Below are 249,100 nucleotides of genomic sequence, written 5' to 3' on the forward strand. Positions count from 1 at the left end.
AATGGTACCATGCTGAAATTCCCCGTGATTTGTTGAAAAACAAGGATAACGTAAAGTACATTTGAAGTAAAATGAAATTTGTCTTTGGCACCCTTCTTAGTGATTCTGTATCTTGTTCAGATGGCTGTTACCTCATCCTTGATGCTAGGGAAAGCTTTGACTTGTGACTGGCATCACAGTTTTCATTTTTTAGAGTGTTCTTAAAAATGCCCCTCTTAAGCTTACCAGCTCCATCTCCCTGCTCAGTCAAGTATGGTATGTGGAACTGAGCCCTCTCTAGCACTTTATTGGATACATATGTCAGAGTATTCTCAGGATATGTTTGCTTCCACCTGTTCCAGCTGAAGTTTAAACCCTGCTGTAGACATTACTGATTTTTAGACTCCTGGAACTCAGAAGAGTACTAACACATAGTATGTGAATAAGAAAGACTTGATGAACAGGAAACGAAAATCCTAGAAGATGCAAAATTATACATGCTCCCTTAGGAAGAAGAAAATTAAGCAGAAATAGGACTTCTCCTGTTGCTTCTGTTACAAATAGCTTAGAAACTTTTGAGAAATGAGCAGTTCATTTTAATCTATATCATAGGCTATCTTGTTGGACCATTAGTACTGAGCAAAATCTACAGTGATGTTCTACTATTGCATCCACCATCACATTACTTCCAAAGGTACAGTTTACATAGTAGGTTGATAACTTAGTTATTCCCGTCAAGATCTTTCATTCTTCCGTGGTGTGTTCATTAGAATATTCAGTACCTCCAAATAAAATAATATTTTCATTCTTGATCAAGCTGAAGAGAGTAACAGACCCTGAACCCGTTCCAGACTTCATTTCTCTTAACAGCCTTCGCCAAAAAAAGGAGTCTGTTGGAAATATCAAGTAAATGATACGATCCTTTGGTAGTTCCCAACCTTTTTAGTATCTTCAACACTCAGCCCACCTCCACCTATCAATCTCCACATCCATTCATGTGACTAAAATACTTTCACTCCAGTAAATAGAACAAGGGCATTAATATTGCTGATAACATAGTCTTTAGTATAGGTCTGATTTTTTTTTTTCTTAAGCCAGATAAAGAAGGACTAAACCCGTTTAAGTGGGACAAGCTGAACCTGGAGTCAACATACATGTGTACAGTCTTGGTTCTGTCACTTTGTAGCTACGTGATTTTGGCCTTCTCACATAAAACTCATCTATAAAACAAGGGTATAAGACTGATTTTCCTGAAGTGCCTTTCCACTTTAAAATAGTTTGCTTAAAATACCAAACTTCAGTATCAATATTACTCTATTAGGAAATCAAATTTTAATTAAAATCACCTATTAATAAAACAAGGCTAGAAGAAAAATAACGTCAAAATAAGATTTCTAAAACCAAAAACGATGTTTTCCTGATGGTATTTTGACAAGCTATTTTCAACTATCCAGCTCGTTTTATACATGCATATATATTTATAGTAACCTCAAAATATCCTTGTTTCATTGTTGCTCTTCTTTAAACTTTTAAATTACCTGGATCTAGTAGTTTTACAAGTTCCTTGTACAAGTTGTTTCATGAATGGTCTTTTAAGAAGCCTTTTAACAAAATCAGGTTTTCTGGAGGAATAGAATCAGATAAATAGGGAGGAGTATGTATATTCTCTTAAAAATGCTTCTTAATGTCTAAGGGAATTATGAAGACTTACATTTTTCTGTCTTAATGCATATGACTAGTTACAAAGCTGATGGCTACTTCACTTTCCTTGTTGTGTCTCCCTGCTTGGGTATAGTCCGTGACTCAAAAGAGTCAAGGATGGACAGCAGAAATTCAGTAATAGTAACTACTACTGATAGGTTGAGCATAAGTCTTCTTGTTTTCAGGGTAGTGAGGAGGAAAGAGAAAACGTGTAAAAAGTCTATTCACTGGCTTGGGAACTGTGCAGGCATTTTCATATCCTGTTCCTTAGTCTGGAAATGTGTGTATTTCTCCATGGGACATAGTGTGTGTTTCCAAGTATTAAAAAAAGACTTTGAAAAGAACCACCATTCCCTTCCTTATCTGAAATCTAGAGTCTGATTAAGTATCATTGCTAACTTTCACAGTGAAGGATTTGGTTTCAAGTAATAATGAAGGTAAATGGGTGACCAGACGGAATTAGCAGGAAGAGGGGAATGACGACAGTGATGTAAATACAAGCTGACCCCTCTGTTTGTTTATAATCAGGGTTATTAAGAGAGGTCACAGTCATCTGTGGATGAAGTCCATAAGAGTTGAGACTTAAAAAAATGCAACGTGAGCCACATAAGTAATTCTGAGTTTTCTCTAGCCAAACTTGAACAAGAAAAAAAAAGTTAAATATTTAAACTCAGTAGCTCCAAAATACTATTTCAGCATGTAATCTGGAATATCAAGGATTACTGTGATACTTTACCTTCTGGTTTTCATGTTAAATCTTTGATATCCAAAAGTGTTTTACCCTTTCATTACCTCTCCATGCACACTAGCCACATTGTAAGTGATGAGTTGTCACACGTGGCTAGTGGCTAGAATACTGAACAGTACAGGTTTGAACAACGCCTATGGAGATGGGGGCTAAGTCCCAATAGCTGGTTTATTTACAATCTCATACGCAGTGAAGAATTTGAAGTGAGATAAAAGGAACTAGTCGCTGTTGCTCTCAGGTATGATCTAGGTGCAAGACTTTGCAGCTTAGTTCTTTGCAGATACTGGATACTTGGTATCCACTGTGCATAAATTGTAGCACTGTGTTGCCAGAAGCCACTAAAGACTGTAGTACAACTTCTTTTACTGATGAGCAGATCCAGAGCTTGAATCCTTAGGATTGAGTTGATTTTTCCTGTTTTCCCTCTGTTAACCATCTGTGAACATTCATTCTTGAAAATGTGTGATAAGCTTTTCAAGATTCCTGTTCTAATCATTAACATATATAATTTGAGGAAGTCCTCTGGCATACAGAGAAGTCATTTCTTCAAACTGTTAATTCAGAAGTGGCTAAGAATAGAAGATTGTACAAAACAAGAAAGTTGTGGCTTGTTGTCTAATCTTTTAACATATGCAAAGAAATTAAAAATGCTCACCTTCCTTTCTCTTGTCACATACTTTTTTAAAAAACTTTAAGGATTGAATAATTAAAAGTATTTTTTTTTTAACTAACTGGGTCAAGTGGAAACTTTGTAATTAAAGCCAATTAAGGTGAAGCTGCCTGTTAATACATAGGAAGTTTTTTTGTTTTTATTAAGGCCAGTTAATGGGATAAACTGCTTTAAGGGAGTACTTTGAGAAAAAAGAAGGTTCTATTTTAAATTTATATATTATACCTATGTAACTGTTTAATAAAAACTAAAATCAGACAAAATTTAACAAAACTAAACAATAAATTGCCTTATTGCTTCCATAGTCAAGTCTCGAGTTATCTCTTGATATTAACTTAAATTTTCCAGATTTTGGGGCGCCTGGGTGGCTCAGTGGGTTAAGCCACTGCCTTCGGCTCAGGTCATGATCTCAGGGTCCTGGGATCAGAGCCCTGCATCGGGCTCTCTTTTCAGCAGGGAGCCTGCTTCCTCCTCTCTCTCTGCCTGCCTCTCTGCCTTCTTGTCATCTCTCTGTCAAATAAATAAATAAAATCTTTAATAAATAAATAAATATTTTAGAAAAATAAATAAATTTTCCAGATTTTTATTTCAAATGTTCTCACTATATAAGTGTGTGTGGATTTGTATGTGTACATAAATATTTGTGTACATGCATCACTGTAGGCTTTTCAAACAACTTAGTTTCTAAATTTCAGTTTAAAATGTTTCCCTGCCTCCTATAGTTGAGACATAAAACAAACTTTTTATGCTGTCATTTACGTTGCTTGGTACCATTATTTTACCAAGACCGACTTTAGTTGATTCTGTTTCTGAAATGTATTCCCTTTTTACTTTTTCTTTCCCAGAGTCCAGATCTTATGGACAGATACCAGAACTGTCTTAAGTCTATGAAACACACAATCTTTCACTCCCCATATACTGTCAGTCCTGCAATCTGCTACTAAAATTACCTTTCTAAAGAATTCTTGCCACAGTACCATTCACAGAATTCCTCAGTAGACCTCCCCCCAACTTATAGACTACAGATACAGTTCCAAATGATACAAAACCTGGTCTCAAACTACTGCCTGTCCTGGCCTTATTACCCTTTACCTTTGCTTTAATCACATGATGCTGCTGACTTTGTGTGCATGCTCTAAGCTTTCTGGGTCCTTGCTGCTGTTGATGTTACCTTGTCTTGAGTTAAACTTTGCCCTTTGACCAGCAATCATTTAAATCCTATCCATTCTTTAGACTAAGGTCAAATTTTAAAAGTCCACATCTTCCATATGTCCTTTTTAGACTCCTAACTAGAAGGACTCTGGTAACACCTTGTGCCTTACAAACTGTACTAAACTGTTGGCTTTGTTGCATTATAGCTGACGGTTGTCTGGGCTATCTACTTTGATTAGTCTGTGTGCCCCTTGAGGAATGACTATGCCCTTGTTAGTTCTCATAGAACCTACAATGGTACAGTCACAAGATGTGTATAGTGCTGCATCTAGCCCACGAGTTTAAACCCTGGCTCTAGAATCTACGTGATTGACTTTGGGCTCATTATTTTTCTATAAAACCTAGTTTCCATCATCTGTAAGGGGACAGTACTGATAGTACTTGTTCAGGTGCTCCTTAAGGGGATTAAGATCATTGATGCAACTTTCTCAGCAGTAGCAAGTGCTTAATAAATACTAGCTATTTTATCCAGTAAGTGTTTACTTAATATCTCCATCTGAATGAAGTACCTGCATTTTGGCTATTTGGGGCTTCTGTAATAAAATGGGTGTGCGCTTGACTAGATAAATGGGTTTACCAGAAGGATTTCCTCGAAGAACACTGCCCTTGAGATCTGCTCTTGGAGCCCTGGGGCTGAGAGTTTATCGTGGGGTTGGGGGGGGGGGCGCTTCTAGTTAAAATCGGTTTGTATTCAGCCAAGAAAAGTTCAGAACTACAGACGGGTCTTGTCAAGAAATGAGCTAGAGAACTTTAAAGGAGCCTGGGCACAAAGAACAGAAGGGTGCCAGAAATGTGGGACTTGCTTAGGGAAAGAAGTTTATTTCCACCCACAAGAACTTTGCGGAGAACTTTGTAAGAACTTTGAATATGTTGCAGACTAAAGGAAGTCAAACAATGAAGAAAAATCACAGAGAATACAAATGTGATCATAGTTGAAGGAACAGGGGTTGGCCAGCCAGGCGTCAGTGAGGGTTTGACCACTCAGTGGAAGAAAGGAGTTAGTCGAAGCAAATGGGAGATATAAGTGGGTAAGTTTCATTCAATAAATATTTGTCAGTCTCTACTTTGTGTCAGGCCCTGAAGCAATGGATTGAGATCAGGAAAATAGAAGAAAATTGCCTACAATGATGCCCAGAGTTTGGACTTTGATGACTTCAGATACTGCTGCTTTGCTTAACTGAGATCTTAGAGGAGATGTAGGTTTGGGGAAAGTGAACTTCTTTGGGGGTGTGTTGTCTTTGAGGTACTTTTGGACATCCAACATGAAAATACGAAAGCAAGTCAGAACTAGATATTGTATCATTATAGAAATGCAAACATGCTCTCCCTTCAAACCATGACTGTTCATGAAAGCATCAGAGAACAAACAGATTAGTTTGTGAAGGACAAGTCCCGGGTAAAACTAATCTCTCAGGTGAAAATGAAGTTAAGAAGTCTGGTAGATGGAAAGAGTCTCAGTAAGAAGTAAAGATATTTCTGAACGAAAAGGAAGGGAAGGTTGCATGTATTTGGAAATAAAGACTGAAAGCTCTTTTCTTGGGGAAGTAGGAAATTAAGCCCTCGGGGTGTTATCAACAGGAAAGTCAAAGATTGCTGGTCAAGGAAATGGTACGTGTTTGGAAAACAAATGTGATGAGTAAGGGGTAATGACTCAAAGTTGGAGATCATGAATTTACAGGGAAGCCAACCAAAGAAAGTATCCATTTTTTCAGCCATGAGGCCTCACACAGATGATTGGATTCATTCAGAACTAGGGATTGTTGACAGGTAAGAGAAAGTTAAGGGGAAGGGGATTTCAAAAATCAGTTTAAAGGACTAGTGAGACAGGAACAAATTGGGAGATACAGTTGAGATGATAATGGTAAAAGGAGAAAGTCAAAGAAGGAAGCCTAAGTTACAAAATGATATTAACTATTAGTAATATTGGCATTAAAGATTTTATTTCTTTATTTGACAGAGATCACAGGCAGAGAAGCAGGCAAAGAGAGAGGGGGAAGCAGGCTCCCCACTGAGCAGAGAGCCCAACACTGGGCTTGATCCCAGGACCCTGAGATGACCTGAGCCAAAGGCAGAGGCTTAACCCACTGAGCCACCCAGGGACCACCTCTGCTGTTTATTTCTAAGTAAATTGCATGTTCTATTTTTTGAGGTGTCAATTTTAGACATCATCTACTCTTTTTTGTGGCAAATGGACATCTTGGCCATCCTCAACCTTTTGTGCACCCCCCCCCCAAGTGTAATTAGGTTAACAATTCCCAGTTAAAACAGTATTTAATACTTGGAATATTGTGCCTATACAAATATTGTTTGTCTACAGAAAGTTGTAGTATATTTAATGATTTTTTTTCTTTTTTTTTTTTTAAGTTTTTTGGGGATTTGCTTTGTGGTTTTTTGGTTTGATTTAAATTCAAGTTAGTTAAAATATAGTATGTTATTAATTTCGGGGTAGAATTCAGTGATTCATCAGTTGCATGTAACAGTCAGTGCTCATTACGTCATGTGCCCTCCTGAATGCCTATTCCCCAGTTATCCCCATCCCCAGCCCACCTCCCTAAACTTTATTTTTCAGAACAATATTAGATTTATGGAACCTTGTGAAAGTAGTATATATAGAGTTCCCCTCTCCATCTCCTTCACTCATTATTAACATCTTCCATTAATATATACATCGGTTAGAATTAATGTAGTAATTATGCTGTTGTTAAATAGAGTGCATTATCTATTCACATTTCTTAGCTTTTGCCTTAATGTCCTTTTTCTGTTCCAAGATGCAGTCCAGGATGCCACATTACATTTAGTCTTCTTGTCTCCTGCTCTTCTTGGTTGTGACAGCTTCTCAGACTTCCCTTGCTTTCAGTGACTTCCTACTTTTTTCCCGAGGTAAAACATGCCTTGATTTTTTCATTTGGTTGGTGCGTTTCTTAAGATGTATTGCTAATCTTCATCCACTCTTCGTTCGTCTTCCCACGAGACCACTCACATCCAGGTTATCTAGCCTGATTGTTTCCCGTAAGCAAAGTCTCCTGGGACCTTCTGTTTTCCCTGGACCTGTTACATAATTGGATGTCCCTTGCTTTTGATTTTGGAAGTACCTTTAGCTTTCTCCTGGGGTTTATTTCCTACATCCTGGGTCTTGTGCCTTCCTCTTTCTTCACTTATGCTCCTCTGTTGGTGTAGTATATTTTGCAGTACTTTTGTAGGTTGAAAAGAAGATCTGTTAGAAAACATTGTGAAGACAGCTTTCAAAATGTCTGTTGCTGGAAAGAGGTTGCTCTAGTCTGGACCTTTTCATACCTGGCCCACAGTGGTAATTCTGAGGATTCCCTTTGCTTCTCCCTAGGTTTTACCTCCTCCTGTTCTACATAGCCCATGCCTTCCTCTTTCTTGGTTCAGCCCTCGTTTTGGTGGATATACAGAGTATCCTGGAAATGGATACATAGAAGCCATACTTCGAGACTTTATTTTACCTTAGTTTTTCAATGACAATTTAACTGAGTATATGTTGAAAATCATTTCCTCTAAAATTTCAAAGACGTGGCCTCATGCCTCATTGTCTTCTAGCTTCCAGTGTTGCCGCTGAGAATTCCAAAGCCATTCTGTTTTCTGATCTTTTGTGTGTAGGCTGTTTCCCACCCCCACACTGCCCACCCCTCTGGAATCTGTAGGATCTTTTATCGCCAGTGTTCTGAAATCTTACAGAGATTTGCTGTTGTGTATGTCTGTTTTCATCCAGTGTGGGTGCTTTCAATCTGGAAACATGACATTCAGTTCTGGAAATTTGCTTGAGCTGTTTTGCTCATGATGTCTTCCCTTCTGTATTCGTCTTCTCCTTCTGGAAGACCCATCGTGGATATTGGATGTCCTGGACTAGGGCCATTGTTTTTCTTATATTCTGTCCCTGTCATTTGTTCCTACTCTCTGATTGTACTTTTTAAATTTCTGACCATTTCTATTTTTAAGTCCTCTATCGCTCTGAGAATATTAGTGACAGTTTGCTTTTAAAATTATTTTCTTACTTTTCTGTGTTTCTGTTTCCTCAAAATTATTTTCCTATTTTGGTCTCTCTTCCATGTTAGATGGTTTCCTCAGACATCTGTTGATTTTTTGGATATCTCTTCCTGTTTAGCAATGGGAATTGAAAGCTAATTAGATGGTCTGAGCATAGTCATGGGACCTGTGAAATTTGAGAGTCACTGAAGAGTGGTATCGTTGGGCTCTTTGTAGGGAACTTCAAATGTGGGTGTCTCCAGGTTTTTCTTCTTGGGCTGCTCAGATTGCCCAGAGAATACCTTTCCTGTGTCCTGCCTGGAAGGTAAAGGTACACAGCTGCAAGCCTCTGTACGCGTTCAGCACTCATCATTCCATATGTGTATCATCATCAAAGCCCAGACCCCAGCTGTTTTGGGGTAAAAGTTTTCATGCCCTCAGCCAGGCTATCAACTTTCAGTGCAAAGACTCTCTTTTACCCTCTTTTGTGGACATACTCTCCAGAACAGCGTGGAGCTGGGGAGGGGCCTAAGGCATCTTTTGATTCTCAGCTTTCCCTCCATCTCAGCTTTCCCTCCATCTTCCTTATTTTAGCCAGCTACCTCCCATTCTAGAGGTACCCGCTCTTCCCTATTCCTTCTTACTGGGCCTTTTGACTTGTGCTGTGTCAATGAGGTTGGTTTTCAGCTTCCTCATTTAAATTTGGCTTTTTCTTGTTTGCTAAAACAGTTACTTCTCATCCATCTGCTTTCTAGCTTACAAAAATCTTGTTGCTGTTCCCTCTCTTCCTGTTTTCCCTATTTTTATGGGTTTAAAAAAAAAAAGGAAAAGGAAAAGTTCCTTGTCTTATATTGAGGCTGGAGGAAGAAGTGAAATTAGTCATGGATATTCAGTTTGCTATCCTAACTCAGAAATCTCTACATGGGTTTTTTTTTTTTTTTTTTTTTTTAAAGATTTATTTATTTGACAGAGAGAGATCACAAGTAGACATAGAGGCAGCCAGAGAGAGAGAGAGAGGGAAGCAGGCTCCCCGCTGAGCAGAGAGCCCGATGCGGGACTCGATCCCAGGACCCTGAGATCATGACCTGAGCCGAAGGCAGCGGCTTAATCCACTGAGCCACCCAGGCGCCCTCTACATGGGGTTTTTTAACAGCAACATTATATTCATAGTATAGATACACTAACATTTTTAAATCCATAACATGATAGAATTTGTTTCCAAATTTTTGCCATCACATTCTTGTACATACCTTTCCTAACCTGCACATAAAGAACTACTTTTAGAAGTGAAATTTCTTTTTTATTTCTTTTCTTTTTTTCTTTATTTTGTGTTGTTGTTATCATCATCATCAACGACATCATCGTCGTCGTCATGTTAAATGCTAAAATAATGCAGGGCACCTTGTGGCTCAGTCAGTTAAGTGTCTGACTTGGTTTCAGCTTAGGTCCTGATCTCCAGGTTGTGAGATGGAGCCCCAGGGAGCCCCAGCAGGGAGTCCAAGATGCTTCCTTTTCCCTCTCAGTTGGCCCCTCTCTTGGCTCATGTGCACTCTCTCTCTCTGTCTCTAAATATAAACAAATAAAATCTTTAAATAAATACTTAAATAATACCTTGTCTTATTTTTTAATTCTTTTTTAAGTTTTTACTTAAATTCTAGTTTGTTAACACAGAAGTGAGATTTCTAGACTGACTGTGTCCCTTTGGAACTGTAATAGCTACTGTCAGCTTGTCGTTGTTCCGAGATGGTCCCAATGTACGGACTTACCAATAGTACTTACTTCCCCACATCTAATAGTACTTACTTCCCCACATCCTTTCCGATACTGGAATAACCTTTGAAATTTTGCCAATCTATAAGTTGCAAAGTGATACCTCATGATTCAATCTGCATTGCCTTGATTACCACTGGATTTGAGCATCTCTGGTGGCTAGCCTCCGGGATGGCTCCATTTAATTTCCTGCCTCCTGAGACTTAAGCCACTGTATAGTCTCTTCCCTCATGGAATGAAGCCAACCTGGGTAACCAGTAGCATGTTACAAAAACGATGGAGTATGACTTCTGAGGGTAAGCAATAGAAAGTCATGGTGGTCTCTCCCTTGAGCTCGTGCAGATTTCTTGCCTTTGGGGGAAGCCAGCCTCCCTGTCTTCAGGACATTTAGAGAGACTGATGGAGAAGTCCAAGTTGCCAGGGATAGAGGTCTCCCACCAACGACCAACAGTAACTTGCCAGGCATGTGAGTGAACCAACTTGTGGCCTAGTAAGTAGAGTCTGAAAATGACTGAGTCTTGGTGGACATTTTGACAATGGCCTAAGCTGCTCCCAGATTCCTGACCCACAGAAACTGTGGGAGAGAATAAGTATGTATTGCTTTAAGAAGCTAAATTTGGGGCTAATTTGTTATGTGTTCATAGATAATTCATGCAGACTTTTGGGTTGATTAGCATTCTTCTGGGAAATACCTGTTCAAACTGTGTCCATTTCTTATTCTTCCCTTAAGAAAATATGTATTCTTTCATATAAAATACACATTAATCCTTTGTTATACATGTTGAAATATTTTTCTCTTTTATTAAATGTTTTTTAAACTTAGCAGTCTTTGGTTTACACTGCAGTTGACCTTTGAACAACGTGTGTTTGAACTATGCGGGTCCACTACCGTGTGGGTTTTTTTTTTACAGTACTGTATGTATATTTTCTTTTATGATTGTAACAATATTTTCTCTTCTGGAACTTACTTTATTGTAGGAATAGAGTACATAATACATCTAACATAGAAAGTACGTGTTAATTGAAGGTTTGTGTTTTGGGTAATGCTTCTGGTCAGTTGTAACCTATTAATAGTAAAGTTTTGGGGGAATCAAAAGTTATACATGGATTTTCAACTGCAAGGGGGAAGGGGCCAGTGCCTGGACCCCACTTTTATTCAAGTGTCAAGTGTAATTTTAAATCCTTATATAGTCTAAAAGATCTTTCCATTAATGCCTTTGACATTTTGTATATTGCAATTAGAAGACGTTGTCCATATTAAGGTTTTATAGCTTTAGTTTTTCATAGAGATTTTTTACTATATATGGAATTCATTTTTAAAACCTATTTTATTTTTCTTTCAAATGGATAGCCAGTTATCCATAAACTATATATTATACCTTTTATTTAAACACCACTTATTTTTAACATATAATAAAATTTTATAATTTAAACATTTATGAAAACTACATAAACACCATATATTGAATCCTTTTTTTTTTTTTTTTACCCCCATGAGTTTGAAATAACACAGTTGTTCCATACTATGTTGCCATATAGTCAGGGTTATGCTTCTGCATTAGTTGGTTCCCTTGATCATTTGTCTCATTCTGTTCCAGGATCACACTGATTTCATTACAGACTGTCCCTGACTTACAGTGGTTTAACTCGAGATTTTGGGACCTTACAGTGCTGCAAAAGCGGTTTCCACTGTGTAGAAACTATTCTTTAAGTTTTGAATTTGCCTCTTCTTTCCAGTGACGTGACATCCAGTAGCCTGGGTGACGCTGGGCAGCTGCAGGCAGTACAATATTCAATAAATTACATGAGATACTCAACAGTTGTTTTGTTTTTTGTTTTTTGTTTTTTAAAGATTTTATTTATTTATCAGAGAGAGAGGGGGAGAGAGCGAGCACAGGCAGACAGAATGGCAGGCAGAGGCAGAGGGAGAAGCAGGCTCCCCGCTGAGCAAGGAGCCCGATGTGGGACTCGATCCCAGGACGCTGGGATCATGACCTGAGCCTAAGGCAGCTGCTTAACCAACTGAGCCACCCAGGTGTCCCTCAACAGTTGTTTTGTAAAATGGGCTTTGTGTTTGATGATTTTGCTCTAATAGAGACCAACAGAAGCATGGAGACAACTGAGCATGTCTGAGGTTGGCTAAGCTAAGCCACGATGTTCAGTAGGTTAGGCTTATGAAGTCCATTTTTTAAAAAATATTTTTTATGTATTTATTTGACAGAGAGCGAGATCACAAGTAGGTAGAGAGGCAGGCAGAGAGAGAGGGGGAAGCAGGCTCTCTGCCAAGCAGAAAGCCTGATGTGGGGCTCGATCCCAGGACCCTGGGATCATGACCTGAGCTGAAGGCAGAGGCTTTAACCCACTGAGCCACCCAGACACCCCTATTAAGTCCACTTTTTTACTTCATGTTATTTTCAACTTACAGTGGGTTTATTGGGACAAAACCCCATCATAAGCCAAGGAAGATCTGTATTATGGCTTTATATATTTTGATGTCGTATAAATTAACTTATCCCCTCATTCATTTTTCTTCTTGTTCAAACTTGCCCTGACTATTCATTCTTCAAATGAATTTTAGAATGTACTTGTCATTTTTCTTAACCTGTTGGGGTTGTAATTGTATTCTCTTAATAAATCATGTTGGTGAAAACCCCTACCTTTAAAATATTGATTTTTGAGGTACCTGGGTGGCTCAGTGGGTTAAGCCTCTGCCTACGGCTCAGGTCATGATCCCAGGTTCCTGGGATCGAGCCCCACATTGGGCTCTCTGCTCGGCAGGGAGTCTGCTTCCTCCTCTCTCTCTGCCTGCCTCGCTGCCTACTTGTGATCTCTCTCTCTCTCTCTGTCAAATAAATAAATAAAATCTTTAAAAAAATATATTGATTCTTCCTATCCAGGAATGTGATATAGCTATTTTCAGATCTTCTTTTATGTCCCTTAATGAAGATTTTTAGGTTTCTTCAGAAGGTCTTGAATGTTTGTCATAAAGTTTATCCTTAGACATTATGAGGCTTAAATGTTAAATTGTTCGGTTTTTCATGTTATTTTTTAACTGATAAATGTTGGTGTGTAAGAAGTCTGTTTTATAGGAAATCTATTGAGTAGTATACATTGATTTAGTATATGGCACCTTACAAAACTTTTATTAATTCTAATCATTTTTTAGTTGTCTCAGTTCTGTGTAGATCACTTCATCTACAAACAGCTTTAGTATTCTGTCTTCCTACCCAGTATCTGTACCTCTTAGGTCTTTTGCTTGTCCTATTTCACAGGTGAGGGCCTCCAGCAAAATGTGAAAGAATAGTTGTGGTAAATAGTTGGGTGGCTCAGTTGGCTAAGCATCAGACTTGGTTTTGGCTCAGGTCATGATCTCAGGGTGGTGAGATGGAGCCCCATGTTGGGCTCAGTGCAGAGTCTGCTTGAGATTCTGTCCCTCTCCTTCTTCCCCTACCCCTTGCTCATGCTCAGTCTCTCTCTAGGAAATAAATAAAATATTTTTTTAAATAGTTGTAATAAAATTATCGGCACTGTTAATAATGTTTCCTCAGAGGAAGCTGAGTAGGATATTTGCTTTGGGATTATGGTAGCTAAACTTTATTAACTTAAAAATGTTTCTTGCTACTTCTCGCCTGCTAAGGATTGCTAGGAAGAGGCAGACTGATGTACTAATGGTTTTTTAGGATTCACTGAGATATTCATTTATTTTTCTAATAGGGCAATGTTGAGAAGTACATGATCAGATCTCCTAATGTTTAGCCATCTTTATGTTCCTGGGATAAATTTATTTGGTCATGATGTATTAGTCGTACAATCGAATGTTGAATATGTAATATACATTCCTGACAGATTTTGCTCTGAACTTCTAATATAGGGACACCTGGGTGGCTTAGTCATAAAGCATGCAACTTTTGATCTCGGGGTTGAAAAGCAATATAAGTTGATATTTAGAGCAATTTATCATTAAATTTGTTGAAATACATTTGTACCCAATATTAGGTAAATGTGGCATTTTTAGTATAAGGATTTTATACCCAGATTCTAGCAGAATTTTATTATTTTGCTGATGTAAATTTTTTGCTTCTATTAGCAGATACTAACTGTTCAGTGTCTTACATAGGTATTCATCATGTATTTTTGTTAAGGTTCTGAGAAGAAATCTAGCTAGCTTGTCTCAGAGGGTAGATTCAGTCTAAAAGTTGTATAGGCACAACACAATAATACATTTGCCCCGGTCTCTGTAGCACTATTCTTTTCTCCCCTTCTTAGGGGTCCTCACAGAACTTGGATAGAAATTTAGCTCTTCTAACTATTAGGTAGTAATTTCATAGTATTTATTTCCTCTGAGCCTCAATTATGCCTCTGTAATCATTGAAATAATAACAGTCCCACTTATGGCTGAGAGCTTACATAGATTTTCAGCAAGGCGAAAGTAAAGTACACACTGCTATTAGTAGAATACAACAAATATTGTTACTAATACTCACATTAATGCATTTAATTATATATTATGTGATAATAGATAATTTTGTAATAAGGTAATTAATATTAGTAGGATCCAAAGATTAGTAGAATGCAACAAATAGGCTTCACTCGGACCATCTGTCAGATCTTCATAGATCCACACATTTCTGCCTTTTAAGTTCAAATAAGTGAGCCATGCCAGACAAAAAGGTATATGCCAAGCTATCAGCAGGCTTTGGGGAAAGGAAGATATAGAAAGCATTTTAAAAGCTCAGTCAGGGGGCAGCTGGGAGGCTCAGTCAGTGAAGCACCTGCCTTCAGCTCAGGTCATGATCCCAGGGTCCTGGGATGGAGCCCAATATCGGCTCCCTGCTCAGAGGCGAGTCGGCTTCTCCCTTTCTCCTGCTCCTGCTCTCTCTCTCTCTCTCTCTCCATCACGCTAATAAATAAAATCTTTAAAAAAAATTAAAAATAAAAGCTAATCAGCAATCACTAGCGAAAGGACTTTATGATTACATAGTCCTGTGTTACATTACCCACTGAGACTTTTTTTAAAAGACTTTATTTTTAATCTCTGCACACAACATGGGGCTCCGAGAATCCCAAGGTCAAGCCATACTCTCCACCGACAGCCAGCCAGGCACACCTAACCACTGAGACTTCTAACAAGTTGTTTCAACCAATCTGGAAATTGTTTTTGGTCTTCTGCCATCAGCAGCCATTACTATTTTATTTCATTTACTTTTTAAACTTTAAGACTCACTATTTTTTAATTTTAATTTTAAAAATTTATTTCTTTCTTTATTTTTTAAAGTAATCTCTGCTCCCAGTGTGAGTTGTGCCCTCTTCTGACCGAGGATTCTTATTCTAACAATAAAATACAGGAGCACTCCTCCTTAGTCCTTTCCAGTCCTACTGCAGGTAACACTTCTTCGTGGGGTTATTAGAAAGCTTAGTACTGAAACATGCTTGTAACAGTATCTGCTACAGTAACTGCTGCATTCTACTGTTTTTGTAAAGATGGAATATTCTAATGTTCCTATAAAGCTTTCAAGAAAAATGTGTAGGCAACAGGCCAAGCAGTGGATTAAAAAAAAAAAAAAAAGTTTTTTTTTTTTTTTTTAAGCTACACACCGAGCAGTAGAAACGAGGAAGAGAGGGTCTGGTCACAGAGCACAGCTCTCTGCTGAAGCAAGGAGTTCTGAGTGGCAAATCCTGGAGTTGCAAGTGTGTGGGCAAGGAGGATGGGTCTTCAGACGAGGCTAAGGTAAGAAGACTCTGCGGATCCCCATCAGGCAAGTTCTTAAAGCAAAGGACGGGATTCGTCCTCTTCTCCAGGACTTAGGGACTCAGCGTCAGCTTTAGAGTTGACCAAGTTGCAATGTCCCCTGGCTCAAGAGCAAGCTGAGTTAGAAACAGTTGTACGCCTGCAGCCCTAAAGATCACTGGCCCACAAGTCACCTCCAAGTTTCTGTTCTGCTCCAAGCTCCGACCTAAGGAAGAAACTCAAGAGTTTCCAAAGGTAACTTGATCAAGTTTCCTGAATTGAGACACTTCATCTTTTAGGTTAACTTTCAGGTTATTTGGTCCTGGCCTGACATTTGAAAGAAAAAGAAAATAGGTCTTAAAAATGAATTCCACAGATAGTAAAAAAATCTCTGGGAAAAACTAAAGCTATAAAACCTGAATGTGGACAAAGTCTTCTCATTACAGTATACAGTTAACAGTTAAAACACGCAGCTGCTCAGAGGCAGCATTTTTAAAAAACTGGAGCCAGAAGCCAGAGAGTGCGTCTCCGGGACCCGCTGACGTTCGGGTTCTGTATTACAAACACCATTCCCAGCTCCGTCGGCCAACTGAGAACGAGACGCCGACCTTGGACTCAAAGGCAAATAGAAAAAAGTCTTGGTACAAGTTGGAGGGTTCACTGCTGTTAATGCTAGTCCAGAGTTAAAAGACGAAAATCCTAATCTCGGGAAGAGAAGGCGCTCCATGCTTTTCAGCTCCCCGCCGTCCTGCACAGCGCTCAGGGTAGCGTCTGGCGAAATGCAAACGCAGCGCCCGCCGGCGCCCGAAGGCCACGGAGCGCCCGGGTGCGGCCGGGCCCCCGGCGACTGGCGCGGAGGCGCGCACACCCCTTTTCTGCAGACTCACAGGTTTTCAGGCCCCGCCTCCTCCGGGCCCAGCTCCGCTCCGCCACCCTGTGGGCCCCGACCCAGGGGTCCCCAGCCCCGCGCCCTCCGCCGTCGCGCCCCCGGCACCCGCCCCGAGCCCCCACGGAGAGCGGCGCGCGGCGGGGGCGGCGGCGGCGCCTCCGGTCCGCGCGGCGCAGCGTCTGGGTCCCGGGGGCGCAGGGCAGGGAGGCGGGGCGCTCGGCCGGGGGCGGAGCTGCGGCCGCGAGCCCGCCCCCCGCTCGCCCTCCGCCGGCCGGCTGGAGCGGCCATGGAGGTCTACATCCCGTCCTTTCGCTACGAGGAGAGCGACCTGGAGCGGGGATACACGGTAGGCGCGAGCCGCGGCCGGACAGGGCCCCCGAGGCGGGACCGCGGCTGCTGAGCGCGGAGGTGTCCCCGGCCGCCGCCGGCCCTGCGCGGGGTGTCCCCTGGCTGCCCTCCCTTCCGCGGGGCCTGAGGCTGGGCTGCGCCCCGGCGCGGTTGTCAGGGAGACGCCCCCACCCCCCATCTGCCCCTCGCCCGAGCTCGGCGGCCGCGGGCGCCCGGGGCTCCTCGGGTTCGCTCCCTTCCCCCTCCCGGCCCCGCTCCCGGCCTCGGGGCAGCAGCGGCGGGACTCAAGCCCCGGCTCGCGACGCTCGCCGTTCTCCCCGCCGCCCGCCCTCTGCAGCCCGGGGTGGGCTGCGTCCGCGTCTGGCCCAGCTGCCCCCGCTGCCCAGGCAGGAGTGGCCGCGCCGCGCATAGATGTTGGCTTCCAAGTTCTGTGGGATTCATTCAGATGGAAAACATGCTAATCCAAAAAAAAAAAAAAAAAAAAATCATCATTTGCAGCCCTTTATTAGCCAGAGTGAACACATGCGTTGCTTTGAGATGGCTTCCAAAGTTTTTTTTTTGTTGTTGTTGTTGTTGTTTTTTTTCCTAGTTCTGGTGGGCCATGAAAGGACATAATCAGCTGCTTATTGCGCACCTGTTCCATACCTAAGCGGGATCCCTGAGAACTGAGAAACAGGGCCCCTGATCTCCAGAGTGGAAGAGAGGGTCGGGATGGTGAAGACCAGGGCCTGGGACCTTTGCACGAGTTAGCAAGTAAACTGTAGGTGGTTGGTTTCCCAGTGAACTTAAGACACCTTCATCTAGACGGTTATTGCCAGAGGGAGAAGTGCCTCACCTGGGCGCGACCTTGGAAGAATCTGTTTCCAGTTGTTAAAGACCAGGTAGGAGGAGAAGATTGCAGAGGGCAGTCTGAAAGGACTGATGGAATGTTCATTTCGAACTCACTCACTTGCTAAACAGCAGTTCTATTAATTTGGCAGAGTATTTTAACCTTTCTTTTCCCTAACTATTCGTGGGTTTTGGTGACAGCCTCTTTGGAACCTTCCGTGTTTTTATAGGGAGAATTAAATCTCCCTCTAAAGGGAGTTTTTAGAATTAGGAGTGGTGATTGAAAAAAAAAAAAAATCCAGGGAGTATGTGGATTTTTAGGATTAAGTAGACCTCTGGGTTCAAGTGTTCAAGTGTCCTAAGAGAAGTACTGAATGCCTTCCTTTGGGTTGGAGACCGGGGCGGTGGGGGGGCGGGCAGCTGAGCTCTGTTTGGCCATTATTTATATAAGCTTTATATAAATATCTCTTCCCGATGAATTAATAGTTGGTTAAACATTCTGCATCTTCCTTAAAAAGGGGGGGAATTTAACTTAAATTTGAACCTATGCGAGGCCTTTTCCTTAAAACCTTGAAACCTTGCTTGTCTTTCATTAATCCAGGTGTGTCAGCCCCACCCCTCCCCTCCGCCTTCAGCATCAGCAGCCTAGAAGGCCTGCTGTCTTTGGGGCATTATTTAGGATCTGAAGATTACAGCCTGCTTGTTTAGTCTTTTGATGTGTTTAGATGAAGGTGGTCTCAGTAGTCCAAACTAAAAGTTACTTATCTCCGCAAATAAGGACTTTGAAGTAGATGGGAATTAAGGCTTTTTGGCCATTACTGGTTATTCTTTTCTTACAGGATCTGTGTTTTCCCACACTGTTTTCCAGTATCTTTTGATTACTCGTATTACGACCAGGCGTGTGCCGGCTTGTGACTTAAATTGATTTGGAAGGAGCCCTTTTCTTGGCAACCGTGGTAGTCTGGAGATTGCTTATATGATGAAAGTTTGTGTGCTTTGTAAAAGCTTACTTTTTTAAAAAAAATCCTAACTCATTTAGATTGATAACCATATTGTTGAGATACCTCTGCAAGTGATTTTTTTCCCTATGTGTGTCAATGAAACAGCTGTTGGATACCTTGTTCCCTTTGAGCAGCTGTTTTATCATTGCACAGCATAAGACTATACTTTTGGGGATCATTTTCCGTCAGGGATCATTACTATAGTTTGTTATAATTGCACAGCAGTTTTTATTCATTTAGTAAATATTAACTGAGTTAATATTTACTATATTTACTATTATTTATTATTTATTATTTACTATTTATTATACAGACACCTGCTTGGTGTCTGTATTCTAGGTCCTAGGAATTTAGCGGTGAATAACATTTCATCTTTTTAAAAAACCCTTAGAATTTACAAATATAATCTCAGTTTTCTGAACAAGAAACTGGTGAAATAATGTATACTTCAGAGTAAAAAGCATCTTTTTTCTAAGGCGATTATGTGTATTTAAGAATATGTAAGGAGTATTGCATTAGAGCAAATTCAGTGATTGGAGGCTTATAGTAAAGAAGTGTGGTTCTTCCTTGCTTCTAGTCCCATGCCCTCAAAACATAAAACATGGGGTTGCATTCTTAGAGACTTTATGCCATGAAAACATATGGGTTTCTTTCTTAGAATAAATTGTAAGATTTGACTATAACTGTCATCCTGCAACATGAATATCTTTCTGTACCGATATGGATAGGTCTGTCTCCTAGCTACTAGCAAGGGGATCTTCCTCATAAGGAACATGCCATCATTTGTTTACCCAGATCTCTTGTTGTTGGCCACTAACACTTGCTTCTAATTTTTAGCAACTGTGTCAGAGATGTTGAAATGAGACATCCCTATACATGGCTTTTTTTTTTTTTTTTTTTTTTTTTATGGCTACGGCTAGGATTTTTGTAGAGCCTTAACTAGAGTTGGTACTTCTGGACCTTTTAAAGTTTTCATGGGTAATGCTCAGTTGTTACTCAAGAAGTTTATACAAAGTTATGCCCAATGTACAAGGTAATTTACCTTTAAAGAGTGAATTTTTGCCTTTTGAACCCTTAAACATTGACTGTGGGCTTGTGGGATGTCAGGTGTGGAATTGAAAGGTAAAGGGATGTTGCTCCTGTCCTTAGAATTCTCAGCCAGCAGGGGCAAGGTAGGGACGTGCTAGGGTGCCCTGGTGTTATCTGGCAATCTTGAGGAGGAAGAGGGCTCTTCTGCACTGCCTTGAGGTCATGTGTGGTGTGGGTTGGGGGTTGCTTAGGAATGCTGACTTTTGAAATCTGGCTAGGTTTTTGCTGGCACTGTGAATTCTAGAAGGAGGAAGTGTAACACAAAATCTCATCTCAGGGGAAAGGCATTTTAAACTCCCAGATTCATCAGAACTAAAAAAGAAAAAGAAAGAAAGGTGAGGGGGGAACCCTTCTAAATCATCTTAATTTATAAAGAATCAGGAAAGGATCTGCTACCCAAATTCACATGAACTCAGATGTACTTTGTGGGAAGGTTATTCTCTACCTGCCCTCTGTCCCCATAGCTTGGATGTTTACTGTCTGTTTCCCAGCTAGGCTCTAAACTCCTTGAGACTAGCGCAGTGCCAGTTTCTACTGCTGTATTCCAGCGCCAGGGTCTATCCCACAGTAAGAATTCAGCACTTGTGTGATGAATAAAAAATGAATGCATGAGTCTTCTAATAGGAGAAGGAAACCCAAAGAGCGGTGATTATGAAGCATGAGCAGCTCGGTGGGTAGAAAGGGGTCAGGGTGCAGACTGGAGTTTCCAGTAGCAGAAAGGATTGTGCAGGCTGACAGAGGAAGGTGGAGAGAGATCCACTCTCCAGCCTGAAGAGCTGGAAAGGAGTATGTGTGGACTTCAGCCGCAGACACTGGGTTTGAGGAAGAAAGTAACATGATGAGCTTTGCATTTAGAAAGATGACCCTGGAGTTTTAATCATTTAAGGGATGGTAGCAGAAGGAGAGAGAAGGTGTGAGGCGGAACTAAGGCAACTGTGAAAGGAAGATGACAAGAATCTCCAGGATCTGGTGACCAGACGTGAGGCAAGAATGTGACTCCCCTGGGTGCGAGTGCCGTTGGCCTACTCAGAGCTGAAGCAAGGGGGAGATTTCATGTGGGGACCTGTTGTGTTTTTCGTGATTGGTGAGGCTGTTTGATTTTGAAGCTCAGGATAGAGGTCTGGGCTAGGAATATGGCTCTAGAGGGTCATTCAGCACAAAGGATGAGAAAAGCGTAGCAGTTAATGCTATTCCCAGGAGGAGAATGTAGAATGAAGAAAGATGATGGACTTAAGGTAAAATTCCACAATTTGCCTGAGGAAAGAATTCTCAGCACTGTGTGCTGAGGTCGAGGAGAGAAGGACAATGGATGAAGGACGGGCAGGGGTGAAAAGTGGGGAGACAGAATGGGAATGGTAGATGCTCTACAGGAAGGAAAGGGCTGGATGTTGCTGAGTGGTCTTGTAAGGTGACGATGGAGAACAGTCCGTTGGATGTGAGAGTAAGCGGGTCTGGGGTGTGAATATAGGCTAGTATTTTCAATTTTCAGATACGTTTTTGGGAAATAACACAAATAGAATTACTCCCTAGGTTGCAACAGAAAAGTTTGAATGTATTAGATTTCACTATTTTATAGCTGTAAAAATCAAGGCATTGGATTAGATGGTGTTTCAAGTTCGTTTTAACTGTCTGTGACTCTGTTATGGTTATACAAATATATATTTTTTTATATTCCGGTCTCTTTGATTTACTTGATGTATCATGCTTTTCACTGTGTAGGGCAGCTTCATATTTACATGATCATAATGCTGAGACATATGCAGGGATCATTGCTTTAATATTTTATGGATTAAAATTCAAAAATAGGACAATACAAGGAACCATTTACCAATTCCTTATCTTCAGTCTTTTAAATTATTACTTCATTTATCACCCCTTATTCTTCCACTTTTTAGGACTATTTTGGGGCACCTGGGTGGCTCAATGGGTAAAAGCCTCTGCCTTCAGCTCAGACCATGATCCCAGAGTCCTGGGATCAAGCCCCACAGTGTCCTGCTCTCTGCTCAGTGGGGAGCCTGCTTCCCTTCCTCTCTCTGCCCGCTTCTCTGCCTACTTGTGATCTCTGTCTGTCAAATAAATAAATAAAATCGTTAGAAAAAAAAATTCTGGAATATTTTGAAACAAACCCAGGACATAATTTCACTGTAGCTTTCACTTTGAATACCTGACAGGTACAGACTTTTAAAAAATAAATAACCAAAATGTCAGTCTTGTCACAAAATTAGCCATGCCTTCAGACCATCCCAAGTCTCACTTGTTTTTGTTGTTCTTAGCGTGACCACAATGTCGACATTTCCTTGGAATTAACATTGATCTGCAGGAGGTATTTTTAGTGCCATCTTGTATTTGTGAGAATGAGAGGTTGAGTAAGGGCACTTCTCTACCCATGAGGAGCCCTCCTCTTTGCTTTCATCCTCAGAGTGCTCCCATCTGGAGCAAGTTGCAGAGAAAAAATTTGTGTATGTGTGTGCTACAGCTAGCAGAGGAAGAGAGGGCATTTCTTCAGAGTACTGGCCCTGTTTTTCCCCAGAAGCTCTGAACAAATCCATGCCCTTTCATATCTTGTTGTCCCCAATGGGTTTTTCAACCAATCCTGTTGCCAGGGGAATTCTCTGTCCTGATTGGCTGAGGCTGGGCCGTCTGAACCAATCACCGTGGCAAGGACACATTAATTAGATGGAGTTAAAATAATGGGCCTTTCTGGAGCCGGGAGTGAGGTCAGCCTCTTCCTGCCACCTAACCCTGCAGGCACGACAGTGAGACCACAATGTCCGCCACGATGTCTTCAAGTCATCCATTATAAGCATCTATGATGAAGGAGGCCTTTGTGTGACAAGGACATAGCTGCCCCAGGGCTTACTCACAGTAAACTGACAGCATAAGCAAACATTAAATGTGTGTCGCATAATGAAATCAAGCACGTGTAGGGTATGTTCCTTACCCTTAAGGACAGGAAATACAAGTGTGGAAATATATATATTTTTAAATTTTGATTTATTTATTTGAGAAAGAGACAGAGAGCATGAGAGGGGAGGTCAGAGGGAGAAGCAGACTCCCCATGGAACTGGGAGCCTGATGTGGGACTCCATCCTAGGACTCTGGGATCATGACCTGAGTTGAAGGCAGTCGCTTAACCAGCTGAGCTACCCAGGAGCCCCACAAGTGTGGAAATATTCTTAAAATCCTTCTTAATTCATTTATTTAAGAGAGAGGGAATTCATTTATTTAAGGGAGAGGGGATGAGAAAATACATGCGTGGGGGCTGTGGCCCCCTGCAAGTAGGGGGAGGGACAGAGGGAGAGAATCTCAAGCAGACTCCCCACTGAGCTCAGACCCCCCACCAGAGGCTCCCTCTCAGGCCTCATGAGATTAGGACCTGAGCCAAAACCAAGAGTCCCAGGCTTAGCCCACCCAGCCACCCAGGCTTAGCCCACCCAGCCACCCAGGCTCCTTCACTTAAGAATCAAAATAGGTACCAGGGAATTGAATTTTGCAAGTTCCTTGCTTAGAAATTTAGAGACAGAAGTAAGTTTGTTTTCACTGAGCAAGAAATACATTGTAATCTTTTTTTTAGTAGTTTGCACTTTGAAATTTATGTTTTTTAAAATAAACTTTTAATGTAATTTTAGATTTGCAGAAAATTTACAAATTTACAAAGTTAGTAACTGAGAATTCCTATATAGCCCCCAGCCAGTTTCCCTTGTTGTTTTAACATCATATATTACCATGGTAATGTCAAAACAAGGAAACTAGCATTGGTGCATTACGGTTGACTAAGCTCCAGACTTTATTTGGATTCCACTAATGTCCAATCCAGGATATTGTGTTGCATTTAGTTTTGTCTGTCCTGATGTGAAACTAAGTTAATAGTCCAAATCACAGCACAGTGTCTCAAAAATGAGGCAGGAATGGCATTAGAAATAAAGCCATACAGATCAAATCAGAATTTGTCTATTTTAGATACTTTATGTGTAGCTTTTGCCATTTGACAAAAGCCCCTTAGACTGTTATACCCATTTATGACAGAGGCTGGCATAGTCTAAGGGCAGAAGCTCAGGCTATAGATTAATGCTGTCTGCATTCAAATTTTGCCTCCAACATTTAGCTTGAAGTCTGACTTTGGACAAGCCACTCAATCTCCTATGGTTTTTTTTTTCCCCTCTCAACTGTGAAAAAGGAGAATACTAGTACCTACCTTGTAGAGTGGCTGGGCCATTAAATGACATAATTCTTGCAAAGTGCTAGGAAAGAGGTTTGTGATTTTTTTTTTAAGATTTTATTTATTTATTTGACAGAGACACAGCAAGAGAGGGGAAACATGCTGGGGGGAGTGGGAGAGGGAGAAGCAGGCTTCCTGCTGAGCAGGGAGCCCAGTGCGGGGTTCTCTCCCAGGACCCTGAGATCATGACCTGAGCTGAAGGCAGACACTTAACCACTGAGCCACCCAGGTGCCCGGTGATTTATTCTTATTATTTTGAATAAGGACTGCCTTCAAGTTCTTTTTTTTTAAAGATTATTTATTTATTTGACCGACAGATCACAAGTAGACAGAGAGACAGAGAGAGAGAGAGGGAGGAGGAAGCAGGCTGCCCACTGAGCAGAGAGCCTAATGTGGGGCTTGATCCCAGGACCCTGAGATCATGACCTGAGCCCGAAGACAGAGGCTTTAACCTACTGAGCCACCCAGGTGCCCCCTTTTTTAAGCTTTTTAAGTCAGTAGTGTAAACGAAAGTCCAGGAGAAATATTCATGCTGTATAAAATAAATTCTTTGCAAATACTTTGAAGTATTTCAGAAGTAATTCACATGGAATCAACTGGTACTCTTATAACAACTTTCAGTTCAGGTTTAGTTTTGTAGCGTTATTTACTACTTGCGTGTGTTTCTTTTTCCTTCAGGATGCTGAAGGCTGCTATATTTACGTAAGTGAGTGGTATATATTACAGAGAGCACCAAGACACCTGCTTCTCACCTCCTGCCATCTCTTCCATCCCCCAGCATTCCTCCAAAACACAGGGACCATCAGGCTCATACCTTGAATTCTTAAGATGGCTTTCCAGGTGTACGTTCAGATTTTTAAAAATAATTTTTGAATAGATTTTATTTATTTGAGAGAGAGATCATGAGTGGGATGGAGGGGCAGAGGGAGAGGGATAAGCAGACTCCCCACCAAGCCAGGAGCCCAACATGGGGCTCTATCCCAGGACCCTGAGATCATGACCCAAGCTGAACGCAGAGGCTTCACCGACTTAGTCACCCAGGTGCCCCCACATACTCAGATTTTTAATGGAGTTTTCTGTTATTTTGCTTCATATGTGTCTTTTCTGTTTCAATTTTCTGTTTTCTTGCTCTCCTTCCCTTTTGAAAGTATGTGTTTTGTTATGAAAAATGTCAACATATGGAGAAGTGGAGAGACTGACCCCTTTACTCAGCTTTTAAAATGATGAGCTCTTGGGGCCCCTGGGTGGCTCAGTCATTTGAGTATCCGACTCCTGATTTTGGCTCAGGTCACAGGTCCCAATGGAGACCGACTGAACCACCCAGGCATCCCTCCCTATGTCATTTTTAATACTTTTTTCAGTTCCTTATCTTGTATAAAGGTAGAGATTTGATCATTTTCAGGTTTGATTTGCGGTGCCAGCGATCATTGAACAACACTGCCTAGATTTTTTTCATTCCTTAGTGGTTGCTAAGTATTGATAGTTTAATTTTGTCATTCTTTCTTCATTTATTGGCTTGGATACATGTATACAAAGCAACTTGGCCTCATAAATTAGTTACTGTGAGGTTTTTAATAGGAAAAGCAGGAAAAGGGCCTGATTCTTTCTTTGGTTATTTACTTTTCAAAACAATGAGTTGGCTGTCTCCAAAGATAAAGATTATCACAGAGGCTCTTTTAAAAAAATCAGTATTGGGGTGCATGGGTGGCTCAGTGGGTTAAGCTTCTGCCTTTGGCTCAGGTCATGGTCTCAGGGTCCTGGGATCGAGTGCCGTATCGGCTCTTTGCTCAGTGGGGAGTCTGCTTCCCTTCTGTCTCTGCCTGCTTGTGATCTCTCTCTCTCTGTCGAATAAATAAATTAAAATCTTTTTAAAAAATCAGTATTGTTAGGGATCTGTGGCTATTAGCATATTTGATGTAGTTGGGTCCCTTGCATTTATTATTCTTGGATACTTTCTGTTCTTCTTTGGCCATTTTTGTATTTGGCGTTTTCAAGTTGGGTGCTGTGTCCTTGACATAGCCTTAGTGGTCTTTGGTAACTCCTTGCTTCCTGGCATCACAAGATACGTCTTTTACCTTTCCCACCCCAGATCTGGAATTGGGTTTTTCTCTAAAGATCCCTGGTTGCTTTTAGTGGGAAATGAGAGAGACTATGATCTACAGACAAGGTACTTGTGAAGGTTTTGAGATCTTTTCCGTTCTCACCGTGGAGGAATGTTTCTCTTCAGACCAAATACACGGTTATGTTGAGGACAGCAGGAATTTTTGTCTTGTCTTTTATCTTCAGCTCTGTCTTTCTCCTGCCTTGAAAATCTCAAGACTTTAGATGCTGAGATTGGTGGAATATCGTATGGTTAGCGGTTTACTTATCTCCCATCATACCTATCAGTGTGTTTCCATTATAACCAGTACTACCATCAACACCACGATTACTGAATATAGATTAAACATTTTTTTAAGAAGTTCTTTTGTTCTTTGATCCATCCCTCTAGAAGTGGCCAGTCAAATGACTTTCAAAATCACTTGGTTTGGTTCTTCCCTGCTTATAACTCCAAAGAGCTACCCAGGGTCATTTTCTTTTGTGTACTTAGGGATTTTTCTAGAAGTTGATTTTGTTTTATATTGTGTAAAGTATATACTGCGTTAAGTTTATTTGCTGAAATCTAGCTGCTTTTTATATTCCCTTCATTCTGTTTTCTTCCCTTGATGACCATTAAAAAAAAAAGTTGTGGGGGTGCCTGGGTGGCTCAGTGGTTTAAGCCTCTGCCTTCAGCTCAGGTCATGATCCCAGGGTTCTGGGATTGAGCCCCACATCGGGCTCTCTGACCCTCGGAGAGCCTGCTTCCTCCTCCCTCTCTCTGCCTGCTTCTCTGCCTACTTGTGATCTCTGTCTGTCAAATAAATATATAAAATCTTAAAAAGAAAAAAAAAGTTGTGGTTTATCTTTCCATTAAAAAAATAGAAACACGGTGCACCTACCTGTTCAGTCAGAGGAGCGTGCAATCTTGATCTTGGGGTTGTGAGTTTGAACCCCTCCCCATGTTGCGTGTAGAGTTTATTTAAATGAAAACTTAAAACAAAAAGAAACAAATACGGTACATTTGTGCCCTTGGATTAAACAGTAGTCTAAAATTAAACAGTAGTATATGAAAACATTTTCTTCCACCTGTATTGTGGGTTTTTTTGTTTGTTTGTTTTTTTCAGATTATTTTTACTTTAGAGTACATACTGTTGTTCACTCCCAGGGGCATATAACAAGATGCAGACTCCTTTCCTATAGCTTAATTCTTTTGCATTGTTGTCTGCAGTCACTAGCCTTGTGTGTCTGGTTCTTGCATTTTTGTCAGGGTATCTTTAGAATAGATTCTTAGCCGTGGCTTACTGGATCAAAAGGTACATGCATACATACTTCATTTTGCCAGATATTGTCAGATCCCTTCCTTTGGGATTGTGCTACTTTGTATTCCCATAGCAGTTTGTGAGAGTGTGTATTTCCTCACAAGCTTGCCAACTGAGCGTGTTGTCAGGCCTTTCGGTTTGTGCCGATCTGATGAGGGGAGCAGTGGTGTCTCCTTGTAGATCCATTATAATTTGCTAGCTCAGTTCTGAGGACTAGCTTCCACATTTTTGAAACATGCTAGTGTCCCTTGTAGTTGTGTTGCATTGCTTTGCTTTTTTCTTTTCTTCTCTTCCCTCCTTCTCCTCCTCCTTTTTTTTTTTTTTGGAAGTAGGTAGTGGGTAGGTGAGTATTTGAAATACACGAGTATCCTCTTGTTGATTTTTCTTAAAAAGGCAAATGACGGAGAGGAGGAGTCAAGAGGGCGGAGGAGCAGGAGGCTGAGAGGACATCAGGGAGCAGGAGATCAGCTAGATAGTTATCAAACCATTCCGAGCACCTACAGATCCAACAGGAGATCGAAGAGAAGAAGAGCAGCGGTTCTAGAAACAGAAAATCGATCACTTTCTGAAAGGAAACAACTGAACCAGAGAATAGTCTTGGGGACCTTGGACACACGAAGTGCCATTCATGGAACAACATCACTTCCTGATCTTTAAGAGTCTTAAAGTATTTTGTAAATTTTGAAACTTCCTATTTTTTTTTTCTGCTGACTGAATATCCCCACTGTGCACACCCTGCTCAGGTGACCAAGTGCACCAGGGTGATAGAATGACCTTTCCCTGACCTGAGTTCCCCTTCCTGTCATGCCCTATGAACTAGTAACATTCAAACACACCATTGAAATCTCCTCTTGACTTTCTCTTGTACTCCACCTTGCCCTCCAATAAAGGCACGTTGTTTGTGGGGGCAAAAAAAAAAAAAGGCAAATGACATCGGTTTTCACCTTACAAATCTTACTTGAAGGAAGAACCAATATGTGAGTGGAGTCCTACCCGCCACCTTTCCTAAATTCTTTGAATTTAGATGAATTTAGGAGTTTAGAAATTGTTTTAGAAACTATTAGCTTCTCTCCTTCATCCTCACCCTTCTCTCCACCTTGCTGGTGGATATTCCTCTTACGGTCAAGATTACCTAAGGCAGGTAAAGCAAGCGTTCATTCGTGTGATTAAGTCTTATGGGCTTATGGGCTTACCTATCCCATAGGATAGGACCAATACAGTCACTGTATTGGTATTGTGGGCTTCAGGCTGGCTCACAAGGAAGCTTGCTCTGGAAGGATGAATGAAAGTTAGCCAGTTTATGAGAGGGAAGAATATTTCATTGATAGCCTACAACTTCAATACTATGATATAAACATTAACAGTGCTTAAATTCTATGATATAAAGGCATTACCTCTTATGTTACATGATAAGGTGATAAGAGAAGAAAGAAAAAGATATGTATATGTATATATATATATATATGTGCCTGGGTGGCTCAGTGGGTTAAGCCTCTGCCTTTGGCTTGGGTCATGGTCTCGGGGTCCTGGGATAGAGCCCCGCATCAGGCTCTCTGCTCAGCGGGGAGCCTGCTTCTCCCCTCTCTCTCTGCTTGCCTCTCTGCCTGCTTGTGATCTCTCTCTGTGTCAAATAAATAAATAAAATCTTTTTAAAAAACCATGAATATGTTAATAGAGATGCACATAAACATACTAGAGACAAAGTAAGGGAATACTTGGCACAATTACAGTCCTCACTCCTGTAACTCGTCACATGGTCAAGGCTGGTATTTATAACTTCCTTCTTTTACTACTTACTTGTATTCCCTTTGCCTTCAGCAAGTACTTCCCTGGTTGTGGATCTTTGCCATGTAGGGTGACTCGAGCCATTAGAATCTTTGAATTGGGTTGTGGGAGCTTTTTGTTGACTTTAATCACAGGGCATCTTACACTAAGAGACACCGTCAGGGCTCTTCTGTGGTGTAGACAATCTTCCTTGCCCCCTCTGTGCTTTCGCAGTCCACTTTACCCTTGCTAGGCAGGATCCATCACACCAGCCAGCACACTCATTCTCTTTCTAGCTGTGTGGATTCAGAGACACAAGTCGCTGAAAGTGGCCAGTTGACAGTCTTGACTTTGAGTTCACTGAAATTCCTGCTGTGTCTCCTGTGGAAGTGTTCATCCTTTTGGAACTAAGACCTCTAGACCAACAGAGCATCAAGTCACAGAGACTGGAAGCAAAAAATTGGGCTGGTGGGCCACTAGGGGTAACAGTGAATGATGTCACTCCCATTTCCACCCCTTGATTATTTGGCCTATGAAGTCTGGGTATGGGGACACAGCATCATGTTGCCCTCCAGAGGGTCATGTACCTGAGTCTACAGAAGGCCGTTCCACTGTTCTGTCAATCTAGGTGCTGGAGGATGGTGGGGAGCTTGGTGAGACCAGTGAATCCATTTTTGTGGATCCACCGCATCATTTCATTTACCGTGAAGTGAGACGCTTGATCAGAATCAGTGCTGTGTGGAATACCGTGGCAGTGGGAAGGCATTCCGTAAGTCAATGAATGGTAGTTGTAGGGGTGTAGCATGCAGGGAAAGCAAATTCTAGTAAGAACAAAACACTGTCCCTTCCACAACGGAAGTGGTCCAGTGTAATCCACCTGCTCCCAGGGAGCTGGCTAATCACTTCACAGAATGGTGCCATATTGGGGGTTCGGAATTGGTCTCTGCTGTTGGCCGACTGGGCCAACAATCAATGTTGGTCAGAGCCAGATGGGCCTCAGTAAGTGGAAATCTGTGTTGCTGGACACTGGCATTACCTACATCCCTCTCACTGTGGTCACTTTGTGAGCCTGCTGGGCGATGACAGGAGTGGCTGGGGAATGAGGCTGAGCAGGTCATCCTATCCTCTTGATTATAAAATCACCCTTAGCTGCAGTCACTCTTTGATGAGCATTCACATGAGACACAAATAGCTTCACTTTCTTCTCTTTCTCCTTCTCCTCCTCCTTGTGCCTATTCAGAGAGGTCTACTTACGTACCTCATCTTCACCTTTCCACAGAGCCAATTTTCCAACCATGTTCTTTTCCATTTCCCCAACCATCCACCCAAACCATGGACCATAGCTGGTGCCTTGGTATCTAATCTCACATCTGGCCACTTCTCCTTTTAAGCAAAGTGAACAAGGTGAATTGCTTGAAATCTGATCCCAGAGAAGATTTCTGTTGACTGCTGTCTTTCACAGCTGTCCCAGAGAGAGAATAGCATGGTACAGGTGCACCCTCACAGGTGGTGTTTGCTTATGTTGCAGACTCATCTGCAAACCAGGTCCAAGTCTTCCCTTCCTCTGTCAGCTAATTCTAGGGAATGCCTCATGAGGCCACAGGTGCAGGCTGGAGAGAGTAAGTAGTATAGCAGGAGTGGGGACCATGAGCATTTGGGCCACTTCTTTTTTTTTTAGAATGTAACTTTTTTTAAAATTTAAATTCTGTTTTTGCGTATAACACCCAGTGCTCATCACATCACATGCCCTCCTTGATTGGGCCACTTCTTCATGCAACTTACTTGTGCCTTCAGGGCTTGCTTGGGCCCAATCACATGTATGCCAATTCCATTTGGTAACCAAGTGTTGCTGTCCCCAGCTGTGTAGTTTGGTGGGTCAGATAACACCTAGTTCATGATGTGCAGCTCAGGTCACCTGATAACTTGATAGTCTCTGGTCAAATGTCCAGCCCTGCTAAGGTGCAGTAGCAAGCCAAGAACTCTTTCTCGAAAGGAAAGTAGCTATCCACGGAGGATGGTGGGGCTTTGCTCTGAGGTCCTAAGGACCTGCCCTGCCCTTCACCCGTGGAGGCCTGCCAAAGTTTCAGACAACATAGCTATGTATTTCTGTCACTTCATGCATTATTGGATCTGGTGGATCATAGCCCAAGTGGCAAGGCAGCTTGGACCTGTTGCAGAGCCTTCTCTTGATCTGGACCCCACTCAAAAGTCATAGCTTTTTAGGTCCTTTGGTAAAAGGGTGGGAATAACCTACCTGGACCGTTTGCCTCCAGAATCAAGAGAACCACCACATTATGGAGGGCAAACTGCTTTGCTCCGTCAATAGGTTTAAATATTAATCTCACCCAAAACCACTTCACAGAAACACCCAGAACATTTGACCAAATATCTGGCCATCCCACTGTAAAATTCACCAACATATTTCCTTCTAAAATCGCAATCCACACTTCATTCGCCAATCAACCTTGTGGTATTTTTCTCCCTTTTGTTTTAGTTCAGATGTAGATAACATGAGAAAATATGTTTTTCTATTTTAGTATCCACTGTTTATTGTAAACGAGGTTTAGTCCTCCTTGCAGTTGGAAGTGTTTGGTTTGTTTTTTTCCTTCAGATGCATGCCCACCCATGGAAAGTTTGCATCTCCGTTTTGCAAACGTGATCAAAGTGCAGGGAATAAAAGTTTACAGAAAAGGTCTGTTTTCCTTGTTTATTATTAGTGGACAATTAGATCTCGTTGTCAGTAATAATTGATGGCTGCAGCTTCCAAATTATTGAGCCTGTGCTAATAAATGCAACAGTTGTTCATAATTTGGTGGTAAATGACCTTTAAATGTAGATGTTTACGGAGGCAGTCCTTGGGGAACAATTTAACTTCCAAATGACACCCATGAGTCCTTGTTATCATTTAAATATGCTTCCTTTTGTCAATAACAGAATAACAAATACTGGTTAGATTTCTAATGTTGATTCAGATACCAGGGAACCTGCTGAATAAATTAGTGTACATTTGATTCATATTGACCAAAATTTTTTACATTGCTGTGTTACAGGTCAAGGTGACATGCATTTAAATGCATTGTAGCGCAGAGGTCATGCTTGACTGACAAGAATGCTTACACGGTTTTTAATTAACTTTTAAATATTATCCTAAAATTCCTTCTCAAATACCAACTAAATGATTAGGAACAGGACTGAAATTAACTTAGTAGAGAGAAACCTTATTTTGAAAGTCAATAATCTTGATCTTTCCCATAAAAATTATTGGAGTAAATCATTGCTACATTTTTATCTTACAATTTGTGAGGAAATCAGATCTGCTTTTTCCGTGGTAGACTCTGAATTCATTATCTGTGGGTTTTCCATGGTTAATTTAGCAGAAATAACCCGAGATAGTACTGAAACAAATTTGTGAAATACTCAGCAGTCTTACCTAGTGCAGGAAGTACTTTATCAAAGGAATGCATTTTCTTAGTGCTATGAACTTTTTCACTGATATTATTGTTATGTATGTGGAAGGAGGATGCTTTGCAGGGCGAAGGTGTGAATTAATTTTGTCAGCCACTCATTAGTAGTCCAAAGTAGTATATGTTTTAGGGAAGCTTTAATCAACACCTCATTTGCCCTTTAAGAGAATATCTTCACAATCAATGTTGCTTCTTTTGCACATAAATATTATTGGCTAAAAAGCATTTTGCTATCAGTGTAAAATTTATTTCATGTGTGACCCATGCAGGGAGGTTTACCTAGTTAAAAAGTTTTGAACCAAAATGCACAAAGGTTTTTGTTCTTTTTTTTTCTTTCTTCTTCTTTTTTTTTAATCATGAAGAGCTTTGTAGTTAATCAAAAAGTGTATTTTGGGAATTTAAGATAACCTTCTGAGCTTTTTTTCTGGGGGAGCTGCGTGTGATCAAAAGGCAGCACAGAGCTCCTCTCCTTTAAAACTTTGCATCCATCTGAACTTTTTCATGTAAAAAGAGCTCCCCTCCATGGGCTTCTGGGTGGCTCAGTGGGTTAAAGCCTCTGCCTTCAGGTCGGGTCATGATTTCAGGGTTCTGCGATTGAGCCCACATCAGGCTCTCTGCTCCGCAGAAGGCTTGCTTCCCCTTCTGTCTCTCTGCCTGCCTCTCTGCCTACTTGTGACTTTTCTGTCAAGTAAATAGATAAAATCTTTAAAAAAAAAAAGAAAAGAAAGAAAGAAAAAGAAAAGAAAGAAAGAGAGAGAGAGCTCCCCTCCAAAGCCAGAAAGGACATCATCTCAGCCTGCCTGCAGCTAATGGTATCCGTCCAGCCACAATGTGGTTCCTTAGCCTGGAGCTTTGTCCCTCAGTTTCTTGTACCCAGAACAGCATTAATCCCAGCTTGTCCAGAACAGCAAAAACCGTAACAGTGTGGAAAATAATAATAAGAGAGACCAAGAAGTGGACATTGGAAAATTGAAAGTGGCGAGAGAATGACAAATGTTGCTTGTGCACAGGGCATGAATCATTTATTCAGAAGTAGGAATGCTTCTGAATGACAGAGGGAGAGTCCTGTAGCATTCCTCTTAAGTGGGCATGCACTGGGAGCGCCTGGGAGGCTCAGTGGGTTAAAGCCTCTGCCTTCAGCTTGGATCATGATCCCAGGGTCCTGGGATCGAGCCCCACATCAGACTCTCTGCTCAGCAGGGAGCCTGCTTCCCCTTCTCTCTCTACCTGCCTCTCTGCCTACTTGAGATAGCTCTCTCTCTCTCTGTCAAATAAATAAATAAATAAAATCTTAAAAAAAAAAAAGGTGGGCATGCACTGAAGAAGCGATTGGCGAACGGAAAGGCTTCTGGGTGTCAGCTTGATGCTGAGAGAGGAGGCATGGCATTGGAGAAAACTGGCTATCAACGTGATGATGCCATTTGTAGATGGTGCACCTGGTGGACAGGATATTGGAACTCCATCCAGAGGAGGGTGGCTTCTGATGCAAATACCCAGCTGCCAAGGCTCTGGTGCCCGGCCTATGCTGCGTGCTAGGGATCGTCACAAAGTGCCAGTGTCTGGGTCCCACCCTTGGGGAGTCTGATGGTTCTGGCTTATGCATTGAGCTTGAGAACTTTCAAAAGGTTCCTGGATGAGTCTAATGAGTAGCAGCAATAGAGCCCTGCCATGAAAATGTCCCCAAGATGGTTGTTCAGCTCTTTAAGGCAGCTTACTTGCCCCAGTACATCTTAATTGGATAAGTCATTGCTTCTTGGGAGTGATTAAATATACAAATTTTCAGGCTCTCTGCCCAAAGATTCTCATGTCACTGGGGCTTATGCTCTGGGATGGTTTGAAAGTTCTCATGTTGATTTTACTTTGTAGCCCAGCCTGCAAATTATAGAGTAGGTGACTTACCCTCTTTTGAAAAAGGCACCGAACAGAGTGCACAGTTAGCATGAAGGAGAATGTCAGTGTTGTTTTAAAGCTTTAAAGGACTAGTTCACATTCTCATTCAGCGGAAGAGCATTGAGGACCTAGGACCTGAACCATGAACCACTCTTGAGTCTTTGAAGTCATAAACCAAATGAACTGAGGCTTTTCTTCCTGCCCCCCAATGCCCCCCAAAGATTTCTTTTTTTAAAGCCATCTCTACACCTAATGTGGGGCTCAAACCCCGAGATTAGAGTCACATCCTCTACCAACTGAGCTAGCCTCGTGTCTAACTTTCCTGACCTCCACGAGTTTGAGCAACTTCTAAAGAGGGTCATTACTAAGCTTTGGAGCCAGACAGACCTGGTTCCACATTCTGGGTTTGTTACTCACTAGTGAGGGCATTTGTGCAAGTCATAAACCTCCCCCAGTCTCATTTCCCTAAAATGCTTACTTCATTTTTCTCTCAAGCCTCCCCTGTTCCAGGCACATGGTAGGAAGTCACCACATGTCCAGCTCTCGTGATTGCTAGTACTTGTAATTAAGTTTTTGCCAGTACAGACTAATACATCATGATGTATTTTACTTTCCTTTCATCTAATAGGAGAATTTTCCTTTCTCACTTTTGAATAAACTGCACATTGAACGCTTTAAATGCATTCTTTTTAAAAGAGTAATATCAGCAGATCCTTGCAATGCTTTCACATTAGGGGGTGACATCTGAAGTGTCTCGGTCACCTTGTCTAGAAGAACACAGGAAGGACGTTGATTATGTGATGAAATGACCAATTGTGGAAAACTGCTGTTTCTCCATCACAGAACCCCTAGGTGACATTCCAACCACTCTGCTTTGCTTTAAATGCTTAACAGTGTTCTCAGGTAAAACTTTGAAGTGGTTTTCTACATTCTTGAAATATAAAGTCTTCCCTTAGAAGAGGCCAGACAATCAAATTTCTGTTTGTAAGTGTTTGAGTATATCATGTCAGCTTGGTAATGGAAGTGAGGTCAGCCCCTACCCAGACCCATTCTTGGTGCTTTGCTCTGAGCAGGAAGTAGAACTTTTTCTTTTAGGATTTTACTTATTCATGAGAAAGAGAGAGAGAGCACACAGGGGAGGGGCAGAGAGAGAGAGGGAGAAGCAGACCTCCCACCAAGCAGGGAGCCCCTTGAGGGACTTGGTCTTAGGTCCCTGGGATCATGACCTGAGCCAAAGGCGGAAGCTTAGCTGACTGAGCCACCCAGGTGCCCCAGCAAATAGAACTTTCATCTTATCACTCATCTGAGTTTAGCTTGAGGCAGATTCAGGTAAGGCCAGCTTTAACCTGGAGTTTTGTTTTTGAAGTTGTGTTTTGTAGTCAGGATTTGCTTCTTGGGTGAGCTCTGGGTCTAGGAAAGTTCTGTGGTGCCCACTCTCTGTGGCCCAGAGGATTCTGAAATGTGCAGCAGGGCAGGTTAGCAGTCTCTTTAATGGGAAGTTGAGTTCTAGTCAATGTGACCTGCCGGGAGTACATTTGAGCACTGGGTACCATGTGTGGTCTGAAGAGGAAACTGTCTAGGAGAGCCAGGCAGAAAGGCCAAGCAGGAGCTGTTAAGAGGTGGCGGTGGAGTTAGAATGGCCCAAATTAGCAAGACAGGAAACAACATGTGTTGGAGGGGATGTGGAGAAAGGGGAACCCTCTTCCACTGTCGGTGGGAATGCAAGTTGGTGCAGCCACTTTGGAGAACAGCGTGGAGATTCCTCAAGACATTAAAAATAGAGCTTCCCTATGACCCTGCAATTGCACTCCTGGGTATTTACCCCAAAGATACAGATGTAATGAAAAGAAGGGCCATTTGTACCACAATGTTTATAGCAGCAATGGCCATGGTCACCAAACTGTGGAAAGAACCAAGATGCCCTTCAGTGGACGAATGGATAAGGAAGATGTGGTCCATATACACTATGGAGTATTATGCCTCCATCAGAAAGGATGAATACCCAATTTTTGTAGCAACATGGACGGGACTGGAAGAGATTATGCTGAATGAAATAAGTCAAACAGAGAGAGTCAATTATCATATGGTTTCACTTATTTGTGGAGCATAACAAATATCATGGAGGACAAGGGGTGTTAGAGAGGAGAAGGGGGTTGGGGGAAATTGGAAGGGGAAGTGAACCATGAGAGACTATGGACTCTGAAAAACAATCTGAGGGGTTTGAATTGACAGATGGGTGGGAGGTTGGGGTACCAGGTGGTAGGTATTAGAGAGGGCCAAGATTGCATGGAGCACTGGGTGTGGTACAAAAACAATGAATACTGTTATGCTGAAAATTAAAAAAAAAAAAAAAAAAGAGGTGGCAGTCGGTGAGGGCTGGGGAGAGGCAGTGATGTGGTGTGGGACACAATTTTATCAGTCCTAGTATTTACTTACATTCATTTATTCAGCCCGTGGCTCTTGAAGACCTGTAGTCCCCCAAGCTCCGTGCTGGGCCCTAGGGATGCCATCATCTCCCTCCTTTTCTCTCTGAGACCCTCAGGACATTCTGAAACTCTTTCCCAAAGGGATTCTTCCCATGTCTGAAAACAGGATATGCTAGAGCCGGGGTAAATGAGTCCTGTATTGCTCCATGAGGAGCTGAATGTGTGAATACAGTTCTATTAACATGCTTAAATTGGAGCACATGGTCAGCCTTCACTTCCTTGTCTTCAGAGTGGGCTAACAGTACTCCCTAACCCCGTGGTCATTGCCGAGTGCCTGCAGGGTCATAGCCAAGGTGACGTGAAGCAGCACGTGTGAGATGCCCGGCAAGGGGTCCGCCTCCGACGACAGGTAGCTTTTTTCCCTGCAGGCCAGGCACTAACGCACAGTCTGGAAACCTGTGTGAAAGACTGGAGGGCGTCTGGGAGAGGGGTCTCTGGACAGCTGTGTGGCACTGGGAGAGCAGGGCTGGAGCAGGAAGTAGGAGAGCTTGTTCAGCCTCAGTGGGCTTTGCTGCATTTGCTGCTGAAGCGTTCGGCCTCGGTGCCAGCTCTGGCGAACCAGGCGGGAGCTGAGGTTGCTCTTGGGGAAGCTGTTCTCTGGGAAGGGAAGTAGCATTGTGGTTGAAAAATGCACCTGGGAGCTGATCACCCCTGACCCCTCCCTAACCCTGTGTTTAATGTCACCATTGCTCAAATGCTGAACCTCGACTCCTTAAATAATACCTGCTTCGTAACCAATAGGGGATGTTAAAGCAAATGAAATAATAGATGTAAAGCCCTTAACACGTAGGATTAGTGCTGTAGTACTTCTTGTTGGCATTTATTTCTGAAAACTGAAATCCTTACATTGGTTTCTTTCTTTTTTTTTTTTAAGATTTTATTTATTTATTTGACAGAGAGAGATCACAAGTAGATGGAGAGGCAGGCAGAGAGAGAGAGAGGGAAGCAGGCTCCCTGCTGAGCAGAGAGCCCGATGCGGGACTCGATCCCAGGACCCTGAGATCCTGACCTGAGCCAAAGGCAGCGGCTTAACCCACTGAGCCACCCAGGCGCCCCTTACATTGTTTTTTATAGAGAGTTGCCCCAGTGAGGGTTGTGTGGGATTTCTGACTGGAGTACCGTTGAAACTGTAAATTCAACTCCTGCTCCTTTGCTTTTCCACTAAAGTGAAACAGAATCACCAAAAGAAATCTGATAGAAGTTTCAGTATGACAAAGAGATTTGGGATTCATGAAGTTGAGTAGAGTTTGGCCTATGTTGATTTTTTTTTTTAAGATTTTATTTATTTATTTGCCAGAGAGAGACAGAGCAAGTGGGGGAGAAGCGTGCTTGCCACTGAGCAAGGACTCTGACTCGGGGCTCGAACCCAGGACCCTGGGATCGTTGACCTGAGCTGAAGGCAGATGCTGAACCAACTGAGCCACCCAGGTGTGCCATGGCCCATGTTGATTTTATCCATAAACTGTGTAGAACTGTTCCTTGTGTCCAGTAGACACACCTGATCAAAACCAATTAATGATAAGAGTTGTAACAGATGAAATATACAGTACATAGAAAGAGATTACAGAGGACATCAGGGAACTCACATATTAAGCTTTCATTTTTATTGGGGGAAAAAGGCACAAGAAGTCTTCTCTTTGAATTTTTGCTATCCGTTGCTTGAGGCTTATGCCGTCTACTGGGAGAACCTCGGAGCAGAAAGTGCCTGGGCTTGACCTGACTTCTCACCTTGGCTCCCCTTCTCAGGCTTCATTCTCCTTATCCGTGAGATGGGGGGTGGGGCATTGCTAGCATGGAGAGCCTCGGGGATAAAAGAGGAATGCAGATAACAAATGACTAGCTCCTGTACAGGGTGAGGCGCGGTCAGAAAGGTAATTGCTGTTCCTGTCCCAGACCTGCAACAGGTAGGAGAGTGGTGGTTTCTCCTGACTGCAAGCAGGCCATGAAACCGGTCATTTCACTTTCTTGGTGGCAGCTCTGTCTCCAACCTGGACATCCCTGCTCTGCTCCCAGCCACTTGCTCTGGGGCTCGCAAGTCTCATGGGTTTATGCTGCGTGGCAGTGGGGGGAGTGGGGGAGCTGTTGAGCCTGCTAGACCGATTGCACGTGGTGGACTGTGTGCTCTGGAGATTGCTGTGATTCTGGGGGCTGTGCAGGGTTTCTCTGGACAGAAGAGCCAGCAGCCCCAGAGACCAGGATCCCACTGGACCTGTCTGGGTCTGGAGGGCTCTGGTGTTGCTGGTGCCTGAGTGGCTCTGAGGGGAAGGTTGTGCCAGTGCCTGATGGAGGGTGTCCCTAGGTAGCCCAGAAATCGATTCGGGGGTCAGATTTGAAACATCCAGCCGGTTCATTCAGAGTTAACTTCAGCGATCAAAGAGAATTTTCCAGTCTTGTCATTAAGCTCTAAAGAGGACCTTAACCCAGAAACTCAGTCCGAAGGCTGACCCATGGTACAGTGGTTTTGAAAAATTTGACAAAGTGTTCTGCGACCTGAAATGTCCAATGATGTATAGAGTTAAAATATAGGAAACATTTTTATATAAAAAATGGATATAGAACCAAATGCCAAGAACTGGCTCATTAAATAATAATGGCCCAAAAGGATTTTATATTGATATGGACTTTAGCACTTCTCTTGTTTGATTTGCCCCGTTTTTGCTTCCTTCGGTTGCCCTGGGTCTGTTCGAGAGCAGCTCCGTGTAGGACGGAGCCCTGTGGGACTACAAACTTGCCTCTGAACTTCCCGTGTACTGTTTTGTGTCGAAGCCTTCATACACAGTTCCGCTGGTTTTCTTCAAGTGATGTACAGACTGTTATTAAATGAGTGTGGGTGGACACTGGGTTCTTAAGTTGACTATAGTGCTGTCGGCATCATTGCCTTCTTCTTCCTCTGCCTCTTCCTCCTCCTCTTCCTTTTCCTCTTCATTTTTTAAGTGAGTCTCCATGCACAATGTGGAGCCCAATGCGGGGCTTGAACTCATGACCCTGAGATCAATACCTGAACAGAGATCAGGAGAGTCTGAACCACCCAGGCGTCCCTGAAAGTGTATATTTTATTTTACATGTGTTTTTTTCTTTTGTTTTGTTTTTAGGTTTGGAGGGTTTTTTTTTTTCTTTTTTTGAAGCAACATTTGCTTTATGTTATAGGTGCATTCATTTTTGTAGGCCACTGATAACAGCATCAGGTTATAAAAATGAAGAAATACTCGTCTTTGAAGGCACCATAATGTATTTCGAACTGATCATTTCCTTAATTAATATATTTGTCATGTTGTATGATAGTAAATTTTAAGGAAGAGTTCCCTAAGAGATGGATGGGGAATTAGAGATGATCAGTGCCTCTTAAATTCTATGCTGTTAGTGTCAACATACAGTGGAAGCAAAGCCTTTCTCTGTTACAAAGAAGGATAATTAACAATATAACTTACTAGATCAAGTATCTGAATGCCTGCTTGGGGCCGAACACCTGTATGCGGACAACGTTCGGGCCTGATTCTAGCCCATCAAAGCCTTTGCAGTTAGACACTCGCGCCCCCAGACACAGTGTTTATGAGGCAGGAATGAATGCTCTTTGGTAACAAATACCAAATAGTAAACTGCTGTTGAATGGAGATTTTGAGAATGAGACCAGAGGAGTAAATACCTTCAAGAAATCATGCTTAAGCTGCATGAGTAGGACTTAGATAAGCAGCTGGAAAGGATAAGGCTTGCTCCAAGCACCACCCCCCTCCACCTGCCCAGTGGGAGAATATAAATGAACATTATATGATGGGAGTTGGGAAGGAAGCCATGTCCTGTGTGCAGGGGTCGGTGGTGGGAAGAGAATGAACGTCTTTTGGACACATGGGACAGAGCCACACGGAGAAGTCCCCGAGGGTGATTATTTTTGTTCTCTGTGTTCCTGGAGGCTAAGCATTGACCAGGATGGAAGGTGTCCGGATCCCTTCCACTTATGATCAGGAGTGGGGAGAGTGGGCGCATTCTAGTCGGAGAAGTGTCTGTGTTGTTCTGAAGGGAGAGGTGCAGAGGAGAGAATGTCCTTCCCTGGCATCAGACGAGGGTGGGGTCAGAAACTCTGAAATCTGTGCACTCTGTGCAGAAATAAGCAGGGCTGCATGGTGCGTTTCTGAAGAGCCAAGCCAGACGGAAGTGAGGCCATCAGGCTGATCACACTTAGCTTGGTGTACAGACTGTTTCCAAAGGGGGTTGTTGATGTCCCCTGGGGGACTGTTGCTGTGGCCTAGGCTAGGCTTGGGGATTGGAAGGAGGGTGAGTGCAGATGACCAGGATGGAGGGCTGGCCTGGGCCAGTGGCACGGGGTGGACCTGAAGGATTCTGAAGAGCATGCCAGTGGGCTTGGGAAACTGTCTGGAATTGGCAGCTAAAAAAAAATTTTCATTTGTTTTATGAAAAATAAAATGTAGTGGCCTCTGTCTCACCTCTTCACTCCCCACCCACGCACACAGCTGAACTGCTCCTCCTCCCCTCAGTTCCTGGAGGTCCAGGCCATTCCTGTCCCCCTGAGGGCCAGAAGCCTCTCCCACTGGCCCCGTCCTGCCCTTGATTAGCTGTGTTTTCCCTTCCAGAACCAGTTCTGGTTTCTCTTACTTCCTCCAGGCAGTGCTGCAATTTTCACTTTTGCCCAGAACCTTTCTTCTTACTTCCTTGTCTTCAAGCCTATAAACCAATGAGCCATACATAATTCTCCGAGAGAGCCCCCTGGCTGTGCTTGAGCGTCTTCCTAAGTCCATCTTTTCCTAGTGGGGAAGGGCAGCGGGGAGGGAGAGCACGCTGCAGAAGCAGGGCTGAGCAGGGACGGTCTGTGACCAGCACAGCTGCAGTGAGCTACATCTGCCTGGAGCAGGAATTCCCAGATAATGAGAGAACATCCTGCTCTGGACCAGGGATGGGAGAATGGGGTGGGGAAATGGGTGTCCCTTCCGGATGCCTGGGTAATAGTGCAGGGAGGCACAGGGTAGCTGAGACCCCTGTGTACTCAGGGGGTTCCTGAGAGGACAGAGCGTTGGAACCAGATGAAAAAGGAACCTGTGTAGGAGATGGGGGGCCTTGGAGGAGCAGCAGGAAGGGAATCAATCCATCAGGTAAAGGCTTTTTCTCAGAAGAGCGCAGTCAGTGTTTTAAGGTCATGAAGAGGCAGGGGTATGAGAAAGGAGAAAGGAGAGGGAAGGAGTGGGAACGCGGCTGAGCAGGACAGGGCCAGTGGCAGCTTGTGGAGTTGCTTTTCCTGTCCGGGTACAGATTTCGTGTTGAGGATTCTGCCCATGTCAAGTTGTGTTTCAGGGATGAGTTTCAAACAGCATTGTCCAGAAATACAATGCGAGCCACACAAGAATTTTATATTTTCCTGTAGACATGTTTTGCCTTATTGTGTTTTTTTTTTTTCTTTTGAAGATTTTACTTGAGAGAGAGAGTGAGCAGGAACAGGGGGAGGGGCAGAGGGAGCGGGAGAAGCAGACTCCTTACTGAGCAAGGAGCCCTACCTGACATGGGGGGCCTGATCCCAGGAACCTGAGATCACAACCTGAGCCAAAGACCTTCGCAGCCTCCCAGGCGCCCTCTGGTAGACGTTATTTTAAAAAGTAAAAAGAAACAGGTGAAATGAACTGTAGTGATGCATTTCATTTAGCGCAACAAATCCAAAGTATTATTTCTACATGTCAGCAGTATAAAAATTACTGATGAGATCTTTTACATTTTTTTTTTTTGTAGTAATTCCTTAAATGTGACATGTCTTTTACACCTCTCTTGGGACCAGGCATCCCAGGTTAGAAAAACGTTTTCATTAAGAATATCTGATGGGGGGACGCCTGGGTGGCTCAGTTGGTTAAGCAGCTGCCTTCGGCTCAGGTCATGATCCCAGCGTCCTGGGATGGAGTCCCATATCAGGCTCCTTGCTCTGCAGGGAGCCTGCTTCTCCGTCTGACTCTGCCTTCCACTCTGTCTGCCTGTGCTCGCTCTCCCTCACTCTCTCTGACAAATAAATAAAATCTTTAAAAAAAAAAAAAAAGAATATCTGATGGGGGCACCTGGGTGGCTCAGTAGGTTAAAGCCTCTGCCTTTGGCTCAGGTCATGGTCCCAGGGTCCTGGGATTGAGTCCCGCATCGGGCTCTCTGCTCAGCAGGGAGCCGGCTTTCCCCTCTCTCTCTGCCTGCCTCTCTGCCTACTTGTGATCTCTGTCAAATTAAAAAAAAAAAAAATCTGATGGAAAAGGCTGATAGAATGGAGTTGGGGATAAGGGGGAGGGAACAGAGGAGTTACTGCAAAAACCTACAGGGCCACAGCCCATGTGCCCTTTATCTGTCAGTCAATGTCCCATTTCTCAGATGAGCTTTTCCAGTAACTGCAGGGCTGGACCACATCCCTACGCGAGGAGGCAGGAGCCTGCCTTCCTGCCTGCTTATGTCCAGCTCGAGACTTCCACCTGAGCCCACAGCTGACTTTTTGCCTCTAAAAAAGTGGAAAATGGGCCTGACAAAAAATGTTGAGTCTGCAGAGCCTCGTTTTATTTATCATATCAGGAAAGAACAATGTTTTGTTGTGTCGTGGTCAACATGGAAGCCGACCTTGCTTGTTCACACAAGCTCCACTCCTGGAGATAAGGGGGGCAAAATAATAGAGTACAACAGAAAGAGTGGAGTGCAATTATTTGTAGCTTGTCAAGTGAAGCCCTTTCAAGCCCCGAGTGATTCAGATCTGGGAACTCTGCGCGATTCTGCAAGCGAAGCGCAGCCGGCATCAGAGAGATCTCCCCCGGCCCACAGACAGCCCTGAAATTGCTTCAGTTTGTCAGCCTCACACAATATCATTTGGTTGCAAATGGGCCTGCCCCCAAAGCCCCGGAACGCATTCTCTGGTATCTGACTCTTGGCCTGTGATTCGTCATGTCCCGGCTGCTATCAGTGTCCCGTAATTTTAATAGATTCTGATGGTTTCCTTGTCGAAGCACAGGGTGCGTCTGGTTTGGGCCTCGGAGGGTGGGAGAGAATCCCGCTGAAGACGACAGGGGCGTGTGCAGAACCGGAGATGCATTTTCTTTCGTTAAGAACTGGTTTTAGGGTGGTGTGATTGAAATTAAAAAAAAAAAAAAAGAAAGTAAGAAAGAAAGAAAGAAAAAAGTGATTTCCCTGCCCAGTTGAATAGCTGTAAGACCATACTGCATTTTTTTTTATTTTATTTATTTGACAGACAGAGATCACAAGCAGGCAGAGAGGCAGGCTGAGAGGGGTGGGGAGAAGCAAGCTCCCCGCTGAGCAGAGAGCCTGTTGCGGGGCTGGATACCAGGACCCTGAGATCATGACCCGAGCCAAAGGCAGAGGCTTTAACCCACTGAGCCACCCAGGCACTCCCATACTGCATGTTTTTATCCATAAAGCAGTTCCCTCCTTAGGAATGGGCAGCTGGCATCCGTCTCGGTGTTCAGAAGTCACAGTGCACATGTGGAAGCCGTTGCATGTCATGGTTGCCAGAGCCCCTTGCTCCTCAGGGCGAGGTCCAAGGATGAGGAGGCAGTGTTGGGAGCCTGTTGGAATGCAGGCTTGCAGGCCCCAGGCCAGACCTACCCGAACCTGGGAATCTGCGTTGTCATGAGATCCCCGGGGCATACGCATTAAAGTGTGAGAGGATGAGAAATTCAGGCACAGAGCACAGGCTTTGGATTCTGAGAGATCTGTGGTTAAAGCCTGTCTTTCTGACTTCGTTATGTTTGTTTGACTTTCTGTCCATTGTTGGTTCTCATCTAAGTGGGGATTGCATGACCACATCCTACAGTTCCTTTGGTGATTAAACTACAGATAGATGGAGATAGAAAGATCTCTTCCTATACCTCTCCAATTTTTTGTAAGATTTTATTTATTTATTTGAGAGAGAGAGAGAGAGAGCATGAGAGAGCACAAGCAGAGGGAGGGAAGAAGGAGAAGCAGGCTTCCTGCCGACCAAGGAGCTGGATGCTGGGCTCGATCCCAGGGCCCTGGGATCATGACCTGAGCTGAAGGCAGACGCTTAACCCACTGAGCCACCCAGGTGTCCACGTCTACCTATTTGTATATACACAGAGGTTGACATGGGAAAAGTATTCAATAAAGGGAAAGAGGTATGATGCTACCTCCCAGAACTTTACCTTAAGTACATGAAACGTCCACTTGTGAAATAATTCACCTGCAGATAATTTCCACAGTCCAGGGATGGTGAATTTTACAGACGAACTGTAGCTGAGTATTGATACATTTGGTGACCCTCCACACATTACCACGTATCTCGTTAACCTTTGTCCCACAGCCTCATCCCATCACGATCAGAGTATGTAATAGAGCCGTGGACAGTGCCTGCTGCCTGGAGAGGGGTAACATGCACCTGCCAGCTCTTGGAGGCTGGGCTCAGTACCATCACAGCTTCCATGGGTTCTGGTTTTAGAGCCCTCCCCTGGCCATGGAAGAAACTCCTGCCCTTGTCCCCGTGTGCAGTGTTGTGGTCCCACACTGGGTGCTCAGGGTTCTCTCTGTTCCTGAAACCCCCTGATTGCCACAGACACTTTTTCCTAGTTTTGACCTCAGGGGAGAAATACAGAGACAAAATTAACAGATTTAACGGGACTTTTTTTTTTTTTCTTAAAAAGCACACTTTTCCCCTTCTTTCCTCTCTGTTTTTTTTTCTCATCATAAATCTCTCTCTTTTTTAAGATTTTATTTATTTATGTAAGAGAGTGGATGAAAGGGAGGAAAGGAAGAAGCAGGCTCTCCGCTGAGCAGGGAGCCTGATGCGAGGCCTATCCCAGGACTCCAGATCATGACCTGAGCCTAAGGCAGACGCTTAACCCATTGAGACCCTCAGGCACCCCTTCATGATAAATCTCTTAATATCTGTCAGTAGATGTAAAATTTTCAGCTTACCGACGTATAAAATTAGGAATAACAACATGAAAATTCAGTTTGTTGAGCCACTCAAAAATAGGATTTATTTCCATATCTGGAACAGTTAAGGAATTGGAAGTGGGAGAATATCTACAGAGAACTGGGGGTAGGCCAGGAACTGGGAAAAGCAGGGCTGAGCAACAGAGGGATGGGAAGTAGGAATAGAGGTTGCAGATCAAGGTCAAGGGGAACAGGAGAAGGTGAAATGGAGTCCAGAGCCTGGGATTGTACGGGCTGAGAAGAGGAATCAACTCAGCTACTAAGGTTTGTTTGTAAGAATCAACTAGCTCATCAGTGTTTCAAAGATAGGAGTTAACTTCTTCAACACAGGTTCCTCATCTCGTGATTGCATGGGAAATTTTTTTTTAATTTTTAATTTTTTAAAATATTTTATTTATTTATTCATAAGAGACACAGAGAGAGGCAGAGGTAGAAGAAGAAGCAGGCTCCCCGTGGAGCAGAGAGCCCAATACGGTGCTCGATCCCAGGACCCTGGGATCATGACCTGAGCCAAAGGCAGATGCTTAACAGACTGAGCCACCCAGGCACCCTGCATGGGAAATCTTGCGTGAATGTATGTTTCCACGGAGATCCCAGATTCTCAGATCTGTAATGCCAAGAAGGTTTGAAAGTCCAAATCACAGGTGCGAATGACCTTCCTGTGAAAGATGAAACTGTTCTCTGAGTTGTATTTCTGTGTATTTAAGGATTTCCTTATTTGATAAGCACTGTTACTAATGTAGTAACACCTTTCTGTATTTGCTCATTGGTTAATATCTGGCAAAATCTCCTGATGTGTCTTAAAGTGAACAAGGGGCATATATTCCTGAATATTACATATTTTTCTTTAGAGATTTTAAGCTACCGTGATTAATGGGTTGCTTTAGTGATGGTTTGCTTCTGCCATTACTCTGTGAACTTCTATTAATGTTTATGCATTGCATTAAAGTGTTAATGCATCCGGTAAGCTTTCAGAACTGTCAGAAATGTATTACTCAAGAATGTCACATCATTGATTCTTAACCTTCAGACTTCGCTTGGATGGATTGATAAATATTTTCTGTGGTAATGTCATTGGTTCTGGAGAAGAAGCAAATTTAGTGTCAGAGCGTTAATGAACAGTACTTGATTTATTCAGCTGAATATATAAATGTCCGTTTTAACTTATGAAATTAGAGTTCGGACGTATTAGATAGGAAACACATTTTCTAACTTTTCCTTGGGTTCCTGTAGGAATAAGTTGGTGTGGAATGAATTATGGATTGTCTCTCTACTTATTATTGCTCTATCGAATTACCCTCGGTTTTTTCTTTATCTGACAAAACATATGTCAGACAGCTCTTCTTTCTCTCAGTCAAGTCTGTATTCAGTAATTACAGCCCCAATGGTGCTTGACTCACCTTAAACTTAATAAAGAATATGCAGTGGAGACGGTAGAGGTTGTCAGGTGAGGGTTAAAAAGCAGGTTCTAACTGAAGGGGGGCGGGGAGGTATGAGGTTGAAGAACCCATGTCAAGGAGTTAGGGAGCTGCATGGTGACCAGGAGCCAAGAGCATGTCTCTGCTGAGGGGTCTGTGTTCCAGTGGAAGGGACAGAGCCTCTCTGAGTGGAGAGCTTAAGGTTTACACCCAGCCCCTCAGAAAAATACATCCACTGCAGACAGTGAAATTGTTTTTGCTCTAACCTTTCTGCTACTGACAATGGTAGCAAGTGACACACATCTTACAACTGCATTGGCCATTGCAAAAGCATTTCTGCTCCCCCCCCCCAGCCCCGGAAAAGGACATATTTGAAATGGGAGTCCTATAAACAGTTTAGAAGTGAACAGGTCAAAGAGTTCAGTTTTTAAAAGGCACAAGCAAAGGGCTGGCTTTGAATAGTGGGAGGGTCTCCCTTTGTGAGAAGAAAAGGAAAAGATGTTCCAGGGCTGGGTGGGGTGTGCCAATAGCCAGCCCACTGGCCTGTGGGGGCTCCCCGTTTTTCTTGGGTGTCACTGCCTTCCTGACTGTCCCCTGCCTCCTCTTCTCAGGCGTATTGTCTGTGTGCCCACTGGGGCAGACATCTGTTGCTCACCGCCTGGCCCAAGATGGCCAGGGCCCCAGACTCCCTACTGTTCCAGGGTCTTCTGCCTTTGGCCTTTGAGTCTCTTGCCACCCCTCTCCAGTTTAATATCCTCCTGTTTCGTGTCTGCTCTGAGAACCATGGTTTTCTCCTTCCTTCTTTGTAATGCTATTATCTGTGACAGATGTTGGCCTGTTGAGAGTACCCGTTCTTGTTTTCTACCATAGGTATGGATTTGTCATTCTAAAATCCATCTCTATTGTCATTTCCAGGAATTCAGGGCAGAGGCAGAGCCCACAGCCTATGGTCACTGAGCCCACCTATGTAACCCTGTTCCAAGCAGGTCCTCCTTTTCTTGGTGCCCTGACGTTCATGGATGAGCAGGCAGTTAAGGAATCCATGGCATTTGAGGACGGGGTGTTTGGAGGATTCTGGGTTTGAGCAAAGGAAGAGCAAAGGCGCTGTAGTAGAACTGGGTGTAGTGTGTGCCAGAGAACGGGAAGGGAGGTACTGAGCGAAGGATAGACCTCAGAAGTGTCAGGAGTGTGGTTGTAGGTAGGAAGAGTGCAAGGAGCTGCTGGAAGTTCATGGTGGGTAGCTTAGATTTGATTTAGAGTAGACTAAAAGATAGTTCATTGATGATTGACATGGGGATAGCACTGCTTTTTAGTAATTTGCAAACGTCTTTGTAGAAGAAAATCAACATTGAGTTGATCTCAGTCGACTTATAGAGTTCTCCCTTTACTTTGATCTTTTTTTAAAGATTTTATTTATTTATTTGACAGAGATCACAAGTAGGCAGGGAGGCAGGCAGAGAGAGAGAAGGAAACAGGTTCCCTGCTGAGCAGAGAGCCTGATGCGGGGCCCGATCCCAGGACCCCGGAACCATGACCCGAGCCGAAGGCAGAGGCCCAACCCACTGAGCCACCCAGGCGCCCCCATTTCCATCTTTTTAACTTGTGTTTTCTGCTCATTAAGCTTCATTCCTGCCCCTTTCTCTCCTTTCCTGTCTCTTATTGGATGGGTAGTTTTTTCTCTCCTTTACGTGCACCTCCCAGATATTTTGCAAACTATAGATTTTAGAATATTTAATATTAAAGCTAATGTTTATCCTTTGTCTTACATATTTCCAATAAAATTAAAAATTTCCTATTATTGGAGCACCTGGTTAGCGCAGTCGGTTGATTTCAGCCCAGGTCGTGATCTGGGGGTCCTGGGATCAAGCCTGCACGGGGCTCCTCGCTCAGCCTGAAGAGTCTGTTTCCCTTTGCCCCTACCCTGACTCATATTCTTTTTTCCTCTAAAAGAAATAAATCTTCAAAAGACAAATACCTCATTTTTCTCCTGAGCAAGGGAAGAAACTTCAGCATCCTTCACACCTGTACCCCCCCATCCTATTTCCAGGGAGGAGGAGGGAATCTAGAATTTTTGTTCCAATTTTTTTTTTTTTTACATTTCTTTCTCTCTCTCTCTCTCTCTTTTTATTTTTTTTTTCTCTCTCTCCCTTCCTTCCTTTCTTTCTAGAATTTTATATATTTGAGAGAGAGAGAAAAAAAAGAAGTATGAGCTGGGGGGAGGGGCAGAAGGAGAGGGAGAAGCAGGCTCCCCACTGAGCAGAGAGCCCAGTGCAGGACTCCATCCCATGACCCTGAGATACTGACTTGGACCGAAGGCAGAGGCTTAACCGACTGAGCCACCCAGGCCCCTGTCTGTTCCGATTTTTAAACAAAATTATTTTAACATTTTATCAATTTCTGTACTCAGTCTTTTTTCTTGCATCCTAGTTTTTCCCTCTGAGTTTCCATTTTATTTGCTGTGAAGTGTAGTTCATTTAATTTTATTTCTGGATGGTACACATTAATAAAACTAAAATAATAAAAAGAGGTCTTAATCTTGCTGGTACTCTTGGATGACAGTTTAGTTCCATTCACAAGTCTATTTTATCTGCACCTGGGATATATTCCTTGGTTATCTTTTGCATTTTTGTTGTTGATAAAGTCTGCAGTCAGCCTAATTGTCATTTAGCTATAAATCTGATTTTCTCTCTAATGGTTCGTGAGAGTTTCTCTTTATCTTTGCCACTCAGCATTTTCACTACAGTATGTCCAAGACAGAATTTATTTTTATATATTCTTCTTAGACTTTGTACTTTTTTCATTCTGAGCATTCATATCTTCATTTAATTCTGAAAAATTTTTTGCCCTGGGAACAACTTTTAGATGTCATTAAGGGCTTCTCAATCTCTCCTTTACACCCTTTTGTTACTCTCTCAAACTTTTATGTCATTATCTTCCTGGCTGGGATCCGATTTCTCTGTGATGTCACCCGTTCTCTTTACATTGTTGCCTAATGTGTTGTTAAACCGATGCACCGAGTTCTTAATTTCAGTGACTGCATTTTTTATATGTGGAATTCACATTTGGTCCTTTTTCTTGCTCACCTGTGTACCTTTGGTTTGATGTGCTTTTGTTTTTTAATTCCATTGTGCTTTTGTGTTAAAAATTTTTTATCTTTTCTAATGGATATTGTTCCTCCCTTTCTCCATTTATTCCGTTAAGCATATTAAGTGTTGTTTAAATTTTGGGGGTTCTTTTGTTTGCATTTCCCCCCAGTCATGGTTTATTGGTTTCCCTCACATGTTTTAGAGTTCAGTCCTCAAACTTACTTGGAGAGAGGGCCCACCTTCCCTTCTACTATCCAAGTGTCATGGTTTGGGGGACTCCTATCCCCTCTGCCCTGCCCCATCATCTCGGTTTCCAGTTCACTCCAGGCTGCTATCATTTAGTGAGAAACAGTGTAGCACAGAAACACGCTAGAGCTTCACTTGTCTGGAGCCGGACATCCTGAGTTCAAATCCCGGTACTAATGATTACTCATGTATTATCTTGGGGGCTATTATTCAACATTTCTGTACCTCAGTTCCTCATCTGTCAAATGAGGATAATGCTAGTATCCATGTAAAACGGTCCTCTTGAGAGGAGCATCTGACACATAGTATACGCTCAGTAAATGTTCTCATGTATTGGGAATGTTGGATATCCAGAGAAAGCCAACAGGACTTTTCCCAGTGGTTTGCTTGACTGCCCCCGTTATCTCCTGCTACTTTGGATATAGAGCTTTGTTCAAGCTGTAGCTCTGGGTGGTAGTAGTAATGATCTTCAGCTGCAAGCAGTGAGTGATCCTCGTTCCCCTGTTTTCTCATTATGGGCTTCTGATCCCCATTACGTCACAGGAAAGGAGCCATCAGCCGCCCCATGTACCTGCCTCTGCTCTCGGCATTCAACAAGTAGATCTGAGGGGACCAGTCAGAAAATACTTTTTTTTTTTTTTGTAAAGATTTTATTTATTTATTTGACACAGAGAGAGATCACAAGCAGGCAGAGAGGCAGGCAGAGAGAGAGAGAGAAGAGGAAGCAGGCTCCCTGCTGAGCAGAGAGCCCGATACGGGGCTCGATGCCAAGACCCTGAGATCATGACCTGAACCGAAGGCAGAGGCTCAACCCACTGAGCCATCCAGGCGCCCCAGAAAATACTTTGAACTGTATTCTGAAATAATTTCAAGTGTACAAAAAAGTTGCCGAATAATACAAAGAATGCTCATTTCTGTGTGACCGGATTCATCGTTTTTAATGTTCTGCTGCTTTTGCTTTTTCCTTCTTCCCTCTGCTCTCTGTCGTGTGTATGTAATTTATTTTTCGAACCCTTTGAGAGGAGGTTTTATGCGTGGTACTTCTTTACCCCTCATGATTTCAGTCTGTATGAGACAAAAATCTTCTTTTCACCACAGTAAAATGGTCTAAACTGGAAATTGAGCATTTTGTAGTTTATATCCCAGATTAGTCAGGTGTCTCAATAATGTTCTTTATGGCATTTTCCCCCCTCCTGGCATAGGACCCAGGTGCACATTGCATGTAGTTTGTGAGGTCGTTTGGTACCCTTTAATCTGAACTGTCATTCTTTCTTTGCCTTCCGTGACATTGGGATTTGGTGTAACAGGGCACTTATTTCAGACTGTCCTTCAATTTGGCTTTTTCCTGTGGTTCCTGATAGATAGATTCAGGTCATGGGTTTGGGGCTGGGAAACTCCATTCGGGTTACTGTGTTCTCCTAGGGAATCTCATCCAGAGGTTGTCTGCTTGCCTGTAATTGGTGACGCTAATTTTGACCCCTTGGTCAGGTTTGGGTGGTTTTCGTTATTGTGTATCTACTATTTTTTTCTTTTTGTAATTCGTAAGTTACATTTGGAGAGACACTATAGGATGATGTAAATACTCTCTTCCTCATTAAATGTTTCCTCCTTGATTCAGCATCCACTGATGATTCTTGCTAAGTTTTTACTGTGATGCTGGCCAAGTGGAGATTTTTGAACTCTATCACTCCTTTTCTGTTAAGGAAGTTTTACTTCAGAGAGGGCTTTTTCTTTTTCACCCTCCCCAGAGAGGATTTTAAACGCCTGAGTTTACCGCCAGGTCTTGGCCATTGAGCCCCCAAGGGTGACCCTTTCTTTGACTATCATTGCTTATTTTTAAGGAAATGAGCCTTAGATGAGCAGTGAGTTTAATCTTGTTCCTTTTTGTACCTATCAGAGACATTCATTATCAGTTGAAACCTTTATCCCGTCAATAACTTTCTGTAAAAATGAGAAAATAAAACTTAAATAATATAGAAGTTTGTGAAATAAAAACTCAAAGCCTCTTTTCTTCCCCTTCTCTTATTTCTCTGGGGTAATAGTTGGGTATATGCCCTTCCAGACAAACGTATAGTCATGACATAATTACTATTCTGCAGATTGTTGTGTTTTTTTGTTTTTTTGTTTTTTTTGTAATTAAAAAATTATTTGAGTGCGCCTGGGTGGCTCAGTGGGTTAAGCCACTGCCTTCGGCTCAGGTCATGATCCCAGGGTCCTGGGATCAAGCCCCACATCAGGCTCTCTGCCCAGCAGGGAGCCTGCTTCCCCCCCCCCCTGCCTGCCTCTCTGCCTACTTGTGATCTCTCTCTGTCAAATAAATAAAATCTTTTAAAAAAATTATTTGAAAGAGAGAGAGTATGAGTGAAAGTGTGAGAATGCAAGTGGGGGTTGGTGGGGGAGAAGGAGAAGCAGACTCCCTGCTGATCAGGGAGCCTGATGTGGGGCTTGATCCCAGGACCCTGAGAGCATGGCCTGAGCTGAAAGCAGATGCTTAATAGACCGAACCACCCAGGCACCCCATAAATCATTTTTTAAATGGAGAATTGATGTATCACGTATCTTGACTTAGATATTTTTTCCTGGTTAAAATTGTTTTAGAGTGTTGACTTGAAGTGCTTATTTTATTTGTTCTCATATTAATATTTTTGTCAAAATACTGATTGGTAGGTAACTTCAAAAACTCTCTAAGGCGGGGTGCCTGGGTGACTCGGTCGGTTAAGCAGCTGCCTTTTCGTTGAGGTCATGATCTCAGCGTCCCGGGATCCAGTCCTGATTGGAGCTCCCTGCTCAGTCGGGAGCCTGCTTGCACCCCTGCTTGTGCTATTCCCCCCTTCTCTCTCTGCTGCTCCCCTGCGTGTGCTTCCCTGCCCTTTGCTCTCAAGTAAATAAAAAAAATAAAAAAAAAAACTTCAAACAAAACAACTGTCTAAGGCAAACTGTTAAATAGAAAAAAAAGCCAGTTACCAAATGCTGTATACCGTGTGAGTCTAGTCGTGGGGAAAAGTACTGAATTAGCTTTCTCTCTTCAGATGCCCACACACCAAGTTGACAGTCAGGTTTGCCTCTAGGGAACATATTCTTTTAGGGGAAGGAAGATGTGAGCATTTGAATGTCGTTTGGTTTGCAGTTTTTGTAGTGGTAATGTATCCATATTCAAAAAAATACAGGGGCATCTGGGTGGCTCAGTTGATTGAGCATCTGACTCTTGGTCTCAGCGCAGGTTATGATCTCAGGGTCGTGATCTAGAGCTTCATGTTGGGCTCCACACTCAGCGCAGAGTCCGCTGGAGAGTCTCTCCACCTTCTCCACCTCCCTCCGCCCCTGCCCCGTTGGTGCGAACGTGCTCTGTCTCTGGAATAAATAAACCTTTAAAAAAAAATACAGTCCATTTTTTGAGAGTATAAGTTTGGGTTTATTACCTGAAGTTTTCCGTTGTGTCCTACCAGCAACAATGCATCTCCCCCCAAAATGCCTCTCATTATTCTGGAAGAGTAGTACACCATACTCAAGTTTGATCACATTACACTGGGTCTGAGTCATCTCTGTAGAATGCGTTGCTTCGTTCAGCAGTGTTCTTTTTTGAGTAGCCTTTTTGGGCCAGCCCGGAAAATTGATTCTGTGCAAAAGCGTGTGTTGCGTGTTACTTATTGACTTTGGAGCAGACTTGTGCAAGGCGGAGACTGTCCAGTAAGCAAAATGGCACTTCTGTCGGTGAGATAGGAATGGTACATGTAGGAATAGAGGTGTGTCATGAGGTCAGAGGTGTAGGTCTGTGTGCCGTTGTTAGCTCGTTCTTCCTGCAGACTTCTCTTTGTTTTTTTCCCAGTGATTAGTTTTGAAAAAATTTCAATCTACAGGACTGTTGAAAGCCAAATACAAGGGGTACACTTATTCACTCAAGTTCACCGCTTGTCACATTTTGTCACTTGTGCTTTATATATTCTCTGTGCCTCTTTGTCTTTTTTTTTCACATACGCCCTTTATTTTTCTTGGATGAATCCTTTGAAAGTACTTTCACCCTTAAATTACAACATTTCACTCCTTTGACTCACTGGTTACCCAGAGTAATGATCATTGCCTGAAGAAGGTACTATGTTGTTAGTTGCAAAATGGTGGTTTTCTAATTTTATCATTTTTTCCACATCTGTTATTTGGCATTCTTTTGTCAGGAAGAGCTTCTTATTCTACTTCCTCACTATAGACTCATGGCTTTTCTTTTTTTTAATTAAAAGTTTTTTTCTGGTAATGTCATTATTCTTCTTAATGCCAGATTGTCACACATTTGTCCCACGGAACCTCCTTCAGTTTGATTCTTTTTTTTTTTTTTTTTTCTGTTTAGAGTTTATTTATTTATTTGACAGACAGAGATCACAAGTAGGCAGAGAGGCAGACAGGGGGGTGAAACAGGCTCCCTGCTGAGCAGAGAGTCCGATGTGGGGCTTGATCCCAGGACCCTAAGATCATGACCTGAGCTGAAGGCAGAGGCTTAACACTCTGAGCCACCCAGGCACCCTCTTCAGTTTGATTCTTATGTCCTTTTGACATGACCCTGTTTGTCTTTGATCAACATTTCTTTCTGTCCAATGAGACATGCGGGCTCAGTTCCTACTTTCCCAATTCTGGGCTTTTCCAAGGACCCTGCTTCCTTTTAGTAGGGAATGGTATTCAGAGCCAAGATCTAGATGCTAAGTGTGCTGCTGGATCCTTCCAGTAGGTAGAAGTGGGAAAGAGATATATTGACATGTGAGCATATACACGTTTTAAATTAGGACTGCATTTTTTTGTATGGTTCTTCTTCATACCTAAAAATTGTGGCTTCTTAAGACCAACATTTTTCTAACAGTAAACTTAATAAAATGTAAGGCTTTGACACAAGTCTTTATGTCTTATAGACTATTTCCCTTTATGTTTGTGTCAGTACTCTTTTTTTTAAAGATTTTATTTATTTATTTGACAGAGATCACAAGTAGGCAGAGAGATAGGCAGAGAAAGAGGAGGAAGCAGGCTCCCTGCTGAGCAGAGAGCCCGATTCGAGGCTCAATCCCAGGACCCTGGGATCATGACCTGAGCTGAAGACAGAGGCTTAACCCACTGAGCCACCCAGGCGCCCCTGTGTCAGTACTATTTTTATAAGGTATTTATTATACATCCTGTGCTCCTGTACACGCTCACACACTTATCTCTAAATATCTCCACCTCTTATTATATCTCTGTTCCTTACTTTCCCTTTCATAACAGCTAGTATCATGCTAAGTATGATCTTTCTTCCATGATTATTTTTTAGTCCATATATCCTGGAAAACACTCCATCTGCGTTTGTAAGAAACCTGTATCATGGCTGCATGGTACTTCTTTGTGTGGGGTACTGTATCTGACCCACCCAGTCTCCTGTTGCTTGCGGATTTGGGGTTTGCTTTTACAGATAATACTTCCATAGCAAATGTGTTAGGAGCAACTACTGCAGACAAGGCATTGTCTGAGTATGGCTTGGTGACATTAGTGAAGAGTGAGGTGTATTTCCTGCCCTGGAAATGCTCACAGTCTTAGTGGAGGGAAGTTGTCCTAAGTGTGCTAGCCAGGAGAATGGGCCATATTGAATAGCCGAATATGATTTAAATGTTATCAGTAATTTGGAGTCTCTGCCTACCCATGCTCATAAAAGCAGGATGAAACAGATACATGGGAGTATATCCTATGCTGGAATCTGGCTTCCAAGGAAAAAATAAAAAGAGACCTTTTTTAAGTAGGCTCCATGGCCAGTATGGAGCCCAACATGGGGCTTGAGCTCATGACCCTGAAGTCAACACCTGAGCTGAGATCAAGAGTTGAATGCCTCCCAGGCAGTCCTTATAAAGCCGACTTCTAAAAAAAATTTTATTAACATATAATGTATTATTAGCCCCAGGGGTACAGGTCTGTGAATCCCCAGGTTTACATGTTTCACAGCACTCACCATAGCACATACCCTCCCCAGTGTCCATCACCAAACCACCCTCTCCCTACCCCCCACCCCCAGCAACCCTCAGTTTGTTTTGTGAGATTAAGAGTCTCTTATGGTTTGTCTCCCTCCCAGTCCCATCTTGTTTCATTTTTTTCCTTCCCTACCCCCCCAAGCCCCCACGTTTCCTCTCAAATTCTTCATATCAGGGAGATCATATGATAGTTGTCTTTCTCTGATTAATGTATCTCGCTAAGCATAATACCCTCTAGTTCCATCCACGTCATCGCAAATGGCAAGATTTCATTTCTTTTGATGGCTGCATAGTATTCCATTGTGTATATATACCAGTTTTTCTTTATCTGTTCATCTGTTGATGGACATCTAGGTTCTTTCCATAGTTTGACTATTGTGGATATTGCCTATAAAGCAGCCTTTTAAGCAGGGTAAATAGTCTTCACTAAATCAGTGTTTCATAGCTCCAACTGCTAGGTTTCATTAAGTCACTTCATTTTAATAGCACTTTCTAAAGGTAAATAGTGTTAGGGGAACGTTTCTCTTACTGGTATTATCTAGCTAAAATACTAAGTCTGTTTTATTGATTTTATCTTTTTTTTTTAATATCTAATTTTCACTTCCGCAAAGTAAAAACAAATATCATTCCACAACCCATTCATGGTTCTGGGGCACCTAGTTACCCTGGTTTTCAGACAGCTTGTTTGATTTTGTTTTAGAGTCCCCACGTTTAATGCGTGCTCTATTAGGATTCCTTTTTCGTTCCATGCATTTATTGTATGGTGTTGTAGAATATTTAATGTAGGCGTAGAAACATGTAATGAATATGTTGGCTTTGTTACATTCATTGCAAATTATGTTTGTTATCCGTATATGATGATTACAATTTTGGGGTTTTGGTTTGTGGTTATACCTGAACTATATACATCAGGGTTCAGGATTGAGCACAGGGACTCACGTGGCCTTGATGACCATTTTCTAACAGACTTGAGCAGCATTTGGCCTCTTTCTTTTTACGCTCCCCTGCCTCATTGTGTAGGTTTGTTCCACCTTGGAAATGCCCATTGACTATATTCCCACCTTGACGTTCATTCTGCAGTGGTCAGCCCCCTAAAACCTGCAGGTAGTCATTTTCTGAGAAAGTTTCAGATGAACACTTACTATATCTAAAGGACAGTTTTGTAAATTTTTAAAGTTTGTCTCAAGGATAGCTTACATTTTATTCTAAGTAAGCCCCCCAAAATATCCCACAACCCCCCCCAAGCCCCACGTTATGACAAAGCTAAGAGTTTATACAGTTTTTAATAATTGTGCAAGAAATGGTCATCTTTTGTTTCATCACATATTAATATGTTTTCCCTGCACTGCTTTCTCGTAATTCTTTTTGTAATACTGTCTTGCCTTTATGGTACTTAATCTTTTAGTATTTTTTTAAAAGATTTTATTTATTTATTTGACAGACAGAGATCACAGGTAGGCAGAGAGGTAGGCAGAGAGAGAGGAGGAAGCAGGCTCCCTGCTGAGCAGAGAGCCAGACCAGGGACCCGATCCCAGGACCCTGAGATCATGACCTGAGCTGAAGGCAGAGGCTTAACCCACTGAATCACCCAGGCGGGGCTCAATCCCAGGACCCTGGGATCATGACCTGAGCTGAAGGCAGAGGCTTTAACCCACTGAGTCACCCAGGCACTCCGGTACTTAATCTTTTAAATGGTTTGTGTAAATCTGGCATGCTACTCTGCTTTCCATACATCTCATTTCAAAACATTGCAAACCCTGCTGATTGGTTTTCAGCTTTCAGAATCACTGTATGGATGAATGCAGACTTGCTGGTGGTGGTAAAATATCAATGTTAAGAATTTCTGAGACTATGAAACAGTAGCTGTGGGTGACAGATAAGGAGAAGTTCAGGGGAAAGTTTGAAAGTACTGATGAGTTCGGAGTTATTTAAAGTTACAAAAGTAACCAGCAGAAGAACTAGAAATAAAATAACTTTCTGACACTGGGGAGGGATAAGCAAAGTGGGGAGTAATGTCATGTCATGTCATGTCCTCATCTTTCATAAAGAGGTCATTAGATGCTTTTTAAGGTTGGCAAATCAAAAAGGAGAACCAGATGCCTCTTGGTCCACCTCCAGAGGTAACTACCAGAGGACCTAAAAGTAGAAACCTTTAAAAGTTGTCTCTTGCTGGAGTAGGGAGCTTTTGCTTTCCCTCACAGTGCCTGGTTTACACATTTGTGTGCTACTATGTATACCAGTTACTTTACTAAAAAACAAACAAACAAACAAACAAACCCTAGATATTTATAATAGGCTCTAAAACAGAAATATACAGAGGAGAAAATAACCTAGAGGACAGGTTTAGCTGCTAACTTATCCGTGATTAATTTATTCCATTTTCATTAATTTTAAGTAAAACACGTTTTCCTTGTAACATGATGTCATCTCTAACTCATGGGATATTTTGCATGCAGCCTTAGAGGCCAAGAAATGTGCTGGTGGCAAGTTCATTGCCATTGAGATTTAGGACTCTGTACTGCTGAGGCAGCTTTCGGCCATCTCATGTCCTGCACCAGGGTGCAGGTGTCTTTGCTGTCTGGTGACCAGACACAAAGCCTCGCCTGTGTTGTGTGTGGCGTTAAATGCCCTCCGCAGAGGGACCACCTGTCACTCTGGTAGAGGACACTTCTGTGGAGTGTGTCTCATGAGCACCCCCCAAACCCTCCCTCTCCTGGTTAATGTGCCCACTTCGTCCCTGCCACCCTCCCTTGTGCCTCTCCAGCCAGCCAAGGATAATCTCCCCTGCCGATTTCAGCCCAGGTAGGGGCTGTTTTCACAATCAATTTCCCTGAGAAACAAAGGGAAAGGCCAAATGCACAAGCAAAAAATGCAACAGGATGGAAATGGCTGAGGTTATGAAACACAGCTCTTTGTTTTTAATCTTAGGATAATGAGGTTACAGATCTTTGGCACGCATGGTGTCCTTTCCCCTCTCCCTACCCACGACGGATGTGGCTGATTGATCCCAGCACTCATTCTGGTGACTCAGCCTTGGAAACCTTAGCAGTACTGTGGACCGGATCTAAGTCAGTCAGATTTGGCATGGGGGGTGTGTCTCCTATTGTTAAGATGGTTACATTCTGTCAGCAAGTAGACTTTGTGGAACTTCGCCCGCCAAATCCATGGCATTCTGTCTGGTTCCACCGGGTCTACCCTCCCTCGTACCTTGGTGTCTCTGGGACAGCCACCGTCCTGTATTCTTGGCAACCTCCTGTCCTGTCCCAAACCCTTCTTTTTCTAAAGATTCTTTTTTTTTAAGATTTTATTTATTTATTTGACAGAGAGAGATCACAAGTAGACAGAGAGGCAGGCAGAGAGAGAGGAGGAAGCAGGCTCCCCGCTGAGCAGAGAGCCTGATGCGGGACTCGATCCCAGGACCCCGAGATCATGACCCGAGCTGAAGGCAGAGATCCAACCCACTGAGCCACCCAGGTACCCCCAAACCCTTCTCTTTCTGTTTTAAAGTTAGACCACCTATAATTTACCAGATAATTGATGGGCACTCTGCTCACTTGTCCATATTTTTTCTACCTGATTTCTCTTGAGCTTTCCTTATAACTAACACTTGCACTTCTATAGTCTGGGGGAAAAAAAGTCTTGTAAGTCTGGTCTTGTTTCTGTGATAGACTATAGCTTATTTATAAAAGGACACCGTTTATTTATCATGGGCCCCACCTTGTTTATACAGCAGCTAATGCCTCCCAGCTACGACTTTCTTGGTTTATATGATTTTTTAAAATTATCACGTTCTGTGACTGCTCTCAACCAAACATACCGACTTTAGTGAGGTCTGAGGTTTAACTCTAACCACCAAAAATATCTGCTTATGGCTTTTGGAAAATGTGAACTGAATGGTGAAGGAAAGCCTCCAAGTCCTGTGTGTGTCTTTTTCCTGTAGTGCTCCCCAGCCTGAAACTGAACACCAGGAGTGTGGGCTTTCCTGGAGCTTACTTCCATCTTAGTTCGATACAGTGTTTCAGAATATTGTACTTAACTCAGTGTCATTTAACATAAGACGTGTCAACATAGTATCTCAGGGGCCTCTGCCTGTGTGTGACTTTTCAGATCTTGTCTGCTTTGCCTCATCATTATGCCAGTAGGTGTCACTGTGTACATTAAATGGAAATCGAAGATGTCATTAGTGAGAAGTTTCCAAAAGTATCATTACAGGTCTTTCCGAGAGCGCTCAATACTAAGCAAGAATGTATTTTCCCCCTTCCTATTTTTATGTTTGAAAATTGCCCTCTTAGGCTATTTTAAGAAAACATGACTGTGTTCTTTCTTTGCTCCGTCCACTACCTTACAACCTTGCATACAGGTAAAAATATCTGGTTGGGATGAATTTGCAAGACTCAGATGACAGTAGATAGTCATATTAATGGAAAGAGTGAAATGTTTTGCACGTGTATGTCACTCATAGAGCTTTATTGCTAAGAACTTTTTTGGCAGGGGAGGGGCAGGATTTCTTCCCTCCAAATATTTGATCACCATATAAGAGTATCCTGTAAATAACTGCAGTGATAAATCTTGTTTGCCACCTGAAGATTTTCTTATCAAGTTATTTTTAATACTGTGCAGATTAATTGGGGTTCTCTTCAGATTTCTTAATTTTTCCATAACAACAACAACAACAAAAAAACCTGTTTCGTGATGATGTATCATATAATATTAGTGGAACTTAATTATGTAAATGTTTGAGGCTCTCTTGTTCTTCTACTTATCCCTTCAAAAAAAGAGAAAGTATTTGACTTTGTGTCTTCTGTTGATTTGGGGGGAGAAAAGAAAGATAATCATTATTCATTTATAAGTCTTTGATGTTAAGATCAGCAGTATCATAGAATATATTCTTCATTTCAGTCCTACAAATTGAGACTCTACAAGTGTTTAGTAAGTTATGTGTGTGAGTGGGGGGTACGTGGGTGTGTGTGTCTGTGTATGCACATGCATGTGTGAATTTACTGGGGTCCGTTGTCAGAAATACTTCACTGTGACTTTTGCATTCTGAAGAAAGTTGATGTTATTTTCGGGCAGTGTCTTAGAGAAGATTCATGGTGACTCAGGGTACCTATGTGAAACTTGAAGGCATAGGCGTGTTGCTGTAGTGTCAGTCTTAAATCATCTTCAGCCTAATTGTCCCCCTTGTACGTAATACAAATAGAGGTGTGTTCTGTCTAAAGGCAAGGGGGAAATTGACTGCTAGACATAATATATACACATTTAAAACACAGTGCAGCTTATTTAAGATTCCTTTTCATTTATAATTTTATAAATTACTAATTAAAGTCCGAGTCTCTGTAGGCATTGTGGTGCTGAGCAGGGAGCTGTGTGCTGGGGGCAGGGGCATGGAGTTCAGGCCAGTCTTTAAGCGCTCGCCATTGTCTGTTGATGGGCAGAAAAGGGGAACAAGTGTTGTGAAGTTTAATTGTGGGTTGTGGGACACCTGGGTGGCTCAGTCGGTTAAGCGTCTGCCTTCGGCTCAGGTCATGATCCCAGACTCCTGGGATCCAGGCCCATGTCTGGCTCCTGCTCAGCAGGGAGCCTGCTTCTTCCTCTGCCTTTGACACCCCCTGCTTGTGCGCTCTGTCCCTCTCTCTGATAAGTAAATGAATAAAATCTTTAAAAAAAAAAATGTGGGTTGTAGCTGAATCAATGCTACATCATTTCTTAAAAGACAAAGTGAAATCAAAGTAAATATGAAAAAATATAAACATCTGTTAAATCTTGATACTGGGTAGATGTATCTCTTTGTACTGCTTTCTACCCACAGACTGATCTAATCGGTCTGGTTGGGGGTGTGGACATTGATCTCTTCGAACCATTCTGCAGGTAAGCATTGTGCAGCCAGGAGGGGAAGCGGTTGGTGTCCAGAGCTTCATATTATAAGCGGGTAGGCCAGACATGGTTGATGGAGCCATTCCCACATCAGAGTCCACGAACTGGATTCAAAGAACCTGTGTTTCCCATCCTTTGGTGAACATCACATATTCTTTGTTGGCGAGAGGCTTGCCGTGTATATACACTGGGGTGGTGGGAGGGGGGCTGTCGGGGCCATTTTTTGAGAGTTGCTTTCTCCTGATGCTGTTGTCCTTGACTTGAAAACTTTGCTCTTTGCCATTCGCACTGAAATAGCTTTCACCGCCTGCTGCCAGCCCTCAGCTGGACATCTCTGCCCCACCAGAAGGAGCACAGGCTTCTCTGCTCTCCTGCTGCTAGTGTTCACAACCACCTGGCTGGGAGTTGTGTCACTTTGGAGCTAGAGGAGTAAATCCCTTGCCATCCCTGGCAACAGAGGTTCTAAGTGGAGGGTGGGCACTAGCTGTAGCAACAGTAGCTTGATGGACCTTATTTTTGTAGCTATCATAAAGCGAATGGAAATTTGCCATTTGCACCGGAAAAAAATGTGTCTGTCTGATGCTTCTGTTGACTAGTATAAATTTCCTTCAACACTTACTTGGGCATTGACTCTGCTAGGCGCTTCCTACAGTGATGAAGAAATTCAGTGAGATCTCGGTTTTAAGGACAGCATATGCTCCTAGCATAATTCTCATGGTCGCAGTGGGGGTTTCTTAAAACCAACGATTCACTCACAGGTAGAAAAACTGTTGGCCTTAGTAGAAGCAGTTTTTAAACTGTGAAATACAAGAACTTTTTTTAAAAGATTTTTATTTACTTATTTGACAGAGAGAGAGATCACAAGTAGACAGAGCAGCAGGCGGTGGGGTGGGGCGGGGGAGCAGGCTCCCTGCTTAGCAGAGAGCCTGATGTGTGGCTCGATCCTAGGACCCTGAGATCATAACCTGAGCTGAAAGCAGAGGCTTACCACACTGAGCCACCCAGGCACCTCTATAAGACCTTCTTTAAAAAATTAAGAGCATGGGGTACCTGGGTGGCTCAGTCAATTAAGTGTCCTACTTGGTTTTGGCTCGGGTCATGATCTCAGGGTCATGAGGTTAAGTCCTTATGGGGCATCCATGCTCAATGGGGAGGGGTCTGGTTGAGACTCTCTTTCTCTGCCCCTTCCCCCCACACATGCACTCTCTCTCTTTCGGGAGATAAATAAATCCATCTTTTAAAAAATTAAGAACTGAGACCATGCAAATATATGCATTAGAAAGTATGTTCAAATTTAATTCTGTGTTGCCATATGGAAATGGGTATTGTGTGGTGTTAGAAAGTATAACTGGAGAAGGGTAAAATCTTACCTGTCAAAGACCCGAGAGCATGATTTTATTCCTTTACTAATAAAAGTATTGCTCCTTTATTTTTTTTTAAAGATTTTGTTTATTTCTCAGAAAGAGAGAGAGAGCGCGTGCGCGCACATGCTGGGGGGAAGGGGCGGCAAGCAGAGGGAGAAGCAGGCTTCCTGAGCAGGGAGCTGGACGTGGGACTCCATCTTGGGACCCCAAGATCATGACTTGAGCCAAAGGCAGACACTTAAACAACAGGTATCCCATGCTGCTCCTTAATTTGGGGGGGAAGTGATCTAGATATTTTACAAAGACAAAATACTGCTAATATGTGTTATGAGGGGTTATTCCATGTTACCTTGGTTTTGGATTGCTTGAAATTGGGCTTGTTTTCTTTTCATTGAGCGAGATTCTCTTAGGTCCTCACTGTCTGCCTTGTGCTGTGGGTAACACTGAGGGGGGTGTCAAAGATACATAAAAATGCAGTTTCTTTCCCACAGGCATATAGGCTGTTTGAAGAGATTACAGTTGCAACAATGAAAACTAGCTTATGGCTGGGACTAAAATACAAAGAGATAATACGGGGTCTTGGAATTTAGGGAAGACCAGCCTGAGGCAGAGGGGCTGGCGTGGAGTAAGTAGGTGTTTGGGCATTCTGGCCCCATTACTGCCCAAATCCTGGGCCTCATTCCTCCCGCTGTGTCTTTCACATACTCTTTCTCCACACTCAAGGTTTCCCTGACCTCTGACTCGTCCTCCTGTCACTGCTCTTTGGAGTTCATAAATTTATCTTCCAGAATCTTGACCCTCCGCCCTTTCCCTTGGAGCATCTTGGGCTCCTGTTCTATCTGACCTCAGCCTCTGGAGGTAATGACAGAGGCCAGCTGATGCCTGATCCAGGACTCTCCCCTGTAGGGGCTCATTTGGAATCATCCTGTCCTGTCTTCCTCTTACTCCCTGCCTGCCTCTGGGTATCTTTCCAGTCTCCGTTCAGGATGTCCTCCATGCATTTCATTATATCCATTCTCTCTCTCTCTCTTTCTTTTTTTTTTTTTTTTAAAGATTTTATTTATTTATTTGAGAGAGAGTCAGGGAGAGAGAGCATGAGAGAGGAGAAGGTCAGAGAGAGAAGCAGACTCCCCCTGGAGCTGGGAGCCCGATGCAGGACTCGATCCCGGGACTCCGGGATCATGACCTGAGCTGAAGGCAGTCGTCCAACCAACTGTCCCTGTCCATTCTCTCTTTATCTCTTCCAAAAACAAACCAAAAAAATGTTCTTTTGCTTTCTATATCTCTGAGTCTAGGCACCATCGTCTGCTCGGGCGCAGCATAAAACAGGAGGATAATCATTGTCTTTCCATGTGAGCCCTGTATATGGAGAACCATTGTCCAGCTCACAGACTTGCTCCTCTGAATCTCCTGCCTCCCTCCCCCCGATGGAGTTGGTTGCACTCACCTCTCTCCTTTTCATGTTTCCTGCTTACATCTCTCTCCTACCAACTCTTGCACTGTTGTGACAATGATTGAACAAGCCTGTCCGCTACTGGTCTGCGAGCTGGGACCTGCAGACTGTGCTTTATGCATCGCGAGCCGAAGGCAGAGGCTTTAACCCACTGAGCCAGCCAGGTGCCCCCAGAGTTCATTTTGTAAACAGCATGTTGAATTGGATTAAATACACGAAGCTGGGTTATCTGATGACTATGTAAATCACTAATAATTTAAGAGTCTATAACACAGAGACAAAAGTATAACTTTAAGATCATTTTTTCAAGCCAAGAAGCATATAATTTTAGATTTATAAAAAGGCATGAAACATTTTGTAACCTGGGGCACCTGGGTGGCTCAGTTCGTTGAGCGTTGGATCCTTGGTTTCCACTCAGGTTGTGATCTCAAAGTCGTGGGGCGGAACTGTATGTGGGGCTCTATGCTCAGCAGGGAGGATATCTGAGATTCTACCCTCCAATCCCGAGCTCTCCCTCCCTCTCTCTCTCTCAAATAAAGAAATAAAGGAGCACCTGGGTGTCTCAGTCAGTTAAGCATCAGACTCTTGATTTTGGCTCAAGTCAGGATCTCAGGGTCATGGGATTGAGCCCTCGGTCAGCTGCTTGCTCAGCACCCAATCTGTTTCAGCTTCTCTCCATCTGTCCCTCCCCCGACTCAGCATGCACACTCTCTTCCTCTCAAATAAATAAACCCTTAAAAACATGTAATAACCTTAAAAAATTAAGAAACAGACCCATATTTTTTAATGATGGGATGGAATTTAATGATTTCATTTGGAAATTTTGTGATTTCAACAACCTATCATTCTCAAGCTTTTCTTGCTCTAGTTTTTAAAACTACGTTACACCTGGGACATCTGACGAACTCCATAAGGAGCATGTGACTCTTGATCTGAGAGGGGTGAGTTTAAGCCCCACACTGGAAACAAAACTTAATTAAATTTTTTTTTTAAAGTTAAAACTATTTTAGATTTAACCCATGTAACTCAAGAATTTAGGATGCAAAAACCAAACATAGTATTTCCTGTCCCTACTATACCATTTAACTCTAGGACCAACTAGATACAATATTCATAAATTCTTGTTTTTAATTTAATATACATTATATTTATACATCTTTTAATGTAGTTATTGGAAAGTACTGTATACCTAGGAAAAGAAGAAAACCAGAACATACCTGCAGAGAAAATGGAGCATTTTAATTATAAAAAAGAGTCCACCAAATTGATTGATGCCACAAATGCAGGAGGTTATCAAAAGCATAAAAATTTAGAAACATTCTCTCTTCAAACAGATTCACAGAAAAATTATGTTTTTAATTATAGAGCATGGGACAGATATACTATGGTGCACCAAAATTTAAGGATCATTAAGAAATAAAATTCAACATTAAGCATATGGACAAAAACTTCCCGGGTTTGAAAATTCTATTCAGGATAAAGAAGATGTGAGATATATATATATATAATGGAATACTATGCAGCCATCAAAAGAGATGAAACCTAGCCATTTGCAACGACATGGATGGAACTAGAGGGTATTATGCTAAGTGAAGTAAGTCAACCAGAGAAGGACAGTTATCATATGATCTCCCTGATATGAGGAAGTTGAGAGGCAATGTGGGGGAGTAGGAAAGGAATAAATGAAACAAGATGGGATTGGGAGGGAGACAAACCGTAAGAGACTGTTAATCTCACAAAACAAACTGAGGGTTGGGGGCGCCTGGGTGGCTCAGTGGGTTAAAGCCTCTGCCTTCGGCTCAGGTCATGATCCCAGGGTCCTGGGATCGAGCCCCTCATCAGACTTTCTGCTCAGCAGAAAGCCCGCTTCCTCTTCTCTCTCTGCCTGCCTCTCTGCCTACTTGTGATCTCTGTCTGTCAAATAAATAAATAAATAAATAAATATTTTTAAAAATTAAAAAATTTAAAAAAAATCAAATGAACTCTGTAGGGTGCCTGGCTGGCTCCCTTGGAATATCATGCATGAGTCTGAGCCCCACATTGAGCATAGAGCTTACTTTAAAAAAAAATGAAATGAGGGGCGCCTGGGTGGCTCAGTGGGCTAAAGCCTCTGCCTTCAGCTCAGGTCATGATTCCAGGGTCCTGGAATCGAGCCCCGCATCGGGCTCTCTGCTCGGCGGGAAGTCTGCTTCCTCCTCTCTCTCTGTCTGCCTCTCTGCCTACTTGTGATCTTTGTCTGTCAAATGAATGAATAAAATCTTTAAAAAAGAAAATGAAATGAAATGAAATGAAAAACAGTACAATACTTTGTGGCCAAGGGAACATAATTAAGAATGCTAAATGTTTTTTCATCGATATTAAATCTGAGGTTTGTTTTTTGTTTGACTTTGACTTAAACTGCCTGGAGTTTCATTGGGAAAAATGCCTCTGCTTTAGCGGTTTGTATATGTTGAAGACATCCCAGTGCCCTGGGCACACTCCCAGTGGCCATCAGCATCTACACCACATCCCCCACTCCCAACTCTCACCAGTCACACAGTCAGCTCTTAGAGGCCTGGGGAGGGTATTAGCTCCCAGGAGGCATTTTAAGAAAGTGTGGAAGAACAGAGATGTTTCAGTTCAGAAAACTTCCAAGTCCTGAATGTCCTCTGTGGAACTGTATGCTAGAACACACAGTGTATATATAGCCCCATTCCGGCCGTACGGATGTAAAACAGGACTACCATAGACAAGTTCGATTTCAGGATTAGTTGGCTTGTTTTAATAGGTAAGAATCCTGATCTCATCTTGAGGGCATCTGCAAGGACTGGAAAATGGAAGGAGATGGGGGGCTGGCAGGTCAGTGCCTTAGTTCCTGACATTTGGGTTCATGGTGCCAGAGCCCATGAGGAGCCCGTGATTCTGGATCTTCACTGTGTTGGTTAGGGTTTGCCCTGAATCAGCTACTCATTCAGGAGTTTGGTAAATACAGGTACTTCCGGTTAACTGCATCCAAAAATCTTTATAATAGAACATCACAGCTTGGCCCTGGAAACACCTGCTTGGAGATCTGCCCAGGTTTTCTGAGCACAAGTTTACTGTTCTCCTTTTCCAGCTCAGATGTTACTCCTGTCTGTCTGTACGATTATGTGTGTAATTATGGTTTTCAGGTACCGGGACATTCCTTCAGATTTCAAATGTACATGAATTTCACCTGATCATTCTTTTTGCCTTTTTTTTTTAAAAAAACATTTTATTTATTTATTTTGTTAACAGAGATCACAAGTAGGCAGAGAGAGAGAGGAGGAAGCAGGCTCCCCGCCGAGCAGAGAGCCCAATGTGGGGCTCCATCGCAGGATCCTGGGATCATGACCTGAGCTGAAGGCAGAGGCTTTAACCCACTGAGCCACCCAGGCGCCCCCTCTTTTTTCCTTGTTAAACTCAGACCCGTCATCTGGTCCACAGAGTTGTAGATGTCTCAGGATTAATCATTCAGCCGCAATTAAGTAGCTACTCTGTGGCAAGGCCTCTGTTATGCCCTGGAGAGAGAATCGGAGTAACGGTTAAGCGTCAGGGAGTGGATGTGTATATAAAGTCAAATGCACGTCAGGCAGGGAGTCCCAAAAACAGCATGTATCTATAAAGAGCTCTAAGCACAGGGTGGTGTTCTTCTCCGTGGTTAGGTGACCACATAACTTACCATCTAAAGTGACGTACTTTCGGAAGTAAAAGGTGGCAGCATGGATCATTGTGTTGGGTTAGTAGTGGTAAATCGGGGGCAGGGAAGATGGGGTACATGGTCACTCTGCCCACTTATCACCCCACGCCTGGCTTGCCCTGCCTTCCACCATGCTGGCTATGTCTATCGTCTGTCATCATGCCCCTTCCACGGTTGTAACCTCCAGTTGTTTTGTATCGTAATCATTGTGAGTACAGCGAAACGGATTTGATTTGAGTCCATTTTTTGTTTCCATTCAGGCTTAGGTCACAGTGTGCGTGAGGCGAGAGTGTTTGGAAAATAACACGTGGTCTGTGGTTCGGAAGCCCTGAGTTTACACGTGCCTTAAGGCGTATGCTTTGGCGTGGGTGATTGAGAAGGAAGATTTTCTGCTTGTGATCTCACTGTACAGAAGAATGCAGCTGAAGCATTTTATATGGTGTGATTTATGAAATGGCAAAGCTTAGACTATTTCTTGAAACGTTTAGCATGTTTGAAATAAACACCCTTCACCCTTTTCTGCTTTTCTGTTGACTGTTTCTCCTGAAGGAAGCTGATACTGTAAGTACAAAGTCAGCTACAGTGGAAAGTCCCTTGTCCAGACCCTTGTAACTTCCCCGCTGGAGTCCTGGTGGTGCGGGCTTGGGTTTGGGCGGGGCATTGGTCGGTGTGCGATCACCCAGCCAGCTCTGCTCTGTGCATGCTGGCCGGGCAGTGTGTCTCCAGCCAGGCTCAGGTCTGAGGGGGAGGCCCCTGCACAAAGCAGGTCACAGTTTGAATGGAGTGTTACTGGAGGCCAGAGGAGAGCAGTAGCCTTTGCCTGGAAGAAAAAAGAGAAAGAAAAAAAAAAAAAAGGGAGAAAGAAAGAAAGAGAGAGAAAGGGGAACAGAAGGACCAGAGGGAGGGATGGAGCTTGGTAAGGGGACAATGGGAAGCTGGTGCAGGATGTCTGAAGACCCTCCTATCGCTCAGACTCCATTTTTTGGTTAGTCTATGGGGTTTTCTTTGCTTTTCTCTTCACTTCTTTCTTTTCTTCCTGTGCTCTATTCCTTGAGATTCTTTTGCTCTCTACCCTAAGGAGGAAAAAAAATTTTTTTTTTAGAGATTTTATTTATTTGTCAGAGAGGGAGAAGGAGAGAGCACAAGCCGGGAAAGTGACAAGCAGGCTTCCCGCTGAGCAGGGAGCCCGATGGTGGGACTCCATCCCAGGACCCCGAGATCATGACCTGAGCCAAAGGCAGAGGCTTAACAGATTGAGCCACCCAGGCATCCCTAAGAAAATGCTTTTAACTGAAAGTCTTCGTAAGGAGATAGGAAGGAATAGACCATAGTGATTTAACATTTATTAACCACTTTCTTAGGGTCGGAAAAGATGGGAGGTACTTTATATGCATGATCTCATTTACTTCCAAAAGCCATTCTTTAAGGTTCATCTGCTCTCAGCATCTCCTTTTATAGATGAGAGGCGAGTGGGGCAGTCCGTGGAGGCTAAACAACTTGGCTAGGGTCACACAGTAAGTGGGACGGACAGGATTCGAACCTACGGCCAGCCGTGGGCACCTGCCCATTCTTTGTCCTACAGCTGCCTTCCCAGTACTTGGATACAGGCCTGTGCTTGTATCCAAGTGCTGGGAACAGAGGCAGAGATCGGTGGGGCCTGTGTTTTAAATCATACTGATTCGTAAGCAAGAAAGTTACTCTTTCTCATGTAACTTTTCATCCTATACCATGTCCTCTAGTCCCCTAGAAAATTCTCCAGAAGCTTTAACTTGGCTTCACTTTCAGCCAGTCTCTCTATAAGGAAAAGAGCTGGCTTCAACCTCAGAACGTTCAGCAAGAAACACACCTTAAAAATGAATATTTCTTGGGGCGCCTGGGTGGTTCAGTGGGTTACAGCCTCTGCCTTTGGCTCGGGTGATGATCCTAGGGTCCTGGGATCGAGTCCCACATCGGGCTCTCTGCTCAGCAGGGAGCCTGCTCCCCACCCCCCTCCGCCTGCCTCTCTGCCTACTTGTGATCTCTGCCTGTCAAATAAATAAATAAAATCTTTAAAAAATATATATTTCTTTTCATACTCATCTTAAAGTTATCTTTACATTTTATTGAACTAGAAAAGCGACTTATGGAAAAATAAGTCCAAAGAGGATGCAGATGTGTCCTGGTTGGGAGGCGCGCGGTGTCTGGGAATTCGTATATCGGGAGACCACTCCCAACTCAAAGGAGGAATTAAAAAGGAAAGATAAAGGTCAGACAACTCTCAGGGTGAAATTTTCATTTTTTTTTTTTTCCCCAGAAGTCCGGGAGGACTGGTAATTTTGTCCCTTGTGGTGTTTTCGTTTTCCTGGGACTCCATTATGACAAAATATTGGGAGTTTGGCTTAATGACCCCTATTCCAGACATGTACTGATTTAAATTTCACACTCATCTGTCTTCAATGCCATGGAAATAGCAGGTAGTTACAACCGTTCTCTTCAGAACTGAAAGGAACAATTTGTATGCAGAGGGCCTTAATCTGGTATTTTAGTTCTTAGAAATTCCTATATTCTCTGATTTATAAGTTTTAAGTGTTTTTCAAGTTACCCATTTTTTCCCCCTGACAGTGTAACAAGCATCAAAGAAACGCCCATTTAAACTTCTTTACCCGGTGGCATAAAAGTTTTCCACTGAGCAGTTACAGCTCACTAAGTGGTAATTCCATTTTTCTTTTGGAAAGGACAGCACAATTAGATTTTAGTAAGATTGAGATTTCAGTGTCTCTTGGTGCATTTATCAGGACAGATTCACAAGTAGTTTGCAAGTGTTCATGGACAAATCAGCTTAGGAATCCATTGATACCAGCACAAATAGATTGTCCTCATCACCACGTAGACAAAACAGTCAGGAGATGGGGTTGGGGCGGTAAGTACTAGTGGCAGGATATAATGAAGTTGTATTCCATTAAGCTCTTGTGTACGGGGGGCAAAATGTCATCACCTGAATGTGGCTGCATTTCTGTGATACAACCTCATCTGTTCCGTCAACTAGTTTTGCTCTGATCAATAAGCAGTTTTCTGTGGCCTTTCACTGCTGTCAGATGTCATTGAGTGATGTAAATGCACGTCAGAAACTAGAAACTTGACAGCTCACCCGGAGTGGGAAGGGAGAGAGAAGAGGGAAATTGCTGCGCGAGACGTGGTTGACAGCTGACATCTCGGGGTAACTGATTGGATGCCAGCAGCCGGCCCTTTTCCCGTATACACACGAAGGAAAATGATCCTGGGACATGTAAAATGCAGAACAGATGTTTTAAAATAATTGAAGGGAGAAATTATTATTGTAAACGATAGCATAGTGCTTGTGTAGATTGTTTATATGAGTTCTACCAAGAATAATTGGTTGCTGTTAGTTTTTGACTAAGAACAATGAAGTCAAGTGAAAATAGGGTATTTCTGTCCATGTTCTCCATCACCTACTGCCAAAACTATAATTAGGAAACTTTGTGTCGGTCCAGAAAGAGATGTAGCCAAAAAGACATTTATTGTAACAGTACCCACACAATGGGCTATTAGGGAGCAGGAGAAGGAGGGAAAGTATATGTCCTCACACGGAGAGACTGCCGAGGACTACTGCTAAGTTAAAAAGCAAGAGAGAGATGAATGTGGAATGTGGGCCTTTTGTGTAGAAGGGAAGCACGTAAGACTGACTCGGTTCACAAATGCACGTAGCTGGGCTGGAAGGACTGTTCGTGGTCGGTACCCAGAGACAGAGTGACACGTGTGATTTGGTCGAAGCGTGATCCGGGTTTCAAGGGAGACGTCACTGTTTAGCGTTTCATATCTTTTTTTTTTTAAGCTTTTAAAATCAAAAGAATGTATTACCTGTGTGAGATACTGAATTACTAAGACATTTATTTATTTCACGTTGAAAATTGTCTTCAATGCTCCAAAAGAAAGGCAGTCATTACCCTATGAACCAAGCACATTCAAAGAGCACCCTGGGTACGTTCTTCATTAACAAAGCTAAAGAAGGGCATTCGGGTATATTAGAATGAGAGGTTGTTAAATACTAGCTTATATCATTTTAATATCATTGACTAAAACTCAGGGACACTCAGGTGATAAAGTCATGACCTATTATTTGCTGAGCGCTTACCATGTGCTAGACACGGTACTGAGTACTTTATAAACATTATCTTATTCAAATCCTCACAAGGAAAATGCTATCTCTATTTAACAGGTGGAAAAACTGATGTACGGTGAGCTTAAATAATTTACAGTGGACACATGGCCAGTAAATGGGAAAGGTGGGATTTGAACCCACGTCTTTGGTCTCCTGAGAGAAGTGTGGCATGAGTATCAGAGTGGAGAGAGCTATAAACCACAGGGCTGTGTGTATCCTATGGGGATGGTTGCCTTAAGCTGGTGCCTGCCTGCATCAGTAAAGTGCAGTGTGAAATCTCTGGGTGTCCTTCACTGTCCCCAACAGGCTGGTTTCCTTTGTAAGATGACATTGACATGGGGCACACTCCTTCCAGCTCCCACTCCCACCTTAGTCTTGTACTTACCATGGGTTAATCTCTTTGTTTGCTCTGAATTCCGTGGTGGAAAGACCAGGCCTCTTTCGCTGCCCCCTGTGTTCAGCTCAGAGTCTGGCTCATAAAAATATTTAATAAATATAGCTGAGTCTTGAACACCACAGGGGTTCAGGATGCCGGCTTCTCCCACACAGTTGAAAAGCCACCTATATCTTTCAACTCCCCAGAACTGAACTCCCAACTTGCCTGTTAAAGACCCAAAGCCTTACCGGTAACAGTCAACTAACATATTTTGTCTGCTCTATGTATGACATAGTATATTATTACAATAAAGGAAGCTAGAGAAGACTTTAAAGAAAATCATAAGGAAGAGCAAATAAATTTATTGTGCTGTATTTGAAAAAAATCCACAGGTAGGTGGACATGTGCAGACCAAACCCGTGTTGTTCCAAGGTCAACTGTACTTGCGGGGCGGGGGGGGGGGGGATGACTTATATTCAGAGGCAGACCCTATAGTAGTCACTGTAGATTACACTGGGGTGGTTATCTTGTGCAAACTACCTAATGGAATAATTCTTTCTAGGGCATGCCTTTTTCCCTAATGAGGAATGCAGCATTGAGGCCAGAATGGACTGAGAGCTTGTAGGTTCAAGGCTAAAAGATATCAGTTTATCCTATAAATAGTCGACCATCACTTCACTCTTGGGAATAACAGCTGTAAAGGCAGAAGATTAGGAAGTTAAGAAAATCACCAGAGATAAGGTTTACTTTGACGATGGGAAACTTAATTGAAAAAAATCCAGCAGAACAAAGTTGCTTTAAGACATTAATCCTGCCATTGTGATGTTCAGGATTTGAGATACTCTGCCTAGTGTCTGAGTGCCTTGAGACCTTCCCCTTCTGGGCTACAGGCCAGGCTGTTCTGTTCGTGTCCACTCCATTTCTCCTCTTGTGTATTTTCGTTTTTACTTTTGAGATTCTTTTCCTCTTAATTTCAAGACCAAGGTTGTAAGAATATGGGAAGAGATTCCAAATTAGGGCCATCCCCACTACTTCTCCGTCCTGGAATCTGACAGGCTTTGATGAGCAAGAGGATGGGGGTAAGAGGTTTAGTTAGGTAGGGGCAGCTCTAGTGAGGATAGAGACAGGGTGGGCAATCCTGACCATGTCCCCCTTCAATCAGATTTCAGTGGAAGTGGGGGTTGGGGGGGAAGCCGCTAACACACACATGGGAAACCGCTTTGGTTATATTCAGTCTGCTCCCTGCCGGTCCCCTTTCCTACGACAGGCCTCCGAACCTTCTCCGTGCTTTGAGGCAGTTTCTACAATGCATGAATAGGCTGCAGATACGTTTGCTGAATCTCCACAACCATGTCACCTTCTCCCAGCTTGGAACCGGGACCTTGGTTGGAACTCCCCTCTTAGGTACTGGAGGCCTGTCACCAGCCTCGTCATTGCAAACTTTTGACTGGAACCCAAAGTTGAACATTGTAACATGTAATCCCTGTCACTAATAGATGACATTGCTTTGGCCTGATGAACCCTAACTTGGAGATTATAGATTATGGCCCATCTCTATATAGAGCCCTATTATTAGATTAGCCTGTGGAGTTAATCTGGGGACATCACTGTTCTCCCGCACAGTATCTTTCATGGGACAACTCAGATAGTTCCCCTCATTCACAATTCTGCTCCCTCAGTGGGTTAACCTCGCTGGTGATTCTGGCATTGCTGTGTCCATTTGCTTTGATGAGGCAAATGGTGATTGTCCCTCTGCCTTTCCTCTTCCTTGTTCCCGCTCTCACGCCCCTAGGTTTTCTTGATGTTTCCTCTATGAAGACCTGCAGGCAGCTGAGTTGCATTGCTTCTGTTGCCCAGGAGGGGGCTCCACACCTAGCGGGTGAGCTGGAGGACCCCTAGCTCCCTCGCCTCCCCTCCTCAGACTGGGGCCCACAGACCTAGAGTGGTTTGCTCTGTCCTTTCCTCGTAACTGCAGAGCAGCCTTCTCTCTGTCTTTCATGGATGAGGAAGGGAGAGAAGGCTTTGACGAGAAGGCTTTTAAAACGTCCTCCAGACGTCATTTTAAAAATATCTACTTATCTAGTTGGTTTTTTTTTTTTTCAAACTTTTAAAAGCCCAGGGTATTTTTTTTTTTAAGATTTATTTATTTATTTGAGAGAGCGAGCACAAGCAGGGGGAGCTGCAGGCAGTGGGAGAGGCAGGTTCCCCACTACGTAGGGAACCTGATGTGGGGCTTGATCCGGGGACCCTGGATCATGACCTGAGCCAAAGGCAGATGATTAATCGACTGAGCCGCCCAGATGCCCTAAGGGCCCAGTTTTAAACTTGTTGTATGACTGAGTCCATTTTTAATTCACCGTGGTGTAATTACTAAGTGCTTACATGAACAAGTTAAGAAATACTAACTTTTTGGTGTGGACCTTTGGAAAAGACATCAACACCTTCATACTCCATCTCCTCCATCTCTCCGAACTTCTTAGAATCCATTATTTTGCAGTCAGAGGGATTCTTGTGGGTCATCTCATCCAGGCAGCTCCTGCTCATTTGGTAAAGGTCAGGGGGTCATTAATGTGGCCCAAGAGGCCCAGCATGATCTGGCCCCTGCCTCCCTACGGGCTACTCTCAGTCCTTCCGCCCCGGGTCCCGGTTGCTCAAGTGCATCTGCTACTTTTGTTAAATGAACCTTCCCCTCAGACTCAGCTCCCCCTTAGATCTCTGGTCTTCTTGGCTTTCTCAGAAACTGAGGCCTATCTGGCTGTGGTGTTAGATGCTCTCTTGGCCATCTGCCCTTGCCTTCGGAGCTTTTGGAGGACTGCGTGTCGTGCTGTTAGTTCTGTGTCCCCAGCATCTAGCCCATGGTGACACGCAGAAGTGATCCCTACGTTCTTACTGAGTAAGTAAACTGTAGCCAGAAGTGAAGGCAAGTGATGTGTCTCTTATCTATGGCTACTTAATATTGGAATTAAGACAAAACTCACAGAACTTTCCACTGTCTGGGTTTTGTTTCTTTATTAGTAGTCTGTGTCCACGCATGTGACTTGCTCATTCTGATTGCCTGGGGAAAATGTGCTCCCGACATTCCTTCCAGGGAGACCTGGATCTCTGTGTTCTGTCTCCTGCTCCTCTGTGGGATTGGTTCCTTCTGGCACATTCCTCGTGCCCTTTTTTAGGGATCATCCAAAGCCCTTCTCTGCTGTCTTGGTGTTTAAGGCTAGAAGTTAATGTTGACCCATTTGTCTTAATTCTCTCAAGCGACTCTTTCAGGTTCCGTGTTTATAATTGCTAGTGCTTTTGTATCTTAGGAGCTTTTACGCTGAGTCCCAATCTCGGTGCTTCCTTATAAAATGCTTTTGTTTTGAATAATAGATGTGGGGCCTTGACTCTATCCATCTCAGATTCTACGTTGGGTGTTCCTATGGCTTAATGACACGCCTGCCCTGGTTGACTCACTTTAAAGAAAGAGGCTGTTTACTTAACAGTGGCATGTCGTCTGTTTTCCCAAAATACAATCTCTGGCCAGAAACTGGGTTGAATTGTAATCCCTCCTTACATAAGCTGCCTGGAAACTGTCAGTTCAGCCTTATCTGGTGGGTGATTTGGGATGCTGGGTCATTATGCTTGCATGGCAAACTCCAAGTCATGATTCTTTTTCTTGGTCCTAGACTGTACAGAAAATTTACTGGCTGGTCTTAATTTTGTTATTGGGATCGACAAAACTTCACAGCAATCCCTTCTCATTTGCTCTACAAATACTTACAGTCCGCTCCCCTGGGCTAAACATACCTCCTTGCTCCTCAGGTGCCATAGGGATAAACCTCAGGTCTTGTGGTGGCTTTTCCACAGAAAAGACTGTCTCATGTGACAATAACATTCTGAAACTGTGGCATCCAGACCCAGCACAGTACACCTTTAGATGGGTGACTCAGTATGGACCTGGTATACAGGTTTTCAATTTCATTATAGAATTAAGGAAGAAACATATTGTTGGCTTGCTTGCTTCTGTTTTTAGTTTTTTTTCCAGTGGTTCCACACTTTCTTTCTTTTTTTTTTTTTTTAAGATTTTATTTATTTATTTGACAGAGAGATCACAAGTAGGCAGAGAGGCAAGCAGAGAGAGAGGGGGAAGCAGGCTCCATGCTGAGCAGAGAGCCCAATGCGGGACTCGATCCCAGGACCCTGAGATCACGACCTGAGCCCAAGGCAGAGGCTTTAATCCACTGAGCTACCTAGACGCCCAGCTCTGCACCTTAATGGAGGAGGATTTGAAGAAACCACTGCAGGCTGGTTTTCAGTTTGCAGATAATGGTGGTAGTGAGAACATTCATCATCACTTTCCAGTCCTTGATGTTGGATTCTGTCCAAAATCCATCAGCCTACATTCTAGAAATCATGAAGTGAAGTTCTTTACGTATCATTGAAATTGATCTAAAATTTAGAATGGTTGCTGCCGCTGTATGGTGTTCAAGGTAAATAATCAGCACTATTTTGAATGATGCCGACAAACCAAAATGTTAAGAACAATGAAGATTTTTCCAGAAAGTGGAAAAAGTTGCAGGGACAAGGACTCCTATGGCTTTATTCAATAATTAATTTTGCAAAAAGGCTGCCCATGATGGTATTTTGGAGAGCAGACCGCTGCATGGTTATGAGGCTTTTGAAAAGTCATTTATTTTTCTGATCCTTAGTCTTCTTTTCTGCAAAATGATGACATTCACCTGCTCCTTGTGCCACTCGTGAATTATTAAATAATATCACCATAGTGAGATAAGGACAATTAACTGATTGGTATGTGACTGTTCAATTTCTCAGAGGCATTTTAGCTTGGGGATGGTGGTACCATTCACAGAATTTGTTGTTTGCCCAAGACCAGTGTTAAGTGACCCATAGTGAAAGCTCCACTATTTGCCGATAAATGGAAAGCCAAAGTCTGTAATTTGGATGACTCCCAAAGAAGTTGTATCCCCCATTTATATCTATAGCTATTGCTTAATAGGCATTTTGGAAAATTTGGTGTATATCATTGGGTTAACAGTTCCATATATTGGTTTATATTAATTATATCTTTCTTCTTGTATCAATTTTAAGCCTTAGAAGTCCTGTCCTGTGTGTGTTACTGAACTTAGCAGGAATTAGGAATTTAATAAATTTAATAATTATTATAATAATTAAATTAATAAATTTAATAAATATTTCATAATAAATATTTCATAGAGCTGAAAGAATACTTGTTGGCCGTCTAGTTTAACATTCTCACATATTTACAGATGGAGGGAAAAAGGAAATCCAGGAAATGAAGTGGTTTACCAAAGTCACAGAGTCCTGAAGAAAGAGCAGAGGGACATTTCGGAAATGTCATTTCTTCCTCTTTAGAACTTCCTCTTTAGCACTGCCTTTGAATAAAGTTTAAACAAGGATGAAGACGTGCATTTTAAGAGAGCACACTTTATATGCTATTTTAAATAGGTCTCTCCACGTAGAAATCCAAGGGTGTATATGTCTAATCTGTAGAAAAATTTATTTTATGCTCTAGGTGCAGTTACAACTTTTTACCACTTATTAAGACTTCAGAGATACAAACCAGTAGCTCAGTAATTGCTTTCTTGAATCTGCCTGTAATAATTACATTTAGTAAAGCTGTATCGAAAATTAGAAAGGCAGAGACTAATGGAAAACTAGATTTTTCACTGAATTAGAAAGCAAGACAATCCATATATTGACAACACTTCAAGTTGAAACAGATCAGGAAAACTGTTTTGGACTGTTTGTGCAAAGCGGCAAACCCAGGCCTGATGGGCAGTGGCATCCGCATTTTATGGAAGCAGAGAAACTCCAAGAGATCTCATGTAAATCAGCATGTTGCAAGGAGAGAGTCCAGGTCTGATTTAGATACAAGTCTTTTGAATCCTTTAAAGCCTGGAATTTCCCCTTGGTACTAACAAAGAAGTAAAAAATGAAGAATTGTGTTAATGAAGTAAGAATACCTTCAAATTAAAAACAAAACTCACTTGGGGGTCCTATCTTGCAATCAGGAAGATTACCTGGACAGGAAAATGGCGGACGGGCTTCCCATGGCTTGCTTCTGTGGTGGTTGGTGTTGTGTTTTGACTTAGTGGCCAGAAAAACTAGTCATTTTAGTTTCACTGCATTTGAGAAACCATATTAAAGATTTTATTTATTTATTTGACAGGCAGAGATCACAAGTAGGCAGAGAGGCAGGCAGAGAGGAGGAAGCAGGCTCCCCAAGGAGCAGAGAGCCCGATGTGGGGCTCGATCCCAGGACCGTGAGATCATGACCTGAGCTGAAGGCAGAGGCTTTAACCCACTGAGCTGCCCAGGTGCCCCTGAGAAACAATATTAAAGAGATCCCAACAGGATATCAACTCAGAATGGTTTAGATATCAGGGAAAAAATTACAGCTGAGATACAATATGTTAACTAAAAAAAGCGAAACAAAATCGATAACTCTTTTTCAACTGTGAGGTGGACAGAATGTATTTGCACAGTAGCCAAGACGGGGTCCCAGTGGCCTCGGATGCTTCACCTCCCCACCTGGCACCAGAACGGCCACACACTTCACGGACAGCAGGTCATTGAGCCCCTGTACTGTGGAGGTACAAAGTTATGAGAGCCTTAGAAGGGCTAAAGGGCTTGATGCTACATGCCACACTATCACTATCACTAGGTGAGTCCCTCTGATAAGGAACTGATGGTCACGTCCATCCCATCCTGAGAATGAATGCATGTGTTTGTTTGCTCACAACCTGTGGCAGTGGGTTGTGTCTCACTACCATAAGAAGAAACCTCTAGAAACTAGGGAATTCAGGCAAATAGTCATATACAGATGATAGCATTTGCTTTCAGACCAAGGAAGAAAGACAGGTGAGCATTTTGTAGAAGGAAAGGTAGCCGGTGGAACCTGAAAATGGCTAGAAGGCGTGTGTTTTAGTCTCTGTGAAAACCACAATCTGGTCCAGATCAACCCAGAGCTTCCATTTCGTGGAGTCCCCTGATTTCAGAGCCAGAAGCTGTGCACAAGGTGGAGGAGGAGTAGGGGAGGAGCAAGGTTGTCTGCTTTGAGAACTGATTTGCTGTTTGGTTAAGGCAGAGGTCATGGAAGGCAATTCACTGAACAGAATCTGATCCTGAAGATAGTGGTTTTGAACAGTGAGGTGAGCATGCCCGGTTAGTTGCAGATAAGTTAGCATTTGTGGGCCCTCATCAGCGTGTAAAGCATGGCATGGAAATGTGCACATTGCACAGGCTTTGCCTCAGAGCACATTTGGAGAAAAACACCTCTGCAAGCAATACGCAGGGGCCATACATAAGAAAAATCGTATGCATGGGATTGAGCTGAGAAACGACTTTCCTGTCTCTTTGGCTGATCAATGCCAGAGAAGGACTTGGAACCCAAGACATTTGTTTTACAATTTTTTGTTTCTCGTTTAAGACATTTTTTCACTCAGAATTTTAGAGAAGGCTGTGAAATACCTATCTTCAGTGAGGAAAAATTGCTAGGGGAAAAAACCCTGAAAAGTGAACAAAAAAACCTTATGTGTTCCTTGAAGACATCTGGGTATTTTTTTTCCCCATCTTTTTTTGGTACATATGTACATGCACTGTTATGATCATGTATTTACTTTTTTTGTTTTGTTTTGTATTGTTTTTATTTAAGTAATCCCTCCACCCAGTGTGGGGCTTGAAGTCATACGCTCCTCTGACTGTGCCAGCCGGGTGAGCCTTTCAAAACGCAAAACACTGTACTCTTTTATAGGCAACTCATGAATCACTGAACTCTACCTCTGAAACTGACAATACATGCTATATTAATTAATTGAATTTAAATAAAATAAAAAATTTTAAAAAGTGTACTCTATGTAGCCTGTGCTTGCTTAAAAATTTTAACAAGGTCAACAATACCATGTTGTGTCAGTAAATCTGAGACATGATATGAATGTGCTGTCATGTACCATCCCTTTAAATACTGGGTCGTTATAGTTGTTTCTAATTACAAATATGTGTTTTTCACTTTTTTAAAAAAAAAGTAATCTCTGTACCCAATGTGGGGTTCAAACTCACCACCCTGAGATTGAGAGTCACATGCTCTACCCACTGAGCCAGCCAGGTGCCCCTTACTTTTTCACTTTTAAAAGTCATATTTTGGGGGCACCTGGGTGGCTCAGTCATTAAGTATCTGCTTTCGGCTCAGGTTATAATCCCAGGGTTCTGGGATCAAGTGCTGCATCATCAGGCTCCTTGGTCACTGGGGAGCTTACTTCTCCCTCTGCCTGCCTCTCCCCCTACTTGTGCCCTCTCTCTCTTTCTCTCTGACAAATAAAATCTTTTAAAAAATAAAAAATAAATAAAAGTCATATTCCAATTTCAGTTTGGTGCTGGTATGTTGAGCAAATAATTCATATCAGTATGTGTTCATATATTTGTTGAGAAATAATCTTCCTTGTGCATTTTTTTATTCTCTTTCCATTCTCCGTGTGTATCTTTTCAGATCAGTTTACTTTTGCAGTAGAGCTCATGAAAAGTTACTTAATGGAACTAAAATAACTTTTCTTTCCTTCTGCTCAGAATAGTTAAGTTGGGTGTACTATTTATCTCTGATGGCCAACCAGCTCACCTGTCTGGATTTCATTGCTTTCATAAATTTTAGTCTGTAAAGGAGTAACCTTGGCAAGAGCCATGGCAAGGAATAATGGAGACTTTGTGAATATTTGGTTTGTAGCAAGTGAATATTTGCTTTCCGAAATGAAGCTAATGAACTAATCATGTTTGGAGGTATTAGTTCCCTATCTTGTGCACTTTTTTTTTTTTTTCTGTCCAACATCCGGAAGTTGTCTTTAAATCTGTGTGTTGTGCCGTGTAGGAAATACCTGGCAGAAGGTTTGGGGTTGCACTGGCTCTTTGTGCATGCAAACTAGGACTGTGGAGAGAGAAAAATTGCTCGTGTATAGGTGATGTGGGTGATTTCATAGTGCATGTCTAATGCACTAAACCTTGGAGAGGTAAATTGTGTAGAAAAGCATTATCCTTGCTACTCTTTGGAGGAGTGTTACAAGTCTTAAGGTGTAGATTTAGCACAGGCTTTTGGGAACAGCGGGAATTAAGAGTTAACCTTTTTCATTCTCTACAGACACCACATAGGTGGTATTACTAAGGGAAAATGACCCATACCGGCCACAGAAAACCTACAAAATGATTATATTTTTGGCAAGTCAACACTTTTTCTTCAATTCATTTTTCTTTCTTTCCCTTTCTTTCTTCTTTCTTTTAAAGATGCTGTTTATTTATTTGACACAGAGTGAGACAGCAAGAGAGGGAACACAAGCAGGGGGAGGGGGAGAGGGAGAAGCGGCTTCCCACCGATCAGGGAGCTCGATGCGGAGCTTGATCCGAGGACCCTGGGATCATGGCCTGAGCTGAAGGCAGAGGCTTAAGGACTGAGCCACCCAAGTGCCCCACTGTTCCATCTTTAAAGGACTCAACAAATTAAGTGATTATGATATATCCTGTAACTAGAAGAATCTCTTTGTTACGGGTAAATGAAATCAATAGGAGAAGCTCTTGGAAGGGCCTTCCCCCACCCCCTCCTCTTTAGCAGTTCCTTAAGTATGGGCTTAGAAAAGCTGATTCTTCATGAAGAATGTCCATGATGATACATGCGGAGGCCCAGGCTCGTTAGACTCCAGACTTCTCCTGGAGTGTCTTTGGCACTGGTGTGTGTATGTTCTATAGATTTAGAAAAGATGGCGATTGGTTAAATACAGAAATTTAGCTATACATTTTTCATGAGATAGACTTAGTTTGTAAACATTAGTGTGCCAGTACATTTTAAAAAGTGGGTTAACGTAAATTTAAGATAAACAAGAAATTAAAAAAAAAAGATAAACAAGAAATAAAAGATACTACTGAGTTAAGTGCTTTGATACAACCTCAATGTCTGGATTTCCATCTTCTCAGTGATGCCAAGTCTGACCATTTTATTTAACATTGCAACTTAAAAATAAAAAAAGATTTTATTTATTTATTTGACAGAGATCACAAGTAGGCAGAGAGGCAGATAGGGCTGGGGGAGGGGGAGCACGCTCCCTGCTGAGCAGAGAGCCCTATGCAGGCTAAGATCTCAGGGTCCTGGGATCATGACCTGAGCCAAAGGCAGAGGCTTTAACCAACTGAGCCACCCAGGCCCTCCAGCATTGCAACTTACATGCAGCATTCCCAGTGCTTTTTCCTGGCTCTGTCGCCACCCCCCCTACACCAGATAATCACTTTCTAAAACACACAGTATCTGTTGTTTTGTATCTTTTGTTATCCATCTCCCCTGCTGGAATGAATGTTTCTTGAGGGCAGAGCTCTTTGTCACTTTACTTCACTTAGAGACTTCAGACACCTTGAACAGGGCTTAGCACACACTAAGTCCTCAATAAATACGTGGATAAAGAAGACCACCATCATCATTGTCTTTACAGTATGACAGCTTTATTTTTTTTTAAAGATTTAATTTATTTATTTGACAGAGATAACAAGTAGGCAGAGAAGCAGGCAGAGAGAGAGGGGTGGGGTGCGGGGGGGGGGGGAGCAGGCTCCCTTCTGAGCAGAGAGCCCGATGCAGGCTCGATCCCAGGACTCTGGGATCATGACCTGAGCCGAAGGCAGAGGCTTTAACCCACTCAGCCACCCAGGCACCCAACAGCTTTATTTTTTCAGCTTTATTTATTTCAGAGAGAGAGAGAAAGAGAGCACAAATAGGGTCAGGGAGAGGGGGAAGCAGGCTCCCCACTGAACAAGGAGCCTGACACAGGGATGTCCCAGGACCTTGGGATCATGACTTGAGCTGATGGCAGACGCGTAACTGAGCCACCCAGGCACCCCAAGTGTGACAGTTTTAAACCAAGCTTATATTGGGACAATAAAACACTTGATAAATATATTTTTTCTTAAGAAGAACTGAAATTCTGAGCTTGGAAAGAAGGCTGAGAGTTCTAAAATCTTTAAGAGCTTGCTTGCTTCTTGTAGGAGGGCATTTCAAAAATATGGACAGATCCTCTCTAACACCTATCGGTAGAACAGAAGCCTCTTTGCCCTCAACAGGAACAACAGGGTGTCTTTTTAGGATCTTCAGTTGTAGAGTTGACAAAATGGTCTGCACCCTTTCATGGCCATAGATTTCATCCATCTCTACCTCCTCTCCGCCCATATTTCAGTGCCAAGCGGCAGAGCTTTGAAGCTGGCACGCATATTGCAGACTGCCTGTGGCCAAGCAGCCTTCCCTTTCTGAGGTCTAATAAATATATTCAGTATTGAGAGAACTTAGGAGAATCTCATCTTCTTGGTGCCTATAAAAATATGGAACCCCACTCATCTTAATGAGACCAGTAATTCTCAACCACTCGAGCTTACTCTTTACACCTTTTTTGGTTAAAAAATTCTCTCTCTCCATATATATATAGAATGCTTTAAAGTTTTTGATCTTTTGAATCATGCAAAAAAAATTTTTTTAAGAATATGTTTTTAAGAAATAAGCCTAAGGGTGCCTGGGTGGCTCGGCGGGTTAAAGCCTCTGCCTTTGGCTCAGGTTATGATCTCAGGGTCCTGGAATCGAGCCCCGCATCAGGTTCTCTGCTCAGGAGGGAGCCTGCTTCCCCCTCTCTGCCTGCCTTTCTGCCTACCTGTGATCTCTGTCTGTCAAATAAATAAATAAAATCTTAAAAAAGAGAAAGAAAGAAAGAAGCCTAGTGCATCATGGTACTTCACGGTGTGTTAGAGAAACAAAGGCAATTAATAGGCTCAAATTCCATTTAGATTTGTAAGAAACCCAATGATATTCAGGAAGATACTGGAATGTTTGGGGTACCAACCATATGCCAGGCTGGGTGCTAAGTGCTTTATATGTTTTGTCTCATTTATTTACTCTATCACCAGCCCCAAGCAGTAGGTATTATCTTCTTTATATTACAGATGAGGAGATTAAGGCTTGAAGTGGATAAGCAACATCTATAAGGAAATACAGCTAGCACGTGAATATTTGCTTTCCCAAATGAAAATTTGCTTTCCCTCCCACTTCCTTGCAAGTGGCAGGTCTGGATGTCAGGTATGTCTGACTCCGGATTGTTCTAGCTGCCATATCGTGTAGCTTCTACAAATGGTAGTCATTATTAATGTATTATATATTAATGTATTAAGTAAAATACAAACTAGAAATACAAACTAGAAAAAAAAGGCTACCAGTTTCTTATAATAAAAGAGCTCTATTTCAAAACTATTTTCATCGCTTTCAGATCCTCATGAACAGTATGCTTTTGACCATCTACAACCAATTTTCTGTAAGAAACCATCTTATTCTGCACAGTCTGACTCTGTCATGTCTAACTTACTGATTGTTCTTCCTAACAAAAATAACCCATCTTACTTTTTTTGCCATAAGACTGCTGAGCTGGCCTAAGGTGTAGTCATGTTCATCCTAGTGTGTTGTCCTCCTGTGGATGACTTGTTCCCTTTCTCTTTCTCTCTTTCCTTCCTCATTTACATCGTAGACTCAACCTGTTCTGTTGCCAGGTGCTGTTGAAGGCAGTGGGGCTCTAACAGTGAACAAAACAGGTGAGGCACCTGTCCTTATAGAGCTTGTGATTATTGTGGAAGAACAGACCGTAAACCAACCCCAGCATCGTGTATGTATGTATGTGTGTGCGCGCGCACGCTGACCCATGGTATGTGCAAAGTGGAAAAGTGAGGCCCGGTCTGAGGATCAAGAACGGGGAGGGGCAGGACTAGAGTCCCTGATTCAGATGGAGTCGTTAGATAAGACAGACCCCTCAAAGAAGATGACCGGGAACAGCAGTTGGAAAAAGTGAGGGGGCATCTTTTAGGTAGAAGCACTTCAGATCCTAGAGTTCGGAACATGCTCCATACGTCTGATAGTCAACAAGGAGGCTGGCACAGCCGGACCAGGGGGAGGAAGAGGGCTTGTGCTAGAGGAATGGAGGAGAGGGACGGGCCCCGGAGCTACGTGGTGTGGAGTCTGGCAGTGCAAAGGTAAGGACCTGAATTCTGTTCTAGGAGTGATGGATGTCCACCGGAAAGATGTCAGCAGGGGAGTAGTGTGGTCTGATGGAGGATGGCCAAGGGCCGCTTTGGCTGCTCTGAAACAGATTGTTAGAGGGCAGGCGTGGGGCAGAGAGAGCGGCTGGCAGGTTGGGAGGTGAGATCTCGGGCCAGGATGGAGGAAAGCACTTCACATTTGCAGAAGACCCAAAGCTTCGTGACGACAGTGGCTCATGATGTGGATGACAGAATTGGTTTTTAGAAAAATTATGCCATCCTCGTACTGTGGGTTCTCAGTGAGCGTTGACAAAGGAGGGCGTGGAAGCCCACCACCGCGTGTATACACCGCAGGGTGAACCAGCTCTGGTGAAGGAGAAGAGAGCCCCTCTTACCTGTAGGGATGGATGGATATGGTCAGCGAGGTGATCTCACGTAGGATCATCTTTTCCCCCTTTCCGTCCTGCAAGAGGCCTCCCCTTCCCCGTGCGGATAGAGAAACACTTGTAGCCGTGACTACATGTTGATACTGACTTCAGGAGGTGACACTCTTGTTTGGATTCCTGCCGAATGCCAGACAGTGGGGCAAATTATTTTCCTGGATCATCACATTTCATCCTTATAGTAAACCTGTCTGAAAGGTACCTTTGGAAGCTCTGTGTTGTAACTGAGGAACTTGAGATGGGGACATGTTAAATAACTTTCCCCAAATCATGGAATGTTTGTAGAGCCCAATGGAGAGCAAGAGAAAACACAGGATTCAAACCCAGGTAGTTTGACTGAAGACCTAGAATCTTTAACCACTGTGTTATACTGCAAATCTGATGAGCAAAATAATAATGTTAGTATTGTAATTTATGCAAATTATGGGCTACTTATGGAGGGTTTTTTTTTCTTTTTTTTAATGGGTTGGAACCTTTTGGACTTATTCTATAAGAAAAATCCTGCTGAGTTTTATACCGCTTCAACTATGGACTTTGGAGATGCAATCCATTCATTAATTGGGGAATATCTGTATTTCCTTACATCTTGGATTCAACATTTTAGAAGAAACAATGCCAAACTGTGTTTTTTTTTTTTTAAACACTTTATTTATTTGACAGACAGAGATCACAAGTAGCAGAGAGGCAGGCAGAGAGAGAGGGGGAAGCAGGCTCCCTGCTGAGCAGAGAGCCCAAGGCGGGGCTCGATCCCAGGACCCTGAGATCATGACCCGAGCCGAAGGCAGAGGCTTAACCCACTGAGCCACCCAGGTGCCCCCAAACTGTGTTTTGTCCAAAAGGTGGTCGAGGTGCCAGACCTGAGCAGCAGGTCGTCTGAAGGACAGTTCCATGAGCTGGAGAAGTTTAATTTGGAAGAAGGCTTTTAAAATGCGCCAGAGGCTTCTCATTGCTAAAATGGTAAAACCATAAACCCCATTATGATCTTGACACCCCTAGATAAACATCCTACATGTTCAGATCAGGTCTTGTGGCTTTAAATTGCATTCACAGGGGCGCCTGGGTGGCTCAGTGGGTTAAAGCTTCTGCCTTCGGCTCGGGTCATGATCCGAGGGTCCTGGGATCGAGCCCTGTATTGGGCTCTCTGCTCAGCAGGGAGCCTGCTTCCCCCTCTCTCTCTTTGCCTGCCTCTCTGCCTACTTGTGATCTCTTTCTTTCAGATAAATAAATAAAATCTTTTAAGAAATAAATAAAAAATAAATTGCATTCACACTCTGATGACTTCCAAATTTCTATCTCTGACTAAGACTCAGACTCCACATTCATCGCTGCTCTGCATCTTCCCATGGTGTCTCACAGGCATCTCGAACTCACCGTGGCCGGTACCGAACTCCCTTCTGCTGCTGTAGACTGGCTAACGCCCAGTCTTCCCAGCTCAGGATGGCACCACCGTCCGTCCACTTGCTCAGACCCCAGACCTCCCTGTTATATTTGATTCCTCATTTGGTAAACAGACTCCGTGTTCGGTTATCAGTCCGTCCTCCTGGGTCTGCTTTTACTCACCGCTCCACACCACTACTCAGATCTCTCTAACTAACTCTCCTCCCTCCTGATCGCTCTAGGCATGCAGATATGGCAGGTATTTACAGGGACCCCCTCTGCCCACCCTAGAGAGCCTCACTTCAGACCTCCAAAAATGTCTACACCCTGGTCCCCAGACCTAGGAATCTGTCATCTTCTGTGCAAAAGGGACATCATAGATGTGGTTAAAGTTAAGGACCTTGAGTCACAGAGCCTATTTTGGATGATCTGGCTGAGTCCAGCATCATCATGGGAGTCCTTCAATGTGGAAGAAGATGCACACAAGCAGATCAGAGAACACCTAGAAGGATTGCTGCTGTTGGCTTTGGAGATGGAGAAAGGGGGCCCCAAGACAAAGAATGCAGGCACCTTCTAAAAGCTGGGAGATGTGTACTCTGCTGACAGCCAGCAAGGAAATGGGGCCCCCAGTCCTGTAACCACGAGGAAATGGAAACCTTTTCTCCCAATGAACCCCCAAAGGAAACACAACCCCATCAGTACCTTGATTTTAGCCCCATGAGACTTGAAGTAGAGAAACCACCCAGGCACACTGGACTCCTCACCCTGACAAATGTGAGAGAAGAAATGGAGCATTATGTTTGTACAGCAGGAAGAGAAAACTAATACAAGGTCTCTGCTCAAATAGGACTTGATCTGTAAGACTTTGCCTGACCACCCCACATGATGCTTTCATCCAGTCCCTCTCTGTCCTCATTCCCCAGTTCTGTTTTCCTTGGTAGCACTTACCAGCTAACCTGCATTTACCTGTGTGATTGTCTGTGTCCCTCTTCAGTGTTTTAAATGGAATCTTACGGTTCATCACTGTTGCGTCTCCAGGGACTAGAACGAAGCCTGGCACGTGGTTGGTAATTATCCTTGTTGAGCCACTGAATGGAGCTTGCTATTTGTCTGCCATCTAGTGTCTTACAGAGATGTTGTCTTTCTAGGCTGGCTGCACTTACACTCAGCTGCTCTCTCCTGTATCTGCTACCTCAGGCCCTTTGCACTTGCTCTGCCTAGTGCGTGCCCTTCATCTTTGCCTACCTACACTCTAGGTCTGTTCAGAAACATCGGCTCTTGAAAGAAAGCTTCCCAGATTCTGGAGAGCAAATCCTATTTTCCCTTAATGCAAACAGATTTTTTAAAATATGTGTTTTATATTAAATATAGCTCAGTTAGCTTTTTATTATCTTTATGAATTGTATCATACATCAGAATTATACATTGTTTTGGCTACTTTAAATTGCTCTCTTTCTAATGTGTAGGCACCATAAAGGCTAGGATGATGGGTTTGCTAACCACCATTTCTATAGTAGTTGATGGGGGACTGTGGAACCAGACTATGTGAGTTTATAAATCCACTCCTAGTTCTGTGTCTAGGTTATGGGTCTCTGTATGGTTTGATTTCCTCACATTTTGAGTGGGAGTAATAATAGTACCTACTCATAGGGTCTCATGTGGGTCAAGCCATTTAATAAATGAAAGTGCCTTGAACACTGCATAGTATGTAGGAAGCACTCAAAAAGCAAGCATCTCAGAATGCACCAAGACATTAATTATCCCACAAACTGAAATCACGTGACATGCTTTTATCATTCGTATTTTAGGAATGGAGATACTCTGACTCTGAGATGTTTAGAGATTTGCCTAAATTAGTAAGTAGTGCAGATAAAAATTAATCTCTTCTCCTGCTTTCAAAGCAGGATATAAAAGAGAATAGTAAAGCTCATTAAACATCTGTCTTTCACACTGCTTCATTGTTTAACATACTGTTTGATCTATTGTCACAACAGGTAAGCAAAGAACCACAACTATTCACTTTCTACAGAAAGTCTGAGTCAAAGTTATATGATACTGAAATTAATGAAAAACTGTGTTAGCCCATCAACATGTATGACCTGATGTATTTGAGTGCATTTTTCCCCTCACCCTGAATTGATTGATTGAATTTGTGTCATATAGATGCAGCTTAAGAGGAAAAGAAAAATGAAGACTTCATAATCAAATAATCAGTCAGAGTGCTGCAGCTAAAATTAGTACTAGGGTTTAGACGGAAAACCTGTAATTTTATAAATATCACTGAACTCAGGAAAATTTTCCCTTTATAACAGGAGAGATTTAAAACTAAAGCATTTAGCAGAGACAATGCCATTATTAGGACTTCTGAAAAATTATATCTATATACACACACATATATATGTGGAAAAATTTCTAATACTACATAAACATGTAAAAGGGAAAACAAAATATATCTAACACATTCTAGAATCATAATAAGTGAGTTGAAACCTTGCTGATTTAAGCACCCAGACTCTAAATAGTACATCCAAAGCTCTGTTTCTTGATGTCTGAATCTTGGAAAACCCTTAGTGTCCCTCAACTTTTAATTAGAAACTGAGTTTACGCACCCCTGTCCTGTATTACCTCCCCTCCATACTCGGTTCCCACTATGCATATGATTTCAATTTCGTCACTAAAAATGAACATCGTGGCTTTATATTTAGCACACTGTAACTTGAAGCACTTTCCTGACCGATTTTTAGCGGCATTCTTTGCCTTCTCGTTCTATAAGATGAAAACAATTTGTACCCCGTTTGGTTTCTTTGCCCACTCACCCCCTGTTTTCTGCTAGTTACTTCATTACCTTTTATACCGACAAAAAAATGTTTACAAGCTGTTCTGTGAAAAGAATTGTCTTAGGTTATGTAGATTGATTCTAAAACCCGAGTACAATAGTTAGTGTTCCCAATAGTATAATTATAGGTCTGTGTATGTATGTTTACGTATATTTTCACTGTGTAATCAAGTGTTTGGAAATGTGGAGGATGAAATGTCTTCTTATAAATTATGAAATCTGCTCAGTGGAAACTGTTCCCAGCATTATCTTAAACAGCCACTCTTTTTTTCTTCTCTGGACCATACCAAATATTGTTTCATTTATTTTGCTTTATATTTGGAATTGTATCCATTTTGTTTGGTTGGTTTTCTTGGACTCTTAAAGCAGCTTTTTTTTTTTTTTTCCTTCACAGACCATCACTAAAGGCTTATTTTCTGAAATTCCTGTTTCTATTAATTTCTATAATTCTATTTCTATAATCAATATTAATCAAATCAGTTTTCTTCGGCATGCTTCTTGGAACCCTCTGGCTTCTTATTCTAATTTGAATATTGTTCAGGCTTCCAAGCTGCCATTTTAGGATTTTTCTAGCATTTTCATTCATGGTTAGGGGCACAGTTTTTTGGCTTCTTCTTTACATTCTTTTTTTTTTTTTTCAAGATTTTATTTATGTATTTGACAGACAGCGATCGCAAGTAGGCAGAGAGGCAGGCAGAGAGCCAGTGGGAAGTAGGCTCCCCGCTGAGCAGGGAGCCCGATGCGGGGCTCCATCCCAGGACCCTGAGATCATGACCTGAGCCGAAGGCAGAGGCTTTAACCCTCTGAGCCACCCAGGCACCCCTTACATTCCATTTTTAAGAAGTAACTTCAGAGAATATTTCACCAGAGTCTACATAATCCATAAAATGATCCTGCGTATCTGGAAAGAGCCCTTTACCTTCTTGGTTTGCATAAAACATATTATTTGTTTCAGGGGCACAGGTCTGAGATTCATCATCTTCCACAATTCACAGCACTCACCATAGCAATACCCTCCCCAGTGTCCATCACCCAGCCACCCCATTCCCCAACACCCAACCCCCCTACCCAGCAGCCCTCAGTTTGCAGACACAAACAACAGAGTGGCCTGTGAGGAAGCTGTGTCCACGTGACCATGAAACCCCTGTGTGTTTCCTGCTGGGAATGGCCTCAGCTGCCTCCTAATAACAGCCGCTGGATAATGTTGCCTTCCTCTGTATTCATTTACGGTGTCCCAGCATCATAGTCTTTGATGATGACAACAACAATGGCTGGCCTTCTGTATTATTGTTAAATATACTTTTTGATAGGTACTTTGGTATATATTTTTATATATTTATTATTTTATTATATATTATATATTTTATATATAAAATATAAATTATACATTTAAAATATTAAATATATTTAATATATTTAAAACAGTATAAACAAATATATAAAAATGAGTATATGAAATATATAAAAACATATTACTTTTATATATTTTTGAGCTCTTCTATCCATTGACAGTTCTACATCTTCAGTAATTTTTTGCAAAAAGCATGTGGGGGTTTGGGAAAACCTGGGTGGCTCAGTTGGTTAAGCAGCCAACTCTTGGATTCAGCGCAGGTCATGATCTCAGGGTCCTGGGATTAAGCCCCACGTTGGGCTCCCCCCTCAGCGGGGAGTCTGCTCAAGGATTCTCCCTCTTGTTCTGCCCCTCACCCCACTTGAGTGTATCATGGGCACATGTGTGCTCTTTCTCAAATAAGTAAATTAAAAATCTTTTTTAAAAAAAGTATGTGTGGGGTATTCATTTTCTGAGTTGGCTCACAGCGGAAATGGCCTTTTTGTGCCTTTCTATGTGAGTAATAATTTAGATGATTATGAAATAATAGTCTAGTAAAACTTTGCTGATACTGTTTTGCATTTTGTAGGGGAGGCATTTAGTGTGGCAGAGAAAAAGTTTGGGGTCATCCTAATCTTTGTTCCTGCTTTTTCTCATCAGGATTTGGCCAGTTTTTTTTTTTCTTCATTACTGTAATTTTAAAAGAAAAAATTCCACAGTAGGTAGAACACCTTATTTTTCCCTGTGATATGGTAAATACTTTTGATCTTCCCAGCTTAGGAAACTTAGATTTCTTTTTTTTTTTTTTTTAAAGATTTTATTTATTTATTTGAGAGAGAGACAGTGAGAGAGAGAGCATGAACGAGGAGAAGGTCAGAGGGAGAAGCAGACTCTCCATGCAGCTGGGAGCCCGATGTGGGACTCGATCCCGGGACTCCGGGATCATGACCTGAGCCGAAGGCAGTCGTCCAACCAACTGAGCCACCCAGGCATCCCTAGATTTCTTTTTTGTCCTTAATATTCCCTCTTGCTCTACGTTTGTTTTTCTTAATTAGTTTTTGTTCTTTTTTCAGAGATTTTTCTTATTTGGGTGGGGGGAGGGTCCTTTTGGTGTCATGAATTTTCTTTGCAAAGAAGCATCGTTTTTAAAAAAACACATTTATTAGTGCCCAGTTCTTAGAGAGCTGTTCTCTAGTGATGATTACTTATAGAACTGTTCTTTTTCCTTAAGCAGTGGTTTATTTGAAATAGTCTTTTTTAAAAAATATTTTAAAATTCATGAAATTTACATGTTTTCTAAGGCATGAAGAAAGCTCTTAGCAGTTTCTCTGCAACCAAGTATAATAAAATTAATAATGTCTCTCAGCTGATCGTGTGGCATCTTGGATTAGAAGAAATATAATTTAAGCCTCAGAATAAGAACAAATTAAATTTTTACACTAGTTTTATTGAACTGTATACCTAGTCATTGAATATCATCATAATTTATAATGAGAGGATTTCTTACCATGTTTCCCTCCTAAAAGAACTGTCCTATGAATTCATACATGTTAAGAGCCTGGCTCCCTTGGGGACCCCTGAGTGGCTCAGTTGGTTAAGTGACTGCCTTTGGCTCAGGTCATGATCCTGGAGTCCTGGGATGGAGTCCTGGGATAGAGTCCCACATCAGGCTCCCTGCTCGGCAGGGAGTCTGCTTCTCCCTCTAACCCTCCCCCTTCTCATGCTCTCTTTCTCTCATTCTCTCTCTCTCTCTCATATAAATAAATGAAATCTTTTTTTTTTTTTTTAATAAATGAAATCTTAAAAAAAAAAAAAAAGCCTGGCTCCCAACAGGCACACAGTAAATGGCTCTTTTAGAGGTGTAGCTTTTTATAAGTGAAATAACAATCTTTAAAATTTTATTTTATCTTTCTTGTTTGTTCCAAGTCAAGAAAGAGAGTATTTCAAGCCCAGAGTTGATTTTAAGCCTAGAGTTAATATTCAGGGCATGTTGTTCTAATTGAGCAAGTATTAAAACATAAATAAGAAAAGTCATATTTGAAGCTGGTAGTTGTCCTTTGTGAGTATTTCATGTTCTGAGCATAACAGTTTTGTGACCCAAAGCACTTGGAGCTCTGGACTTTAACCTTTATTTGTTTTGTGTGTGTGTGTGTGTGTGTGTGTGTGTGTGTGTGTGTGTGTGTGCTTTTAAAGATTTTATTTATTTATTTGACAGAGAGAGAGAGAGACAGAGAGCCTAAGCTGGGGAATGGCAGGGAGAGGGAAAAGCAGACTGCCTGCTGAGCAAGAAGTGTGGCATGGGACTAGATCCCAGGACCCTGGGATCATGACCTGATCTAAAGGCAGATGCTTAACCCACTGAGCCACCCAGGCACCCCCAGCTTTATTTGTATATAGAATCCCCACCTATAGTTGGAAGGCATTTAAATTATTTATTAGATATTTTTAGCCTGTTACAGGAAAAAATTTGTTTTTGCTTTGCTTAGAAGTGAGTAACTTTGTAAAGTATGAGCTTCTGAAGTCAGGAGGCTGTTCTGCCTGGAATATGAGTTAATTCCTTCGTTAGCTTAAGTTTATTTTATCTCTTAAAACACATTTCTGGAAAATTGGGTGTAGACCCAAATTTTGAAATATTTTATTATGGACTTCCAGATCGCAGAGATACTATCACAAAGGAAAAAAAAAAAAAGTGGCTCTAATGTTTAATGAAAACTACAATTAGGAAAGGAAATCTTGTCTTTAATGTATCTCTTTTCCTTTTCAACTAAAATGTAATGACTTAATAATGTTCCCAGGACTGTGGCTAGAATTTAGTCACATGAACAATATAATTTGTGTATGTGTTCTTTTTTTTTTAAGCAAACCTAAATGGAAATCTTATTATGTTTTTTTAGTTACATAAGCCTTCCTTGCTTTATCCAGAGGGATTTCTGGAAATCTTTGAGGACAAGGATATCTCCAAGAATAGAGGGTTAGACAGGGAGGTGGGACCTCTGTGTGATTTTATGTGAGATAGTTGGAATGGAAACTTGTGCCACTCTACACACTGGTTAAAATACATACAATTAATTTTCATTGCACTCTCCAGCTTGCCAAAGTGACCAATAGCCAGTGTTGGTTAGGATGGGCCAGACATTCCATATCCTGTTAGCTGTTGTGTAACTTTGTGAATTGCAGGGGGGCTGGTAAATTGGCAAAGTTTTGGGTAATTTATCCTGTGTGTGTGTGTGTGTGTGTGTGTGTGTGTGTAAGTATGTGTACAGAAACAAAGATGTCTATAATTATATATAAATAAAATGCATAAACATATACAGTTGGTTATTGAACAGTGTGGGTTTGAACTCTGTGGGTCTACTTTTATGTGGATTTTTTTTTCAATAAGTATAGTACAGTTCTCTAAATGTATTCTTTATGATTTTCTTAACATTCTTTTCTCTAGCTTACTTTATTGTAAGAATACAGTATACAATACATGTAACATATAAATAATGTTAATCAACTGTTTATGTTAACAGGAGGGCTTCTAGTCAACTGTAGGCTAGTTTTGTAGCCAAGTTTTGGGGGGGTCAAAAGTTATATATGGGTTTTTGGTTACATGTTGCTCATGCATCAACTATATAAACATCCATATATACTTGAGTGTGTATGGTACAAAAAAGTACAGTGACTTCATATCTACCTTAGGGTCCTAATTAATTAAAGTTTGGTAACAAATATACATAGGAGTACTAGTAGCCATTAAAGAATTGGGCATTGCAAAATGTGCTGATAAGATGTTCAACATGTACTAAATAAATAAAATAAGGTAAAAAATAAAATTCATAGAAGTGAAGTAGTAGGAGCCTATGATATGGCTACAGTTAGTGTAAGAAAGTAACAACTTATGTATACATGTGTACATACAGCGCTTATATGTCTGGGGACAATTTGTGAAAGAATTCTTAAGATCCCTCTTGAGTTGGCATGGACTACACAAGTCTCTATGTAAGAAATTTAAACTTTTAAGTTTACAGTCTTTGGAATTTTTGAAACCTTTTTTGATAAGTCCATACTATTTTTTTTTTAAGTGAAAGCCATACAAGTTAACATTTGGAACCACATTATAAGGAGATTGAGGGGGTAGTGTGGGCACAGATCCTCACAAGAGGAGGTAATATTAAAAAGTATCCTTCTACTCTACAGAGTTGTATGCTTTTTATAGGGATTATTTGTCTGGTTCCATTGAAAGGGTCACAGCCTCCAAAGATTTGAGAATAAAGACCTCATGACACTATGAGCCCTGTCCTTGCCAGGTGTCTTATGCTCCTCAGAAGCCCATCTAGGGGACAGAACCTCCAGGGAGAAATGAATGGAAGGTGTTATCCTAACTCCAGAACATTTCCTCCAAGAAATGGGACTATCTAAACTCTGCTCATTGAGAGTCAGTATTATGCAGTGCTTAGAAGGGCAGGTTCAGGAACCAAATTGCTGGGTTCAAAATGCAGCCCTGTTATGGTCAAGTTACTTAATCCTTGCCTCAGTTTCCTGACATGTAAAATGGGGATAATACTACCTATTCCATTTGGAGTGGTGAGAACCAAATGAGTGGTTATTATGAGTAAAGAGCTCAGAGCTGTGGCTGCTCATAAGTACTAGAAAAATCCTTGTTGTTCTTGTCCCCTTGTTATTACTATTTGACTGGGCAGAAGTACTGAAATGCTTTAAAAATAATGATTAAAAATTTGGCCTTAACTTTTATTTTATTTTACATAAGCTGCATTACACAGAACATATTGCTATGACAGTAAAACATAAGTGGAATATATATGCATTGACTCACTCTTATACACTTACTTATTTATGAAAGTATTGAAGAAATATGGTATCCAACTTACCTTTGTTTCTTTTCTCCTTAATGTCTCTTTTTTCCCTGGCTGCTTTTCAGATTTTTCTCTTTCTTACTGGTTTTAAAGAATTTGGTTGTGATTTGCCTAGGATTATGGGTTTTTTTCCCCACCGTGTCTCTTGTATTTGGATCCATTGGGTTTTTTCAGATCTGTGGTGTTATAGTTTTCCATCAAATTTGGAAAAATTTTGGTCATGATTTCTTTAAGTATATTTGTCTTTTCTGCCAGCCCCAGTCCCCTGTCTCTGCTCTCCTGTAGGGACTCCAATTATACATATATTCTTCTCTTTAAAGTTGTCCCATAGTTTACTGATGCTCTGTTTAGCTATTTTTTAGTTTTTGTTCCCTTTTTTTTTTTCATTTGGGACAATTTCTGTTTCTGCATCTTTAAGCTCACTTAGCTTTTCTTCTGCAGTGTCTAATCTGTTTAAACCCCATCCAGTGTATTTGTTTTAATTATCGATGTTGTTGATTTCATCAGTGGGACCCAGACTTCCTGTGTGTCTCTTTAGTATCTCCCATCATCATGGTCACGCTTTCCTCTGGATTTCTATATAGAGGAAATTGCCTTGTAATAGTGATTTTAATGCTTTTGTCTACTGATTTTATCATCTGTGTGATTTCTGGATCAGTGTCTATTGACTGGTTTTTCTTCTTATTGTGAGTTGTATTTTCCTGCCTCTTTTTTTTTTTTAATTTTAGGATTGTCTTTATTATTTATTTTTTATTAACATATTTTATTAACATTTTTATTAACATATTCTTTGCTTCAAGGGTACAGTTCTGTGAATCATCAGTCTTACACAATTCATAGCACTTACCATAGTACATACCCTCCCCGATGTCCATTCCCCAGCCACCCCATCTCTCCCACTGCCCCCTTTCCCTTCTTCTTTTTGATGGGATGCCAGACCCTGTGAACTTTATCTTGTTAGGTACTAGATATTTTTATATTCCTAAAAATATTCTTGAACTTTGTCCTGGCATGTGGTTAAGTTACTTGGAAATAGTTTATATTCTTTAGGTCTTGTTTAAAGCATATATATATGTATGTATATATATATATATATATATTGGACTAAAAGGGCCGTTAGTCTACTGTTAATTTTGTCCTACTACTGGGGCAAAACCTTTTTGAGAACTCTAACTAATGTTTCATGAATTATGAGGTTTTCTACCCTGGCATTTGGTAACAGGCTGTATGCCCAGTTATCTGTGAGCTCTGAGCACTCTTCTCGCTAAGGTCTTCTTGTCCTTGGGTAAGTTTCTCCAGTGCCATGTGTTGACAAGGGTTCAGCTAAATGCTGGAGGGAGACCTCTGGCAGGTCGCTGAAGTCATATCTGTGTGCAGCTCACTCTGGCCCAGTACCCTGTCCATGGAACTGGCTTCCCCTCACTTCCCCTCAGGGCTCTGATTGCGTAACCATAGGGTTCAACTTCGTTTCTTTTGTCTCTCACTCTTCTTCATTTCCTCATGTCTGGTGTCTTGAGAGCCATCTTTCCCACATATTTTGAATTGTTTCTGGCGGGAGAATGAATCTGCTCCCTGTCACACCATCTTGACCAGACTTGGAAATCACCCTGCGCTAGGCTTTAATTTTCAAAAAAAATCTGTAAACAGAAATTAAAAAAAAAAAAAAAAAGTCCTTGTCCACCAACTCCCAGTCTGAAATTCCAGAGGAAGCTACATTCAACTCTTCCAGGCATTTGTGTCCAGATGTTGCACCTCTCACTGCCACTCTGCCTGGGGAGATGTTCTCTGACACTATGCTGTCTGAAACAACACCCTCGTTCAGCTCTGTGCCATTACCCTTCTGTCTTGTTCTCCCCAGGGCTTTTTATTTCCCGACTTCATTGTATTCATTCATATATTTATAGTCGACCTCCCTTACCAGGTGGGATAGATGCACCTGGAAGCCAGAGCTCTTGCCTCTGTTGTTCACTGCTGAATCCCCAGCGCCTAGAGCAACCCCTGAGTGCGTTGCAGCCCCTCAGTAAATATCTGCTAAATAAATGAACGAACGAATGAATGAATGAATACCAGATACTGTGTTGCATGCTTTCCCAGCATTTCTTGTGCTATCCCTACCTTAGAGGTAGGTAATAGCTACTCAGAGTTTGCCAAAAGAATAAAGCAGGAGAAAGATTTTCCAGGGAGCAGAGACAACATGTATCAGAAACTTACTAAAACAAAAACAAAAACAAAACAAAAAACCCCAACAACAACCACAGAAAGAAACTACGGCTGTGGAATTCAGGAAAATAAGATTTATTACATTGGTTCCATTTCTTCCTTCACTTTGTCCTGGAAATTCTGATTAACCAACTTCCTTCCCAAGATATTAAATTTAAAAGAAGTCTGAACAATATAAGGGATATGGTACATTTTTGAAGTAGCAACAAAATAAAAATATTAGCATGAAAACGTACCACGCAGGTACATGTGTGGTGTGTGTGTGTGTGTGTGTGTGGGTGTGTGTCCAAATTGTCCCCCCACCCCCCATAAACTGAGTGACTGAAGAGTAACTGTGGAACTGGGTAATGGAGCCATCTGGTCGATAGAAGGGATGACATTCCATGAGGCAGCTGCTGTGTAATGTGTCTCATCCCCGGCCTTCAAGAGGGTGACCCGGTAGGTTGAGCCTTTCCGAGTCTTCAGCTTTCTGCTTCTGTTGGCTTCTGCCACAAACGTGCCAATTAAAGTGGTGGGTTTTATGATGACACCTCCCGTAACTGGACTCGGAGCATAACTTCATTTCTTTCCCGCTGTTCTGCAGATGGAAAGAACTTCTCCTGCTCCCACATTGTCCTGATTTAACTCTGGGGCCTGACGCTAAAAAGGCACTCTGTGTCCTATTAACCAAGCCTGTGTGTTGAAGCTGATCTTCTCGTGTCCGTGTTTCTCAGGGTGTTTCTCTCCTCCTCTTCCCGGCAGCGTCTTGGAGGGAGGGGAATTTTCTTTGGTGAATTTGTGAACAGAATATTTTTCTTAAAAATGGTAGACAGACATTCGAGACTGGGAAGCATATGGATCTGTTTTTAGAAGAGAGTATTTTCACAAATTGACCAAAGGAAAGTATTTTTTAAGGAGGTTTCTTAAAAAAACCAAATGTTAGTATAAGATATTGATTGAACTGATAAATATTTACCAATTGTTTTAATAAAAGCAGGTTTCTGCAGCTGAGTCATATGACACAAGATTTTGTTTCTGATTCAAAAAAGTACCAATCTACAAATATATTATGCGTTTGATGATATAATTTTGTCTTTTCAAGAAAAGTCAGACGAGTCAGGGAAGAAGGTAGAGCCACAGGGAATGGAATGTCTTTTCATAATGTCAGTGTATGCCCTTGTGTTTCATGAGCTAACTTAAGTTTTCTTTAGAATTAAAGTCAGCATGCTTCTAATACTTTCTGCTGTCCTGTGACCTCAACTCTGGCTTTTTCCAGAAGAGCAACTGAAACAAGAAATTAGGCTTACGAACCCGTTGAACAATATCCATCATCTTGGCGTCGTCCACAACTTGCTCAGCAAAACAGGAGTCAAAGACACCCTCTTGAAAATAACAGATCACCTTCTCTTCCATTCTCACCCAGCGTCCTGCCCTTACCCCAGCTGAACATTGTGTTTTCATCAGCATTTCACAATGCTTCTCATCCCTTGCTCCCAGTCTTGACCCGCTGACCTAAGAATCAAGAAAATGTCATGTTAGTGCCTACTAATTAGCACACTCAGAGAGCCTTTTCTTCTGGCCTTTCAACCTCCTGTCACTGGCATCATGCCGGGAAAATGAGCCTTTACTACATTTTCCCTGTTTTGCAAACAGCAGAATAAGACCCAGCTGAGACTAGAGATGAATATGCAGGTTAGGAAGGAATTAACCTAAAATGCACTGCCGTTTGCCTGATTGTCTTAGAGATGACACAGCACGGCCGTCATCGTCCTCATACCTGAAATGCTGGGGCCCGTCCCTTCTCCCAGGCTCTCATTCTTGTCCGAATGCTTTATTTTGATACCATCATACCCATTTGATGAAACAATTGTAAAGAGAGGAATGCGCTCTGATTAGGACGTTAAGGAGCCCGTGAACACGTTTTGGTTTCTGTTAGACACGTTAAGGGGATACTTCAGTTTGTACTAACTAAAGCATTTGGCCTGAGCGCTCATTAATCAGTGCTGTTGGCCCAGGGTCTCCTGAGCCTTCTGGGTTTTGGGGGATCAGCTACTGTAATTAAAGGGATGAAATATATCATGGTCACAAACTTACCACATCAGACGATTGAGGGTTTTGAACGGGTGGAATTAATCTTTTTTTATTTTTTTTTCCTTAGGTGTTTAAGATAGAAGTGCTAATGAATGGAAGAAAACACTTTGTTGAAAAAAGGTACAGCGAATTTCATGCCTTGCACAAAAAGGTAACTTCCCCCCCACCCTTTTTCCTTATACGGTAGATGCTGTACGGTTAAAACTGCTTTCTTTATTTTCTGAGAGCACGAATAGTTCTTGGCACAGTAGGATTTCTTTGATCGTGGATTAAGTTTTCTTTTCAATTATTTAGTCCCCTAAAAGTGTGCTTCCTGAGGAGGTAGGTTTTCTGTTCAGATCTTTTACATAAATCAATGAGATTTACAAGCTTTTGCAGGAATTTGAGAGGTTCACAGAGAATCAGACTCAGACCTGACTCTTTCCATCAAGTAGACCTCAACGTGCTTTACAAGAAGGAGAGAAGGAAGCAGATGGTGATTGTATGGGGAGAAATTTATTAAAAGCAATGGACACTTACACGTTCCTGGAAAAGATAACATGTGGCGCGTGTATTCAAGGACTCTTTGGTGAATATGTGTAAGGAGAACATATATCATTCTTTTTTTTTTCATATATCATTCTTTTGCATTGTAAAGACTTGACAAGATGGGTGTTCGAGTTCTTGGATTCATATTGTTACAAGTCTTAGAGAAAAGATACAAGAATACAGGAAGAGTGGCTGAGTTTGGGGAGAAAGAGTAAAGAATAGAAGGGTGAATATTTTTTTGTTTTCTACCAAAATTTAATGTTTTGCAGGTTAGGAATTATTACTGAGGGGCTGACATTATCTTGATAACTGGACCTAGTTCATGAATGTGTATACAAGTATAAGTGTGTGCACGCACATGTAAATGTATGCCCTGATTCATTTTCTTCACTTCTGTCACTTTATTAGGTAAGAAGTTAGAAGGGAAGAAACTAAGTAAATATGTTAAGAAAGATAGTCTATTCTTTTAATTTCATTGAAGACCTCTTAAAGTTTCTGGGAACTGTTAGCACATAAATGACATGACAATGTGCTTATTCTGTACTAAAAGTTTCTTAGTGTTTCTTTAAAAATTAGATTTCCCACTTTTTTTTTTTCTTTAAGTCAGGAGAGTGGAATATTGAGTATAAACTTTAACAGGATATTACAGAGAAATTAGTGAAACTCTTTCCCTCTGTATACTTTTTTCTTATGATGGCAAGGGGTAATATACATGTCATTCTTCCATTAAAATTTTGTTAAATCCAGCTTTGCTTCCAAAAGAAACAGTGCAGGTGGATATGGATTTAGACCAGATGTTGCCGTTAGCCTTTATAAAACTCCTACCCGGGGGTCTTAAAGGGGAACAAACTTGGAATCTGGGTCTCCATGCCTTCTTGAGGGATTGTTTTTGCTTGCTTGTGTTTCAAGGAACAGATTCTAGGGAGGTTTCTGCAGGGTACTGCATGAACTAAATTCCTACACTAAGATTAAAACCAGAGCCGTAACCCCTTCTCAGCCTTTCAAGAGCCAAGAATGGACCAAGGGGTCTGTCAAAGGCAGGCTCCCTTCCTCACCTCCCAAATCACCATGACCTTGACACAACCTTGCGGTCCCCACCAGATACTCCTCCACCAACTCCACACCCTGCACAGCAGGTGACTAACAATTAGGCCCACTGTGCAGCAGAGACTCCCATGCCACTCACCCCTGCAGGGTCCTTCCTCCTGTTCTCTAACGGGATTTTATTTTCTGCCCAAGATTGATAGGCAGTTCTCAGAAAATCAGAGTCAGAAAAAATTTCTAGGTTGTCTCAGACTCTTCCCTCAAATTCTGCAGTTCCTGTTAATAATTTTAGCTATTCCTGTAATCATATCGGTAGGCCTATCAGAGTTGAGAGTAGAAATTCTCAAATTTCTCAATTTTGCATGTTTAAAACATCCTGACAGCCTGGTGGTGGGTATTAAGGAGGGCACGTATTACATGGAGCACTGAGTGTGGTGCATAAACAATGAGTCCTGGGACACTGAAAAATAAAATAAAATTAAAACATAAAATATAAAAATAAAAATAAAACATCCCGAAAAAGATGTAGAGATAAAAATAGCTTCATAAGTAGAGATAAAAATAGCTTCATAAGGTGGAGTTGTAGTTATGTGTTTACTTACTTCTACATTGTAGCACAGAAAGCAGCTGCCAGATGTCTCCTTTCCTTGTCCCAGTGCAATTGTATGTGGTCTGGCTTAAAGGTGACTATAGAAGATAGCTAAGTATAAATCATGGCAGGATGTGAAAAAGGCAGAAATCTGTAGCCTTGACTGGAAAACTGTGTTACAGATGAAAATCAGCAAAAAATTTGCTCAGGTTTTATTGCTTGCTACCATGATATGTATAGTTTGACTGTTTTATGACCATTTGGATACTCCTGTTTACATATTTGAATTTTGTGATGTGTTTTAAGTGTTATATTTTTATATGTTTATGTTATTTTTTATATATGTATATTTCCTTTTTACATTCAGTCAAATCTCTTATTTAATCTTCCGGAAATACTCACCCTTTTTGGCAGTCTGTGCTGTTTGCTGGGTGGTCAGCGTCCTGGTCTTTCTGACATTTTACATTGTATTTCTTACTTGGTAAGCGTGTTCGGCCTATGTCCCCATGTTAATTCGAAAATGATGCATGAGTTCTTTACCAAGCGCTTTGCATCTTTAGAATAATGGGCACATAGCTCTTCTCCATACTCTAGAGGCAGACAAGTGTGCCTCCTGGCTTCTTGTCAGACTAATTTTGAGGCAGAAACTAAGACCGTTAACCCATTTCACAGTTCGTGTGGTCATCTAAGGAAAGTTCTAAATGATTATTACTTCCCCCCAATTTTTATAATTGTTGATATTAAAATACAAAGATAATATCCTAGTTGTTTACACATTTCTTAGGATTTCTTTCTATTTGTTGAAAACATTCAAGAGGTGGTTTTTTGTTTTTTGTTTTTCCTTTCCAATAAATTTTAGACTATAAACCTAAACTTCGTAAAAAGTTTGGGGTCAGGGAAGTTATCCATTGTTACTGACACATATTTCTACTATCCTACTCTATATAATTCCTCTTTTCCTTTGTTTCTTGAAATTTTATTTTAAGATTTTATTTTTAAGGCTAAAATTAACAACTCAGGGAATGACAGATGCTGGCGAGGATGCAGAGAAAGGGGAACCCTCCTACACTATTGGTGGGAATGCAAGCTAGTGCAACCACTCTGGAAAACAGCATGGAGGTTCCTCAAAACTTGAAAATAGAGCTACCCTATGACCCAGCAATTGCACTTTACCCTAAAGATACAAACATAGTGATCCGAAAGGCCAAGTGCTCCCGAATGTTTATAGCAACAATGCTCACAATAGCCAAACTATGGAAAGAACCTAGATGTCCATCAACAGATGAATGGATCAAGAAGATGTGGTATATATACACAACGGAATACTATGCAGCCATCAAAAGAAATGAAATCTTGCCATTTGCGATGACGTGGATGGAACTAGAGGGTATCATGCTTAGCGAAATAAGTCAATTGGAGAAAGACAACTATCATATGATCTCCCTGATATGAGGAAATGGATAGGCAACGTGGGAGGTTTGGGGGGAGGAAAAGAATAAATAAAACAAGATGGGATCAGGAGGGAGACAAACCATAACAGACTCTTAATCTCACCAAACAAACTGAGGGTTACTGGGGGGAGGGGGGAGAGGGATGGGGTTATGGACACTGGGGAGGGCATATGCTGGGGTGAGTGCTGTGAAGTGTGTAAACCTGGCGATTCACAGACCTGTACCCCTGGGGCTAATAATACATTGTATGTTTATAAAAAAATTATTTTAAAAAATCATCACAAGGAAAAAAAAAGATTTTATTTTTAAGCAATCTCTACACCCAACCTAAGGCTCAAAATTGCAACCCTGAGATTAAGTCAGTTACTCCGCTGACTGAGTCAGCCAGATGCCCCTCTTTTCTTGAATCTTTTCTATTAGTAAAGTAAATGCTTCTGTGCTAACCGTGTTCCGGCGTGGTGATAATTCTAGTGCAGAAGTTCAGTGTGTAGTTCTTTAGAGCCAGAATGTTCCTGAGCCTGCCTTTACCTCTTCCTGGATCTTAAGTCCTTGGAGCAAATTGCATGGTCTTCCTAAGGGCATGTGTAGGATAGGAATAACGACAGTACTAACTTCATAGGGTTACTGTATGAGCTAAAGGCAATTGTATGCATCACCTGGTTCATTTTCAATCATTTTTAAAAGATATTTATTTGAGAGAGAGAGAGTAAGAGAGCACAAGCAGGGGGAGCGGCAGAGGGAAGAGCAGGCTTCCCCACTAAGCGGGGAGCCTGATGCGGGGCTCTATCCCAGGACCCTGAGATGATGACCGAGCCAAAGGCAGACACTTAACCAACTGAGCCACCCAGGCTCCCTGGTAAATTTCCAATTCTTGATAGCCTTCATAAGATCTAATCTTTTCTGTACTCGGGATGGTTTCCTCACACTCCATGATAAAAAGAAGCATTCTCTATCAAAGGGTTTGCATGTTTTTATAGCCCCTGATGTATATTGCCAAATGATGCTTCAAAATGGTTATAGCAGATTTATAATGCAACTGGCATATTTGAAAGTATCACAAAATCTTACCAGGTTTGAATATTACCCTCCCCCACCCCCGAAATTATATTATGTATGTGGCCTTGCTGCTGTTTTCCTTGGTAGGTCTTCAGGTTGTTGATTAGACATTGTCGGCCCTCTTTTGGAATTGTCTTTCTGCGGTGGTCTCCTTTGTTCTTGCCCATTAGTTTGCGTGGCTTGTTAATAAAACATTCGCCATTGGCTGAAAGTAGTTTTCATGCAGGACCTCATGGCTATGACATTTATTTTAATTTACAAAAGCTTTAAATTGGTATGCTATCTGTTAGGTCAGTTCTCCCTCTCTGCGATTTTGGGTCACATCAGTCATCCAGAGCTATGAGGAGTATTTGATTCCTTTTTCTTTGAGCTTTTCCTGGTGGGTGTGTTTCATAGCAGGCGCTTTGAACCCCCGGAATCAGCACAGCATTGACGGACGTGCAGATTCTGGGTATTACCCAGCCAAGCCCAGTTGTCTGCCTGTTCAACCAGCATCCCACATGACGAGGCATCCCAGTGCCTCTTGAAGTCTGACAGGTCCTATTGTGTGGTTCTATTTTTAGTTGCTTCTCTTCAACAACCCTCCCCACCCACCCTCTCCCCATCACAGGCACTGAAGCCACAAGGTCTGAAACCCTGAGGTGTCTCTCACGCCTTTCTCTTACCTCCTGTATTCACAGGGTCATCAAGTCCCATTGATTGAGTCCCCTGAGTCCTCAAAATTTGTATACTATGCACCGTTTAACTTACCCTTTCTCCTCTGCCCTTCCAAGCCAATGTCTTACCATTTTATAAGCATTGCTCTGTTTCTGATCCTTGTCTTCTGATTCACCCTTTGTTGCAGATCAGTTTCCCTAAAGCACCATTTCATTCCATTCTTCATTCTTTCCTTCTTCATTCCCAAATACATTGCAGTGGGTCTGTGTTGTCAACCATATCATGGACCTTGACCCTCAAGGCCAGTAATCTTAGACTCTCTATATTAGTTTCCTAATTAGTTCCTCCTGGGAGGCTCTGGAAGAGAATTGTTTCCCTGCCTTTTCCAGCTTCTGGAAGCTGCTCAGTCTGTGGTTTGTGGCCTCTCCCGTCTCGAAAGCCAGCAGTCAGTCCCCTGCAGGTTCTGTTTCTGTCTTCTTCTGTCCCGTCCTCACGTCTCCCCTCTCTGACGGGGACACTTCAGCCTCTCCCTTGAGGTTACCTTGGCTGTACCTGCATAATCCCAGATAATGTCTCCATCTCAAGAGGCTTGATTTAATCCCACCCTTCAGCCACATACTGTGACACGGTGTCAGGTTCCGAGGACCCAGAGTGGACATCTTTGGGGAGAGCCATTATTGTGTCAACCACAATCCTGTTTTCTGGTCGACCTTATTTCCCACTTTCTCATAAGAAGACAGCAATGGCCACCAAGCCAATCTCCCCATTCACTCCAGTGTATGAAAATCACTTTTTCTGCCTTTGCTATGCCGTGTGGCAAAGAGGTCATTAAAACTTGGTTGTCCCTAAGTCTTGTCCAACTAGAAGACTCATTTTTATTTAATTTTTTTTTTAAGATTTTATTTATTTGACAGACAGAGATCACAAGTAGTCAGAGAGGCAGGCAGATAGAGAGTGAGAGAAGGAAGCAGGCTCCCTGCTGAGCAGAGAGCCCCATGTGGGACTCGATCCCAGGACCCTGAGATCATGACCTGAGCCGAAGGCAGCGGCTTAACCCACTGAGCCACCCAGGCGCCCAAGACTCATTTTTTATAAAAGGAACCACATCTTATCTTTTTTATCTTCCTCACTGCCTGCTAGTGTTGGGCTCTTATTGGGCAGTATTTGGCAAATGGGATGTTTGGAGGATATTATGCATATTTATGAATTACTGGAGGAATAATTGGGGTGAAAATCCTGGTGACACGGAGAGCCTTCAGCTTGCACATGCTTCCCCTGTGCCCCTGCGACCTCTGCCCACATCCCCTAGAGACAGGCAGTTGGAGTGGCGGTCCTTGAGAACAGCTCGACCTCCTTTAGCTCCCTAAGCCTACTATCATGGGAGTGGGGAGACCAGCCTCGCCGGCAGGGCCAGCTGCTGAGTCTGTGCCTCCCCGGCTGTTGGCTCTCAGCTCCAAGCCTGGAGGTCTCATGGAAATAGGGAGCTGGTTCATTTCTAAATAAACTGCCCTCTTTCTTGTGACTGCCTCCTTTTGGCTTGAATAAAATGTTACATTCTTGTATTCGAATTAACGAAGTACACATTTCAGAGGAACCCCAGAGCTGCCTTATGGGGTTAAACCAGGAGCATGACACCATGGCTTGTGTTTCTAGAGGGAACTCTAGGGGCAGAGGGAGGCCAAGGTGGAGTGAAAGATTGACTTTTACCCTAAAGGCTCCCCCCTCTTCCCTTTTTTGTTTCATTTCCATCTTTTTATTCATGTGCTCTGGAAAGTATCTGTGTTCCTTTCTGGAAAATGGTCACTCTTGGTGTGCCTGGGTGGCCCAGTCCATTGAGCACCCCACTCTTGGTTTTGGCTCAGATCATGATCTCAGGTCCTGGGATCCAGCCACACGACCGGCTTGGAGCTCAGCAAGGAGTCTGCTTGAGATTCCTTTGCACTCCCGGTTCTTCTGCTCCTCCCCAACACTCATGCACTCTCTTTCTCTCTCTCTCTCTCTCTCAAATGAATAAATAAATAAAATCTTAAAAAAAAAGAAGAAAGAAAGAAAACGGTCACTATCACCAGTGTGTAAATGGCACATCTGCGTGGAGTAAGTTCTGTGTATTCTCTTCTCATGGTATGAAAAAGAAAGAGAGGGACGCCTGGCTGACCGGCTCGGTCTGTGGAGCCGACAGCTCTTGATCCCCGGGTTGTGAGTTCAAGCCCCACGCCGGGTGTAGAGATGACTTGAAAATAAATAAATATATAAAATCTTCACACACACACACACACACAAACCCCAAAAAAATACAAAGGAAAGGGAGTAATCACCCCACGTGAAGGCGACAGCTTGATGTATTGTGGAATTTGGGGACTGTCGTTGTGGACCAGAAAGGCCACGTGGCCGGACGCAGCCTGGCCGAAACAGTAAATCATCGGAGGGAGTGACAGACGAGTATTTATCTTATGAGCAGCTGAGCCCTGCTGGAAACATATTGTCTTGGGTTTGTCTCTCCTCATCTAAAGCCATTCATTACTCACCTACAAATGCTGTCACAGGTCCCCGCAGCTACGATGATCGGTTTCCTGCACACTCCTGACGTAAATAAAAAGGAAAAGTGTTTTCAGGACTGTATCTTAAAGATTTTTTTAAAAAAGAGAGAGAGGGAGAGACAGATAATGGAGTTGATTTTCTATTTTACAGTGTAAGCCATGTCATGATTCAGTAGTTCTAAAGGCAGTTTCTTTTAGCTTTAACCTGGAACGGAATAAGCTTATTACCACAGAATAATTGAGCATTTGGGGCTTTGTTCCTGTTTGAGAAATACCTCACATGGTAGAGAGGTGAGAGAAGTATTTATTTCCTTACAGACAGTCATAAATTGTTTCTCTCTCCTCTGTTCCTCCTTCTCCCCCCCTTCCCCTCTTACCTCAATATTGGATCAGTCTCATCAGTAAATGAACATGGCATAGGATTTTCTATGTAACACAATAAAACCCACCTTTGAGGGGCGCCTGGGTGGCTCAGTGGTTTAACGCCTCTGCCTTCAGCTCGGCTCAGCAGGGAGCCTGCTTCCCCCCCCTCTCTGCCTGCCTCTCTGCCTACTTGTGATCTCTCTCTCTGCCAAATAAATAAAATCTTTAAAAAAAAAATTTTTAAATAGAAAACCCCACCTTTGACTCCACACTTCTCTCCCATGTTGCCCCCCATTACTCTCCTTTCTTGGCAGAATTCCTTGACAGAGGAGGCTCTGGTTTCCCACTTCTTACTCGCTCTTTACCCTCGCTGGGTGCAGCCTGACCGTGCCCACTTCTTGGAACACTTTGCTGCCCAAACCTGTGGTTTCCACCCCTGCTCCGTGAGGGACTGCCTGCTTTTCCACCCTGCCCCTCGATGTTGGGGGCTCTCAGCCCTTGGATCAATGCCCCATTGGAGTGGAACAGATCACCACACACTCAGCAACATAAAGCAAGATGACTGTATCCGCTCGGAGTTTCTTTGGGTCAGGAGTCTGCAGTGCAGGTTTACTGGGTTCTCTGCTTAGGGCCTCATCATGCCGACATCTGGTGTCGTCAAGGCTTTGTTCCCATGTGGGCTCAGGGTCCTCTCCCAAGCTCATTTTGGGGAGACTCTGTTTCTTGCTGTTGTGGGACTGAGGCCCCTTTTTGCTTGCTGACTATTGGCCAGGGGTAGCTCTCAGCTCTTTGAGGCGACCCCCGAGTCAAAGCCATGGGGCTATAATATGACAAAGCCTGAGGTCTGCTAGGACTGCATCTCATAAAAGGTAACCTGCTCAAGGGAGTGACTATCCCCCACCACATTCACAGATGCTGTCTGAACCCAAGGGAAGGGATACTGTAGCACATGGACCAAGAGACAGGGGTCTGGGGGGTTGTTCTTGTATTCTGCCATTGCTATAATTTTTTTTCTGTCTGTGCCAATGGAGAAATTCACACTGTCATCTAGTTCCATGGTTCTGGATTCCACTTGGAGATCCAGTGCCCAGATCTATGAACCATGAAAGACTATGGACTCTGAAAAACAATCTGAGGGTTTTGAAGGGGTGGGGGAGTAGGAGGTTGGGTGAGCTTGATGGTGGGTATTATGGAGGACACGTAGTGCATGGAGCACTGGGTGTGGTGCATAAACAATGAATTCTGGTACACTGAAAAGAAATTTTAAAAATTAAAAATTAAAAAAAAAAAAAGAAGAGTAGAAAAGTAAATCTGTCTTGTTTTTTTATCTACCTGCCTACCAGTTCTCTCTATTTGCGTGCCCGGTGGGCCTCCTGTTAAAATCACCAGAAGCAAACAATGGATTCCTTTATGCCAAGATTATTTTTGGTTGGATATAACAGAAAGTTGACTAGGTTTCTTAAACAAGTGAGAGATGATTCTCATCCAGCAACAAAACTAAAAGCAGGCAGGTCAAGTTGATGTAGTAATTCCGCAGTATCCATGTTCCAACCTCCTTTTTCTTCTTTTTTAACCTTTGCACCTGCCTTGCATCCTTCTGGTTATAATGTAGCTGCTGTCCCTCCAACCTTGTTTCTGCATTTCTGTCAGGATGAAGGGCCATTTTCTTTTTTTCTTTTCTGTCTTTCCTTTTTTTTTTTTTCTTTTCCTCTTCTTTTTTCTTTTCTTTGTTCTGAGCATCTTTTCTTTCTCCCTACCCCTACAGAGCCTCTACTTGTCCTATTTCCACTGTCAGAACCATAGATAGCATAGATAGCCTAAATCACCCTGGTCTTTTGCCTGGATTTCTTCAGCAGAAGCTTCTGACTGGTCTCCCCACATTGACTTCTGCCCTCTTACAGTGCATCTTGCTTATGAAATCTAGCATGACCTCCTTAAAGTAAATTTCTATGAGGTCATTCCCTTGTTGAAGACATTGACTAAGCTTCCCATACAAAATGAACACAATTTCCTACGTAACCTCCAAGGCCCTACAGTGTGCAGTGCTGCCGCCTCCCTGAATCCGTCTCCTCCTGGCTGTGTCCCGAATACCAGGCTTGGCCCCTGCTTCCCATTGCTCCATCTGCTGTAACGTTCCTTCGCCAGCTCCTTGCCTGGCTCCCCACCTGCATGATTCCCATCACTCCTCAGACATTCCCACCTCACACAGTCCTTCCGCTCCCACCCCTTTCTGTTACTATCTGCGCCCACCCTGTTTTATTACCTCATGTATTGTTTCTCGTCTTTTCCTGGTATGTGAGCCCCACACGCACCAGGAGTGTCTCTAGCACTGGACTGACATGGAGGAGAGGCTCAGTGTCTTCTGCTCCATGACTGCCTTCAAGGGCTCTTGCTCCCCCCTGGAACTGATCTTTTCTAATAGAGGATTATCTCTTTGATCATTCGTCTTCCCCGTATTATCTACTGCACGAAAGCAACCTTCTCCCAGAAAGTCCTTTCTCCAAATCTGCTGTCCGGCAATTCCCTTCCTCACACGGATGGGGCAGAGCTTTGAGTCCTGATCCTCTTCTTTTTCTTCTTTGCTTTCAGCTGTTTTCGGGAGTTACAGCCTCAGAGTCCTTTGTATAGAAGAAGCCGTAGAAGGTCAAGGTGCCCAGTGGGTTCTTAATCTGAAGATCTGTATGAAGTCACATAATTCTTCCATCATTTCTTTGAGAATTTCTTTTCTCCTTTATGGAATGCTTATTGATTTTTTAAAAATTAAACTTCCTGGATTAATCCTCATGGTGTTTTTCTTTTCACCTAACTTTGCTCTCACTCTCTTTTGTTGTATGGTTTGAGAGACGTCCATGATTGTATGTTCTACCCCTTTTAATTTTTTACGTCCGTCTCGTGTTTTTTTAATTTTCTAAAAAAAAAACTCATTCTTTTTTTTTTTTTTGTAATAGCAACCCCTTCTTGTTTTATAGAAGCAATATCTTCTCAAAAAAAAAAATAAATAAAAAAGAAGCAATATCTTCTCAAATCTCCCTGCAGGTACTAAGTAGATATCAAAGATCTCCTCTGTTACTTGTTTTCTGTGGAGTTCATTGTTCCACTTGTTTTTCTTGTTCTTTCTTCTTTGTAGTGCTGTCTTTGCTGAAATAGCTAGCCTCAGTTGCCCATCCAACTAGAGGAATTATTCTTGGTCTTTGTCACTGGTACCTCTGCCTTGGGTATGCTTGCCTGGTCCCTCTGTAGGGTGTGTTAGCTGGAGGGGCGTCATCATAGGGAGTGAGAGGAGAGAGCCAGCTGTTAGAGTGGGGTCCCCACGGCAGGAGGAGTAGAATGGGATGCCATCATTCTGCCCGTATCTTTCATTTGTTTTCCTGAGGGACACTGCCCCTTTTTTATGGGGTAGGGGTATGAGTACTAGAGATGCAGCCTGGTTGCTAGCCCCTTGCTTATGGAGGGTAATGGTAGAGTGTCCATTGGCACAAACCATGATGTTGTGTCATCCCAGTTCTTGGCTCTGCCCTCCTCTTACACCAGTCCCGAGCACAAATCTCTCAAGTCTGCTGAGAAGACAAGGGTCTCCACTCTTTGCGATTCCTTTCTTGAGGTGGCCTGGCCAGGGGCTTCCTCCCCTCTGTTTTCTTCATTGACATACTCCTGCTTTCTGTCTTGTAGAAAGTTCTTAATATCCTGGTAATTACTTCTTCTCTGCCCCTTTGCTTTCATTCTTCTATGTCCCATTACCTTTGGCTTTTTGCCTTTTTTTTTTTTTTTCCTTTCTTTTTTGGAAGTCTATCAGAATTAAATTCAGGTACATAAAACAGAAAGTCCAAATACCAGTACCCCTCCCTTGCTTCTAGGACCTGTAATAAATCTTGTGACTCTGTGTCCCTTCTGTGGGTATAATGAAACTGTACCTTTAGTCAAAATAAGCCTGTGGGGTTCATTTCCCCATTGTAGGAGCTCAGATGCTTAGGGCTTATGCCCCTCCCTCAGCAGGTCATAAGCTATATATTCTTTTTTTCTTAAGGTTTTCTTTTCTTTTCTTTTTTAATAAGATTTTATTTATTTATGCATGTGTGTGAGAGAGAGAGAGCCAACACAAGCAGACAGAGAGACAGGCAGAGGCAGACAGAGAGAGAAGCAGGCTCCCTGCTGAGCCGAAAGCCTGATATGGGACTCCAACCCAGAACCCTGGGATCATGACCTGAGCTGAAGACAATGGCTTAACTGACTGAGCCACTCAGGCATCCCTAATCTGTATATTCTTTTTTTTTTTTAAGAGAGATCACAAGTAGGCAGAGAGGCAGGCAGAGAGAGAGAGGGTGGGGGGGGGGGGAAACAGGCTCCCTGCTGAGCAGACAATCCAGGGTTTCAGGGTCCATCGCAGCACCCTGAGACCATGACCTGAGCTGAAGGCAGAGGCTTAACACTCTGAGCCACCCAGGCGCCCCGCTAATCTGTATATTCTTAATCGGCTCTGGCTTCTCACTACAGTCTCAGTAAGTTTTCCAAGTTTTTAATTAGAACATTAAACTTCATTCTGCTTTAGTGTATCAGTTTCAATATTGCTGCTGTAACATATTAACATAATCTTAGTGGCTTAAAACAAGACAGATTTACTTTTCTACTCTTCTTTTTTTTTTTTAATTTTTAATTTTTAAAATTTCTTTTCAGTGTACCAGAATTCATTGTTTATGTACCACACCCAGTGCTCCATGCACTACGTGCCCTCCATAATACCCACCACCAGGCTCACCCAACCTTCCACCCCCGCCCCTTCAAAACCCTCAGATTGTTTTTCAGAGTCCATAGTCTTTCAAGGTTCATCTCCCCTTCCAATTTCCCTCAACTCCCTTCTCCTCTCCATCTCTGTATGTCCTCCGTGTTATTCCTTATGCTCCACAAATAAGTGAAACCATATGATGATTGACTCTCTCTGCTTGATTTATTTCACTCAGCATAATCTCCTCCAGTCCTGTCCATGTTGATACAAAAGTTAGGATGTTTATCCTTCTTGAGGTCAAAAGTCTGAAATGAGTTTCCCTGGGCTAAAATCAAGGCATCACGAGACTGAAGGGAAGCATTCGTTCCCCTTCCTTTCCAGCTTCTAGAGATCACCTGGGCTCTGGACCCTTCTTCTGGGTGGAAGCCAGCCATGTAGCATCTTCCAGACTCTCCCTGACTCTGACCCTCCTGCTTCCGCCTTACAAGGAATTTTACTATTACACTGAACTCACCTGGATCATCTAGGAGAGTCACTCCATTTTAAGACCCCTAATTTAATCACCTCTGCGAAGTGGCTGGCCTTGTAAAATAAAGTAACATTCACAGATTAGGGTGTCAATGTCATAGACAGGCTGTGCCTACCACAGGCAGCTCTAACTCAAGTCCCAAAAGAATTTTCCTTTTTTATGTGGTTCCTTCAGACTGCTGCCCAGAAAGGCTTAGCAGAGAACCATGATTTTTCTTGAACAGATTTTGGACCTAATTCTTAGGAGCATTGGAAGCATCAGTCTTTCTCTTTTAAAAAGCTAAAGTTCATTCTGTTCCAGACTTTTGAGAAACTTTCCAAATGGTGTGGTCTAGTTTGCATGGCATTTCCAGCAGGATGGTTATAAACATTGCATTCTATTTGACTTTTTACATGAACTTATATGTAGAAAGTCTTTTCATCAGAAAAGTATTTCTTCTGAGCAAAATTTCTTTCTATTAATTGATTTTGGAAATTCTAAACTACTTTACCTCCATATTGATGCACTCACTAAACTTTTCTTTTTTTGCAATTACTGAACATAAATTTTTTCAGAAAAAAATAATTCTAGTGTGAAATACTAGATGATACCCAACCATAACTACTACCAGAAACCCCAAACTCTTATTCTGAAACCAGAACATTTAGGATAGCTAAATAATTTTTTTAAAGATTTATTTTATTTTATTTTATTTGAGAGAGAAAGAGACTCTCCGGCAGGCTCTGCTGAGCAGGGAGCATGACACAGAGCTTGATCCCTGGATCCTGAGATCAACCTGAGCTGAAACCAGGTGTCAGACCCTCAACCAATTGAGCCACCCAGGCGCTGCTGAGAACTTTTTAACAAAATTTAAAAATAATTACATTTTCTTCTGTCTTTTTATTGGAGATAGTAGTGGTTCATTTTCTTTTATTGGTCTTCCCCCATCAAAGAATGTGTTTATAGCTGAGACATTTTTTTCCCTGTTTCTGTCTTTATAGCTGAAGAAATGTATAAAAACTCCAGAAATCCCTTCTAAACATGTTAGGAACTGGGTCCCAAAGGTATTGGAACAACGGCGACAAGGTTTGGAAACATACTTACAGGTAAGACGTGTTTAGATTTTCAGTTAATACAATGTAGCTTAAATAAACTTGTATCTCAATATTCTCACAACTTATGGTGAGATGCTAAGTACATCAAGCAGTCAAACATTCTCGATTAAAATAAGAAAGGCTTAAAATTATAAATATGTTGTTGGTTCTTTTAGCTTTAATCAGCTTCTAATTGTAATAATGTGAATGGAGGAAGTAAAAAGTGCGTGTCACTGTAAAAACCAATGGAGAGAGGGTCTGTCCATTTTTTCAGTTCAACTCTACACATTACTGTGTCTTTGGGTTTTTGTTTTGTTGTTTTGTTTTGTTTTCTCTCCAAGAATTGTTGCTTTCTCCTAGCATTTGCCGAGCTATGGGGTTTGGGTTGCTGGGGACATAGAGAAACTGAATTTTCATTGGGTCTGGCTAGTCCATCTGTGGAATCATGTTGAGAATTGAAGTATAAAAATTGCCTCTGATGAAGGACCAACCTTGAAAATTAGAATGTGTGCTTTTAAAAGAATGCGTTCATGTGCTCTTTTCTGCCACTGAGAGGAGCAAGCAGAACTATGGAAGTTGGAGGATAAGACAACAACTTGTCTGGAGTAAAAAGGAAAAGCAAAAGGAAGGTTAGAACAATGTCATCTTCACTGTTTTGCTTTTTTTTTTTTTTTTTAAGATTTTATTTCTTTATTTGACGGAAAGAGAGAAAGAGCAAGCACAAGGGGAACACAGGCAGGGGAAGTGGCAAGCAGAGGGAGAAGCAGGCTCCCCACTGAGCAGGGAGCCTGATGCGGGACTCGATTCCAGGACCCTGGGATCATGACCTGAGCCGAAGGGAGAGTGTTAACTGATGGAGCCACCCAGGCACCCCTGTTCGTTTCTCGGCTTTAAAATACAAAGGGCAGGGGCACCTGGGTGGCTCAGTGGATTAAAGCCTCTGCCCTCAGCTCGGGTCATGATCCCAGGGTCCTCGGATCGAGCCCCGCATTGGCCTCTCTGCTCAGCAGGGAGACTGCTTCCTTTCCTCTCTCTCGGCCTGCCTCTCTGCCTTCCTGTGATCTCTGTCAAATGAATAAATGAAAAAAAAAATCTTAAAAAAAAAATAAAATACAAAGGGCAGAGGCTTAGTATGAATATTCTATGTCCTAGTTGATCCGCAGAGCACCACAGAGGGCAGGTGCTGGGACGGCTCAGGCCAGGTGCTCAGCCACGACACTGATCCCCTGAGAGAGATGTGTGGGACCCAGTGAGTGTGACCGAGGGGATGAGGAAGAGAAGAGCTGGACCTCACCCAAGGATTACGGCTTAGCCATGATGATCTCTCCCTCTGAGACATGTGATGTCGCAGAAACAGCAGCTCATACTGTGCTTTCCACGAATAATACCGCGCGACCCCTTTTAAACTTTCACGCCAGAATAGATGCTGTGTAGACCGGTCACTGTTGGCTCTGGGAAGCCAGCACACGGTGCGCATGACAGACCTTCTGGGTGGTTGTGCCTGAATCGCTCTCGGTTAGAAGTTGTGGAGAAGCTGGCCCCGCAGGCTTGTACTCGGTGGTAAATTCAGACGACTCTCTCCCAGTACAAAGATGCCAGGAGTCTCTTGGTGGCCTTGTCTAGTCTTCCTGTCTTGACAGCGTTCAGCAAGGAAAGCTGACGCGCTGAAGGCCTGGCGAGCATCTGAGGAGGGTTGTCTGTACTGTTCTTGTGCTGCTTTGGGGCGCTGTGGATAGACCCTTCCATGTGTCTCTCTGGAAGCGGGAGATGAAAGGAGACAGGGCCACAGATGACAGGACCGTGTGTGGCGGCATTTTTGAGGCTGTGTATACGGGGCTGTGAGACTTCCAGAGATCCTGGCAACACTGTTGGGCAAAACCAAACCCAAAAAAACCACGAGACTTTAGATGTTGTATGCAAAGGGTAAGAATTCATGTTCTCTGTAATTAAACGAAATAGGTAAACAATGCATGCTTATAGGCCACATTTTCCACAGATATTGTATATCTTCAGGCTTTCGCTGTGAAGCGTGCTCCTCTTTTTCGTCCCGCTGAATTTGACACATGACTTCCATTACCCCTCAGTGTAAACAGTTTAAGTTTGTACTTTGGATGTAAATATGCAGATAAAATCATCTGGCACAGAGAGGAGTTTACAATGACTCTCAAATTGAGCTTAGAATTTTCTATTCTCAGAAATAGGGCTTGAAAGATGTGGTTGGGGACCGAGAGGGCTTGCTTCCTGTCGTGCATTTAATATTCATTTTCTTGTCGCTCGGGTCCCCGAAGAGGTCTAAGGAGCTCTCTCGTCTCCCTTCTCTTCCTGATTCCGTTTGCGGGCAGTGGGCGTTGGATGGAAGTTGTTGCAAAGATGAGTGGGAATGCTTTATCAATGTCAAATGAGATGAAAACCCTGGGTCGCATGTCAGTTTGGGATACCTTTTGATGTTCAAGTCTCTGTAGGAGTAAGACAGTCTCGGCGTGCGCTGGACAGGATGGCCCTGTTCTGGCCTGTAAAACTGAGAAGGTGTTCACACCCCACTGCCGTAGCACCTAAAGCTCCCGGTGACGTTAGAATGTTTTCTGCTCCATGGGGCGCCTGGGTGGCTCAGTGGGTTAAAGCCTCTGCCTTCGGCTCAGGTCATGATCCCAGGGTTCTAGGATGGAGCCCTGCATCGGGTTCTCTGCTCAGCAGGGAGCCTGCTTCCCCCTCTCTCTCTGCCTACTTGTGATCTCTGTCTGTCAAATAAATAAATAAAATCTTATTTAAAAAAAAAAAAAGAAAAAGAATGTTTTCGAGTCCAGTCTGCCTCTTGCCCCTTATGCTCAGGATTATCTTTCTGGCCTCAGTTTCCCAGCGATAGAACAGGCAGACTAGCACTTGAGAGGGCCACCGAAAACAACTGTGCCCCTTGTCCAAAGATCGGCTAGTACCTTCAGGACCACGGGGGAGTGGGACAGCATTCCCTAAGGTTGCCCACACTGATCTTCTATTTTAGCGATGGAAAAACTGAGCTCTGGTGTGGTTACGAAACATGCCTCGCACCCTGGAGTTCATCAGTTAAAGGCTGGACTGAAATTTTAGTTTCCTAACTCCCTCGAGGCTCTTTTCATTCTGCATTGTGGATTTCCTAATGTCTCAGCCTTGACATAGTTTCACGTAAGGATATATTTATGAATAATCATAAAAGAAAAGGCCGTATAATCATAAACGGTCACAATTTAATTAACTGCCCCTCGACTCCTTTGATAGATTGATTTTTTTATTTTTTGTTTCTGTTTTGTTTTGTTTTTATTTTGATTGGTATTTTTTAAATCTGTAACTTGAATATGTAGAATCCTGTGAAAACTGTCAGCATACATCTGTTTTCCCTGTTAAGCCATCTGCAGAGAAATCCACATCTTAAGAAGAATATATTACATGGGGGGGGGGGGGTTCCAAAGTGATTTGGCCCTCGGGCATTGTTTATAGAATACATCCTGCTTGTTTTTTGTTTTTTGTTTTTTGTTTTTTTTAGGATTTTATTTATTTGATAGAGAGAGAGAGTGGCAGGCAGAGGGAGAGAGAGAAGCAAGCTTCCTGCCAAACAAGGAGCCCATTGTGGGGCTCAATCCCGAGACCTCTGGGATCATGACGTGAAGCCGATTCCTAACCAGCCGAGCCATCCCAGAATACATACTGCTTTGAGATGACTTCCCATTTTTCTTGAGACCCCCTCTGAAATAAAAGTACAAAAACTCCACAAGGAAGAACCTCCACAGGTCCATGCATGGATAGGCAGGGGGGAAATGGATCAGCATAGGACAAAAAATCTTTAACAACTTTCCAGAAGATGGAATGTCCCGCTGGTGCGTGAATGGATACAGCAGAGAGCAGAAAGCAGCAGCCCTGAGAGCCTGTGGTAGAGGCAGGAGGCTACCTGCCCGTGGCTTTGCTGGAGAATTTCTAGATTCAGAATTGGCAGGTGCAACTGAGAATCAGTGGGGCCATTCAGAGTGTACACATGGGACAGGTGGCCTGGCCACTTGTTCTCTATAGAATATAGGCAGCTTGATGTTGGTGACTGAACAAAAAATATTTTCAAAGACTTTTCTGTGCAAAACAAAACAATACACCGAGATATTAAGTAGAATGACCATGGAAAGCTAAGGCTTCTCGTATAGATAGTAGGGCCCCCAGTTCACAACCCTGTCTCTGCCAACGGAGCCGGGAGGACAGCTGACCACGTTGCACGCTCCGCCCACACTGTTGTTCCACGTGGAAGGAGGTCCAACAGAGCCACAGAGGAAAACCCACACACGCCCCGCCCCCCACTGCTTTCTTCAGGGAGATCTGACAACCGGGGATCACCAGGCCTTTGAAGAACAAAAAAGACTGAGATGAACTGAACCACTGGCTTGTCAGCATAGAGATAATTCACAACACAAAACATGTCCGCAGAATTGGTTTAATAAATCTAGAGAGCTGCCCCAAAGCCTTCCATCCAAAAGATGACACTAGGAAATTATAAGTCGAGCGGGCGGGGACCCAGAGGAGTTCTTGGGATTTGTTGTGTGCTCCCACTGGCACTATTACATAGCTGCCCTCCATGTGGGAAGCCGTTCCCAAAAGTACAGCTACAAAATCTCTCCATCAAAAGAAAAGACGCTGCGGATCTATCCAGGTCTAACATCCTGGAGTCCTAGAAAGAAAGAAGAGGGGAAACTACCCAAGTAGAGGAGGGGATAATCAAAGGAAAATCGTTGACCATTTCCCCAAGCTTGGGGGCTGGGAGCTTTTAACGGAGACAAGGTGCAGAGCATCAAGAATGATGGAAACCCACCAAAGCTTAGACACATTGGCAAAATATCAGTATGTCGGAGATGAAGATCCATCCATACTCTTCCAGAAAAGGAAAAAAAAAGTGTGGGCGAGGTTGAGGTTCACTGGTGGTTCCATTTCCTTCTCCGAGGCTGGTTTCCTAGGCGGATCCTTCTCTGTTCTTCCGTAGCAACGTGAAATTGCTAGCTGGCTTGGTTTTTAGACAGCCATGGTCTGTGGGAAGTTTGCATTCAGACCGTGTTGCATCCGTTGCAATACTGAGAGATTTATGTTTCTGAGAAAGGGACCCACGTTCGTAGGTCACTTCCTTGAGAACAGCAAAGGCTTATGTTTTCCTCTTTTTCCTAAGGAGGGAACCACAGTTAAATACACAGGGAGGGGCAGCTGGGTGGTTCAGTCAGTTAAGCGTCTGACTTCGGCTCAAGTGCTGGCATCGAGCTCTATGTTGGGGCGCCCTGCTCAGCGGGAATTCTGCTTCTCCGTCCCCCCCCTCCTCCCCCACTCATGCTCGCTCTCTCAAATAAATAAAGTCTTTAAATATATATATATATACAGGAAGTGTTGGGAGGTAGAGTGAAGTGGCTCGTAGAAATCGTGATTGAGGATGATCTAAGCTAAAAAATAAAATAAAATAAAAGCCTTAAAATTCACTGGAAGAAGACATTTGCCCAGCTGGTGTGGGGCGTGTTCTCTAGTTCATGCAGACTGCAGTCTTCAGAAGACCTGACTACCTAGCTAGCCTGCCCCTCATGTGTCTTTAAAATCATGCAAGACGGTATACTGTTCTGTTGAGCCAGGAGTCTGCCGTGGGCCAGAGTTTTGGTGGGTTTTATTTTTGTTTGTTTGTTTGTTTGTTTGTTTTTTTAAACTGGGCTAGTAGTACACAGAGCATTTATTAAAATTGACGCTATGGGCTTGACAGTATGTCCTTACTAATTCTTGAGGCAATGAGCTAGAAGTTCTATATAAGTGAGCTATATGAAGTTTGCTAAGCACGCTAATCAATCAGACTTGGCTTGCTGATCTCTAAGAAGAAAGGTGTGTTAAAATGTCCCACTTCCATTTCTGTGATTGCTCCTATGATAGAGCAAAGGGCAACCATCCCTGCTTTCTCTTGGCCCCTCTCTTCCTGAGTTTTTGCTTTTCTTGCCTGCTATTGGATTGGTGGCAGATCCCCCACCCCCCAACCCCACCTTTTTCTCTTTCCATTTTCTCTCCTCTGTTAGTTTGTATCTGTTCTTGTTCAAGTTACCTGTTTTCTTTAGTCTCCTCCTGAACATGACAAGGACCTTGGGATGTTTCAAGTCTGATCAGTCTAGATACGGGATGCTAGGCTGACAGCCTTTTTTTTTTTTTTTTCCCCTTTAGCACTTGGAAACTATTGTGCTGCTCCCTTCTGGTTTCTGTGCCTTCTTAAAAAAAAAAAAAAAAAAAAAAAGTTCCCCGGCCATATTATTGTTTCCCCTCTCTATGTAAGATGCTGTTTAAAGATGTTTGTTTTCAAGATTTTGTCTTTGTCATTGGAAGCTTAATTATGGTGTGTTTCCGTGCATATTGCTTTGGGTTTTTTTTTGTTTGTAGTTCTCTTCTTTCTTTCCCCTTCCTGCTCTCTCGTCTCCCTCCACGGCTGTGATAATAGGAATACGTGGCTTTTTGCTCTGGTCCCACAGAGACCTGCGTCTTCTCTGTGGTTTTGTTTCAGACTTTTTCTCTCCATTGGTCAGATAAGGTCACTGATGTTTTTTCTGTCTTTCCATTTGCTGTCTTTTTCCTCCGCTCCTTCCATCCTGCTATTGAACCTGGTCCACGGGGCTTTTTATTTTGGTCACTGTATTTTTCAGTTCTAAAATTCCCACCAATTCTTCTTTATAGCTTTTATTTCTTTGCTGACCCTTTATATTTCTTTCTTTTTTTTTTTTTTTAATTTTACTTATTTATTTGACAGAGCATGCACAAGCGGTGGGCGGGGCAGAGGGAGGGCGAGAAGCCGACTGCCAGTTGAGGAGGGAGCCCGACACGGGGCTTGACCCCAGGCCCCTGGGACCATGGCCTGAGCCGAAGGCAGACGCTTAATAACTGAGCCACCCAGGCGCTCCCCTTTATGTTTCTTTGTTGAGTTTTCATATTGTTTCTTTTGTTTCAGACGTGTTCATAATTACACACTGAAACATTGTTACCAAAGCTTCTCTACAGTCACTATCAGATAGTTCTAACATCTTTGTCTTCTCAGTGTTGGCATCTATTGATTGTCTTTTTCATTCAGTTTGAGATCTTCCTGGTTTTGATATGATGAATGGCTTCCCTTGATTCCTGGACATTTTTGCATTATGTTACGAACTCCGGCTCTTCTTTAAACCTCCTGTCTTGGGGCTCCTGGGTGGCTCAGTTGGTTAAGCATCTGTCTTTGGCTCAGGTTACGATCTCAGCAACCTGGAATCGAGTCCCACACTGGGCTTCCCTACTTGTCAGGGAACCTGCTTCTCCCTCTTTCTCTGCTCCTCCCCCTTCTTGTGTTCTCTTTCCCTCTCTCTCTGACACAAAAATAAAATCTTAAAAAAACATATTAAAAACTCCTGGGTTAGTTGCTTTTCTAATGACACTGCTCAGTCCAGAGAAGGTGGGATCTGGAGGACTCTGGCTTCTTTCAGCTAGGTAAAGACCAGATTCCCCATTTGGCCGTCGTTGACTTCTGGGCTGGGCGGGGTGTCCTTCATGACTGCTAAGAGGACGGGAGTTCTGGCTCCCCACTGTATATTCACTGACCCTTGGATAGAGCACATTACCAGCTTGGGCAGGGGATGAGAGTCTTGGCTTCTTGGCTCCCTACTTGACATCTCCGATACCATCCTAGGATTGAGTGCCTTGTTGCAGCTTCATGAGGGTGGAAAGCTGGGCTTCCCACTGGGTTTCAGCTTCCGACTAAACCATCCCAGCACCCCCCGGCTTGAGTGGCAGTGGACCAACAGTCTTTTCTGTGGTGCTTGTGTTGAGTAGAGTGGTCAGTGTCTTAAGGTTTTCTGCCTTGCTAGGTAGGCTGTCTCTTTTCCAGTCTTTTCACTAGAGGAAACGGGCTCTTATCGGGGCTTGACCTGTCTGCCTCTCTTCTGGCTTTTTCTGCTCCAAGTCAAGATACATGAGGCAAAAGGAAAACCCAGGAAAGAGAAAAACTCACCACTGTGTCATTCATTAGGTGCTGCAAATTTCATTTCTTCCCTCACGCTTAGATATAACGTCCAGTATAATGCGTGAGTTGTATTTGGTAGGAAGAAGTGTGAAAAGTGTATCTCTTCCATCATAATAGAACTAGAAGTCTATCCTTCGACTTTTAAGGGTTTTTTTTTTTCTTCTATAGGGGCGCCTGAGTGGCTCAGTGGGTTAAAGCCTCTGCCTTTGGTTCAGGTCATAATCCCAGGGTCCTGGGGTCGAGTCCCGCATCAGGTTCTCTGCTCAGCAGGGAGCCCACTTCCTCCTCTCTCTCTGCCTGCCTCTCTGCCTACTTGTGATCTCTGCTGTCAAATAAATAAATAAATAAATCTTTTTTTTTTAAAATAAATAAATAAAGATGTATTTATTTGACACAGAGAGATATCACAAGTAGGCAGAGAGGCAGGGTGAGAGAGGGGGGAAGCAGGCTCCTTGCTGACTGGGAGCCCAATGCGGAACTTGATCCCCAGACCCTGAGACCATTATCTGAGCTGAAGGCAGAGGCTTAACCCACTGAACCACCCAGGCGCCCCAACTTTTAAGTTTTAATATTGTGCTTTTTTGCTTGAGAAATTCTATTTGCTTTATCCCCCCGCCACCTGCCAAATCTGCTGGATGTTTGTGTAGGGGTTAGTCTGATCTTTTTGAGCACCTTAACTCTCAATTTTTCATGAGAAAAATGGTAATCACCATTTGTTATTTGAATCCAGTGGTCCATTTTTAGTGTTTTTATAATTTTAAGATTTTTTTAATGAATAATTTACAGAAATTCAAATAAGGAGAAAAGTGGAAGACAATGTCACTAGAATTTTGATTGGAATTTCAACATAGCAAACTCAAAGTCAAAGTCTTAGTTTCCTCTTTTTTAAATGGGCAGCAGCATCCTTCAAACAGTATTCTTAACTGATGAATGGGTCATGAATTGTTACACATGAACCTGAAACATAAATCATCTTTTAAGCACTGTAAAATCTTCAGATTTCACATATATCTCTAATTTATATATACAGGTTATATGTGTGTGTGTGTGTGTGTGTGTGTGTTTATAAAATATGTTCCAGTTTATCATTTCTTCTGGTTCTTTTTCTTAGTCATGATTGTTGAAATCCATATCTTTGGAAACCTTGGTGGTTAGTAGATTTGTTGAAGAGACATATCTTTGCTGCATTTTTGCAAAATACTTTCCTTTTTCATTTTACAGTCACAACTAAAATGACTAAACTGTTTTTTAAAAGATTTTACTCTTCACTGCTGTTTCCTTCTATCCACCTTTGTATATGCTTTTGTCAAATAAAAAAAGCATTTGTTAAATAAATCTTGGTGCACAAACACCACAAAAAGTGGAAAAAATAGTGTTCCACATCCTTTTAGCAAAATGAAATGGTCCAGGTTCTTGATGCAAAATAATGTATGGTAAGGTTCTTCCTTTTGAATGAACAGCTCCAAGAGAATACTGGATTTCCTTTTTCATCATTGATCCCTAAGTATGAGAAAATTCGTCTGAGATCGCATCTGAAATCTCACGATCTGTGATTTTACCTATGAAAGGAATTTTGCTATATATCATGGAAAAAACTAGTCACATGTGGCTGAAGAACATTTGCACATTTGAAATGTGGCTGGTCTGAATCAAGATGTTCTACACAATAAACACAGATTCCAAAAACTTAGTACAAAAAAGAATGTAAGATATCTCAATAGTTTTTATTTTTGAAGTCATATTTTAAAGTCATATTTAAAGTAATATTTTGTATTTATTGGGTGAGACAAAATATATTTACTTGTTTCTTTATACTTTTTTCTTGTGGCTACTAGAAAATTTAAATATTAAATATATATTTTAAATTATTATAAGGTATACATGTGGTTTATAGTGTACTACTTATGGACTGTGGTGCTCTCAATTATTCCTGTCTTTGTTGTCATTGTCTGAGTCTCCTAACAACTGGAAAACACTCAATTTTTTTTCTTTCCTATTTTGAGTATAAAAATTAAAATTTGAATATTTAACTGTGCTCATTGAAAACTTTGCCAGTAACTTCAAAGATGATGTTTCCAGGACACCTGGGTGTCTCAATCAGGTAAGCGTCTGCCTTCGGTTCAGGTCATGATCCCAAGGGCCTTGGGATTGAGTCCCACATGAGGTGGGGTGTGGGGGGGAAGGGTGGGGGGTGTCCCTGCTCAGCAGGGAGCCTGCTTGTCCAGTCTCCCTTTGTCTTCCCCCCTGCTCATGCTCTCTTCTGTCAAATAAATAAAATCTTGGGGAAAAAAAAAGATGTTCCAGACACTGAAAGATGTTGAGTATTTTGGCAACATAGTAAGAAAGCTAAAGTGTGTTATAATGTTTCAGTCACTGGGTGAGAAGTGTAGGGTAGGCAGAATTGAGCTGAGAGCAACAGAGTAAGTGAAACTGAACTGAGATTCAAGTCTCATGTTTTCAAAGTTCACTTACCAGAGAGGGGCTCCCTCTTGCTTTATCTCAGCAAAATTGCAGAGCACTACAAATCGTAACCTACTGGGGTTGTGAGTGGTCAGAACGGGAAAGGTGAAGTTTACAACAGGTTTCTGTTCAAGATCTGAGCATTATCATTAAGTCAGCTTTACTTTGTAAAGCGGTTTTCTCGTCATTATTCTCATTTATATAATCATCGATATTTACAAAGATGAAAATTGTCGGGCGCCTGAGTGGCTCAGTGGGTTAAGCCGCTGCCTTCGGCTCAGGTCATGATCTCGGGGTACCGGGATCGAGTCCCACATCGGGCTCTCTGCTCAGCAGGGAGCCTGCTTCCTCCTCTCTCTCTGCCTGCCTCTCTGCCTACTTGTGATCTCTCTCTGTCAAATAAATAAATAAAATCTTTAAAAAAAAAAAAGATGAAAATTGTCTTCTGTAAAATATTTTCTTTTTTTTTTTTTTAAGACTTTATTTATTTATTTGTCAGAGAGAGAGAACGCGCGTGCGCACACGCTGGCAGAGTGGCAGACAGAGGCAGAGAGAGAAGGAGGCTTCCCACTGAGCAAGGAGCCCAGTGCGGGACTCGGTCTCAGGACCCTGGAATTAGGACCTGAGCCAACAGCAGCTTAACCAACTGAGCCACCCAGATGTCCCAACTTCTGTAAAATATTTTCATCCTTTCTTATTCCCCACCTCTCACTTGGGTGCTTTTTTTTCTCCCCCCCTCCTTTTTTTTTTTAAAGATTTGATCTATTTGAGAGGGGGAGAGAGTGAGTGAGAGAAAACATGAGCAGGGAGAGGAACAGAGAGAGAGGGAGAAGGAGATTCCCCACCACTCCCCACCAATCAGGTATCTGATCCCAGATACCTGACAGAGGGCTCTATCCTGGGACTCTGGAATCATGACCTGAGCCGAAGGCAGACGCTGAACCAACTAAGCCACCCAGGCTCCCCCACTTTGGTGCTTTTAAGTTATTCACATGTATCTCTTCCTAGCCATCCAGCACTGAGGAGTAATTGAAAATTTCTGTTTTCATCTACCCGTGACAACAGGGTAATGTTTTAATGAAGGTGTGTGATGTTAGAGTGTCGCACAGAAGCCCTATGCTGTGCCCACGACTACCCCACATCCTAGAGCTTAGGTCCTTAGAGCTTTGAGTTTCATTCACAAATGAAGAAGTGGTATAATGGCAGTTTGGGTTCTTACAAAGGCGTTCCTTTAAAATGCAACTGAAGTGAAGAACAAGATCTTACGTCTTGGAGGTGTGTGTGGGGGGGGTGCACTCGTGAAGAGGGATGTACAGTTGGAACTTGGCAAAATCGCTGGAAAAGCCTATAGAAGTAACAGTATCTATGAAGGTCCTGCTTATAACATGAGACACACTGTTCTTTGTTCTCGTTAAAGATTGTGAGCGGTGTGTTAAATAATATTAATGGCTGGAATTGTCAGTACTTAACAGTACTTTCCCTGTACAAGTGATTTTATTGATCGATACCGACTCAATGTAACGGGGGCAGATTATTTTTACTGATTTTATCGAAACCTTAACCAAGTTTGTTAGTGCGCCACATATCTTTAAATAGATCTAGATGATGATGTAGATTAAGAAAAGCAAACCACCATCCATCTCCTTTTGATCTGTTAATAACTGAAATCCATCATTGCTAGAGAGTGCTTTTAGATTGTCTTGCGCATACGTTTCTGTGGTGCCTGCTTAGAAATCCTGGAACCCTGTTTCAGCGGTTGGTTGCTCGTACAGGAAAACCCTAACCAGAATGTGGCAGACAGGTTCGTCATCATAATTGGTGAAATAAAAGACAAAACGGGGAGAAGAAAAAACTTCGCAAGTCTATTTCCTAAATTTCGTTTTTGTGTACAGTGACCTATAGATTCTTGGGCTTTGTGATAGTTCTTTAAGACTTTTTTTTGTGTTAAGCTGAAGAAACTGTGAAAGCTGTAAATACTTAGCACAGTATATGCTATTTCTTCTCATATGATTTAAAGATTTACATTTTAATTATAGAGAGTTCTGGTACTTATTCTCAGTTGTGTTTTATTTTTCTCCGTGATTTGCTTGCTTCCCCTGATCTCAACATGACATGGACTCCATTTAAAATAATTCTTAGTACAGAGAAATTTTTAAAATTTTTGAAAGTAGCCATATATATTAATTCTTTAAAGAAAGCAGTACCCTTTACATTTGATGGAATAAATTAAACCATTATTTTAAAATTTTTTATTAATTTTTAATAAATATTTTATTTTTAATAAAGTTAATTAAATGTTTAAAAATTTTTATTTACTTGAAATAAGGCATTCTTGCTTCCTTTGGGTGGGTAAGCCTGCAGAGAAGTGTGATTTTTCACGCTCTGAGTGAGCTATGGATAATGAGCTTTAGAGGTAATATAGTTCAGTGGACTTAAGGTCAGTAATGGCAACTTGAGAAGCTCTTGGAACCTCAAGAAACGTCCATGGAGAGGAATCTGTGTAGAAGGGAATGGATTGGAAATAAAGCACTCCAGTGTACTGGGGACCCAAAGCTTGATCAGGCTTCAAACTTAAAACTTTGGGAAGTTTAAAACTATGAATTATCAAATTTTGATTAAATATTTTATTGACTATTATTAAATATAATACAATACAAAGATGATATAATTACAACTTATTAAATATTTTTAAAAATCCAACGTCTCAATGGTCTTAAAGTTGGGTTTAGTGCCCTAACCTAGAGTTCTGGGTTAACAAGGTGACTGTTTGCAGCTCAGTCCTCAGTAGTGATGTCTGGGCTTCTTGGCAGGTTCACGGCTGCATGTTTTTTCTAGAAAGGGGGCAGGGGAGATGTGGAGGTATTATCACACAGACTTGGACTCGTTTCTGGAAAGCCAGCTCAAAGCATAGTCACTGATGTCATTTCCTGTGTATGGACACAAAGCCATATACTGCTTTTTCTTCACATTCAAACTTCCACGAAAATGCGGATGCTTTTTTTCTGATAAAAAAAATAATAATCATAACACCCTGAGCTAGCATTCTGTGGTCTGTGAGTATTAGTTCTTTTAAGATGGCTGCAGTGGGCTTGAATCCCTCTTTGGTACTACAGTTTTTCATTCGCAGAAGGTTTTGGGAAAGCTCACATTATTTTTGAGACTTTTCTGGTTTTTATTTTATCAAATGTGTGTGTGATGGACTCCTGAGTTTTAAAAGAACTGGCTTTTTTAGTGAGGTTCACTTTTAGCTTGAGGACTCCACCTTAATCAAAGAAAGATCACTACCTCTCTGTTCCACAGTAATTTATTTTCTGATATAAATCATCTTTTTCTTCACAGACATCAAGAGTTCTCCCCTTGCAGATGAATATATTTTTACTATGTCAGTATTTTTGTTATTGTTCTGATTTATATATGTGTGCCTATTAAAAAGCTTGGAAAAATGTAAAGAATAAAAATAAAAATAGGGATGACTGGGTGTCTGCCTTCTGCTCAGGTCATGATCCCAGGGACCTGGGATTAGGCTCCCTGCTTGGTGAACAGCTTGCTTCTCCCTCTCCCTCACCTTCTTCCCCTGCTTGTGCGCGCTCTCTCTCTCTCTCTCTCTCTCTGTCTGTCAAATAAATAAATAAAATCTTTAAAAATAAATAAATAAAATAGAAATAATTGTCTGTAGTTCTTCTCCTCAGACCACTGTTAAGGAACCTGGGGCAGTTTTTCTTCATAGAGGACATTAGATGATATGTACAGATAATTTGGGTTGTCAGAATTTGAGGATGGGGTGCTCATAGCTTCTGGAGGGTAGAGTCAGGGATGCTGCTAGAAATCTTACAGTGCAAAGGACAGCCCTCAACAAATAGTCGTTTGGTTTAGAACGTTCATAGTGGCATGGCTGAGAAGCCCCGATAGAAACATCTCAAAATCAGAATGTGCTTCCTTTGCCTTTTTTCTGTGTGTATTTGTAATCCTATATTTTAATATATTTGGTATGTCACCTCTAATGCTTGATAAGTTCTTCTCTTAAAAACCTGTCACAAATCTGCAGTGAGGAAAAAAACAGAAACATAAAACCATATCATAGGCATTTACCGTAACTGTGTTAAGTATTCCCTTAAGACAGGCTTTTAAAAATATCTTAACTTTTTTATTGCTAAAATTCTCAACATATAAAAAATAGGATAATATAATAAAATTCCAGATACTCATCATCTGTCTTTAATAATTATCAACTCAGGGACAGTCTTACATATATTCCCAAACATACCCCACCTTCCCATATTATTTTGAAAAAAACGCACAGATATCTTTTATCTATAAATATTTCAGTATGTATTTCTAATGGATAAAGGTTCTTATAAAAAACTATTTTAATAGAGGCTCCATAATATTCCATCCTATGGACGCATTATAATTTGTTTAAGAGCCAGCTCTTAAATTTTTGAATTGTCTTTAATTTTCAAACTGGAGTGTGTGGGGTTTGTTGTTGTAGCTCTCCATATGGTATATTCTCCTTGTTCTACAGGTGAGGTAGAAAGTGTGCAGACTAAGCAAGGGAAGAATGAGCGCGAGACCCTTAATTTCATTAAACACTGTGTAACTGGTAAAGATTAATGTCCATATCTCTTGCTAATTCTTTCCAATTACTTAGTTCATATAAATTCCCAGGCCTGGTTAATTATGCTGAAGTCAGGTAGTAATTTTGAACAGTGTTCCGACAACAAGGGAATTTTCCTGGTCTAACCTTGCCCTCTCCCACAGACTCTCAGCAGATTAGGCCCTCAGCCCGGAGTCCATTCATTTTCTGCTCAGGCCTAATTGCGGCCGACTGGCTGCCACAGGTTCCTGGATATCCGCATGGAAGCAGGCAGGGACTTCGGAGAACAAATAAGGAAAGATTAATTGTTTGTTTGGGTTCCTCCCAAGAGAAATGTGGGTGCTTAATCAAGAAAAATAATTTCTTCTGTTGATTTGGCTTATTTGGAGAAAAGATAATTGTGTAAAGGTAGGTGCAAAATGATGCCTTTTCTAAGAGGTATTGCCACTTACCTACACAAGAGACAAGGGTACAGGGAAATAAATGTAAGACACGGACAAAATGGATAAGGATGGCCCACATTTCTCATAGTAAGTAATCTGGCTGTTGGGGTTTCATTTGGACCAATAGTGCTTGCTAGAATTGTCATTTGTTTTCTCTGGATCTTTGGAAAACTAATCAGGGAGACAATAGTGGGGGAAAAAAAATCAACAACCCTTTTCCAAATTGTTCTTAATTGCCGGAGTACAAAGTGAGCTAAATGCTGTGATGTTTCTAATTAAGGAACCTGTTTCAAGCAAGCACTATTAAATCTATCTTTCCCAGTCTGATAAATAAGCAATCAAAGAGGGGAGGAGATTAATTGAGAGCAATTAGTTCCGGATTCCTTAAAACAGGGGATGTGAACCAGCGTTAGTAATGGTTTTTGACAATTTTGGATATGTTAACAGTGTCACGTCTTCTAGCCAATCAGAAAAGGAAATTGATGAAATGTTATCATATTGTTTACTATTTTTAGTGTCAAAAACCGCTTACTTTCCCAAATCTCAAATTATGTGAGAAAGACTTTTGATACGTTCTAAATCATTAAACTGACCCTTGAATTTAGTGAATGCATTGAAAGAGAAATGTATATTGTCCCTCTGACAGGAAGAAGTGAGTTGTAAACACCAGAGGGTCTACACTAGGCGGAAGTCAGCATAATTCTTCTTTGAAAGACCAGCTGGTAAATATTTTAAGTCATTCAGGCCATACAGTCTTTTTCATAGCTACCCACCTCTGTCATTGTAGTGTAAAGGCCTCCATAAGATGTTACTAGAGGGTACTTAACAAAGGAGAGGGCCTATGTTCTAATAAAACTTTATTTAGAAAAGCATGCAGCCCATCACATTTGGCCCTTGGGCTGTGGTTGACCCTTGCCTTTAGAGGCCAGTGCAGATTGGGGCACATGGCCAACAAGAGAGGGCTGGAATACAAGAGCAAGGCCTGGCATCAGGGGGATGTGGGTTCAGGTCCTAAATCGCCGCTCACTCCTGTCTCATCTAGGAATATAACTGAACCTCTCTGGTCATGGGTCACCTAAAAAGGCAGACCTTGTAGAGTTGTTCAAGAGGACCACATGAGCTAATAGACACACATAGCACCATCCTTAGGACGACGTGGGGTGTTGTCACTAGGAAGTTCTAGTGGAGGTCTTTTATCCATTCGCTCACTTACTCATCGATTCATAAAATAAACAGCTTTGAAGGACCTGTCCTTGGCCACATACTCTACACGGTGCTTTGCATGTATCCCTTCCACGTCTTTACTACCAACCTAGCTGAACAGCATCCTCTGGTATTGAAGTCATTCTTTTTTTTATTTTTTTCTTTTCAGCGTAACAGTATTCATTGTTTTTTGCACCACACCCAGTGCTCCATGCAATCCATGCCCTCTCTAATACCCACCACCTGGTTATTGAAGTCGTTCTGCCTAAATATGGACCGTTTTGTATATGCTCACATGCACTAAGCCTGCGTGTAAAGCGCCTCTGATTTCCTCCATTGACCAAGTAGTAGCAAGTCAATCAGGTAAATCGGTTTGAACCTTTCTCACAACCTGCTGGTCAGGGGAGATAATTCGAAGAGTGCCTGTGTAGGGGTCTCATCCCTGAGGGGCCAATGTGTGCAGCCCTCTTCCCAGCAAGTGTCCAAGGCCACGTGTGCATGGTCACCCCCACTTGAATGTGGAAAGCAGTTGTGAAACTTGCAATTCTTTTTATTTTCTGTATGGCAGGGAAGTGAAGTGGGCTTTATTAATATTGCTGTTCATACAACTTCCTGCCCTATCACGAGTCCAGGGGTCAGACAACTTGGAGTCCAGCACCAGGAGCCTCCCATGGGTTCCCTGGTGTGTGTGTTCACGATAGCCTCTCGTACTCCGAGGCGCCTGATGAGGTGGTATTAGCTAATTCCCACTAAACCCAATGGGTTGCATGACCTTCTTCCACTGAGACCTCTCCGAAGGTGCGAGTCACTTAAAAAGATGCCTTGCAAAGGAACTATGGACTGAAGACAAAACTGGAAGGTGTTTGCCCAAATGTACAGAGAACGGCAGGAAGGGGGCAGCCTTGGTGTCCGTGCCCACCCCCACCCCCGACCCAGACTCCCCCCAGCTGGCCTGGCTATAGCTCTTGGCCTGGCCCACCCCCTCCCCCTGCCCGCTGAAAGCCCTGAGAACCCCAAGTGAGAAAGTCAGTGACTTTTTGAGAGAACACAAGCTTAGGAGAGAACATTCTGGAAGTGGATGTTTGACAAAGTTTCTGTCATTATGGGATTTGGTTGCCAGGATTAATGTGTGTAACCTAAAATACTCTCTACTTCCCTGAAAACTTGGAAACAGAATTTTCTAGCCTGTTCAAAAACCTTTCACAAGAAGAGTTTCAGTGGGTCTTGGGTCCAGATTTTTCTAAATGCAACATTTTCCACTTGTTCTCCAAGAACAACTGTGTGACATCAGGCAAGAAGGGAATTTCATGGCCAAACCTCATTAAAATGTCTTTGTGTTACTGGAGATTGGAATTGGAAAATTTGGTGTTATAACTTTGTAAGTGCAGCTGCTGGGTCTACCTGTGTTTGTGAGATAACTGTTTTTGACAGAAGCAGTTCTTGACACCGAATATTTGTGAAATAAACTTCTCAGTCACTCTTGAATACCATGGAGAACAGTCACTGTGTCCCACCTTTAAACAGCTTACTCAGGGGCGCCTGGGTGGCTCAGTGGGTTAAGCCGATGCCTTCGGCTCAGGTCATGATCTCAGGGTCCTGGGATTAAGTCCCGCATCGGGCTCTCTGCTCAGCAGGGAGCCTGCTTCCCTCTCTCTCTCTCTGCCTGCCTCTCTGCCTACTTATGATCTCTGTCTGTCAAATAAATAAATAAAATCTTTAAAAACAAAAACAAAAACAGCTTACTCAGTCACGCTGCTCTCCTGTTAAAGTGTCATTATTCATAATTTTATATAAAAAACATTCTATCATGGATAAGCAAAATAAAATAAAATTTGTTTTAAATCTTATTTTGTGTTTCTATTACTTTAAATTTTCCTTTCGGATATGTTTTATATAGCACTTTTTTTTTTTTTTTTTTTAAGTAGGCTCCATACCCAGCTTGGAGCCCAACATGGGTCTTGAACTCATGACCCTGAGATCAAAACCTGAGCTGAGATCAAGAGTCGGACACTTAACCAACGGAGCTTCCCAGGCGCCCCTACATAGCACATAATTAAAGCCGTGATAGCTTTATATGGTGTATGATTAAGTAAACACATGTATTTCAGGATAAGGGCTGAGCTCTTTTTCATTTGGGAGGCGTATGGTGAAAAATGTTTGGGAGACACTGCTCCCTCTTTAGCACATCCTCTGTTCCATCCATGCCAAAGTGTTTTAAGTAAGTAAACGCATGTCATTACAGTGTGTTTAGAACTTTCAAAATAGATGTATAGTCTTTCTGTAGGACTTACTTGTAATTTATTAAGCAAAGTGCTCTGTTTCCCACAATAAATTTTTTTTTTTAAAGGCCTTTCCCAATTCAGAGCTTGGCCAACTCCCATCTTGCTTTTGGACTATGAGCGGTGGGTTATTTTCAGGCTAGACAAAGAGCCTTGCTGCCACATCCCTGCATCCCGAGTTTCTAGTCGTGGCAGCATGTTAAGTCTAAAGAATGTCTAATACTTTCAAAACCATTCCCTGGCTTTGCCTTCTCTTGTCCTCGTTTTCAGAAGGGGCAGTGTCTTGTCTTCTTAATTTTACCTTTTCCACAAAGGATGTTTGCTTCTGTGGTGGGGATTGTGGCTTTTATCCCCATTTTCTGTATTTCCCAACCCGCATAGTGGTTGGAGAAGACTTGTCATTGTCTCTTGCCCTGGAGTGCCTTTCATGTAGCAGATACAAAAATAAATTGATTTTTCTCCCTCATCCACCTGGGCAGGAAGGTAGGTCAGTGGCATCTGAGCGGAGGGTATGTGGTTGGAACGAACTCGCCCTCTCTGGCTCTGTCGCTGCTCCAAACCATTCACTGCAGGAGACTCACCATGGATGCCTCATACTCGGCTGAGACCTTTTTCCTATTCCAGATCCACAGCCAAATTCAGCACCATTATACCCAGGATTATCTGGCTTATTTCCAATATTACTCATCATTGCCTTGTCACCCCCTTGGTGGAGACTTTCTCTATAGAGCCTCTCTCGTCCTGTTTACGGAAAAATCTGGGCCATTCTGGGCCATTCAGAGGTTCCTTTGCAAAAATCATTCTTTTCATTAGTAATAGTTCCATGACTGTGTCCGGCAGGCTCCTCAGAATTAGAGAAGTACTTTCCTCGGTTGTCATTGCCAAGCCGTTGTCACGGTTCACAGCTCTGTTCCCTTTCTCCAAGATCGTCATTGTAGTTTCCTCATTAGCTTGAGCTCCTTGAGTTTACCCTGAGGTAGATATTCCTACTCAAGTTCATCTCTGGCCATGATGCCCGCCTGCCAAACTGTAGTTCCAGGGTTTCTGGTCAGGGACCAGACTGTGGCCTGTCTCTAATGTGCCAGCCACACTGGCTTACTTGCCTGCCCCCTCGTCTTGGCCCTCATGTTTTTCATACCCCTGGCACATCCCTTTTTCTTGTGTCTGTTTACCAGAACGCCCCGGAAAGCTCATTCACAGCACCCCCTCTTTCATGAGACCTTTCTCAATTCTCCATACCCAGATGTTATCTTCTAAAGCCCTCGGGTACCTTAGCTGACTGAGATGCCAGCATATCTTACGTTCTGTTACAGCTCCTAGGGTACTGGTCTTACTCTCCCCCTCCCCCAGATTTCCAGGCCTGTCTGCCCTGCAACAGCCCCCCCCCCCCACCCAGCATCTTCCAGCTTCAGCTCAGTCCACCCTGACTGCTCTCCGAGCCTGCTGGAGGGATAGTTTGTTTTAATGATACCTGATACTATTCTAATCCTTTCTTTTGTTTGGGTTTTTTTTTTTCTTTCTTTCTCTGATAGGAAGATAATCTTATATTGAAATAAAAGTCGTCCCCACTTTCTTCATGCAATATTATATTGCATTATGTTCTCTGGGATGATAGTGGTATTTCTGTGTTATTGGGTATGTGCAACCTTTAAAATTGGGCTGTGTGGAAACTTTAAATTGTATACAGCAAAGAAGTCACCACGAATTCAAGTTTAAGATAAAATGACTGAAAAAATAGGCACCGTACATAAGACAAAAGTCCAATTTCTGCAGTATGCAAAGAGCTTTTACAAATCACTAAGAGGAAGATAATCCACTAGGACAGTGGACAGAATTCATTCATTTAAAAAAAATTTGTAAATGCTCAGGAAACAAGAGAAAAGGATACCTCGTTATTAGTTACAGAGTAGTAAATTAAAATGAGATATTTACTTATGGAACTACGAAGATTAAAACAAAGCATTTGTAGTCAGCATTGGTAAGGAATAAACATTTCCATGTACCTTTAAGGCGACTGGCAGCTGTGGCAGCCTTTTGGAAAAGCAGTTTGGCAGTTCCCTCTCTATGATTTGATACTACAGTATTCCTGTCTAATTGGGCTACACTGTATGTAAGATATATATTTCACTGCAACGTAGTTATAAAAATTGCCCAGGAAGGTGGGAATTGTTTAAAAACCTATTGGCCTATCCATATATTAGAAAGCTAGACAAAATACTCCATAACTGTTCAAAAGCATGTTGTAACTGTCTGTATATAGTGACAGGGAAAGATGTCTAAGACTTATTGATAAGAAATAAGGAAGGGTTTCCAGAGACAGGAATTTTTTAATGCTTTGTCTTAAGATGGGTCACATTCACCCTTTAAAGTCCTGTGAAGACCAAAACACAGGAAGATCTTGTCATTGGTGGGAGTCAGAGACAACAGACAAGTGGAAGATCTTATCCTCTTGTGGTTGAAGTTTTTAAAAGCCTTCGTTAAGCGTAAGAAATCATGATACTTAATTTATTCTGAGAACCACCAGTTTCTCTTGCTATTCTTACCGGCAAGACAGAGCGCGTGAGCTTCGTATCCTGCCGTAAGACACCAGCTGAATAGGAAAATTTGCTGTAGACGTGCAAGGCTGACAGTCAGTCTTCTGGCTGGATGCTATTTCTTTTTCATTGGCACAGGAGAGGGAGCTGAGCATCCCCTGGTCAGCTTCTGCCAGGCCTCTGCAGCCGTAATTGCATTGTTCCACATCTTTATCAAGGCATCCCTTGCCAGTAAGTTTTTGGGAGGGACGAGTGTCAAGAATGAGAAGCCACAATGAAGTCCTCGAGACGGAGCAAAGATGACACTGCTCAGGTCATTCTACAGAACTTGTCAGTTTGCTGCCCAAATAAATGCGTAGAGTGCGTAGAACATGGAGCGGAGTGACCCCAGGAAGAAAAATCAATTGCAATTCATAGTTCATACATCTATAATTGCTTGTGAAGGCATGGCACTGGTTTGTTTGCAAGGCAGCTTTGCCTCTCCTGTTGTTTCTTTCCTCATCTAATGGACAGGTCTCTCCTGTATGCTCTGATTTTCAGTGAAGCAAAATTTGGGGCCCTTTTATTTTTTATTTTTTTCCCTCGGCCGCATTACCATCCTTATTACTGGCGCCCAGCCCTGCATTTGATCCGTGCACTGAACTGTAGACAGACAGAGCCCATGCACTAGACATGGCTCTTTTGATGGGAGGTTGTTGAAGGTTTGGGTGCTTTTATTATTTGTGGATTCATTTTGCCTGGAGGTCGGGGCCGGGGGAGCAGGGGGTGGTGCAGGATGGGGAGCTGCTGTTAAAGAAATCATCGTTTGTTAGGAGATGTGTTCATCTGTTAGGATTTTAAGCATCCCAATTGGATTTTGGGGTGTGTGCTTTCTTATCAGGGCAGGGGCCCCAGAACACTTGCTAATTTTGAAAACCACCCAGTCTGTCCCGTCAACCCGCTCCTGCTCCTGTCTCCCCCCAGCCCAAGTCCTTCTCGTGGGCTGCTCCTTTTGGATTCGTAGCCCTTCTGTGGACTGAGATGTCATAGGCATGGAGAAAATGCTGCTCACTTTATGGATTACTGTTAGGTCAACAAAACTTTGGCAGCATTGATTAACTTGACAGTGAGTAGAGCAGTACATTTATCACTTATGGCTGTGCTGTAGAAAATCTAATAAGAGGCAAACAATTCCCTTTAGAGCAGTAACAGGTTCACTGTGGCTAACGGTGCATGCACTGGAAATTTCTGCCTCTAAATTATACCCTTGCCGCTGGTTGGGTCATTGACTCGAGCTACTACACTTCTAGAGTCATGCTGTTGTTATTAATTGCATCACTGTGATCTGACTTAAATAAATATTTAAATGGTTCTGCATACGTGGTGTTTGGAAAATGCGTGGATGTATTCGATACAGTTCTAGAATGATGATTTTAAAGTAATGGCTAGAAACAGTCCTGGGGTATGAAACAAGAGGCATGACAAGGAACAGTACTTTCCGCCATCGGTGCCATGTAACTTTAGTTTGTCTCATAATGGAGAACTTTGGGGACAGGTTAGCCTCACCTAAATACTTCATCAAGAAAAGTCTTTGTGAACTAGTAGTCTTCAGTGTGGGTCTAGGACAAACCCATACCGACAGAAATTTGGTGGGATTTTTCTTTGTTCTTTTCTTCATGTGAAAGATACACCATTAAGGCTTTTCATATGTATCTTCCTTCTACCTATTAAACAGCATTAGTCATTTCCCTCATATATCACTTGGATTTTTAACGGTGTGCTTCGGTGTACATGGGAAAAATAGGACACAATTATGTTTATTGGGTTGCACACATTCTCTCCAGTGATCAGAGTGCTATGTATAAAGTGCAATGAGTTCAGTAGATCACAGTAAGTAAGAAAAGGGTTAGGTATTTAAACTGTTGCCGTAGTTATCTGGATGACATCATTTGACCGATGGGTAGCTTGTCACTTTCATGGTACAGTATACAGAAAATCCGAAAACATGGTGAAAACAAAGCCACCTTCTAGGGCGTTTCTTATTTACATGACAGTGCTTTTCTGTCTCTTAAACTGCTTTTTTAACTTTCTGGAAATCTGTCCAATTTGTCTTCATTTTTTTCTTCTTCCCCATGCTATGCTGAAATTCATAATTCAGCTGGAGAGACCTGGTGGAGATGGCAAACAAGCAAATCCAGCTTTTTGTTTTGTTTTGTTTTAGTGCTTTGTGTTTTGCAAGCAAACTGTCTTGAATGGAGGGCTTTTACATGGTAGCATCTGTGAGATGATATAGTTTTCTTTGTTGAGAGAAAAGTCTTCTGCCTGAATCAATTGTCAAGAGGTTTAATATAATAAGGCAGCTTGTGGTATGACTAAAAGAAATACCGCACACAAGAAATTCCCACGGCAGTTTGTTTTTAGAAGAAAAACTGAGCTCCGGGGAAACATGAATACATTGAAAAGCAGGACTTAATAAGACAGACCTTAAGAAGGAGTGGAAAGGGTTGCTGTCCAAAGGTCCGTGTCAGTGATCTCATCCAATATTTGTCTCTGAGATCCTGAAAGACATACAAACCCACATCACTTTTTCTTGAGCTTTGAGAAGGCCTGGCTTTGAATCAGTAACATTCAAGCCTGTTGATGTTAGTGTTTTGATTTAATTCCACGAGGCTGCGTTCTCCTGCTTAATCTAGAGGGTAAATGTAACGTATCTCCCTTCCAAAAACCGTCTTCTCAGGAAGAGCCCCGTCTACCGCTGTGGATTTCACAGGTTACAATAGGCGTCCCCCCGCCGCTTGCCCTAGTGAACAGAGGCCGGGTATTGATTAACTATCACGCTGGCATCAGAACTACTCTTAGGATTCAATTTTTTTGTTGTTTTGCATATTTTATTGATCACGGTGGTAAATGAGCATCAAGCGTGCAAGAAGACGATGAATTGTTTACTTGCATAAAATAACCTTTCAATAAGGGAAGATGCATGGCTTACGCTTTGGTTCTGTTCTGCGGCCCGAAGCAGATGGCATTCAGCTGTTATTGATCTGCTCCCATAGTTAAGGAGCAGCCTGTAACCCTGCATGCCCACCGCATTGTGAAAAGGGGTGTCGATTCCGGGACCAGGATGGAAGCCAAGAAGGACTGACTTGCCCTCCCTAAAAACCTACAGAAGGAAAAAAAAAAAAAATCGTACTTGAAAAACCACAAACAGCCACTTAAAGGGAAACTTGAATTAACGTAATCCGATGTGTGCTGGTGTCCTTAGAGAAAGAACATTTGCGGTCATCACTTATGCAGATGTCTACAGCGGATAACAAATTGGGGAATAATCAGAGAGTACTCATTGTAAGCTGCTTGTATCTCAAGAACACTGAATAACATCTCTCCTCCTGCCTTTGGGGTAGAACGAGGTGATCTTCAGATAGATCACGTCATGTCACGTCCGCGGCTGGCACGTCCAGTAGGTTGTGCCGGCCGGCCATGTCTTCTTGAGCAATTGTGCTTGTCTCTCTTTATGCCAGAGTCAGCCATCACATTTGCTTTTGAAATGTCTTTCTATAATAGGTGGTTACAGATGTTGAATTTCTAAATATTTTCCTTGCAGCCGCATCCAACAATGACTTTACGTCTCAAAAACTAAGGATAGGCAAACCTACCCAGGGTGGCATTTTTTTTTTTTCCCCTTCCAGACTTGCGAAATACTGAAAACCATTTGTCGAAAACAATATGAGCCATAGCAAATATGTTTACAGAATAAAACATGTCAGATGACTGACGAGCTAAATAACTAATTTTTTTTTGCAATTTATAATTTTAAAAATAAGTGAAATACCCACAACAAAAATTTATAACAAAGCTACTTGCCCATAAAAGCAGAATTTTGCAGATTTACTTTGCTGGGTTCTTTCTCATAAATAAACTGTTATTACAAATGACAGTTCTGAAAGCATGCCCATAAGTGTTATTCTGTATCATGGAAACCTTTGATTATGGACTGTTTGTGGGGGGAAGGGCAAGTTCACTTAGTTTGTGGGGAGAGGGGAAGTTCACCTCGATGGTCCCAGGGGAGTCTTGAGTGAACACAATCTCCCTCCTCCAGCCTCTCCTCTACCTTGGGCATGAAAGTTTGGGGGAGGTGAACTTTATTCGCTTCTGTAAGAAGGAGCATTTATTCTTTACATTTCTTTCTTTTTTTCTCGTGTGAGAAGCGCCACCCTGGAGAATAGGAGAGTTTAGGGGGAGAGAGGTGTTTGTGCCGTGCTGGTGTGTTGACTGGGTAATGTGTCCTGATGTGTCATCTGCACATTTTACTTACTCCGAGTCCCTTCCACTGTCCAGTATGAGGCAGACAATACCTACTCGGTGCTTCTTGCTTGAAAAATATGCCACAGTCATGATCTCAGGTCATGAGATCGCGTCCCACGCCTTTGGGCTCCATGTTCAGCCGGGAGTCTGCTTGAGATTCTCTCTCTCCCTGGGCCCCTCCCTCCTGCACATACTCTCTCTAAAATAAATACATGAATCTTAAAAAGAAAAAAAAAAAAAAGATTGTGAAGCTTAGGATTGATAGACTCTCTTAGGCAGTTAGACAATAAGTTATTAAAATCCACTACAAGTTTCTCGTTTTGGACTTGTCCTAATTTGAGGAAAACCTGTAATGTGGACCAATTTAGTATATTTGTATTAGGTAAGTACTCTTTCTTTCAGACATACAGTTATGTATACAAAAAGTGATGTGTTTGATTCGTCTTTCGTTGGAGAAACAAGTGCTTCCCTATTTACTCCGCAACAGCTATCTACCATATTTAACAGTCTTTCTGCTGACCCAAGGAAAACTTGGTTAGCATACAGTACTTTTTTAGCCAAATCAGCTGACAGACACACTCTTGAATATCACCTGCAGGAGAGTGAAAAGACAGAAAACACGTCCTTTTTAATGACCTTACTGAGGGAGGTATCTACTGCATACTATGAAACACACATAATTTATGTGAACATTTTTTAGTAAACTGACTGAATTGTGTGACCGCCAGCACAATCCATTTCTTAGGACACTTTTCTCACCCCCCAGATTTCCTTCATGCCCACCGGGTCTTTTTTGTTTCCTCCACAACTCGAGCAACTTTTATTTTAAATTTGGAAAATTCGAATGCATGTTAACAGTTGGTGCTGCCCACCTTTTCTCACTCAGTCCTCCAAATCTCCACTCGGTGGTCTGCTTCAAGTTCAGAATATGACTTGTCTTCACAGGGGAGGTGGGAAGGTTGTAGCTGCATCTTGAAATGCAGCTGTTGGAACTTGTACTCTGGAGACAGAAGGTAGGAAAGTTGGGCAAAGGAAAGATAGGTTGAAAATAGTAGAGCTTTTCTTTTATTTGTGTCTTGGTCATTTCCTGTGGCACACACGTGTGTTTTCCAGGGAAGAATGGCTGGTAGCTAGTAGAGACCTCTTCCATGTTTATTTCATCCCTGATTCCTCACTCCCCCAAGTCCCCCCACCTCGCCCAGTCCCAGCCTAGTGGTTGGAGCAGGAAAGGGAAGGGGAACTTACTGCTATGTTTCAAGGACTCCGGTAGCTTCCTACATGTGGGATTGACCTGCAGGAGCCCTTGTGTCCTACCCATCCCCTCACCAGCTCCTTACCCCAGTGGTGAAGATTTCTGTCCCCTTCCTTTTGAGCTATTCTTTCAGCTCATCTTTGATCATCTTTAGCGTGCCTAATGTCGTGTTCGGCAAGTTAAACTGGTTTAGGTATGACAGATCTTTAGAATTATAGGCAACTTAATTATTTGTGCTTCTGAAAAGAAAGAAGACCTAGGGTCCTCTACAATAGAACTGATAACAGAAATGTTGCTCATGGCATGAATTTTGTAGTTATCAGACTAGGTAGTACATTGTCAACGACTGGGAAGAAGTTGCTAGTGTCAGTAGATATTTATTGAGTGCCTATTGTGGGAGCTGCCTGGCACAGAGCACATTATTAGCACAAAATCCTTGTCTTTGAGAAGTTTGGTTTGGCCATTCGGATCGCTAAACAGGTAGCACAATGTAATATGTGTGTTTGCAGGAAATGTGTATGGTACTACACAGATACTACAAGGAGATCATTTTGGTTTCTTTTGTGGGTGGTTCAGAGAAGTTACTTGGCTTTCAACAAAGGATCTTAGTAGGCCAAAACTGGTATTAGATTTAAAAGTAAGATTAAGGGACGCCTGGGTGGCTCAGTGGGTTAAAGCCTCTGCCTTCGACTCAGGTCATGATCTCAGGGTCCTGGGATTGAGCCTTGCATCGGGGCTCTCTGCTCAGCAGGGAGCCTGCTTCCTCCTCTCTCTCTTGTCTGCCCCTCTGCCTACTTGTGATCTCTGTCAAATAAATAAATAAAATCTTTTTAAAAAAATAATAAAAGTAAGATTAAAAAGATTAACTCTATCCACAGGATATTATCTTATATTACCCACAATGGGTAATATATTAAGTGTTTGCCTCTTCATTAGATGTGTCAACTTGGAAAACTGTTAACTTTTTCTTTTAAAGCTATTTCAGTAATAACAGTAGTATCAATGATGATGATACAGGGTATCACTCGTTACTCATCTGCTTCCTCAAATAAAATTTTCATTATTTACCTCTAAAATTTGCCCGTCAGCTTCACTTAGAAATTGAGGAAATCAGACTAAGGGAAGGATGTATTTTCTTTTTTTTCAAAAGATTTTATTTATTTATTTGACAGGCAGAGATCACAAGTAGGCAGAGAGGCAGGCAGAGAGAGAGAGGAGGAAGCAGGCTCCCTGCTGAGCAGAGAGCCCGATGTGGGACTGGATCCCAGGACCCTGAGATCATGACCTGAGCCGAAGGCAGAGGCTTTAACCCACTGAGCCACCCAGGTGCCCCAGAATGTATTTTCAATAAGTAATATTTTCCTCTCAATCTTTAAAAGAGTCCCAGAGACAGAAATAGAAGAAACTCATATCCGTTCTCAATAAAGAGCTCAAGTGAACATTGGTTACGTTACTGTTTACAAGTGCAACAATTTAGGTTGTATTTTGATCATTCTTTCACTTCCCCTCCCTGTTTCCTCTTAAGTGGAATAGTATTTATTTATCTGAGGAAGAGAAAGAGAGAGAGAGTGGAAGGTGGGGAGAGGGAGAGAGAGAATCCTAAGCAGGCTCCGTGCCCAGTGCAGAGCCCACTCAGGGCTCCATCTCACAACCCTGAGATCAAGACCTGAGCCAAAATCCAGAGTTGGACACTTAACCGAATGAGCCGCCCAAGAGCTTCTTAAATGGAATAGTAATTAAATTTCGTCTCTCCTCTTGACTTTTGTGTAACTAAAAGGCATCTTATAGTTAATCTTCTCTTCTTCTTTGACTCCCTTCGGGCAACTGAAACCTGTGACGTTCTAGCATTCTTGAATGGTTCGCTCTACCATATACCATATACATAAAGTATAAATGATTTTCTTTAGATTCTGTTTGTTTCAGTCAAATCCACTTAAGTCACTGATGAGGGCAAACTTTCAAGCCGAGACCAGGAATTAGCTTATAGCATTAGCATAAGCATAGTAGCGTAGCTACTCAGATTTCAATCCATCCAGAGCTTTCAAATACAAGCCAGCACAATAACAAGCAATTACGTGACAACTATTTTCATATCGCTTGTGTTTTTATGTTTCGTGAGGTTGATATATTTGAAAGGGGTACTTTTGGGTACATTATTTTTAATATGAACAATATTCATGTGAATTGTGATAGTCAGTCATCATATCAATAACAGAAGGCCACTGAGAAATCATGGACATCATTGGTTTACAATGGTATCAGTGTCATTAGTTTTGTTGTTGTTGTTTTTTCCAGAGTAATCCCTGTCCTGCATTAATTAGTGAAGAAATGCCTGTTGTATCAAAACTGGGTTTACTTGTGGAGACTTTACACACAGGTGTGGGTCTATCACCCTTCTGTGTCACCCTTACCCTGTGACTTCTGTAGGATCATCACAGCAATCTGTTGAAAGACTTTAACTTGAAAGGTAGTTTTTTTTCCCCCCTGAAAATATAATTAGCCAATTTGTTTTGACGCCCTTAAACCTATCAGAGTGGATTTTAAGAGCAGCTACTGCACACCCCCCAAAATTGCATTTTATCATTTTTTAATTTCAATGTATCAGATTGATCCTTCTTTGCTCTCTACACAAATGACACAGTTAGTGGAATTGGGGATATCTAAAGAGGATCCTAAAAAATGAGAGCATTAACCCCGAGTGCACTGAATTCCCTGAACGTCTCGCATTCTCCTGCTCACACTTGAAGTGGGCACCTGCTGTTTAATGTAATTAGTTTCAGAGGGAATATGTCAGATCAGTCCCCAGGAGTTTACTCTGACCCGAAAACCATCGTAAGAAAATATCAGGGAGACAAAACAAGAAAAGTTAGCACAGTTGGGAAGCTGCTTCACACCACGTCATTCGTTATTTGGGGGCATGTTTTAAAAGATTCCTATTTGCTGTCTGGCTCCGTTATTTTCTGGTTGCAAAATTGTGCTCAAGATTGCTGTAGCAAGAAGCTGTTTTCCTTTGCCCAAAATGAGGACACGGTTGGCTGTGTTTAAAAAAAAAAAAAAGGAAAGGAAAGAAAGAAAGAAAAGAAAAGAAAATCGGAAAATATTAGGAACTGCAATGATAGTTTTTTTTGCACTTGTCTGCTAGATTAAAAAAATTAAAGACACATTAAGCTTGTTCATTTTCAACCTGCCCTTTCCCATTAAAACGTGTACTGAACAAGACTGTTTCCTATTTCCCTTTTTATCCCTATTGATGTTTGGCTTATCATGAGCTGTAATAAAGGGTCAAAAAGAGTCTCATTTGAGTAGCGGGGTAAATCTGAAACAGTCCATGGAGCATCCCTGGTCTGTTTGGCTTCTTTTTCAAGCGCTTGCTTATTTTGTTGGTAGTTTGTAAGGCATCTCATCCAGTCCTGAGAACATCCTTTGTTTTTTTTTTTGTTGTTGTTGTTCCCTCTGTCATTCTCCTTGGTTGAATATTGCTTATATATTCAGCCACACTGTGGCTGTGCTCCAGAGCTTAAGGGAGGGGCTCTGGGCCCATCTCTAGCCAGAGGCTGAAGGGGGAGCCACTGACCCCCCGCAGGATCAGACAATTGTGGACGAACTCCAAGAACCCTTAAAAGAGAACGCAGCTGGGAGTTAGTGCAAGACCTGGATCCTCGCCTCTCCAGCTCCGGGGGGCCGACTGTCCACCTTGGAGGATCTGGGCAGGTGCTGCTGAGAAGGGAAGCAAGTCATTTAACATCTCGGTTAGCTTTCTCATTCACAAATACTTGCGATCTGTCGACCTCAGATGTGGTAGTGAGGATTAAGTGACCTGGATATGTGGAGCCACTCGGCAAGCCGTAAAACCTTATGCAAATATTAGATTTTTTTGTTTTTTCTTGACAAGTGCCTTATTTCATTCCATCCTATTGATAAATCCTCGCTTCAGCCTTCTGCAGCAAGTGGACCTCCAGCGGCTGTCGGTGACAGAACAGCTGCCGAGGTGCAGGTTTCCTCCAGCAGGCACAGTTCCCGGCTGGTTTTAGCCGCAGAGTTTTCCTTTATATTGAGCCGAAGTTTGCCATCTCCATATCTACCTTTGCTGCCTCACACTGGGTGTGTGGAATGACCCTCATGCAGCCAAAGCTGGGTCCTGGATGGAGAGGTAGAAGATGGATGAATGACCCAGTCTGCCCCTTTGGAGCTGGAGTGGATTGGGCAAAAGCCAAATAAACCTTTAAATGAAGTCCTTGCTAGTGCTGTGCACGGAAGGAGGCAGAAGAAAGTTATCAGAGACTGAGAGGGAGTGCTTGGCCCCAGGAGCACCCCTCCAGGGGGGCTTCAGGCTGAGCAGTGTTGGGACGCCTGGGTGGCCCTGTTGCTCAAGCAAGCCCTGGTGATTTCAGAGTGGGGGGACCGAGCCCCATGTTTGTGCACAGTCTGCTTGAGACTCTCTCCCTCTTCCTCTCCCCTCAAAAACAAATAAACAAGTCTTTAAGAAAAAGAAAAGAAAAAAGACAAGACTGAGGCGCGTGTTCATCTTGTTGAGCATGCAGAGAAGGCCAAGGGAACAGTGCAGGGAGGGGCGGTGGGAGGAAGGGGCAGAGGCACATTTGTGGCTCTGGTGACCCCGGTGGCTACAGTTTTCTGAGTGAGTGGCGCAGGAGCTCCAGAGGGTGCTAATGAAAGTCTGAACGTGGAGCTGAGGGAAAGGAAGCTTTTAGCTTCGGCAGCCGGGTGGATGGGGCTGTCGCGTGCTGAGATGAGGAAGGGGATGGAGGAGAGGGTGGCAGCTGGGGGTGGGGTTTTTTGGGGGTTTGGGGTTTTGTTTTTTTTTTTTTTTTTGGTTTTTTATTTATTTATTTATTTTTAAAGGAAATACCAACTTCTGCTTTGGACCTTTTGAGTTGAGGATGTCTGTTAAGAAATTCAAGCAGAGTAGAAGAATCAATGAAACAAGATGGGATTGGGAGGGAGACAAACCATAAGTGACTCTTAATCTCACAAAACAAACTGAGGGTTGTTGGGGGGAGGGGGTTTGGGAGAAGGGGGTGGGATTATGGACATTGGGGAGGTTATGTGCTTTGGTGAGTGCTGTGAAGTGTGTAAACCTGGTGATTCACAGACCTGTACCCCTGGGGATAAAAATATATGTTTATAAAAAATAAAAAATTAAATTAAAAAAAGAAATTCAAGCAGAACTGTTAAGAAGGTATTTATTTCCAGAAGAGAGGGCCAGCCTGGAGCGGTGAATTTGTACCTTACCACCATAACGGTCTTAAAATACATGGCAGCTGGGACTGCTCGGTTCGTGGGAGAGTGTCAGGAAAACAGAGCCTGCTGGCTAAGTTCTGAAACATCCCAACATTTCAAGGTCAGGTAGAAAAGGAAGAAACAACAAAAGAGGGTAAAAATAAGATAGGAGAAACAGCGGAGGAGTTGCAGAAACAAAGAAAAGTGGGTGAATGGTTGTCTGGTGGAGAGCTGGCTGCCCAGAAGTTGAGTGGGGTCGGGATAAAAGTGGCCGTTGGATTTAACAACGGGGAAGAGATCTGTGATCTTGACCAGCGGAGAGTGGTGGAAGCCAAAGACAGTTTGTAGAGGGTGGAGTCGTGGATGACTGAGATAAGAAAGGGAAGCAACATCTGCAGAACATTCTTGAGAACTTTGGCCACGAAAAGAGGCAGAGAAATAAGCTATAATCTCTGAGGGGGGAATTTGAGGTTTGTTTTGTTCTGTTGTTTCAAAATGAGATACTAGAGTATGTTTATATGCAGATAGCAGTGGTTCAGTAGAGATGATAGAAGGATGGATGGATTCATGGGTGGATGGATGGATGCATGGATGTTTGGTTGGATGGATGGAATTAGATTCCGAATACGCAGAGGAGAGAAGGACTGTAATTAAAGAAGCAAATGCTTGGGAAAATCAAGAAATGGGTTGAGAGCCAGAGCATAAGTAGAGGAATTGATCTCTGATTTAAGAAGGGACACTTTTTCCACAAACACAGAGAAAGAGAGTTTGATGGAAGAGGAATGTAGGTGGGGTGAAGATAAGACACATCAACTCCTCACACAAGCTTTGATGGCAATTCAGAAACCATCAGAGTTGATGGAAGAGTTTGACTCTGCCTCTGAGAGGGAGGGTGGAGGAAGGGCTCAAGAAGATTCAAAGAAAAGAGAAGGTATGAAATGGGTACAGGTGGTTCATCTAGAGCAGTGGTTCTCAAAGTCCTGTTTCTGGCTGGCAGGGTCCACATCACCCGGAAGTATGGAAGCTTTTTTGAAATTCCAATTCTGAGTGCTCACCCCCAAACCCACTGGATCAGACAGTCTGGAAGTGAGCCCCAGCACTCTGTGTTTTAACAAGGCTTTGAGGGCATTCTGCTGCTGGCTGAAATTTGGGAACCACTGTTCTAGTGAAAGGTGGCAAGATCATATTCTGTGGGTTAGAGCTTGAATTTAGAGTGAAAACAACTTGTTGGTATTGAATGGTTTTTCTTGCAGTGTTTAGCACCTGGGTTGAGGGATGGGTAAGAGATGCTAGGATTTAGCCACAACTGTGGTGTCCCGAGTACAACAGAAGGAAGGGGAGTCCTGGTGTTGGAGGTGTTTTAGGGAACTGATTATGATGGTAGATTATGGAATCCTAAGCTGGACAAGGAGGGCAGAAAAGTCAGAGGGGTCTGATGGAAGTGACAAAGCCCCAGATCCATGCATTAGAGGTCTCATACGTAGTAGAGGGGCGACACCATGGCCAGGAAGGGCTCTACATAGCAGCTCAAGGTCGTGTGTGAGCTTCCTGGCCCATGGAGGTAATTACTTTGAAGATCTGACTAAATGAGTTCTGCATAGAAATCATAGAAATTCCTTAGAACAAAAGTTGGCCCATGTGCATGCTTGCATTAAGAGGCCAGGAAATTACAACATAGCTGGATTACATACAAAGCAAAAGCTTTTTAAAATAATAACACAATTAAAACCATGTAAGAAAATGCTTCCTTTCTTTAAATCCACGATTTCAATTATTTAGCTTCTGCGAGGGTCTTTTAGAGTTCCCAGGTCGAGTTCCATCATGAGGGTGGGGGTTCTTGCCACACACAACACTGAGGAATTCTCAGATACCAGCAGGGCACTCTACAGTTCAGCTCAGTTTTGAAACTACCTCTGCAGGGATATGTCAGATCCCACAGGGTAAGGATTCCGTCCTACAAGATGGCTCCCCACCACATACTTCAGACATCAGTTATAAAGCTTCAGGCTCTTACCTGTACTTCGGAGTGACTGGCTATGGATTGGAGGTTCCAGCGACCTCCTCCTTAAGTTCACTTAATTTGCTAGAGTGGTTCAGGGAACTCAGGGAAACACTTACAGTTCCTGGCTTATTGAAGGGTATGACAAAGTCTACCTATCAGCAGTCAGATGAAGAGGGATGTAGTGCGAGGTCTCAAAGAAGCTTCTGTCCTCTTGGGTTTTTATGGGAGCTTCATGACATAGTCATAATGGACTAAGTCATTGGCTGTTGGCTGATTCAGCCTCCAGCCTTTCCTCCCACCCTAGAGGTTGGGGCGTGGGACTGAAAGTGCCAACCCTCTGATCATAAGTTTGGTCTTCCCGCAACCAGCCCCTGACCTTGGGTGGATCCAAAATTCATCTTCATTAATAACAAGACACCCATTTCAACTTTATGTTTATGGCTCTGAAGCATTTTCAGGAACTATGAATAAAAACCAAATATTATCTAAGAAATATATATTTGGTCTTCTGAAGTAGAAGTATGTGATGAATGTAGATATAATGTATATATTAAATCTATATTTCTTATAAATCATTATAGCACCAATTGGTTTTGCTCATCTTATACTCCTACTACTACTAAGGAAAATAATAATAAATATTAATTTTTATTTATTATGCTATATCAGGTACTGCAGCAGTTTCTTTATGGGCATGAGTCGTATTTCATCATGACTACAAGGTCTGAGACAGATGGTTTTTTGTTTTGTTTTGTTTTAGTTTCCAAACCTGGTTTATTTATTTTATTGACATATAAGGTATTATTTGTTTCAGGGATACAAGTCTGTGAATCATTAGTCCTCCATAATTCACAACACTCCCCATAGCACATGCCTTCCCCAGTGTCATCACTATCCCTCCCACCCCCCTTCCCTTCCAGCAACCCTCAGTTTGTCTCCTGAGATTAAGAGTCTCTTAATGGTTTGTCTCCCTCTCTGGTTTCATCTTGTTTCATTTTTCTCTCCCTTCCCCTGTGATCCTCTGTCTTATTTCTCAAATTCCTTGTATCAGTGAGATCATACAATAATTATCTTTCTCTGATTGACTTATTTCACTTAGCATAATACCCTCTAATTCCATCCACATAGTTGCAAATGGCAAGATTTCATTTCTTTTGATGGCTGCATAGTATTCCATTGTGTGTGTGTGTATCACATTTTCTTTATCCATTCATCTGTTAACAGACATTTAGGTTTTTTCTATAGTTTGGCTATTGTGGACATTGCTGCTATAAACATTCGGGTGCATGTGTCCCTTCAGATCACTACATTTGTAACTTTAAGGTAAATACCCAGTAGTGCAGTTGCTGCATCATAGGGCAGCTCTATTTTCAAATTTTGAGGAACCTCCGTGCTGTTTTCCAGAATGGTTGCACCAGCTTGCATTCCCACCAAGAGTGTAGGAGGGTTCCCCTTTCTCCGCATCCTCGCCAACATCTGTTGTTTCCTGACTTTTTAATTTTAGTCATTCTCACTGGTGTGAGGTGGTATCTCATTGTGGTTTTGATTTGTAATTTCCCTGATGCTGAGTGATGTGGAGCACATTTTCATGTGTCTGTTGGCCATCTGGATGTCTTCTTTGCAGAAATGTCTGTTCATGTCCTCTGCCCATTTCTTGATTGGATTATTTGTTCTTTGGGTGTTGAGTTTGATAGTTCCTCATAGATTTTGGATACTAGCCCTTTATCTGATATGTCATTTGTGAATATCTTCTCCCATTCTGTCAGCTGTCCTTTGGTTTTGTTAACAGTTTCCTTTGCTGTGCAAAAAAAGCCTTTGATCTTGATAAAATCCCAGGATTCATTTTTGTCCTTGCTTCCCTTGCCTTTGGTGATGTTTCTAGGAAGAAGTTGCTGCAGCTGAGGTCAAAGAGATTAATGCCTTTGTTGAGACAGATACTTTTTTTTTTTTTTTAAGATTTTATTTATTTATTTGACAGAGAAGAGAGAACACAAGTAGGCAGAGAGGTGGGCGGGGAGGGAGCAGGCTCCCCGCTGAGCACAGAGCCCAATGCAGGGCTCAATCCCAGGACCCTGGGATCATGGCCTGAGCTGAAGGCAGAGGTTTTAACCCACTGAGCCACCCAGGCACCCCGAGACAGATACTGCTATTGACCCTCTTGAAGCACAGAGAACCCAAGAAACTTACCTAATCTGAATTGTAAACAATTCACATACATGTTTAGAAGTGCATACAGTCCTCATAAACTGAAACTACCTCATTCTCACCTCTCAGGAGCATCTGTTAAATTATGGGTGTAGTTTTCCCTTGATCATCGGCTGTCCCCAGGTGATCACACCTAGCCGAACCTTGTGGAAACACACCCAAAAGATTTTTTTACAGAAAAATGGAAGCTTTCCTGTCAGCTGCTCCCGGATACCTCCCTGGCTCCTTTTTCAGGGCACCTATGGGACAGTCTGGGGGTGAGGGTTGTAGAGTAGACCACAGCCTGGGATGGTTGGTCAACTTGGCTAGTGTGCTTAGTGCATAGGACAGAGAAGGTATCTAGGTTGTCTCCATCAGTCCCTCTGTTTTATTTGCCACCGCCCACCCCGTGTTGCATTTCTCCTCCTGCATTTCCACCTACCCCACTGATGTCTGCCTCCTTCCTTAGGCACGTCTGTATCAGGGACAAGCCATGGGCAGCGAGAAGAAACGAATGCAAAAGTGTTATCTTTGGACACAGAAAAATAACTGTCAGCCTCTTCTTCCCTCAAACTTAGCTAAGATCTGGAAGATACCAACTGCTTGAAGATGTATGTGGTCATTTCAACCTGCTTGAGTATTAGTGTAAATCATTACTATCTCCCTTTAATTGCTCTTAATAGAAAGCTGTTAAAAGATTATAAACTTTGTGATTAAAAGGACATGTTTACATAGAATTGTATTTTCCTCCACCAGCCGATGCTAAATTATTCCCTCTGGCTCATTCTACAGTGATTTGGACAGTCCTTTGTAAAATAAGTTTAATGAAACACTTTCCATTTCCACAGGCATGGTGCCTATGATTTGTTTAATAGACCCAATTTGGTAGGATATTTTTCTGGATAATCAGCTTATGTTTTTCTTTGTTTAGGTTCATCTCATTAGGTATATGCTTGATTTCTTCCCTGTTCCATAATATGTGTACTTGGCACCTGCTGGGTTAGGCAGACAAGTTTTTCATATATTGGTCCATTTCTTGCATTTTATAGATTGTGCAATATATGTGTGAGCCTAATTGCTTTTTCATTTTTCATAGGCTGTTCTTCATGGTATAGACTTCTCTAAAGTCGTAAGTTAAAAATAGAATATCGGGTTCACTTGGCCGTTTCTTCTCCCTTTCTTCTTTCCTTCCTTTCCTACTCAGTACTGAAGTAATAAATTAAAGGTAGCATAGCAGAGTTGGTTTTTTTCTTTTCTTCTGTCTTCCCTTTAAAGTATTCTACCCAGGACTCTGTTCTCTGGGCCAAAAATAGGGCTTTATGATCTGCAGAAGCAAGAGGCTTATATCAGCAAGAGCTTGTATTCTACCTCAGATATCAGCCCAAATAAAAGGGCCAAACTAAAAGTGGGGTTTATCTTTCTCAAGCATATTATTTCTCAAGCACTACCCATGGTAGATAATTGTGGGTTTGGGTTCAGTGGCTCAAGATTAGCAGGGTTTGAAAGAACCAAGATGCCCTTCAACGGACGAATGGATAAGGAAGATGTGGTCCATATACACTATGAAGTATTATGCCTCCATCAGAAAGGATGAATACCCAACTTTTGTAGCAACATGGACGGGACTGGAAGAGATTATGCTGAGTGAAATAAGTCAAGCAGAGAGAGTCAAGTATCATATGGTTTCACTTATTTGTGGAGCATAACAAATAGCATGGAGGACAAGGGGAGTTAGAGAGGAGAAGGGGGTTGGGGTAAATTGGAAGGGGAGGTGAACCATGAGAGACTATGGACTCTGAAAAACAATCTGAGGGGTTTGAAGTGACGGGGGGTGGGAGGTTGGGGGTACCAGGTGGTGGGTATTATGGAGGGCACGGATTGCATGGAGCACTGGGTGTGGTGAAAAAATAATGAATACTGTTTTTCTGAAAATAAATAAATTAATTTAAAAAAAAAAGATTATCAGGGGTTGGATCTCTTTGATTCTTTTGGTGTCTCCCTCACGAGAATCAGAGGGCAGCTGAGCTCAGAGCTCATGCTCGTGTTTCAGGAGAAGAAGAGGGAGAAAGCGGGTGAAGAGATGAGCAGAAAGCTGAGGGAGAGCCAGCAGAGCCTGACCATTCACTTTTGGGCAACTTTTTGGATCTTTCCCAACCAACAACTTCCACTGGCATCTTCGTGGCTCTGTCTTTGTCTCGTGCCAAGGGACTTCGGAAAATGTTGAGGGGCAGGGCTGTTGTGATGGTTTTTTTGTTATTGTTGTTTGCTTTTTTAACCTTGGCTAATTGTCACCTACCCCCTTCCCCCGCCGCCCCAAACTGACATTGCATTAATAAGGAAGAAGGGAAGAGTGGATCTTGGGTAGCAACTGGCAGTCTAAACCATGGCCTCCAGGGGCAGAAGACTGAGCAGAGATTTTGTGTTTCTGCCTAAGTGTAGAGGAGCTTTCCATGCAATCATTCTCTTCTTGCTTCCTGGGGATGCCTGGGAGTTTATCGGAAAACGCCTGCTGTAATGTGAAAATCTACAGGAAAGGGTCTATGTTTTTTGTGGAGTGTGAGTCCCTGAATACACATCTGTAATTTAGTTCCAAAATATGGGAACATTTCTCTCGGTGTCAGATTTGGGAGAAGGGCTAGAGTAGAGAAGTTCTTTCCATGGACGCTGAGACCGGGATCTTACTCAGACATCCTGTGAATGATTAACAGCCATGTCCACAGAGGCCTCCTTTCTCCTACTCTTGCTATTGTATTCTGTCTTCCTTGGTGTGGTCCCGCTGGGCTTCTGTTAACCCACCAGTGTGTTTTAGGTGAACAGCTTTATTGACTGCATTTTTGTTGTTGTAGCCAAGAGGTCAAGGGCTTCTTTTCCCCTGTCTTTATTATTTGCTGCCTAGATATGTTTTTAACTTTGGACCTTGGAGCTGTGTCCACAAGGGCCACTTTCCATTGTTGGTGTCGGTTCTCTGAAGACCCGTTCCTGCATCTCAGAGCAGTCTCTGCTCAAGCTCTCACCGCTTTCACGCAGGCTTCCCGCTCAGTCCCATGCATCACGTGTTGTGCTCATCCACGGGTCTGAAATTCCCGTTAAACACTCAGTGTAACACAGTAACGGTAGCATTTAAGCAGGAGATTCAATGCAGTATACTATTTGACAGACACATGATCAGATTAGGAGTCTTCATGTAGACATACAAACCAAAAAAAAAAAAAAAAAAAAGATACTTGCCCGGTACCCTATGTCTGAACTACTATGCCTGCCGTAGGAACGTGGAGATCTAGGAATCCCTCATCGATCTGACTCCATCACCTGAAAACCCCAGTGCTGGAGCGGCTCAGAGTGTACAGTACGTGACGAAGGAGAGTGCTGAATAAATCAGAGGGATAAACTAGGTAGTGGGAGGAACATTGAAGGGACTTGAGAGAGCAGATTGTTTTCAAGCTCTTTAAACACTTTAAAAACATCAATTCATCAACATGCAGAGGCTATGCTAATTGTAAATCTTTCATTAAAAACCAGTCTCCTGAGGCTGTCTCCAGCCAACATCTTACAAGCCCAGTTCTGATTACTACTATTTCCTTAAAGTAGTAAGATCACCTTTCCATAAGCATATCCTCTGATTTGTATTTAAATGAGTGTTGTACCCCCGCACCCCCATTATTTGAATTCCTAAATCCATTTTGGTTTGCTTTGTAATAGGCTGTTTTGTTCAAATGTGTTCATAACTTCTGTGGTCTTAACTTTGGCCTTAGAGGCAAGAAGTTAATTTATAACGGCTTTTAGAATTTGTTTTATTTGTTTGTTTTGTTTTGTTTTTATTGGATCATCAGGGAAATACCTGATAAAATTCTGTTGTTATCTGTAATCTATTATTGAGTCATATTATTATTCAACATTTAACAAGGTAGTTGGATCAGAAGTACATAAAATGTGGCTTTAAAGTCTTTCAACAGTCAAAAAAGAATGGAGTTGGTCAGAGATTGTCAAATAGATTTGGAAGTGTTATGAGGCCAGATCCTTTTGAAGTATGCTTTTGTTTTTCTTTTTTTTTTTTTTTTAGGTTTTGTTGTTGTTTAAATATAGGGAAGAGATTTGATGGAATTTATTGCCTTTCTTTGAGTTTTTGTATACTTTTAAGACTTAGTTGAGATGTTAAGATACATGTAAAATCCAAGGAAAATCGGGAATGTATTTTAAGGGAGTCAATTTCATAGGCACCTTTAAATTTATCTGTGGGATAAATTAAGTTTATAAATACAGTGGGAAAATATATATTGGGAAAAACTAGGATTCTAGTTGAATTCACTAAAGAAAAAAATCACTAGGAAAAGAACAGCACAGTGCTGTTGCGTATGCTGTAAATATCAGTAAATACTTATGGAATGAATAAATGAATGAATGAATGAATGAATGGAGACTTCAGTTGAGCAGTAGTTTTGGAGCTAGAGAGCTGATCCTGACTGCCCTCTGCCCTCTGAGAAAATTTGCACAGGTATTTAGCCTTTGCGAGCTCCCAATTTTTCCATCGATAGAATTTGGTCAATGATAGCCTCTCACAGTATTGTGAAAATCACCTAAGATAAGGAACTTGGCACAGAGTAGGCATTAAATAAATATTATTGTAGTTTTAAGCCATTTCCCTATTTGGTAGGTTAAAATTCTTGAAAGTTAGTATGACTCAGTCCACTATTAATCATCAACAGCGCATGAAATGATTCTGATTTTTCCACGAAGATAACTTAGCCCATACCGAGGGTTTGGGGAACGTTTCCTAAGGGAGGTAATGCTGGAGCTGTGACTTGAAGGCCAGGTAGGAGTTGCCCAGTTGTCTCTCTCTCTGACAAATTAAAATTTTATATATATATATATATTTGAGCGTAATGTTCCCATATATGCACATTTAATAGTGACTTATATACCCATGCTCCTTTATGAATCCATCTGTCAAAAATTAGAAAAGATGAATCTGTTTATTTGTTAAGTGAAAATAAACAGAAAGTCTGATACCTGTTTTCCTGGATCATAGTTGATGATCTTCCTTAATTTCACACATGCCTCTCACCTACTTTAGAGACTGCTGGCCTAAGAAGAATATACTGGGCATTGGCACAAGTTTTCCTCATGCTTCCCAATCATGTTTTATGAGAGTTTAAGGTTTATATTTTCAGTATCTGCTGGGTCTCATAACTTCCATTCTAAAAAGTTAACATAATCATTGGCTCCCTGCTGAGTATATCCCAGGGATCCCAGTCAGGGATCTGTTTCCTAGGAGCAGAAACAGAACTACTCAGAAAGGATGTACCTTGAACCTGGGCTGACCTGTCCCACAGGTGAGCTCAAGAACCAAAACTACAGAACACAGAAGGAAATAAACAGCTGTGACTGAGAGTCAGCACACACATAACAGCAGGATTAAACCCCAAGAATTTGAAGGAAAGGACAATTTGATGAAAACCAAAAATTAAAATGGTGACATAATTGAAGGCATAGGGAAAGAGCTAGCATCAAAGGAAAACAGATGAGGCGGACGTGGAAAAGTACCAGTAGACATGAAAACAGTCATTGACATTACCTCCACAGCTTGACTAAGAAGTGGTTTAGACATAGCCAGAGAGCAGATTTAATACGTGGTCACTGGTCATGGTGGGGGGAGGGGGCACTATTGCTATTTCAGTCGTGGTCAACATACCATTCAGATCATGTCACGTGTACCCAGGTTCCCCCACCTACCGCTTACCACTAACACCACTCACTGCCCCTAAATCCATGGAGGACCAAGAGCCAAATCCTTGACATGACTCAGAAGCCCAGCCCAGCCTCTCCGGCCCTGCTTTGTTATCTTCTCAGGCACAGCCACACCAGCCATGGGATTTTTGATACCATCAGTGGTTCCACCATTCAGTTTCCTGGGCTTTGCGTCTGAACTATGCCATCCCCTCTACGCATCATCTCGCTTGTCCTCCAGTTCCAGGATCACCTTGCCAGGGAAGCATTCCTTCTCCTAAGGGGTTCATACAGTGCTTCCTTAAGAACGTTTAAAAAAAACAGCTAGCTATGTCCCCGCAAAGTCCTGATTTCAGTTTGTAACCCCACATTTATGACTGTGGTTATTTGAACACCGTTCATTTTCCTCACTGGACCCCACGTCCTGAGTGGGCAGGACCATGTTTTTTTGGCCAACCACCGCGCTAGTGGTTGGACCTACGAGGTGTTAGATAAATGTTCCAGCAATACACAGAACATAAACTTTGATGTTAAAATAGCTCAAAAGATGGTTGATGTTTCTGTTTCTCTTGTTCCATAATTAGTTTTGTTTTTTTAGTTATATTATCAGAAACGGTATTTCTTCTTTCAAATCTGTCTTGAGCCGTATTACAGTATTTCTTTGCACAGACTTTTTTTTTTTTTTTGCCATTTTATATAGGCCCTTGTCAGCATTCAGCTTTTGGTGCAGGTCTTCAGATTCCTTGCAAGATAGACCATAAAACCCTAAGAAACCACAGCAGCTGAATTCGTTGAATAGTGCAGTTTTTTTCCAGGCACAGAATTAGGTGCATCTTAACAATGGTGTCATCTACACACGGAAGGAAAGAACGGGGCATTCTTCAGATCCACCTATGATTTGGACTTTTTAGGTGGCCATCTGACTTTTTAAAAGTATTCCTTTGATAACCTTACTGTGGCTCATTTGGTGAGATTGTGAGCGAGGGCTGGGGCCGGGGGTTGAGCAGGAGCCTGCAGACTGCGAAGGCTCTGTGCACCGGGAGCCTTCCGTCCCTGAGGACAGGGACACCACCGCCCACTTACTTCAGTGAGGAGGCATTGATTTTCTCGCTCTCTGTTCTTCACTGCACCTCTGAAGCAGGTGTGCTAGGAAGCAGCTTTCCTGGCGGGCAGAGGAAAAACCGTCATGAACTTTGTCACCCCCACGATCGGGCATTTCAAACCCAACTAGGTAGAAGAGGAACAAGGCTTTAAAGACTCCTGAAAAACCTCCCAACTTGCTTCAGCGTTCTGGGCCGTTGTGACAGAGAGGTTCCCCACAATTTGCAACAATCCTTGATAGACAATGGGACAGAAATGTGTGTTTTTTTTTTTTTTTTTTCTTCTTTCCTATTTTGAGGAGAGAATAAAAGGATCAAATCGGTGAAAACAATGCAGCTTTGCGCAGCAGTCTGGGAAGGTTAGCAAAGTGGTCTTGTCCAAGTTTCCAACAAGATGTTCCGTTCCTGTTATAATTGGCTGCTGGGTAGGTTTGGACCTAACTAGAATGCCAGCGTTCGATTTTACCGTGTCCTCGGTGGACACGTGTCACCGTTTATGCTCGCCTTAGTGACAATTTTCTAAAATGGAAACTCGTGGGAAATCATTACAGTGTTTATATGTCTCCCTTGTCGGACGGCGTTATCCTGTGATATTTTACCAGTGTTTTCCACTGCATGATGGCATCTAGCGAAGGTTAAGGCAGAACAGGTCCCTCTGTAATTTTGTGACTGCATTTTACTTACTGAAGAAGAAAAGATAACTGACAATTAAGTATTTGGGATGTCACAGAAAGAACATGTGCAACTAATCAATGGTATCCTTTGGGAACATGATTTTATAAAGCTGATAAGGTAGAAAAATCGGGATTTTGTGATTTGTGTTACATGATGATAATTGCACCTTTTCAATAAAAAAGACATTTCTCCTCGAGTAAACATTGAGCTTGCAGTGGATGCCGGTAGAAATGCTCTTGTTTTTCTGCCCCCATCCAGGCAATTTTTTTGGAAATGTTGTTGTAGACCAGAAGATTTTTTTCAACATTCTTTTAGAGTGATGTTTCTGAAGGAATATCTGGTGTGTTTTTAAGGAAAGTCATTTATTATCTTGAAAGCAAGTAACACTATATGAAGAATGATAATTATTTTTTGCTTAGTACAAGGTACGGTTTCCTAGTTTTAATGTTTATCAGAGTTGGATACAGTAATAACAGCCTGTTATATAGTATATCACACACTTGTTACAGTTCTTTATTTAACCCCATTTCTCATGTGCATCTTAATAATAATAATAATAACCTGGTTTTTAGTCTTCATTACTCCCAAGGGATAAACATGGAAATTTCTTTGATGCATTCTTCCGTTTGTTCTTTTGCTTCTCCCATGTGCATGTGTATCAAAGAGCAACTAAAAGACATTCAGAACCCAGGCTTTTTTTTTCTTCTTCTTCTTCTTCTTTTTTAAGATTTTATGTATTTATTTGACAGAGAGAGACAACAGCAAGAGAGGAAACACAAGCAGGGGGAATAGGAGAAGGAGAAGCAGGCTTCCAACTGAGCAGAGAGCCCAATGCGGGGCTCGATCCCAGGACCCTGGGATCATGACCTGAGCTGAAGGCAGATGCTTAACAACTGAGCCAGTCAGGTGCCCCAGAACCCAGGCTTTTCTAGAAGCTCTTGCAATGCAGGTTTTCCCATGCGTGGGAGACTTTCTCTTGTTTTTTGCAATGGCTTCAGTTAGATATAGACACCTTCTTTGCTGGCTAAGACATTCCTAAGTTACTGTCCCAACAACTTGGAAAATCTCCACTCTCCTTAAAAAACATTAGTTAACTAAAAGACCATGCTCCTGGGCCCTGGAACACTTCATTCCATGCTCAGTACCTGCTGTTGGGGTGACCTCTTCTAACAGAAACGATTTTGAATCTTCTTTTCATTTTCATTGCTCCCCTGTAGGCCTTACTGCATTTATTCTTATTTCTCTTTCTTTGGGGCCAGATAATATTGCATTAAGTGCAGCAAGAGGATTGCTCAGCTCATTTTTCTATACCTTCCAGAAGCAACACTTTTGCTGACCTACCGCTTGAGACCAACAACACTTGTATACAAACAGCTACTTTTCATCTCACACCTGGGTACTTAATTCTGCCTCATGTAGTATTTGACTCAGGACTTAACACCTGTAAAATATAATTTTTTTTAAAGATTTTATTTATTTATTTGACAGAGAGAGATCACAAGTAGGCATAGAGGCAGGCAGAGAGAGAGAAAGGAGGAAGCAGGCTCCCTGCTGAGCAGAGAACCTGATGCGGGACTCGATCCCAGGACCCTGAGATCATGACCTGAGCTGAAGGCAGCAGCTTAACCCACTGAGCCACCCAGGTGCCCTGTAAAATTTAATTTAATGGGATTTTTTTTCTGATTTTTTTTTCTCGAATTGGTCATATTCATTTTGAATTCTGATGTTTTACTATATAAATTAGTTGTCCAGCCATGGGTCCAAAGTTGTATCTAGTGTCAGAACTCTACCATTAATTGATTAGACAGTCTGGGACCCATCACTGCCCTGTGTTTCAGAATGCTCTTCTCCTAATAAATGTAGGGTACTTGTGCCTCCTTGGCTGGACTCTGACCTGGCAGTGATAGACTTTATTTATTTTTTTTTAAAGATTTTATTTATTTGAGAGAGAGATAAAGAGAATGAGAGGGTGAAGGTCAGAGGGAGAAGCAGATCCCCACTGAGCAAGGAGCCCGATGTGGGACTCGATCCCGGGACTCTAGGATCATGACCTGAGCCGAAGACAGTTGCTCAACCACCTGAGCCACCCAGGGACCCCCCTGGCAGTGATAGAGTTTAAATAATATTTTCTTCATGTTTTGCTAACTTTGGGAACCATCAACAGTAGCCATGAATATGATTGACTGTCTAAATTCAATGCAGTCGTAGATTTTTGACCTACCTGAAAGAATCCTGCAGCCGGGTACCCTCCGGCCAGACACGTATTTTCAACCACAGCCCGGGGCTGAAAACACTAATGAATTCCAGTCACAAGACACCACACACTCCAGTGGGGTCGTAATTGACAAGAGAGGTAGAAATCTACAACGGGAAGGCTTTGGGGGGCTGTGGCTGGCATCCAGCACAGGCCCAGCAGTGAGGGCTTCAGGCGCCAGGCCAAGCAAAGAGGGTGCCCAGCAGTGTTGCTGCCGCACTGAAGCCGAAAGCAGGTGTCCTTGGCGGGGCTGTAAGGGCTCTTGAACCCTCTGCCACCATCAGCACAATTATGTATGGATGCATATTTTTCAGCCAGCAAGATTCTCAGCTCTTATCCATTTTCCAAAGGGATCCATGAATCATAGAGGATTAGGAAGCCCTGTTTGCTGGATGGACAATAATCCAAACTTCCAAAACCGATAAAATAGGCTGTTGAGGATTGATAGAACAAAGAGATTGTAAGGAAACAGTGAACATTTATTGAATGCTAAGTGTGCACCAGAGACTCTTGCGGACATTGTCTTACCCTCACAGTGACCCCACGAGGTGGCCGGGGGTGTGGGAACCCAGCTCTGGCTCTAGAGCCCTGTACTTCCTACCACACCATCGTGCCTCTAAAAAATGGAAATGACTAACGAGTGAAGGTTAGTAAAAAATCATGGTACGCAAGCTAGGACAAAAGGGAAATAGGATTTGACATTCAAAATATAATTTATATATATTTGTATTTATTATATTTATTTATATAAATTTTAATTTGTTTGTTTAGTATATGTTTATATTTATTTACCTGTTGGATAAAGTTGGGCAATTAGACCAGACCAGGGTCCCAAGAAGATGGAGTGGATCAGGGTGCAGCTTTAAGAGGGAGGGATCTTCTTGAGGGAAAGCTTCTCAAGAAACAGGAGAAGATGGGGCGCCTGGGTGGCTTAGTCAGTTAAGTGTCCACCATCAGCTCAGGTCACAAACCCAGGTTCCTGGGATCGAGCCCCAGGGTAGGCTTCCTGCTCAGTGGGGGGTCCTACTTTTCCCTCTCGCCACACAGCTTGTGCTCTATCTCTGTCTCTCTCTCTCAAATAAATAAATACAGTCGAACTGTAAATCCTGAAATCTATATTGGTGACTTTCTTATGAAAAATATTTGAGAATTTTCAGGGAACATTCAATGAAAATTCTCACAAATTTCTGGAGTTATATATATATGTATATATATATATATATATATATTTCTTTTCTTTTCTTTTTTCCCCCAGTATGTCTTACCTAAAAAAATGTGATCATCTCTTTGGAGTGTTTCGTTCGGGGAGGCTGGACAGGATTAATTCCCGTCCTGGTGTTGCAGTGTAAACAGCTTTTTGCCTGTCTTTTGTCATTAATGATCATGCTGTGGATGTAGCCAGTGCATTGTAAGCCGATCTGTCAAGGCAAATAAACAATTCACCTTGTTAAAATTCCCTAAATCTTGCATTAATAAAACCAAACTAACCCCCTGAACACTCAAGAGATGTCTTCCTCCATACTGCGGTGATGGATGACATGTCTAAGGATCCTGGAAATTAAGTAGTTCAGGTCATTAAAAGTGTCCCACACTTGTTATTGATTTAATTTATTTTAAAAGGTGGGGGTGGAGATAAGAGTGTTACCCCCCCCCATTATTTTATTTTTTTTTAAATCTGAAAGCCACTTGTACACATAATGAAAACTATTGCCTAGGTGAACAGCTCTGTTTTTGTTACAACATTAAGCTTTCTTATTCAAATAGGTGTTGTGTCATTCTCCTAAACGATGTCAAGAAACATGGAGATAATCATTACAACTTACTTTATGGCAAAAATTCCCTGGAGCTTCATATATACAGTGATTCTTACAATCCTTGAGTTGTGGGCACTGAAATAATGACCTTATGGGCACCCCCTCAAATTTCCCCGAGTAGATGGAAATTCAGAAGGTCAGTGAAAATAGTAATGAAAGCATGCCTCTAGGAAGAAGAGCTTTTTTCTATTTTAATGCACTTTTTTTGTTTCCCTACCTTCTATTGCCTTTCCTTAAGCCTCAGTGGGTACCATCAGCTAGGTAAGGAATAGGAAGAGACTGAGACAGAGCTGGGTTTTCAGATGCCTCCTCTCCAGAAACTGAACATCAGGAGGCTTGAGCGCTGGTGTAGCTTGGGGCTCAGCCTGCCTCCCTCAGTCCATTCACATGTCCCGAACTGGGTCACTATTTTAAAACTCCGCCAGAGAGGGGACCACGCAGTATGTAAATTATGACAGAAAGCAATAGGCTATATAGAATCGCATATTTCAGAATATCCATAATTTGACCTTTTGTCCTTGGTGCCTCATGCATCACGTTGCATAGCTGTGCCTGATCACGGTGTGGGTGACGCCTCAGCATCCCTTCTCATCGTTCTTTAAACCACACGTGGGAGGAGGGCCACGGTAAATGATAGAAATGACCTTTGAAAATAATTCTCTTACTTTCCGAGACTATCGTGCAATCTTTGATGTTTTTTCCATGGTCTTCATAAAAATAATAATAAAAAAAAACTGGGGGAGAGTGGTGGGAGAGGGGGGCGACTGTTTAATCAGAACATACACTGGGGCTCTCTTTTTTGAAAACAGATGCCCATGAAAATGCACTTGCACTTGCGTGACTCGGAGAGCCAAGAGCAGGCATGGTTATAACATCGTCCCAGCTCTTTAACAGAGCTCCCTAAATGGAAGAACCGTATAGATTTTTTTTTTTTTTAAGTATATACACTGATTTACACTTAGGGGTAGAGTTATTACTGACCCTTTAAGTGGAGCTGTCCAAAGGGCCATAAATGTCGCTTGATCCAAATGCCGAAAGCGGTGATAGCCGAGGGATCTTGGCTAAATCTTCCAGTTAAAAAAGCCATGTGTAGTATTTTCTAAACAATGTGGTCTCTTGTAGACACACACACACACCACCCCCACCCCCGACCACTTAATCATCCAGTAAGGAAAATTTGATGCACGTTTCTTAGCAGTATTATTGATGCTCCCAGGTTTTTAAAATCCTCTCCTCAGAACCTCCACGAAGGCAAGAATTCTGTCTACCTGGTGGCCAGCTGCCTTTCCTCCTAGTCAGCATCTGATGTGTGCTAGATGATCCACAAATGCTGGTTGGGTGAGAGGGTAGATAAAAAAGAGTATTTGGGAACACTGAAGAGTGTGCCTGTCTCCTGAATTCTTGGTGGGCGAGATGGGGACCACCCCCTCCCTGACCCACCCTTACAGACTGTGATAATGATGCTGCGAAGAACTGAGATGGGTGGTCATGACTTCTGACATAGTTCATTTGATGATTGGTTGCTTAGTAAATTTCGCTTTCCGGATTCTCTTTTCTCCTTTCACAGGCTGTCATTTTGGAAAATGAAGAGCTTCCCAAGCTGTTCCTTGATTTCCTAAACGTGCGACACTTGCCCTCGCTACCAAAGGCAGAGAGTTGTGGGTAAGAGGCGTTGTTCCCCTATCGGACGTGTATCTGAAACTACCCTACAGTTGCTAGTTGGCCTAACCAATAACCACTGCCCCCCACCCTTGGGTGGTGCTGGAAGGGCCAGCCTGGTCACACCGGTTCTCTCCGCTGGGACAGCACTCCCTCGCCCCCTGCCTGTGGTCAAAGGAATTCCTCTGTGGTCTTCGCCGGTATACTGTGGCCCACCGGCAGGCTCAGGTTTAGACTTAAGGAATTGACTTATTAAAATATGCTGCTTCCTGGAGTGATGTTACATGGTGGGAATTTTGAATCTAGATAGCCTATGGAGGGACTAATAGGTTTTTTTGTGGGTACTCGAGCAAAGTCTACATGCCTGTGCATGTGCAGTCACATCATCTAAGAGCTGTGAATGACCTTGGAGGTTATGTTAGCCAACTCCCTTATTGTTGACCTGAGCAAGCTGGGACACAGGAATGAAGTGTCTTTCCCCAAATCTCTCATCTTGTAGCTGGCAGAGCCCAGGCTTTCCCACGTGAGCTCTCTTCCCTGCTGTCTTTCTGCCTCTCCCACAGGACCTTCTCATGTGGGGCTGTAGCTCCCAGTCCCCGTGTCCCAGGAACCAGACATTTGCTATCACCATCAGTTGGGAAGTGTTCTTCTAAAGAATGAACTCTGAAACAAGCCCCTTGCCCAGCTCTGGGCACCTGGCTCAGGTTGAGCTGGCCTCTGAAGGCCATCAGCATCACCCCTGACATATCCAATTCATTTATGGGGAAACACATCATTACAAAGACTCTGCAAACCCACGCAGGGGAGGGGGTTTTGTTCATCCTCCTGCCACCTCCAGAGCCCCCCGAAGGACGCACACTAACTACAAGACGGTCATGGGGACCACACCCAGCATCGGGTTAAAACTTGGCTGTCTGCGGGAGGAAAGGCTACAGACCCTCAGCCCTCTACCCCACCCCCCACCCTGGCAATGTTGCTCAAGGCCCCTTTCCACTCACCCCACAGCGAGAATTATATACTGAGCTGACCAAATAATAGGCATTGTTCATGTGGCCTGTTCTGACTGAGTGCATTTGCTAGGACCTTGGGGAATATTTTTAAGAAGAGATTTTAGGAATGACAGAATGAAATCTTAACTCTATTATAGAAGCTTGAAAGTAAAACCATAGGGTTTGTAAGTGATCCTCAAGAAAACTGAAGTTCAAGAATATGGCGGTCTTAGATTCTTTAGAACGAGGCATCCCAATCACTTCTCGGCCTTTTGGCTAAGATCAAGTGTAGAATGTAGTCATCAGTCATGCTGTGGCTTTGTCAAGGCACCTCTCTTTTCCTAATGTTTCCCAATTTAGAACTTTAAGAATACAGACTTTTTTCCTTGGTTTGCAACAACATTTACCCAACTGACATGGTCTTCCTCTTCTTCTTTTAAAAAAAAAATTCTAGATCTTTTGATGAGACGGAATCTGAAGAATCAAGGTAAGAACTAATACTAGTCAATCAAGAGTTACATGAAACCAGAAACAGGATCGTGGTTTTGCTAAGTGGTGAATTACTGTGGCGTAAGTGTATCCCGTCACAATCTTCTTGATAATATGTGTTAGGCAGTTGATTTACAAATATGTGACAGAAAGTGAGAGAAGTCACCAGTTATATTGAACCCTACATTGTTTTATGCCAGTCCTAAGAATACTATTTTATCAATCATTGTGCTCTGAAATGGTGCACTTTTCATCAGTGATTTGTCAAATAGATGGTATACCCATTTCAGATTCCTCAAAGAGATGTTGAGAAGGTGAACACAGGGCTGGTTTGTTCCCTGTAACTCTGCTCACTATTATTCACCCACGCGGTGAGATACATAGACCTTGAGATGTCCCCACACAGCAGTTTGATCCCCTCAAAGCTAGTTTGTAGTGTTTTCTGTTTACCGTCGTCCCCTGATGCTGACATGCCTGTTCTTGACCTTTCCAGCAAACTGTCCCACCAGCCCGTGCTGCTCTTCCTCAGGGATCCATTCGTCTTGCCTACAGCCAGCGGTAATCAAACCTGTCATCTGCTAACAGCTCTTTACTGATCTGACCCTGCACCACATAAACCACGTTTTTAATACAGGTCTAACAGAGTGACATTGGTCCAGGGCTTAATAATCTGCCAATAAACCGGCGCTCTTGGTGTCGGAGACATTCAGAATTTTAATTGGGGCAGGCCTCTCCGCACGAAATGTGATTTTTCTTTCTACCTGACCAGGCAGTTTTGAATGAGAGTAATAAAGAGGAAAGATATTTATTGGCTTTTCTTTTCTTTTTGTTTTTGTTTCTGGTGGTGTTATGTTTTGGTCTCTCCTTGTTTTTTATCCAGATGATAAGGTTTGAGTCTAAAGGCTCTGGTTCTTCTTTTTTTTTTTTTTTTTTAATGCTTTTTCCCCAAAGCGGTGTATCTATATTACATGTATATCTTTACTTCTGTTTAGGTTATAGCATCTTAGATGGTCAGCTGTGTATTTTTAGAAGTTATATACTTAAATAGAATGAATTTATGCACACATGTAATCAATATTTTATTTTTAAAGATTTTATTTATTTATTTGACAGATCACAAGTAGGCAGAGAGGCAGGCAGGGGGTGGGGGGGAAAGCAGGCTCCCTACTGAGCAGAGAGCCCGATGTGGGGCTCGATCCCAGGACCCTGGGATCATGACCTGAGCCGAAGGCAGAGGCTTTAACCCACTGAGCCACCCAGGTGCCCCTGTAATCAATATTTTAGCCTGGGTCCTCTCTTTATGCCAAGAAATTTGAATTCTTCAGAGTTCCTCTCAAAATGTCCTGCTCTACACCTCCTCATGAGTACCTTCTCAGATGTTACTCCTTTAGTTTTTTAATAGCCTCATAAAAATAGGCAAGGTGGGTATCCTCATTGGCTAATAAGAGAGTTGGAACCCCAGGAGGTCCCCAACTTGCCTGGTGTCACATGGCTGATGGGCAGACCCCTTGGTGCTTAATTTCTTTACGTTAATTGAACATTCAGCCCTTATTAGTAGGAGTAACTAAATAGCAGAGCAACTCAATGGCAGTAGATAAGTGATTTGTTGAAACCGTACCTACATTCTGACAATAAAACCCTATCACCAGCAAGAGAGAGGGGACCATTCTGTGGCAACGGCGCGTGCACGGAGATCAGTGACTTAGCTGGCAGCGTGAAGAAGGCAGGCCAGGACCCAGCCCAGCTCCGTGGAGGGACCATTCTTAGCACCCTGATCTGAGAGAGCTGACATTCCTTTGCAATATGGGAATATGCTCTCAGAGTATGTTCCCTGTACAGCCCTTTCCGTAAGACATAATTGCCTTTCTCTAGCATTTGCTTCCTGTGTTTTTTTAAAAAAAAAAAAAAAGGCATATTATATCAGTTGACTTTAGGTCAACAACATGTTGCCTCACGTAAGCTAGGCTAGATGAAATGGGCGATGTTCTGTAAAGCATTCTGTTTCTCTTCGGAGCATGGTTCTACCAGTGCCCTGTACGGTATAGTACTCTGTGCAGGTATGACGGACGGTCAGAAGTTTCCGGCATGGGCCCGACACTCCTGTGGAGGTGGAGAGCACGGGCCAATCACTGTGAAGCCTAGTGGCCAGGGTGCTCAGGGGTCAAGGAAGGCGTTTTATGATCCTTGAGTCCGCATCGTCCCGCCGACTGAGCTGCGTATGCTGTGCCCCTGGTGGGCAACAAAGAACAGGAGGCACTCAGGGTCGAACTCCAGGGGCAGATACCTGGAGCTAGAAAGGGCAAAAGTAGGGATCCTTGGTAGAACATTGGCGTGGACGGAGGACTTGCGCAAATGGGGGATAGCAGTTCAGAGAGGACACAGGACTCACGGGTTTTATGGACAGGATGGCCCCAGGCGGGGGAGGGGCGGGCACCAGATCCGGTTTTGGTGCAGTTTGGCTAACCCACCTTCCTGAGTCGGATCCCCGGATCCCCGTTGTCTTACGGGCGTGACGCAGCTGATAGGCTCTTGCAGATCTTAAGCTTTTAATCGAGAGGTCAGTTTTACTGGCATCGCATTTCTGGGTTATTTAGGCCTCTTAGCAAAACTTGGGGGTACTCTTCCAGAGGATTCTGACTGTGGAAATACCATCGCAGGTGACCTGACAGTCAGACGCTATCCTCCTATAAAATGTTAATCATCAGTCTTCTCTGAACGTAGGCTCTTTGGCCTGAGTTTTAATTTCTCAGGGGAATTCGGAACAGCTCTCGCGCTGGTCCCCAGCATCATCTCTGGCACGGCCACACTCCAGATATTTCTCCATCAGCTTTCATCAGACCTCCCGTCATCTTTGGCCACCGTTGACCGCTCTCTCCCCTGGGCTTTCCCACTCTCCTCCTTTTCTGCCCATCCCGGGCAGCCTACCGGCGGGCTCTCATAAACCCTCTTGTCTTCTCCTGGGCTTTCTTTCAGATCAACTCCTTGCTTGTGGTCTTGATGGCCTTGTGTATGTGTAGCTGGGACACCGTCTTGGGTTTCCAGCCCCACTTTCTCTCTGAGTCGGACTCTACCAGGCTCTCATAGCCCTTCTAAGAGGACGCCCTCCTGTGCTCTGCCGACTTCTTTCTGGGCCTCATAGCTGTGCACTCCGTTCCCCGTCAGGGCACTGCTGTTTCCCCCACCACCTCCTGGAGCCCTCATCTCGTCCCCACACGGGCACTGCCTCCGCACCTTCCAGGAGGAGCTTGAGAGAGCCTTTGCCCGCTCTGCTCTCAGGGGGCTCTCAGGAGTCTCCCTGCCCCAATCCCATTCCTTTTTTTTTTTTTTTAAGGTCCACGTAAGCGTTTACCAGCATAAATGAGGACCAACAAAAGACGACAAGTAAATCTTTCCTCAGTCACATTCCTCGTCATCCCCTCTCAATGGGAAACAAAGGCCAGGGCAGTTTTCCAGTAACAGCAGACGTGGAATTAAAATCACACGTATGACAAAACCAAAATCCAAAGTGTAGCATGGAGTGGAACAGATCAGGGAGAAAGTGACCTCTGATAATCGGCTCGTTGGCCCCCAGTCGGTGGACCTGGTCATAAAACACCTCTGTTCCATTCACGTGGATCATTCCCTTTCTTTCCTGTCGTGATGACCCACACGGTTCCCTTATCCTCTCTCTGTCATGTTCACCTTCTGAATCTCCGGCCTCTGCTAGTTGCTCAGCACTTGCTGGACGGTAAACACACAGCACCTTGGTCGGCCATCTTCCCTCTGCCGGGGATGCCCGTCGCCCGGACACCCTCGCACGTGGCCACCGCACTCTCCTTCCCCTGGTATCTGCTCGCAGAGGTCTTTCCTCACCTTCCCGTCTCCTCACCCTCGAGCCTCGCGCCCTGCTTCAGTTTTCCCCTTTATTTATCCTTCTGTAGACTTATTTCTTTATTTGGGAGACAGAGGGAAAGAGAGCAGGCTCAAGCAGGGGGAGGGGCAGAGAGAGAATCTCAAGCAGAGTCTGTGCAGAGCGTAGACCCTGATGCAGGGCTCCATGTCACGACCTCAGGAGGGCGACCTGAGCCGACATCAAGAGTCGGACGCTTAACCGCCTGAGCCACCCCGGCACCCCTCGCCTTGCGCTTAAACTACTGCTTGACCTATTCAGGTGGTATAGCATTACTCAGAGTAATTAGTGGTATTTTCTCCTTTTCATCCTTTTCCCCCAAACTTACTTAAATTCCTGTAAGCTGAACATGCTGATGATGTCATCACACTAACCTTCAAACAAACTTATGTTTTGGCTGGCAGAGAATAAATATCCACCTGCTAACGCACGTCAATGTGTTCTCTTTGAGCAAATAATTGAAAATTGATCAATATCTCCACTGATGACTCTTGGTTTCAGTACACTTCTGTGGGGGAGGAATTCTTTTAAAATTCAAAGGAACTGGGGCGCCTGGGTGGCTCAGTGGGTTAAAGCCTCTGCCTTCAGCTCAGGTCATGATCCCAGGGTCCTGGGATCAAGCCCCGCATCAGACTCTCTGCTCAGCAGGGAGCCTGCTTCCTCCTCTCTCTCTGCCTGCCTCTCTGCCCGCTTGTGATCTCTGCCTGTCAAATAAATAAATAAAATCTTAAAAAAAAAAAAAATTGAAAGGAACTTTGGAAAATCATTGCTCTTGATCGGGATGAAAAAATATATAGGTTTAAGTCCTACTACAGATTATTAAAGATATGTTGCATGGAAAATTATGTTGTTTCATGCTGGATTAAAGCAAACACTAAGAAATCGAGTGTCATCACCCAGAAGTCTTTGAGCTGCTTGTGTACTGAAGATATGTTTTAGGCATAGCTCATGGGTGTGTTCATTTGCTTGTCTCCCTCCTAGCGTGGAAATCCCATGGTATGGGCAGGGACTATTACTTACTTCTCTTCCCAGTGATTATACCATACTTGGTACGTGATGGTAGCAGGTACTAACCATGTGCCCAGCACAGGTTCAAGTGCTTTGCTTCACCCTCCAATTTGTACAACAACCTTTCAGGCAGGTACTGTTAGGAAACTTCCCTTTACTCCTCAAAGGGAACCCACCACCACTTTGAACTTGTCCCCTGTATTCTGAATGGCAGCCAGAGCCATCTTTGCCAAACAGGATTTAGTTCTGTGTCACTTTGCTTAAAATCCTTGCGGGGGTGGGGGGGGGGGGTGTTGCTGGTGGTTCTCCCTGCTTTTTAGACAAAGCCAGAATTTCTGGGCTTGCATGCCCTCGGGCTTCCTCTCTCACTCTCTTATCAACACTAACCTCCATTCCAGTCTTTGAACTTTCCTGACTCCCTCCTCCCTCAGACTGGTCACCTGCCTTGCCCCCCCCCCCAGAAACTTTCTGCCCTCCCTTTGCACGTGGCTTTATGTAGTAGGTACTGTACAGAGGTTGGGTTCATAAGTGAGTGTCCTAGTTTCTGTCTGCAAGTATTGGACCAACTAATTTCCTTGCATAATAGCGATATTTATTGAAAGTGGTGGGCTTTCATGTAAATCCTAGATATAATTAATTACCTGCATATTGAAGTTGAGAAATTGAACGTCTGGGTCATGTGATGGTTGGGGTTGGCCCCATGCAAAGTATCCTTTCATATTTTACCTCCCCTGATAACTGGAACGTGCCCCATTGGACGCACGCCTCCTCTAAAAACATGGCTCGTTATTTCCTGACGGGAGGGCTTTCTTCAAAAGGTGCCCTTTTCAGTTAGGAAGACCGCCCCCGTTCCTCCTGCTCCCTGGATGCGTGCGCCACGGAATGACCGTCCTCAGGACAGCTTGGACTGAACGCTGCTGTAAACCACAATGGAAAAACTGCAGCCAAGTATTCCCAGTAGAAATCTTGGAATTCCTTCAAGTATATTGAGATTTTGTTAGAAATTGAATTGCCAGTGTAATCCATCTTCCTTGTGAGAAAACATTCAGATAAAGAGCTGGGGCCTAGCAGCATTAACCATTAGAACATCCCCTAAATCAATAAGCTACAAATCTGGCCGTGCATTCCTGCAGAGCCTGGTCGCGCACCCAAGCGGCTTTCGGCTGCGGCGACATGACAGATAGCGTGTCCTCAGCGAGAGCAGGCTGCAGGGTGACTCGGGTCCCCGAGTTGCTGGGGGCCTCGCCTTGTACCGGTTGCGTTTTACTGCTGTGCCTAAGAAAAGCCGTTTTCCTTTTGTTTTTCAGATTTTCCAAATGTGGTTATTGAAGGGGTCCTCCATGGGGTATTTTACCCCCATCTACAGCCCAGGTAGAAATCCTCCATGGCTAGAAGAAGCTGAAGCGGTTTCACGGAAATCAATATCTGCCAAATTAACCTAAACTCTATGACATAACAGCTCTAGCTCGCAGTCAAATTCACAGCCCCAGCTTAAGGCAGGGCAGGGACATTTCCATTAGAATGGTGCTTTTAAAAATAGAACCTGAACCTGGGCGGTGCTGAGGTTAAGGCCAAGTGTTTGAGACATAGAAGGTAACTGCCAGTTTCGAAACTGTAGGTGGTGGCGGGGAGGGGCAAGTGTAACAAAACAGAAGTTACTCTGTGCTTTAGTTGCACTGTTTGCTGATTGAACATCTTATCGGGAAGCATGGCTGAGACCTATGTTGGTAGCTTTTTTTGTTGTTCAGATTTTAGGATGCCAGTTTTTTCATCATGAGATTTTCTCGGTCAGTGATAGGTACATTCCATGCGAGGGTCACAGAAACAGCCTGTGCTCGATGTGAGGATGGACCTAACTGGAAATTAAACTCTGCTGACGATGTTAGGGCATTTTTAAGACTCTTGTCTTTGCGATTCACACGGCAGTGGAGTTGCTTCATACCCAGGGCTTAGCTTCTAGTGTCAGGACCTAAGATGAAATGGAACGTGGAGAGCGCCTCCTTGACAGCCGTTTCAAAAGGCGCCTTATGGGAAATCTGCGCATCCAACACAACCAGGTTTTCCTCCGGTGTTGGAAGAAAGGACAGTTTCTTCCATTGAAGACCATTTGACATTGTCGGTGTTCGTTTAGGGCAATGTTGCATAGAACCGCATACCTTTCAACACTAGAATCAGTCACCCTGCGCTCTCCAGGATGCTTGTCTTCTGAGAGACCGACGTGAACTGACTTTACCTGAGGAGACGCCACAGTGGTAGCGCTTGGTTTCCTCAAGGTTCTTCAACCCTCATCAGGGTTTACCCTTTCATTCAACTGGTGAGATTTTCATGGGATTCATTGTTATTTTCCTTATTGTTTCCTTTTCGCTGACCTCCTATATGGAATTGATGTAAGTTCAACGAATGAGCTGACCCCACTGTACATCTCACTGACATTCATATTTTGAGTAGTAAAGGACAAAAGCATATATACAGACTTTATGTATGTGCTGGATGGGGGCATTTCGTCGAAAACTGATTAATAGCTAGCCTATTTATGGTTATTCATTTTACTAAGCATCTGTGTGGGAGAAAAATATTTGGGTTCAAAATGAATAACTAAATCATGGTTTTTGGTTAGGATCTAAATATACGGGTTTCAAGCCTGCTGCGGACTTTGAGAGATAATGTTTATGATAGATGTGTTACTTCATGCTAGAAACAGGCAAGGACTCTGTAATCTAGTGTCATGAACCAAAAATAACTGAATACTCATGTGTGGGAGATATTTTTTAAATGTTTTGTTGTTAGCTATTTTGAGTTAAATAAAAACAAAGAATAAGAAGTGTTTGAATTTGTCTTCTAGGATTTTACTGGAAACACAAATTGTGTGTTGTCTTTTTATACACACACACACAACTTCTCACATACTCATAGGAGCTTATTTCTAATCTAAGTATTAAGTTACCTCATCTTTAAGCCAATAAGTACTCATTCAATAGGTGATGACTTACAAAGAGGGCAGGATTTTTTAAAAGATTATATTTATGTATTTGATAGAGAGGGAGAGAGAGAGCACAAACAGGAAGAGCAGCAGGCAGAGGGAGAAGCAGGCTCCCCGCTGAGCAGGGAGCCCGACAAGGGATTTGATCCCAGGACCCAGAGATCATGACCTGAGCCCAAGGCAGTTACTTTACCAACTGAGCGACCCAGGCTCCCCAGGAATTTTTTTAAATATAAAAACCAAGCATTTTTGGTGGCACGCTGCTCAGGAAATCTCTTCTGAGGATTTTTTTTTAGCAATGACTTTTATTTATTATTTAATAATTTTTAATATGTAATTTCGTATTCCATTTCAATTCCATTATAAGAAATAGAGGCCACAGTAGGTATTTCAAGCAGAGTGGACTAATAAGAAACTGGATGCTCGTAGAATCTTTTGGAAGGATGAGGAGAGTGAACTCCTAGGAGATAATCCAGGAGTGACTTCTGGAATCCTCCAGCAACATCTGGTACTCTACGTGCCAGGAGAGCTACAGCCTCTGCCTTAAGTAGGAATTCAGGGAGGCTGAATTCAGGAGGAATTAGGAGGCTGCTCCTGGAGCTGCTGAGGTAAAGAAAAAAAAAAACACCACTGCACCTATGATCCAGCTACCAACAAGTTCAGAAAGTCACTGGGACCACCTTAAATGCCTCATAGCAGTACCCAGGAAGCTGGGGCCTGGGCCTGGAACAGTGTCCAGCTGATTCCACCTACACCACCATTGCCTCTGAACCCCCATGGCTTTGCTTGCCCACAACTACAGCCCTATGCAGTGGGAAGATGGTGTTCACCCACTTCCATCTTCTACTCTTATCTCATGAACGCACATCCATTAGAATCTTGTATCGATGCCCAGCTTCAAGGGAGTCTGGAAGGGGCTGGAACTTCCTGGTCACTGAAGTTCAGGAATGGACATTGGAAAGATGACGGACTATATTTCCACAGCTGAACATGTAGTAGTATATGAAAGGATCTATAGAAAAGGAAAATCTCCCACCCTGTCTCCTGTATTCCCACTCCCGCTCTCGCCACAAGCAGCTGCTGTGCTTAGTTTAGGTGTGTGTTTGCAGAGAGAGTTCATCCACATGTAAACAAATAATGGATATTTAGTGTACGTGTTCCAACCCCCTCCCACCCCCCACTTTTTTAATAGAACGTGGATTTTTCAAAGCACGGATTCATAGACAATAGAGCAGTAAAGGGTAGAGGGACATAAACAATAAAGAGAAGGAAAAGAAACCCCATTGCCACTGGAGGTAGGATGTGGGGACAGCATATCTGCTGTGCTCCTCCACAGTGCATTTGGTGGTGTGCCTGGGCTTGGTCTTTGATCCCCCAGGGCTTCATGCAGAGCCCTTCTTTGGCCTCGCCTCCACCACACGGCCATTTCTGGACCAGCACCCCTGGTGTCCTTTCTCCCTCAACCCAATGTTTCAAATGGCTGACCATCTCTACAACCCCGATAATGCTGACCATCCCAACCTGGGAAGTCTGCAGTCTCATTTCACTTCGAAAAGCATAGAAATCTCATGATCACAGTTCAGAAAGAACAAATGGCTTTCATCTCCTTTGTCATGGCCACGCAACGTGTTTGGCCAAGGATGCCGGATGCCGGCACAGGCATTAGGGTGGCAACTCTCAAAAGCAGCCAATGACAAGTGTCGGCGAAGATGTGGACACCGCAAAGCCCTCCTTGCTGGCAACGGTGTAAAATGGTGCATCCTCTGCAGAACGGTCTAGCAGTTCTTCCAAAGATGACCCTGTGAGCCAGCAGGTCCCCCTTCTGGGTGTGTACCCGAAGGGAGCCAAGTCAAGGGACTTGAACAGATCATTTGCATACCCCAGTTCTTAGCATTGTTCACGAACACCAACAGGTGGAAACAATGCAAGTGTCCATCCGTAGATGAATGGCCAAACAGAATGTGGTCTGTGCTTGGAATGGGATGTTATTCAGTGCCCAAAAGGAAGGAAGTTCTCACACATGCTATAGCTTGGGTCAAAGTGAAAGGACCACTCCTGTGCGATTCTACTGCTATGAGATACCTACAATAGTCCAGCTCCTAGAGACAGAAAGTAGAACGGTGGTTGTCAGTGACTGGCGGAAGGGGGAAATACACACTGATTCAGCAGGGGAAGATGAGAAGGTTCTGGAGATGGGGGAGACAGGGATGCTTGGATGATAGTGTGACTGTACTTTACGCCACTGAGCTATACTCTTTGTAACGGTCAAAATGGTAAATGTCGTGTCATGCATGTTTACCAAAAAGCTTTTCAAGTTTTACTTTTTAAAGGAATTTAAGGGAGTATGGATGTAATACACTAAAATGATATCTGCCGGGGAGCAGGAGGGATTTGGACACACATCCTGGGTGCCATGCTCCTCCCCCTGACAGCCTCTCCAACAGCAGTTCTCCCTCAGGGCTACGCCGGGTCTCTGAATCCCTAAATCTGGGGTGGGTAGGGGCCTTTCTCTGGGTACTTCAAAAAACAACCGAGTTGATGCCGATAATGCACATATGGTAGGAACCCCTTTTGGGGGGATGTAAGACGCTTTACAAACTACTCTTCTTTCACGGCTGCTGACTTTCCTACCTCCTGCAGGACCCGCTGTGAAGAGAACATCCTTCTGACTCCCGCAGGAGGCCACAGGGAGGTAGGTGTACCACATAGTCCTTTAGAGTGTGTAACACATGCACCACAGACTGGGAGACTTGTGAACGGCCTGATCCATTTCTCATGGTTCTGGAGGCTGGGAAGTCCAAGCTAGGGCCCATGCACATTGAGGGTCTGGTGTGGGGTGATCTTTCCTATGTCCTCACATGGTAGGAAAGGGGTGAGGAATTCTCTGGAGCCTCTTAGAAAGGCACCCATCCCTTACTATCTCCTAAAGGTCCTACCTCCAAACACCACCACACTGAGGATTGCGTTTCAATGTACGAATTTGGGGATGGTGGGAGGGACACCGACATTCAGACAGCAGGACTCTGCAGAAGCAGCAAGAGCAACAGGCACCTGTGAGTCGTGGTCTCACTGATGCTCTTGTTGAACATGTATTTAGTTCCTCCTCCATGCCTCCGAGCTCCCTCACTGGATTAAGGCACTGTGTCAGGCATCTAAAGAACAGAGACAGAATCATTGCTTTTTTTGGAATTTGGGACCATTTACTAGAGTGTCTTTCTGTTTAATTGCATTGGTTATGAAGTTCAGGGAGTAAGGCTGTCCTCTCCAGCCTCTCCATAGACACAAATTTGAAGCTGTCCTTTTCATCCGGGCTTTGTTGCGGTTTTCATCCTTGATGATAATTACAGATTTTGAATTCTGCAGCGGAAACCCAGGGAAGAAGCAAACACTAACTCAAAAGTGACATTTCTGCAACATTTGTGTTTCCTGCCCCGGGAGCATGTGTAGTGAAAGTCTGAACTCTGGTGAGGATGAAGAGACATTCATTTTCGTATGAGGGGGAGCAGGGTACATTGAAATGGTAAACCTCTAAAGTCCCTAGAATTAGGTAGAGAAGAATCTGGTTTTATATCCTAAGAGTAGAACTGTTAAGTCTGACCTCTAGAATGTGAAACGTTTTCTGTCTTCAGGACTCTCCCGTCATCAGTCAGAGAGACACCGCAACAGTGTCTCCAGCTTTGACCCTCTATTTGGATACTCCTGTGTGCTGAGCTCCTACTGAGTGCTACATAGTGTTGGATAGGGTTTTTTTCAGACCTCATCCCAGTATAACTTCACAAACTTTTTATGAGCTTTCATTGAAAAAGAAAGTAAAGTTCAGAGGGATTGGTAAGTAGCTACTACGTCTGAGTGCCAGTTTGGGTGCCGAGAGGTACTAGGCTAAATTCTTTCCATAGATTGTCCCACTGAAGACTCACGACATCTTTATGAGGTCTGTATTCTTACCGTTCCACTTTTACAGAGAGAAATGAAAGCTAGAAAGACAAAAGACCTTTGCCAAGGCTACCAGTTAATAAAGGAGATCACATTTTGAAACCTTTATCCCCCAAATTTAGGCTCATGCACTCCCCCATCAGTTTCCCAATACAGTGGTTCATATTTATGCACATATTTGAGCCACACGTGAGTACTCTAGTGGGAAAGAGCTGGGCGTATAGTGGTTGCTGATCTTTCTCCAGGACGTTGCAAATTACCGGGCGCTTTCCCCTCCCACGTGATGAAACCAGGCTCTGTGTGCCCAGCTGCAGCTCCTCCTGCATCTCCCTGTGTCCACTGTCACTGCAGGCTGATCGGCACACCAGAGCCACAGGTGTCTTTTTCAAGTGTCCATCAGATCCTGTCACCTGCTGCCGATCTTCCAGGAGCTTCCATTCCCACGTAAAGCTGAAATTCCCGCCACCCTCTCCAAGTTCCTCCTTCAGATATTCATCCCATGGTGACACTGGTGTTTCCATCCCCAGAACTTGCCAACCCTGGTCCTTCCTCAGGACCTGCTGGTCTCTGGCTGAAATAGACATTCTCCCTTGGGAAGATGGTCATTCTCAAACCTGCTAGGTCTCTGCTTGTACCTCCCCTCCCCCAAAGAACCCCTCTTTGGTCACGCCAGTCTGCACCATGATTTTTAAACATCCCTAGCACTGAAGTAGAGTTGACACACACTAGTTTCCAGTGTGCAACATGATTGAACGATTCTGTACATTACCCAGTCCTCACCATATGTGCAGTCACCATCTGCCACTGTACAACCTTATTACAACATTGTTGACGCTATGCCCTGTGCTGTACTTTTCATCTCTGTGACTTACTTATTGTGTAACTGGAAGTTTGTATCTCTGAATCCCCATCACCTACTTAGCCCATCTCCCCACCCCCTCCCCTCTGGCAACCGCCAGTTTGTATCTGTGAGTCTGCTTGTGTTCATTTGTTTTTTGGTTGCACATGTAAGTGAAATCATGTGGTGTTTGTCTCTCTCTGACTTCTTGTGCATCAGAGCAAACTATTACTTCATAGCAGTTTTCATCATCTGTAATTATCCTGTTTGTTTATTTGTTGACGTTCTTTCCCCTGCAAAGAACTTGAACTCTGTGAGAGCAGGGGCATCTCCTGACTTGTTTCTGCTCCTCCTTCAGTGCGGGGGGGTCAGTAGATCTCAGGAGACACTGTTGAAGGAGTAGGTGCCCAGTGCCCGTGTTCCCAGCGCCCAGCTCAAGGGCAGGAGAAACTTCATAAATGCATGTGGAGTCAGTGACCATGAATGAGGATTTGCGAACATCTTCCCCAGTTCCTGTAACATTTCATTACGTCCTGATCTGAAAACAATGATTTCCTACAATTGCTCACTAATTTGATTGGGTTGGGTAACTACACACTTGGGTGATTTCTTAAACTATCCTACTTAATAAATGATGAAGCTAATTCAGTGGTTAGAAGCCATGTTTGGGAGATGCCCTAGGGCAGTGATTTTCAAAGTTTGGACCTGGAACCAGCAGTACTGGTATAACCCAAGAACTTGTTGGAGTATTATTTCTTAGGTCCTGCCCTAGATATACAGACTTCGGTCACTGCTCTGAGTATGGGGCCTGGAGATCTGGTAAGCCCTTCAGGTGATTCTCAGGCACAAGGAAGTCTGAGAACCACACTAGGACATTTCAAATTATTTTCATAATTTTTTTTTGTTGCCTTCTATTTTTAAAAAAATATTTTATTTTTAAATGTTTTTTTAAATATTTAAACTTTAAAAAAATGTTTTTAATTAAAAAAATAACCTCACTATTTCTAGGGGGAGCAGACACAGAGTCAAACATTGTCAGTCTGGCTACAACAGAAGGCTGATGATACCTTTAGGACAACAGTCCAACCCAACAGCATCTCCACAAAACTGATAAGGTATTTTAAATGTAGTAAAAGATAAGAGCTGTCACACTTCGAAATTATCTTCTATCATATGAACTTTTATATCTGTTATTATGGTAATTTTTCTTCACAGAAGGCAACAAAATGTTTTTCTAAACCCTTGGTATCTTTCTAAATTTCAATCTGAATTTGAATGTGACTTTATGGAACTTACAGAATATTATGCTATTGGATAGATAAAAATCCCTGAAATTTGTCATTATGAAGTGTGTTCATTGCTATGAGGAAAAAATGAAAATTGACTTAAATTGCAAGGAAGCTACCTAATTTAGATCAGGGCAGGGCAGAAAACTCCTCTGAGGAAGTGGCATTGAACTTGAGACCTTAAGAGTACTGGAGGAATAGACAAAGAAAGGGGGAGAGGAGTATATAGAGGAGAGACGAGCGGGTTCCCTGATCAGGAGAGAACTTTTTCAAGACTTGTAAATAAGTCTTCACAGAAAGCCAGTGAGTGTGGAGGACAATGAGGGGCTGATGCCGTATTCCACAGCACTCCCCTTGAGAGGTGGCATTCAAGTCTTTGACTCCTAGCCTATGTGTGATCAGAAGCCATGGATGGGTTTTACACAAAAGAAATATGATCTATTTTATTTTCTTTTATTCAGCTGATGGACAATCTTAATTTTTACATTGATTTCATTTTTGATCAGTCATGAGACATTTTAAATTTTTTTCAAGTTGTTTTATTATTTAGTTTGTCTCTACTCCCCACATGGAACTTGAACTCATGACCCAGAGATCGAGAGTGTCACTCTCCTCCCACTGAGCCAGCTAGCTGCCCCAGCATGAGACATTTTAAACCACGAACTTAAAAAAAAAATCCTTCAGACAGCTTGTAAATATCAACAAACAATACACCACTTAGGGTAATACCCATGATGAATCACACTTGAGCCAATTTATTTTTAAAAGATCCTTCTGGGGGGGCTCCTGGGGGGCTCAGTGGGTTAAAGCCCCTGCCTTTGGCTCAGATCATGATCTCAGGGTCCTGGGATCGAGCCCCACATCGGGCTCTCTCCTCGGCAGGGAGCCTGCCTCCACCTCTCTCGCTGCCTGCCTCGCTGCCTACTTGTGATCTCTCTCTCTGTCTAATAAATAAGTAAAAATCTTTAAAAGATCCCTCTGGCTGCTGATGAGGAATGGCCTGGCCAGGATCTGAAGCAGAGAGACTATTAGGGAACCCCTTGAATAATCTGGGTGAGCAATGACCCTTTGTGGGAGGGTGGTGGCTCTAAAGAGGATGAGATGTGGATACCAAGATGTTTCACACAGCTTACCCATATTCTTAATGATGAACTTGGATGTAGTACGTAAAAGGAAGGGAGAAAGAAGTCAAGGATGGGTTTTGGGCTTGCAAAGCAGGGGGGTGGGGGTGCCATTCATTGACTGGGGCTGGGAGTGGGAGGTTGGGACCTGCTTTATACTAAATGTTTGCCCCCACCCCCACTCACATTTATTTATATGTTGAGACCTACTCCCCAGTGTGATGGTATTTGGAAGTGGGCTTTTAGGAGGTGGTTAGGTCATGCGAGCAGGGAATTCCCTAGCTCTGTCCACCAGGCAAGGACACCACAAAAAGACGGCAGTCCATGAAACAGGAAGAGGACCCTCCCCAGTACCCTCTTTGGCCACCAGCCTCCAAAAGAGTGTTTACAAACCACTCGGTCTGTGGTACTTTGCTGTAGCAGCCTGAATGAGAACAGAAACCCTATCCCCAGGGAGCTCCAGGTTTTTGGATAAACCCTTTTCCATCTTGGTCTCTTCTCCAGAGCATACACAGTGACCCCTCCTTCGTGAGTTACAGCTGCAGCAGGCATGAAAAGAAGACTAGGTGCATCACTGAGCCACCAGCAGAAGGAAACTAATCTGGATTGTTCCCATTGTGGTGGTAGTTGGGAGCTGAATTCTTCCCCACTTTTTGCACTAGGGTCTGTAAGATGCTGTGTACCCAGGAGCAGAGCAGAGCCCTGAGAGCAAACCTGTGACGCTAATGGCCAAGGGCACGATATCGATACCTGCCTGAGTTTCCAGGTGGTGTGTGGTGGGATCATAGACACTTTTCTCATGGGCCACCCCCACCCCCTGCACCATGCATGCCACAGGAATCCCCCAACAGATGAGGGTTCAAAGGGGAGCCTTTCTAGGGTGGATGACCCGACTTCCATAGTATTTACGACTAGAGAGAGTAGTTTCTCATCGCCTCTCAGGTTGAACCCAAACAGCTCGGCTCAAGGCTGAGCCTCCACCAGCTGCCAATAGTCGGCCATGCTCTCAACCAAGGAATGACTTGGAAGTCAGCTAACACTGCCGCTTAAATCTTACCACCACCTGGACCTTTCCTTTGACTGCTAGGCGCCCACCTCATCTTTGTCGATCTACTTCTACCCTACCCTTCAAACCTCAACTCAGAAGATATGTATTTTTTTTAAAGGCAACAGTCTTTGAAAAAGCAGAATGAGTCAAAAGATGAATGCCAATGTTGAATGATCTTTATAGTCCTGGGAGATTTTAAGTACCTCATGGTATTACATGGTACATGTAATACCATGTACCTTATGGTATAACATGTTGTTTCTGGTTACTGGTTCTGAACACACTTACTGAGCATCAATTATGTCTAAAACACCAGGGGTGGGTGTTACAGTGAAGATGTAATCCTTGCCTTAGAGGAGCCTCCAGTCCCAGAGGGGATGGGAGACATCTAGAAGTGAGCAGTTAGAACCCCAGCTGAGGAAGTTTCCAGTGAAGGCTCACAGACGGAGCCTCATACTGAGTCCTGAAGAGTCACGGGGAGCTGAAGAGGTGAGGGAGACTTGCAAGGCAGAGCATGTACAAGGTTTGGAAGCACCTCGGAAGTTCTGAGATCTTTGTAAGAGAGCTATCCTTCCCAGCTGGTGGGGATAAATGAAGTCTTGAATCTGTTTGCTCCACGCTGGTTGGTTCTCAATCCTGTCCTCATGATATCCTGTCGCTATGTGGCTCCCGGTGCTCAGAAGAGGCTCAGGGAGCAGACCCATCTCCGTGTCCAGGTTGGAAGTAAAGATTGTGGTTTTCAAATGGAAGTATCTATCCAAATTACAGGACCTGCTACTTAGCACCTGGGATGGAAGGAGACCAGAGTTTTCACAGCACTTTACATGCCCAGTGTGCTTGGAGAAGAAAGTCCTTCCCCCTCTCTGAAAAAAGTAATGGATGTGGGAACAGATGACTCCTAAGAAAACCTCAGAAGTGGGCGTCAGGGGGATATTGGCATGTTGGGTTCTCTCCCTATGCTCCAAATCCTGACTCCTGAGCATTCTGTGGGAACTAGTGATGGGATGAAAATTCCATGTATGGATTTTGTGATGCATGTGGTCTTGGCTTGAGTATTTGTCAGATGGACCTTTTTTTTCCTCTCTCTCTTCCAGACAGGACTCCTGTGACTCGTCACTGTTGTTCTGTGTTAGTGCCAAGTGCTTTTCCATCACTCAAGAATATCAGTAACACCAGCAAACCTTCAGGCAGGTGATGTTATATTACACCTAAAACCTATGCTTGGCCGAAATGGCAAGTCCACAAGATGAAGGACAGACTTCAGTAAAAGCCCTTATGTATTTAAGAGCACAAAATTTTTCCATTACAAATACTGTTTTTACTCTTTCTTAATTAAAAAAAAAAAAATGCCTTGGGGGGCTTTGAATTTCCAAGCCTTTCAGATCAAAGATTTCTTCAGCTGTCTGAATTATAGGAATGTTGAAAAACAAAAACAAATCCTTTTCCTGCTATAAAATCCTTGCCATGTTTTTGTCTTTATGTAACTCAAAACGGCTGAACTTTTCAAAAAAGGAGTTTGGTGAGTTCTGCTCAAAACCCCAAAACTCATCAGAAATGAAGTAATGAATGCTTTTTCAAGTATTATCAGTCTGTCCCAGGAATAAATGTTACTAAAGTTTATCTTGTTGGACGATCCCCAGAATTGCTAAACAGCACTTGGAATAAAACAGCTCAGGGCTCAGGATACCAAAATATTTTCAATTGCTTATTGAAGCGATTCAGGACCAAATTTTAATAATAGGGGCACGGTGGTGGTGGTGGCCAGGATAATTTTCCTCTGCTTCTGCACATGCGTCTATGTGTCTTTCTCACAGCATGATTGCCCAAAGAGCAAACTGTTGGCTTCAAACACTTTTGCAGAAAGCATAGGCTTTTTGCAGAGCAGTAATTGATAGCTGTGACTTTGTGGATACTTTTGGTCTAAGGCGTGACCCTCTCTGTTTGAGACACAAACAGCTCTGAGCAGGAGGTGTGTCGTTGAGGTCATTGGCTATCTGCTAGAACACACAGCCTGGCCGTTTTACTCCCTGGCGCGAAGTGCTCTCAGAGTTTCCACACTTCGAAAATGAACCCCTTTTTGCTTTGTCACTAGGGGAAGGTCATGATGCTCGTACTAATTTAAAAAGGCAAAACCAAACAAACAAAACAACCCGAACTACATGGCCAAAGTCCATGTCCCCATGCACACGGGGAGCAGCGGCTCACATGTCCGCTTTCTGACACTAAGATTTGTGGCACTTTGTTGCGTCTTACACATTTTTGTTTCCAACTTCTTCCCAATGTTACCTTAAAAACATTTTTAAATACTTTTCTTCTAATTATTAATAAGAAATGCACCTTAGAGGAGAATTGGAAGACCAAAACAAGCAAAAATATACGTACGTGTATGTATTTATATATATACTTAAGAGCTTAAAAATCCCACCATTTGCATTTGCTTTATGATAATTTATATTTTGCTACATTTGCCTAGTGAGAATGTATTTACCCGCTTGAGATCATGCTGCACAGAGAATTCCTACTTTTTTCTTGAAAAGGGCCATTTTCTTATGTTGCTCTAAGTTTTGTATCATTTGTCTTAATGAATGCATGCTAGTCTATTATGGGATGTATGACTTATAACCATTTTGGGAACATTCAGGTTGCTTCAGTATCTTGTTAGCATAAATAATTCTGCAATTCACATCTTTTCTTTTTTTTTTTTTTTTAAACTTTAACTCTACTCCCAACATGGGGCTCAAACTCATGATCCCGAGATCAACAGTCACAAGCTTTACCAACGGAACCAGCCAGGCGTCCCTGCAATTCACATTTTTGTACATAAAACTTTTCAGTATTGCTCTGTTAAACAAAGACTTTCAGTTCCAAGTCACAAACATTCAATTTGCCCTGGCTCAAGTGGAAAAAAAGGGAATGTTTTAGCTTACAGAGCTAAAGAGTTCAGGGTAGAGATGTGCTTCAGGCATGGCTGGACTCAGGAGCTCATTGGCGTCTTCGGGAATATAGCTTTCTGTTTCCTGGATCGGCTTCCCTTTGTGAGGGTTTCATTCTCAGGCTTGCTCCTTTACAGCCTCTGAGAAGCAAGATAGCGACTCCTTCCCAATATTTCCATTGACAGTCCCACAATTAAGATTCACTACCATGATTCAGGTCAAATGCCGTTCCCTGAGCCAGTCACCAGGCCCAGGAGAACATCCTTCAGGACATTCCTCTTCCACCTCACTTCCCTACCACCCTTGCTCTGCACACCTGGACCCTGATCTTTCTTGAAACCACCAGCCCAACCATCACCCAGGGCCATGGCCTCACATACTCTTCGCTCCATGTCCCCGTGGCTAACTGCCCCCTCACTTCCTTCAGCCTACACTCAGGACTTCCCAGATCACCTCTTGACTCTGTTCTTTCTCCCTGCTGTTTCTCTTTAGAAACTATTACTACCTGATGTCCTGTTACATATTCATGTGGCAGATGTTTGAATCATTTGTCTTCCTTCATGGGGACCACAATGGCTGCCCCTGTTAGCAGCTCTACCCAGCACTCAATAAATAATTATCAAGCAAGCTAATGAGTTTTCCAGTACACGTATGTACCCATCCATAGGGTCTGCGTCCCCTACCAATAAGAAGTACTTAAGGGAATGCTCTGATTGCCTGAAGAAAATGGGTGGCCATCCCCAGACCATGGGGACTGGATGCTAGACTGACCAAACAGCGAAGCCCATGACAATTTGACTTCACTTTCCAGAGCAACGTCCCAGGAATAGAACTTCAAAGGATGTGAATGTTTTGAGTTTCTGGATGTGTATGCTAGCTCCCCTATAAAAATCCTCCTTGTAGAAGAAGTAGTAGTGATTCTTTTTTTTTTTTTAAGATTTTATTTATTATTTGACAGACAGAGATCACAAGCAGGCAGAGAGGCAGGCAGAGAGAGAGAGGAGGAAGCAGGCTCCCCACTGAGCAGAGAGCCCGATGTGGGGCTTGATCCCAGGACCCTGAGATCATGACCTGAGCTGAAGGCAGAGGCTTAACCCACTGAGCCACCCAGGTGCCCCCGAAGCAGTCTTTCTTAAATGAGGACCAACTCGTGCCCTTCCCCAACTTAACACTGATAGCTTCCCACTGTACTGTGCGTCAAGGAAGAATTCAAACCTGGCACTTAGGCCCAGAACAGTCCAGTCTCAGCCTGGGTCCTCTGACCTCTCAGGCCCCACTCCTTCTCACCTCAGGACCCTTCTGACTTCAGCTTCCCTTTCGGCCAGGTAGGCCCACAGTGCCGCGCTCCTGTTCTCTACTCTCTCAGCCCCTCAGGAGGCCTGCCCAGACCCCTCACCCAGCATTCCCTTCCCAGTCGCCCCGGCACACATGGGCATGCCTTCTTCATACCCTTGGCATGCTTTCTGTCCCCTTATTTATTCTGTCTCCACATCTAAAATGTAGGTTCCCTCAGGTCTTTTCCTTACAGTCCCCTGCCAGATTCCAAAATTAAAAACTGGTACCCGGCGTATCTAAGGCCTTCAGTAAATTTGCTAAAAGTTTGCTAAAAATTGCTAAGAAGGTTGTAGTAAGGGGCTCCTGGGTGGCTCAGTGGTTTAAGCCTCTGCCTTCAGCTCAGGTCATGATCTCAGGGTCCTGGGATCGAGCCCTGCATCGGGCTCTCTGCTCATCAGGAGCCTGCTTCCTTGTCTTTCTGTCTCTGCCTGCCTCTCAGCCTACTTGTGATCTATGTCAAATAAATAAAATATTTTAAAAAAAAAGAAGGTTGTAGTGATTAACTGAGACTGCCCATTTCATCTCATCTCCTGCTAAAACAGTTTTCTTAGAATACAGCTCAAGAATGGAATTTTCCTTTTAAGAACTGAGAGAATGAGTGAGAGAAAGAGAGTGCTCATGGTGGCGGGGAGGGTGGGCAAAGGGAGAAACAGACTCCCTGCTGAGCAGGGAGCCAGATGTGGGGCTCAATGCTAGGGCCCTGGGATCATAATCTGAGCCAAAGGCAGACACTCAACTGACTGAGCCGTCCAGGTGCCCCATGGAGATGGAATTTTTTTTTTTAAAAGGTAGTTGTCGGGGCACCTGGGTGGCTCAGTGGGTTGAGCCTCAGGTCATGGTCTCAGAGTCCTGGGATTAAGCCCCACATCAGGGGGGGGGGGTCTCTGCTCAGCAGGGAGCCTGCTTCCTACTTATGATCTCTCTCTCTGTCAAATAAATAAATAAAATCTTAAAAAAAAAAAAGGTAGTTGTCAAAATTTATTTACTTCTTATTTCTTCTTTTTTTATTGACGAGATGGAATTCTGGGGGTCCTCACTCACTCCACAGGTCCTAGAGGAGAAGCAACGGGGCTGTTTTCAAAGATATCACTCCCACTGAACAGAGATTAGGCACTCTGTTCCGGCCAGGTATGTTACAGCAAGACAGTGGGGTTCTACTTTCCCATCTAGTTTAAGTACAGTCCAAATCTTTATGCTCCTTGTGGTAAAAAAAAAAAAAAAAAAGCCCTTTTGTTGCAACTGGATTCAAGGGAACTTTGTATAAATGTTACAGTGAGTAAAAATTAGCAAATTAATCTGCTCAGGTATTTGGGATATGGTTAGATATAATTTCTGTGCCTTCCTATCCCAAATTACCCAGTTATGTTAGCATTCTGATTTATAGAACCCTCTCTAATCAGTTCATTGCTAGCATTACAGTACATATATTTTTGTCATCAAATTTTTTAAGAACTTTAACTTAAAAAAAAAAAGACTTGCAAAAAGAGAATTGACCTATATAAAAAGCATTTAATATGACACAAAAGCACCTTTTATCAGGTAAAAGTCCCTATGACATATCTCAGATTACAGATTACACTCATCAAATCTCCCTTTACCTGCAAAGACTTTGTTTGAATACAAAATAACAAACATCACTGTCCCCACCTTCTTCAGATGAATCTTCAGCATCCTCGATGTAATTCGAGTCCCCAACTTTGGGGATTACAATTAATTCAGCAAGATAATGACTGTGTTCTCCAAACAAAAACAGACAATACAAAGTTTTCTAGTTTAAAAACAGCACCGTTGGAGGAAGGGGCGAGGTCTTTGAAGTGCCATGTCCCTAAACACAAGTGATTTACCAAAATTCATGCAAACTAATCTCTGAGTGGTTGATGTTTTGAACTTTTCTGTGATTGGGAGTGAAACACAGAGGTAAGAAAACAGAGCCAAACAGTAACTTTGGAAACTCAAAAGACACACATGTGCATGCGCACACACACACATCCCTGCCACAGTGTTTCTTGTTTTCCGCCCGTTGTATCACCAGTCAGAGATCTCAACCACAAAGGGGGTCTTCACGTCTATCTTGCCGCTGTTGACGATGGAGCAGTCGGTGAGCGGACGGTCGTGCCCATCAGTTGCCTGAAGTTCTATGGAGTGGACCACAGTCTGGGAAGAGAAAAGCAGATTCTGGGTTCACATCTCGCCAGCAACTATGACGGTCGCAGGTGAAATCAGTGCCCAGTCTGAAAGCCCAGGTAGAAAACCGGGTTTGTGGCTGTTGTTGTTGTTGGTATGGTACAAAAATCATGTAAGCCAACTATGGAAAACTTAAAATATTCAGGAAATGTATAGATAACAGAACAAAATTTACCCACTACCTGGCTACTGAAAGAACATACTTGTGTATTTTCTCACTTCTTTTAATTAGCATTTTATATTCTGGGGCGCCTGGGTGGCTCAGTCGGTTAAGCCTCTGCCTATAGCTCAGGTCATGATCCCAGGGTCCTGGGATCGAGCCCCGCATCGGACACTCTGCTCAGTGGGGAGCCTGCTACCTCTCTCTCTCTGCCTGCCTCTCCACCTACTTGTGATCTCTCTCTGTCAAATAAATAAAATTTTTTAAAAATTAGCATTTTACATTCTAAAAATAATATTTTCATAAACACAGAGCTCTAATCAAATGTATTTCTACCCACTTTCTACCCCAGTATAACAGTCAACATGGAATATGAGTTAGTTTCAACAATACCCTGTAAATGGTGTGGGCATAAGAAACTGGGTCAGAAGGCAGATTTAGAAGTGGACCTAGTTCTGTGTTTGCCCATTTTATTTTATTTTATTTATTTTTTTAAAGATTTTATTTATTTATTTGACAGAGAAAGATCACAAGTAGGCAGAGAGGCAGGCAGAGAGGGTGGGGGAAGCAGGCTCCCCGTGGAGCAGACAGTCCGATGCGGGGCTCGATCCCAGGACCCTAGGATCATGACCTGAGTCGAAGGCAGAGGCTTTAACCCACTGAGCCACCCAGGCACCCCTAGGTTTGCCCATTTTAAAGCTGACCCACGCCCAACAAGTGGAGTGAGAGACCCCAACCCCACAGTGATATGAAGGCCCGTTCTCTACCCTGGAGGGCTACACATCTGAGGAAACCACCTTGAGCTACACAAGGAAAGAGGGAGAACTGGTCCAGGACCAGGGACGGTGGCTTATGACCAGCTTCCCAAATGGGTCTGAGACAAAAACAGCAACAAAGCAACTCACTGCCTTGGACATGGTGCCACCTAACCCAGTCGCTGGCCAATTTAGGTTAACTTAAGATAAAAGACCAGCATTCTTCTAATAATAATTATATATATTTCTAAACATTGTGTCTATGCAAACATGTGTACACACGTCTGCCTCAAGCAGTGGCTTCCCATCTGATGACTTGTGGAACATTTTAAAAAATGCTCATTTAGAGTTAAAATAGAAATTTCTATGTATATTTTCCCACAGTTTTTAAAAATGCTTATTTGTGGGGCCACCTGTGGACACTGTGATTCTGTGAGTCTGAGGGGAGCTCAAGAAAAGTGTAGCTTAGGGCACCTGGGTGACTCAGTGGGTTAAAGCCTCTGCCTTCGGCTCAGGTCATGATCCCAGGGTCCTGGGATTGAGCCCTGCATCAGGGTCTCAGCTCAACAGGGAGCTTGCTTCTTCCTTCTCTCTCTCTGCCTACTTGTGGTCTCTGTCTGTCAAATAAATAAATAAAATCGTAAAAAAAAAAAAGAAAAGAAAAGAAAAAAAGAAAAGTGTAGCATTCACAAAGCAAGCCAGATGATCTCTGGGTTAGAATTCAGGAGATTCTGAAGATTCCTTGAAATGGTAAAAAACACACACATACACATACAGAATTTTTTTTTTTTCCGCCTGGAGAGAAAACCTATAGTTTTCATTACTATCTCAAAGAAGTCTAGGACTCCTAACATGTTAAGGACTGTTCCTCTAAGACCAGGCAGCGGGTCTCCCAGGACGCACCCCAACGGGTGGAAGGAAGTTGGTACAGTCGGGTAGGGCGTGAAGACAGAGGATCTAGAGAGCGAGAAGAAAAACTGTGACCGGAAGACAGCATAACACTTGCACTCTTCATTTCTCTTACACGTTAGTATGATATATTCACATGTATGCATATATGCAAATATATGCGTGAATGTTTGAACTTCATTACATTTAAATTTTTTTTTTAAGATTTTATTTATTTATTTGACAGATAGAGATCACAAGTAGGCAGAGAGGCAGGCAGAGAGGAGGAAGCAGGCTCCCTGCGGAGCAGAGAGCCCGATGTGGGGCTCGATCTCAGGACTCTGGGATCATGACCTGAGCCGAAGGCAGGGGCTTTAACCCACTGAGCCACCCAGGCACCCCACATTTAAAATTTTTTAAACCCTGGTTAGGCTCACCGATCAAAAACGCAAACTGGTGGAGCACAGGCATATGGACATTTAGCTCCCTTCAAGGGCATCATTCTGTGTGAGACTTGAGGGGTGCTGGCATTCATTACTGTGTGAGAATAGATGCCTTGAGGGGTGCCTAGGTGGCTCAGTCTGTTAACCATCTGCCTTCAGCTCAGGTCATGATTCCAGGGTCTTGGGACTGAGCCCCACGTCAGGCTCCCTGCTCAGCAAGGAGTCTGCTTCTCTGTCTCCCTCTGCCTGCTGCTCCCCTACTTGCGTGCTCTCTCTCTGTCAAATACATAAATGAAATCTTTAAAATAAATAAAATAAGTAGGTGCCTCAAAGGAAGTTATGGCTCGTGAGAATATAGGTCTGTCCTTTATTGTGATAGGATGGACAGTGATCTATGAAGTGATATGTATCTGCTCTCTTTCTCTCTCGTCCCTCTTGCCAATGAGAACCCTATCTTTGGCGGCTCAGGCTGAACACTTCCTTGCCTTGTGAGAGAGGTTCTTAATGGGTCAACTCAGTTCCTGGCTTTTCAATGGGTAGAATCAGGATGGAGGTAGAAGCTGTGGAAGAATTGTCACAAGTGAGCTTGGTTCACTTGCATTTGGATGGAACAGACAGAACAGCTCACATGAAAATGATACAAAATCGGGCGCCTGGGTGGCTCCGTTGGTTAACCGTCTGCCTTCAGCTCAGGTTGTGATCTCAGGGTCCTGGGATCGAGCCCCACATTAGGCTCCTTGCTCAGCAGCAAGCCTGCTTCTCCCTCTCCCTCTGCTCATGCTCACTCACTCTCTGTTTCTCTCTGCCTCTCTCTCCCTCAAATAAATAAATAAAACCACTTTTCAAAAAAAGAAAGGAAAACAAAAGAAAATGAAACCAAATCAAATATGGAAGAGGATGGGGGGTGTTCCGGAGTGGTCCAGGATTGGGTTGGGCAGACCTTCCATCTTCTAGTTTAGGAGCTGGGAGAGATTCTGTGAGCAGATGCTAAGGAGGAAAACTGTTGGGAGTGGAGGAGAATGAGGATTTTTAAGAAGTGTTTCTCTGGATTATGAACTGGACCCTTGAGATACTCTTTGAGACAGGTTATGCCTGCAGGAATTTAAATTCCCTTTAGCAACTGTCACCACTCTACTGACTATGTCTTTGGAGGGGACTTGTTTCTGCACAGAACCATGTGGTGTTCAAGGGATTTTTAAAAATATTTTGTTTTCAACCGTGGTAAAAGAACCTAACATAAAATGCACCACCTTATCTATTTCAAAGTGTACGGTGCCATAGTCTTAAGTATATTCCCATTATACTGTGCAACTATTATTCCCATTATGTGCAACGCTTCTGCAGAACTTTTTTCCTCTTGCAGAAGTGCAGCTCTGTGCCCAGAGAACACTCCCCATTTCTTCCTCCCTGCCGGCCCCTGGCAACCACCATTCTACCTCATTTTACATGTATCTGACTCCTTTAGATACCTTTTAAAAGTGGAATCGTATGGTCTTTTGTGACTGGCTTATTTTACTCAACATATTCAAGGTTCATCCATGTTGTACCATGTGACGGGATTTCCTTCCTTTTTCAGGTGGCATAAAACCTAATATATGCACGTAGGGGACCCGGGTTTTACTTGGTTATGTTAAAAAAGAGTTTCCATTTATATCAAGTAGCGAGATAAAGGAAGCCCTCAATTTTTCCACGTCAAGGCTCCATCTTCTGCCCCGGTACGCCTCACAGTTAAAATACCACATGCAATTCACCTTTAAAGAGGCAAGTCAGCATGGAATGATGGATCTCTAACAAGCACATTTTAAGATTCAAATAAATCACTGAAAGTACTCTCGCTGTAAATATAAAGCTCTGAATGGGGCATAATAACCTATCACATTACCATTCCATCAAGGACTTTTCCAAATACCACATGTTTGCCATCCAGCCAGGTGGGCTTGGTCAAGGTGATGAAGAACTGAGAGCCGTTGGTATCAGGTCCAGCATTGGCCATGCTTACCCACCCAATGCCATAATGCTTCAGCTTGAAGTTCTCATCTGGAAATGTCTCACCATAAATGCTTATACCTGGGTGAGACAAAATTAAAAAAAGAAAAAAAAAAGAGGAGAATCACCAGATGTTATATGAAAGCAAATTCTTCAAAGGGAACCATAAGGTTTTAATAGAACTGGGGACATGGGGATGGGAAAAGATGGTTAAGCATAAGGAGAAACAAAGGAAGTGGTAGAATTCACTCCTTTGGGAATCAGGGCATCAGAGACCCAGATAAACACACAAAAACCTTAAAGATGGCACCATCCTCTGACCTCAAAGCAAGACCCCAAACAAGCAAGTCAACGATTTCGCTCTGAAATGAGAAGGAAGGGCAGGATGACACCTGTGGAAACCTGGGCTATCTTACTGGCACCATGTCTGTCCTGAGCCTTCATGTGGTCGCTCCGGCTTCAGCACCCAACCCTGGCACAATCAGCACTTGATATACACCCTCCACTAATCCTCACGACCCTACGGAACAGGTCTTCTCAATCCCACTTGAAATGAAGAAACAGAGGTTACACAGCTTGAAAACTGCATAGCAGAACCCGGCGCTCACGTGACATCCTGACCCTCCAGTGGTGGCTCTTGCCCGCTCCCGTGCTGGAGCAATGGCAGCCAGCCTGCACGTAATGAGGCACAACGCCTTCCAGGCTCACCAGGCTATGGAAGGGGTGTCAAACGGGAGCACCCAGTGATCTGACCTTGAGCGGAAGAACTGGAAGCAGCCATGGGGACTGAGCTCCAGCCCAGCAGCAAGGAGGGCAGAACCCGTTTCTCCCCTAAGAGAAGAGTACACACCATGAGAAGTGTCTGCTCTATCCTCCAACACCTTGATTGCATGTCATGCCCACCTCCTCCTTTTCTGCAGGGCTCTACCTCCACTGGCTGCCAACCTCGAGATCCTGGCTTGGCTGCATGGACCAGAAGTGCCTATCCAAGGCAGGCAATTTAGAGCTGATTGGTCAGTGGCCTGGAAGGAAAGCTCTGCTCATGGAGAGGTCTAGGCCAAATGTAAGTGATCCAAAAGGTCTTTCCTCCAAAACTCAAGAGAATTTCGACTCAAGACCTATGTCCGCCCACTTCCACATGGGTGCGTGCACACGCACACCCACGGCAGGGAAGGCAAAGAGAGAGAGACGAGTCAGGAAAGAGGACACAGTGAAGCTCAGCTGTTCCTGCAGGGCTCCAGGATGGGAGAGTGGGACACCAGTTTCAAGGGCATTGCTACAGGGAGCTGCACACTCTTCCAGCTCTGCACCAGCAAGGGAGGGAGGACTGCTCTCCTGCGCATCTTCCCCCCCCCAGCCCGCTGACCCAGTGTGTTTCCGAATGTGTTTCTCTGCTCCATTCTCCATCCCTGAACCCTTACATTTTTGTAAGGACTAAAAGTAATGCTCCCGAAGACCCTGGCAAATCTAAGGGTTTAACGGTAGCCATTTTCTTATAAAGAAATCATTGTAATCAACCTAAAATTAGCAGTAGTGCATGAAAAGTGGGCCTAAGGGTTTCTCCAAAAAGTTAGCCATTTCGTACCCATCAGAACACGTATTTGCTGAATTAAAAATCTTAAATCTGAAGTAAATTTACATCCTAATGTAGCTAGCTCTATTATGGGCGTTCAGGAAAACGACTTATGACAGTTCTGAGCCCAGAGAGCTTGGGTACGTGCAGTCCCCAGGGAGGAACAATCAGCTCTGGTGTATGTGACAGTCCATAAATTTAATTATTTGTGCTTCACAGCCCTCTATCTTGGCTTATAAAAACATATAATATGGGGTGCCTGGGTAGCTCAGTGGGTTAAGTCTCTGCCTCTGGCTCAGGTCATGATCTCAGGGTCCCAGGATCGAGCCCCGCATCGGGCTCTCTGCTTAGCAGGGAGCCTGTTTCCCCCTCTCTCTCTGTCTGCCTACTTGTGATCTCTCTCTCTCTGTCAAATAAATAAAATCTTTAAAAAAAATGTAATATGGACAACTCATTGATTACTTATTATTGGAAAAGCCGACAACAAAGTAAAAGAATTTGAAAAAAAAAATGGGGGGGGGTAAATCCCCCTGCAACCCCACCACCTCAACTCTGGTCTCTCCCTTCAGTTGTGCTGCCCCCAGCCCTCCTGCACCACATCCGTATCTGGGGCCGGCTGCTCCCCTCCCCCACACCAGCGTGTGCAGGCTTTCTCATTCGACCTTTCCTTCCCTTGTGGGCCCCTTTCTCGACTGCTGCCTACTGGGAGTCTAGCATGTTAGTAACTGCAGAGCCATCTCCTGGATGAATGTATCTCCACTATGGAAAGCTAACGAGCCAGAGCACTACTGTTTCCCGTGAAGGGGGCCTCACTCGTTTGTACGTGTGACTAGATTTGAGGAGCTGAGGCCCCCCTGCCAAACCCTGTCCTTCTGAAGATTAGTTTGGTGGTCGTGAGCAGTTCATTTCTTATGTCTGGGAATTCAGTTCAGGGGGATAAATGCACAGACTTGATCTTGGGTTTCAGTGTGGTATAGAGAAAGGAGAAATATAAAAGACATGATTACCACCGGTGCCGTCCCCACTCGTGAAGTCTCCTCCTTGAATCATGAAATCTTTGATGACGCGATGAAATTTGCTTCCTTTATAGCCGTATCCTTTCTAAAGAGATTACGTCAGGTGAATATACAAGTAGATAGAACCTGTACTGCAAGGTGAACCCCACCGTTTTTAGTACATGAACTGCCGTAGTGAGCACGGAACCCCGCTGTTTATCGGGACGTGACCCAATGAGAAAATGACACAAACTCTCTGTAGAATTAGGTCCCTGTGATGATGTACGTAGAAACACATCGAAGGACCCAAAACAAAGAAATGAATCAACCGTGGAAGTAGGGTATTAAGGTCAATAAGTCAAAAGAGTGCCCATCTGTATTCTCACGTGGTAACTGCTTCCCCTGGATTTCTAGGGCCCCAAGGACACCGAGCACCAGAAGAGTAAGATTTTGTAGGAAAATAAAGTAAAATATTGTAAGAATGTCTCGGGTTCACCGGACCTGCTCAATCCACGCCCATTTTCCCAGCAGACAACTTTATGCTGGGCTTAAAAGAAAGAAGACCCCGGGGCGCCTGGGTGGCTCAGGGGGTTAAGCCTCTATCTTTGGCTCAGGTCATGATCTCAGGGTCCTGGGATCGAGCTCCACATGGGGCTCTCTGCTCAGCAGGGAGCCTGCTTCCCCTCTCTCTCTGCCTGCCTCTCTGCCTGCTTGCGATATCTCTGTCTCTCTGTCAAATAAATAAATGGAAAAAAAAAAGAAGAAGAAGGAAGACCCCCCCCTCCTGGGCGCATTTAAGGGAAGCCAGACTGACACTGACCTCCCCTGTTGCGAGCGCGACAAAATTTTCCACAGTCTTGGGCACAACCTTGCCGAAGAGGCCAATCACGATTCTGCCGACATCTTTGTCTCCAATCCTCACATCGAAGAAGACCTGCGTTGTGAGGGAACGGCGGAGCAGAGGGTTACAACGGGAAGAGAAAGGTACAGTCTGAGAATGCGTCCCCATGTGAAAGCCCTTCCCGCCTCCGCCAGCAGCGGACAAAGAAGCTCTAGATTCATCTCCAATCACCAGTGTGGCTGCATTCCATCTGCCAAAAAAAAAAAAAAAACCAAAAACGTTCATCCTGCCAACATTTCATGAGCACCCCCCTCTCGGCCAAGCACCGCACGAGGCCCTGGGTTTGCAGACTGACTCAGCACTGTCCCGAGTCCGCCGGTGAGGTCTCTGAGAACCCCACGGTCCCGGCAGCCCTGCGGTCCCCTCCCCTTTCCCAGCCTTGCGCTCTTCTGATGGGTGATGTTTTTGATCTTGGCAGGAGAGAACAACACATAAGAAGAGAAATAGTCTAACCATCCAGATTTATTTTTTTGTAACTTCGACCAGTGCCCGATTCCCGGGGAGTGCTCAGCAGACACCTGCCGTCAAGGGAACTGCAAGACATCAAAACGCACGGCCAGACCTCTGAAAGGCCTGCCACTCACTTCGGACTCTTGTCACGCTCCTGGTCCCCAGGCTTGTCCCGAGCCCCAACAGGGCCATCGGCCCTGCACACTCAGACACCCAGCTTAGTCCTCATGCCCCCAAAGTCCCACGGGGATGCTGGGTTCTCTTTGTGGCACAACATGTCAGGGCAGATGAAAGAAAGCACGTCCCCACGAGAGTGCATCAGTCACGTTGCACGCACGTGAACCCCATCGGTTCCCTTCCCTGAAACAAATGTTGAAAACCTGTTTCATCCAAATGAAATGATACCCGTAGTGCTTCACCAATCACCGTGTTAGGGTGACGCCAACGGGATGCTTGAAAAGGCGACGGAGTCGAAGGGCATTCTATTAGCGGGCTTAGATTATATGAAGCAATTTACTGTTCGAATGCGTTAAAAATAAAAGAGAGAGAGAGACCTTTGAGAGATGGCTCTAAAAAATATAAGAAGGGTTGTCAAAGAGAAAAGATGTCTCGCAGTTTAGAAAAATCGTGAAGTAAAGACTGTCAAGCTTTGGTGCAAGACAAGGGCTTCTGCCAATACGTCAGCACGTCTGTCACGGGCTGATGTGATATGTAGTGCTCCGTGTGGCATTTTAGAATTTTCCCGTGGCCACGGCAGCCGCAACTGTATTATTATTTATACAGGAGGACTTTATAGACTGTAACAAAGACCACGCCCTTGAGATGAGCCTGTGCACTTGAGGACGACAGTTGGACATGGATCTAGGACAGGCCCCAGCCCTGACACGCCGGGACCGGGGTCACCAGCCCTGGTGTCAAAGAGAAGCACCTTCTCCAAAAGGATTTCCAAGCCCAGGAGTAAACTCGGGCACAGGCAAGGACGAGGCAGCCCCGGGAGAAGAATTAGGGTCCTCATCTTAAAGGAATGCCATACAAGACCCTAGAAAGGCCTGCCAGACTTGTAACGTACAGAAGAGAAAATAAAGCCTGTGGGTGTCTGGGCAGCAAGGAGCATAAAACGTGGGAGAGCAAGCCGGAGAAGGTGAAGGAAAAGTGTCTGTCACCCAGCAAAACTCTTCAATAAAAATCTGCTGTTCTGGGGCGCCTGGGTGGCTCAGTGGTTAAGCCTCTGCCTTCGGCACAGGTCATGATCTCAGGGTCCTGGGATCGAGTCCCGCATCGGGAATCTCTGCTCAGCAGGGAGCCTGCTTCTTCCTCTCTCTCTCTCTGCCTGCCTCTCTACCTACTTGTGATTTCTCTCTGTCAAATAAATAAATAAAATCTTTAAAAAAAAAAAAAAAAATCTGCTGTTCTGACGTGCGGCCTTGCACACTTGCTAAGAAGATTTTTCTCCAAACTGCAGGGTCCTTCCACGTTGTGACTGGCAGCACGAAAATACAGCAGGGTTCTCCCTGAGTCCGGTGGAAATGATAACATCACATCTTCTCTGTCACCAAGTACACACGAACGCTGGCTCCCGGGCCCAGAGGGATGAGAGCTGAGGGAAGGCATCCCCCACGGAGAAGGTGCGATGGGAAGCAGGCCTGGAGGCCAGGGAGAGGCCTCCAGGGACAAGAATGGGCCTGAGCCCCACGGGGGCAGAGTTCCTTCTAGAGACCAAACACCAGGGCAGGAAATGGGCTCTTTGTGCCTTCCGACTGCAATTCCCAGGGAAGGGAGATTCTGACCAGTTCCAGAAGGCGGAGGAAGGCTGCTGGCTAGGAGACCTGGGTTTTTTTTTTTGCTGGGCAGCAGAGAGCGGGGAAAGAACAGGGCCCCAGAAGACTTGGGGGAATATTACTCGTGTTGGAGGGAAGGAGGATCTGGGAGCCCTGAGACCAGTTCAAGGAGGAAGTCCTAGGGCCTGTGGTGGGGTGTGTGGCTGAGGGGACTTAAGGACAGGGGAGAGAGGCACTGGGATAACGGAGAAGAAACTGGAGGAGGAGGAGGAGGAGGAGGGAGGGAAGACCCCCTGTGGGGTCTCAGGGAGCTCTGCCGAAACTGGGAGAGTGCAAGCCAACCCTGCAGTCCTGTCATTTATCCTGCATATGGCGCTTGCAGTCCAGGCAGGGAATCCTCTAAGGGGTCGAAATGGTGTTTTTAGATCCCAGGTGCCTGGCACAGCGTCGTCGTTCAAGCAGGTACTCAAAAAATGGTGAGTACTTCAACGCCCCGTGAGAGGGGACGTGAGAAGCAGGGCAAACTACCTCAGTATAGGGAGCAGGGGACCCAAGATGGCTGCCAGGCAAACACTCTCCCTCTGCACCGTGTCACCCTGAGATCATCTCTGACTGCGTGCGTGCCCTAGGGGACAGGCCCTGTTCTGGACACAGAGTGAGGCTGCAAAGCCCCTGGCCACATGGACGTTATAGTCCCCCAGAAAACACATATGTAAGTAGCTATAATATAATGGACAATCTGGTTTTATAACAAGATAAGTACTGATGAAATGTCATGGGTTATAATTATCTGTGATAATTAGTGATAATTATCTGTGGAGATCAGGGTGGGCTTCCTGGCAGAGGTGGTAACTGGATTCCACACTGTACTTCAGGAGCAAGCTCAAGTCATTTCTGTTTTCCCCTTGAGGGCTGCCTTTGGAAGGTCCTTTGAAAATGATGGGTCACGGGAGGTAGAGACAAGAGACAAGAGGGAACAGGAAAGAGGCACTCACAGAGCCTGATCCTAACCCCGGAAGGGTTAATCCTGCTTCCACTTCCAGAGCAACTAGGGTAGATGCCAAGGACAAGAGCCAACCACCCTGCTCCACTGCTAACTGGCCATGGGTCCTTGGGCAACTTAATTCAGCTCTGAGCTTCTGTTCCTCACCTGTTTCAGGGCTGCATTAATAAGGTCACATAAATAACACTAACAATGGACCTCAGAAATCTTGGCTAAGCACTTTACCTGCTTTATCACATCTAATATGCAAAACAAACACACAAAAACCCCAGTAGGTAGATATTATCTATGTTTCCACTAATAGAGAAGGAAATGGAGCTTCACACATTAAATCACCTGCCCCAAGGGCACCAGGCCATGCTCTAGGAAAGTGCCAGCAAGTTGGGTCAGGCATGTGTGCAGCTGGAAAGACAGCACTATTCTCTCTCACCTAGGTGCCTGATCTTGCGTAGAACCTCTAGCGTCTGCTCAGAAGTACAGGTTGGCAGATGTCTGTTCCGGGGACTTTGAGACCAGGGGGCTGGAGCGTGGACCAGAGGCTCCAGGGCTGGGCAGGCAGCAGAGGGGGGTGCTGGTGAGTGCCACTGAAGGGGGGGCAGTGCCTCGCCCCTCTCTTACTCCAGATTCCTAGTTTTTAAATGAAGTCAGAGGGAAAACAAAGGACCGTTGGGGAAAACACTAGAGCGATGGCCAGTTTATCTACTTTTGCGAACTCAGGGAAATTATTTTTTAAATTTAAAAATATATATATTTATTTATTTGACAGAAAGAGAGGAAGCACAAGCAAAGGGAGTGGCAGGGCAGAGGCAGAGGCAGAACCAGGCTTCCTCGATGAGCGGGGAGCCCAATGTAGGGCTCGATCCCAGGGTCCTGGGATCCTGATCTGATCTGAAGGCAGACGTTTAACCAACTGAGTCACCCAGGCATTCCTTGGGGAAATAATGTTTAATGTTTCTCTTTTCCCATATATTGAGTTGTTTTAAAAAGTCCACTGAAAAAGTCACTTGACAGGGCCGAATCTGTAGAAGACTCGCCTACACAATTAGCTTTTAGAACTTCATGATAGAGGCGCCTGGGTGGCTCAGTTGGTTAAGCTGTCTGCCTTCAGCTCTGGTCACAATCTTGCGGTCCTCAGATCGAGCCCAGCACCTGGCTCCCTGCTCAGCAGAGAGTTTGCTTCTCCCTCTGCCTATACCCCTGTTTGTGATCTCTCTCTCTGTCAAATAAATAAATAAAAATCTTAAAAAAGAAAAAAACTTCATGATAAATTTGGTAGGAAGGGAAGGGAGATACATTACTAATTCTGAGAGCAGAGTACAGGAAAATTTGCTGAATGACAGCACCCTAGCCGAGGGGCAGAGATGCTCCAACCTCCCCTCCAGCAGCTTTCTCTTGGCACCCCTCCTAGACATTCCCAGCCTGGGTGACTCACAGATCGTGACTGACTTGATCTAGGCTGGGTCTCTGCACTGGGTAGGTTTAAAAAGCTTCCCTGGTGAAGTCTGTTCCCAAACTCTGCAAATGACAGACTTATGGTAAGAAATGATTCATGTTTATCTGAAATTCACACCTCACTGGGAACCTTATATTTTATCTGGCAATTCTACTTCATTTCCCCTACCCCCCATCTAAACCATCAGCAAGTCTTATTAGTTGCATTCCAAAACATCTATTTCACATCCCTCCCCTTTGCTCCCCATTTCCACGGTTAGCACCCAAATCCACGCCATGGCCATATGGACTCTGACATGGAGCCTGAATGACCTCCCATTTCACTGTCCGTGGAGCGACCACAGTCTCTGTTTAAAAGCATATATGAGATGTCAATCCCATGCTTAAAACCCCAGGAGCTAACTGCACTTAGACTAAGACCTCAAATTAGAAGATTAAACTGCCTCAAAACCTGCTCCTAACTGTGGACTCCAAGACCCTACACGATTTTCCTGCTGCTGACCCTTCCCGCCTTGTCTCAAGACACTCCCCTCACCCCTGGGTGGAAGCCTGCCCCCCTCTCTCTGTCCTCTGAACTCTGATGGCTTTCCTGGCACGGGGCCTTTGCACATACAACTCCCTTTGCATCCCAAGTGCTTGCCAGGCTGATTTCTCTTATCCTCCAGGTATTTTTTAGTATCACCAGGTCTATTAAAGGGTTTACAATAGTCCCCGCCCCCTTACTCGAGGTTTCCATTTTCCCCAAGGTTCAGTTATTCCCCTCAGCCCTGTGAGCTGTGGTCAGAAGAGGAGGAGGAGCGGAACAGCTTGGAATGCCTATCGCAGTCAGGTCACCTTACTTCATCTCATCAGGTAGACACTTTATCATCTCCCGGCATCGCAAGAGGAAAGGTGAGTGCCCTTAAGATGTTTCGAGAATAACAGCATCTGCGTAACTTCTTACCATGTATTGTTATAACTGTCCTATTTTATTATCAGTTATTATTATTAATCTCTTTCTGTGCCTAATTTATATATTAAACGTTCCCTTTATTTAATATATATGTTATGTATAGGACAAAACACAGTGTATGGGTTTCAGTATCCACTGGGGCTCTTAGAACTTGGCCCCTGCAGACAGGAGGGGACTACTATATTTTCTTCCTCATTTTATGAACGTTACCTTTACGGTTGTATCCCGAAAGACCCAAACTGTATCTGCAGACTGAAAGACTCCCTCTCCCCCACCCTTTCAGCTCTATGGCTCTTGGACAAGCCATTTCTCAAAAATGGATACACCTCAAATATCAAGGGGCAGGGCTGAGAATCAGTGCTCACAACAGTGGGGCTAGGTTTCCGCCTTTCACGCACACAGAGACTGCAGCATGGTATGGCCTTTCTGTTCATTCTTAGGCTACATCAGATGTTTGGGGGATCTCCCTCTCCCCACGAACCTCATTCTCCCCTACCCACACCCCAGGTGGGATCTGTGGGAGAGGACTTAAGCAGTCTACTTCTTGTTCAACAGTATCATTCCCACTGGCAAACACCCGACTGACTATTAAAACAACTTGCAGCTGCCCCTCCTCCCAGATTCCAAGACACTGCTGCTGCCGGTGGTTTTTTCTACAAGTAGTGATCAAGGGCACCAAATCATTCCCTTCCCTCCCTCCCTCCCTTGCTCTGTCTCTCCCCACACCCTCCATTATCTTCTAGCCTGGGTAAATATGCTGAAAAAAGCACGGTGGTGCTTGGAGAGACAGTCCAAGGCAGATCCCCGCCCCCATCAATCCCCCCCCCCAACCCCCGCCCAATCCCCTCTAGAGATGAAAAGGCTGTGGGTGCTAGCAGCTTCCCAAGCTCAGGATGCAAACTCTGAGTGAAACAGTCAAAGGCTAAAGGCGCACCCCCCACCCCCGGGCTGAGGGGACAGACTCCCGCGAAAGCAAGTCTCCTAATTTGCCCGGACGCCCCCCACCCCAGCGGGCTCCTCCAGGCTGGGTGACAGCGGTGGCCGTCTCCCACTGCACCCCCGCGGCTCAGAGCTCGTCTCTTCGCCACCTCCGACCCCCCCCCCCCCCCGCCCCGCGCCTGCATTCTTCCTGCTTCTATTCCACAGTCCTCGCCACGCAAAAGGAAGTACTCGGGCCGCCTCCTTCCTGGAGAGAGAGCCCGGTGGTTCCGGAAGCTTCCCGCAGCTCCCAGGGCAGGTCACGTCGGACCGCCGCCCCGGAGACTAAGTTCAAACTGCTGGGCCTAGCGCCCCCAAGTCGCCCCGGACAGGGCTGTCCCCGAGCCCTCGCACTGAGCCCCGCGGCCGCCTCGCATCCCCGGCTCCCGGGAAGTCCCCTCCTCGCCGCCGCGGACTCCGAGGACCCAGTCCCCAAAGCTCCCCCCGGCCCCCTGGCCCGCGCGAGGGCAAGTTTGCTGCCCGCCAATCAGTTACCTTGGCCGTCACGGTGGGGCCTCGCCTGCTGACGCCCGAGGCCCCCGCAGAAGTCACGAGCGCGCCGAGCCCCACGCAAAGCGCGAGAGGTAGCAGCAGCTGGGGACCCGGGCCCATGGCGAGCGCCGGCAGCGGCTGCAGCGGCTCCCGCGCCACCGCAGCCTCCGGGACCGGTGGCTGGACTTCCCCGGCCGCTGCGCCTGCGCGCTCCGGGTTTGGGGAGGTGGGGGGGCTAGGATGAGGCGGTCGGGGCAGGGCGGGAACCTGGGGCGCGCTCCTCCCAAGTTCAGCCCCGGGAGCGGCTGGGGACTGGGCGCGACGCGCTGCTGACGGACGCTCCAGCGGCCCGGGCGCAGGACGCCGGGGGCCGCAGCGAGCCAGCTCTGCTTCCGCGCGGTGCCCCAGAGAGGCACGGACCCTAGGCGCCGTGGAGCTGCAGGGTGAGCGCGGGGCATCTCCCTCAATGTACCGCGTAGACGCGTGTTAAACCTGGCGGAAAGTTCAGGACTCTCCGCGCTCCAAGTCCTCCTGGCAAATTGTGCGCTGCTCAGTCAGAGGCTCTGCAGACCGGTTGGTGTCCGTGACCACAGCTGCCCTTGGAGGAGCCCCCGCCGCACCTGTCAGGTTCTTGGGAGACCTTAGTTAGCTCATCAAAGACTTCAGCCTAAAGTTTTCGATGCCTATCAGTGCTTTGGAACCCCTGGATGGGCTGACTCGATTACATGCAATGAATGACCCATGAGATGATTCAAGTTGGAGATACAGTTTTTTACAAACTTATGAACTGGGTTTAGGAAGACTAATGATATGGGGGAAAGCTCGTACTTTTTAATGGAAAACTCAGGCTGCAAAATCATATGGAAATTCTGATCTCAACTGTGAAGAAGTGTATATAAAGCCTTTTTTTAAATGGAGAGAAAGGTACCAAAACATTCACAGTAGCTGTCGTGATAGAATTATGGGTTTTTGCTTTCTTTGTAATTTTCTGATTTCCCAGGTTGTTCTATATCGAACATGTAAGTATTTTATAATCAGGGAAGCGTTATTTTAAAACTCAGTGCTTTCCGAATTTGGACTTAAAACTTTTTAATTTTAGAGTCATAGCTCCAAAATTAACTACAAATTAATAATAGTATTCTCTTGGTTTTCTGAGTGGCTGCCATGACCTTCAAGCCAAGATTTTCCTTGGGTAAGCAGATAGGATTCCTGCATGTAAGTGTAGATCTAAATATTACACTGGAACTTTTTTTTTAAAAAGATTTTATTTATTTGAGAGAGTGAGAGAGAGAATGAGTGGGGGGAGGGGCAGAGAAGAGGTAGAAGCAGATTCCTTGCTGAGCAGGGAACCCCAGGCAGGGCTCAATCCCAGGACCCCAAGATCATGATGTGAGCCAAAGGAACTTGCCCAACTGACTGAGCCACCCAGGCGCCCCAGAACCATTTCTTATATATAAAAGGCATGACTGCCACTTTGGAGGAATGGGTAGAACACACCCAAACTACTTTGATAATTCAGTTCCCTGAAAGATCTAAAAGCTTTCTTTATAACCTACCACACCCAATAAAGAAAGAGTCTTCTCTACTACATATACATATATATGTATGAGGGGAAAAAAAAGAGTCATCCTTTTGTAGCAATCCAAGGGTATGAAAGCACTTATCCCACTAAGTGATGGTATATATTTTTCTGTATTAATTACTGTAATGGTTTTTATTTGCCTGTGTTACCAGAATGTAAGCACCACCAGAGCAGGGCACATACCCATTTGTATGACTGCTGATGAGCCAGATCTAGTACAATGTCTATTATATAGTGATTTCTCAGTACATATTTGTTCAGTGAATGAATGGGTCTGTCTACGTACTTTTAAAAAATCACTTTATTGGGAAGATTAATACAAGTAAAGGTGCACAGGATGTAAATCAATGAATTATCACAAAGCAAGAACAGCTAAAACCACACCCCCAAAGAAATGAATATTCAAGAATTCCCTGAAAAATCCTCTTGTATCCACTCCCAATTACTAACATTTTCTTTTCCCCAAATTAACCATAATCCTGACTTCTCACATTGTGGTTTAGTTTTTTAACTTCCTAGAGATGGAATTTTGCAGACTATATTCTTTTGCTCAAATGTATGCTTGTGCAGTGCATCTATGTTTTTGTACATAGCTGTTTTGGTAAATATCAGAAGGTAGGGGACAAATTCAGCTTTTAGGAGGATGGCCATCTATCCCAGCACAATTTATTAGGAAGTCTCTTCTTTACTGATGGCTCCATAATGACATTTCTATCATGGGTACAAGGGCCCCTACATACCTGGATCTGTTTGTGGGCTGTCTCTTCTGTCCCACTGACATCTTTGTCATCATACTTTGTGCCAGTCCCACATTGTCTTTTTTTTTTTTTTTAAAGATTTTATTTATTTATTTGACAGAGAGAGATCACAAGCAGGCAGAGAGGCAGGCAGAGAGGGGGGCGGGAAGCAGGCTCCCCACTGTGCAAAGATCCTGATTCGGGGCTTGATTCCAGGACCCTGAGATCATGACCTGAGTCAAAGGCAGCGGCTCAACCCACTGAGCCACCCAGACTCCCCCAGTCCCACATTGTCTTAATGAAAATAGCTTGATAGTAAGTCTTCATATTTAGTAATGCAAGTACTGTTACTTTGCTTAGCAGATTCTGGCTCTTCTTGACCCTTTCCTTGTCCATATAATCTTGAGAATCAGCGTGTCAGTTTCTGTAAGCTGGGATTTTGATGAGGATTGCCTTGTATCCATAAATCATTTTTTAAACACTTAGCACATATGTACTATTCCAATTCATGAGCGTGACATATTCCTCCATTCACTTAGGTCTTCTTTAATTTCAATAAGATTTTATCCTTGTCTTCTTAAAAGTCTTATACATATTTTGCTAGATTGACTTCAAGGTATTTAGGTGGGTTGTGTGTGTGTGTGTGTGTGTGTGTGTGTGTGTGTGTGTATTATTGTAAATTACACCTTTTAAAAAAGATTTTATTAATTTATTTGACAGAGAGAGATCACAAGCAGGCAGAGAGGCAGGCAGAGAGGGGGGCAGGAAGCAGGCTCCCCACTAAGCAGAGAGCCTGATGCAAGGCTGGATCCCAGGACCCCAGGATCATGACCTGAGCTGAAAGCAGAGGCTTAACCCGCTGAGCCACCCAGGTGCCCCATAAATTACACCTTTTTAAGCATTTATTCTCTTGTTTGTTACTATTGTGGTAAAATTAATTTTGTACATCAAAATCTATTGATTTTGAATAGACCAACGTTGTTAAACTTACAAATTTGAATCATTTATCTGTGAATTATTTAGGATTTTCTGCATAGACAGCTGTATCATTCATGAGAGTTTTATTTTTTCCTTTCTCATCTTTGTATCTTTCATTTCTTTTTCTTGCCTAATTGCATTGGCTAAGACCCCCAGCACCAAAGGAGGTAACAGTTGGGGGAGTCATTGTTTTGTGAGTTGTGTTCCCCAACAAGATTTGCTGAAGTCTTAACCCCCAGAGTCTGTGAATGTGATTGTAGTTGGAAATAAGTTCTTTGCAGATGTAATGAGTTATGATGAAATTATACCAGAGCATGGTATACCCTACTCCAAGATGACTGTGACTGGTGTTCTTATAAAAAGAGGTGAGATAAAGACATACACAGAGCAAATCACCATGTGAAGGCAGAGACAGAAATTGGAGGGATGCATCTATAAGCCAAGGGATACCAGGGATCATTGGCAGCCACCAGAAGCTGGGAAGAGGTAAGGAAGGTTCCACCCCTAAGCCCTTCAGAGAGAAGGGAGCCCTGCCAATGCCTCGATTTCACCCTTGTAGCCTCCAGAATCGTGAGATAATAAATTTCTGTTTTGAGCTGTCCAGTTTGTGGCACTTGGTTATAGGAGCCCTAGGCAGCAAATAAACATGTCTTGGTCCCAATTCCAGGGAGAAAGCTTTCAATATTTCAACAGTAAGTCTGATATTTGCTGAGGTTCTTTTGGGAAAGGATATCATTTTTCAGCATATGAAAAGTCCTTTCTAGTCCTAGTTTGTTAGGACTTTTTGTGATGAATTTGATCAACATCTTTTATTGAAATCAACTGAAATAGTGCTCCCCCTCAGTCTCTGAATGTGGTGAATTGCATTGACTTTTAAATCTTAACCCAAAGTTGCATTCTGGAATATGTCCACATATATTGGCCTTTTTATATATGGCTAGATATGGTGTGCTTTTTTTTTTTTTCCAACTTACTGAAAACTGGGAAAAATGGCATTTCTCCTGAGGTTTGGGGAAAAAACAGTGGGTAAAATGGCTCTAGCTTTCAAGCTGATATCAAGCTGATCTTTAACATTCCATCTTTATGTTAATGAGGAAGTTTGCTAATCTTATTTTCAGGGTATCTGTGTCTGTTATTCATAAGTCAGACCAGCCTGAAATTTTCTTTTCTTGAAATTCCTGCCTGTTTTTATATCAGAGTTATTCTGACCTCCTAATAGGAGTTGGCAAATGGAAGCTGTTTTTCCTGTGCTCTGAGTGAGTTTGGGAGAGATTACCTTCATTTCTTCTGTGAACATTTCTTAGAATCCCTCAGGGCCTGGAGTTTTCTGTATTGAAAAGTTTTAAATTATAGGTTTGATTTGTTTTAAATAGTTGAAGGATTATTTAAATGTTCTCTTCTTCCATCAGTTTTTACATATAGTATGTTTTAAGGAATCTCTGTATTTCATTTAAATATATGTATATATTTTTTAGAGATTTTATTTATTTATTTGACAGAGACCACAAGTAGGCAGAGAGGCAGGCAGAGAGAGAGGAAGGGAAGCAGGCTCACTGCGGAGCAGAGAGCCCAACACAGGATGGGGCTCAATCCCAGGACCCCGAGATCATAACCTGAGCTGAAGGCAGAGGCTTAACCCACTGAGCCACCCAGGCGCTCTGTAATTTACACTTTTTAAAAAGCTACATGTTACTTAAAAGTACAATCGTTTATTTCCAAAATATGGCTTAAAAAGATCTTTTGGTTAGTGATTCCCAGCTTGCCTCTATTCTTTTACAATATGTGGACACTTGCTTAATGATGTAGGACTGGTCAAATTTTTCCAAACTGTTCTCTGTGTATTGAAGGGTATTATTCTATTCTTGGTAGATTCTCTAGTGTCTATGTGTCCATTGGATCACGTTTGACAAGACTGGCTTTTATATCTCTCTCTTTACTTGACTCTCTATCTGCTTGTTATGGGTTACTGAGAAAAGCGTATTAAAATCTCTCATTATGACTGTACATAGTCTATTTCTCCTTGTAAGTTTGTAAGCTTTTTATGTTTTTTTCCCTTTGTATGTTTTAAGGCAATTTTACTGAGTGCCAACAAATCTAATACTATCTTTGGATGAATTGAAATTTTTGTCATTTTGAAGTATCATTCTTGATTGCCAGTAATGCTTTTTGCCTTAAAGTCTGATAACCACCCTTTTGGTTACTGAATGCATGGCTTGTCTTTTTCGATGACTGTACTTTCGATCCTTCTGTCCTTATGTTTTAATATATCTCTTGTAAATAGCATAATTTTTAAAATACAGTTTGGTTATCTTTTTCTTAAATAGAATGTAACCTGTTTACATTTAATGTATTCACTTATATATTTGGATTTAAGTCTAACATCCTAATGCTTTCTTTTTCTTAGTGCTCTGTTTTATGTTCCTCTTTCCCTCTTCTCTTACCTTATCCTGATTTGATGGGAAAGATTTTGATAGTCTGTATTCTTCCTCTACCAGTATAGTAGTTACACTTTCCTTTGAATACTCTTTCAGTAGTTATAATAATAATTACAATGTTCATTCTTGATTTTCCAAAGCCTAACATTTACCTGTGACTTTTACTCTCTTTCTGACTAATCTGGAACCTCAACACATTTTTCCTTCACTTGTCCTCTCTGAAATTTTACACAATTGTTGTCATTTATGATATTATTTTATTTACATCCCCATAGAACATAATTGCTATTGCCTAGTAAAGTCATATATACTTAGATTTGACCAGAAACTTACATAATCATTACTCTTTATTACTTCTGTATTTCTGACTTCACACATGTGGTCATTTTCCTTCTGCCTAAAGAACTCCATCTGGTATTTCCTTAAGTGCCAGTTTGCTTGTGAGAAATTATTTTTTGTTTATTTGAAATTGTCATTCTTTTTTTTAAATTATTTTATTTTATTATTATTATTTTTTAAAGATTTTATTTATTAATTTGACAGAGAGAAATCACAAGTAGACAGAGAGGCAGCCAGAGAGGGAGAGGGAAGCAGGCTCCCTGCTGAGCAGAGAGCCCGATGCGGGACTCGATCCCAGGACCCTGAGATCATGACCTGAGCCGAAGGCAGTGGCTTAACCCACTGAGCCACCCAGGCACCCTGTCATTCTTTTTTTAAAAGATTTTTTTATTTATTCATTTGAAAGAGAGAGAGAGCACAAGCAGGGGAGGGGCAGAGGGAGAAGCAGACTCCTCCCTGAGCAGGGAGCCTAACACGGAGCTCAGTCCTAGGACCCTGAGATCATGAATGAGCTGAAGGCAGCCTTTTAACTGACTGAGCCATCCAGGCGTCCCCTGCAAATGTTGTTCATGAATGATGTTTTTGGCCAGTGTAAAATTAGTTGCTTTGGTATTTTTTCCCCCCAGAAATATGAATGTGTCGATTCTTTTAACTTAGAGCTTCCATTATGTCTAATGAGAAAACCACTCTTATTCTAATTGTTACCCCTTTAAAGATAATGTGTGTTTCTTTTCTAAGATTTTACTTTTAAGTAATCTCTACACCCAGTGGGGGCTCAAATTCACAACCCTGAAGTCAACAGGCAGATGCTGTACTGACTGAGCCAGCCAGGTACCCCCCCATCTCTGTTTTTTAAACCCTGGTGATATTAGTAATTTCTCTCCATATTTGTTTTTTTTTAAGCAGTTTCACTAGAATTTGCTTAGCTGTAGATTTCTTTTTATATATCCTGCTTGGGATTCATAGGACTTCGTAAGTCTTGTGACTTGATGTCTTTTACCAATTTGGGGAAATTCTGTCATTAACTCTCAACAATCAGTTATAATCAATCTCACTACCTAATACAGTTACTTTCATTTGTGTACATTCCTTTGTAGTCTCTTTCACATGTTTCGAAAAACATTTGAAGCAATCATAGTGTAAATTATGTAATTAAAATTATAAAATTATAAGATTAATATTAAATTCATGCAAATATATTGTCTGTAGGAATTATAAGAGGGAGTAGCTAATCTGTTGACAATTATCTTCTATAATATCCAAATAAACTATGGACGAATAATCCTGTTATAGCTCACCACTTTTGTTCTGGTTTTCATTCATTACTGAGAAGGACTGCTTGTGTTCCATTTGTTAATGATTTGTGAGTATGAGAGAGTACAGTTTTATCATATGTAGCTTCTGTCCTGGTATATAAGAAGCAAATTTTAGCTTTCTGCCAGTTTTAAAATAAATGTGGCTCTCAAACCTACATTTCATTGTCTTCCAAAACCCTTTGTTTTTTGTGCACTGTTAATTTTTCCCTCATTTATATGAATAACATCTTAGTTGAGTCAGATATTATTTTATCTTTAAACTATAATGATACTGGCCAAATATCTTTCTTAAATTCAGTTTGTGCTTAGCAAATAAATGCCTAAGGCTTTTGTCAATAGCTAGCTATATGAATGGTGAGTTTTTGCCTGGACATTTCTTTCAGGTGTTACGATGAGGAAGGGAAGAGTCACCTTAGCTCATCAGAAGGCAGGAACTTAGGACTGGGGTAAAGTTTCTGGGGCTCTCCTACCATCCTTGTCTTCATGGGCACAGCGTATCTTTTTGGAGCTAGTCACTTTCCCAAGCGTTTTCCCCTTTGGGGACTGCCCTGTCAAACTTACGGTGACAACGTCTCCAAGGAATTAATAAGTAATCTTGCTTTTATTTGCTAACCTGAACAAAAGTGACCAACATATTTTTTTTAGTTTTTATTTAACTTTCAGTTCATTAAAGTACAGTATAATGTTAGTTTCAGGTTTACAATACAGCGATTCAGCACTTCATACCTCATCCTGGGCTCATCACAATGGGTGCTCTCCTTCCTCCCCATCACCTATTTCACCCGTTCTCCCATCCACATCCTTTTGCCTGACCAATTCTCCTTTTATTCGACAGACAGATCACAAGTAGGCAGAGAGGCAGGCAGAGAGAGAGGAAAGGAAACAGGCTCCCCACAAAGCAGAGAGCCCGATGCGGGGCTTGATCTCAGGACCCTGGGACCATGACCCAAGCCAACAGAAGCAGAAGCTTTAACCCACTGAGCCACCCAGGTGCCCCTGACCAATACTCTTAATAACAGGTGTGTCCCCCTTCTCTCCCTGCCTGAGCTCCTTCACCAACCAGAGAAGCAGCAGTACCACTGACATTTGTTGGCACATCCCCATGGTCGGCACTGGGATACAAAGGAAAAAGTGCATGGATGTCTGGTTCCTGCCTACAAGGAGCTTCAGGTAAGATGCGGACACGGGAAGGGCTTAAACGATCTAAAGTCACATTTGTTGCAGGTCAGTCAATGGGCCAGGGGTATGAGGTGGGACATTCTGCCCCGTGAGAAAGATTGCAGAAGGGAAATCTCATGGTCACTCAGTTCCTACTGTGGACAAATCACCTTGGACACACTACCCCTTTTAAGCCTGTGAGGCAGCTACTGTTAAATAAAACTGAGGAACTCAACTGGACCTGGAACTTCAACAGTCCTGCTTCTGTGAATTTCAAGCGTCCAGGACCTCACAAATCTCTAACTTCAAGTCAGCAGTCAGAAGTGCTTAGTGAAGCGGTTGGCTTTGGGTATGAGAATTGGGAAGCCATGAGAAGTGGCGAGCCAGTGAATTGTAGTGCTTGCAACTTAGAGTGATGTCTGAGATTGATTAAATATTGATTATATTCCAAAAATTAGGGAGGGTCATTTGTGAGAGGGCACTACAATCAGCTCAGATGATTCCTCCTTCGTGCTGCATTGATCTGAGTGCTGGGTGAGTCTACCCTGACGGTTCAGACAACCTTCTGCGAAATTCTCCAGAGACCATCTGTTATTTGGTTGATCTGTAGATTTGTGTTTTCTCCTCTTCTCTTTCTACTCTTCACCAAGGCTCCCAACTTTTAAACAGTCCTGGTATAAATGTGTGTTCTTCTTGATAGATGTGTTTTATGCAACAGTTACAAAGTCCATTAACACCGAGCACTAAAACACAAAAAGAAACTGAAGAGGTTTCTAAGCATACAAATGCCCTCACCAGATCCAATTGAAATAATAAATCCAAAGTCGAGGAGATGTTTATGAAGTTACTATGAGCATATTTATGTACTTCAAAACATGTTCTGTGGAACTGAATCATGTTATATATGAGACTTAGTTCAAAGGGGAAAATACAAATTAACTCATTTACTGGTAATGAGTTACTGTGTTTAAGAAAAACCACACCATTGTAGAAGAGAGAAATCCCCCTTCAAATACATTTACGTCGGTTGCATTCCTGGAGACAGAAATTGCCTGAATGATTTTTCTTTAAAAACTGGAAATTTGGGAAAGCTCAAATGATTTGTATTTTTAAAGAGGCATGAAAAGACTTCCAGCCTGACTGTTTTTGCAAAAAACACTGAATCTCTGGTAGCAGCAGGAGTCTAGAGGCCAATTTTTCCTTGGGTGCCATCTGAGATATAATTGGTGTCCTCAGACACATCCCCCACCCCCACCAAAAAAAAAAAAAAAAAGTTGGCAGAGTAAAAACGGCAGCTTCTATCTCCTCGTTAAAACATCAGATTGACAAAATCCATGTACTCCTCCGTTTCAAAAAGTTCCAGCTCTTTTAAACACTAGCATTCTTATCATTTTGTGCGCTCAGTGCAGGCCACTGGCTCCCAACATCTGTGTGGATTCCTCCTCCAGTATCTTTTCCTCTATCAGCTGATAAGCAGGAAGCAAGCCAATGGTACATATTTGAAATTGTTACAGAAAATGTTCTTCTCCTCTTGCTCTGTTTGTTTGTTTGTTTGTTTGCTCCTGTTGGAAGGTAGGTCTGAAGGGCAGAGAGTGTTCAGGGTGACAAGGTCCCAGGTGCCGGTGTGGCAGTTTAACGTTTCTTTTCTCTCCTGGGAGAGAAAAGACACCGATACTGTAAATCTGGCCTGTACTCACTGTCATAGGGCTAATCCATGGCCATAAAATTAGAGTCAAATAGAAGATAAACTGCAGGCCACTGTTTTCATGTCAATCCAAACAAACACGCTCATGCATTATCTTAGGAGCGAAAACAAAATTCTTAATTATTCCTTAAACATGGGGCTTTCAGTATGGACCTCCTCTAACAAATAGTTTTGAGCAAATTAATTTTTCTTCTATGTAAAAAAAATATAAAAGGCTATTATGGTTCAGGAAAATGAAGGGAAAAAAAAGATTTTTCAAAAGTCCCAATCCCCCTAGTATAAATACTTTTAATATATTGGTGTTTTTCTTTTCAGCCTTTTGGTTCCTCTGCTCATCTAACTTTGCTTTTTTTTTTTTTTTCCCCACTGAATTCAGTTAACACAATGTCCTGGGATGTCTTTTCTGATATGTCTGTTATATGTTGAAAACGTTTTTGGAAAATGTGAGATGGGTTGCGGAAATGAAAAAGCAGTAAGTATCGTCTCTCCTGCAATATAAGAAAAAAAATTTTCTTTTTTTTTCAAAAGACAAGATGTTCAAATCTTGTCAACATTGCACCGTAGTTTCCAAATGTAGCAACTGAAAATGGAATTGGAGAAGGGAGCAGGCAGCAGGAAGAAAAACCTGGGCCTAACCAGGAAAGTGTCTGGAGCCTCAGGTCCCCCACCTGCTCCCAGGGCCACACCAGCCCCTGGCCAGCCTCCTGTGCCTCCCGTGGTGCCACCACCAGCCAGCCAGGCCAGGAGGAGGAATGTGGCCTGGGGCTGGCGGAAACGCCCTGTCCCATCTGCCTGGCTCCTAGAGTCTTCCCATATCACAGCAGGAAAGCCTTTCATCTCTGCCTGGGGTTTGACAGATAAGACTGTGAGGTCTGGACTAGGACATCAGTGAGGGGCTGGCTCTGCCACCGCAGGGCTGGGTGTCCCCCCCCCCCCACTCCACAGCTGCTCTGAGTCCTTGGCTGACCCCATCCACGATGTCCCAGCACTTGGGGCCACAGTTAGCCTGTCTGCTGGAGTCAGCCCAGATGAAAAGTTTGAAATCCGAGAGAAGAAGGCTCGTTAACTCTCCTTCTACCAAGGGCACATGGGAAGCTGTTGGAAATGATTCTGAAGAGCCTCTCGAGTTTCCATTCACCGAGGGAACGTGCCAGAGAAACTTGGACATGATGACATTTTCAATAACAGGACCCAATAAAGTGCCTCAGGGCTTGATGTAGGTGCTGGAGTTCTAGACTCTCTTGGCTTGGAGGGGCTTTTTTCCGTGACTTTCTTGATAGGAGCGGATGACTTCTAAGCTCCAGGTCACAAGAAACCAAGGAGGTGGTTAATTCCATCCTCGGAGGTCACTAAGATTCCTGTCTTTCATGGCAATTATTACAAAAATAGTATTTCCAGGCTTCTGAACTCCTTAACAACTGGTGGGACATCAGTAATCACACTGATGGGTGTGTTTGCCTTGCAAGGAGGAGGGTGGAATTTCTGTACTGGCACTGAATGCCGCAACAGGTCAGTTTAACTTACCCACGTGTGACAGGTGGTTTAATGACGACAAATCCCAGCCCCCATCCCGGTCCGTAATGGCCCTCAGCTGCTCATCTCCTCCAGGCACGGGGTCCATTTCTGCGACTCTTGAAGGCGGGCTGGCCTTGTTTGCTTTCTCCAGCAGAATGTGGTGGAAGTGAGGTGGTCCCCCGAGGCTTGAGCTCCAGTGGCCTTGCACTTCTGCCCTCCTGTCTGGGGGCACCGAGAGACACTGCCACAGGACACTGAGCGGCCACGTGGGGCAGAATCAGGCACCACCACCAGAACCAGGGGCCAGGTCTGGGCAGAGTGGGGGAAGGGGCGGAGCCAGCGGAGAGCTCCAGCCCCGCCCCCAGCCTCTGGCACCTACAGCTAGTGCGAAGGCGCAGCGTGCAAACTCGTGCAAACTCGCCTTGGAGCTGCCCCACTGGTCCAGTGAGACCGTGGTGAATCGTCATTGTTCGAAGACGCCAAGTTTTGAGGGTCATGTGTCCTGTAGCAATTGATAACAGCTACACCCTGTCACAGCCTGGGATCTGTGATGATATCAGAGCTGATTGGTTTCAAAGAATCCTGAGCCATTTCTGCGCAGTCTTCCATTATTCCTCAGGCAGAGAGATAGACTCTGTGTAAGGAAACCTGTTCAACTTTCTTACTTTTTAAAAAATTTTATTTATTTGAGAGAAAGAGAGAGAGCATGGGCAGGGGGAGGGGCAGGGAGAGGAAGGGGGCGGGGAGGGGGGGAGAGGCAGACTCCCAGCTGATCAGGGAGCCCCATGGTGGGCTCCATTCCAGGACCCCAGGCTTATGACCCCCAGCCGAAGGTGCTTGCTTAACCCGTAGCCCCCCAGGCGCCCCTGTTCACTTCTTACTAAAAGAATACGCCAGCCTTCCCAGGTTAAGTACTAGGGAGAGACTGTCTTATAGGAAGGGCTGTTCCTGTTCTCTGGTCTCAGTATCACCAGCCAGGCATGGACATAGACCCTTCCTCAGGGGAAACTGGACACCAACATCCGCCCCAACAACACTATGCTCCACGGCAGCAAGGGGTCCTGTGCGGTGGCTCCTAGATGTGCCTGTCTCGGCTTTCTGGAGTGCCCTGGGGTGCACACCACCCACTCTATAGTGAATTTCCTGCTGTAATAGCTCCTTAGCAATGCCTCGGCCTGTCTGCCTGGCCAGACATGCCCTCCACCACCTAGGAGCTCCCCTCCTGCTGCAGCCCAGGCCCCAGAGTGGGAGCATCTTCATCCCAGCTGAGTGATGTTGGGAATTCCTGCCCTTCAGGGCAGGATAACCTAAATGCCTCCCTCTCCTCCTCGCTAGCATCCCTGTCCATTTTCCTTCTGGTGTTGTGAAGGCTGGAATGCTGAAACTGCATTCCCCAAGAATTCCTTGTGGCGAGTATCCACATGTGACCTGGCCGAATCCACACGCCAGACAACAAGACATGCCTTTTAGGATTAATGGCAGAGATGACAAACGTGAGTTGTAGTCCCTTTAGGGAGAGCTCAGATCTGGCAAGCGCCAGGAGTAAGACTCCTGGATTTTCTGGTTCACCTGTGTTGGAGTCCGTCCCTGGAGTCTGTCCCTGGTGTCCGGGCTGTGGTCGATGGCAGTAGTAGAGAGTTTTACTACAACAATCCAGTAGAGCGGTTTGCCATTTCCCCTGGCTGCTTTGAAACTGGCTGAGCCACCAGCAAGCCCAGTTCTCTAACCTTTCCAGAAATTCTATAAACTACTTTATACCTCTTAATAAACTCTTCTCTGCTTAAACTAACGTAAATTCTGTTGCCTGCAATCAAAAAAGATCTGACCAATATAAGGTTATACAGCACCCCAACCACAGGAATATGCCCTACAAACAAAGCCTGTTGGAATGCAGTAGCGCAGTGTCCATATAAGTAATTTCAAGGCCATTTCCTTTTTTTTTTTTTAAGATTTTATTTATTTATTTGACAGACAGAGATCACAAGTAGGCAGAGAGGCAGGCAGAGAGAGGGGGGAAGCAGGCTCCCCTCCGAGCAGAGAGCCCGACGTGGGGCTCAATCCCAGGACTCCGGGACCATGACCGGAGCCGAAAGCAGAGGCCCAACCCACTGAGCCACCAGGCGCCCCAAGGCCGTTTCCTTTTGAGTCCAATTTCCACCTGCCAGGTCCACTGTAATGGTGGAAATTCAGAGGTCATACTGAGGAGAACAGGAATGGGGCCACAAAATGATTCAAATTGCAAATGTTGGGTTGGGAATAGGCTGAGGCAATGAGGTCAAACCCAGAGAGACCTCAGGTCTTAGTAAAATGAACAAGAGATGCACCTCTTAGCAAAAATGAACAAAAGAATGAACAAGATCATGTTGGGTGGAGAAGTAAAGCCAGGATTCTAGATCTACATCAAGTTTCATGGGCAGAACTTGGCTGAGTCAGGAGCCCTTTATGAAGAATCCTATCCCCCTATTACAGGCTTGCATGTACTAATCTTAGTAGCATAAGAGATAGGATACATCTTAAAATGTAATTAGTGACTATTTTCCCTGTGGCATAAGGGAAAGAGGAAATGATATCTCCCACCCAGACATCAGAGAGATTTTTTTTAGAGATTATTCTTTGGATGAATGAAGGAAATTTCATACTGAATAAGCTAACATCAGATGGGGCGTATATTTTGGTTTAAGATGTCAAATGAATCAGAAGGGATTTGACTCAGTCAGCCAAAGTATCATCAAAAAAATGTTTTCCAGCATTCTTTAATTCGTCTTTGTAAGATCAAGTATAGTCCATAGAAAGAAGCAAAAGCAAACCAAAGTGAAGATATTGTTTCCGATGAGGCAAACCATGTCCAAGGAAGTGTGAAGAACCAGCCCTTCCTCTGATTGACAGGTGGTGGTGGGGGGGGCTTTTAGAGGGGAGGAAGCCTTATGAGGGGAAAGAGGGTAGTGCTGCAGAACACAGCTTGCTTGTCTAGGTGGCGCTTTGAGCCCCAACAGCAGTCTCCATGTCATCCACCTTGGGACAAGCCCAGGCAGCAGGGAAGGATCTCTCCATCATGCCTGGCATCAGCTTCATCTTTCTGAAGGGAGAATGTCATTCCCTAGGGCTTCCCCTTTATCCTTTTTGCCCCCAGCAATGCACTGAATACATTGAGGCTGTTTTTCTTCCTTCCTTCCTTTCTTTTTAAAGATTTATTTATTTATTTGAGAGAGAGACTACGAGTAGAGGGAGGGGCAGAGGGAGAGAGAATCCCAAGCAGACTCCCCGCTGTGGGCAGAGTCTGACGTGGGGCTCGATCCCATGACCCCAAGACCATGACCCGAACTGAAAGCAAGACTCTAACCCCTAACTGACTGAGCTGCCCAGGTGCCCCAAGGGTGGTTGTTGTTGTTGTTGTTGTTTCCTTAAATTTTGAGTATTAAGACCATTATATTTGACTGACAACTTTTCATAAACTCTTTCCACTTGCCCAAATTCTTCTAGAGATTTCCATCTGGCAGGCCTTGTGGCCCAGGTGTCTGACACTGATTTTCTAGCAGGTGTCTTTGCCAAACTTAGGGGAGACATGAGAGGAAATATGACCTACCACAAGAGATACCAGTTGTTTGGCACTTCCAACACAAATTCCTACTATTTTAATGAACAAGTACTGAAAAAAATCGTTGCTTTGATGGCCCATCTTCCTTCAGTTGTCCTCATGAGGAGACATCCTTGCTAACCACAGGGCTATAGATTTCAATATTATAATAGTGACTTTATTTCAATATTGTAATTCAATATTGCAATTTTATAATATTCCAATATTGTGGTAAAGACTTTTGTTTTTTAAAGTAAAATACATGAATGGGGACTGATGAGGGTTTGTTTATATCAAATACTCAATAAGGTAACATTGATCAGTTGTCAGGTTTTTTCCTGGAGCTTCCTCTCTCCTTAGTGGTTAAGGGGTATTTAGTCTACATTTATCTTTTTTTAAGCTAGTCATTTCTATTTTCCCCGTTGGAAATTGGAACTTGAAGCATCATGTGTAATACATTAAAATTCTTTCTCTTCCTTCCTCCTTTTCAACCATTGCTTGGCTTTTAAAACTCACAACCTCTGGTCCTTCCTTCATGGTTTTATCTGATACCGTTTCTCTAGCTCGTGAAGATGGTTATTCATACAAGAATCACAGTTATCTTTATCATATAATCTTGGATTACACACTTTACACAGTTAGCATAAATATTTATAATGGAGTAGGGAAAAAAAGTAACAGAGCTTTCTAGATGACATAAGAGACGGAACACACTTGTCTAATTTTGCTGCCTCCTGAAGCCCTATGAAAACTACAGTAAAGAGATTTAAAATAAAAGATAAACTTGCCAGGGGCAGGGTCGCTGCAAGGAGATAATAACATTGTAAACTGCAAAACGGACAGGGGGCATCTTAGCAAATGCGGGAAACCAGACTCTCAACCTGGAGCCGGGCAGGCTGAGACACAAGCTCCCTTCTCTGCATAATGCTCAGAGGCTAAGAACTGGCAGCACAGGGGGCTTCTGGAACCAGAAGGGGAGAACTGGGATGCAGAGCAAAATCAGGAGGCCTGATGAGTTGTTATAGTTGTTGTGGCAGTGAGCAGACCCCTCGTCGCTGCCCTGTTCATGCTGGGCATCAGTCCCTTTCCACCCTGGAAGAGCCCTGGAGGTTTAGTCCCTGTGAAGTCTGGACTGGGAGATGCCAGGTGGTGCTAAGCAAGAGGGCGGGGAAGGGGGCTACCATATGAAAACAGCAAAATTAAGCAAATGTTTGTGCACTTCCTCTCGGCCTTTTCTGCTCTTGAGCTCTCTGAATACAGGAAGCCAGTCTTTTATGTTCTAGGAGGGAGAGAAAGAAAAGTATTCCATCTGGAAACTGACTGGCCCTAGAGGAAACAACTACAACTATGGAAATCAGGAGTCGTCCCCCCCAACAACACACAGTAAACCAGATCATTCAATGGTGAAGCTCAACATGGATAAGCCCAAACCAAACATCTCAAAACTTCCAGTCAGCTTTTGGGTTCCCCATGTTAAACATAAGCAGACAGCCAAGGATTGCCAAACATCTGAGGGATGTTGCTAACTCAGAAGATCGAAGCTAAAATCAATCCATGGGGAGAAAAGCAACTTGGAGACATTAGAAGTAGTGCAAAGAGAAGAAAAGGGCAACAAAACACGCCCCAAATCATGACTGTCCTCAAAGACTTAAGGGAAGGTACTGCATTTAGGGAACAAATGCCAAAGAACAATTGATCAAAAGAATAAAACAAAAAGTGAAACAAACAAAAAACCCAATAAAACGAAAACCCAAGGACTTCCAAAGAACAAGGAATAATTTTCAGAAGCTAAAAGCATAATAACAGCAGATAACAGGGTCGGGATTAGAAACATTGAAAAAGAGGGGCACTTGGGTGGCTTAATGGGTTAAACCTCTGCCATCGGTTCAGGTCGTGGTCTCAGGGTCCTGGGATCGAACCCTGCATCGGGGCTCTCTGCTCAGCAGGGAGCCTGCTTCCCTTCCTCTCTCTGCCTGCCTCTCTGCCTACTTGTGATCTCTGTCTGTCAAATAAATAAATAAAATCTTAAAAAAAAAAAAAAGAAAAGAAACATTGAAAAAGAAAGTTGAATAAATTTTCCAGGAAACAGAAAAAAAAAAAAATAAATGGATGCTAAAAGATTAAAGACAGTAAAGTTAGTCAACAAATATAGATGTTTCAGTAAAAGGAGAGAAAATCTAGAAAAAGAAAGGGAAAAAGTCATCAAAACTGGGTATTTACCCCAAAGGTACAGATATAGTGAAAAGAAGGGCCATCTGTACCCCTATGTTTATAGCAGCAATGGCCACACTGTGGAAAGAACCAAGAACCAAAGAACCAATGCCAAACTGTGGAAAGAACCAAGATGCCCTTTAATGGACGAATGGATAAGGAAGATGTGGTCCATATACACTATGGAGTATTACGCCTCCATCAGAAAGCACGAATACCCAACTTTTGTAACAACACGGACGGGACTGGAAGAGATTATGCTGAGTGAAATAAGTCAAGCAGAGAGAGTCAATTACCATATGGTTTCACTTATTTGCGGAGCATAACAAATAGCATGGAGGACAAGGGGAGATGGAGAGGAGAAGGGAGTTGAGGGAAATTGGAAGGGGAGGTGAACCATGAGAGACTATGGACTCTGAAAAACAACCTGAGGGTTTTGAAGGGGCAGGGGGTGGGAGATTGGGGGAACCAGGTGATGGGTATTAGGGAGGGCACGGATTGCATGGAACACTGGGTGTGGTGCAAAAACAATGAGTACTATTAGGCTAAAAAGAAAAAAATAATTAAAAAAAAACCCACAAACCATTTTTTTTAAGTTTTAAAAAGTTTCCCAGAACTAAGGAACATGGGTCCCAACCGAAGGAGCCGGTAGATATCCAGCACCATGAACGCAGGTGATCCACAGCAAAGTGTGTCATTTTAAAATGTCAACATAGGAGGAAGAGTCTTCAAGTTATAAAAAAAAAAAAAAAAAGGGAAAAAAGAGTCATATACAAAGGTGCAGGAATCAGAATTCACACTTCTCAACTGTGTCACAGGAAGCCAGAAGGCAATAGGAGAATGACTCCAAAATCTGAAGCAAAGTTATTTCCAGCCTAGAATGCGTTGCCAGCTGAAATATCAATCAAGTGTAGAATAAAAACATTTTCAGACGTGAACGCTCGAAAAATCTTTACCTTCTGGGCACCCTTTCTCAGGAAGTTCCTGGAGATTGTGCCCTCCCAAGGCAAGGGAGTAAATAAGCCATGAAAGAGGAAGACACAGTATGCGGTGTGCGGAGCTGGAACACCGGAGCACGGTGACAGCAATCCTAGCATAACTGGGAGCAGAATGCCAGATGACAGCTGCACAACAGGTGAGGAGGGAAACCAGTCCCGACTGGAACAGCGTGAGTCAAGGGATAGACATCGTCCCTTATGCTCCCTTTTCTCCTCACGAATCTATTAGAGGCAGTGATCTGCCAACACAAGGGCATGTATCAAGCACAAGAATCAGGAGACAAGGAATCTAAACTTGGAGATAGGCAAAGGCAGTTCAAGGATGGCAGCCAAGGGGAGAGTTTTCTAGGACATATATACAGATAGACTATCTATCTGTATATATCTCCTATATATATTTTTTTCTAGGATATATATAGTTTTCTAGGATACACACACACACACACATACACATACATATACATGTATGTATATATACATAGGCTTCTTTAATATATACACTTATGTATATATATATCATTGAAATTGGTCTGTTTGAAGTGTTTTAAAAGGCTGCTGATGGTATGGGAAGAATTAATTAAAAACCAAGCAAGGGCAGTAAGCAAATGAAAAACATCAAGGCAATTATTAATTTCAGTAAAAACAAAGAGTATACAACATTGAATACATTTAACCAAAAATTGTACTCTAATGATACTGGGAGGAGGGGAAAAATGAAACAGATGGTTGGTGATGTAAAGCAAAACAAAACACCTCAATCCTCAATTCCCATAAACATAAAGATGCATGATAATGTCTAAAAGAGGAAGGAAAGATAGCATAAAATTTACATATAGTATTTAGGACTGAGGTATCATGATGGTTTTAACTTGTTAAAGAATTCATCAAAAATATGAGTGTAACTACATGGAGATATATAGATTGATAGATATATAACTACATGGAGATATATAGATTGATAGATATATACTTTTATATGCATATGTGTATACTTTATAATTTTTTCATAAAAAAATTTACAAATAAAAATATATGATATAGAAAAAGATGTATAGATGCTGGAAGTGACAACTTAAAGTGGTAGTCTCTGAAGACAGAGACCAGAGGTGTGGTGAAGGGGTTAAGTTAGGGACCAGTAGGGTTTTTCTGTGAGAACCCTTTTCGTTATTACTTTCTGACCTTGTGAACGATGAGCATGCTTCTCTTAGATAAAAATAAGAATTTTAAAGGAAAAAAGGACTCACGGTCCAATTACATTCTACCACTACTAGTTACATGACGGGGCAAGTCCTTAACCGCAGAAGACGGTAGCATTTTGAACTGTTCTGTGAAGTTCAACTAGCCTCTGACTTCAAGTCAGAACCGCCACTACTCTCATCAGATACAGCTTGTTTGTTTATTTAAATGTTGTCTTTCTTCATTACTTCAAATTTTGTATTTCTAGAGGTCCAAAACTCTTTCCCAATTATCCATTCTTATTGAATTGAAAAGTAATTCTCAACAGTGATGACTTCAGCTGTTCATCACAAAAATTGGCACTGGTACCTGTTGATCATCTTTACCGTCAACAAGAAAACCTGGTCTTCCTACATTCCCAATGTTTAACGTGGAAAAAAATATGAAGCATGTGGAACAAAAATAGCTCAAATGTAGAATCACTCGGGGATTAATTTGGACTTACATAGTTAAATGAAAAATCTCCAAAGTCATATTCGCCAGAATTACATCCAAGAACAACGTTTTATTTAGCAACTAACTGAGATGAATAGCAGCTTCAGTAGCTCTAAGCAAAGGCTCTATTCATCAAATTTAAGGACACAGGCAAAGGAAATTGATTCATTTCTGGGCCTGATTGAGTTTCCACAGTTGGATGCATTGGAGGGAGACACGACCTGAATGCTTCAATTCTCTGGTCATCTGCATGTCATATGGTCTGGAACGCCCTGCCCTTGCATCCTTGGGTTTGACCAGTTTCTCCACATGGCAGAGACTCTTAGCACCATACCAGCTTCATGATAATCAATGAGATCTTTAAGAAGTGGTGGTGATCTTTCAGTGGAAGCACAGCCTTCTCTGCGGAGATGCCTGTAGGTGGGAAACTAGAGATGTGTGAATTTTTGGAACATCCCGTGAAAAGGAAGGCTTAACTTGGTGCCTTGGACTCCGTTGGGTGTTCCAGCAAATGCTTGTTAAATCAATCGAAGGTTTCATGTTAGACTTTCTACATTTGACACAGTTACAGGATTTATTTCTTTTCACCTCCTCCCCCTCATCCTGTGAGTCTGCTTGGGAACCAGAAGGTCCATCTCCTGTGTCATGTTATCATGGCCACTTATGTAGTTCTTTTGAGTCCCTGAGTCACACTGGCTCTAGAGGTTGCTTACCTCATCTCTAGAGTATGAAGGCAGGGACGCTGTCTGCTAATTTACTCTTCACAAGGCACCTAGCAAGTGCTGGAAAAATACTTGTTAGAGGAACAGGTTTGGATCTGGCTTTGTATTCCTATCACCCAGGAGGCTTGTTGGTTGTCAGGATCCTAGGTTCCTTAGTTAACTCATTAACTTGATGCTGGAGTGAAAAGTCCGTGGGTTTGAGCCCTAGCTTGACCCACTAATTCTGGGACCTCAGACCATATCCTTAAACTCTCTCAGCTTCAGTGTCTTCAGCTCTAAAAAGGAGGTGATAACCTTCCCAACATTTTGGTGAGAGTTTAATGAAATTATATATCTAGGATGGTCTAGGATAGAATCTAGTACGTCATAAGGACTCAGTAATGCTAGATCTTTTCTGTTCCCAATCAGGTTACGGATCAGTAGAACTTAACAGTAGTAAAAAGGGGCTGCAGACTTTTTAATAGCTCAGAAAGACTTACAGAATCGTTACAATGACTTATGATAGTAACAAAAATGTTATGCTTTTTAGGGAAACGTATCAACTTACTGTCCCATGGTAATCTTCCTTGGTACATAGATGTCTCAGATTAATTACAAATGAACTATTCATAGATGTAACTTCATATGTAAAAGCTCAAAATTGGGATGCCTGAGTGGCTCAGCCAGTTGAGTATCTGACTCTTGATTTCAGCTCAGGTCAAGATCTCAGGGTCACGAGATCCAGCCCCACATCTGGCTCCACACACAGCAGAATCTGCTTGAGATTCTCTCCCCTTCCTTCATCCTCTCTCCCCACCCACTCACATGGATGGGCATGCACATGCTCTGTCTCTAAAATAAATAAAAAGATAAAATCTTTAAAAGAATAAAAACTCAAAATTTATGAAATATCCTTGGTTCTTGGAACTTGGACCTTTGGTTCTTCAGAACCACCTGTTTTTTGGGCCTGGCTTTAACTCTGTAATTATAATGGACTTACAGAATTGGGGGGACTGAGTGTTCACTTTGAAAATATTTAATCATAAAACTAAGCTAGTTTTATAAAAATAAGAACACATATTCTGACTAGAAGAAGCAAGTATAATTTTGTCCAAAACTCGTAACAACTGCATAGGTCTAATTTTTGTTAGAGGATTTTATCTCAAATCACTAATAGTGTATGATGAATCATTTTACCACAGGCTTTTATTATCAGATGGCCCGAATCTCGCAGCAGAATGAAATGACTGGCATTCTAAAGAAAAATAGAGTATATTTAAATAGTCCAGATTATTTGTGCAATCCTGGAAAACCCTCAACTCTGTGGCATTTTATTCTTTAAAATGTTTTAGAAATTACCAGCAAGAATACTTGGGGGAAGATAGCATAAAGATATAAAATCAAAGAAGAGTAACTATTTACCGGCCTCTTGAATACTCTGTAAAAATCCTAACGATTTCATCAGACTTCACCTGTTTACTACCAAATTCCAATGGGACTGTTTATGGCATGGGGGGAAAAAAAGCAAAAGAGGGAGGAAGAGATTTAAAAAAAAAAAAAAAAGATTTTATTTGAGAGAGAAAGAGAGAGAGCAGGAACATGAGCAGTGAATGGGGCAGAAGGAGAGGGAGAAGCAGACTCCCCACTGAGCAAGAGCCCAACGTGAGGCTCCATCCCAGGACCCTGAGATCATGACCTGAGCTGAATGAAGGCAGACGCTTAACCGAGAGAGCCACCCAGGCGCGGTCCCTCACCTCTTTTTTATTATTATTATTTTTAAAGAGGATAAAGAAATACAAAAGGACGAGTAAGAGGACCAGAGCCTGACTTGGGATTTACTACCTACTGGTCATTTCACTACTGGCACGTAACTTAAATTCCCTTTGAGCAATGGTTTCTTCATCTGTAATGAGACACTCATCATATTTGTACCACCTACATCATGGGGTTATTGTGGGAATAAAACGAGATATTATTTATGACATATGAATATGTTGGAGCAGTATTATGAGGTGCTAGCTATTATTACTGAAATATTAGCCATTAAAATGTACACCGGCAAGAAAATCGAGAGTTTCCTTTCATACTTTTGCAAGATCCAAGTTGTGGTAATTGTACTCATAACGTGCTATTTTTAATTATTTTGTATCCTGTGAGCAAAAGATTAAAAGAGACAATTTTTATCCAAATAAGCAGACAACATCTTCAAGATTTACTCTGGGATATCAAGCCTCATCATGGAATTGACCCTCGGGGGGGGGGGAGGTAAAACACACGGCACACATTCTTTTGGGGCAGGTGACAGAAATGTGAGTCACTTTATATGCCCAACGGGCACGAACAACACATGGTCTTCCTTGGTATCAGCAAAGTAGTGATAAAAATATGGGAGGGGGACAGCAAATACATCTTTGGTTTAAGAAAACACATATAAGGGCGCCTGGGTGGCTCAGTGGGTTAAGCCGCTGCCTTTGGCTCGAGTCATGATCTCAGGGTCCTGGGATCGAGTCCTGCATCGGGCTCTCTGCTCAGCAGGGAGCCTGCTTCCTCCTCTCTCTGCCTGCCTCTCTGCCTACTTGTGATCTCTCTCTGTCAAATAAATAAGATCTTTAAAAAAAAAAAAAAGAAAGAAAATACATATAAGGGTTTATCTCGTGGTGGCAGTGGCTTAATTTTTATTTCCTCTGTTCATAAAAAAAAGTCCTCCCCCCAATTTCATTCTGGCTTCAGTCATTTCAAACCAGAATCATGGGAAATTTGACTTAAAAATACAAAATAGCATAAAAAATCATCCACTTATTAGGAAGTCAGGAAATACTATCCAGGGTCCTGGGACCAAGTCCTGTGTTGGGCTTCCTGCTTAGCGGGGAGCCTGCGTCTCCCTTTTCCTTTCCCCCTGTTTGTGATCTCTCTCTATCTCTCTGACAAATAAATAAAATCTTTTTTTTTAAATGAGGTGAAATTCAAATAGCATGAAATTAACACTTTTAAAGAGTATGGTTGAGTAGCATTTAGTACATTCATAATAATCAATCAGTGCTTCTATCTGGTTTCAAAACATTGTCATCATCCCCAATGCAAACTCTGTACCCATTAAGCAGTCATGCTCAGCCTCTTCCAATCACCCACCTGCCTTCTGTCTCTGTGGGTTTACCTCTTCTGGGTATTTCATATAAATGAAATCATATAGTATGTGACCTTTTGTGTCTGGATTTCATTGACCATGTTGCCAAGGTTTGGTCACGTTGCAGCACGCATCTGTAGTCCATTCCTTTTGAGGGGTGAGTAATGTTCCATGTGATGCTTATTTTAGTTTCTTTATTTGCTGATGCATGTTTGGATTGTTTTGATTTTTTAGGGTTTTTTTTCTTTTAAAGATTTTATTTATTTATTTGAGAGAGTGATCAAGCAAAAGAGAGTGAGCACAAGGGGGGAGAGGGGCAGAGAGAGAGGGAGAAGCAAACTCCCCACTGAGCAGGGAGCCCGATGTGGGACTCAGTCCTAGGATGCTGGGATCATGACCTGAGCCAAAGGCAGACGCTTAACTGACCAAGCCACCCAGGCGCTGCCCTACTTTTTAGTTTTTGTCCATAGGGCTAAGAACATTTGGACATCTGTTCAAATTATGCTAACCATTACTAATGGCTGTTTGGATTGTTTCCAAGTTTTGAACGTTATGAATAATGCTATGAACTTTTGTGGGCAGATTTTTGTGTGGGCATATATTTTTCACATCTTTTGTGTACATACCTAGGAGTGGAAATGTTGTGATCATTCTATGTTTAACTTCTTGAGCAGCTGCCAAACCGTATTCTTCAGTTGCTGTACCATTTTACATGTCCATCAGATACATGGGAAGATTTGAATTTATCCATATTCTCACTAATACTTGTTACTCTGTGTGTGTGTCTAGCGGGTCTGAGTGAGTAGTATCTCATTGCAGGTTTTTAAAAAATTATTTATTTATTTATTTATTTATTTATTTATTTGACAGACAGAGATCACAAGTAGGCGGAGAGGTGGGCAGAAAGAGGAAGGGAAGCAGGCTCCCTGCTGAGCAGAGAGCCCGATGTGGGGCTTGATCCCAGGACCCTGGATGATCCCAGGACCCTGGGATCACGACCTGAGCTGAAGGCAGAGGCTTTAACCCACTGAGCCACCCAGGCGCCCCATCTCATTCTAGTTTTGATTTGCATTTTCCTTGACTAATAATGTGGAGCATCTTTTCACGTGCTTATTGGCCATTTGCCTATCTTTTGTGGGGAAAAGTTTATCAAGTCCTTTGCCCATTTTTTAATTAGGTTACTTCTGTATTTCTCCTTAAAAAAGCATTCTTTCTCCATTAAAATTCCATACTCGGTTCCTTGGAAAGTTTACCTTCGTATTCTATCAGTGTGCAATTACATAGAGAAAATACAATTACACGTTCCTGAGATGTGCTTACATGTGTATGTTGGTGTTAGGGGGGTCATCCTTACCTGTGCAACGCATCTCTTGTTGTCCACAGGTGGGGCTCATAACCTAAGACTCTGAGGCTGAGATCATTCTTGGACTCATGGTTCTCCTTCCTGGTCCTTTGCCATTCTCCAGGCTGCTGTGCTCAGGAACAGCCCTGAGGAACCAGGACTGAGTGGTATGCTGGATGGCAGATGTGGGGACATGGGCTTCTATGTAACCGGAACCAGAAAGAAGAGATACTCGGTTTGTTGTCTTGTGTCAGACGATAATGGGACACCTGTGTTGGAGTGAAAGGCGAGTCTAGGAGTAAGTGACAGCAAGGATGGCAGTAGAGAGAGAAAGCCAGACACTCTTCTTAGCTGGCTCTAACCACCCGCCTCTTGGACCAGAGGCTATGACCATGGTCAGACACTTGCCGGGAGTCACGATCATGGTTATGTTGTTTGTATTTTGTGTACCTATTTCCTTTTGTCTGTTGTGGTGCTGAGTTCAGCTTTGGGAACATGCCAGCCTGTCTTAGGTGTCCTGGCAGAAGCACAGGTGAAGGTTCTGCACAGATGAGGGCCACTCTTTCGAAGCGGTGGCAGGGTGCTTTCAGAGCCACGCAAGCTGCTGGCTGTGGTGGAAAGAAGAGTGAGAAGTCACCAGCCGGAGAGGTGGTGTGGGGAGAGCCAGACTTCAGGCTGATTTCCTCTGGGACCCCTCCCTGACACGGCTCTGTGTACATCCCTCACATGGGTCTATACTTTTTTGCGAATGTGACTGGGTAAGATGTGGAGGTATTAATTTACAGACTTTTTTCATATTCTCTCCTTCACCTCCCTTCTTTTATTTTTTTTTAAGGATTTTATTTATTTATTTGACAAAGAGAGACAGATCACAAGTACGCAGAGAGGCAGGCAGAGCAAGAGGAAGAAGCAGCCTCCTCGCTGAGCAGGGTGCCCCATTTAGGCTTGACCCCAGGACCCTGAGATCATGACCTGAGACAAAGGGAGAGTCTTAATGCACTAAGTCACCCAGGTGCCCCCACACCTCCCTTTTAATCAGATGCTTGACTCACGTTCATCATCTTGGGAAAAGGATGTAACTGGCCACAGTGCAGAAACACCCTATAAATGACTTATTTTTGTGCTCCCAGAGCCCACCTGTTGATGGGGGGAAGCTTAGAAGATTCGGGATCTGAACAAAATGTCTGGGTGGGGGTTGGGCATGTATTCCTCTCAACTCCAAACTCGAAAAAAAAAAAAAGATTCTCCTGGGCTGACCTGGGGAGGACAAGAGCTAAGGTGGGTCCTGGACATGAACAGGGAGGGGGGGTCTCCGAGCTGATGGGGCAGTGCCATGCTTTCTGGGAGAGTCTAGATGGCGGCGAGGCCCCAGGGAGGGAAGAACTCTGCAGGGTGTGCTAGGCTAAATGATGGCCCCTCCTGAAATGTCTCCACGCTAACTCCAGAATCTGTGCACGTATGTTGCCTTCCACAGCAGAGGGGACTTCAAGGGTGGGCTTAAGTGCCAGATCCTGAGATGGGGAAAATGAGCCTGGAAGAGCAAGGTGGGTGCAGTGGAGCCAGCAGAGGTTTGCAAGAGGGAGGCAGGGGAGCTAGATCCCTGGCAGTGTGATGATGTCACGCTGCTGGCTTGGAAGCTGGAGGAAAGCGCCGGGGGGTCCAGGCATGTAGCTGGCTTCCAGAGGTGGCTGAAGCACGGAAACGGGTTCTCCCATTGTGCTTCTAGAAGGAGCCAGCCCTGCTGACACATCCCATTTTACCTCCTCAGATCTAGTTTGTCCTGCAGACGTCCAGAACTGTAAGGTAGTCCGTTCGTGGTGTTGGTGATGATTTTGTTACAGCAGCACTTGGAGACTGGGACAGGGGGGTGGACGCAGGGGTGCTCGGCGGCTGGGTCGGGCATCTCCTGTATGTCATGTGGGGCCCAGCAGCAGCAGGGAGCCAGCAGGATGGTTTAAGCAACCCCAGGCAGGGGCCAAGAGAAGCCCCGGACCTGACTGCGTGGATTGGTGACTGAGGACTCAGTCCCCTGGCAGGCCAGTAGCACCCCACAACTTCCTGTCACAGTCCAAGGGAAGGCTCACTCCCTCCATGCGAGATTAAATGTGTGTCACCCAGCCTAAATGAGAACTGAAAAATGAAATAAAGTAGGTGAGCATTCTCGCACACCGCCGGGGGTGGGGGGCTGAAAGTTGTCCTCTCTACATAACGTTTTCATTTCCAGGGGAGGGGTGTGGTCTACTTAGTTGTCACAGCCCAGTGAAGTCAAATTGTCAATTTACTTTGCTCCTGACAATGTGCCCAAGAGAGGACTTGTGAAATGAGACTCTATGTCATTATTTTAAATATAAAACATTAGAGTGAGCTCCCATCTTATCCAAAAGTTACAGTCACCTTGCTCCAAATATCACTGAAGATTTTAAGTATCAATACGTTCATCACAGATTTCTGTATTATATAAAGCATTCAGAACACCAATCGTCTAATTCCTAAACACAGTGGGTATTTTGTGCTTGATACACAATACTATGCAGTATTGCATACCAACAACCTTTTTCTTCTACACTGAAAATAAACGGTAAGCAGATACATTAGAGATACATGATGACTGCCAGTAATACTAAGGGACTAAGGGCGCAGGTCTGAGATGATCATGGTTTTCTCTACAGTGTCCCAGCCAGGGGTAGGCATGTACTGTCTCTTGGTCTCTGCCACGTCTGTGAGAAGTCCTTGAAACCTGAACCATAGAATGCATGACCAAGTTGGGACAGTTGTCGTGAGGGAAAGGAGTTCTGTTGATAATCATATTGGGATAATAGCAAGAACTGGAACTCTTTGGAGCAAAGTGGCATTCGTGGTCATTTGTGGTTTAGAGCAGCTCTTCCCTTTGGAGAATGGCTCTGGCATTTTATGGTAAACATGTGGATGGTGAGAGTCCAGGGTGTTCTTATTCCTCCTTTTCAAGTGAGAGAAAGCAGGACTAAAAGTGAATAAGCACTGGTCCAGGGTCCCACGGGGTAGAAATTCAAACCGTCTGTATGCTTTATGCTATGGTTTTTGTGAGTGGTTTCAAAGACTTTAAACTTGAACCTCTTTTCTGAGACTCCAAAGAGCTTGTTCCAGCCCCACAAGAGGTGGCTGCTCCTCCTTCCCACTCCTGGCTTACAACCTCCAGGTTTGGTGGGAAGGGGCCAGTCTGAATGGTCCTTCAACTTGAGTGCATGGGTCTATGTCAGGGGCTTCCCTAGAGCAGGGGAGATGGGACACAACCATTAATCCAGCCATCCATTCTTTCACCTGAGGTGTATTGCCTTTTGCTTCTAAGATTTTATTTATTTATTTGACAGAGATCACAAGTACGCAGAGAGGCAGACAGAGAGAGAGAGGGAAGCAGGCTCCCTGCTGAGCAGAGAGCCCGACGAGGGGCTCGATCTCAGGACCCTGAGATCATGACCTGAGCCGAAGGCAGAGGCTTAACCCACTGAACCACCCAGGCACCCCAGATTCTGTGTCTTTGAAAACTTCATGGGTTTTTATAGTTAAGAAAATAGCCAACTGAAGCTCCTACCTCTCAATGAGTACCAAGATGGTCCATGAAGAGAGATGGTGGGTTTTTCATGTTCCAGTTCTAGAGCCAAGTATAGACCCTTCAGACCAGTGTGCCTCGATCTAAGCTTTCAACGCTTACCACGTTGGAATCACAAATCTTTGGTTGTCTTGATTTTCAGGCAGGCATGCTTCAAGCATTTCAAACTCTAGTTCCTTGGGGGAAGTGTTCACAGCAAAACCCTCTCCTAACTATGCTAGGTGTCTAGAGAAACACTAAGGATTATTCTCCTTTCTCACTTTGCTGTCATATTACCCAACATTCGTTTAGTTTTGAGGGTCGAGGTGTATCCTGAACAGTACCTCACATATATCATGGTTCAGTCCAGACAAAGAATTGAAGATAAAAACATGAACCCGTAACTCAAATGAGTTATCCAACTTCCTCCTTTCCTTGGGCTCACGATAAGCTCTCTGGCAACATTCCTGTGGTGGGGGGGAATGGTGGATCTTTATCTAGATTCCCTCTTTGATCTTATGTAATGACCATGTGAAGAGCCTTCACTAGGATTCCAACACCCACATCACTGCCATCCTTGACTTCTGTGCCACACGATCCACAGAGGACTGTATGGCTGAGACTTTGGAACACAGCTGATCACTTCACCTAAGTGGACAAACTCTCCATTCAGCTTTCATCTCGTTTCCTTGCTCCAAATGCAGACACTTGTACTGGGCCACTCATGTGCAGGCGCATGGCCATTCGTACTGGGCAGCCGTTCGTACTGGGCAGCCAGTACGAACCAGTGGGGTCACTTGGTGGCATGCATCTGTTCCCACCTGGCAGGGGCCACATGGCCCCTGAGTTCAGAGCTGGTCACTGAAAGCGTAGCAGGGCACAATGAGAGATGAGGCTCTAGAATTTCTGCACCTCACCCCATCACATAGTCCTTCAAAATGCAACACGTGCTCATCTAGAGGAGGCACTATTCTAGGCACTAGGAAAGAGCAGGAAACTAAACAGGCCCAGATTCTGGCCCTCCAGGAGCTTACCTTCTCTTTAGGGAGGCAGACATTAAAGAAGGTAAATAACAAAAACAGGCACTATATAAAACAATGATACACACTGCGGAGAAAATATAAAGCAATGAAGGTAGATAAGCAAGGGAGGAGAAATCAAGGCAGGCTTCACTAGGAAGGTGACATTTCCATAAAGTCTGAAAGGGAAGAGGGACTGAATCATTAGGATATCAAGGGGGAGAAAGCATTCCAATCAGAGGAAAGAGCAAGTGCAAAGGTCCTGGGGTGAGAACATGCCTGTGTGTCCTGAAGAATAGTGAAGACACCAGTGTGGCTAGACTAGGGTTGACAAGGAGGAAAGTAGAAGGAGATAAAGCTTTTCAAAGACTTCAACAATAATGGATTTAGCATTACCTAAGGAAAATTTCAATTTTAGCATTGAAAAGAAAGAAGAAGAAGAAATGTAAAATATTTGGTGGAGAGGAGAATAGATGTAACTGTCTTTGAGGAGATCCAGTTGCCTTCTTGTAGCTCAAGAGTGACAATGGTGGGAGAAGAAGGGGGGAGGCAAGAGTAGAGGGGAGTAGAGAGAGGAAAGGAAGGAAAAGGAAGTTCTTACCCAGTCCAGCCTGGCTTGGTCCAGTCTCCCCACCACACCCCAGATCTCTGTATCCACCCCCTCTGCCCATAGAGGCAGCACCTGTACAGGGCATCTAGAAACCACACAGAACTGATCTGTCCTGGGAAGAGCTCAGCAACCACTCTGAGATGTATCTTCTGTCTGCCCTGCCTGAGAACTCGCTTTTGACAAGCACCAGCAAGCTCCTAGTCAGAAGGCAGGAGGGGGTTGTATTTTCCTGACCCTAATGGAGAGGAAAAGATTTTAGGGGACATGGTTGATTTATCCAGTGTTTGTTCACTAGGGCAAATAGCTCTTGAAATCCTACTGTGTTCTGGGCACTGCCCCCTGGGATCAGACATTCTTGCTCCTGTGCCCAAGGAACTTACAGACCTGCCACAAGTACAGGACACACTTTTCAGGTGTTGGGGCTGCATTTTTTTTTTATCTGAATGAAATGGGCTGAAATGAGCACATGAAATGCTTGAACAGCCTCTGTGCACCCCCAAAGACCTATGTGTTGGAACTTCAGATGGAAAAGAAGGAGATTTCACTCGGGAAGCCTTAAAGAGCCCAGTCCAACCAAGGCTGTGCTAGCCTTCAAGAAACAACACAGCTTCAGAGGATGGGTCAGTATGTTCCTCAATGGCCGGCATCCTTTTATTCCTTGCCTTTCTACTCTGCTACTATGGGAAGACTCAGTTTCTTGCTCTCTACCTCCAACGAGCCTGCTCTTTAAAAAAAAATATATATATATTTTATTTATTTATTAAATTTAGAGAGAGAGAATGTGAGTGCAGATAGGGGGAGGGTCAGAGGGAGTGAGGGAATCTCAAGTAGACTCCACGTTGCGTGCAGCCCAACATGAGGCTCAGACTGATGACCCTGAGATCATGACCTGAGTTAAAACCAAGAGTCAGATACTTACCTGACTGAGCCAGCCAGGGCCCCAACCCCCGCCAAGGAACCTGCTCTTAAAGACCCAAAGACTTTGTCCCAAATTCACAATCCATGAGAGAAGAGATCTCATTGGTCAACCATTCCATCTCCAGCACAGCATGCCTCTGGGTCAAGATCACGGACAAGGCTACTGAGGCATGGATAGAGAGCTCTGGAGTTAGGCTTTCAATCCTGGCTGGATTAGCTGTGGCCAGGGCACTGAGTTCATGTGATACTCCTAGATGTTACCTTTATCCATAACGAACACCTCACACAGGAAGTGGTGGAAATGATGGGCACAATGTGGTTTCCCTATCAAAACTCTAGTGGCTTTTTTTTTTTTTTAAGATTCCATTCATTTACTTGACAGACAGAGATCACAAGTAGGCAGAGCAGCAGGCAGAGAGAGAGGGGGAAGCAGGCTCCCCGCTGAGCAGAGAGCCCGATGCGGGGCTTCATCCCAAGACCCTGAGATCATGACCTGAGTTGAAGGCAGAGGCTTTAACTCACTGAGCCACCCAGGTGCCCCCTCCAGCAGCTTTTTTTTTTTTTTTTCTGCAGAATTTGACGAGCTGATCCTAAAACTCCTGTGAGAATCCAAAGGACCTGGAATAATAAAGAAGAAAAAGGTCTCGCAAAAGAAGAGCAAAGCTGGAAGACTTAGACATCCCAGTTTCAAACCTAGCAAACCTACTACAACACATTTGTAGTAATCAAGACAGTGTGATGCTGGCATAGGGACAGCCATACACATCAGTGGAATAAAATTGAGAATCCAGAAACATACCTCACCTTTATGGTCAGCTGACTTTCCACAAGGATGCCCAGACCATTTGATAATTAAATAATAGTCTTTCCAACAGAGCGTGCTCAACCAACTGGCTTTCCACATGCAGAACAATAAGATTGGACCCCTACCTCATGTCATATTAAAAATCTAATTCAAAAGAGATTATAGACTTAAGTGTAAGAATTAAACTATAAAACTCTTAAGAGAAAACAGAAGAGTAAATCTTTGTGGTTTAGATCATAAAATGACACCAAAAGCCCCATGACAAAAGAAAAAAGAGATAAATTGTACTTCGTTAAAATTTAAAACGTTTGTGCTTCAAAGGACACCACCAAGAAAGTGAAAAGACAGCCCCCAGAATAAGAGAAAAGATTTGCATGTTACAGATCTGAGACATGTATCCAGAATATGTAAAAAAAAAAAAAAAAAAAAAAGTTTGAAGTCAACAGTAAGAATGCAAACAACCTAATGTTAAAATGGGGAAAGGATTTTAAAGATATTTGCTCTGAAGAAAATATACAACTGGTTCATTAGCACATGAAAAGATGCTTCACATCACTAGCATCAAGAGAAAATCTTGATGCATTTAGTTACATAAAAATGGTTTTGAATAATCTGCATTGCACACACCACCATAACAAATTGAAACAGCAACCAGTATTCTGGAGAAAAGATGTAAGCAGTTCATATCCCAGAACAAGGGCTAATCTTAACATATTAGGAGCTTTTACAAGTAATGATTATAATAACAATCCCCACATTTTAAAGGGGGAAAACAGCTGAAGGAATGAATAGAGGTTTTTTATAAGAAGAAATTTTGTTTTCTTAAGAGAAAGGGAATATGCCCATGTGGGCAGGGGGGTGGGAATGGGGAGAGGGGCAGAGGGAGAGGGAGAGAGAGAATCTTAAGCAGCCTCCACCCAGCATGGAGCCCACCCAACTCAGGGCTCCGTCTCATGACCCTGAGATCTTGACTGGAGCCGAAATCGAGTCCCAGTGCTTAACCAACTGAGACACCCGGGGGCCCCTTTAGAAAGAAACTAAAAGTACATATAAAAAGATGTTTATTTTCAATAGTAAGTGGGATAAGTATTACAACTTCATTGAGAAACCAATTTCCCTGATCAAATTGGCAATAATCAATAATTTTCATAACACTGTTAATGAGAATTCAGGAATAACTTTTATACATTGCTAGTAGAAATCCATGAAGGGTAATTTGTCTATATATATCAAGATTACAAGTGCTACATACCCTTTGAATCAGCAGTTCCACTATTGGAAATGTGTTTAGTAGAAGCTGTACATACTTAACAACCACCTGTCCCCCTAACTAAGGGAGTGGGCCTTTTATCTATAGATATTGCCAGGTTTTTTTTTTTTAAGACTTTATTTATTTGATCGACAGTGAGAGAGGAAATATAAGCAGGGGGAGTGGGAGAGAGAGAAGCAGGCTTCCTGCAGAGCAGGGAGCCCGATGTGGTGCTCCATCCCAGGACCCTGAGATCATGACTTGAGCCGGAGGCAGATGCTTAACCGACTCAATCATCAGGCACCCCAGGGTTATCAGTTTTACTGGCATAAATACTACATGGTTAATTTCAAGCTATTCTAACATCAACCAGTTCTCACAGTTCCTGAAATTTTAACAAATGGCTCTCAAAAGCCCAAGTGAGCCTGCAACACCACACCATTAAATATTCATCAGAATATGCAAAAGAACGTACGCAAAATTGCGCCATTATGTGTAATAACAAAGATTTGAACAAGTCTAAATGGCTGTCAGTAGAGAACTGCTTCAATTAATGATTAGATCAAACAGATACTAAAAAAATTTGAGAAACCTCTTTTATTTATAGATCTGGAACAAATCCCAAAGCTATATTTCTTAAGTTAAAAAGAAAACCAAGGTACAAAGCAGTGTGTGTCATCTAGCATTTGACACAAAGTAGTGAATACAATCCATAGAATGTTTCAGGAAGGGTATTTAAGAAACTAGATGCATTGATTTCCTTAGGAGAGGGGAAATCGGTGTCTGTCTCTTTTTTTCTCTCTCTCTCTCATACACACACACACACACACACACACACACACACGTTGGTCAGCACTCTGTCGAACATTCTAGAGGGCTCTCTGCAGATCTCTGGAGATCCTTCTCTATATCTTCTGAGTCCTCTGTTCTGCAGATTCTAGCTGCCTTGGGCTCCCCACAGATCTTGTCTCTGTCTCCTCAACTCAGCAAGTCAGCTGGTCTCCACCTGATTTCCTCCTGTATCAAGACAGTAGGCTGGGGCAGGTGGAGAGCTCATCTTCCTCGCTGTCCCTTTCTCAGAGATCACTGTCTTTCTCTGTCTGATGTTCAGTGTTTTGACAACTGTTGTTTTACATATTTTGTTGAGTTTTTTAGTTGTGTTGGACGGAAGGGTAAATTCAGTCCCTGTTATTCTGTCTTGACTGGAAATAGAAGTCCAATAATGTTTTAAATAGTAGAATATATTTGTGACTTCAGGATAGGGATAGGGAAATATTTCTTTAAAAAAAAAAAAAAGATTTTTAGGGGCACCTGGGTGGCTCAGTGGGTTAAAGCCTCTGCCTTCAGCTCAGGTTATGATCTCAGGGTCCCGGGATCAAGCCCCGCATTGGGCTCTCTGCTCAGCAGGGAGCCTGCTTCCCCCTCTCTCTCTGCCTGCCTCTCTGCCTATGTGTGATCACTCGCTCTCTTTCTGTCAAATAAATAAATAAAATATATTTTTTAAAAAGATTGTCATTTATTTGTGAGAGAGAGAGAGAGAGAGAGAGAGAGCATGAGTGGAGAGAGGGAGAAGCACAGTCCCCGCTGAACAGGAACCTGACACAGGACTCCATCCCAGGACGCTGAGATTATGACCTGAGCCAAAGGCAGATGCTTAACTGGCAGAACTACCCAGGTGCCCTTAGGGAAAGATTTCTTAATGAATCATTAACCGTAGATCATACAAAAATATATCAAAATAAGGCCCTATTAAAGTGAAAATATAAGTCACAGAAGGGGAGAAGATTATCTGAAGTGCATACAATAAATGAATGACTCATAAGGGGAAAAATAGTTGCCAATCAAGATCTTAAAAATCAGATTACCCAAGATAAAATGTTGCAAAAGTCATGAATAGGTGTCACTCAAAAGAGTGATAGCCAGTGATCTTATAAAGTGGTGTTCAACTCATCCATAATCAAGGAAATGCAAGTTAATGTTGAAATGTCAAAATTTGCCAAGATAGACCAAGAAAATGTAAAAACTAACAACTCCAGGGGTTAACAAAGAATGACACAGCAAGAACTCTCCTCCCTTACTTGTGGGAGTACAAACTAATGTAACCGTTTTAGAAAACAGTTTGATACTTTCTAGCAAAGTTTAAGATATACAAACCTCATTGACCAGCCAATCTACTGACCCGTCTCTACCATTCAGAACCTCATGCATACATGCAACAAGATAAAGTCTGGGAATGTTCATAGCAGCATCTTTCATAATAACCAAATAATGAAAACCATTCAAATGTCCATCAACTTAAAATGGATGAATTATGGTTTGTATTCTTATGATATGTAACCTTAAAAGTCACTGAGCTAAGTCATATACGACAATGTAAATAGAGCTTAACTTTATAATTTTGTGTAAAAGGAGACCATATTCCCCAAAAAAAGCATTCAGCATTATTCTATTCATAAAATTCAGAAGCAGGTGAAATGAAAGATATTATCTAGAGATGCGCTCTTAAGTAGTAAAATTGTAAATAAAATAATGTAAATGTTTCCCTTACGAGGTAACTCATATCAAAATGAAAATTCCATGAAATGACACATGAAAAGCATTTAACCTATTACTTGGTGTACCATCTGTGCTCAATAAATTTTAGCTATAAGTGTTTACCTTTGTCCTAAAACCCAGTCCTTTTCCTAGTAAATGGCATGTAGTTGAGCTGGAGGTGAGGAGGTGGTTAAGATAGCCGATTTATTCCAAGAGGAGTGTCCTAATGTTCAGGACAGTGACCTACCACTCAGCCTACTTATTATAGACTCTAAAATGGCATGTATTTCTCCTGAGGCATTTCTTTTTGTGTGAAATATACATGTTCTCAATCATAATTATTGATTTCATATCTAGCCTTTTTTTTACAGTCAATGAGAAAATATATTCAGCCAAGGCAAGTAAATGTACATTTAAGAGATTGGCCCAAACATTGGAATAAATTTTCTCGAAAGTGCCTGGAATCAAGTCAGAAGAGAAAAGATGAGGTCTGTGGTCAAGGGGAACTTGGTGATGACACAGACTGTCTTAACAACACTGTGTATGGGTAGGGGTGTGACTCATACACAATTAGAGGTCAAAACATAATCAACCTTGGTTTTCAGCTCCAGCTGAATTAGGACATATTGGTGGCATAATTTTGGAAGTTCTCTACGGAGGCAGAAGGGGAAAACAAGAGGGCAAAGGAGCTGGAACAATGAACCACCAATGTCGTCATTCCATGTGCTTGTTGCTGAGCCATATGTGTTGCCTGGAATTATCTCTAGAACACCAACAACATAGGAGTCATAAAATTTTAAGCACATTTTTAAAAGGCATAATAAGCTATAACCTATGGATAGCACTTTATGTGCTGTAAATATTTTTCCAGGACTAGCACATTGGATGCTCAATGACACTATAAAATTACAGATGAGGTCCTTGAGGCAAAGAAAACTTCAAAGAACTTATCAGAGGTCACGCAATTACCAGTTATATAGTGTTGGAGCTAGATTTGAATCCAAATGCTCTGACTTAGACTTTCGAGCCACTAACTCTACTGTCCAGCTATACTGCCTGTGCAGACAGTGGATGTCTTCGTAAAACATGAAAATCATGAGCTTAGTGCCTAGAGAGCAAGAATAATTGATAAAAATCAAGTCACCAGCTATGCCTCATTAATAAAACCCTTCTGCAAACCACATCATGAATTACACAGATGGTTTGGAGGTTTGTGTATTAGTTAAGATTGCATTTGGCCGTCATCTGGTGATTTATTTGTCTTACTTATCAAGAAGGTTAGGGGCAGGGGCACCTGGGTGGCTCAGTGGGTTGAGGCCTCTGCCTTCGGCTCGGGTCATGATCCCAGGGTCCTGGGATCAAGCCCTGCATCAGGCTCTCTGCTCAGCAGGGAGTCAGCCTCCCCCACCCCCCTGGCCTGCCTCTGCCTACTTGTGATCTCTGTCTGTCAAATAAATAAATAAAATCTTAAAAAAAAAGAAGAAGAAGAAGAAGAAGGTTAGGGGCAGACCATCCAAGGCTAGGATTATAGCTCAGTGATTCCACACGGGACCTGGGCTCCTTCTCCATTCTCGCTCATCCCTGAGTCACTTGAGGCTTTCTTCCTCAGCTGTGCAAAATGACTTCTATACCTCCACTCGTGATGTGTGTGTTCCAGGATAGAAGAAATGGGGAAGAGCATGAGGCCAAGCCAGAAGTCTAACAGGCATGGCAACTAAAGCTTTCTTAGAAGTTACACCCCTAGGGCTGCTGCTTACATGCCCTTGCCTGCTTCTCAGTCAGTCTTCGAAAGTGAATAGGGAACCAGGGGGTACAAAAGGGACATGGTTTGGTCAAGGACTGGTGTGGGTCACAGGATGACTTGCTCTCAGAGCCAAACTTGAGAGTTATAGCTCTGCTCCTAGAAGACTTTTTTTTTTTTTTTTTTTTTTTTTTTTTTTTTTTTTGGTGGTTCTAGGACAGAGAACCAAGTATTTCTGCCTGTTATTCAAGGAATGAATACAGATTTGCTACCACCTGTGTGGGCTTGTCCATGGCAATGTTCCCTATAAAAAGGGACCTGGAGTGATTAGCAGGCAAAACTGTCCTAGGGAAGGGGCCATAGACTTTTACGTGTTCATCATTCATTCCAACATCTTCTGGTAATGCACTTGGGTTTTCTTTGGTGTCCCAGATCTCAGTCTCTGGATGGTTAGGGCTAATATCCAGTCTTGACCAGTCAGTATACTCCATTTCCTTTGTTGGAATGATGATTAGTTCAGGGATAGCTGGGTTACTCACATTAGCTCATTAGGACTCGACAGCAGAACTTTTTTAAAAAAATATTTTATTTATTTATTTGAGAGAGAGAGAGAGGAAGTGAGAGGGAGAAAGCACAGAGAGGTGGGGGAAGGGCAGAGGGAGAATCAGACTCCCTGCTAATCCTGGGACTCCAGGATCATGACCTCAGCTGAAAGCAGATGCTTAGCCCACCGAACCCCTTAGGTGTCTCTCAACCCAGAACTTCCGTTGAAACAACTGGAATGAATGAAATCTTCCCCTCGGATTGCTCTTGAGAAGAATAAAGTGAGCTTGGAGCTGCTGGGAGCAACCACATGGCAGATGCTGCATGAAATTAAAGTCAGAGGGAGGTGTGTGGATGGCTCAGGTTGTGATCTCAGGGTCATTAGATGGAGCCCCACGGTGGCTGTAGACTGAGTGTGGAACCTGCTTAAGATTCTCTCTCTTCGCCTCACTGCCCCTCCCTGCCTCGTGCACATATTTCTCTCTCTCTCTTTCTCAAAATAAAATAAAATAAAATAGAACAGAGGAAGACAGAACCAAGAGATCAAGAGAAATGCTGAGATTTCATGTTGTTGTTTGAATACCTGAATCCATCTACACGTGAGACCCCATAACCTGGTTTTTCATGTTGTTGTTTGAATTCCTGAATCCATCTACACGTAAGACCCCATAACCTGGTTTTTCATATGTAAGCCATAAAATCCTTAAAAAAAAAAATTAAAAAGCTATTGCTAGTTGAATTTAATTGCTGTTATCTTCACTTGAAAGAGCCCGGCCAGATTACCTCATCACTGATTCTTCAAATCCCAGGGGTCCTCTGTCTTCACACACATAATACACAATTACTCAGAGACTCGCATGGGCTTGAGCCTCTCCTTTTTGTCAGAGCGAAGGGAGCAGAGGGACCCATGCCATCTGCTTTCACAACTCTGTATCTGGAAATGAGAAGACAAATAGAACCAATAATTCTATCACAGGTAAACTGGCGTCTATGCAGATGAAGCATTGTTAAGCGTGCATGTATTTCCACTCCTTTTCTACCAAGAAAAAAAAATCATCTTGAAAATGCTTGCACTTGTCTTACAAAGTATTTTGGGGACTGGCCTTGCAAAGCGACCAATGAAAATCTGCGAGAGAATGTGACCAGTAGAAACTCTCAAAGGTGACGAAATCATCATGATGAACGTCTTGAAGAGATTTACTGGAATGCTTGGCCTTCTCTGCTGGCTCCAAGATAAACATTTGTATGAGGAAACAATTGTGAGAAATGCTTCTGTTTGAAAAACATTTGCTTATGGAGCAAACATTTGATGTCGAAATCTATACTTAAACTATTAGGTTGCTGCCAAATAAAATACTTGTCCACCCAAACATATGTTTCAATGGAAAAATGCTTGCCAATGTAGACAGACAAGAAGGAAATGCCCGAAACTCGGTCACACTTAACAATATATTCAAAAATCAGGCTGCTAATCACTGAATTTTCAAAATGTTCATTTTCCAATCAATGTCCCAGTGTCCCTTTCAATTACTACATTATAAAGATGGACTAAGGATGTATTACATGAACACGGTTAACCTTTCCAAAGTTTCATTTAAGAATCTGGCAGTCTTGCCAACGTAAAAAATGATCATTTTTCTTTGAGTCTCAAGAATTTTATCATTGTTCTGTAACTTCTTTCTTTTTATTTCTTTTGAGGTGGGGATTAACAATTACTAGTCTGTAAGGATCCTTGGGAAATCTGTCTGCCAATTCTGAAACATTTTCCTGAATGGTTTTTTTTTTTTTTGACAGAGATCACAAGCAGGCAGAGAGGCAGTCAGAGACAGAGAGAGGGGGGAAGCAGGCTCCCCGGCTGAGCAGAGAGCCCGATGCGGGGCTCGATCCCAGGATTCTGGGATCATGACCTGAGCGGAAGGCTGAGGCCTTAACCCACTGAGCCACCCAGGTGCCCCTCCTGAATGATTTTTACTTCAGAAGGATCTTTGAAACTTCTCTCGGGCCTAATATATGCATATACATATTTAATTTTAAAATATGTTTATATTAAATTAATAATAATACATAAAATATAATATGGATAAAATATACTTATATCAAATTATATATAGGGGTACCTGGGTGACTCAGTCGGTTAAGCATCTGACAATTGGTTTTGGCTCTGGTCGTGATCTTGGGGTCATGAGATGGAGCCTGGCGGTGGGCTTCATGCTCAGCAGGGGGTCTGCTTGAGATTCTCTCTCTCTCCCTCTGCCTCTCCCTGCTCATGCTCTCTCTCTTTAAAATACATCTTTCAAAAAAATTATATATATAACAAATAATAATAATAAATATATATGTTAAACATAGTTCTTTATTGTTAAAAAAAGCAGGTCAGAGAGTTCTAGCTTGTACCATCCAGAGCCAGGAAGTGGTGTTGCTGAGCTTGCCAAATCTAATCCAGTATATTTCTGCTGTGTTGCTGGCTTTATACTGGAGCTTTCAGACTTAAACTTGAGCATATCAGTTAGGACATTCTCATAAAACAACTGTTCTGAGTCTATGGAATAGAAGTCCAGGCCCCCGGTGCAGGAGTAGGGAGTGGGACTCACTCTGCCTTGAGAGAGCACGGCCAGCCACCCCGCTGGTATTCCCATGAAAGGACTTAGAGAAGTCCCCTGAGCCTCCTGGTTTATCTGTTTCGGGTCTTCTCTCCGGTCTCTGCTCAGGCAGTGCCCCCTGTCCTGTAATGCCTTTCCTTGCTTCCTCACCACCTGCCTGAATGTGGGCTCTCCTTAGAGCCCATCTCCTTTGTGGAGCTTTGCCTCGTCATCTCCTTGCCTACAGCGACAATGTCTCCTCTCCAGAACTCTTATGTCACTGACTGGCTCCAGATCCTAGGAACTGGGCAGAGAAGGCTGGGAATCTATCAGATTTCCCCAGACCATGGAAGTCAAGGGCACTGTGATTTATCTTCTTCTGCTTTTGCCCCCAGCATTCTGCACAGGATCTTCATTTGGCTCTAAAGACAAGTTTTCTGGTTCCAAAAAGGAAACCAAGAGTAGGTTCTATTTGTTTGTTTGTTTGTTTGTTTGTTTCCTGGGAGGCTCTTACACAGAGAACAGAGACCCACCAAAAATCATACAATAGGGACGCCTGGGTGGCTCAGTCACATAAGACACTGCTTTCGGTTCAGGTAATGATCCCAGGGTCCTGGGATCAAGTCTCGCTGCCTCAGGCTCCCAGCTCAGCAGGGAGACTGCTTTCCCCTCCCGCTCTGCCCCTGAACTCATGCTCTCTCTCTCTCTCTCTCAAATAAATAATCCCTTTAAAATGGAAAAAAAAAAAAGAAATCAAAGAATAGAAACACATTTCAGGGCCGTCCTTTGACCCCCGAAGTCAGAGGAGCATGATAGCCCGACTCCAGCCAACAGAGCATATGATGATGGGGCAGATAGGTTTCTCAGGGCTCCCACAAGTATGTCCAAAGAGCCCCTGTGGAAGTTGGGGGAGCTATTTCCTCCAGCCACCCTGGGGCAAAGCCCTCAGGGACCCCTTATTTGTGGGGCTCCCTGGAAGCCATGCTGGCTCTCAGACCGCTGCCAAGCACTCGGGGGAACCCACCAGGCAGTAGGAACCACCACCCCTCCAAATGCGAATCAACTGTAGCATATGTTCCTAATTTCAAACAGATGCCCTACAATATGCTTGCCTTATCCTGATCAGAATGTGAGGCCTACAGGCTTCGCCTAATTCAGGCAACACTCTGGTGACCAAAAGCCGACTGTGTTAGAACCAGGTGGCGTCTGCTAGAAGAACGTCAATGGACGTTGTCCCAGAGATGCCCCACGCCCCCGTAGTCTCTTGCACACAGTAGATGTCCCTTAGCTGTTCGGTATAGCTGTTAATTTGCAGCTGACTCCTCTTGGTCTCCTCTGTTCTTACAGAATCTGGGGGAAATGGAAGAGTGATTTAGGGGAAATGACGGGGTGGGGGTTGGGGAGTAGCTAAGAAAGAGATTGTGAAGGAACTACCTGAGTTTCTGAAGGGACAGTTCTCTACGTTTAATTATTTCTCTTTTCTTTGACTTGTCAAGATCAAAAAAGAGCAGCTGGCTTTCGCTCCAGGGCTGTTCGTGAAATCTTTGCGGGACTGAACTTCCTTGATATGTTTTAAAGTCATGAAGTCTTTCCAAATCATAATCGCTGATTTCCCTGAGCTTCGGAAGGGATATATTTAAAAGCTTTCCTGCGGGGAATGAACCGGCCCCAGGGATCGGTAATGGACTGGAGAGCCTTTCGCCTCAAGGTCAGCAGGTCAAATCCAAATCCAAAGCAGGCCCCGGGTGCAGAGAGAGGTATCGTTTGAGTGACAGCTGTTGGGGGACCCTGTGAAAGGTGCTGGTGGGTTCGGCTGCATTTCAAGTGAAGTGAACAGGTGCCGTGTACAGTGATGTTGGCAAAGGATGAAAGAGGGCGGTCAGAAATAGGCCAAGCTTGGGCTCCTGGCCTCAGAGGCCATCTCTGACCTGGCAGAGTGTGGCACTTGCCTTTCCAATCCAGTCGTGACGGGAGGCAGGCAGAGGAGATGCGGGGTCTGAACTGCCACGGCCTCAGAATGGAGAGCCTCCTGCGGCAGCCTCTGAGGAAAGAGCTTTCCAGCTACTTCCATTCCCCCGACCCCAGCCCTGCGTCTTACCCCTCACAGCATCTTTCTGGAGCTGGGGGGAACCGGTGGGAGCAGAGGGAGCCCAGTGTCTGGAAGTTGACAAGGCAGACTCCTCCCCAGGGCCTTGGGGCTCCTTGAGAGGAGGCCCTTATATTAAGGGAGCCCCAGGGCCAGGAGGGTGGCATAGCGAATGCCTCACTGGTGGCCTTTCTTTCCTACACGCTGCTTTTTGTCACTGAGTGAGGACAAAGAGGGGAAGATGCCAAGGGTCAGGAGGAAAATGGCAGTGATTAGCGTAAGTGGTATGAGTTTCCTTGGTTTGGGTTTCTCAGTACGTTTTGCACACCACAACATCTTAAGACTCTCCGAGGTTGGGTGTAAAATCGATCATAGACATGGAGGTCAGCATTTGGTAGCTCCTTCATAAAAACCTGAGGATGGAAAGCTGCATTAGTCCCATCCTTCCGTTTGAACGTTGAAGAAACAGAGGAGTTGGGGGTGGGAAGGCTCTAAGTCACCAGCAACAGAGCCAACTTCTGCTGATGTCAACCTTGCCTTTGCAAGGACATGGAAGAGCTCACAGCATCTTTCCGGAGCTGGGGGGAACCGGTGGGAGCAGAGGGAGCCCAGTGTCCGGAAGCTGACAAGGCAGACTCCTCCCCAGGGCCTTGGGGCTCCTTGAGAGGAGGCCCTTTTATTAAGGGAGCCCCAGGGCCAGGAGGGTGGCATAGAGAATGCCCCATGCCAGGCACAGGACAGTCCTCCTCTTGCTCTGAGTCTGTATTCCAGTTATAAGAGGAGCCTTTCCTGACCACCGTAGTTCACTTACTAACACCCGCTGGTCCACGGCATGTTCTTTCCCCATCCCCCTTCCTCAGTTGCTTCTCAGAGCACTTATGAGTATCTGACAACTCCTTGTTCATTGTTTCATTTTTTTCCTATCCCCCACCCCCCCAACCCTGCCCAGGATAGACTTCTTATGGATCTGGGCTTGGTGGTTTGGTTTGGTTTGCATGTCCCCATAGTGCCTTTCTGAGGGGATGCTGTCCACCAGGATCCCTCTGTGCCC

At 43.2% G+C, this 249,100-nt stretch overlaps 2 protein-coding genes across 4 annotated transcripts; one reads left to right on the forward strand and one right to left on the reverse strand.

Moving 5' to 3' along the window:
- Nucleotides 1–15,115: 15,115 nt before the first annotated feature.
- SNX24 (sorting nexin 24) lies at nt 15,116–178,991 on the forward strand. Of its 3 annotated transcripts, XM_082724438.1 has the most exons (9): nt 16,890–17,030; nt 101,994–102,077; nt 116,381–116,485; nt 166,083–166,177; nt 167,618–167,650; nt 168,146–168,210; nt 173,857–173,920; nt 178,170–178,221; nt 178,893–178,991. In XM_082724438.1, exons 1-9 carry the CDS (start codon nt 16,971–16,973, stop codon nt 178,974–178,976), a joined length of 642 nt encoding a protein of 213 aa, XP_082580564.1. In that variant the 5' UTR covers nt 16,890–16,970; the 3' UTR covers nt 178,977–178,991. The 3 variants fall into 3 exon arrangements, with proteins under 3 accessions (XP_082580566.1, XP_082580564.1, XP_082580565.1); XM_082724439.1 differs by lacking the exons at nt 178,170–178,221; nt 178,893–178,991 and having other exon boundaries at nt 16,891–17,030; nt 173,857–175,379; XM_082724440.1 differs by lacking the exons at nt 101,994–102,077; nt 116,381–116,485; nt 166,083–166,177; ... (3 more) ...; nt 178,170–178,221; nt 178,893–178,991 and adding an exon at nt 81,417–81,449 and having other exon boundaries at nt 15,116–17,030.
- Nucleotides 178,992–189,512: 10,521 nt separating this feature from the next.
- PPIC (peptidylprolyl isomerase C) lies at nt 189,513–205,331 on the reverse strand. The gene is made up of 5 exons (XM_082724441.1): nt 205,017–205,331; nt 197,828–197,941; nt 197,020–197,113; nt 194,336–194,520; nt 189,513–190,177 (listed from the first exon to the last, which is right to left on the reverse strand). Exons 1-5 carry the CDS (start codon nt 205,131–205,133, stop codon nt 190,049–190,051), a joined length of 639 nt encoding a protein of 212 aa, XP_082580567.1. The 5' UTR covers nt 205,134–205,331; the 3' UTR covers nt 189,513–190,048.
- Nucleotides 205,332–249,100: the final 43,769 nt, after the last annotated feature.

This window comes from Mustela nivalis (assembly GCF_964662115.1).
Source record: "Mustela nivalis genome assembly, chromosome: 3".
NCBI classification, from domain to species: Eukaryota; Metazoa; Chordata; class Mammalia; order Carnivora; family Mustelidae; genus Mustela; species Mustela nivalis.

Excerpts from the sequence above, each read along its gene's own strand:
- SNX24 (XM_082724438.1), top strand. The coding sequence starts at position 16,971 with ATGGAGGTCTACATCCCGTCCTTTCGCTACGAGGAGAGCGACCTGGAG. Across the intron at positions 102,078-116,380 it reads TTCATGCCTTGCACAAAAAG|CTGAAGAAATGTATAAAAAC; the intron begins GTAACTTCCCCC and ends CTGTCTTTATAG. Across the intron at positions 166,178-167,617 it reads CCAAAGGCAGAGAGTTGTGG|ATCTTTTGATGAGACGGAAT; the intron begins GTAAGAGGCGTT and ends AAAAAATTCTAG.
- PPIC (XM_082724441.1), bottom strand. The coding sequence starts at position 205,133 with ATGGGCCCGGGTCCCCAGCTGCTGCTACCTCTCGCGCTTTGCGTGGGG. Across the intron at positions 197,942-205,016 it reads GCCCCACCGTGACGGCCAAG|GTCTTCTTCGATGTGAGGAT; the intron begins GTAACTGATTGG and ends CTCACAACGCAG. Across the intron at positions 197,114-197,827 it reads TCGCGCTCGCAACAGGGGAG|AAAGGATACGGCTATAAAGG; the intron begins GTCAGTGTCAGT and ends TAATCTCTTTAG.